We start from the raw sequence: 265,195 nt of genomic DNA, 5'->3' as shown, positions 1-265,195 counted from the left end.
GTAGCAATTTCCTGTTTGGATGAATTAAATATTAGCAGATATTAAACTGGCGGCTTTAATTATTCATATAATTTGATTAGTTTTTCATTGTTGATGCTTGTTCTGGTTTGGAAAATGTACTGTTTTAGTCCAGTTTTAGTCCTGTTTATTCCTGTTTCAGTCCTGCTTTAGTCCAGTTTTAGTCCTCTTTCAGTCCTGCTTTAGTCCTGCTTTAGTCCAGTTTTAGTCCTCTTTCAGTCCTGCTTTAGTCCTGCTTTAGTCCAGTTTTAGTCCAGTTTTAGTCCTGTTTTAGTCCTGTTTCAGTTCTGCTTTAGTCCTGCTTTAGACCTGTTTTAGTCCCGTTTTAGTCCTGTTTCAGTCCTGCTTTAGTCCTGCTTTAGTCCAGTTTTAGTCCAGTTTTAGTCCTGTTTTAGTCCTGTTTCAGTTCTGCTTTAGTCCTGCTTTAGACCTGTTTTAGTCCCGTTTTAGTCCTGTTTCAGTCCTGCTTTAGTCCAGTTTTAGTCCTGTTTTAGTCCAGTTTTAGACCTGTTTTAGTCCTGCTTTAGACCTGTTTTAGTCCTGCTTTAGACCTGTTTAGTCCTGCTTTATAGTTTATCCATGTTTTTCTGTTAGATTTGGTTTGTTTAGTCTTGGTTTAACCCTGATCTTGTCTTAGGTCTGCTTTGCCCTAGTCAAGTCAGGTTTTGGTAAACACTTGGTTTGCCTTGCCTGGGTTTTAGTGCTTTTGTCCTGCTTTTAGTCATGTAATATTATTATAATATTTTTACTTCACTGAGCGTAAAGTCTTAAGTTGATTTCTGTGGTTGAATTGTGCCACTGGGAGTTGGTTGTGGATCTTAACTAGATAAAACATATCGTTGTGGTGTGATTTTGTAGTCCGGCCCCCGGACCTTAGCCCTCTAAAAAATCTGGCCCCCTGGAAAATATAATTGAAGACCCCTGGTCTATTGTAATTGAAATCAATAGTCTATGCTAAAAGTTGTCTTTGTTGCCCAATTAACATTTGCGTTCAGCCTGAAAATAAATTAGAAGCACATTGACATTCATCCACAATAAGGCCTTTCTGAGGAGGTGGCCTCTAGGGGCCTCACAGGGGCTCGACTGGCTGGTTAACTTACACTGTTTGCCTCTATAGACCAAACTGAACCCTTCAGAAAACTCCCCAAAAGTCATTTAATCAGAGGCAGACTTGTATTGGCGTGAGGTAGACACAGGTCCCAGCGGCATCGTGCCACTGCGTGAAATGCCAGCACCAATATGTCGGCTCTTGATTGGGGGACTTCTGCAGTTCACTTGGGGACTCTTTAGTCGCCTTGTGCAGCATGACGGTGTGCGCTGAGTCAGGAGGATTTATGCACCAGCGACGACACAGCCACTGACTTAAACTTCTTAGTGCAAGTCCTTCTCAGTATCGGTCCATTTACACATGAGCAGAGAGCGATTTAGAGAGGGAAGATGGGGATGAAATGTTTGAGTTTGTTGAGTTTGGCTTCACATGGATGAGTCAGACATTGAACAGCTCAAAGTGACACTTATCTACGAGCCTCTTCAACGGTGGGTTCGAGTGGGCTTCTAGAGGGACAAAACACTCCGGAAAGGAATTCTAAACCGCATGTTGACAGCTTTTAATCTTGCTTTAGTTTAGGTTTTAGTTTGCACTGATTAGTACCGTCCATGTTTTAGCGATCACAATCAGAGTACCTGAGTTAATAACATCTAGAGACTATGTGGCAATAGTTTGAGGATCAGATTAGTTTAGTCCCTGAACTCAGTTTGTGATCGTTTCAGTGAAGTAAGCTCCTCCCTTCAGACAGCTATAAGGCATCTTAAAACTTTTGTCCAGTTGACAGAATTTAGTTTTCTTATCCCAGGAAAAAAAAAAAAAGTACTGTGGAAAAAAAAAAAAAAAAACATAAAAAAGCGGCAACTGTCAAATTTCTGTTACAGCTGTCACCTAAAGCGATATCAGCTCATTACTTAAGTCCACTTACCGTAAATGAGCACATTAGGGCCGCTCTGTTTATTTTCATTTTCATTACATGTAAATGAGAGCCCAGGCCACTAGATGAATGAGATCCTTACACTGGCACAAATCTTTTTTTTCTTTTTTTTTTTTCTTTTTTGGCGCGCGCTAACTCCACAGATGCCTCGTGTACTGATGGCTAACTTTAACCTCTGGCGTGCTTCATGTTTACTCTCGTCTCTGGACGCCGTCAATGGTCTGCAGGAAGCACCGGGCCAGAACGAGGGAATACCGCGGAGGAGACGCACGGAGAAAGGGGCCATTCAAACCTGGAATGACAAATAGGTGAGGCTGTTTATGCATGCCGTGTTTGCAGAAGTCCGTGTTTGGCTTGGTGGGTTATTGGGCATTTTGGAATAAATCTACACCTTTCTGCGTAATATGGGCTCCATAAAACAATAATAAATGTGTTTGGTCGAGTGTGATTTATTTGAATGTGATGACACTGAGTAATCGCCTGGGTCAACATGGACAGCTATATAAATCTGGGGTGAAAGACAGCAGCCATAAAGCCACATTAAGATTTATTTTAAGTATAAATGCTGTGATTTAAAGAAATCTTACAATCTTGTTGGCTATGTGCTGTCAGATGGGGAAATATTGCAGATCACCCAGCATAAGTGTGAGTTTCAAATGCATAAACCTGTGTGATAAAAACTTTCTGGAACCTGATCTTTGCGTAAACAAGTTGAGCTTAATATTGGCTCTGTTGGGAAATTTGTTCTCAGACATCGTCCCCATTCACAAATTCAGAAAGCTCTTCACTATAAGTATTTCACAAACAGTCTGTATTTCTGCCAAAATTGGTCTAAGTACATCCGTCAGCATCACCATCATTGTTTGGGTTTGTTTGGGCAGTGGCCAAAACCCAGACACAGGAGCGTGAGTTTTGTATCACTGATATTGTGGGAATTCATCTTGTGGATGTGTCAGGACTATCTTAGCTGGAGAATTGTATTGTAGTCAAAATCTAGTGACCGCTCATGACATGCTAAAATGATTAATACTTCACATAAATAATGATAAGTCAATAATGCATTAGAAATGACTTTGGTGTACATTTGCTGTACGTGTGTGTTAATGAGTATTGCATAACCTTTGCATGTGATATTATTATCATTATGTAGCACAAATTACATTAACCCAACATCTGGAAGTCAATAAATGCTTTGGCTTGAGCGATGCAGATCAGACTCATTATGCTCTTACTCTGAAGGGGTGGGTTCCTCTGCCTGCTCTGCATTCAAAATTTTAACAGACAAAAGTGTGTAAATAAGACTTGCTTGAACTTAGCGCAACTAGACAACAGGCGATTCGGATCAAAGACAGACAGAACAATTCATAATTTTTGCCTCTGACATTTTAAAACAACACAATACCAAAGACTGCTGCCTCTAATTTGGCCCTTTGAATGTGTTAAATTGCAGCTACACAGAACAGTATTTAGTCAGAATGAACAGGAGTGCAATTTGACTCATATTTGGGGGGGGAAATTAAGTTGAGAAATTAAATAATTATCATTTGAGGTCTAACGTTTAACTTCAATGGCATTAAATCTATCTTGCATTCAGTAAAAAGGTCTCACACTATTAACTCAACTTTCACAACACAAGAACAACTCCACTGTATTTTGAAAGGGACACGAGACCCTTGCATTGCTTAAACGTGCTCTACCTGATTTTTACTGTCTTAAAAACATGAGAACGAGTTGATTTTAATGTCTTTGCATTCTGAGCATTTGAATCATTCACCACAATGAGTTTATTAGCACTTTTCAAAACTCTAGCCAGAGTAAAGCTAACTACAACTAGCATGCTAACAGCGCACTTCCTGTTTTCGCTGAGAATAAAACACATTAGATGCAAAGAGCGTACAATTAACTCATTTTCACTCGAATAGATGTCACAATATTTCTGTGGCAAAACCTTATTTTACTTTATTACATTCAAATTATAGGATACAACCTCTTTAAGGTCACAGTTTCCATCAGACTTATGCTTTGGAGCGAGACAGAAATGAAGAACATTATATTGATTTAAATATCTATTTAAGTGCATGTCGTCATCTTGTTTGACGTCAGAGGTGAGAGGTGAGACGAGACCCTCCTTTTAGAGAGATCTCCTCTACATCCACATCCACATCCACCGGCAGCGTTTCAAACTGAAAATGTGCCTTCTTGAAACATTAGTGCCCATTTCTTCATAACTGTGACTGTCAGGGTCGTCATTCTGGACTTTTGTTTTGAAATTCTTTACAAGATCCTGGTGTTTTTTATTTTTCTATTGTATTTGCAAATGAAGATATGAACAATAATAACTAAACAAATCAGGTTTCCCCGAGGCGATTCCCTTCTACAACATTGCTCCTGATTGGCTCTGCGGTTGCCATGAAATTTCTATGGAAACTGGCTCCACATTAGCCGCTAAGATTGCTAACTGATTGGCATCCCTTCACCCACTTCTATACAGGCTTATACAGTCAATGTGACTTGTTGCATACAGTCTATGCTTTCAAACTGACCTTTTTTTCCCCAACAAAGAGCGTCTAAATGCAACAAAGTGCCAGGAAGTGCATCTGATGTGAAAGCTAAGATCCAACTATTTATTTTATTTACATATTGAACCCAAGAGCACCAAGAGAGAAGATGCTTGTACCAGATTAGAGCTATTAAAGCTAATTTAATCGGGAAAGTAAAGAGTGCATTATTTACAGTGCAACAACACACACATTGTCTAAGCTACACTCTAAAATACAATCATATTTAGTCGCCATTATACATCATGTGCAGTGCTACAATATACACGAAAAATGATTAAAAGAACCAACAAATGCATAATATAAACCGTTACTTCTGAACAAAGTCTTATCATTCAACGTTATTTGCTCTTAACTTGTGTACTTGTGTTGCTGAAGTTATTTTGATACAAACACTGGAGCCATTTTACCAGGAAGTTATGTTACGGCTAATTTAGAATCTGTCCAAACAAAAATTTATGGAGCCAAACATTTTTCCTGGACTGTTGGTACAGTTAGCGACCATGACAAGTATTTGCTCCATCAACACCACTTTCTGACACAGTTGATACATACCTGGGCACATAGTCAGAAGGGTCATGGTATCTTCATCCCCCCCCACGTCTCCAAGGACACATCTCCACATGTCGACACTAAAGCTGCCGTTACCGTCTATTCTGGAGGTAAATTGAAGACAAGTGAGTTTTTGTGACTCAACACATAAGGGCTTTCTTCATCCCCTTCGAAAGGCTTGATATTTTTGTCTTGTGGTGGCTCTTTTTCACCAAGTCTAACCTGGACATGCCAGTCTCCCACAGGTAGTGGAAGAAATAGGGCCTTTTTTTGAAGAGGAACACTAACCCAGCTATGGTTTTAAATTAAGCGTGATGTGGACTGGGTAAGCAGAGGGGAAAAGGAGGAGGATCTTGGCCGCATAAAATGAAAATAACTCGGATGTTGTGCTACGTTTATGTGGCGTCCGATGGGGAGAATGTTCAGAAGTATGCGTGAACACCTGCTTGAGACTGATTAAGTGATAAAGTCAAATTGCAATCAATAAAATGCTGAAAAAGTCAAAAGCCAATGCAGTTCCAACAGTGGGGAGACATCTTTCTCTAAAAACTCTATTTCTTTTTTTCTTAATCTATGCACTATTGCTGCTGTTATTGCTGTAAACGATTACTGCTGCTATACAATTGTACCTGATATGTTCACAATCCTGCATTAAAACCAATGTGTGCTGCTGCAACGACAACAGCCTTGCACGGACCGTGGAGCCCTGTGAGGGCAGGTCCAGGAGCCATGCGAGTCTGCAGAATGAATGCAAAAGGATTTTTTCAGGACACTGCATCGGTCTTGAGTGGTTTTCAGGTTATTGGAGTTGAGTGTTATTGCATCAACCCTGGTGAACCTGCACAGATACACCGTAGATGGTGTAACAGGGAGTCTGGAAGTGAACCGCTGAAAAAAGGGCGATGATCATGACAGACATACTGATATTTGATGGCTGGTTTGTAACTTCTAAAGAGGTAATCCGCTTCAGAAGCTCAGTCCTGCTCCTTAAAGGCAAGTTTCCTATGGTTTTCTTTGGAGCGGAGTCCAAAAGTGTCTCCACTGTTTTAAGTGAATCATACTGGCCCAAAGTGGACCCTGCAAGGTACTAACTTCCAGTGGTCAGGCTCATTTTGGCTCCTAATATAAGAACAAAATAAAATAAATAATAATTTCTCATTAAACGCTGACTTGATCTTTTAACAAACCATATTTCCAGTGATGAAATATGTATGTTGAGCCAACAGACTTTGGCAAAACAAAGCTAGCGCATCTTAGCAACAGCTGTTTACTGTTTATCAATCCGCATCTAGATAAATAAATATTAGTTTTCATCAGCCAAACCCAAAATGTAGTGCAGAAGAGCAGAAAAGTGAAACAAATGCAGAAAAAAATGACAATACACTGGAAGTAGTTTAATGTTTAAAACATGGAAATGCATTATGCCATTAAAGGAGCCGTGCCAAGGCGCTCCTTGGCGAAAATGGGACTAAAGATAACTTTAAAATTATCTTTATATATTACATTTGTATCCATCACAAGTGAATTGCAATTCATCTCAATCTCTTTCCCCTCTCTTTCGTAGAGAAACAAGGCTAAACAGATTTGCAACAGTATTTACTGGTATCTTCAGCTGAAACAGACACATGTGGAGAAACATCAGCTCACACATTAAAAGCACAATAAAGAACTCATTGATCGTTCAGACGTTATGGCCACTTATGGCCACTTCCCTCAGACTGACTGTAAAGCTGCAAGGTCTAAGCCAGCTATAGCGTCTATGGGCACTCAGGGATCTATGGACCATTACAGTGGCAGCTTGTGCAGCTAGTGTGCATTTGCCCTTAACCACTATTCCCACTCTGCTGCTTACAAGTCAGAAGTGATTACCTCTGACATTTAAAAGGATGATCGAGAGGCCTTGGAGCGTATCAGAGGTATCTACCCAGGGTCCAAAAGAAACAGTGACCCATGTTAAGGTCATGGAACAGGTCTGATAATGATAGGATTGAACTGAAATAAGAAAAATAAATATGTAGTATTATGTTTCCTCGTCTATACATGTGTTTATCCTCCGTACAAGAGTTGTAAGTGTGCTCATGTGACAGTTTAAAGCCTGAATAGAAGTCGCAACATTTTCATTCAGAAAATGACACTCATTCTGAATTGCAGAATTGTGGGCAGCACAACTAATAAAATGTGTTTCTTTGCTCTCTTTTTTGCTACTGTGCCGCTCAGATTTACTGTCAGTTCACATTTTGCCATGTCATATTTTTTTTTCCTTTGTTGCTTTGAAAAAAAATTAAAAATTGCCGTCGCTTGGTTAACAACAGGCGTGATATTGGATGCATTCCACTGGCTCACAACAATCAGAAATGTCAGGAACATGTCAGCTTTCAAGGGAAGAAAGTGTGTGTCAACTGTGTGTTGTCCAATGTCCGTAATCAGTAATGTAAGCGTAATTTCCTACTCTTGACGTGCTTTTCTTCTTTTAGATGTCAGAAGTCAAATATTAAGTTATATTAGACTGTTGCAGCTTATTCATACTACTCAGTTTTGTTCAAATGGATCAGCGTTCATTAAAAACAGGGCAGAGAAGCTTTCCTTTCATCCATTTCAGTGGGATAAGCATAAAGGAGGAAGTGGTTTGACGTAACAGCTGTTTCATCTGTGGTAATGTTAAATTTATGATTTATTTTACTCTTGAAACAAATGCTGGATAGAAAGGTGTTGTAGATATGGGTACTGTTTTATACGAATTGTGCTGACAAGCTGGCCTTAAGGTGCTTTAGCTGATGTTTTGCCTCTTAAAAACATGAAAAACAATTACCTACTTCATTATGAGCATCCGAATTAGAATCAGAATCTGAAAGGGTTTATTGCCATTGTCAATGAACACAATTCACAAACATAGGAACTTGTTTTGGTGAGTCGATGCAACACAAAAAAATAAAACAATGAACAATAAATAAGTCATAACAATAAGCTTTCAGATAAAAAACAATTTAAATGATAAAACATAGGCTTAATATGTACACAAATTTACAGTTTTACAGATAAAATATTCACTGCAACTTTCAGAGTTTACCGTCACAGTAATGCTAACAACAGCTAGCACGTCCAACTTTATTTATAGACCACCTTAAAAACAACAAATGTATATCTTACCTGATACAATATAAAATAACAGAAAAAAAAACACACATTTAAATAAAAACGGATGTCAACTCTACTACTTGTGTTAAAAATCAGAGAGAAAAAGTGCCTTTTTTAAAGAAATCTTAAAAACAGAAGGTGGCTTAGGGCCGTATTTTGCCCCCCGGACGTAGCATAAACGTGGGCGCAGCTCATTTCGTCACATCTCACAATCGCTGCAATTGAAGACAGCGCAGGGGGTGGAGTTTTAACTTGAGGGCGTGGTCTGGGGCATTCTGTGAAGGGCCGTTAAGTGTTCGACAGGGCTGTCTTTCAACTGGCTTATATTGATAAGCCAGTTGAAAGACAGCCCTGTCGAACACTGTTATACTCAACTGATGTGTCAAGAACCAGACTGTGAGAACCGACCAACAAACTTCTCGCTTCTTCTGAAGTATGAATTGGCCTTAATACAGGTCATCGCAGCAGTCCGGTGGCTGTGTGCTTCAGGATCCCCCGCTCCCGTGGCTCTGCTGCTTCCTGCTCTCGTTTATAAGTAGAGATGTGTGCGCAGACTGCGGTGCATTCTGTGCTCAGCGCGTCCTGGTTTTGGACCTGGATTAGTCTGGGTTTTGTCTGGGTTTAGTCCAGGAACCCCAGGGATGAAAGCGAGCTCTCAGCGTTGTGCAAACCAAATAAAGCAAATTAAATAAAGAAAACAATGCTTTAAGCCTGAATTTATTTATTTATTGAATTTGGGGTTATGGTTATGGTTATGAGACATGACTGCAAACATCTTCCACACAGGAGGCGCTTTTGAATGCCACAGTTCTCAGTCATTGGTTCAAACACTACCAATATGGACTGGCACCATCCCACTCCAGCGGCCAAGTCCAGCCTCTTCACGCCAGCGCCAAGTTCAGCAAGGTGGCAAAATAGCGCCCTGGAACCACCCCCTGGAAAAGGCTGCAGTTAATGCTACCTCCTGGGGTAAAATTTAGCTCTTGATTTGTCTGAGGCGCAAAGAGCTCGTGCCAAGTTCTGGTCCAGCGACAGAAAAAGGTCGGTCTCCCCTTGGTTTTCCCTTGGTTTTTGGGACAGATACTGAGGAGCAAGTCCATGGAGACGTTTAAAAACAAATAAAATCATTTTAAAAACAGCCCGAAATAAAGCTTTACATTACTCAAAGCAATTAGTAATAAAAGCATTAATTAAAATCTCAAACTGATGTCGTGGAACAAACTGTTTGGTTTTGGACTGTTGCCTGAGCTAAAAAAGCGTCATATTAGCTCCGTGGTCAGATGGTTTTGAGGAGGATAAAACTCTCTAGATTAGATGCAGACAGCACACAGCAGTCTCACAGAGCTGCTTTTATAATATATACTGTATCTACTGGGACAAAATAGTACTAGGACTTGAACTTTATCTGCAAATGGGTGCGCATCAGTCAAGGTCACATCTACAGCCTGTCCATTCATGGGAGTGGACCTCTCTAACACTGTAGTTCCGCTCCAGGTTTCACATTTTCTCATGTTTTTTTTTTGTGTGTGTGTTTGTTTTTCCTTGTCGAGAAGGAGGAGACAGAATAACTGCTTTGGGACAGTTATCCATTTCATTATTTCTTTATTGTCTTTATTGACCAATGACGACTGCTAATGTGATTTTGGGGTCTACAAGATTAAATTCAACAGATGTTTGGGACAGGAATGGAAACTTTGGGGAAACAACGAACGGAATCAAAATGGAAATAACCAAAAAATATACAAAATTGTTTCTGCAGCATTTCATTGAACCATCTATAACTTTATTCTGACCATTTTACTCAAGTCTTAAAGCGGTATAAATGTTTCAGTTAATACAAAAATGACTGTGTTCTCCCTCTCTCATTCAAACACGTAATTTGTGCACTGAAAGGTGGGTGAATGGTCTTGCCCAAGGACATGATGACGGCATCCATTGGCTTGCAAAAACAAGATATTTATTTTGAAGTTTGTAAGCCAGAAAGTCCTTGAATGACTGACTGCTGCCAATATGCATTCCCTGTGCCGGTGGATAAAACACTGAACTAACAAAACATGACAGCAACATTTGAAAAGCAACCAAAGTTATCCATGGCCAACGTCTACCGCTTTACATTCACCATCCTCACAACGGCATCTTATCCAGATTTGTCCTGCCAATTCTAGGCCAGCTTCCGGGGGGCCCCAATGATTGGAAAAGGCTGGCCTTCTTGTCATAATAATGAGGGTGTTTTTTGCCACATGTGACAGGGGGGTAAGGTAGAGCTCAGCTGGGCATGAAGCTGAGCAGTGAGCAGTCAGTTCTCCTGGTTGCCGTCATCGTCCAGACTGTCACAGGGCCCAGAGGAGGACATGCTTGACTTGTCAAATCATGTCACTGAGGAGCCGCGGGGGCCAGTGGTGGTGGGTGGCAGAGGAGGTACTATATGGCGACACGGCTACCATCCCAGGCCCTCCGCGACCTATCATTTGTGACAGGTGGGTTGTTGGCCAATCTGGTTTGTAAAACGAGATAAGTGATTAATATCCTGTGTTTTAAGTGGGGCAGCGCTAATCGATGGAGCATCTGGAGCAGTTTTAAAGCATCTGTGGAGTTTTGGAATACACTCTAGACCAGGGGTCCCCAGCCTTTTTTGCACCACGGACCGGAATAATGTAGGTTTTATTTTCACGGACCGGTGTGCCAGGTTATGTCGCGGTCAGGTTAACTTGCGCGGAAGTGGGCGGGGCTTAGGCTTCCATTCGATTCAGCTCGGAAGGCGTGTACCATACCAAAAGATCCGAATTGGAGTAACATAACGTACAGTTTCACGTGTTCTCACTGTTCTTCTGACTGGTGGAAGCTCATCCGATAAATATGGCAAAAATAAGTGCATAAAAATTATAACTCACCACACGCTGAATCAGTGGGGGCCCTGCGCGTGTTTCTGTGCAATGAGGTGGTCCCATCTAGGAGTGAGGGAGACAATGACACCCGCAGTGTGTTTCTAGTTTTGTCTTGTTACCGTAACTGCAGAAAAGCCCGCTTCACACAGAGGATGTTGGAAATGGTAGTAAGGTTTGTAGTGCTCTTTGTGGTGATGTCAGGGTATTCTGGCTTGATTTTCATCCAGAATGTCAGCAAAGTTGCTGCATTCAATCTCCAACAGCTGATCCTCTTGTTGCACATGCTCGATTTGCCCGGTTTAATGGGTCGTGGATCCATTGACTCGCAGTTCGCAGATCTTTTGCGCACAGGATGTAGCGCTCAAACTCTTGTGAAAGTAAAAACAGGTGATCACAAGAGCAGAGATAAAATATACTTGCCATTATATTTAATGGATTTAATTGGCAATTTCCTATAAGGCTTTTCATGATATATCCACAGACGAGCTCATTAGCATGTCATGAGGGACAGGCCAAAGTTACGTCAGAGAAGATGCTGTCACTGATAGACCGGTACCGGTCCCCGGCCCGGTGGTTGGGGACCCCTGCTCTAGACTGTCAAGTCATGTGCGCCAAAAGCAACGTAGATAAAACATGCCTGTTCACAAGAACTAAGTTGATCAAATCAAATTCTGAAATTCATGAATTGAGGTAGTTTAAGTTTATTGTAGGTAAAAATTACGTTTTGAAGTACAATGTTATTATATTCTTTTTCCAATTGTTTTGACCCCAAAAATATGAAGATAATAATCTCATAAATATTTGCACAAAATGTTATTTTTATGTTATTTTCTGTCCTAGTACGCCAAATTGCGTCGTATCTCATGTGGTAAAACAGCGCCCCTGCAAGCGCAAATTAGTCAATAGAGACGTGAAAAGTGTTTTTTTTCCCCTGGATCTATGCAACAAATTGGACATTGAGCAAGTCTGGAAATTCGTGAAAAGTCCCGTTTTTGGCGTCTCTATTGACTTGAGTGTAATTTAGCCAACACCTGCAGGGGCACTGTTTTGGCAAACGAGATACGACACCATTTGGAGTATTTTGAGATCCAACAAAACACCTCATTGTGTCATTTTAGGTGTGAGACAGTCTGAGAAAAAGACAGGTACAAATATTGCACTAAAAAAGTAAAAAAAACTACTACTAAAATACAGAAAGTAGCATTTAGTTCTAAAAAGGCACTGTCCCAATACACGCACTAGGTATTGCACATTCCAATGAAGTGTGCATTTTCTGGAAGTGCATGAGAATGAAAAATGGGACAGTCCCCACTTAAAGCAGAAAATATGGCGATATAACTCCCCCTGCTGCTCCATAGGGAAAAGACGAAAAAGTATATATTTTTTCTTCAACGTTTTCTCTTTTATATATATATGATCTAAGATAAGATAAGATAATCCTTTCATTGATGCAACGCAGGTAGATACAGAGGAAAAGAACAGATCACTTATAGGAAGTTTGAAAAAAAAACAGTATAGTCACATACAAAAACATTTCTCACTCAAATACAACAGAAAAGCCAAGTTGTCTTTGGGTCGATTTCGGGAAATGTTGCAACAGGGGGACCGCAGGGGGCGACGGCAGACACTTCACCCCCGACAAAACATATTTTACCTCACAAGGACTAACAAAGACATTCAATGAGGTGAGAATGTTACTTAGTTCTGCTAAAAGATAACTGATGTGACAAAGTAAATGGCCCAGCAGCGTAAAACAGCTGTCAGCAGTGTTGTTAATCTACAGTTCAGTACAGAGAGAATATTTGCCAAATTGGCAACAAACTAATTATGTTTACGTTTTTCGTGTTGTCAGATGCATAATCCACATATTATTTAAAATATCAATTTAATTGTTAAGGCTTTCCTTTCAATTTAATTATAAAATAAAGTTAAGCGCTGTGTTGTAGTACCGCAAGGGTAGAGTATCCCTCTATTTTGTCAAAATACAATTGTATTAACATTTCAAGCAAAAGCAAGAAGATTTTTAGAACTTTTTTTTATATTAATTTAGCAAAATAAATAACAGGCCTATATCATAATGCATTTTTATTTATCATTTTATTTTATTTGGAATAAACTAGTCAAGTTTGGCCATTGTTAAAAGAATGGAGGTCAATTTTGTGAGAATTCCTATTTAAACAAAAATGGAGGTTTAAGGTTACATTTTCCGGATGTGTACAATAGTGTTTTGAAGACATGTGACGGATGGCCATTCTGATGCTAATCAGGTACTCAATTATGAGGGAGGAAAAGTCAGTTTACAATAAGATAGCACATTACAGAGCTGTTAGGATACAAAGTAGTTTCTAGTGAAACTGTAAACAGCAATTATCAGGCAGTTTCACCCAGTGGGGAGGGCCTCCTCAGAGTAGAATAAATATCTGAGTTCTCAGACTTGATGCCGCAGATTGAGAATGACTCTTGGATGTGTCAAAATGTCTTGTTTTTTCTCAGAACAATGTCCAGATGACTACAACTGAATCTGCTTCTACATTAGATATCTAAGATTGAGTATCTTGGTGACATGTGTTTTTAGGGACAACAAACAAACAGAAAAGTCACAAAAATAAATTAAAAAAACGGCTTGACACTTTCCCATCATGCTGTCAGCGAGGGTTGGCACACATTACTGTACAAACTGCAGGTGGCTCACTCCGGGTCTAATTTGGTCGCCTCCACTGTCCCGCTGTGCCCCTGTCCGGCCTCCTCCGCACACCTCGGGTTCATCTCCGCCTCTCTGGGAAGAACAAAACATGTGTCAGACTTAAAAGCCCGAAAGACTCGAGCAGAGGTCTCTCCACATTGGCATCGGTGGCGGAATTGGACTTGTCAAAACCCCCGGGACATAACACAGCGATGTACCATACCCGAAATAACCTGTTTTTATGTTGACAGCTGTTTCAAAGGCGACAGAGAGGCTTTTCTGTGTTTAAAGTGGGTAGAATTTCATTTGACATAAAAAGTGAATGTTCTTATGAATGCCTCTGCAAACTTTTTTTTTTCTAGTGGAGGAGTGTGCCACTTGATGTTATAGGTTTTGCAGATTACACCATAACAATCGTAATTTTAGCAGTGAATGGCAAAACTGTATGAGAGTCAATGGTGAGTAAGGAAATCAGCTCAAAACTAAATATGGAAGAATACAAATACAGTTCTTTTAAATGTATATTTTGTTTTGTCTTAAATGTGTACAAGTTTTTATGATTGATGTGCTGCTATATTTTCACTTTACCCCAGGTCACCTTTGAAAATGAGGTTTTTACCTGATAAAAGTCAATGAATTATACATAAATACATACACATACATACAATACATAATTAACCGTTGTGGGTCGGGTTGAAATGCCCTTTATCTCCCCCAGGTGATCTCTTCTCCTGCTCTGTTCGTTACATGCATGTGAATAAAGTCCGCAGTACTGCTATATTTGGCATTTGTACACGAGACGAGCGAGTGCGTGTGCCACTGGGGGGAGCAGAGAGGCGATCGATTCAAACCTAACGCAGAAATTAGCCGTGTGATACGTACACGCTGCAGTATACACACTAATATTCTCACCACGTGTCCGCGATCTAATGCACACCTTACACAATAAAGATGAAGTAAACGGGTGGTTGAGTGCTCAGAACGTTACGCACACAGAGTACGGTGCTGCTCGTGGGCACATCAGTTTACTGCATGTCCCATCCTCCTTTCACGCTGTACTATACTGTAAAGCTTACTGACCAAAGAATTTTTAAAAAAAATAGCTGAACCAACCTGCACTTAGCTCTTGGGCCCTGGAAGTATAAACAATGGGAAAAGTGGTACAAATAACCACTCCACATAATAATAATCTTTCCGCATTTGAGCAGGCTAACGTTTGTCGGACGTGCATATTTTTAAAGGGCTGGAGACACTACTTTCAGTTTCCATTTTGCCATATCAGAATCAGAATCCAAAAGGTTTTATTGCCATTGCCAATGAACAGAATTCACAAACATAGGAACTTGCTTTGGTGATTTGGTGCAACATAAAACATGAGCAATAATGAAATAACATACATTAAATCAAGAAGGACATGCATTAAAGAAAAACAATTTAAATTTACTATAGGATGAAAATAGGCTTACTACGTACACAAAATTTACAATTGAACTGAATTGCACTGTTCACAGAAAGTGAACAGTGCAGTGAGTGATTGATTCAATTGTAGTTAAAATGGAAGGTGATAGGAAGTGTTCATGAGTCCAACAGCAGAGGGAAGAAACTGTTCTTGTGGCGGGAGGTTCTGGTCCAGATGGACCGTAGCCTCCTACCTGAGGGGAGTGGCCTCCTGCCTGAGGGGAGTGGCCTCCTGCCTGAGGGGAGTGGGTCGGCTGTGATCCGACCTGTTCGTCCCAGAGCCCTGGAGACGTACAGGTCCTGCAGAGATGGAAGTCAGCAGCTGATCACCTTCTGAGCAAAGCGCCGACTGTGCTGTAGTCTCTGTTTGTCCCTGGCTGTGGCTCCAGCGGACCACATAGAGATAATTTGAGCAAAACAAAAGCTCCAAAAACAAAAAAGAGCCAAACAAAAAAGCAAAGAAACACATTTATCTTAGTTCTGCCGCTCAGAATGTTGGCAGACAAAAAATCTTAACTCTTGCCTGGAATTTCACATAATATGGCATTAAAAGTATGTATCATCACCATGAAGACAAGCAGTAGGTACCACCAGGCCAAGTTACAGATTAGATATGTGAAGAGGCAAACACGCGCAGTATAGGTTGCATGTTTTAACTTTTTAGCAATAAAAAACAGGCAAAGACAAAATGGATTAGTCTAATGCCATACTGTGGAACATTCAAACCAAAGAAATAACATGCATAGAGACAAGCAGGTGACTGATCCCACGTCCCAACAAGGAAAGTTACATTGTGCATCTTTAATATTGAACATATGCAGTTGAAAGTTTGAATTGAAAGGGACAAAACTGATATTAAAATATTCAATTCAGAATAACAATTAATGGTAAACAAATTAAAATACATTGTTGTGATCTGGAAGTTTAGAGTTCCATGTAGAATTTTGTAAACAGTTTCTGGCTCTGTGGGCCGGAATACAAGGCTCTTGCAGCTGTCATTCTCATGCTGACATATAAAGTAGTACTTTTCCTGAGCCATACTAATGACTTGTTTTAATTAGTTAAGGATTGTTCTTCTTACAAATAAATGACTGTAATCATTGAGACAGCTTGGCAGCCAAATAATAGAGTCTGTTTTTGATCAATCAAGAGTAGGTATGTTGTTCAACCAAGATTGTTCACAAAATGCCCTGCACATTTTATATTGTCTGGAAGGAAACATAATAATATACTCTGCTCCAAAAAGTAAAACCTATTACTTTTGAGAGCCACTTGTTTTGTTGTTCTTCTATAAACTTCCTATAAGTTATCTGTCCTTTTCCTCTGTATCTACCTGCATTGCAACAATGAAATTTTCCCATGTGTGGACAATAAAGGAATATCTTATCTTATCTTCTACTGGCTTAAATGACAGATATTATGCATTATTTGTATTATTAAAAATGCTCTTGGGATTTTCTGCTTTGGCATCTAATTTTTCAGAACAAAGAGAATGTCATGTATATATCAGAGCTGCCACAGATAGTTTGGATGAATACACGGACACTGTGACATCATACATTTGATTCTGTGAGGACACCATTACAACATCACGCACCAAAGTCATTTTCAATAATGACAAACCCTGGTTCACACCAAAACTGAGGCCGTTAAGGCAGCAGAAGGAGGCAGCGCACAGGGCCGGTGACAGAGAAGTATGGATTTAGCAGAGAGGTGTCGAGAACTAGATCAAAGAACAATACGCATCTGAAGCAACAGTTTTCTGACAACAACCCTGCCTCTGTGGAGTGGGATCCAGGTTCTCACCAAGTACAAGCCTAGAGCTTTTTCCAGCTCAACGTGCCTGACTCCAGCTGCAGGTGGATCACTGACTTCCTGAGGGATCGGAGGCAATGCGCATGACTGGGGAAGAATATATCAGACAGGAAGTAGACACAGATGTACTTCCTGCGGTAGCTGAGGAAAGCCAAGATGCCAGTGCAGATGATGGTGCAGTTCTAGACGGCCATCATTGTGTCCATTCTCACCTCCTCCATCACCGTGTGGTACGCTGGAGCCACAGACAGGGACCAACAGAGACTTTTGAGCGCACTGTGCGCTCTGCTGAGAAGGTGATCGGCTGCGAACTTCCACCTCTGTAGGACCTGTACGTCTCCAGGACTCTGGGATGAACAGGTCAGATCACAACTGACTCTTCTCACCCTGGACACAAACTATTTGAGCCACTCCCCTCAGACAGGTTGGTGTGGTGGAATGTTCTGGTACAGATCCACCACACTGACAATGTCAATAGACCTTTACTGATTCTGATTTTGATGTTTTAACAAATCACATAATTTGGAGTTTTCCATGTCAGTAATTGAGTTAGAGCTCCAACAACTGGCAGCAGAGGGAATTACAATGGGGAAACATGTCGGTGTAATCCCTCATTCGTCCAGGCGTGTTCCATAGTAGAAAAAGCTTCAGTTGTAGTCATCTGGACTCAGTTTGAAAAAATAGACGTTTCGACTCTCATCCAAGAGTCATTGTCAATAACAGAATTTAGGTCGAGAACTCCGATATTAATACTGTTCTGTGGTAAGACCCGCCCATTGGGAGGAGCCTTCCTGAAGTAGAAAGAGTTGTTTGTTTCAACAGAAACTCCCCCCTTGTATCTACCGAGCTAGCCTATTCAGAATCTTAATGGGCTATTAGAAACCTCTTTGTCTTTGTGAGACCCTGGCTCAACCACCCTGAGTACCTGATTAGCATCTGAATGTCCTCTACCTTTCCAGGGGTTCAGTAACCCATTATAAATAACAGGAAGATTAAACCTTAGCCCTCCATTTCTGTTTAAAGAAGGTCTTTCTTTTTTAACAAAAATAGCTTCCTTGACTCCTCTTTCAAACCATCTTTTCTCCCTGCTTAAAACCTTCACCTCACCGTCTTCAAACGAGTGATTAGAGGCTTCAAGATGGAGATGCACGGCGCTCTGAGGTCCTGAACTTGTATTTCTTCTGTGCTGATAAAGCCTCTTGTGTAGAGGCTGTTTCGTCTCACCTATGTACCGTTCTTTACAACTTTCGTCACTGCATTGGATCGAATAAACTACATTGCTCTGTTTTTGAGTCGGCAACTTGTCCTTTGGGTGAACCAGTTTTTGTCTTAAAGTGTTTCCTGGTTTAAAATAAACAGGGACTTCGTGTTGTCTAAAAATTCTCTGCAGTTTTTCCGACAGGCCAGACACATAAGGGATAGAAACACCCTTCCTTCTCTGTTCAGTTTCCCTTTTGTCCTGCTTCTTGGTTCTCTTCACTCTGTTGAGAGCCCAAGCGGGGTAACCACAGGCTGAGAGGGCATTTCGGACATGTTTTTCCTCTTTCTTCTTGCCCTCTGAGCTGGTGGGCACACCTTGAGCTCTGTGTTGTAAGGTTCTGATCACCCCCAGCTTGTGCTGTAGTGGGTGGTTGGAACCAAAGAGCAGATACTGGTCCGTGTGTGTAGGTTTCCTATATACTTCTATTTGGAGTTTCCCGTCCTCTCCTCTGATCGTGGAACAATCAAGAAAGGCCAAGCGATTCTCCTTAGCGTCTTCTCTTGTAAACCTAATATGTGGGTCCACCGCATTGATGTGATCAGAGAAGGTTTCCAGCTCTTGTTTCTTGATTGTTACAAAAGTATCATCAACATAGCGGAGCCACAGTTTTGGAGCTATGCCTGAGAATGAGGACAGTGCCTTCTTCTCAAAGTGCTCCATGTACAGGTTGGCCACTATGGGAGAGACGGGCGAGCCCATGGCACAGCCATGAATCTGTCTGTAAAATTGTCCCCGGAATTGAAAGTAAGTGGTGTTCAGACAGATGTCCAACAGTTTACATATGTGTTCAGGTGTCAGTTTGGTCCTTTCCTGTAGGGTGGTGTCTTCCTGCAGTCTGATCCTCACTGCTGCTACTGCATCAGAGGTCGGGATGCAGGTGAACAGGGACACAACATCATATGAAACCATGAGGTCATCTGGGTCCAGTTGGAGATGTTTCACTTTATCCACAAAGTTGTGCGTGTTTTCCACATGATGTTCCGAATTCCCCACAAGCGGAGACAATATAGTTGTTAAATGCTTGGCCACATTGTAAGTGATGGAATATGTGCTGCACACTATGGGTCTGAGTGGAACCTCCTTTTTGTGTATTTTTGGAAGGCCATAAATGCAAGGCATGGCTTCACCAGGATACAGTCTGTAATACAGAGGCCGGTCTATCGCTTCCTCTTTTTCCAGCCTTTGTAAACAGTCTATCACTTTCTTCTTGTAGCCACTGGTCGGATCTCTTTTCAAGCGCTCGTATGTGGTCGTGTCCTCGAGGAGGGTGTGGACTTTGGCTTCGTAATCAGCTGCGTTGAGAATCACAGTGCAACGTCCCTTGTCTGCTGGGAGGATGTTGATGCTATGATCTTTTTCCAGTGCTGAAAGTGCTTTCCTCTCTTCAGCTGTGATATTTGAAGGCGGTGGTTTGGCACTCTTCAGGGTCGCTGTGACACGTAACCTCAGGTCTGTAGCCTCCGATTCAGTCATTTTGTTGTTCCTAATTGCAGTTTCAGTGGCTGTGATGTAGTCCTCTGTAGGGATGTGTTTAGAGGTGACAGAAAAGTTGAGCCCTTTAGAGAGCACCTCCTTTTCTGCCTGTGTCAGAACACGATCTGATAGGTTCTTAATCCAATTGTTTTTGCTGGTCGCTAATTTGTCTGTCTCAGTCCTAATGTCTAGCTCGACCTCACCTGCATTCTTTTTGTTCAAAAGAATGTTGAACTTCTTGATTTGGCGTTCTTTGCTCTTCCTGTGCTGTGCTTCTTGGGAAAAACATGTCCGAAATGCCCTCTCAGCCTGTGGTTACCCCGCTTGGGCTCTCAACAGAGTGAAGAGAACCAAGAAGCAGGACAAAAGGGAAACTGAACAGAGAAGGAAGGGTGTTTCTATCCCTTATGTGTCTGGCCTGTCGGAAAAACTGCAGAGAATTTTTAGACAACACGAAGTCCCTGTTTATTTTAAACCAGGAAACACTTTAAGACAAAAACTGGTTCACCCAAAGGACAAGTTGCCGACTCAAAAACAGAGCAATGTAGTTTATTCGATCCAATGCAGTGAAGAAAGTTGTAAAGAACGGTACATAGGTGAGACTAAACAGCCTCTACACAAGAGGCTCTATCAGCACAGAAGAAATACAAGTTCAGGACCTCAGAGCGCCGTGCATCTCCATCTTGAAGCCTCTAATCACTCGTTTGAAGACGGTGAGGTGAAGGTTTTAAGCAGGGAGAAAAGATGGTTTGAAAGAGGAGTCAAGGAAGCTATTTTTGTTAAAAAAGAAAGACCTTCTTTAAACAGAAATGGAGGGCTTAGGTTTCATCTTCCTGTTATTTATAATGGGATTCTGAACCCCTGGAAAGGTAGAGGACATTCAGATGCTAATCAGGTACTCAGGGTGGTTGAGCCAGGGTCTCACAAAGACAAAGAGGATTCTAATAGCCCATTAAGATTCTGAATAGGCTAGCTCGGTAGATACAAGGGGGAGTTTCTGTTGAAACAAACAACTCTTTCTACTTCAGGAAGGCTCCTCCCAATGGGCGGGTCTTACCACAGAACAGTATTAATATCGGAGTTCTCGACCTAAATTCTGTTATTGACAATGACTCTTGGATGAGAGTCGAAACGTCTATTTTTTCAAACTGAGTCCAGATGACTACAACTGAAGCTTTTTCTACAATGGGGAAACAAACAAAGCTAGCTTGCCTACGACATGCAAATGTAAGTGCGCAATTTTGATTTTTAAATTTGATGGTAGAAAGGCTAAGAAGGAGTTTGACAATTATTCATAAACTTAAAAACAGCTGATCTCAGAGCTTTATGACTTCACCAAACTGGAAAATTCAAAAACAGAGTGGGTTTCTGACACTCAGAGGGGACAGGACTTACTGATCACACTAAACATGCCACAGTTCTGCCTTTTGCCTTTTTGTTTGGCCGTGGCTGCAGAACCGCGGCGCGGTCAAATGGCCCAGCAGTTTCAGGAACCGCGGCACTGCCATATAGCCTCATGGCTAACACTAACCATGACCCTAACTCTAACCCTAACCCTGACCCTAACCCTAACCCTAACCCTGACCCTAACCCTAACCTTAACCCGGCGCGGTCTAAAACGGCGCGGTCAAATAGCACAGCAGTTTCAGGAGCCGCGGCACAAAATAACATGGCAGTTTCGGCCGCGCGCCGTGGCTCTGTAGACACTCTCTTTTTGTTTATCCTCAGGCCTGTTCCATTTTTCAGCCGAATCCAGTCCATCTTTTGCCACCTCCCTGGGTTTCTTTTCTCCACAGCCGCTCTCTCATTCCCAAGACTATCCATTTAGTCTTTGCTTGATTGTTTAGTTGACCAGTTAAGAGAGACACTCTAGCATGTAAATCTGATCATATGCCCTTGTATTTTTTGAAGTCGGATATTGCATTACTCCGTTTCTTGGGCCTGTATCTTTGTTTGTTCCCTGTCTGATTTTCTGTTTGGAGATTTTTCCATTTTGGATATTTAAGTGTCTGTAAAGAAGCATTTACCAGAGATATTTACCTGCCTTCTTTGTCATTTTTAAGAGGTTCCTGTTTACAGGACACTTTCTATTGAACATAACATGGATTTACGCTTGGCTATTTCTTCATGTTGCATTTGAGTTCAGTTTACCTGTATGATAAAACACACAATTAGGTATGTTTTTGAAGATGGAACATGTGTGGGTAAAAGCTACTTTGTGTCCTTTTAAACAGGGCAAAAAATCACATTTAAAATCACTACTAAACCTAGGCTGTTACAACCTATCAGAGAGAGAGCCCGTTTGAGTTTATTGCAAACTGTAGGACCTGGCAACCCAAAGTAATCCTCCTCCAGATTCGATGACCAACTTAAGACTTTTGAATTGGAAATATTTATTTCATATCTGACGACACAAATAGGTAAAATATTACATAAAATATTGTTTTTAACCCAGCCTCTGTAAAAGGAAAACATCACAAGTAATGTCTTCTGGCATTTAATTAGTAATGTCAAAACAAAAAGCTGCAGTATGTACAAATCTACAGTGTGTTTAAGTTAGTTTGAAATATCAACGTTAGCTTGGGTTACCTCGACCGAAGAACTTGAATCATCTCCAGCAGTCGGTCCCTCTCCACGTACAACGCTTTATATTCCACAGAGTGAAGGATAATGGAGCTCACATCAGCAGAACACTTAGGACATTTGGAAGCCAGTGATCCGCCGCTGAGGGAATACAAGTCATTACAAACATGATGCCAGTTCATTTGACAGATCTTGATGAATTGCTAAGGTACATTATGCTTTTAACAGCGGGAAATGGGTCTGCTTACGTGAACTCTACACTGCTCCCCACCGCGGGCAGAACAAGTTTATGACCAAATTTAGACACAGATCTGCGGAAAGAGTGAAAAGTTGAAATTAAAACGTATCCCAGTAGACAGTGAAAGAACTCTGGGGCTTTAAATCAAATCAATAAAAAACAATAGGTTTTGCCAGAGGGAACGGTTTCAAGATTGAATTCGTAACAAGCCACTGTTACTGTACAAGCCATACATTTAAATGTGGGTCATAAAACTGTAGAAATGTCTAACATGGAAGCTGTTGTTTGCGTGGGGAGGTCACCCTCTTCTGGGGAATGTCCTGTACTGCAGATAGTGGACTGACTGGACACCGCTTCTTCCTGCAGAAGAAAGAAATCATTTGTATCTTATATCATTATGGCAGACTGGGCTCTTGAAGCTGAGGCACTTATGTTTAGGCCTCTGCTAAATATGAGGAGAAGTAAAGCTGCTGAAGGGAGGAATGGACTTAAAAATATTTGGCACTTGTGGCTCACTGTCTGTAATGTCTATGTCTCTGTGTTAGTCCTGCGACAAGTTGGCCACTGTCCAGGGTGTACCCCGCCTAAGGCCCGAAGTCACTGGGATAGGCTCCAGTCACCCGCGACCCCAAAAGGGAAAAAGCGGTAGAAAATGGATGGATGGATGGATGGGGTTTTGACCATTCCTTTATAATTCAGAGCTGAAGCACATGTTGCCAAAAATGGGGTCAGACTAGAGAAAAAGAAGAATAAAACACTATAATTCGATGTAAAGGTGCTGTGGTCTCATTTTGACCCCAATAGATGCTTTTACGATACATATGTACTGGGGCAAAACAGATTTATGGGTCCTGCCCCTTTTAAGTTGAAGTAAAGATCACAAACCCACTTCTCACTTTAGTAAAAAATGTGAATGCATTTATCTAGGATATAAATAATTATAATTCGCAGCATGATTGTGTAAACATACAGCCATGTTTTTTGCCTAATTGCTCTTTCACTTCAATAGTTACTAAACAGATATATCTGATCCACTGAGAGAAAGTAGGGGGGAAAAACACATTGTCACCAAATATCGTAAATTTTCCTCTATTGGTGAAAACTGGCCAACACTAGAACCGATTAACTAATATATTCCCCATCCCTAATTTGACCAGAGTTATAATTGTCAAAGTTGATCAGTGGAAGGGTTAAATAAGGCTATATTCACACTGCAAGTCTCGACGCTCAATTCAGATTTTTTCGGAGGCGATTCACATTACAGATTAAACGTGATTCAAATTAGTTTTCATGTGTGAACATAACAGCCCTGAAGTGTCCAATGTGAAGAAGATACAGGACAAATGCAGGAGTCGAGCTGTTGTCACATGACGAGACAGACTAAAGAGGAAGCACCTTTAGTCATCTTTATATTTTGTCTTTGATAGGAAAAGGTTTCAATGTAAAACTCTGTTTTTTAGCTTTGCTGTTGTTGTCCTGCATCCGTTTGAAGGTTTAATTACAATCTTTTACCATTAAAAACTAAATGTGGAATGTTTTATTCTTGAGCAGAAGTCAAGATAAATGTGCTCTGCAAGTTCAGACTGAAGATCAGACTTGAATCAGATTTAGTACTAGACATGACAGTGGCGTGTGTGGATGTAGCCTCAGTGACCCTGACCTTGTGGAGCTGCTGCATCTGCTTCTTGAGCTGTTGGATGTGGGCCTCTTTCTCTGCCACCACCAGTCGCAGCTTGTGCACCAGAGCGACGGAGGCGTGGGAGGAGGAGGAGGACTCTGGGTGGGGGGGGGACCTGGAGGAGGCGGGGTCAGCGTCCTGGCTCTGTCGGCTCTGCTGGAGGCTCAGGCGCTTTACCAGGTCCTGCAGCTGATCCTGCTGCTTCTGTCGCACACAAATACAAAAGCAGGACATTAGAGAGTTTACAAACCCTCTAATGACAACAGTTTTGGCATTAAAGATTTTAAACCATTAACGTTTAGGTCTGACCTGACTTAATTATTGAAATGTTTTATGGTCTACTTTATTTTGCCTGCAGGGTCTATATACAGTACAGTTTGAGTTTGTACCAGCAGTGCATCCACCAGTTCATCGTCGTGCTTTCCCTTCTCCAGAAGTGTGGAGATATGACTTTTGAGAGTTTTCTGCTCACACATCAGGAACTTGTTGCGGGCTTTTGAGGCCTCCAGTTTTTTCTTCACGTCTTCATGGTCTTTCAGCAGAGCCTCGTGATCGGTTGAAATCCTCTGTGAACACAATCAGAAAGTAAAGAGATTTACATATTTACAACCTGGAAAAGTATTATTTGGAGTTGTTATGGTATAATGATGACCAAAAACAAGGCCAGTACCAGGGCCCAACCCTGGAGCCAGGCCTGGGGTGGGCGCTCGACGGCCAGCGTCAGGTAGCTGGGTCTTTCTCCACGGGGCCCGGCCAGGCACAGCCCAATGGAGCAACGTGTGGCCTCCCTCCCGTGGACCCATCACCGGCAGGAAGATCCGTGAGGGGCCGGTGCAGAAATATCTGCCGGCAGTCGACGGCAGGGGCCTCGACGACCAGATTTTCTAGCACTGAAACTGGCTCTGGGGGCATGGAACTTCACCTCGATTGGGTGGAAAAAGCCTGAGCTTGTGTAGGAAGTCAAGCGGTGCTGACTAGATATAGTCAGCCTCACTTACACGCACAGTTTAGGCTCTGGAATCCATCCATCCTGGAGAGTCTGGACGCTCCACTTCTCTTTCGTTGCCCACAGGGAGAGGCAGCGAGCTGGTGTGGGCTTGCCACGTGTTGGAGGTCACCCCAGTGAACAAGAGGGTCGTGTCCCTACGCCTTTGGGTTGGGAACAGGTCTTTCACTGGTCTGCCTATTGGCCAAACTCCAGTGCAGAGTACCTGGCCTTCTTGGAGTATTGGACACCAACTGGGGACTCCATTGTTCTACTTGTCTTCAATGCCCACATGGGCAGCGACAGTGACACTTGGAGAGGGGTGATCAGGAAGAATGGCCCACCCAATCTGAATCCGAGCGGTGTTCAGTTATTGGACTTCTGTGCTAGCCATGGACTGTCCATAATGGTCACCATGTTCAAGTGTGTACCAGGACACCCTAGGTCGGAGGACAATGATTGACTTTGGTGTTATGAAATGGCTGCGTGTCTTGGATACTCAGGTGAAGAGAGGAGAAGCCGATTACCACCTGGTGGTGAGTTATATCTGCTGGCGGAGGAGGAAACCGGACAAACTTGGCAGGCCCAAGCGCAATGAGATGGCCTTATGTCGACTCTCACCTCCGGGAGAGCTTCTCCCAGATCCCGGCAGAGGCTGGGGACATTGTGTCCGAGTGGACCATGTTCTCAGACTACATTGTCAATGCGGCTACTCTGAGCTGTGGTCACAAGGTCGCAAGTGCCTGTCGCGGCCAAGGAGGCCTATAAGGCTTCTTTGGCTTGTAGGACTCCTGAGGCGCCTAACAGGTATCGGCAGGCTAAGCCTACCGCAGCTTGTGCTGTCGCGGGGCAAAAACCTGGGGCTGGGGGGTGTTCAGGGAAAACATGGAGGAGGACTATCAATCTGCCTCGGCTGTTTGGTCCTTGTATGCAGGAGCTGTGTTCATTGCTGGCTGTAAGTCAGACCTGTTTCCAGTGCATGTTGGTCTATGAAGGAGCTGAGTTGAAAGGAAAAGCTCTCGATTTACGTCGATCCACGTTCCTACCCTCACATATGGTCATGAGCTTTGGGTAATTACCGAAAAGACAAGATCACGGATACAATCGGTTGAAATGAGTTTCCTCCGCAGGATGGCTGAATAGTGAGAGGAGCCAGCTGATGTGGCTCGGGCATTTGTTCCGAATGCCTCCTGGACGCCTCCCTGGGGATGTGTTCCAGGCATGTCCCACGGGGAAGAGGCCCCGGGCACGCTGGAGGGACAATGTCTCTCGGTTGGCCTGGGAATGCCTCGTTATCCCCCTGGAGGAGCTGGAGGAAGTGTCTGGGGTGAAGGAGGTCTGGGAGTCCCTGCTTAGACTGTTGCCACGGCAACCCAGTCCCAGATCAGTGGAAGAAGATGGCTGGATTGAAGATATGTCATTCCAAACTGCATTATGCATGGATTTATAGTAGCAATGCTTTTCAGACATTACTTATTAGTTATTCAATGTCTTTTAGAATTCTTAGATTGTCTCCTTGTATCTTAATGTTATATTTTACTTTTTGTCTCTATATCTATATCTTTCTACATCTCTTCATCCATCTCTTTCTTTCTCTTTATCTCTATTTCTTTTTGTCATTGAGTTAAAAAATAATATATATATATATATATATATATATATATATATATATATATATATATATATATATATATATATATTATGAATCACAAAAAAACAAAATGTAAATGATCCATCTGTAACTTATGATATTACTTTTTTTGTATTGTATTGTAATATTCAGTATGTATTTATATGTTTTGTTATAGATAACCCACCTCAAACATCTCCCGTTTCTCTTTTTCAATGGTGCGGATGTAATTCAGGTTTCGGTCTTGTGGAGGCGTCGTCTTCATCAAGGAGCCTAACACTTCGTCCTCACTTTGGAGGCTCTGGTGTTTGCGCTGGGAGGACTGGTTCAGCTGCTTCTCCAGATCACGCACCTGTGGGGAAAACAAAACACTGAAGGTAAAACCAGTCCACCCAGTCTGACATTGATTAACACAAAACACAGCCAAAAGACTGGATACATATCCGTTATCAGATGACTTATAAAAGGTTTATGAACTATAAAAGGTTTTTGAGAATCAAAGATTAGCTCAGCCTCAGTATGTGAAAAAAAAAAAAAAAAAACATGAGCATGTTCACAAGATTATGCACGTCATAATCTACAGAGCAACAAATGTTCTCAAATTTAAAGAATATAAATTAACACAACTAAATATGGATATATTAGTAGTATTAGAGCACACGTTAAATGTGGTTACTAAAATAAGATTGTTAACAGTAACCAAAAGTGAAACGATATTAAGTGTGTTAGATCCAATTTAGAATTTTTGTTATTTCTGCTTTTTCTTTTGTGGTACTATCAGAATTTGTCACTAGATGGCGTAGAAAACCACTGTAATGGAAGTTAAAATAGTGTGGGAAGGTTTGTTTGGCATTTAAATATAGCACAAATTATTTCTTAAAACATAATGCACTTCTTTACGTGCCTCATCGTAGAATAATCTCATTTTTATTTTACATATACATACATATATGTATGTATATATATATATATATGTGTATATAATGTATCATAATAACACAGAATGATCAACAGTCAGGGATTGAAATTAAACTGAGCAGCGCCTATTGTTAAAAATGCAGTGTGACATTATTGGTCTTCATTTGACAGAGATTTGTTCAAGGCACTTTCCCAAGTAAGGCTGGTTTGATTACTTTTTAGTTGATTGGACAACATTGAACGTGTGAATGTTTAAGGTCAGTAGATGTCAAGACATGGGTTTTAACTTCCTGTTATAGATGACATTTTCAGAACTTTCTAATAGATACACAGTAAAAAGAGACTAACCATAATGTGTTCACTTCCTCATGTCTGAAAATCACATGCTCAAAGTACCAAAAGTGTGGTTATATCTATATGATGATTGTTATTAGCAATTATAGCAGCATTTGTTTAATGCTCAGCCCCCTTTCACACCTTATTGGTTCTTTAACCTGCAGTAGACCAGGAAAAGAAGGGCCTGATAGTTTTTTTTGGGGGGAAACTAATTGAATTATAGTTTCTGGTCAGCTGGTTTTCCTGGCCTGCATGTAAACTCTGATTTATAGTACCAAAACATGATTAAAGTCAATAGAATCAAATGTTTTCCCAGTTTAGATGTCTGCACTTTTCCTGCATTGTCTTCCCATGCGTTACTAAACATTACCCTCATCTGTAGAGTCATGATCTGCTGCGCCCGGCCCCTGAAGTTCCCGGGACAGCTGAGTAATTGCTGCAAGTTGACTCCCTCTCCGACCTCACGGCACAAAACCTACAAACAAGAATGGCACATGAGCCACTGATGTGTGATTCACTATTCACTCAGATATTAGGCTCCATGCTGTACTTTCTGGGCTTTTTTCAGCTCCTGTTTGACAGCCTGGACCTGGTTGCGATATTCAGACACTTTGAGAAGGGCAGCGGCCAGTTTGTCCTGAAGAGATTTCACCAAAGGGCTTTCCAGCTCCTGAAAATATCAGAGAAAAAATCTTGACTATGTTAGGAACAGCGTTTGAAAAAAAAAAAATCATTCCACATTCAAGTGGCAGATGTCTAAAATGTTTTTATTTTTGATTACGTTTTGGCAGACGGCCTTCATCAGATTATTTTTCTTTTTCTGCTTGCCACTGCCCCATCCCATCAGATTTGAAGCTAAGCAGGACAAGGCCTGGTTAGTAATTGAATGTTAGACCGCTGGAACACCGGGTGCCACGGGTGCGCTAGAGGAAATATTGTGCAGTAAATACGGAAATAATGGCTATTCTAATTTTTAAAGGAAAGTCTGGATAGATTTACACGCACAATGTTTTTTTTTTTTTTTATTATTGATGCACTTCAAACTGTTTAAAGTTGAGGCCTGTGATAAGTCGAAATTGCTCAAGTCAGTCAAGTCTGTACCCACTTGGCTTAAGTTTACATTTGTATTTTGTATATTTGAACCATACCTGTACGACTTGTACATTTTCCAAAGAAGTAATTAAACCGGTGTGGGCGAGATGGGTTGTATGACTCATTTAGTAGCGTTTAAAAAGGTTATAGCTGCCCTAATTAACTAAAGGTGTTTGTCAAGCTATTTTACTTGCATACATTTTGTTCCACATATGTATACTCTGCATATATTTTATTTGTAAAATCCAACACCTGCCCTGTTATTTTGATAAAAAGATTTACTGTATAAATTACCTCTGAATCCTTAACAGACTGTGACTTTGCATGATTGTTCCCAGGATAAATCAAACCACTCTGCAACTGTAAAAGAGAAAACTGTTAATACAAAATGAATAGTTTCTGTTTTCTTTTTAATCTACAACCAGGTCATTTAAAAAATAAAATAATTTTAATTAGGCAGTTGATGCAGATTTGTTTAGTCATTTGCCTAAAAGATCTAAATCATTTACCATCCATCCATCCATCCATCCATATTCTTCTAAAGGCAACAGTCTAAGCAGGGATCCCCAGACTTCCATCACCCCAGACACTTCCTACTGTTCTTCAGACGAGATCTTGAGGTGTTCCCAGGCCAGCCGAGAGACTTAGTCCCTCCAGTGTGTCCTGGGGTTTCCCCGAGACCTCTTCCCGGTGGAACATGCCCGGAACACCCCAGCGAGGCGTCCAGGAGGCATCCGGACAGATGCCCGAGCCACCTCAGCTGGGTCCTCTCAACGTGGAGGAGCAGCAGCTCTACTCTGAGCTCCTCCCATGTGACTGAGCTTATTCCTTATCTCTAAGGGAGCACCCAGACATCCTGTGGAGGAAACTCATTTCGACCGCTTGTATCGTGACCTTGTCCTTTTGGTCATTACCACAACAGTCCAATGCAGCGACCGCATCACTGCAGACGCTGCACCGATCCGCCTGTCAATTTCACGCTCCATCCTTCCCTCATTCATGAACAAGACCCTGAGATACTTTAACTCCTCCACTTGGTGGAGGTGCTGATCCTCATCCCAGCCGCTTCACACTCGGCTGCAAACGGTCCCAGGGCATATTGAAGGTCCAGGTTCGATTGAGCCATCAGGACAACATTGTGTGCAAACAGCAGAGATGAGATCCTGTGGTCCCCAAACTTGACACCCTCCGACCCCTGACTGCGCCTAGAAATACTGTCCATAGAAACAATGAACAGAACCGGGGACAAAGGGCAGCCCTGGCGGAGTCCAACATGCACTGGGAACAGGTCTGACTTACGGCCAGCAATGAACACAGCTCCTTCTCCTGTCATACAGGGACCAGACAGCCTTGAGCAAAGGGCCCCGGACCCCGTACCCCCCAAAGGACACCACGAGGGACATGCTTGAAATCTTCTCCAGATCCACAAAGCACATGTGGACTGGTTGGGCAAACTCCCATGAAACCTGGGGCACCCAATGGAGAGTATAGAGCTGGTCCAGTGTTCCACGACCCGGACAAAAAACCACACTGCTCCTCCTGAGGTTCAACTATTGGTCGGATTCTCCACTCCAGAACCCCGGAGTAGACTTTACTGGGAAGGCTGAGGAGTGTGATCAATCTATATTTGGAATTCTCTCCGGTCCTCCTTCCTCTACAAAGACACCACCACACCGGTCTGCCAGTCCAAATGAGCTGTCCCCGAACACCACGCGATTTTGCAGGGACGTGTCAGCTAAGACAGTCCCTACAACATCCAGAGGCTTATAGTATTCAGGACAGATCTCATCCATTCTGCCACTGAGGAGTTGCCAAACAACCTCAATAACTTCAGCTTGGGTAATTGATGAGTCAGTCTCCGAGTCCTCAGTCTCTGCTCCCTCTTCAGAAGACGTGACAGCGGGATTAAGGAGGTCCTCAAAGTATTTCTTCCACCATCCAATGACATCCCCATTCGAGGTCAACAACGTTTATAAAGGCACCATGAAAGGTGAAAGCACTGCTTCCCCTTCCTGAGGAGTCAGATGGTTTGCCAGAATCTCTTTGAGGCCGATAAATAGTCCTCCCTGAAATCCTCCCAGTCTTGTGTTTTTGCCACTGCAACAGCACAAGCTGCGGTGCGCTTATCCTGCGATACCTTTCAGCTTCTTCAGGAGTCCTACAAGCCAAAGTGGCCTGAGGTCAGTGGGCTTCAGCATGATGGAATCCCTTACTTTCGGTGTACACCACTGGGTTCAGGGGTTTTCCGCCGCAGCAGGCACCTGCGACCTTGCAACCGCAACTCAGAGCAGACACATTGACAATGCAGGTCGAGAACATGGTCCACTCGGACTCAATGTACCCGGTCTCCCCCAGGATCTGGGAGAAGCTCTCCCGGAGGTGTGAGTTGAAGACCATGCTGACAGAGGGCTCCGCCAGACGTTCCCATCAGACCCTCACAATGCGCTTTGGCCTGCCAAGTCTGTCCGGCTTCCTCCTCCGCCAACGGATCCAACTTACCTCCAGGTGGTGATCAGTTGACAGCTCTGCCACTCTCTTTACCCGAGTGTCCAAGACACTCGGCCGAAGGTTAGAAGACACAAAAACAAAATTGATCATTGACCTCTGGCCTAGGGTGTCCTGGTGTAACAAAGAGAGACCTCAACCCGGAGGCGTGTTCACTTGGATGAACTTCAACATCAACAACGGCTGAGCTGCGGGGCGATAATCAAGCCCACAACAGCAAAGTGGAGCTTCCAGAGCCTAGGTAAGATAGGATAAGATATTCCTTTATTGTCCCACATGGGGAAATTTCATTGATGCAACGCAGGTAGATACAGAGGTAGATACAGAAGAACAGATCACTTATAGGAAGTTTGAAAAACACTTTCAGTAGAAGATCTCCTATAAACAAAAACTCCCATAGACAAAACCACCCATTTCCCAACAAGGGATGGAGGGGAAAGATAAAAATAAATAAATAAATACATAAATACCATTGCATGTGATCACGACAAGTGTGCATGGAGGTGAGGCCGACTATATCTAGAATCAGTTTCTTCTGCCCGGAGCCAGTTTCTACCACCCAGATCACTCTGCACATCACTCCTTCGGGCTGTGCCGTGCTCCGTGGTAAAAGACCAAGCCACCAGAGACCTGGCTCAAGGGTGGAGCCCCGGTAATGCCAATCCAGGGCGACGCAACTGGCCTCATTAATACGCTTGTCATAAGGAGCTTCTGAATCGCTCGTGGTCTGATCCATCACTTGGGTAACCCTACCAGTGGCATGAAGCCCCCGACAACATAGTTCCTAGGATCATTCAGGTGCTCCAACCCCTCGCCCTTGTTAAGGTGGCAGTTCAAGGAGGAGAAAATCCTTTACCTTACTTTCTAATCTATTATTTCAACCCAAGTTTTGCCATTTTTAATATCAAATGCAGTTACCTCTTTCTCCAGTTCTTTGATAGTATTACTCCTCTGTTTGGATTTGATCCTCTCACGCTCAATTTCAGCCGTCAGCTCCCTGTTTTTCCTGGACAGCTCCACGATCTTGGCCGCAGCTACATCCCCTGCCAGGCCCGATGTGCCTAAACAAACAGTGTTCAGTTCCACTCAAACGCCTGCTTCCAGGGTTAAACACTTTCCAGGGCCTCACCAGTGAATGCCAGCCTCTCCTCATCTCTCTTCTTCTGGATGTGTTTGATTTCAGAATCCTTTTCGCTCACCAGTTTCAACAGTTTTCCGTTCTCATCTTTCAGGGAGCGTAGTTGGTCATGTAAAATCTCGTTTTCATTCTTTAGTCTGCGGTAAAGAGGAGTAATAGTGAGAAACAAGCCCAGATGTTGTAACTAGTTTGTGTTGAGCTGACTTAATAGTAATCCAGAAAATTAAGCTGCTTTCTGAACCTGTAAATGCTGCTTTATTTGGTCTTGACAAAACCAGTTTTAGATCAATGTAGAAATAATAATGATTTTCATTTTTTCCACATAACCTAATCATATTTTTTGGATTGGGGATATTTTTTTCTCTCAAACATTACATTTTATTAGGCTCTGGGGCTACCTGTTTCTCACAGCTAATGCTAATGTTATTAAAACACACACACACATACACACAAAAATATAAAACAAAGCGAAGATTGTAAGATTGTTTTTATGAACGGATTAATTCAGTTTGATATTTTAATGTGTTGGATTTTAATATTATGCCCCAAATTAGCATTAGCACCTCCCTTGAGATGTATTAATTGCCCGCTGGTGAAGTATTCAGAACATTTACAAAGTCTTAAACGTAAGGAGCTCTACAGTCCCACCCACTTCAAAGTTCAAATACGTTTTTCTTGCTTTAAAGGCACGACGGCGGCAAAGCAGCTGTGTGGTAACAAATGTCCACGATGCGGTTGTTTTCAGCCCAAAAAATCACATTCTTAAAATTCTGCAAAATGTTTTAATAACGTTGTTATTGTGTTAGTGACGCTAACACTGAGCACAGTTAGGCTCAGAGCCCATTGGACAAATTTTGTTTTTTTAATTATACAGGTCAAATTTGTGAAGTGAGTAATTTATTTACTTTAAACTGTCAAAATCTCGCATGCTCAGGGACCCAAGCCTTGGGTGTAATGTCCCACTCCTAGCAAAACTTATCAAAGGGGGCATTTTTAAGTTTTTAGACACAACACACGTGTTTGGTTGGGGCACAAGCCAAGCAACAACACCTGGAGAACCCACAACAGTTTGTCCTGACCAAGATCCTGGCTCAAGATGTGAACATGGGGCCCTGGGCACTCCACTGCAGGTTGTCCAGACAGAGGTTGAATGAGGAAGTCCATAAAAATAAACTAAACCAACCTGTTTGTAATTCATCCAGTCTTCTCCAATTCAATATCAGCCATGATACACTGTACAATTGCTGTAACTCTGTTATAAAACACAGAACATACCTTCTCTCTGCAGTGTCATTCAGAATGCATTGTTTGGATAGTTCCAAGTCTTCTGTTTTTCCAAGCGGGTCCTGCACTTCCTTTTTCATCCGATCCAGTTGTTTCTTCTCCTGTTGCTTCCGCAGGACATCAAACTGGCGCTGCAGTTCAGTGAGGACACTGTGGTCATCCATGGGCTAGTCGCCAGATAATAAAAGAGCAAAAATCACCACGCTTTTGTTGTAAGGCATTAAAAGAGAGAGAGAGAGATGTCTGATTAATAAATCTCTGATGAATAAATATCGCTCTGATTAATAAATATGTTATGTTCTTCAGACACAGACATCTCTCTTTATAATGTGTCTTAAATGCACATATTACCTCTCATGTATTCCCTCGTCATTATTAAATCCCATTCTGAAATTAAGACGGCATATTTCTTTTGTTGAAACTTGTATATCATTTTGAGATTTATCACAGGAACATTGATAATTATTATATTTTACAAAAGCTGAACATAATTGTTTGTTTTAGACATAAGATTTGGGTGAGATCAACTATAATCTCTCAATCAAATAGCCCAGCAATTTTGGGAGCCACGGCACGGCCATATAGCCTCATGGCTAACCTTAACCCTACACCTGACCCTAACTCCAAGACCTGACCCTAACCCCAAGACCTGACCCTAACCCCAAGACCTAACCCTAGCCCGGCGCGATCTAACCCGGCGCGGTCAAATAGCCCAGCAGTTTCAGGAGCCGCGGCACAAAATAACATGGCAGTTTCGCGGCTCTGTAGACACTCCCCCGTGGGCTAGATCTGTCCCATCTGTGCTCCCCGGGACATGCGGTTGTAGACAGAACCTGTCATACCGATTTAGCCACTATTTTCAGTCTTGCAGCAAATAGTTTACTAAACGTGTTGGCCCAGCGTTTAGAGACGCGGACTGTCTCCCCGGGACACACAGATCTAACATAATGACGTGTGGGACACACGGATCTAACATAATGACGTGTGGGACACACGGATCTAACATAATGACGTGTGGGACACACGGATCTAACATAATGACGTGTGGGACACACGGATCTAACATAATGACGTGTGGGACACACGGATCTAACATAATGACGTGTGGGACACACGGATCTAACATAATGACGTGTGGGACACACGGATCGTGGGACACACGGATCTAACATAATGACGTGTGGAATCAACATCTTCAGGAAACCACCGCAGCTTTAAAACAGCTTACCTTCAATTTAGCTTCTTTTCCAGAGAAATGTGCAAAATCATCGGTGGAGAAAGTAGCGCCCTGCTCCTGGAGCGCGTCTCTGGTATCTTAGCAACGGTCTCGAAGTCGCGAAAGCCGCGCAGACACATCTCGCGGGAGCAGGAGGCAACTTGGTAAATGGATGTTTATTTGTGTATTTCTTTGACCTGTATAGACTTTTTTCTGTACTTTAGATGCTTAGAAATTGTAAATAATTAACTAATAATAATTCCGGTGAAACGTATAATTATTTTCAACCATCTCAGTCATAGATCAACAAACAACAACAAAAGATTGAAGATATTAAATACTAACCTATAACAATGAAACATTTTGACAACACACATTTTATCATTTTAAGTTTATTTTTAAGGCAGCACGATCAGAAAGAGAGAACACAACATTGGCTACATTGGGATGAAGAACAATACACTCAATATATTAAAATGACCATGCAACATAAATTCATATTCAATGCAACACAAATACAGTACATCAGTGTGTGGTGCACTCAAGGGGTGAGAAAAAGCTACTTTAAGTCAACACCCAGGTCCAAAATGTTTAACTACTACTACTACCAACCACATTAATTTAAAATATGTATTATGGAACAAAGACCAAGTATTAATTGCCTGTGGACTTCATGTCAAGTTAGACGGTCAGACAGTTGATGCCGGACTCAAAGTTCTTGCTGCATCCATTGAACCATGGTTTAGATGGACACAGTTGTGCTCTAGAATTTTGAGAAACTGACCACAAGTGACCAAAAGGGCCCCATCATTGTGTGGATGCTATATAAGTGTGTTTGCCATGAGAGAAGGACACGTGAAACTATGAAGCTATTGTTCAAAAGGCAATTTCCCGTGTCCTTCTTGTCCTCGCTGTGCAATGTAGTCCCGGTACATTGAGTATACGACACCTGCAGAGAAAAAAGAAATACATTACTTTTTTAATACTCTGTCCTTTTAATCGGGAATCTATTCAAGACCTGAAACAGTCCAAACACGTAATTAGTAATCCATTTGATGACATTTGTTGGGTCCACAATTTTAGACAGAGGGGCCCAGCAAGTCTCTGGTTCATGCAGGGGGGCTTCAAGGGGAAAATGTTGGGAACCACTGCTTTAGACAATGCAATAAATCAAATTGATGATCTGCCTGTTTGGAGTGATTGCTATGGTGATTATTGCGGCGCTGTGTTAAACAAAAAACACAAAACACAGTTAAGTTATAAATCATGTTCAAAAGCCGTGAAAAGAGAAATGGGACAGTAAAAGAAAACGCTGGCTAAAGTACAAAGAAAAGACAAACGTCTGCCAGAAAATAAGCCACTTAACTACCACTGTTGATAGATGGGAGTATTGATTGAGTATACTCCTTCCCATGCCATTATTCAGGCCACTTGAGGGACAACAAGCCAACAGAAAAGTCACAAAACTAAACTGATTAAAACTTAAATCAAAACTTACAAAAACTTCATTTTCCCATCATGCTGTCAGCGAGGGTTGGCACACATGACTGTACAAACTGCAGGCGGCTGACTCCGGGTCTACTTTGACCACCCCTGTCCGGCCTCCTCCGCAGACCTCGGCTTCACCTCCGCCTCTCTGGGAAGAACCAAACATGTGTCAGACTTAAAAGCCCGAAAGACTCGAGCAGAGGTCTCTCCACATTGGCATCGGTGGCGGAATCGGACTTTTCAAAACCCCCGGGACATAACACAGCGATGTACCATACCTGAAATAACCTGTTTTTATATCAACTGCTGTAGGATCTGGCAACCCAAAGTAATCTTCTACCAGATTAGATAACCTGGATGACTTTTGAACTTTTGATTTGAAAATGTTTACATCTGATGACACAAATTGGTCAAATCCAACATAAAATACCCTTTTAAACCAGCCTCTGAAACAGTAACTCTCAAGTAATGTCTTCTGGCATTTAATTAGTAATGTCAAAACAAAAAGCTGCAGTATGTACAAATCTACAGTGTGTTTAAGTTAGTTTGAAATATCAACGTTAGCTTGGGTTACCTCGACCGAAGAACTTGAATCATCTCCAGCAGTCGGTCCCTCTCCACGTACAACGCTTTATATTCCACAGAGTGAAGGATAATGGAGCTCACATCAGCAGAACACTTAGGACATTTGGAAGCCAGTGATCCGCCGCTGAGGGAATACAAGTCATTACAAACATGATGCCAGTTCATTTGACAGATCTTGATGAATTGCTAAGGTACATTATGCTTTTAACAGCGGGAAATGGGTCTGCTTACGTGAACTCTACACTGCTCCCCACCGCGGGCAGAACAAGTTTATGACCAAATTTAGACACAGATCTGCGGAAAGAGTGAAAAGTTGAAATTAAAACGTATCCCAGTAGACAGTGAAAGAACTCTGGGGCTTTAAATCAAATTAAAAAAAAAACAATAGGTTTTGCCAGAGGGAACGGTTTCAAGATTGAATTCAAGTCATAAATTTAAATGTGGGTCATAAAACTGTAGAAATGTCTAACATGGAAAGTGTTGTTCGCTTGGGGATGTCGCCCTCTTCTGGGAAAAGTCCTGTACTGCACATGGTGGACTGACTGGACACCGCTTCTTCCTGCAGAAGAGAGAAATCGTTTATATCTTTTATCATTACAGCAGATTTTTTCCTAAAATGAAGCTGTTTCTGAACCCTTGGGAGTAAAAACAAAAAGGCTGGGCTCTTGAAGCTGAGGCACTTATGTTTAGGCCTCTGCTAAATATGAAGAGACGTAAAGCTGCTGAAGGGAGGAATGGACTGAAAAAATATTTGGCACGTTTGGGGTTTTGACAATTCCTATTTAATTCAGAGCTGAAGCACATGTTGCCAAAAATGGGGTCAGACTAAAAAAAATAAAACTAAAATTTATCCCAGAATGGTCGTTATGACTGAAAATACATGGGTTCTATATTTATTTACCTGCCCACAGGAGCTCTTTTATCAGATGACTGTCAAAAAGGAATAATAAATGCAGAAAAATGCAAAGGTCCTTAAACTTAAACGTTGGAATTATAGGTTTTTAAGCAAAAACTGTTGAATGGAAAAAAAAAACATTCAAAAATGTTTAATTTCGTGCTCATTCATTTATGTTTCTGTCTATCTGGTATATTGAAGCTGTCTAATATTTTAAATATTGTATAAATTAAACAGACATTAAACATTATGGGTACAGCCCCTTTTAAGTAGAAGTAAAGATCACAAACCCACTTCTAAAAATATTAACAGAATTTATTTATCTAAGATAGAAAAAACATTAGCAACATTTATAAACGTTCCTCAATATTGGTAAAAACTGGCCAACACTCGAACCGATTAACTAATATATTCCCCATCCCTAATTTGACCAGAGTTATAATTGTCAAAGTTGATCAGTGGAAGGGTTAAATAAGGCTATATTCACACTGCAAGTCTCGACGCTCAATTCAGATTTTTTCGGAGGCGATTCACATTACAGATTAAACGTGATTCAAATTAGTTTTCATGTGTGAACATAACAGCCCTGAAGTGTCCAATGTGAAGAAGATACAGGACAAATGCAGGAGTCGAGCTGTTGTCACATGACGAGACAGACTAAAGAGGAAGCACCTTTAGTCATCTTTATATTTTGTCTTTGATAGGAAAAGGTTTCAATGTAAAACTCTGTTTTTTAGCTTTGCTGTTGTTGTCCTGCATCCGTTTGAAGGTTTAATTACAATCTTTTACCATTAAAAACTAAATGTGGAATGTTTTATTCTTGAGCAGAAGTCAAGATAAATGTGCTCTGCAAGTTCAGACTGAAGATCAGACTTGAATCAGATTTAGTACTAGACATGACAGTGGCGTGTGTGGATGTAGCCTCAGTGACCCTGACCTTGTGGAGCTGCTGCATCTGCTTCTTGAGCTGTTGGATGTGGGCCTCTTTCTCTGCCACCACCAGTCGCAGCTTGTGCACCAGAGCGACGGAGGCGTGGGAGGAGGAGGAGGACTCTGGGTGGGGGGGGGACCTGGAGGAGGCGGGGTCAGCGTCCTGGCTCTGTCGGCTCTGCTGGAGGCTCAGGCGCTTTACCAGGTCCTGCAGCTGATCCTGCTGCTTCTGTCGCACACAAATACAAAAGCAGGACATTAGAGAGTTTACAAACCCTCTACAACGTGTAATGGTGTGGCGTATACTGAAAAGGAAGTGTTAGTTTCTCGATTCTGGATGCATATGAACTCAAAAGCTTCATTTAAAAACTGTTTACTTGTGTTGTCTTTGACTAAGTTTGTTTGATGATCTAAGTGTGACAAACATTGCCCCCAAATTCTATTTACTGTGAAGCTAAAATACCATTTTAAGGCTTGAATTTGTGTTTTTTAAATTCATCCTTATAACAGAAAATCAAATTAACTGACATATCAACACTGTCAATTATTTTTTGGTGGATTTTTGTAATAAAGATTTTAAACCATTAATGTTTAGATCTGCTCTCACTTAATATTGAAATGTTTCTGGTCACTTTGCCTGCAGGGTCTCTATACAGTACATATTCTTCTTTTCCATAGCAGGTCAGTCCCTCTAGAACAGTTTGAGTTTGTACCAGCAGTGCATCCACCAGTTCGTCGTCATGCTGTGCCTTCTCCAGAAGTGTGGAGATATGACTTTTGAGAGTTTTCTGCTCACACATCAGGGACTTGTTGCGGGCTTTTGAGGCCTCCAGTTTTTTCTTCACGTCTTCATGGTCTTTCAGCAGAGCCTCGTGATCGGCTGAAATCCTCTGTGAACACAATCAGAAAGTAAAGAGATTTACATATTTACAACCTGGAAACGTATTATTTGTAGTTATTAAAATGTCATGTAATTCCAAACTCATTATGTTTGGATTTATAGTAGCAATGCTTTTCACAACTTAACACTGATTTGTTATTAAATGTCTTTTAGAACTTAGATTATCTCCTTGTATCTCAATGTTACATTTGGTATATTTATAATGCCATCTTTTATGGAATGTTCTGTTATTCTTATTTACCCATTTCAGGATTGGTGCATCATGTTTATCTTTAATGAATACAGACTCTAATTTATGTTGTTACTTTCACAAGAACAGCTATTAAAAATATTACAAATATAATTAATATAGTGAGGTGAGGTAGCGTTTTTTTTTTTATATTCTACACTTACACTCTTATTACTCTCATTCCTTTATTTAAGATTTTCTTTCTTTATCCATCCATCCATCCATCCATCTTCTGCCGCTTTATCCGGGGCCGGGTCGCGGGGACAGCAGTCTGAGCAGGGACTCCCAGACCTCCTTCTCCCCAGACACTTCCTCTAACTCCTCCGGGGGGATCCCGAGGCGTTCCCAGGCCAGCCGAGAGACATAGTCTCTCCAGCGTGTCCTGGGTCTTCCCCGGGGCCTCTTCCCAGTGGGACATGCCTGAAACACCTCCCGAGGGAGGCGCCCAGGAGGCATCCGGAACAGATGCCCGAGCCACCTCAGCTGGCTCCTCTCGACGTGGAGGAGCAGCGGCTCTACTCCGAGCTCCCCCCGTGTGGCCGAGCTCCTCACCTTATCTCTAAGGGAGCGCCCAACCACACGGCGGTGGAAACTCATTTCGACCGCTTGTATCCGCGATCTTGTTCTTTCGGTCACTACCCAAAGCTCATGACCATAGGTGAGGGTAGGAACGTAGACCGACCGGTAAATAGAGAGCTTTGCCTTTCGGCTCAGCTCCCTCTTCACCACAACGGTCCGATGCAGCGACTGCATCACTGCAGCCGCTGCACCGATCCGCCTGTCGATCTCACGCTCCATCCTTCCCTCACTCGTGAACAAGACCCCGAGATACTTGAACTCGTCCACTTGGGGCAAGGACACCCCACCCACCTGGAGAGGGCAAGCCACCTTTTTCCGGTCGAGAACCATGGCCTCGGATTTGGAGGAGCTGATTCTCATCCCAGCCGCTTCACACTCGGCTGCAAACCGTCCCAGTGCATGTTGCAGGTCCGGGTTTGATGGAGCCATCAGGACAACATCGTCTGCAAACAGCAGAGATGAGATCCTGTGGTCCCCAAACCGGACACCCTCCGACCCCTGACTGCGCCTAATTAATTTATGTATTTATAAATTATGTATTTATTTATTATTTAATGTATACATAGATTAATACATCAATTAATAAATAAATACATAATTAATGTATGTATTTATTTATTAATTAATGTATTAATCTATGTATATATTTTGTTTTCTGTTTTTGTCAATGAGACAAAACCAAATTATGAATCACAAAAAGAAAAACATTTAAATGATCCATCTGTAATTTTGTTGCTTTGTTTGTATTGTAATATTTAGTATGTATTTACTCCAAATAATCAGTGCATAAATACTGGATCCTGCAACTGTTCTGATAGTTATTTTGATTTGATTTATTTTTTTAACTAACTCACTTCAAACCTGTCCCGTTTCTCTTTTTCAATGGTGCGGATGTAATTCAGGTTTCGGTCTTGTGGAGGCGTCGTCTTCATCAAGGAGCCTAACACTTCGTCCTCACTTTGGAGGCTCTGGTGTTTGCGCTGGGAGGACTGGTTCAGCTGCTTCTCCAGATCACGCACCTGTGGGGAAAACAAAACACTGAAGGTAAAACCAGTCCACCCAGTCTGACATTGATTAACACAAAACACAGCCAAAAGACTGGATACATATCCGTTATCAGATGACTTATAAAAGGTTTATGAACTATAAAACGTGTATGAACTATAAAATGGGTATTCTCAAAGTTTAGCTCAGCCTCACCGTGCATAAAAAAGAAGAAAAAAACATGAGCATGTTCACAAGATTATGCACGATGTGTACTAAAAATTCAAATTACATAATTGCACAATATTTGGAGGTTAAACCTAAACTAAACAAATAATCTCATTTTTTAATTTATATAATATAAATTAACAAAACAAAATATGGATATTGTAGTATTGGTATTAGAGCACACGTTAAATGTGGTTATTAAAACAAGATTGTTAACTGTAACCAAAAGTGAAAGGAAAGTGTGATTTGGTATTTTTTGTTAAGATTTCTGCATTTTCTGCATTTTGTGGTACTATCTGAATTCGTCACTAGACGAATCCCTCATTCGTCTAGGAGTTTGGACTCTGTAGTGGATTGTTTTGTCTGGGAAGTCTGGGAAGTCAGATATTTATCCTACCCTCCTGATAAAGGGAGTATTTGGTTTCAATTGAAAATAGGATTTTGTGATATCAGCCACATCAGTTATGTTCCGGTGGTACATTCCATGTAGGTGCTTGTCCTCCTATGATGGTCCCTCCAGCCCCTCATCATTTCTGACATCCTATGGCAAGGGGGGCCAGGTCAGGGGGGAGTCAGTGGTAACTCCCCATCCAGAGATTGGGCACAAAGCCCCAATAACCCCCCAATAACCATGCTGAACACGGCAGCGTCTGACCTGAAAGATAAGATGGCGAGAATGAACAACAGGCAACCCCGAATCACATTACAGCGGCTCAGTGAAGTCCTCTCAGAAAGTCTTCTAGAGGATGTGAATGCAGCATTGACAGCTATTCCTACGGTAACCATTACTGAAACAAATGAGCTGATATACAACTCAGCAGCAGTGATCCTTGAGACACTCGGCTATCGTAAGAGCAACCATGAGATGAAATACCCACCATGGAAAAGGAGGTTGGAGGCTAAGATCAAGATGGATTGGAGAGAGGTGAGCCAACTGTCTGAGGCCAGAAAGGTGCAATGCGAAAGCAAGCACCCAAGAGGTACAACCAAATGCCCATACCTGAAGCACTCAAAACTGCCAAACAAAGGCTCCAAGCCTTGGCCAGCCGCCTAAAGAGGTGCACGAGCGAGAATGAAGCCAGGCGAAATAAACAGGTTGTTCTCGTCTCAACGGGCAAAAGCGTACACTCAATGGCAGGGTAATCACAGCAGAGCAGACCCACCAAGGCAGGAAACTGAACAGTACTGGAAAGGCCTATGGGAGAGGGAAGCATCCCACAACCGAGAGGCACAGTAGTTGATGGCTCTGAGAGAGGACCACAGCAACATCCCTGAGCAGAATCCAGTTACCATCACTATGGCAGACATACAGGAAAGAGTTTCAGGCATGAAAAACTGGACAGCACTGGGCCCTTATATGATACATACATATTGGCTTAAGAAACTCACCTCACTCCACGAGTGCCTAGCAGCCCAAATGAACACTGTTATGGGACGGAACTCACCCTGAATGGCTAACTGAAGGGCGTACTATCTGATCCAGAAGGATTAAAGGGTGCCGTCCTGTCCAACTATTGGCCAATAACCTGTCTCTCCACAATGTGGAAGCTCCTGTCGGGCATAATGGCGGCACATGGATCAATACATGAGCACTGCTCGGAAAGGAATCGGCAAAAATATCAGAGGGTGAAACATCAGCTCCTGGTAGACAGAACAGTCGCATGGGATTGTAGAACCCGACACACCAACCTGAGCACTGCCTGGATTGATTACAAGAAAGCCTACGACTCAATGCCACACACTTGGATCGTTGAATGCTTGGAGTTGTACAACATCAATGGGGCTCTAAGAGCCTTCATAGGGAACTTGATGAGGTTGTGGAAAACCACCCTTGAGGCAAATTGCAAGTGTCCCTCACCAAGGTGATGCACTGTCCCCACTGCTGTTCTGCATCGGTCTGAACCCCCTGAATCAACAAGACGGGCTATGAATACAGACTCAGGAATGGGGCTACCATCAGTCACCTCCTCTACATGGATGACATCAAGCTGTACGCTAAGAGCGAGCGGGACATTGACTCCCTGATTCACACCACCAGGATCTACAGCTCAGACATCGGAATAAGATAAGATAAGATAATCCTTTATTGTCCACACATGGGGAAATTTTGGTGTCAATGTCATTCGGACTAGAGAAGTGTGGGTGGATGGTGACTAAGAGAGGGAAGGTAGTCCACACAGTGGGGGTCTCACTCCCAGAAAGAATGATAGCAGACATTGAGGACAGTTACAAGTACCTGGGAATCCCAAAGGCAAATGGCAACATCGAAGCGGTAACAAGGAAAGTGGCTACGGCTAAATACCTACTATGAGTGAGGCAAGTCTTCAGAAGCCAGCTCAATGGCACGAACAAGTCCCGGACAAGAAACAGTTAAGCCCTGCCAGTGATCAGATACCCTGCAGGAATAATCATTCGGCCAAAGGAGGAGATACAGACCACAGATGTTAAGGCACGAAAGCTCCTGATCATGCAGACTGTACACTAGCCGCAAAGGAGGAGGCCGGGGTCTAGTGAGTGTGAGAGCCACTATTCAGGATGAAACATCAAGGACAAGGCTCCTACAGATGACGTGATCAGTGAATGTCTCAGACAATGAGGAACAGAGGCCGCCCGCGGAGGGTGTGGAATAGTTTAATATATATATGCATGTATAGTAGTATATAGTTTCTAAACTGTTGTCCTTCTATTTGTCAAAATTGTTGTCTTATGTTTTTTGTTATTGTTGTCCCCGCGATTGTTACTGTTTTGTATAAGTAAAAAAAAAATTGACACAACACACAAGATAAAATGATAACAGGTGTGGGTAGTCCTTGACCAGTGCTTTAAAATCATTAAAAGGATTATAATTATTAGCAATAATAGCAGTTTTAATGCTTAGCCCCCATTAACACCTTATTGGTTATTTAACCTGATGTTGACTGGGGAAAATATTGCCCTGATAATTTTTTGGGGGGCAAAAACGAATTGTGTTTGGTGGCTAAACGCCCTAGGAGTTCTCTGTGCATGTAAACTTAATGAATCATAGTTTCTGGTTAGCTGTTTTTCCTGGCCTGCATGTAAACTCTGATTTATATTAGAAAAACACCATCAAAGTCAATAGAATCAAATGTTTTCCCAGTTTAGATGTCTGCACTTTTCCTGCATTGTCTTCCCATGCGTTACTAAACATTACCCTCATCTGTAGAGTCATGATCTGCTGCGCCCGGCCCCTGAAGTTCCCGGGACAGCTGAGTAATTGCTGCAAGTTGACTCCCTCTCCGACCTCACGGCACAAAACCTACAAACAAGAATGGCACATGAGCCACTGATGTGTGATTCACTATTCACTCAGATATTAGGCTCCATGCTGTACTTTCTGGGCTTTTTTCAGCTCCTGTTTGACAGCCTGGACCTGGTTGCGATATTCAGACACTTTGAGAAGGGCAGCGGCCAGTTTGTCCTGAAGAGATTTCACCAAAGGGCTTTCCAGCTCCTGAAAATATCAGAGAAAAAATTGTGACTATTTATAATAGGAACAGCGATTTCAAAAATAAAAAAATGCATTGCACACTCAAGTGGCAGATGTCTAAAATGTTTTTATTTTTGGTTACATTTTTATATTTTTTCTGCTTCCCACTATCCAATCCCATGAGATTTGAAGCAAAGCAGGACAGGACAGAGTGTTGGAACAGCAGGTGCCAGAGGGGGGCGCTGGAGGAAATGTTGCCTTGTATGAATCTGCTGTGTGAGTGAATGGTTGATGGTGGTCGGATTGCGCAGATTGGCAGCCTTGCAAATTCAGTCTGCCCCGAAGCAGCTGTGGCTACAATTGTACCAAGTGTGGAGTGAATAAATGCAATGTGAACTGTCCGCGAGTGTCAAGAAAAGCGCTATAAAAATATAATGCATTATTATTATTTAATTGAACAAGTGTATCTTGGTTGGGCCCTCCCACTCATATGAAACAAACATGAAAAAATATACTACATTTGACCTACAGAAATGTTTTAAACAGGAGCATATCCAGATTCTTACCTCTAGGATGCAGTTGTACTTGGGCATTGCCAATATTATTTATTTATGTATTTATTTGATATGGACAATGCTATTATTGGACGAACCAGATGACCAGTTTTAAACCTGTTACACCTGTCCACATATTGGGTAGGTGTAACAGATGTTGATTTTGATCTAAAATGTTTTTTTTTTTTCAGGTCAAATGTAGTATAATATTTGTCATACATATATGAACAGTTTTTTTCCCTTTTAAACAGTGGGCTTATCTCACTGGGTAACCTCTCACCGTATGGGACCTCCCACTAGTTTGAGGGGGATGTGAGAAACTGGGCTTAAAAACATTTTATACACCGCTCCAACACTGCTCCACTATTCCAAATAAAACACAAATAGCAGTGATTCAGTGGCAGCATTGACAGTTTAAATGTAGCTAACGTTCCAGACATTTTCCATTGGTTTATTTTAGGGGGATTTAAAGAAAGAAATGCAATGTCATTGTTTTCTCAAAATCATCTTAAACAATAGTAATTTAGCCTAATTTCAATGAAACATCAGCTACAGAATGGCATGATGACGTCAGAAAATGTAGTTTGGACTCAGCTTTAAAGGGACCACACAAGGAAGTAAATATTTGACAGGTTTAGAATAAAAGAAAAAACTTGTTGACAAAATGTTGACTTGCTTGCTTACCTTGTCTGTGTTATTGCTGTAAATACTGAAATAATGGATATTCTCATTTTTAAAGCAAAGACTGATAGATTTACATGTACAGTAAAAACAATATTTCGATGGAGGCCCCTCTATTTGAGGCTCACGTGTATTATTGAAGTCAGTCAAGTCTGTGCCCACCCCCATCTGTGGGGTGGGCACAGATGGGGTGGGTACATTTGAACCATTCCAGTGTGACTGTTTTCCAAAGAATCCTGATGTGGGCGGGGCTAGGATGTGTGAAAACCAATCATTTCATTGCATTTACAACTAACATGCAGTTTTAAAAAGGTTATACCTGCCCTATTTAACTCAAACTATTTGTCAAACTATTTTACTTTGATTTGTTGCACATATGTATACTGTGTATATATTTTATTTGTTAAATCCAACATATGCACTTCCTGTTATTTTGATAAAATGATTGATAAATTACCTCTGAATCCTTAACAGACTTTGACTTTGAATGATTGTTTCCAGGATTAATCGAAGCATTCTGCAACTGTAAAAGAGAAAACTGTTAATACAAAATTGCTGTTTTCTTTTTAATCCACAACCATGTCATTAAAAAAATGAATTTAAATTAGGTGAATGATGTTGATTTGTTTAGTCATTTGCCTAAAAGACCCAAATAATTTACTTTACTTTTCAACCCAAGTTTTGCCATTTTTAATATCAAATGCAGTTACCTCTTTCTCCAGTTCTTTGATAGTATTACTCTTCTGTTTGGATTTGATCCTCTCACGCTCAATTTCAGCCGTCAGCTCCCTGTTTTTCCTGGACAGCTCCACGATCTTGGCCGCAGCTACATCCCCTGCCAGGCCCGATGTGCCTAAACAAACAGTGTTCAGTTCCACTCAAACGCCTGCTTCCAGGGTTAAACACTTTCCAGGGCCTCACCAGTGAATGCCAGCCTCTCCTCATCTCTCTTCTTCTGGATGTGTTTGATTTCAGAATCCTTTTCGCTCACCAGTTTCAACAGTTTTCCGTTCTCATCTTTCAGGGAGCGTAGTTGGTCATGTAAAATCTCGTTTTCATTCTTTAGTCTGCGGTAAAGAGGAGTAATAGTGAGAAACAAGCCCAGATGTTGTAACTAGTTTGTGTTGAGCTGACTTAATAGTAATCCAGAAAATTAAGCTGCTTTCTGAACCTGTAAATGCTGCTTTATTTGGTCTTGACAAAACCAGTTTTAGATCAATGTAGAAATAATAATCATTTATTTTCCACATAAGCTAAAACATGTGTTTACATTTTAATGGGCTCTGTTTATGATGGCACATTGGCTAGTTAACTCACAGCTAATTATAACATTATTAAAAGACAACATATAAAAAATAAATTAATTGCAAATGATAGTAAAGATTACGTGATTGTTTGTCCTGCCACGTATCAATCATAAAACGCACCTATCGCTCACCTGCAGCCGCGTCAGGCTCGTCCCCACGTTTCTGCGTGCCTAAGCGCATGGATCTATCATAATATAGTTCCCTCAGTGTACGGGGCAAAATGAAGACGGAGAAAGACAGTTCGAGCTGACGCAGAAGTGGACAGAAATCTACGGGAGACGAGCGATGCGCTCCGTTGTGCTAATAAACAAAAGCATGTGTGTGTTGTATCAGTCCGCACGGGGGAGTGCGCATGCGCACTTCGCCTGCGTTCTCAAATCACCGAAAAATCGTCCATACCGCCTTTAAGATATATTAATTGTGCGCTGGTGAAGTATTCAGAACCTTTGCAAAGTCTTTAACATGTGGAGCTAAACAGTCGCGCTCGCATCTTAAAATTCTTCAAAACGTTCTAATAACTTGAGTTCTTTTTGTTTTTTTATGATTGGCCTTATGCTCTTTACTCACCACAGAGCTGATTAGCCCAGAGCAAGCTTCAAACATTGAATATTCATTTGTTTTGGAATGAATGGAAAATATATTCCAGAACCAAGCTATGGACCGTCATTGTTGAGCTTTTTGTTGCTTCCACATATTTGTTAATTTTAGCATGACATAGAGATTGAATTGGACAGGAAGTAGTGGCGCTAACACTGAGTTAGCCGGGCACAGTTAGGCACAGAGCCCATTGGACAAAAAATGTTTTAGTGCTGGTGATTTACACCTCTAAAGAAGTTATTGATCCAAAAAGAGGTTCCAAAATGACATAAAGAGAGAGAGAGAATTAATTTAGTTTAAATTATGTCAAAATCCCGTATTATCATTAGAGCTGGGTTTCGATTCAAATTTCAAGAATTTATTCGATTCAAATTTTTACGTTTCAAAATCGATTTTTTCCGATTTCTCAGATCCCATCCAATTCGCTCCAATTTCGATCTGATTTCCTATTCGATACGATTTCGATTTGTTAATGTTATTAAAAATGAAAAATGTATTTGAACCGTTTCCTTCACTTCATGACTGTGTAGAGAATCAACATATTAAAACTAGTATTATATCAATATTAAACAGCAAATCTTACAAGTATTGGTAGTTACTGATGGAAGACTGATGAAAAGGCGAAGGGTCAATCTACCTTCAAGAAAGATAATCCAGGAGTCCTGAATTCTTTCTTGAAGGTAGATTGAAGTTCACTGAGGGAAATGTAGAAAATAATTTTAATTTAAAAAATTTAAATTATTATTATTATTATTTATTTATTTTTTTTTATAGATCTTTGGACGTACGAAACTATAATCGGTCATTAATATGCGAATCGATTAAAAATCGGAAAATCGATTATTTCAACCCAGCTCTAATTATCATGCACCCAAGCTGGTCTTATTATTATGTCCCATTCCTTGTAACTATTATCAAAGGGGGCGTTTTTAAGACACGTGTTTGGTTGGGGCACAAGCCAAGCAACAACACCTGGAGAACCCACAACAGTTTGTCCTGACCAAGATCCTGGCTCAAGATGTGAACATGGGGCCCTGGGCACTCCACTGCAGGTTGTCCAGACAGAGGTTGAATGAGGAAGTCCATAAAAATAAACTAAACCAACCTGTTTGTAATTCATCCAGTCTTCTCCAATTCAATATCAGCCATGATACACTGTACAATTGCTGTAACTCTGTTATAAAACACAGAACATACCTTCTCTCTGCAGTGTCATTCAGAATGCATTGTTTGGATAGTTCCAAGTCTTCTGTTTTTCCAAGCGGGTCCTGCACTTCCTTTTTCTTCCGGTCCAGTTGTTTCTTCTCCTGTTGCTTCCGCAGGACATCAAACTGGCGCTGCAGTTCAGTGAGGACACTGTGGTCATCCATTCCAGAGCTTCTCAGCAAGCCCCACTTGGGAGATTAAAAAAGTATACACGGGACAGAGCAGAATTGGTGCTTCAGTGCTGTAAATATGGAGTTTCAAGGAAAAGACGTACTTGAGTCACTGTGGATCATTTTTAAAACCGCGGGTCCACAACTGTCACACAGACTGATTTCTTGTTGTTGTGTTACTTTTAATGGCGATTGACAGTCGACTGAAAAGGTGCATTTACCACCACCTACTGCAGTTGTGTCTTCAAAGTATGTGTTTTACGCTAAACCGTCTAGACTGCTTTCTGCCCCTTTATTGTTGTCGTTGTTGCTTTTAATGGCGGATGGTAGCCAACTGCAAAGATGCATTTACTGCCATCTTCGTTATTCTTTCGACTTTCTTCTTCTTCTTTGGTGTTTTATGGCGGTAGGATACATTACCACCTGCTGTAGTTCTACGTCTAGACTTTATTGTTGTTATGTTGCTGACTTTGCTGACTCGTACCACTGCATTTGTTTCATTCTCAAAGCCCATGAGATCAAAGCGGAAAGGAATCGAATGCTCATGCATTTTTTATGCAGCCGCTTTATGTCACATGGTCAAGAGCAGAGCAAGTTCAAAAAGAGAACTGTAGCGTCCAGTTGAATTGAGAAAGTCAGAACTGATGGTTAAATATTTTTTTATTACTTCCATTCTGTGTCATTCAACCAACGTAAGAGCTAGGCAAGGAAAAATAAAGATAATTACCATTTTGTCCGTATGATTACTGTTACTAGCTTATTACATTAGCATAACTGTTTTCCATACATTTGTAAAATAAACATTTAAAAACAATAATACATGAAATCATATTAAAAACTTTGTTCCTCTGTCAACTGCAGCTTGAGCTCAAGTAAATTTTAGGTTATTTCGGACATCTTAAGCAATAACTAATATATTCTCTCCCCCTTCTGATTCAAAGAAGTGGTGAGAATCTTTACCTGGGCCGGCGGGAGCCTGTTTCTCTGGCGGTTCTCCACCTCAGGTTTGCTAGCCATGTTAGCCTTGTTAGCTTGCAATGTGGACTGTTTTACGATGGGGCCGTGGGTCGTGGGCTTGTTTTGGTCCCGTAGTGTTACCAGACTTGTGCCTTCCTTGTTTATGCATCTGTTTTTCTTCCTCTTTGGGATAAGGTGGGCCAAAAGATGATTTTAAAGCCACGTTTTACAGCAGAGGTGGTGCGTCAGCTCAACTCTCCACAATAAACTGGAGGTAGAAAATTATTATTTTCAACCAGTATTCTTGGATAAAAATTAAAATGATGAATGATTGAAGATTGATTATCTTTACTACAGACTAAATTATAATAATAAGGCAAGGCAAGTTTATTTGTAGAGCACATCACATATATATATATATATATATATATACATATATATATATATATATATATATATATATATATATATATATATACATATATATATACATATATATATATATATATATATATATATATATACATATATATATATATATATACATACATATATATATATATATATACATATATATATATACATATATATATATATATATATATACATACACAAGGCAATTCAAAGTGCTTCACACAGCAGGAAAAATGCATTAAAATCACAAAGAAATTACCGAATACAATAAAATTAACTAAATTAAAAATTGCCAATCCAACAGATTTTCTAAACTAATAAAATCATAAACAAAAAAGAAGAGTGCAAAGAAAAAATCCTTTCAGTCATATGCGCAGCTAAACAAAACTGTTTTTAGCTTAGATTTGAACATTGTCAGAGTAGAAGCCTGTCTCACATCTTCAGGAAGACTGTTCCAGATTTTAGCTGCATAAAACTGAAACGCAGATTCCCCATGTTTTGTCCTGACTCTGGGCACCAGCAGGAGGCCGGTCCCTGAGGTCCTCAGAGTCCGAGATGGTTCATATGGCACTAACATATCCAAGATGTACTTTGGTGCTAGGCCATGGAGAGACTTGTACACAAGCAGAGCTGCTTTAAAGTCTCTTCTCTGAGCCACAGGAGCCAGTGCAGAGACCTGAGAACAGGATTAATGTGATGGTACTTCCTGGTTCTAGTCAGGACCCGAGCAGCAGCGTTCTGGATGTACTGCAGCTGTTTTACAGCTCGTTTGGACAGGCCAGGGAGCGGCCGGTACAGTAGTCTAATCTACTGGAGACAAACGCATGGATAAGTCTCTCTAAATCTGTTTATATATATATATATATATATATATATATATATATATATATATATATATATATATATATATATATATATATTTTTTTTTTTTTTTAATTTTATTTTGGCGATGTTTTTTAGATGGTAAAAAGCTGCTGATGTTATTGATTTGACGTGGCTATTAAAGTTCAAGTCTGAGTCCATTATTACCCCCAGATTTCGAACTTGGTTTGTAGGTTTTAGAGCGAGACTCTGGAGGTGACCGCTAACACTTTCTCTTTGTTTCTGTGGCCAAAGACGATGATTTCAGTCTTGTCTGAGTTCAGTTGGAGAAAGTTGTTTTGCATCCACAAACTGATCTGTTGGATGCAGTGACAGAGTGAATCCACTGGTCCATATTCACCTGCCGACAGGGAAACATAGATCTGAGTGTCGTCTGCATAATTGTGATAGGACACATTTTCACTGCGTATCAACTGACCTAACGGCAGTATGTAGAGGTTGAACAGAAGGGGACCCAGGACTGACCCTTGGGGCACTCCACAGGTCAGGGTCATGTGGTCTGAGACACAGCTACCAATTTCAACAAAGTACTTCCAGGTAGGACCTTAACCAGTTTAGGGCAGTGCCAGTGATGCGCCATTTCCGTTCGGCCTGGTGGCACTCCCTTTTCTGTGCCCTGACCGAATCATCATTTCTCCATGGCGCCTTCTGCTTATTTTTAACCATTTTAGCCTTCAAAGGGGCGATGGTGTCCAGAACATTCAAAACACGAGATGTAACAGAGTTCAACAAATCATTTACATTAGAACATGAGACATTTTCAAAGTGTATCATCTCCATAAACAGTGCACCTGTGCCATCACTTATGTGTCTCCTCTGAACAACTGCAGGACCAACCGGAGGTTTGGGAGAAACAGACAGGTCAAAGAAGACACAGAAATGATCAGACAGAGCAACATCGATCACATTAACATTTGAAATATTTACCCCCTTTGTAATTATGAGATCTAGAGTGTGTCCTTTGCTGTGGGTGGGGCCTCTCACATGCTGAGTAAGACTGAAGGTTTCAAGGACGGCATCAAGCTCTTTAGCTTTTCTGTCACAAATATTATCAACATGCACATTGAAATCACCTGTAATGACCAAACCATCAAAGTCTGTGCATACGACTGAAAGCATCTCAGTAAAATCATCAATAAAACTTTGGCAGTGCTGGGGAGGCTTGTATAAAACAATGAAGAGAATGGATGGAGACCGTTTTAGCTCCATTTTAAAGGATACATACTCAAATGATGAAAACACCCCAAAAGACAACCTGCGGGTAATTATTTCATCTCTAAAGACAGCACAGACTCCACCCCCTTTTTTGTTTTCTCGTGTTTCAGATTCAAACTTAAAGTTAGGTGGAGCAGATTCTATCGGAACTACAGTTCCTGTGTTTTTGTCAAGCCATGTTTCAGTTAAAAACATAAAATCAAGATTATGAGAAGAAATAAAAATATAGCCGCAAGCGGCAATGATCGGCCCTCGCCACGCCGCCGCCACACCGCCGCCACGCCGCAAAAGGAGGGGGCGCTAACGCGCCCCAATTGTCCTTTTATCACGCCTACTGCTGAATCTGTGACGCTGTCACATGTTCTCCCCTTTGTTTTACCATCAAAAAGCAATTTTATTTTGAATTCTTGGCAAAATGTGCGGCTTTGCCGCACAGACACCGTGACTCTTTGAATGAAAATGTGGATAACTTTTGATGGTCCTGAAGATGAGTCTCACCAAATTTCAGGTTAATAGGGCTGACGCCCTGGGAGGAGTTTGTGAAAGTCTAAAGTGTAAACATGTTCTGGCCCCATTGGAATAACATGGGAGGTTTCGGTCATCGTTACGGCAACGCCATAACAATTATGACATGGGTCTCATTGACTTTTTTGATGGGGATGCTAAAATTGAGTTGTGTGTCAAATTTCATATAATTTCGCAAAACTAAACATTTAACCTCCATATAAAATCTGTAGGGGGCGCTGTGGCGCCAAATGAATTTATTTCACTTCAAGTAGGTTTAGGGCAAAGAGTTTAACAACTGATTCTAATTTGACGCAATTCGGACTTTATCTGCGCAAACGGCAGAAATTTTAAATATGGGAGATTTCTGAAATTTTAGTTACAGTTTGCGGCTTCGCCGCACAGAGACCGTGAGAGGTATCAATGTAATTTGGATAACTTTTGATGTCCCACTCCTCAGTAGCATTTTCACCAAATTTCAGCTTTTTAGGGCCAACGCCCTGGGAGGAGTTCGTAAAAGTACGACGTTTGGAAAAACTCCGAAGTCATGTTTAGCCATTTTTGAAGCAATATGGCCGACATTTGGTTCGGGGGACGGCGTTGCCGTAATAATATTTTTTACTTCTCTTGTCACCATCTACCTCTGCGCCAAATTTCATGATTCTACGATCAGATTTTTTTTGGGTCATTTCCCATCTCTCAATGCATTTTTGGTACATTTGGTGGCGCTGACGCGCCAATTTTTTTTATTTTAGAAAAGGGAAATAGCCAGAATGTAGAGAGGCACGATTTTTAGAGGTGTGCAAATTTTTGTGACTTTTCGTCAATGTTCACTGGGTGAAAAATAGGGGGGTTGGTCCCGAGAAGAAGAAGAAAGAAAGAAAGAAAGAAAGAAAGAATAATATTCCGATGCGAAAACAATGTTTCCCATTTTTCAAATATCATAAACTATACATTTTCGGAAAGCGCTCGCGCTTTCCTACCTCATGGTGTGGGTCCCTGGTCACTGACGGGTACTTTCGATAATTTTGAGTGGGCTCCGCCCACTTTGTGTTTTTGGCCCTCTATACAGTAATAATGTTCAATTTTTGCATTACATGCTTATATGCACGGAACATGCAAGAGATGGGGAACGTATTCGTGAGCTACTTAGCGCAAATGAGTGCTTTATATGGGGATGACAATGTAAAGTGCTCGTTTAGTGCTCGTTTAGTGCGAACTTTTGCACGGGCTTCGCCCGTTTACAACGGTAATGTTCCATTTTCCTACAACTAATTAGTATGCACGGGGCGTGCATGAGTGGAGGAGTGCGTTAGTGAGTGTTTGGAAGTGGGCGAGCGCTTCGCGCTCGATTTCGTGCGCACTACGTGCGCACTTTCGCAGCCGTGCTTCGCACGGCCTTACGAGATTAATAGGCCTCTCGCCAGCTTGTGGCGCTCGGGCCTAATTATTAATTAAGAGTGATTTGTTACATAAGGATCTGACATTTAGCACAGCAAGTTTCAGACTAGTTTCAGAGGGACTGGGCTTTATCTTTTCACAGGGAATATGAATCACATTTCTCAGATTGGGACTGACTCGCATTTTGTTTTTCCATCTGTGTGATGATGTGACTACAGAAATAGCACTAGGGGGGGCTCTTTTTACATAGGGCCCCGGGTTGGTTTGATTTTTAATATGACAATAAGTCCCGGCAACGCTGAGACCCAGTGCATCCTAGCTATGGGAGATACCAGGTGAAAGGCGAGGTTGGATGGGTGGTGGGGCTTTTGTTGGTGTAGTCGGCTTGTGCAGGGAAGAGTTGATAAGTATTGACTTTCAAAATGGCTGGGAAGGCCAATGGGTGAGAGTGGAGAATAACACATTTTAACCACAGACATTTTTGTTTAGAATGTATTTCACGACAGCGAGATTAGAAAAGATAAAACACAACATTGGCCACATTTGGTAGAGAAGGAAACACTCATCTTAAAAGGCAAAAATACATTAAAAATGTACAGAAGATACATTCTGTGTCTTGTGTTCTTTAAAAATGTTTGCACAAGGTGTGACAAGGGCCTTAAATATTTTCTGTTCATAACATATCTGTAAATAAGAGTGTTATTTTTATTGAGAGCGTAAGAGTTTTTTATAAGAGTGTTTTTATATAAGTAATATTTTTTATTATTATACTTCTGTGTCTAATCTGTTTTGTACCTAATCTGTGTTGCAACACTGGAATTTCCCATTGTGGGACAAATAAAGGTTATCATATCTGATAGAATTTAAATAGTGGAATAAACTTATGCAATGTGACAATGTATTAAAAATCCATCAGTGTGTTACATAGACTATACATTAAATAGACTATACGAAAAAATTGCACATTAAAAAAAAAAACTTACGCTTACAGTCTTCAATTTTTGTCAAGTGGGGTAATATTATTGGAGGGATGTGTACATAAATACAATTTAAAGTCCTATATAAAATGTATATATTTAATAAGTAGTAGCACTTTCACTTGTCCTTCTTGTCCTCACTGGGATGTGCAATGTAGTCCCGGTACATGGAGTATATAACACCTGCAGAGAAAAAAAATAAATAAATATTTTTTTTAATAGTACTGATGCAATGTCATGTTGTAGTCCAATTTATGAAGGGGAAAACATCATGATTTTACTCTTGTCCCAAACATTCCTCAACGCAGCAAAGGACAAAAACTACAAAGCAATTAGTCATTCAGTGTTTCTGCCAATTTTATTTTCGCCTGTGTCTGCAGTTGTTGAAAATGCCAAGGTTGCGAATATTGGGCTAATGGGGCTAATGGGGCATAAGTAGAGGTATGGGATTGAGTCCAACCGTTTTTAGTTATACAGACTCAAATCAGCAGAAATAGGAACTTTGTCATGAACTGCTCCTCTGCTAAAAGAGGATAAGACGGTGTACGTATTTTTCCAATAATGTTTTTGTTTTTAAGGCTCGAAATAGTCCAGGCAATAGAAACAAGAATCAAACATGAAATAATTTCCGTTATCGGCAACTAGAGATTTCACAATGTCAAATTTTATTATTGTGAGAACAAACTTTTTTTTTACAAATTATTCATGAATGTTGCCACTATAATAAAAACAGTGAAATCCTTAGGTTACTTTGATTCACAAATTGGTATAATCCTTCATTCTTCCAGGAATGTTCCATCAAAAAGATTCAGTTGTAGTCTTCTGGACACCGGGCGGAACCTCCTGATTATAGTATGTCCTGTTAATCTATTTGTTAATTATTGAATTATTGATACGCTGTGTTAAACAAAAAAATACAAAACACATTTAAGTTATGAATAGAATAATGTCCAAAAGTCAGCCGAATATAGTCTGACCTAAATCATAACAATTACACATCAACCGAATAATCTTGACTTTCTTATTGGTAAAATGTGCGAAAATGTCCACCAGCATGAAAAGAATTAATCAAAAATAAACAAAAGTGCAATGAATCAACCTGAAAACTGCAACAGCATCTTAAAATCACAATTTAACATTCAGCTAAATGAAATTGACACAACCCCGAGCTCTGTAGTAAATGAGGACCTGTATTTATAGAACTTCACCACTTGTGACACCAAGCAGACGTACAGTACATACCCATCGTCATAGCGCCGACCACAAAGCCCTGGGCAGCGACTCGCATGTGGATGAGGTGGACCGACATCTTAACATTGCCGCGATGTTTCATCTTGTACAGCTGGTATGCCACAATGCCGAGAAACCCAGTAATCCCTTCATAAAACAAACAACACACATACATTTCAGGCTGAGTTTAACATCCACAGTGAGTAAAACCATTAGATAAACTTACCCACGGGGACAAAAGGGTTCTCCTTGGCTTTGCGCATAAACTTGGATTGATTCCCTTCATAGTCTGAAGACATCTTAACTAAAATTGCAAGATACACAATGCTTAAATACACAATAACTCATCTGTGATCATTTTTTCAGATTTGTTGACTCAAGGCACGTGATTATTGTATGGTGAGACGTTTTAAATCATATTTTCAACCAATTAAAGGTTGAAATATGCTGACTGACTGAAGCCCTTTGGATGGAGACTATAGTTGAATTAAAGGTTGAATGGACGATTTTTTTGACCCAAATTTTAGTCTTAATTCCTCGTGGCGTGGACTGCCGATTAGTCCTGCCACGTAACAATCATAAAACGCACCTACTGCTCACCTGCAGCTGCGTGCGGCTCGTCCCCATGAGAGCAGCACGGTTCTGCGTGTCTATAAGCGCATGGATCTATCATAATATAGTTCCCTCAGTGTACGGGGCAAAATGAAGACGGAGAAAGACAGTTCGGGCTGACTCATAAGAAGACGGAAATCTACGGGAGACGAGTGATGCGATGCGCTCCGTTGCGCTAACAAACGCACGTGTGTGTTGTATCAGTCCGCACGGGGGAGTGAGCATGCGCACTTCGCCTGAGTTCTCAAATCGCCGAAAAATCGTCCATTGCGCCTTTATGTGCAACTGATGAACATTACAATTTTCTTTTTTTTTACATTTTGATTTAATAATGCCCCTGACTTTGTTATAAAGCTCTTTAAAGTCTGTAGTTCAGTTAATGAGAAGGATAAGCAAAATATGACTTTTTTAAATGTATTTTTTTACAACCGTCAACTATAGTCAGTCACAATTAATTAATTGTTGCAGCCCTATAACATATATGACATGCATTATTACATTGTTAAAACATGTACTTTTTTGTCTGTGAATAAAACTCTTCATATTGTTAACATGTTGCTAATCTATTGGAAGAAAAACATTATAAATGCTCTATTTCAGTTGTAACCACCCCAATGTACGCAAACAATAAGTTCTGGTGGTGTGTCAGAACTGCTAAAGTAAAACCCAGAGAAAACGTGAATTAAAAAATAATAATAATAAAAACTTTGCTCAGTTGTAGTTTCCATAAACTTTAACCTTTAGTTTTGGATGTCCTGACAGACTGCACGTAGCTGTTGGCTGTCACACAGTCGCATCATGAAATATCTGAGGTCGTTTGTGTCATTGCTAACATTAGCTTAAAGGATGAAAAACAAAAGCTAAACAAACTCTTACCTTGAATAGACTAAGATTTAAATTCAACAGATTTCAAGTACAACGTCCCGCTCAGTGCAGTGGTGAAACCTTCCGTTTCTAGGAAGTGAGCCCGTCCCTCCCTGCGCTGACTGTAATGTATAATAAACATGGAAGAGTTGATTCTGCTGCCATGGCAGTTGCGGCGGCCATCTTGTGAATGTAAGAACAACAAAATAAGATAAGATATTCCTTTACTGTCCCACATGGGGAAATTCCATTGATGCAACGCAGGTAGATACAGAGATAGATACAGAAGAAAAGAACAAATAACGTATAGGAAGTTTGAAAAACACTCTCAGTAGAAGATCTCTTATAAAAATCTTAGGATGTCCGCCGGGATAACTTGACGATCTCCGGGTAACACACACACAAAATTCCGACAGTAGTAATTTAAAAACAGGAATAAAATATGGGTGAAGGTTTAAACTCACATATAATGGTATTTGTGGTTCTAATAATGCAGGGAATTTTACTTGTCTCTGTCAGGAAATTTTTCCGCTGAATTATGAAAATTTGAAAATTTTGTCACCTTAAAACACTGGGTGTTTTTTTAAATTTGTATTACCATTCACAGAGTTAGTACACCATAAGGACATTACTGTTGATAATTATTCCAGAATTGTTTCTAGGACCAATAGCGATAGATAAATAAATAAATAAATACATAAATAAATATATATATATATATATATATATATATATATATATATATATATATATATATATATATATATATATATATATATATATATATATATATATATATATATAGATATAGATATAGATATAGATATAGATATAGATATATATAGTGATTCCGTGCAACATACAACAATGAACAATAATTAAGCAAAAATATAAAATAAGGCATGCATTAAAGAACAATTAAAATTTACTAAAACAAAAATAGTGTGTACACAATTTTACAGTTAAATTGACTATTAATATACTAAATATTATAACTTTTGAATCAAATGATCCTCAAAATATTGTATACAACATGAAACTGTTGAAAAAATAAAAAAATCAATTACGAATCAAATCAATTAAGTTATTAATTATATTACATAATTCTATATACATATATATAATTTTGTATATAGAATTATGTATATGTTTTCATATTTTTTTCACTTTCGTACAATAAAGCATTTTTAAAAATCGTACAATTTAGTATTTTTATTTCATTCATATTATATACAAGTCAGTGACATACGAAGCAGAAAGAAGAGCAGTCTCTTTGTCATTTGCCCCCTGTATCATCTTGAATAGTATAGTCATAATAGTTCTGTAGTACGAATAAAAAAGGTAAAATTATTTGAGGGAAACGCGTTACTAGATGTTTGTTACTATAGGTTGCCATGGCGATTTAATTTCTAGCGTTTTCTTTTCTCACGTAGCGCTCAACGTGCTCACGCCGCGCAGTGACGTAAAGCGGCCGGAAGTTATCGTGAACACCGACGCGGAGCTACTGTTGTTAGCTCGGAGCTAATGCTAAAAACGGGTTGTTAAAACATTAAAAACATGTCTACAGGCCAAGCACTGAGAGCTTTGGTAAACGAGCGCCTGTCCGCGGCTGCCGACGAGATATTTGCGCTGTTTGAAAGAACGATAACGAAGTATGAGCAGGAACTGTGTCTTTACAAAGAAGAGAACCAGAGGAAACAAGAGCGGCTGGACTCGGTTCTGAGCCCGAGGATCAAGCTTCTCAAGGCGGCCGATGCACAGACCCACACGTGGAATCCCGACCCGACGGGTATGAATCAGGAAATGACTCGTCCAGTAATTAAAGAAGAGCCTGCAGAACTGAGCATCCCACATGAAGAAGAAGAAGAGGAGGAGGAGGAGGAAGAGCTGCTCACCCCAGAGTCCAGCGTGTGCGTGAAGACAGAAGAAGAAGAACCCTCACTGCTTCAACAAAGTGATGACGACGATGAAACCCACGGAGAGGACACTTTACAGACACATTCACGCTCTGAGGAAGACGAAGGACACGGCTCCGGCCGCGACGATGACGGCTGGGGAGCGCCATTCAGCTGGTCAGACGTGGAGAAGGAGACGGAGGTGGTTTATGGAGACCACTGCTACCAACTCAAGATCAGAGACCGGAGCGGGGCTGAACCCGCCGCGGGCCTGTTCTCGAAGATCCGTGTCGGCGCGAGGGACGGGGACGCCGAGCCGGGAACCGCGGACGGAGCGAACAAGAACAAACACCAGTGCTGCGTGTGTGAAAAGCTGTTCAAGACCAAACAGGAGCTGCGCGTCCACGGGAGGATTCACACCGGAGAGAGACCTTTCAGCTGTCCGTTCTGCGTGAGGACGTTTACGCAGAGGGCTCACCTCCAGTCGCACGTGAGGATACACACCGGGGACAAGCCTTTCAGCTGTCCGACCTGCAACAAGGCGTTCGCGCACAAGGGAAACCTGCACGTGCACCGGAGACTGCACACGGGAGAGAGGCCGTACGGCTGCTCCATCTGCGGGAAAGACTTTGCGGACATCTCGAGTCAGAAGAAGCATCTGAAAAGTCACGCGAGAACGGCGCTGCGGCTCAAACGGCTGAAAGCGCTCGTGTAGTAGTCGTGTGTATTAAAACAATAATAATAATAATAGCAATAAAACATGTTAAGAGTTGTTGGATAGGTCAGAGATGAGTCCAATAACATTATCCTATCCAGCCGCTCCGATTTCCAAAGGGCGTGATTGACAGGCGGATTAACCAATCAGAGAAACGCGTTCGTGTCTAAACAAACATGGCGGTTTGGGGGTGAAATCAAATGAAAAGAACTCGGAGGAAGAGATAAACGGTGCCGACTTCTGCAGAGTCAACAAGCGACGCACTAACATTTGTAAATCTGAGGTGATTTAAGTTATCTATTTTGTCAGAATGTTCCGGAAGTTATTTGAGAGGAGACGTCTTCCGCATCCGAGAGACACGTGACACAAATTAGCAGCTGTGATTGGACCCGATACATTTTTTTTCTCATTTATTTCCATTTATTTTACATCAAATGAGAAACAAGATAGCAAACATGGCGCCATAAAGAAGTGCATATAAAGCATGTAAAGCAGGAGAAGTGCTCCAAAGAAAGCAAAGTGCATAAAAGGCAAAGTTAATTAGAAATGAAGGGAATTCAAATTCAGCTCGAGTCCAGAGAGTCCAAGGGGATTTCACATATGGGAGTACATTGTTTGGGCTTTTGGTACATTCATTCATTTCAAGGATTTAACATATAATTTTAACTCATTTTTAAAGAAAATAAAGTTGGGGGCACACTTTAGGATTTTACATTTGTGGATAAAGAATTTAGCGAGACATAAAATTAAATTTATACAGAGTTCCTCTTGTTTTACATTTAATTAACATACCAAGTATTATGTCATCCCTAGTTAATGCAAATGATGATGATGGAAATACAGAATTGATCCAATTCTCTGCATTTCCATCCAGAAAAAATGGACTGTAGCACAATAGAGAAAAAGATGATCAGTGCTTTCAATGTCCTCCTCACAGAAGTGTTTTCTTGAATTTTGAATCGTAACGGGCGTAATTCAGGACCGATAATATAATGGATCCGTGGTTGGAGTTTGTTGACCGGTCAGACTCCTGGAATCGACTGATAGATTCAAAACTAGATATTTGGATCTGATTTGTGCGTAATATCTCTGTATTCACATGTAAACAAATAAACATGTTTTTTAGCCCCGTTACAGATTGTGTTCATTCACAAGTGCAACTTTTCTAGTGGAGTGTGCTCGTTTCCATGGAGATACAGTATTGTGTTGCCTGGAATGTTCCACAGTGTGATTTTTAACTAAGTATTTTCATGGAGACGGCAGGTGAAACATTTTTGAATCATGAAAATTTGAATTGAATAAATGCTTAAGAAAATTTACACGATTTTAACAACACAAACAATATTGTGCAGGAATACTGTAATCCAGTGATCTAACAGAATGTACACAGGAAACTGACTCAGGGTTTGTCAAACACACTAGGGAATGCTTGTTTTTCCAGAGCTCAAAATAAAATGGGATCAGATGGTGATTTTCTACCAGAACTCCACATTCAATCATCTTATTTATTGTACAAGCTCAAGGTACAAGGTTTATTATCTGTCCCTCATTATGACCCCGGGTAAAAGTATGGATAGATGATTAAATCACTTTCAAAGTTCAAACTGCACAGGTTTATGCCAGGAAATGTTTTATTTCAGAACAAAAGCCACTCAAAAATACAACAAATTCAACAATATTTTATATTAAAAATCCAACCAAAATTACTTGTTGTTGCTGGTCTTAAATACTGGTACTTAGATATTCGTGTAACATAATTGTGTTGTTGAAAAATGCTACTTTCATTGTGTATTGTGTAAAATGTGTGCTAAATATGTTAAAACATGTCCTCTGTGCATGTTAGACTCACAATATGCAAATGAAGTAGACACAAAATGTAGTGAGTATGCTTGGTTCAAAACAAATATATTACATACACGTGTAATAAATTCTATATAATCTATATCATTTATTACACGTATATGTAATATATTACATATACATGAAATAAATGATATAGATTATATAGAATTTATTACAAGTGTATGTAATATATTTATATATACACACACATGTATATATTCCATCTTTATTTTGATGTGAAATGAAGCCGTTAGCATGAGCCCATACTACTGTACGTACAGGACACAGACACAATCAAAACAACCACCAAAACCCTAAATGAGCCCCGTCAGTTCACAGCGCTCATTTACAATGAGCTAAAGTGCAAACCATTTGGCAAATGACTGTTTTGATTTTAAAAACAACAATTTAGGCTCTAGTCTTGTTATTTAAAAATTCCTAAACACCCCATAATTATTTGATACAAATCTGTGTTTTGTCCAAAGTTTAGAGGACTACGTAGGCCTTTATGTGCAATACTGATGTACTATTGTCAGTCAAAAGCAGACAAATGCACATCTGATAAGAATAAATAAAGGAATACTGCAGGAGTTGCATCGGTCACTTTTCCGTCACAGCCTTCTGTTTTTGTTTGGGTCCGAGGTAGAACTCATTGTACATGGAATATATTACACCTGTGGAGATAAAGAAAAGAGGGAACGTTAAAGAGATCTTACTATTGAATGAGTGAATTTATAGACAAAATTATAAAAAAAAAATATTTTGTCCATGTCTGAAAAAATGAATTATAAATCTAAATCCAATAGAATGTAATGGAATTTTGTATTCCTACAGCAACATTCAAATCATAAGAATAGAAAAAAGTGATTACGGACTTTTGTGGGATTGCACCTGCGGTAAACATGATCATAGCTTTTCATCATCAAGTGGCAGTTTATCAAGAAAATTTAGGGGGGGAAAGAAAGATGAAGGAACAATGATAGTGTAGATGATTTTGACAGTTTACTATTTAATAATATTAAATGTGTTGTCAAATAATAACTATTGAATTCTGCTGCTGCGTTCATGTGGTCTTGGGAACTCGGGGAAACTGCGCGAGCGTTCATGCACAGAAACTCCGGGCAAAAGCTGTTGCCCGACATCAACACTGGACGTAACTGCTGTGACAAATTTATCTTTAACAGCTCTTAAAATACTATTATGACTATGCTTTACCAGATTTGAGCTCTTTGACTAAATGTTACAGGGGTTTACGGCCAGTTGTCTGTGTTGAGCAGAACAGATTTTTGCAAGAAAAAAAGTGTTTAATTAAATACTGTAGTGATGTTTAAGTGCGACGGAGTTTAAGGGCCAACTCGAATCAAAATAATTGCAGGCACTACTAAAATAAAGTCACAACATTACAAAATTAAAGTCATCATTTTATGAGAATAAAATCATAATATTGTAAGAATAAAGTCAACATTATAAAAATTCAAGGACCGACGTCAAATATTTCCAAAGTGACGCAGAAACGATTTTCACCAATAATCTGCTCCCTCGACTTCTGCCTCTTCTAAACTTAGCACAAAGTCACTGCTCATATGATTTTCTTGTGTGCATAGGTTTTTCAGCACTACGGGCTGGTGGAGGCCAGTACTCCAGTACTCCAGACCCTGTACCGCGGGCCTCTCATTGTAGTCATCAGCCTGGGCTACATGGGTGTGTTAGGCTGTAGTTGTGTTAGGGGCTGTCAGAGGTGGAATAAGTTGTACGGATGATGGCGTGTGTGTAAAACTGTGCCAAACTCGATCCAAGCGTTAGACAGGAGGAGCTGAGTGGAAGCGCAGACCGCAGACAGCTGTTATATAAAACTAACAAACATGAACACAAGCCTAAAGAATAAATAGATGGCGGTAAATGCACCTTTGCAGTTGGCTGCCAGCCGCCATTAAAAGCAACAACATCTTCTACAATTGGTGCATGCCCCAAAAATGTAACACCACCAACCACCACTATGTTATCCAGTGTGTGCTGGTGTTTTACCAAGTTTGTCTAAGGGGTGCCAAAAAGGTTAGAATCTGTGTGTAAAACTTCAGCTTCCCAGTGTGCACAGCTCATCGGGCCGTCTCAGGTGTTCTGTAGTAATATCCATAATGAGCACGCAAGAACAGTGATTGTGCGCAAAGTGCCCACGAGAAACAACACAATAGAGGAGCAGAGCATGTGTGAATATAACCTTGAGGCTCCTCCACCTGTCTGTGGGAGGCTGTGGCACGGAGCACGGCTGGTGTTTGAGCCCCAGGAGCGCTAAGCTCAACAGGCTTTTTCCAAGGAGCACTACGGCTACGCCATGGAGAATGTAAAGGGCTGATACAACAGTGTTGTGAAGACATGGCTGTAATGATGTATTTACCATGTTAGGTCGCAGTACCAAACCTGACCACTAGGAGCACAGGGGCTTAATGAGTAGACAGAAAGTTGATCTGTGCTTTGGAGATGGTGGCAGCATGTTCCCTTAGTCCCCTGTTCTTCGTGTAATTGCCTAGTGTGCGTCCCCGAGACAGGAGAGTGTTCTGTTGTGCTCTATTATGAGCTTCGAGATAAGAATCTGAAAGCTCGGAGTTGTTTCTCAAGTTTTAATTGGCTTTTTCTGGCTTTGACTTCAATCTCATAAAATGACGACTTTAATGTTAAAACATTATGACCTTATTCTAGTAGTGCCCCGAAATGTTTTCTATGGGTTGGCCCTTGTTCTCCGTCATACATAAGACACATTTCACTTAAATCTAGTGAACATGATTATATTCAAGACTTTATCCAACATTTGCCAAGATGTCCGCAGTTTCATCATTTTTGTTAAGTTTATGATGTTACTTCCTGGTTGGACACAGGATGTCTCAGGTGTGATAAAGGTAATTTCCGAGGCTGTTACCTAGCAACCATACTGCTAAAATCCATATAAATTAGTTGTGATTTGACAAACAATATACTTTATAAACACCTTTATTTCGTTGAATGATCATTTAAACTGTCAGAAAAGTGTGTCAGTTAAGTGTAAATTGTTTTCAATGGTACGTCGCGTTTTGATGACATCACAGAGGGATTCTATTTCACTTTTACTTTTCAAAATGTCTTCACAAACTAAAACTTCACAGATGTAAAACTATGATAAATATTTCCCACAAGTGCCATCCCACCAAACAAAGTCATAATTACAAAAACAGGACATTATCGTCAGCTACCTTTAGTAAAAAAATAATAGGATAAAGTTTTTAAGCTAAAGTTTGGTTTTTGAGAAGCCTAGCAACATCTAATCTAACTGGTTAGCGCTGTTAAAAAGGGAACGCAATGATTGTTGATATTAGCGTCGACAAAATCCCAACTTTCCCAGAAAAAAGCCCATTAAAGCACAAAGGTCAAGTCATCTTAGAAACCAAAGGACCACATGAATGCAGGATTAGACGAGTTCTGGCCCTTGTTTACAGTATGGTTGCTAGGTAACAGTTGTGGAATTACCATGCCCAACCAGGAATTCGCAACATTACCCAACGTCACCCAAATTGTCAGTATTAAGGGTTTTGGTTACATAGATTATGTGACCTATACTGCTTACTGTACGTCTTCTTTCTTTCTGCATTCAGACCAACATGTACGGTACGATAACTACTCTACTAACCTAGCGTCATTGCTCCGACCACGAAGCCCTGCGCGGCCACTCGCATGTGGATGAGGTGGACCGACATCTTCACGTTCCCTCGATTTTTCATCCTCATCAGCTGGTACCCGACGATGCCGAGGAATCCCGCCAATCCTTCAACAAGAGAAGATCGATTATAAGATTAATAACGTAGTGTCAGACAAAACAAAATACAGATGCACTTACCGATGGGCACAAATGGATTCTCCTTTGCTTTGCGCATGAATTTGGATTGATTCTCCTCATAATCAGCCATGTTTACTGAAAAGAAAAACAAATGCATTTATATTACAGCGATTTCTTCCCCTGTTCATTGTGAAGATATAACATTGCTCTAAAAACTTGTCTTGTTTGTGCCCAGTTTAGTCCAGTTGGTAATCCTGGTCTTGTCATGGTTTAGTCCCAATTTTAAGTTAAAATTTGGCACAATTATGTATGTTTTTCTTCATGCTTGGTGTACTTAAAAAAAAGAAGAAGATCATTTTAAATGCTGCGTTATCCGAATGTTCAAATATCTGGTAGTAATAATAATAATACCTTTTCAAAAATTGACTGACATTATATTTATGATTTCCTAACAAACAACAAGCACAATTTTGGAATATCTGGTATTGAATTGTCAGTTAGTTTGCTTGTCAATTACAAGGGATGGTATTATACTGTTTTCATGCCTAAAATTGTATTGGAGCTCCTATAATTTGTGATGAAAAATGTAAAGTTATACAACTGTAGACACAATGGAACAGTTCTGTGAGCTATTGTTCAGTAAAACCTAAGACTCAAGAGTGGTAATCTTAAATCAAATCTACCATTTCATATTTTATAATATTATGTGGTTAACGCTCATTTCTTTCTCCAATGAAATCGCATTTTGTTCCACTTCACTTTTGTCTTCAATCATGGAATTTACAATGTTGTTATTTACATTATGGAAAATTATCTATAACAGAACAATCATAAACCAATAATTAACTATAACAAAACGTGTATGTTGAGTTTTCATTAGCTAACGAAGGCACCGGACCCTTGAGGTTACGTACCAAGGGCAGAGGAACAGGACATAACGTTCATGTTCAAATTTGTTTAAACATGAAAATATAAAAGGCGCATATTGACGTTATTTAGTTCGATTAATATTTTATGTTTCTGGGACACAACGTTCCCCGTGCAACTACCGGTAGTCTGACTTTAGCCTAAATCACTTCCCAATGAAACGGAATATTAAACAAAAATAGAAAAGGAGAAAATGTTCCTACCTTGAATAGATTAGATTATTAATCCAAGAAAAGTTAAAATAGTAACGTGTTAATTTTAAACCTTCAAAACCAAGCGTGCTATTCCAGTGGATCCTACACCGGTCGTGTGATACAACGTGAGTGAGAATTGTACAAGGGCGAACGTCACACGTCACTGCTGCGTAGCGTGTGCAGCGTTTATGTCAAGCTGGGGAAAATAAGATTTCACATCAAGTGTAATGATGAAAATTATTTAAATTATTTATTTACACGTTTCAAGCAAGACAGTTGCTATCTTATGAGTTACTATGAAACGGCTTTTAAAGTGAGGAATAAGTTGCTCAATGGTGTTTGTTGGGTTGGAACATGGAATGGGGAAGGTGTATTTGTGATTTCCGATCTATTTGAAAGCGGCACGGCGTCAAAGAGGGTGGTGGAGCGAGTTTGACAGGATAGTTCAAAGCTACTCGATGCAATTTTGTTTCCTCTTTGTGTGCTTTTTGTAGGCTACTGTGACGTACTTTTCATTTTGTCTGTTTTGTAGGCCAGTCTTTATACTTTGGTCAGCTAGCAAGCTTATATTTATAGCGTGTCACATAATGACCACATAATAATAATGTTATAAACAACTAAGTTATTAACACGCTTTGACACATTTTAAATGTTTTTTGGAGTGTAAACAACGCGCCGACAACCACGTTAGGGACATTTAAATTACAGCGTGGCTGTTTTGCATGCTGTTTAGTCTATGAAAACAATGGATCTATTATGAAAACGAATGGAAAACTTACTTCCGGAACTACTTCTTCTTTGGTGTTTTATGGCGGCTGGTATCCAAGGTTACGTTCCCGCCAGACTTTATTCTTTAGACTTTATTCTTTAGACTTAATTTAGAACGCCTATACTTCAGACTTTATTCTTCACCTACTTCCGGAACCCCGACGGGCTTCGAGCAACAAGTAGTAAAACGAATTCATTTGTTGTCTCATCCAGCTGTAACTCTTTGTCGTGATGTAACAGAGTAGTGACGTCATGGAGACTGGGGTTGCCATGGGGTTGAATGCCTATGGTTTTTATTACCAAAGCTTGTATTTTACACTGAACGTATGTAATTGCATTTTTAAACATCCAATCAAACAATAAAATATCCATTAAATATGACAATTATGGAAAAAAAAGAATAAGGAATAAAGAATAAGAAAATAAAGGAATCTGTGTTGAAAAAATGTTTTAAAAATCTATGGAAAATACTGTTTTAAATTTTCAGTGTGGAAAAATACAATGTTTTAAAATGAGCTTTGTTAAAATACAGTTGCTGTTTTTTTAATTCAGTCCCCAAAAAAAATCAAACTGAAACAATCAAGCCTTCATAACTTTTGCTTTGCTTTTAAAATTAGTAAAATCATACTTTTCAAATAATGTTTTGAGTATGTAGTTTGTATTTTTGTTTATATTAATATATTTATGAATGTTTAATTCAAAACTTGAAAGAGTAATGATGTATGTTTCCCTGGAGCGCCCTCTTGTGGCTTTATTGAGTTGTCGCCATCATTTACCTCCAACAAGCTACAAGACAGAAAGCATAGACCAAATTACATTTTCTTACACTATTTTAAGATCATGACCGCTGCAGAATTACCTGTAGGGAGATGGTTTTCGAAGCTAAAATGGAATGGTGAAAATCTACTAATCTAAAACAAACCACAGACATCTTTCATCTTCTTCTTCTTCTTATTTTTTTTTAAAGTTGATTCAAAGTCCATCCTTTTTTCCATATAGTGTCCGGGACAAAGTTTCTCGAGTAGAAAATAGCCGAGGGCCCAAAGACGACAATGAAATAGAGCACGTATTCTTCTGTTGTTCTTACGGACAGGAGTAAAACAAGTTTTTCCGATGGCGGTGTCAGTCACAGACAGTGTGGACATACGTTCATCAATAATAGTGGTCTTAAAAAGTTTACATATTTCATTGGTCCCAGGATCAAAGGCAATTGCGTATTATTTAAGAGTCATATAAGGTTGTATTTAAGATTGAATTAATTGTACCTCAGCAAATGTCCGTTTCTGTCAAAAAGCTGACCCACCAGTACGATTTTTACATTTATACAGACTTTTTGAAATTATGTATACAAGTGCACAAGCTAAAGGTGTGCACTAAAAGATAATTTTACTGTTATTTTGTCAACATAGTGGCAAAGCAGTAGAAAATTGAGACCACCAAATTTTGAAAAGATATGAGGAAACATATTCCAAATGGAGGTGCTTGGATTTGAATGGAATGTATTATTTAGTGTTGTAAAATCAAGAACGTTCAGTCCTCTAGTTCAAAAGCTGGATTTAGGATCTAGTATGCTTTTTTGTTTTGGGATTTATTTTGACATAATTTAAATGGAGATATGGATTGGTTTATGATAAATGAGTGGAATAGGGAGAATATCAATATTAATATCTTCTGTATCACAATCAGACAGCAGCCATTTTCTATTGTTCTACTACAAGTAGTTATAGTAGTTCTGGACAGTTGTCATGATCATTGCATGATTGCGAGTAGTGCCATTATCAGTACATACTATTCCACCACTCTAAAAGATGGAGAAAGATAAATCCCCCAAATACTAAAGGTCAAAGGAATACCAAGAGTAGTAGCAGGAATCACACAAAATAACATCTTCCAAAATAACCTTGAATGACAAAAATCAGACAAGAAATGCGACCCCCGTGAAATGTAAACTAATAGCAACACTTTTAACTTGTCAACCGACAAACACCAAATTTAATACTATCATGATCATTGAATGACAAAAACACTGCAATACGCAATCTGAATCCAACACACACACACACACACACACACACACACACTTTGAGAAGCTCTGACTCTGACTTAGGCCCATGTGGCACTAGTTGAATTAGCAGCAAATACTAACTAACTGCTCATTTAAGATTGGGTAACATTTATTTATTATAAAATAGACCTGCCAAAGAGCTAGTCTGTTTGTCATGCCTGCCTCTGTCTTTTTATACATCAAAACAATTATGTTTGAATGTGCCTGTGAGGTTTCCCTTTGACAATTATGGGCGTCTGGAATCATCTGCTCTGGAGACTATGAAAATAGGAGATTAAAAAGAAGATAAAGCGATTATGGAAGACAGCGTTCGTTACACATACAGTTAACTCAATTAGGCTTATATTTGTCACCATAATACAACTCTGTTTGTGTGCTGCTGTGTTATGAGACTCAGTGGGACAGGCAAGATGCTTTAATTAGAGGCTCATATGTCGTCTAAATAGTTGTGTATCATAGCACAGCCTGCGTTGCAAGTGCACTTTTTGCTCTAACTTTTTGGATAAACTAGATTACAATTGGGGGTTGGACCATACTTTATCAAATGGGGGTTTTGATTCAACTACAACGTGCTGTGGGTGCAATCTTGCAAGACCATCATCCACCATCTTCAGAGAAAAGGCACAACATTTCAAACCGCATGCAATAAGATTAATTGCAGTGTGCTTTAAGGCTGTGCAGTTAATCGAATCTTAATTGAAACGAGCGCGACAGACTCCTTTTTAAATATGACTCTCTGCATCTAAATCAGTAAAGCACACATAAGGATAAGGACTGATGAACTGTGCAAAACAACATTCTTCTTTCAAACTCAGCTAAATCCAGACTTGATTATTGGTTAATCATCTCTACAGGACAAATAAATATATTTTATCCAAAAGGGGTAGTTCTTGAAATACATAGATAATCAGTTGTAAATGTTATGTAGTTTCTATGGAAATGTTATTTAACCCTTGTATGGTGTTCATTGTTTTGTTACTCAGCTGGTGTTCCGGGTCTGTTGGACCCGCTGTATTTTGGGGGTTTTAATTAAACCCAATAAAACAATTTTATGGTAAAATACTCAACAGATGTTTACTTTGTCCCAATTAGAAGCAATATAAACATCAAAAATGTTTACTATTAGCCCTCTAACTTTGTTATCACACATTTATGAATTAAAATGCTACTCGTTTTTTTGTTTTTTCTTAGTAAAATCAAGGAATTCAATTATACCCAAGATAAGAGTGAGCAAAATCAAACTAATTTACAAATGAAGCAATGTTTTTCATGACGATAAACTTTTATTTATTTGAATTTCCATGAATTTTATTAGTAATCAGGTCATTTTAATAGCAAAACACAGTTTATACAACGCAAGCTGAACACATGCAGTGATTATGTCAGTCTAGAGCCATTGAACACATTGCCTACACAACACATGAATGACACAGTTTGGTTGTGTGTCTGTTGCAAACGTATTTGTTGCACTTGATGCACGTATATTGAGTCTTCCGGTCCATCTTGGGCCCACCTACTCACACAATTACAGCAGGCCCACTCACTCACTCACTCACTCACCACACACACACGCACGCACACACACACACACACACACACACACACACACACACACGCACACACACACACACACACACACACACACACAAGGAGGACAGAATGAAGGTACACAGGACCTTTTAGGTTCCCTGGGTCCAGTAGACCCGAACACCATGTATTTAATATAAATGTGTAGGGGGGGTTACGGTGTGCGGTCAATGAAAATTTGGTCTGATATGTGTTCTTCGCAGAAAATGAGCCAAGGCCAAGGAGTCTCTAGCCCAGTATCAAAAAACTATCATGAGCAATCTGGGGGTGAAAGTGGACCCAGACCTTAAACTGGACAGCTAGATAAAAGCTGTCGTGAAGTCAAGCTTCTTCCAGTTGAGGCAGCTGGCAAAAATAAAACCAGTCCTTCAGAGACAGCATTTTGAAACCGTAATCCACGCCTTTGTCACCACTCGGCTGGATTACTGCAATGCTCTCTATATGGGGGTTAGTGGGTCCTCAATTGCTCGTCTCCAACTGGTCCAAAATGCTGCTGCCCGTCTTTTAATTGGAACAAGAAAATATGAGCACATTTCGCCTATTTTAGCTTCACTCCACTGGAGCCCGTCCATTTTAGGATTAATTTTAAAACTCTTTTATTTACTTTTAAAGCCTTAAATGGTCTTGCCCCTCCTTACCTCTCCGAGCTGCTACACCCCTACACTCCCAGCCGTTCCCTCAGGTCAGCTGACCAGCTACTCCTTGCAGTGCCACAGGCTAGGCTAAAGGTCAGAGGTGAACGAGCCTTTGCAGTGGCAGCTCCAAAACTGTGGAACAAACTGCCACTCCCCATAAGAAAAGCCTCCTCACTGCCTCTTTTTAAATCGCTTCTAAAAACCCGTCTGTTTTCTCTGGCTTTTAACACCATGTAGTGTGTTGATTGTATGTTTTATATGTGTTGGAAGGGCAGCACCTTTTTTTTTATTTTATTTTGTTTATTTTTATTTTGTTAAAAGTCCCCCGGGAAGGAACTACACATCCCACAATGCAACAGGGTTCATTGTAGTTCCTTAAGGCCCGTATGCCGTGTTTTTTTTCCATTACTGTTTTTGCCATCACTGTGACGAGACCGAAGGTTCACTAGTCCGAAGGTTCCTCATAGGCTAAAGTGAAGGTGCAGACGGCATCGGGATGTAGTCAGTCTGTAAAATGTGCACAAAGCACGAAGACACGCACTGGGGCTCGTCACGTTTAATGTACCAGCTGCTCACAGGAGGCACCGCAAGTTGTACTGTGTATGTGAAAATAACAAGGGAACATCTCGAATCCTCCGTTCCATGCCTTCATTTTATCATAAGTATAGAAATGATATATGTATTTATAGAAACGCGTGATCCGATCACCGTAGGATTGGTAGTCAAAAAGGAAATTCAGCTGGCCAAGACGGGAGTGTCTGCAGAGCCGCGGCGCGCGGCCGAAACTGCTGGACTATTTGAGTTAATTCATTCATTAATAATACGATAAGGAGCTCAGGCTATGCACAGAAACAAGTCGGTTATGGAAAATACGTGAGTTTAATCATAAAAAGTGCATCAACACTAGAAAAGTCCAAAAAGCAGTGTGTGGGGCAAAGGGAGGTGAGTAGAGCCCGCTGCGCAGACTCACACCTTCGGACTCGTGAACCTTCGGACTAATGAACACGGACATGTGAACCTTAAAATTTCTCTGAAATTTTCAAAATTTCAGTGAAATTTCGGACTTGTGAACCTTCAGACTAATGAAACTTCGGACATGTGAACCTTAAAATTTCGGAATTTTCGGACTCGTGAACCTTCGGACCAATAAACCTTCGGACTCGTGGGCAGCCACCGTGTGGGGAGCAGAGTCCAGGTTCGCTGTCTTTTATCTTGCCCTTTTATCCAACCTTATCCTGTGTGTATAGGTACCGTGTGCGTCCATATGATGTGAGTATTGTTTGTAACCATGTATCCATATTGACGTTCTATAAGTTAGAGCGCAGATGCTTGTTTGCGTGCCTGTTAAAGCGATAGCGCGCGGCTCTGCTCCACCTGTTACTACCTACAAATAGTTCTTCAATTCTACACATGCATGTCCATAATCCAATCCTCTGTCCTGTATGTTTCCTGGTAAATAGTCCCTTATGTATATTTGTGCAGTTTACTTCCTATAGAGTTAAGCTTTACCTGTAACTGCTTGTAAGCTATGGCTCCCTCTGGTGGTCATTTAATGCAACTGCATGATGGCTCCCTCTGGTGGTCGCGGAATGCAATTACACTATGGCTCCCTCTGGTGGTCGCCGAGTGTAACTGCATCAAGGCTCCCTCTGGTGGTCGCCGAGTGTAACTACATGCCTTTATCCATATTCAATGCAACCTGTTTGTGACTGCTCCTGACACCGTTTTTATTATTTTTTCTTTTCAGATAAGCACACACACCCACACCCACGCACCTTTCCTCTCAACCCATCTGTATATAGACCTCCTCCTCCCAATGTTTCATCCCCTCAATAAATGTTCAAAGTGTGAACTGGAGTTGTCTGTTCCTTCTGACCGAGGAAGACTCAGCTGAAGATTTGTCAGTAATCAGTGCATACCGGACGCACATAGTATCGCACAAGTGGTCCTTCGAGCCGGATAATCTTTGGCTGAGTCAACGAGATGACAACTCCACAGAATCCAGATGAGGCCCCTCAGGAGAAGAGTCCAGAGCGTAGTCACCGTCCACGCAGGAGCAGGAAGCTTCCAGGACATCTGGCAGACTACAAACATGGCTTATCTGATCCAGAGGACTTATCTGACAGCATTTCAGTAGAATCAGACAAGGAGGAGAGATCTAGATGGGAGAAGATGGAGAATGCTTGGGACAAAGTGCTGACAACCATGAAAGAGATGCAAGTCACCATGACGGAAACCAGCAGTGCATTAACCAAGCGCGTGGAAAACCTAGAGCGTGACTGTACGTCAAGTAGCCCTTCTCCTCAGCGCAGTGATGTGCCTGCACCAGACAGAGTTTCTTCTCTTCCGCCTACAGCTGAACCAGCATCAACCTCAAGGCAGGACACCGAAACGCATGAGAACCTGTTGCTTAGGCCAGTGCAACCTGCTGCAGTAAATACAAGCTTTATTGTCCAGCCTGCTCCGCATCCGAAAGTTATTCCGATGGTTCGGCCTGCTCCACTATCTGCTCCCCCACCTAGAGCCAATCATGCTATTCATCCTGAGCGACAACCTGCCGTTCCAGTAGCCCAATCAATGCAGCTTGAAAGAATGGAGCCAAGTCGGGACCACATCTCTAACCAGGTTAACTCTGCACAGCCTCATGCGCCTGCAGATGTCAGTAGGCACTACTCTACACCCTTGTATCAGTCGTCACGGGTGGCAGGAGTACAGCAGCCTATTGCCCTTAACCAACAATATGTTGCTCCGCCCACTGATATAGCCAATGCCTATCATCCTCCTACCGCAGATGTAACCCCGCCAAACTTGATGGAAATTATAGTAGATTCATCATATGGCATCCCTAAACCTAAGCTGGCGACGTTCAGGTCAGGCAGAGAGAGTGACTTTGCATTGCTGAAGAAGGGGCTAGACAGTCTTCTTGGCCCACATACTCATCTCACAGAGGAGTATAAATTCCACATCCTGCAAGACCATTTAGAGCATCCGTGCGCTGCACAGGTGGCCCGGCGCTACATTCATGACTGCACTCCCTACACTAGTGCTATGAGGGCGCTGGAACAGAGGTACGGACAACCTAGGCAGTTAGTCTAGAGTGAGTTGAGTGCCATACTTAATTGCCCTCCTATTAGGGCCGGTGACACTCAGGCCTTCGAAGATTTCTCACTAGCAGTATTGAGCTTGGTCGGTCTCCTCAGCTCTATAGATGATGTTGCAGCCAGTGAGCTTCAGTGTGGTTCACATGTCGACAGACTACTCACCAAGCTCCCTCCAAGCTACAGGGACAGTTTCATCGAGTACTGCATCACACGTGGTATCATCCGCACTGGTAGCAGCCGCACATACAGCATGTATGACATCTTGGAATGGCTGGAACGGAAATCACAGGTTTTTCAGCTGTCAAGACACACCTCTCAACCTCAGCTGGCAGACAAGCCACGCCAAGAGAGAAGCAACCCAAGAGGCACTACAGGGCCCAAGTCACAGAGTAAGTCTACCTCCATTTATTATGGCTCAGACCCTGCTCAAACACAACCATCACTGGTTGTGTTTGACCACCCCCCCCCCCCCCCCCCCCCCCCCCCCCCCCAGCGAGGCAACATTCTATGTCCCCAGAGTTTCTGTGTTCGGAGATCTAGTCGTCGAGGCCCCTGCCGTCGACGGCCGCCCAGATAACTCTACACCCGCCCCTTACGGATCCTCCGGGCGGGCCCCGTGGGGAAAGAACTGGCTACCAGACGCTTGCCGTCGAGCACCCACCCCAGGCCTGGCTTCTCTGACCTACAAAGCAATACATTACATGGCCCTATCCTACCTCAAAGATGCTACAGTACCATATCTTCCAAACAGAGCTCTTCGCTCTCAAAATGCTGGACTTCTGGTGGTGCCAAGTGTCTCTGAAAGCACAGTAGAAACTGAAAATCCAGCAACAACAGGACACTATACATTTGGCAATAATGTTTTTGGTATATCATCCTGAAGGACTTGCAAACCTAAAAAAAAAATCTGTTGTTGAATTAAAAATATTTTATTAATTCGTGTAATAATTAATCAAAAGTGATATACTAATATATATCAATGAATAAGTTTAATTGATCAACTTCACTTTAACAGCATCACATGTGTACACAGGGCGTTTGTTTGCACTGCGCCTGATGCTAATGAACTACAGCGTACAAGCCCGGAGGTGACTTGACACATAATCAACGTCTTGGCGCATGACTCCACGATACAGAGTATGCCGGACCACATTTATCAGTAACCCATATTCTTATATTCACATTTATTAGTAACCCATATTCATATATTATCTGTACACAGAAAAACAACATAGATACAATGACATGACATGGCCTATTTTCCATTACATAAGCCATTCCATTAAAAAGCGTGTCTCAACAAGAACCAACAAGCTGTCAGTCATGGGTCTGCTGCTGCTTTTACTTCTAGGCTTTCTAGCCTGTATTTTTGGTGGACTGTACATTCTGGGAGTTTTTAGACAAAGACGTCCAGGAGAGCCTCCTCTAGATAAAGGTTGGATTCCTTGGCTGGGCCATGTCCTGGAGTTCAGGAGGGACACTGCCAAATTTCTACAGAGAATGAGACAAAAACATGGTGATGTTTTCACAATACAGCTGGGAGGTTTTTATATGACATTTCTTCAAGACCCTTTGTCAATTGGAGAATTTGTCAAAGAAAGCAGAGAAAAACTGAACTTTAATGCATTTGCAAAGCAGCTAGTTCAACGAGTCTTTGGCTATGAGTCTTTATTTGATCACTCAGTCCTTGAGGCGTCTAGTCAGAAGCACCTTAAAGGTCACGGACTGCAGATAATGACAGAATCTATGATGAGTAATTTGCAGAATCTCATGCTGTCCAATCTTGGCTCTGCTGCAAACCAAAACACCTGGACAGAAGATGGACTTTTTAATTATTGCTACAACATTGTGTTCCGAGCTGGTTACCTGGCTCTGTATGGCAACTCAACATCAGAGACTGAAGGAGACGAAGAGAAAGCCAAGGCTAAAGACAGAGCTGAGTCTGAAGTTTTGTTTCATGAATTCCGCAAATACGACCAGCTTTTTCCTAATTTAGCTTATGGCGTCCTGCCCCCAAGCGGAAGGAGAGAGGCTTTCAGACTGATGAGTATCTTTTGGGATACTTTGTCCACGAAGAAAATGAGAAGCAAAGACAATGTTAGTGGCTGGATATGGGACATTCAAAACATGAAAAGAGAGGAAGGTATGCCAGAGTCAATGATGGGGATGACTGCTCTGGGGCGCTCAGGGCAACACTGGACCTTCATCATTCTGGCTTCTGCTCTACATCATGAAGCACCCAGTAGCAGAGGAGGCTTTGAGAAAAGAAGTAGATCAAGTTCTGAAGGAGTCGGGGCAGGAGGTCCGACCTAGTGGTCCTCTTGTCGACATAACCTATGAAATGCTCATGAAAACACCAGTTCTCGACAGCGCTGTTGAAGAAACTCTTCGTCTTGTGGCAGCACCGCTCCTCACCAGATCGGTCCTTCAAGATATGACCCTGAAAATGGCTGATGGTCGGCAGTTTTGTATCCGCAAAGGAGACCGCATGGCTCTTTTTCCTTACATTGCTGTTCATGTTGACCCTGAGATCCACCCTGATCCGTACACCTTCAAGTACGACCGGTTCCTCACTCCAGACGGTACCAAGAAAACAGATTTCTACAAAGGAGGGAAGAAGGTCAAGTACTACAGCATGCCTTGGGGGTCTGGAGTGTCCATGTGTCCTGGACGCTTCTTTGCCACTAACGAGCTCAAGCAGTTTATTTTCCTCATGCTGATCTACTACGACTTTGAGCTGATAAATCCAGATGAGACGATACCACAAGTTGACCCCGGACGGTGGGGATTTGGAACCATGCACCCGGACAGAGAAGTCAAGTTTTGTTACAGGCTTAGGAACTAAATACAACAAATGTAACGTTATTCATTGATTATTTTTTCACGTTCCAAAATATGTACTATGACAATAACTGTTGATCTGAGACCTTAGATGTGCTTGTTTTACTACGGCTGATACCAAGACTGTAATCAATTCAATAATGGGTGAAAATGTTGTACCGTATTTTCCACACCATAAGGGGCACTGGATTATGAGGCGCACTGTCAATGAATGGTCTATTTTCGATATTTTTTCATTTATAAAGCACACCGGACTATAAGGCGCATTAAGCGAAACAAAACAAGTTAAGTATAAGTCAGTGAGTTGAACTTTATTAATGCAATATGTGCGGAAAGTCGCCAGCTTTTCTTTGTAACCTTTTGGCAGTTGCTGCGAGATATGAATTAATCCATATATAAGGCGCACTGGATTATCATTTTTTGAGAAAATTAAAGGCTTTTAAGTGCGCCTTATATCGCGGAAATTACGGTAGGCTAATTGTTCATGTATCATTGCTACCAAATGATTTTATAAAATTTCAAGATATTATGTATTATTATAATGAATGTCACTTTTTCATAACAATAAAAAGTTAACAAGAAATGAAGATTAATTGTGTTTGAAAAATTTTGTTGAATTGTGGCTTGCTTTTACTGCACGCTTTTGAACGAGATGATTGGATAAGAGATAATGCAGACGCAAAGATTTATAAAGAAAATAATAATTTTTCAACAAAAAATGACTTAACAGCCATATTTCCTTGCATCTAACAACAACCAAGTGCAATGTATTGCATGAAGGGACGGTGAAACGCACAGAGGCTCAGAGAAGTGAAATTTGGCTAATGCAGAAAACGATGGCGATAAATCGGAAGTTACCCTCTCCTTCCTATTTCATTTCAATATATTTAGTAGAGTGGCTGTCCAGATGTATTTAAACAAGTTAGATATTGTGATACAGTAAAATTTAGAATAAAAATAAAATTACAAATAGACATCAACCAACATAAGAAATGTGATTATGTAACAGATGTTTTAAAAAAGTCTCACTGGGTCCATAGTCGGTCAAATTTGCCCATTTCCAATTAGGGATGCAGACCTAAACCCACGTTCAGGTTCAGGTCCGGATTCAAATCCAGAGGTTTAGGTTCAGGTCCGGACTCATTAGGTCCGGACCTGAACCATGCCATATTTGCAAAATGTTATAACAGCATAACACAAGCTACTGTGGATATTGATCAAATTATTGTCATGTCTGTGTCCTATTTATCATGCGCCACGACGATCTTGCTGCATATGGGTCACAATGAACTATTCTGTGTATTTGAACTATTCTGTGTATTTTCTGATTATCTGTGGACTAGTCTAGTAACAATCTTAAAGCGGACGTCATAGCGGTCTGGCCATTTTTCTCAGACCCAAGCAACAGCGATTTAAAACACAGCTAAATCTTGTGAAGAGTCGAATCTCAGCTGCAAGACAAACAACACGCTACTGTTTTGCCTGTTTTTCCATGTTTTCATCAAATAAAGAACTTGAGAACGATCTTCGCCTCTCGCAGTCTGTATAGACTAAACTTCGACACTACTTGGCTAAATTAAGTTGAAGGCACTTGAACAAGGACGACTATCAAACACAAGGCTTAACTGCAGAGTGAAATAAACTCAACTTGTCTGCTTTATTCACTGTTTTTAACAGATCTCACAAGCTACTAGCTACGAGCTAGCTGCTAAACTATAGCTTAACAGTTAACACACATACATGTGTTTTACTTGAGGAACAAGAGTGTTGTTGAGTGTTGTTGACAGAGTCAGTCGGGGTCAAGGGTCAAAGCAGCTGTTTCAGCTGATACTATGTTTTGCCTTTAGACACATTTCCACTCTTTAATGTTGAAGATCCATTGGCATCAAAAGTCAGGTAAAAACCTTCAAACAGACAAAACACCAGTGTAAATAATTAAGTCACAGTGTAAAATAACAGTTACAAAAACTAGCATAAAAGTCAACTAGAACCACTATAAAGCAATCAACTTAGCAGTATCAAAAGTAGAATATGAAAATATTTTACACAACACATCAAGATAATACATCATATTAGCAGCATTGAACGCCAGACCATATTTAACAACTGTAGAATACAAATACAAAATACTATTACAAAATGTAAACTCCAATTAATGAATGCTGCAATTAAGCAATATTACTTTGACTTTACTTTGTATTTACTTAATGCCAAATACATCACACCACAACATAACACTTACTTTATTCATATTTACAGCCAGACCAAAGACCCAGACAAGAACCCACGCTGACCCCGCCCCTTTAACACGCAGCGACGCCCGCAACACATTAACCATCACAACATCGCACATGCTGGCCACAGCTTAAAACAGTTCAGATTAAGCCAGCGATCTTACCGGCTTCAACGTTCACATGTGGATACACGGTTCTGCACAGCTCGACACGTACGAGGCGCTCCTGTCTCTCACGAGGCGCTCCTGTCTCTCACACGTACGAGGCGCTCCTGTCTCTCACACATACGAGGCGCTCCTGTCTCTCACGAGGCGCTCCTGTCTCTCACACGTCACACGTACGAGGCGCTCCTGTCTCTCACGAGGCTTTGATGAAAAAAGAGGACATACTAAATATTGTGGACCAAAATGAAGGTCAGAGCGCCGGGGGAAGGCCAGGATACACTTTTACTCAATCTTCACTACATTTAAAATGAGTTCAAAATCATATTTGACCCCAAATATAATATAATATTGACTTTTAATTATTGAATGAGTAGGAATCCTTTGCACTTGATGCCTACTGTTTCAGTCAATAATATCTCAGGCATTGACTCCACTAAAATGAATCATGTGGGGGGTTTTCGGGACAATTACCTCACCCCTTTGGCCAACAGAAGACATATGAGAAAACAAACTGAGAATTGAGTTGTGGGTTGTATTCTAGTCTGGCATAGTCAGACTAGAATACAAAGCCATTTTTAGCTAGTTTTAACCAGACAAAGTAGGGTTAGGGTTATTTATTTTATGGTCAAACACTATCTTTGAGCAGACTATACTACATGTGAAGTGGAACAGACTGTAATGTAATGGAAAAAAAGCTTCCGTATACGGCCACTAGGTGTCGCAAAATGGTGATGACACCCTTGCCCTAACCACACATTTAATTACCCTGTGCTGCTCCGTGCACACTGGCCGTTTCTTACCACTGCTACGCGGTGTCTCGCCGCTAGAGTGCTACAGGATTGGCTCGAGCCTCCCCTTTTTGTGAAGGATCACCTTCCTGCTCCTCCACATTGTTGGCGCAGTTTAATGCCTACACCCCGCGTTACACCGAGCCCTGTGAAATAGTTTGGTCGGAAACGGTACCGCTAGCGCGCACCAAGTGGTGTGATATTGGAGTGTCTTTTCATCTGCGAGTCAATTGCTAGTTTCTAAACATTTTTCTATTAAAGACCAGGTTTTATGTGTAAGTGAGAGAGTGCATGGTTTATGGTCTGCTTTTAGAATATTGGTGATTAAAATGTGTCTAATTTAATATCTGTCAAAATAAATAGTGTAATTTTCATACTTCCTGTTTCTGGTCAGTCAGTCCTTTTACTTTGATGCCCCAATTATAGTGGGCTAAATTTTAGTGGTCATTTCCTGGACCCCTAATCAGGTGGCGTTGCATAGAATTTGGGATTGTGGGTAACTTATTGGGGAGTTAGTGGGGAATGTATTAGTCTAAGCTATTTCACCCTGGAGAGACAAAGAGACCACGAGAATGGACTGTTGAGCAAGCTTTATTCAAGAGTTATTTGGCGCTCAGACCCCGGCGGAAGACGTTGCAATCATGGGCACTCCATGATCTAATCGTATTAGATGTCTCCCCTCGGAGCCTGGAGACTGGTGGTGGTAGATGTTAAGAGGAGGTAGAGAATGAGGGGAATGTAGAGGAGGAGCTGGGGAGGTGGTGGGTCGCAGTACGGTTTTAGCGGCCGAGCCATCTGCCTGAGGGCTTAAATGCGACCGCCTGGTGCTGATTGGGAGCAGGGGAGGAGTCACTGGGAGCGTTGATTTGGGATGAGGAGCAGGTGCGAGGGCCATGGTACAGACGCCCCCTGACCTTTCACCCTACTTCTTGGCTTGGAAAAACTGCATAACCTCTTTGGGATGAGCGCAGAAACCTGGAAGAGTCCATGGTGAAGTGAGGGATCTGACTCTCACAGACGGACAGGCGGGCGCCCGCTTGAGTGTGACGATGGCGCTGGGGAGAGGGGTCCTTCCATGGAGGCCTTGACGTGATGGATGGAGTTAGGTCTTCCAGGCTGAATTTACGCAGGCTTCATAACTCTACTTCTTGGTCCCCACATAAATGTGACCCTTTTTTTTTTTTTTATGGAGTCAGATCACTGAAATTGGTCAATTTTTTTTATTTAGATCTGTTGCTGATCAAACAAAAGAAAGAATTAACAGTTGATATCTGATGTTTTTGTTTGTAGAGAGAGAGATTCAAAACCATTGTACTCTTCAAAGCTCTTCAATGAGCAACTGCCTGAGAAGAGTCGAGTCATCAGCGCGTAAGACGCTGCTCTCCTCTGTGTGCACCAACAGGTGAGCTGCTTCCTCCGACGACTAAGGCTTTCTCTGATACTGATGTCTGAGGCACGTTTACTCACGAGGCATTGACAAGGTACTGGTGCTGGGGTTTAATAACCAGGTTAGATTTCATTCCTCTGTTGCACTTCTTTAATCGTCTTCTAAATACAGAAGAATAGTCATCTGCTTTGTAATAAAAGTGCATCAAAATACACTTCACCTAAAAGTAGTAAAACTGTAAAACTATTTGCTGATCAAAGCGAGTTTGTCCTTCACAAAGTAGTCTTGTTCTTGTTAGTCCAATTCTGAGCTGAACAAAAGTTGACTCAGATTTTGTCCCCTCCCCTGTGCGTTACCATAGAGCTCCACCAAATATGACTAAAATATGTAAAATTACTGAGGAGAGCTGAAATAATATGTTGCAATCTTTTTAATTAATCATCACTTTCAAATAATCGATATCAAATTCAAACCAACTAAATAAAATATATATTTTTATTCTTCATATTTTATTTCTAATCTTGTCCATCTGTAGCACCGCGTCTCTCCCTTATGAATATAATAAATATGTTAATTTAGTGATTTGCATAACCATATTTTGCATATGAGGGCGGGGAATTACTGCGCCAATTTGTAAGAGAGAAGTGCGTACAGAGAGACGTGCGTACAGAGAGAGAAGTGCGTACAGAGAGACGTGCGTACAGAGAGAGAAGTGCGTACAGAGAGACGTGCGTACAGAGAGAGAAGTGCGTACAGAGAGACGTGCGTACAGAGAGAGAAGTGCGTACAGAGAGACGTGCGTACAGAGAGAGAAGTGCGTACAGAGACAGAAGTGCGTACAGAGAGAGAAGTGCGTACAGAGAGACGTGCGTACAGAGAGAGAAGTGCGTACAGAGAGACGTGCGTACAGAGAGAAGTGCGTACAGAGACAGAAGTGCGTACAGAGAGAGAAGTGCGTACAGAGAGACGTGCGTACAGAGAGAGAAGTGCGTACAGAGAGACGTGCGTACAGAGAGAGAAGTGCGTACAGAGACAGAAGTGCGTACAGAGAGAGAAGTGCGTACAGAGAGACGTGCGTACAGAGAGAGAAGTGCGTACAGAGAGACGTGCGTACAGAGAGAAGTGCGTACAGAGACAGAAGTGCGTACAGAGAGAGAAGTGCGTACAGAGAGACGTGCGTACAGAGAGAGAAGTGCGTACAGAGAGACGTGCGTACAGAGAGAAGTGCGTACAGAGACAGAAGTGCGTACAGAGAGAGAAGTGCGTACAGAGAGACGTGCGTACAGAGAGAGAAGTGCGTACAGAGAGACGTGCGTACAGAGAGAAGTGCGTACAGAGACAGAAGTGCGTACAGAGAGAGAAGTGCGTACAGAGAGACGTGCGTACAGAGAGAGAAGTGCGTACAGAGAGACGTGCGTACAGAGAGAAGTGCGTACAGAGACAGAAGTGCGTACAGAGAGAGAAGTGCGTACAGAGAGACGTGCGTACAGAGAGAGAAGTGCGTACAGAGAGACGTGCGTACAGAGAGAAGTGCGTACAGAGACAGAAGTGCGTACAGAGAGAGAAGTGCGTACAGAGAGACGTGCGTACAGAGAGAGAAGTGCGTACAGAGAGACGTGCGTACAGAGAGAAGTGCGTACAGAGACAGAAGTGCGTACAGAGAGAGAAGTGCGTACAGAGAGACGTGCGTACAGAGAGAGAAGTGCGTACAGAGAGACGTGCGTACAGAGAGAAGTGCGTACAGAGACAGAAGTGCGTACAGAGAGAGAAGTGCGTACAGAGAGACGTGCGTACAGAGAGAGAAGTGCGTACAGAGAGACGTGCGTACAGAGAGAAGTGCGTACAGAGACAGAAGTGCGTACAGAGAGAGAAGTGCGTACAGAGAGACGTGCGTACAGAGAGAGAAGTGCGTACAGAGAGACGTGCGTACAGAGAGAAGTGCGTACAGAGACAGAAGTGCGTACAGAGAGAGAAGTGCGTACAGAGAGAGAAGTGCGTACAGAGAGAGAAGTGCGTACAGAGAGAGAAGTGCGTACAGAGAGACGTGCGTACAGAGAGAGAAGTGCGTACAGAGAGACGTGCGTACAGAGAGACGTGCGTACAGAGAGAAGTGCGTACAGAGACAGAAGTGCGTACAGAGAGAGAAGTGCGTACAGAGAGAGAAGTGCGTACAGAGAGAAGTGCGTACAGAGACAGAAGTGCGTACAGAGAGACGTGCGTACAGAGAGACATGCGTACAGGTGTGTTGCGCAGGTTTTTATAAATTGCCTTTTTTTTGGCGATCGTTACATTTTTGCTTTCCGGTACTCTTTCAAGCTAAATTTGATGCACTCTTTTATAAACGATGCCCCTGGTCATTCCGTTATTATTGAGGTCCCCATCAGGGATGGGGGAACTACAGCCAGCTAACAATAAGATTAGGTAGGTACAAAGAAGATAAGTTTCAAGCAAAACTGTAAAGCAGACAGACCATTATCATTAGGTTCCCAGGTGGGCAGGGCCTACCCAGAGTAGTATAAATGTCTTAGTTCTCAGACTTGATCTGCAGATTGAGAATGACTCTTGGGTGAGAGTCGAAACTTCTTGTTTTTCTAAAAACAGTGTCCAGATAACTACAACTGAATCTTTTTCTACTATGATAGCTCCGTTATTCAGTAGCCTACTGTACTATACTTTTAACATCGATTGTATCATTTGTTTCCAAACAACAAGCCATGAATTAACCGTGAACTGAAGGCTCTGCTGAAGGAGAAGAAGAGAGCCTTCAGGTCAGGGAACAAGGAGGAGCTGAGGACTGTGCAGAAGGAGCTGAGGAGGAAGATCAGGCAGGCGGAAGCCAGCTACAAGAGGAGGATGGAGGAGCAGCTGCAGCAGAAGAACAACAGCAGAAGCCTGAAAACCATCTTGGACTTCAAAATCCCCCCTGCTCAGACAGAGGGGGATCTACAGTTGGTGAATGATTTAAATGCTCACTTCTTGAGATTTGATCGGTCACCCGCCCCTCCCCCTGCACAGCTGCATCTTCCCTCTTCCACAGCTGGACAATGCCCTGCATCTGTTCCTCTTCGCTTATCTGCCCCGGACCATCAGCTCCCCACTTCGCCTGGACTCACCCATCCCTCCAGCAAACAGTCCCCCTGTCAACCACTGACTGTCACAGCAGCACAGGTGAGGAGTGAGCTGAAGAGGATTAAAGTGAGGAAGGCAGCAGGACCTGACGGCATCAGCCCCAGGCTCCTTAAATCCTGTGCAGATGAACTGTGTGGAGTTGTGGAGCAAGTCTTCAACATGAGCCTGAAGCTGAGGGTGGTACCACAGGTCTGGAAGACCTCCTGTCTGGTACCAGAGCCCAAGACACCGAGCGCCAAAGACCTCAACAGCTTCAGGCCGGTGGCTCTCACGTCCCACCTGATGAAGACACTGGAGCGGCTTGTCCTGGACCACCTTCGCTCCACCGTGAGCTCAGCCATGGACCCGCTGCAGTTTGCATATCGGCCTGGCATCGGAGTGGAGGACGCCGTCATCTCCCTGCTGCACCGCTCTCTCTCTCACCTGGAAAAGCCTAGCAGCGCTGTGAGGATCCTGTTCTTCGATCTTTCCAGCGCCTTCAACACCATCCAGCCACTGCTCCTGAGGGACAAGCTGGAGACGGTTGGTGTGGAGTATGACCTGGCAGAGTGGATCCTGGACTACCTCACGGACCGACCCCAGTTTGTGAGACTGTGTCTGACACTCGGACCTGCAGCGTGGGGGCGCCCCAGGGCACTGTCCTCGCGCCCTTTCTCTTCACCCTTTACACTGCAGACCTCAGACACGACACGGACAGCTGTGTCCTGTAGAAGTTCTCTGACGACTCTGCCATCATCGGACTCATCAGTGACGACGATGATGCGGAGTACAGGGGATTGGCGCAGGACTTTGTGGACTGGTGTCAGCAGAACCACCTCCTCATCAACGCGGGGAAGACCAAGGAGATGGTGGTGGACTTCCGCAGACGCCACCCCACTGCCCCCTCACCAGTGAACATCCAGGGACGGGACATTGAGAGAGTGGACTCATACAAGTACCTGGGTGTTCATCTGAACCACAAACTGGACTGAACTCACAACACAGATGCACTGTACCGGAAGAGCCAGAAGTCGGCTCTACCTCCTGAGGAGACTCAGGTCTTTTGGAGTGACAGGGCCACTCCTGAAGACCTTCTACGACTCTGTGGTGGCATCAGCTCCTGTATGGTGTGGCCTGCTGGAGCAGCAGCATTACGGAGAGGGAGAGGAAGAGACTGGACAAAGTCATCAAGAAGTCCAGCTCCGTCCTGGGCTGTGCTCTGGACTCGGTGCAGGAGGTGGGGGACAGGAGGGTCCTGGCTAGATTCACCTCTATGCTGGACCATGAGTCTCACCCTCTGCAGGACACTCTGTCCGCTCTGGAGAGCAGCTTCAGTGAGAGACTGATCCACCCTCGCTGTGTGAAGGAAAGGTTTCGCAAGTCTTTCCTTCTGCTGCTGTCAGACTGTATAACAAACACTGTTAGTTCTGAACACTCAAAATACTGTCATATTCATGTGCAATTACTGTGCAATTCATGTGCAATTCATGTGCAATTACTGTCGTGACACATATTCATGTGCCATTACTGTCGTGATCACATGCAATGGTATTTATTTATTTATTTTATCTTTATTATTTTTCCCCTCCATCCCTTGTTGGGAAATGGGAGTTTTTGTTTATAGGAGTTTTTTGTTCATAAGAGATCTTCTATTGAGAGTGTTTTTCAAACTTCCTATAAGTGATCTGTTATTTTCCTCTGTATCTACCTCTGTATCTACCTGCGTTAAAACAATGAAATTTCCCCATGTGTGGACAACAAAGGAATATCTTATCTTATCTTAATCATAATTGAATCACCCACTGCACTGTTCACTTTCTGCACTACATATGTAAATTCAACTATAAAACATGTGCACAGTAAGCCAATTTAATTTTTTTATCCTATAGCAGATTTTAATTGTTTTCTTTTTGACTTATATAGGTTGTTTTATCGTTGTTCATTGTTTTATGTTGCACCAAATCACCAAAGAAAGTTCCTATGTTTATGAAATGAAGCCTGCGTAAATTCAGCCTGGAAGACCTAACTCCATCCATCTACGTCAAGGCCACCATGGAAGGACCCCTCTCCCCAGCGCCATCCCGCCTGTCCGCCTGTGAGAGTCAGATCCCTCACTTCACCATGGACTCTTCCAGGTTTCTGCGCTTATCCCAAAGAGGTTATGCAGTTTTTCCTGGCCAAAGAAGTAGGGTGAAAGGTCAGGGGGCGTCTGCACCATGGCCCTCGCACCTGCTCCTCATCCCCAATCAACGCTCCCAGTGACTCCTCCCCTGCTCCCAATCAGCACCAGGCGGTCGCATTTAAGCCCTCAGGCAGATGGCTCGGCCGCTCAAACCGTACTGCGACCCACCACCTCCCCAGCTCCTCCTCTACATTCCCCTCATCCTCTACCTCCTCTTAACATCTACCACCACCAGTCTCCAGGCTCCGAGGGGAGACATCTAATACAAATAGATCATGGAGTGCCCATGATTGCAACGTCTTCCGCCGGGGTCTGAGCGCCAAATAACTCTCGAATAAAGCTTGCTCAACAGTCCATTCTCGTGGTCTCTTTGTCTCTCCAGGGTGAATTCTGTTAATTGACAATGGAAATAAACTTTTTCTGATTCTGATTCTGAAACAGAGAGGAGGGTCAGACAGTGAGATATAAAGGCAACATCAGATTTTGTTTAGCTTTATAACAATGTAACCAGTATTTTATTATTTGAACAGCCACTTAACAGATCTGTTACGGACACCCACTAGAATTCGAAATTTGGTATGGCCCATGTACGGACACCTTCTCCATTTTGCAAAGATGATAGAAATGTTTGGGTGACATTTTTCTTTGATATTATTTCACATAGTCTTATTTTTAATTTTTATTTAATTTACAGCTGTCGGTCCAAATTATGTTCATGTGCCTTGTTCAGAACAAAATTACAGCAAGGAAACAATTGAAAAAACTAAATCACTCAGAATAAAACTTTGTTGATGGTTTTAATTTGATAGGGCCATCGTAAAACTCTATAAATAGAATGCAATCTGATACATTCAGTCATAGCAGGGGCAAGGTCTGGTTTGGGTGAAAACTCTGTTTATCAAATAAGAAACTGTACTTTTTCTCTCTTTTAAGATGTTTCCTGGCAAATGATGTGCATTTTTTGTAAACTTATTCAAGTTGAGTCACAACTGAGTCTTAAAGGAGGTTGGTTACAAAGTGTTGTTCTGTTCAAATACAGCAGGTGGTGTTAGTATCGAGGTACCATTTAGGCTGCAGCTGCATTCTTGGATATTTTTACAAACTGCGCCATTGAAGCACTTTTTTGTACCAAATGCAGACACTAAGACATGGAGACTGCCTTGTGTACAAGTCTTTCCAAGGCCAAGCACCAAAGTACATCTCTGACATGAGACTCTGAGGACCTTCGGACCGGCCTCCTGCTGGGGCCCAGAGCCAGGACTAGAAATGGGGAATGAATCAGTGTTTCAACATTATGCAGCTAAAATCCAGAACAGTCTTCCTGAGGTTGTGTGGTCTACTCTGACAGGCCGAGAAATAGATTTTCAAAGTCAGGGGCCCACAAGCGCGCGCGGCATCGCAGCGACATAAGAACAAGATAAATGTGTTGTTTTAAACCTCTTTATTAGCATGTAAAACAATATAAAGTACTTGTATCTTTTATTTGATATGAAGGAAGAGCACAAATACTGAATTCCTTTAAACCAGAGATCATGATCTTTCAATACTGTTTAATTTCATATAATAAGGTTTCTAAGATACAAAATAAATACTGTATACAACATTTGACACAAGGAGATCTTATATCTTCTGTAGCAGGAATATGTAAAATCACAGTCTACAAAATAACCTGAGTACAGACACAGAGACACACATCAGTCACTTTTTGTTTATTTGGTGGTGGGGGTTTTCCCCTGTCCAGATACTTCCACATTGATATTGTCCCTAATGTGTAAAACAACAGCTTTTGTTGCAAAAAACTTTAATAAGACTGAATAGTTTGCGTAAGACTGAGTAGATTGCCGCCCGCCAAACTAGATTTCACTTTTGGCGCCATATTTGACTAGGCATTTGCGAGTACACCCGAACGCAGCGGCCAATCAGATGCCCGGTTTCATCGAAATTAGGTCACGGCAACCGCTCGGCAAATGAGATGCGAGAATACAACTACGAAATGGCATGTCTGTCAAAATGAAATGTAAACGATGAAAATGCCCCAAAAATGGCCAAATTACTAGTTAAATCTTGATTTTTTTGAGGAATTTCGATAAGGGGCACGGGGGGCCCCCTCCAAATTTGAACCCGGTGCCCGCCGGCGATTTGAGGGGCCCCGGGCCCCCATCTATTTCGAGACCTGACTCTGACAATGTTTAAGTTCAGGCTAAAGGGAATTTATCTGCATTTTATTATTTTAAATAAAAGTGACTATTTATACTTTTAGTCTTTGTATGTTGAGTTATTTTGTGTTTTTTATTTGGTTTATGGCTGTAAAGCACTTTGAGTTATGTTCTGTAAGAATTGTGCTCTACAAATAAATCGTGGTTGGTTTGTTGGTTGAGAAGATAAACACTATAAAGTCTGCATTCGTCCTTACAGTTGATGCAGGATTGTTTGCCCCACAGAGATCTTCCAACCTTCTGTTAGTGTGTGTTCCCTTAGATGCCGACTATAAATATTTGCTTTAAAAGCGCAATTCATTTAATAACATGTGTTTAATAAAGGTGACGTCCGTTGTTGGCCCATAACGGACAGCTCATTGAGATCCTAGAATTGAGGTACAGTACTGCATCATTCAGCCTGCCTCAGCCGACAAACCAAGGAAAAAGGACCTAGTCACTAAAGATCCTTTTTTCAAACATGAGAATATAGGACCCTAGTAGGACTGACCAGAAGATGGAGCCAGACACATGTAGAATAAGTGCAAACAAATAGAGGCAAAATGTGTCCCATAATAGAAGAGAAAAGAACATATATGAAAAGACATAAAGCTTTTGACTCTTATAGACTTATAATAGGAGGATTAACCAAACCCTTTACTCACTGTTAAATACATAACTCAAGTTGGAGTAAAAGCTGAAGTACAATTTTTAATTAAAAGGTTTAATTCAAAACGTAACTGATTACTATCCGCACCTGCATTCAGTTACTCCTACCACTTCTGACTCTTGGGTTGAAGTGACAAACCATATTCTGAAAACAACAACAACATAGCAGCAAAATAAAATAGTATTAATATAAGCAATAATAAGTATTAGCTTAAATACAGTAACATTTTCCAGCCAGTCCACAGAGGGGAGGAGCCTTTATAAAATAATGTGGCCCCATCAACAAATAAGAGACAAAGCTGTCAGTCTGGGTCTGCTGCTGCCTTTACTTTTCTACTTTTGTTTTCTAGCCTGTATTTTTGGTGGACTCAACTTGATGTTGTTTTAAGATGTTTATTATAAAATGTTTTGTGGAAGTTAATAATACACATTTGTTCCTGTTGATTCAACAGGAACAAATGACAATCTAGGTCTGGAGGTGGAGTACGATGTAGTAGAAGCAGTAGACGATTTTACTCCCTTAATTACTCCTTTATTCTCCTTGTGTTCTACCTGGTCCTGGTGGGTTTTATTTTCTCTTCTTTCTGTTGTTGTTGTTGTGCTCTTGTTTTGATTTTGTTGATTTATGCTCTAATAAAAAATGACACACACACACTCACACACTCACACACACACACACACACACACACACACACACACACACACACACACACACACAGGAAAAGTACTGAGTTGAGACATGGTCTCACTCTAACTAATATATCACCAATTTGTCAATAAACAGGAGGAGCTAAGGGTTGTTATAAAGACAATGTTTGATCCAACAAGCTGTCAGTCATGGGTCTGCTGCTGCCTTTACTTCTAGGCTTTCTAGCCTGTATTTTTGGTGGACTGTACATTCTGGGAGTTTTTAGACAAAGACGTCCAGGAGAGCCTCCTCTAGATAAAGGTTGGATTCCTTGGCTGGGCCATGTCCTGGAGTTCAGGAGGGACACTGCCAAATTTCTACAGAGATTGAGACAAAAACATGGTGATGTTTTCACAATACAGCTGGGAGGTTTTTATGTGACATTTCTTCAAGACCCTTTGTCAATTGGAGAATTTGTCAAAGAAAGCAGAGAAAAACTGAACTTTAAGGCATTTGCAAAGCAGCTAGTTAAGATAAGATAAGATATTCCTTTATTGTCCCACATGGGGAAATTCCATTGGTGCAACGCAGGTAGATACAGAGGTAGATACAGAAGAACAGATCACTTATATGAAGTCTGAAAAACACTTTCAGTAGAAGATCTCCTATAAATAAACAAAAACTCCCATAGACAAATAAACACACAAATACCATGTCATGTGATCCCGACAGTAATTGCACATGAATATGTGTCACGACAGCACATGAATTGCACATGAATTTCACAGTAATTGCACATGAATTGCACATGAATTCCAACAGCAATTGCACATATGACAGAATTGCACATCAGTATTAGGTTAGGTCAGTATTGCGACGGGATAACGTGACGATCTCCGGGTAAGACGACTGTTCTCCGCAGTTTCATGAGTTCCTCCTTTGTGGAAACGCGGTACGGCGCCGGCCGGGGGGCGGGGCCGGAGCCGGGGGGCGGGGCCGGAGCCGGGGGACTCAGAGCCAAGACACATCGCAACGACACGACGAAAACACTCAATCCAGCCGAATAAAGTCAAAACAAGTTAATTTAAAGCGATTCCAGTTCGTGTCCCGATCGTTCGTGAAGTTCCTCTTTCATATAAACGTGTATATAAACGTGTACCGACGACACGCCGTACTTTAGCGCGGCCGGAGGGCGCGGGGGGGCTGGTGGGCTCGCTCGGAGCTAGCTCACGTCACAACAACACAACGAACGCAACGAAAAACGCTCAAATCCAGCCGAAAAAAGTCAAAAACAGTTGAATTAAAAAACTATTCCAGCGCGTGTCCCTATCGTACAGTAAAATAGAAAAAATATACGAACTATATTTACAAAATATAGGAGATAAAGCACAATAAGTGTGAGAAAGAAGAGAGAGCGTTTACACCGGGCTGCCAGCTGTACCAGCGCCTTATGACGTAAAAGTTCAACGAGTCTTTGGCTATGAGTCTTTATTTAATGATCACTCAGTCCTTGAGGCGTCTAGTCAGAAGCACCTTAAAGGTCACGGACTGCAGATAATGACAGAATCTATGATGAGTAATTTGCAGAATCTCATGCTGTCCAATCTTGGCTCTGCTGCAAACCAAAACACCTGGACAGAAGATGGACTTTTTAATTATTGCTACAACATTGTGTTCCGAGCTGGTTACCTGGCTCTGTATGGCAACTCAACATCAGAGACTGAAGGAGACGAAGAGAAAGCCAAGGCTAAAGACAGAGCTGAGTCTGAAGTTTTGTTTCATGAATTCCGCAAATACGACCAGCTTTTTCCTAATTTAGCTTATGGCGTCCTGCCCCCAAGCGGAAGGAGAGAGGCTTTCAGACTGATGAGTATCTTTTGGGATACTTTGTCCACGAAGAAAATGAGAAGCAAAGACAATGTTAGTGGCTGGATATGGGACATGCAAAACATGAAAAGAGAGGAAGGTATGCCAGAGTCAATGATAGACAGATACATGTTTGTACTGCTCTGGGCCTCTCAAGGCAACACTGGACCTTCATCATTCTGGCTTCTGCTGTACCTCATGAAGCACCCAGTAGCAAAGGAGGCTTTGAGAAAAGAAGTAGATCAAGTTCTGAAGGAGTCGGGGCAGGAGGTCCGACCTAGTGGTCCTCTTGTCGACATAACCTATGAAATGCTCATGAAAACACCAGTTCTCGACAGCGCTGTTGAAGAAACTCTTCGTCTTGTGGCAGCACCGCTCCTCACCAGATCGGTCCTTCAAGATATGACCCTGAAAATGGCTGATGGTCGGCAGTTTTGTATCCGCAAAGGAGACCGCATGGCTCTTTTTCCTTACATTGCTGTTCATGTTGACCCTGAGATCCACCCTGATCCGTACACCTTCAAGTACGACCGGTTCCTCACTCCAGACGGTACCAAGAAAACAGATTTCTACAAAGGAGGGAAGAAGGTCAAGTACTACAGCATGCCTTGGGGGTCTGGAGTGTCCATGTGTCCTGGACGCTTCTTTGCCACTAACGAGCTCAAGCAGTTTATTTTCCTCATGCTGATCTACTACGACTTTGAGCTGATAAATCCAGATGAGACGATACCACAAGTTGACCCCGGACGGTGGGGATTTGGAACCATGCACCCGGACAGAGAAGTCAAGTTCCGTTACAGGCTTAGGAACTAAATACAACAACCTGTCACAATCCTTTTGCAATTCACATTATAATAAGTAAAATAGATCTGATCCCTCATACAAAGTAAATATTTGACATTTTGTTCATAACCATTTAGCCAATATAGCCAACATCATTTGTTCATGAATTGTTATTTGTTTCATGTTACAAAATATGTACTGTGATAGCAAGTGTTGATTTGAGACATTAGATTACATGTTTTACAGCTGACAACACTGTAATAAATTCAATACCGTGTGAAAATGTATCAAAAATATGATTTAGGCTAATTGTTCATGTATCATTGCTAATAAAGTATAATTTAAGAAATGTTCATTGAATGTCATTATTTCATTACAATACAGTGGAACTGTGACAAAGGCATTAAAATTGAAATTGTTTTTAAAGCTGTGTTGAATGTGTTCTTTCCTTAAGTCCCGGTACAACATGATAGGATAAAAGAATGCAGACAATGCAGACTGCAAGTCTATACGTTGAGCTAACATGTTTAGCAAAACAACAGCTGCCTCCTGTTCTGAGAGTCATAGTTCAGTTCCTAGTAATCAAATTGCTTTTTTGCTCTACTCGTTTTTGTGAACTTGTCAGATTTTTTCTATGAGTGATGAAACACATCCCCCCCCAATTTACTTAAACTTTAACTTAAACTTAATTTAAAGATGTATGCTTTCAGTTTATGATGTCATTCCAATAATTGAACAGTTTTTGAGATGAATGATTGGCAAACTTTACCTAGTGGCTCAACATACCCCAGTCTTCCCCGCTCTATGAGCCACAAACTTGGAATTACTGAACACCTTTTTGTGAATTGTTGAGATGGGCCTCATGATTAAAAACTATAAATCACGTAAAAATTAGATTGTATTCAATTAAGAACACATTTGCTATTGTGGCAATCGGGTGGTACTACAGTGATAAAAGTTAAATTAACCAACAACGCCACCTGGGCATTAATGGGCCCAGGACCATGTAGAAAAGATTAAAAGGTGCACAGGTAAGGTCATTGATGAGGCAGTGCTGAATAAGTTACATCGTTTATTTAGTTAGCAGTTTAACAATATTGTATAAGTGTGCAAATTGTAAAAGTAATCAGACAGAATAGTAAACGGAAAACAGAACACAGAAAACGATGACCAACAGGGCGATTAAAATACTTGTAAATAAAAAAAAGGTATAAGGGCGAGTAAAAGGTCAGTAAAGGAAAAACAAAAAGGGCCAGTGCCGTTGGATATTCATAGTCCCAGACACACCACGTTAGGCCCCCCACGACGAGCCATTACATTCCTGCCCGACCCGCCCGGTACCAGCTACACAGAGGGCCCCAGCTGGGGACATGACGACCTCGCAGCCGGCTACACGGAGGACCCCGGTACCGCCAGCCGGACCACACTTTGAATGGGGCGCCATGGAGGGTGGCGACATGTGGCGTGCAGCGTCCAGCATCCAACGGCACTAAAATACATAAATCGCTTGTCTTAAAAAGTACACACAGATTTAGCGGGACATGGAGAGAGAGGTTTACCTGGCCATTCTGAGGCAAACCCTCGCGACCCACCGGAATGCGTAAGTGGCGGACATGGGAAGCAAGAGCTACGGAGTTTTTATAGCGCAGATGTGCGCCATCTGCCGGCGTGATGGGCACACTGCTACACTATGTTTGAGTGATATCCGCTGCTCACGCAGCAGATCCCTCCAATGGTCTCTAAAGCGCTCTCAAGGGAACCAGTCTAGGGGGCCATGGCCAGTCGATACATGGCTAAAATATTTGGTGTCCCTTACAAGACATGAAAGGGCATGAAGATGCTCCCTCTAGTGTTAAAAGTGTATAAATGCCATGTAATGTGTGCACCCCTGTAGCCTAAATGTGTTAAGCAACCACTGCGCTCAATGGTGATTTTAGAATGACCTTTGCACTACACTGTTGGATCTGAAGTTTTCACACCATCAATGCAATATGCAACTTAAAACAACCTGATGAATATTTTGTATGCATTTTGTGAAAGTTAATAATAAACAAGGAAGAAAAAGTTGATTCTACAGGAACAAATGACAATCTACTATGCATAGAGTGCACAAATTGTACAACAGGTCTGGAGGTGGAGTACGATGCACGCTTCATCTTCAACCAAATTAAAAATACTCCAGAAAACCTCTTTCAACTGTACAAAACGTACTGCCACTTAATCTGTTGGTAATTGGATCAAGTTTAAACAAAAATACAGTTAAAGAAAATCATAATTTAGCATTACATATGAGCAGTAGAAGATTCCTTATAATTCTCCTATTTCACATTTTGAAACTCATTCCAAGTTATTATCATCGGCCTATTGCTTTAACCATAAAATTAAAGCATTTATCTACTTATACTGAGCTCTGTTTACAGCTCTGCGCCGTTACTTCTGGTTAGCTTAACAGTGAGTGTGCGTGAAGTTTTTGTTTTAAATAGTGTACATCAAATAAGCTGAAATTTAACATGCATCATTTGTTTTTTACATTATGTTGAACCAAACTCCAGACTTGAGAAATTTCAATGCAAAATAGTCTTTATCGATGAGCCACACAAGATGTCAGAACACCAAAAGACCCGGACAGTTTCTGCAGAAAAAGATGCTGCTCCGACCGTTACACGCCATTATATCCCCCCTTGGTTCATGAATATTGGGCCCCGACACTCTCCTCGTAAGATAACCTTATCTTATCTCCGTAGATATGGGAATGTGGAGGGAGTTGGACTCCGAAAATACGTTACCCTTTGTGGCTAGGTGTTATTTTTATTTTTAATTAATTAATTAATAAATTAATTAGTTAATTTTAATGTATTTCTGTTTCACTAATTTCTTTGTGATTTTAATGCATTTTTCCTGTTGTGTGAAGCACTTTGAATTGCCTTGTGAATGAAATGTGCTCGGTCTCCCCACGGGTAGCTTTATTGTTATTCTGGTTTTCCCCCTGTTAACTTTCACCTCTGTTGACTGACCTCACCACCCACGAGATGAACTCAATGACCCTGCTTCTCTGCTACAGTTTGTATTGTGACCATGAGTTCACCCTGCTACACCTGCACTGTGCCTGTGCTGTCCATGTCTATAACTACTCCCTTGTGGCGGCCCCAAGTGGCACCGTACGGTACTGTAAAATATATATCAAGACTTGCCTTCTCTACATTGAATTTTCTTTGTTAGATAGACAATAAACATAAAAGTAAAATAAATGTAAAAATAAATAAATAATAACCATATAGGCCTTTGATTTTAGCATGAACTTTGTGGACTGGTGTCAGTGGAATCACCTCCTCATCAACACGGGGAAGACCAAGGAGATGGTGGTGGAATTCCACAGACGCCACCCCACTGCCCCCTCACCAGTGACCATCCAGGGACGGGACATTGAGAGAGTGGACTCATACAAGTACCTGGGTGTTCATCTGAACCACAAACTGGACTGGACTCATAACACAGACGCACTGTACAGGAAGAGCCAGAGTCGGCTCTACCTCCTGAGGAGACTCAGGTCTTTTGGAGTGACAGGGCCACTCCTGAAGACCTTCTACGACTCTGTGGTGGCATCGGCCCTCCTGTAGGTGTGGCCTGCTGGAGCAGCAGCATCACAGAGAGGGAGAGGAAGAGGCTGGACAGAGTCATCAAGAAGTCCAGCTCCGTCCTGGGCTGCGCTCTGGACTCGGTGCAGGAGGTGGGGGACAGAAGGGTCCTGGCTAAACTCACATCTATGCTGGACCATGAGTGTCGCCCCCTGCAGGACACTCTGTCCGCTGTGGAGAGCAGCTTCAGTGAGAGACTGATCCACCCTCGCTGTGTGAAAGAGACATTTCGCAGGTCTTTACTTCCTGCTGCTGTCAGACTTTACAACAAACGCTGTTTGCTTCAACCCATTTTGAGATGATCCCTTACACTATTATGTTATTATAATGCTTCATACATTTGTGAGGCTTTTGGATATGCTTCATCAATTACAATACTTTTTCAGGTATGTATGATTTCAACTTGGTTTAACACACACAGCAACACTGCAAGGTTTTAAATTAAATCACCCTTTTTAATTATTATTGTGATGATGTGGATAATTTTTAATCAAATTGGCAAGCAGGTATCACTCCACTCAGTATGAAAGCATCCCTCTCTTCCACTTATTTCTCTGCTACTCCCCCTTCCATACCAGAATGGGCTGTTTCTGGGTAGTTTCTGCATTTTCTGCTTCAATAATTTTTCTCTAAAGCCACTAATGTTTGTTTTGCTCTAGTGCCTATTGTAAACTGACATTCAGTAGACGCCCAGGGCATTCTGATGCTATTCAGGCACTCAGTGAGGAGGGTTCGAAGTTGAAGTCAGGTTAGAATAGAATGTAGATAGCAGATTACAAGGCTGTTAGCAAATAAAGATGGTAGTTTCAAGTGAAACCAATACTCCCTTATCAGGAGGTCCCGCCCGGTGGGCAAGGCTTACTGATAAATATCTGACTATCTATCTGACTATCTTACTTATAAATATCTGAGTTCCCAGATTGAGAATGACTCTTGGATGAGAGTTGAAATGTTTTGATCTTCTAATAACTTCTTATAATTAATTATTCTTTGTTTGTATTGCAGAACTACACACACATATAAACATGCTAAATAAATAATATTGTAAATACCAAGAACAACCATTATTGAGTGAAATATTTAATAAAGCTGTAACCCTGGATCATCTCTCCTGGTGCATTCTTAACCTGTATGAGCCACACTGTTTCAAGCAAGCCACTGCACCACAACCTTCTGCTGGGACCAGTTCTTCAACCAATATGCTGGGAGTCCCGGCTGAGTGTCTGGACTTTAGGGAGATCTTCAGTAAAGCCAAGGCAACCTCCCTTCCCCCATATCGGCCCTATGACTGCGTCATCAACCTCCAGCCCGGCACCACACCACCCAGACGCCTGTATTCCCTGTCCGTTCCTGAGAGGGGGGCGATGGAGACGTATATCAACGAAAGTCTGGCGGCAGGCATCATCTGCCCCTCCTCGTCGCCTCGTCCTCAAACTCGGAGCCGGTTTCTTATTCGCCCCTGCATCGATTATCGTAGATTAAATTACATCACCATCAAGAACCGGTACCCCTGCCTCTCATTTCCAGCTTTCAAGCTCCTAGTGGGTGCCACCATATTCACCGAGCTTGACCAGCGCAATGCCTATCACCTGTTCCGGATCCGTGAGGGGGACGAGTGGAAGATGGCGTTCAATACCCCCACCGGTCACTATGTGTACCTGGGCTTTCGGCCTCACCAAGGCTCCTGCTGTCTTCCAGGCCCTGGTTAACGAAGTGCCTAACAGGTTCGTCTTCGTGTACCTCAACAATATTTTGATCTTCTCCTGCTCTAGAGAGGAACATGTGCACCACGTCCAGAAGGTCCTCTAACGTCTCCTGGAGAACTCCCTGTTCATCAAGGCCGAGAAGTGTGAATTCCACGCCTCGTCAGTCTCCTTCCTGGGGTACGTTGTAGGGAGAGGGACCGCGGGGATGGACTCGGCCAAGGTTTCACTTTGCCCGCCCCTGATTCCCGCAAGCAGCTTCAATGTTTCCTGGGCTTCGCCAACTTCTACCAGATGGTTCATCAGGGGCTACAGTTGAGTGGCGGCCCCCCTCGCAGCTCTTACCTCCTCCAAGGTACCCTTTCTCTGGTCCATGGCCACCAATGACTCTTTTCAGGCCCTGAAGACACGAATCACCTCGGCCCCCATCCTCAGGAAACCACCTCTCGTTGGTCCTGTGTGTTTCGGTGTACATTTCCCCTACTACACTGTGGTGCTTTAAAAACATAAGAAATTATGGGGGGGTTAGTATTTTCAGGACAACAGTTGTGACAATGATAGTGATAGCAATGATAAAGCAAAAGGTGATATTAATGTACTATAGTACTAATAACAGCGACAATGATAATGATGATAATAACAACAAAACTACATGTATGTGTTAATAAATAAAGTGGTGGTGTACGAGTTGGCTCACAGACAAATACATAAAGCTGATAGATGATTGAAAGGTGTGAATAGAGGAAGATGGAGGAAGAAGAGGAGGGAATCAGAGTTGTACAAAGTTCAGAGAGCGTTGGGTGGGGGAGGTCGGTTTCAGATGAGTGATTATAGGGGGGAGATGTACTGTATATTCCATTGTAATGAAGTCGGTGAGAAGATTTTTCCAATTGTCCTTTTATTACACCTACTGCCGAATCTGTGACGCTGTTACATCTTCTCCCCTTTGTTTTACCATTCAAAAAGTAATTTTATTTTGAATTCTTGGCAAAATGTGCGGCTTCGCCGCACAGAGACCGTGAATAACAATGTGGATAACTTTTGATGGTCCTGAAGATGAGTTTCGCCAAATTTCAGGTTAATAGGGCTTACGCCCTGGGAGGAGTTGGTGAAAGTATAAAGTGTAAACATGTTCTGGCGATTTCCCCATTGGAATAACATTGGAGGGTTCTGTCATCGCACCGTATCAATTATGACATGGGTCTCATTGACTTTTTTGATTGGGATGCCAAAATTTAATTTTGTGTCAAATTTCGCAAAACTAAACATTTAACCTCCATATAAAATCTGTAGGGGGCGCTGTCATGCCATATTAATTTATTTCACTTCAAGTAGGTTTAGGGCAAAGAGTTTAACAACCGATTCAAATTTGACGCAATTCAGGCTTTATCTGAGCAAACGGAAGCAAACCGTGGCAGGTATCAAAGTAATTTGGATAACTTTTGATGTCCCACTCCTCAGCACCATTTTCACCCAATTTCAGCTTTTTAGGGCCAACGCCCTGGGAGGAGTTCATAAAAGTACGACGTTTGGAAAAATTCCCGAGTCATGCTTAGCCATTTTTGAACCAATATGGCCAAAATTTGGTTGGGTGGACGGCGTTGCCATAATAATATTTTTTACTTCTCTTGTCACCATCTACCTCTGCGCCAAATTTCATGATTCTACGATCAGATTTTTTTGGGGTCATTTCCTATCTCTCAATGCATTTTTGGTACATTTGGGGGCGCTGACGCGCCAATTTTTTTAATTTTGGAAAAGAAAGCTAGCCGAATGTAGAGAGGTAGGTTTTTTAGAGGTGTGCAAATTTTTGTGACTTTTTGTCAATGTTCACTGGGTGAAAAAAAGGGGGTTGGTCCCGAGAAGAAAGAAGAAAGAAAGAATAATATTCTGATGCGAAAACAATGTTTCCCATTTTTCAAATATCATAAACTATACATTTTCGGAAAGCGCACGCGCTTTCCTACCTCATGGTGTGGGTCCCTGGTCACTGACGGGTACTTTTGTTAATTTTGAGTGGGCTCCGCCTACTTTGTGTTTTTGGCCCTCTATACAGTAATAATGTTACATTTTTGCATTACATGCTTATATGCACGGAACATGCAAGAGATGGGGAACGTATTCGTGAGCTACTTAGCGCAAACAAGTGCTTCCCATGTAAAGCAGTCGTTTAGTACGCACTTTTGCACGGGCTTCGCCCGTTTACAACGTTAATGTTCCATTTTCCTACTACTAATTAGTATGCACGTGGTGTGCATGAGTGGAGGAGTGCGTTAGTGAGTGTTTGGAAGTGGGCACTTTCGCAGCCGTGCTTCGCACGGCCTTACGGAACTAATAGGCCTCTTGCCAGCTTGTGGCGCTCGGGCCTAATTAACTATATAAAAATAAAAACACCTAGCCACAAAGGGTAATGTGTTTTTGGAGTCCAACTGATTGTACGTACTTTTACATGTTCAACGTGTTTCTCCTACATAATGGGAAGTCAAGAACAGAATACAGTCCCGACAATTTCTGATGGGCATAATCGACAGGCGAATAACCAATCGAGGGGGAAAATTGTCAATTCATGTCCAAACATGTTGAGCAACGAGGAAAAAAATAACACTAAAAACTGAGAAAAGCATGGATTTGGACAAACACTGCACTCAACTCTGTAAATAGGTATAAAATAAGTTATATATTTTATAAATTGAGGAGATGCACATTTTAGTGGCTGTGATTGAAACATCCCAAAATTATATTTTTAATGCATTTTATGGTGCGGTCCCAGACTGCGTGTACATAATTTACATTTTAGAGAATGGCTGGCCCCCTGCCCTCCCTACCTGAAACTATAATATGAAAGTGATATCAAGATATTTTAGAATAACCATAGTTTGAAACTGAGCTGAAGCTCTATTATTCTGGACCTATCATCATGAAGCAAAAACTCCCTAATAAATAAACAACTAATGGTAAGGTTTGCATTTGGGGATCTTCTTTCAAATAAATAGATAGATAATAACAGTGTATTGGATTTATAAAAGGACTTTGAAGACACCAAAGCACATTACTTAACATTGTTCATTCACTCTAGACCCAGTGCTGGTAAGCCACAACAGTCCTGGGGTTATGAAGAACAGGCTGCCATAACCACCAATCACTCACCAAATCCATACCAGGTCAGGTGGGTGAAGTGTCTTGCCCAAGGACATGGCAATAGTATGCACTAGGGCCATCCTAAAACTCTATAAATAGAATGCAATGTGATCCATTCAGCAAAGTGTCATAGCAGGGGCAGGCTCTGGCTTGGGTGAAAACTCTGTTTATTCCATAGGAAACTGTACCTTTTCTCTCTTTTAAGATGTTTCCTGGCAAATGATGTGCATTTTTTGTAAACTTATTCAAGTTGAGTCACAACTGAGTCTTAAAGGAGGTTGATTACAAAGTGTTGTTCTGTTCAAATACAGCAGGTGGTGTTAGTATCGAGGTACCATTTAGGCGCAAGCTGCATTCTTGGATATTTTTACAAACTGCGCCATTGAAGCACTTTTTTGTACCAAATGCAGACACTAAGACATGGAGACTGCCTTGTGTACAAGTCTTTCCAAGGCCAAGCACCAAAGTACATCTCTGACATGAGACTCTGAGGACCTTAGGACCGGCCTCCTGCTGGGGCCCAGAGCCAGGACTAGAAATGGGGAATGAATCAGTGTTTCAACATTATGCAGCTAAAATCCAGAACAGTCTTCCTGAGGTTGTGTGGTCTACTCTGACAATGTTCAAGTTCAGGCTAAAGGGAATTTCCATCCATCCATCCATCCATCTTCTGCCGCTTTATCCGGGGCCGGGTCGCGGGGGCAGCAGTCTGAGCAGGGACTTCCTCCTCCCCAGACACTTCCTCTAACTCCTCCGGGGGGATCCCGAGGCGTTCCCAGGCCAGCCGAGAGACATAGTCTCACCAGCGTGTCCTGGGTCTTCCCCGGGGCCTCTTCCCGGTGGGACATGCCTGAAACACCTCCCGAGGGAGGCGCCCAGGAGGCATCCGAAACAGATGCCCGAGCCACCTCAGCTGGCTCCTCTCGACGTGGAGGAGCAGCGGCTCTACTCCGAGCTCCCCCCGTGTGGCCGAGCTCTTCACCCTATCTCTAAGGGAGCGCCCAGCCACACAGGCGGAGGAAACTCATTTCGACCGCTTGTATCCGCGATCTTGTTCTTTCGGTCACTACCCAAAGCTCATGACCATAGGTGAGGGTAGGAACGTAGACCGACCGGTAAATAGAGAGCTTTGCCTTTCAGCTCAGCTCCCCCTTTACCACAACAGTCCGATGCAGCGACTTCATCACTGCAGCCGCTGCACCGATCCGCCTGTCGATCTCACGCTCCATCCTTCCCTCACTCGTGAACAAGACCCCGAGATACTTGAACTCCTCCACTTGGGGCAAGGACACCCCACCCACCTGAAGAGGGCAAGCCACCTTTTTCCGGTCGAGAACCATGGCCTCGGATTTGGAGGTGCTGATTCTCATCCCAGCCGCTTCACACTCGGCTGCAAACCGTCCCAGTGCATGTTGCAGGTCCGGGTTTGATGGAGCCATCAGGACAACATCGTCTGCAAACAGCAGAGATGGAATCCTGTGGTCCCCAAACCGGACACCCTCCGACCCCTGACTGCGCCTAGAAATTCTGTCCATAAAAACTATGAACAGAACCGGTGACAAAGGGCAGCCCTGGCGGAGTCCAACATGCACTGGGAACAGGTCTGACTTACTGCCGGCAATGCGAACACAGCTCCTGCTCCGGTCATACAGGGACTGGACAGCCCTGAGCAAAGGGCCCCGGACCCCGTACCCCCGGAGCACCCCTCCAAAGGACACCCCGAGGGACATGGTCAAAAGCCTTCTCCAGATCCACAAAGCACATGTGGACTGGTTGGGCAAACTCCCATGAGCCCTTGAGCACCCGATGGAGGGTATAGAGCTGGTCCAGTGTTCCACGACCGGGACGAAAACCACTCTGCTCCTCCTGAATCCGAGGTTCGACTATCGGTCGGATTCTCCTCTCCAGTACCTTGGAATAGACCTTACCCGGGAGGCTGAGGAGTGTGATCCCTCTGTAGTTGGAACACACCCTCCGGTCCCCCTTCTTGAACAGAGGGACCACCACCCCGGTCTGCCAGTCCAGAGGCACGGTCCCCGAACGCCACGCGATGTTGCAGAGACGTGTCAACCAAGACAGTCCTACAACATCCAGATACTTTAGGTACTCAGGGCGGATCTCATCCACCCCCGGAGCCCTGCCACCGAGGAGTTTGCGAACAACCTCAGTGACTTCAGCTTGGGTGATGGATGAGCCAGCCTCCGAGTCCCCGGTCTCTACTTCCTCTTCGGAAGACGTGACTGAGGGATTAAGGAGATCCTCAAAGTATTCCTTCCACCGTCCGACGACATCCCCAGTCGAGGTCAGCAGGCCTCCACCCGCACCGTAAACGGTGTTGGTGAGACACTGCTTCCCCCTCCTGAGGCGCCGGAAGGTTTGCCAGAATTTCTTTGGTGCCGACCGATAGTCCTCCTCCATGGCCTCCCCGAACTCCTCCCAGGCCCGGGTTTTTGCCTCTGCGACAGCACGAGCCGCGGCTCGCTTGGCCTGCCGACACCCGTCGATGACCTCCAGAGACCTACAAGCCAGAGTGGCCTGATAGGCCTCCTTCTTCAGTCTGACGGCATCCCTTACTTCCGGTGTCCACCACCGGGTTCGGGAGTTGCGGCCACGACAGGCACCGGAGACCTTGCGACCACAGCTCCGAGCAGCCGCATCAACAATGGAGGCGGAGAACATGGTCCACTGGACTCAATGTCCCCAACCTCCCCCGGGACATGGGAGAAGCTCTCCCGGAGGTGCGAGTTGAATACCCTACTGACAGAGGGCTCCACTAGACGTTCCCAACAGACCCTCACAATGCGCTTGGGTCTGCTAAGTCTGTCCGGCTTCCTCCTCCGCCAGCGGAGCCAACTCACCACCAGGTGGTGATCGGTTGACAACTCTGCCCCTCTCTTCACCCGAGTGTCCAAGACACGCGGCCGGAGGTCTGATGACACGACAACAAAGTCGATCATTGACCTCCGGCCTAGGGTGTCCTGGTGCCATGTGCACTGATGGACACCCTTGTGCTTGAACATGGTTTTCGTTATGGACAATCCGTGGCTAGCACAGAAGTCCAATAACTGAACACCGCTCGGGTTCAGATCGGGGAAGCCGTTCTTCCCGATCACCCCTCTCCAGGTGTCACTGTCATTGCCCACGTGGGCGTGGGCGCTAAAGGGAATTTGATCTGCATTTTATTATTTTCAAATACATTTCACTGTGACTATTTATACTTTTAGTCTTTGTATGTTGAGTTATTTTGTGTTTTTTATTTGGTTTATGGCTGTAAAGCACTTTGAGTTATGTTCTGTAAGAATTGTGCTTTACAAATAAATCGTGGTTGGTTGATTGATTGATTGATTGATTGATTGAGAAGATAAACACTATAAAGTCTGCATTCGTCCTTACAGTTGATGAAGGATTGTTTGCCCCACAGAGATCTTCCAACCTTCTGTTAGTGTGTGTTCCCTTAGATGCCGACTATAAATATTTGCTTTAAAAGCGCAATTCATTTAATAACATGTGTTTAATAAAGGTGACGTCCGTTGTTGGCCCATAACGGACAGCTCATTGAGATCCTAGAATTGAGGTACAGTACTGCATCATTCAGCCTGCCTCAGCCGACAAACCAAGGAAAAAGGACCTAGTCACTAAAGATCCTTTTTTCAAACATGAGAATATAGGACCCTAGTAGGACTGACCAGAAGATGGAGCCAGACACATGTAGAATAAGTGCAAACAAATAGAGGCAAAATGTGTCCCATAATAGAAGAGAAAAGAACATATATGAAAAGACATAAAGCTTTTGACTCTTATAGACTTATAATAGGAGGATTAACCAAACCCTTTACTCACTGTTAAATACATAACTCAAGTTGGAGTAAAGGTTGAAGTACAATTTAATTCAAACGTTTAATTCAAAATGTGTAAAAATGTAAATACTTTGACAATAACATTTTCCAGCTTCCAGGAAGTCAGTGCTCCAGAGCTATGGGTTGTTGCTTTATTTATTCATGTATCTTTATTTACCATTGAAGTCCCACTGAGATTGGGATCTCTTTATCAGGGGAGTGAGGGCCACAGAGGGGAGGAGCCTTTATATATAGATTTAAATAATGTGGCCCATCAACCAAGAAGAGACAAAGCTGTCAGTCATGGGTCTGCTGCTGCCTTTACTTCTAGGCTTTCTAGCCTGTATTTTTGGTGGACTGTACATTCTGGGAGTTTTTAGACAAAGACGTCCAGGAGAGCCTCCTCTAGATAAAGGTTGGATTCCTTGGCTGGGCCATGTCCTGGAGTTCAGGAGGGACACTGCCAAATTTCTACAGAGATTGAGACAAAAACATGGTGATGTTTTCACAATACAGCTGGGAGGTTTTTATGTGACATTTCTTCAAGACCCTTTGTCAATTGGAGCATTTGTCAAAGAAAGCAGAGAAAAACTGAACTTTAATGCATTTGCAAAGCAGCTAGTTCAACGAGTCTTTGGCTATGAGTCTTTATTTAATGATCACTCAATCCTTGAGGCGTCTAGTCAGAAGCACCTTAAAGGTCACGGACTGCAGATAATGACAGAATCTATGATGAGTAATTTGCAGAATCTCTTGCTGTCCAATCTTGGCTCTGCTGCAAACCAAAACACCTGGACAGAAGATGGACTTTTTAATTATTGCTACAACATTGTGTTCCGAGCTGGTTACCTGGCTCTGTATGGCAACTCAACATCAGAGACTGAAGGAGACGAAGAGAAAGCCAAGGCTAAAGACAGAGCTGAGTCTGAAGTTTTGTTTCATGAATTCCGCAAATACGACCAGCTTTTTCCTAATTTAGCTTATGGCGTCCTGCCCCCAAGCGGAAGGAGAGAGGCTTTCAGACTGATGAGTATCTTTTGGGATACTTTGTCCACGAAGAAAATGAGAAGCAAAGACAATGTTAGTGGCTGGATATGGGACATGCAAAACATGAAAAGAGAGGAAGGTATGCCAGAGTCAATGATAGACAGATACATGTTTGTACTGCTCTGGGCCTCTCAAGGCAACACTGGACCTTCATCATTCTGGCTTCTGCTGTACCTCATGAAGCACCCAGTAGCAAAGGAGGCTTTGAGAAAAGAAGTAGATCAAGTTCTGAAGGAGTCGGGGCAGGAGGTCCGACCTGGTGGTCCTCTTGTCGACATAACCTATGAAATGCTCATGAAAACACCAGTTCTCGACAGCGCTGTTGAAGAAACTCTTCGTCTTGTGGCAGCACCGCTCCTCACCAGATCGGTCCTTCAAGATATGACCCTGAAAATGGCTGATGGTCGGCAGTTTTGTATCCGCAAAGGAGACCGCATGGCTCTTTTTCCTTACATTGCTGTTCATGTTGACCCTGAGATCCACCCTGATCCGTACACCTTCAAGTACGACCGGTTCCTCACTCCAGACGGTACCAAGAAAACAGATTTCTACAAAGGAGGGAAGAAGGTCAAGTACTACAGCATGCCTTGGGGGTCTGGAGTGTCCATGTGTCCTGGACGCTTCTTTGCCACTAACGAGCTCAAGCAGTTTATTTTCCTCATGCTGATCTACTACGACTTTGAGCTGATAAATCCAGATGAGAAAATACCACAAATTGATTACAGACGGTGGGGATTTGGAACCATGCAACCGGACAGAGAAGTCAAGTTTCGTTTCAGGCTCAGGAACTAAATACATTAAATTAGCTTGACTGTACTACTTTCATTAAAATAACATAAATTTATTTTGTATTGTTTACAGTCAGTCTTGAAGTAAGACACATCAATGAGTAAATTACATTGCAACTGGTCCAAGGCAAGTAAGATTCAAACCCTTCAAAAGAGACCAGTTTCATTTTTGCAATATTCATTCATTTTTATTTTTTTGCAATAACCAACTCAAAATTGTTTTTAGAATTTTACAGACTAATATGTGAATATCCAAGTGTCACTAGTCACATAAAGAATTTGATCTGATTTCAGATGTACAGTTTGCAGAACATTTCAATATAAGAAATCAGATAATCATGTTTTGGTGTGCATTTAAACATGTCTATTATGTTTTACTACCAAGTTGGCACTGATTTGATCTTTTTTGTCTAAGATGTTACTTTTTTTTAACCTACAATAACATAAGTTAACTGTAGCTATAAACTGAGGTCTATTTTTAGGTGGAATCCACTAAACTAAGCAATACTGCTAACCATCCTTTTAATTTTGACCAACAAATAAAAGCTAAAGTTCAGCAGATTGTATCTGAACCACTTCACAGTGTTTTTCACTTGAACCTCAATTGTTTTTTTTTACCAAATTGAAACCTAATCATCATGATTATGTTTTATTGTATATTTGATGCTTTTATTTTACTATGCTTGCTTATATTTTTGCCTAATACAGTTTGTTCCATATTTGCATCATAATACCACAGCACATTCCTCATTTGTGCCGCATGTTCACAGAAAATGTCAATAAAGCTTTTCTCTCCTCGCTTTATCTTCCGAATCTAAATGGGAAGTGTGGCCACAAATATATTTTGACATAGTTCAAAATGTTTAAAAACATATATCTTTGTAACTAGAGTACGTCCTCCTATGATGTTGTTATACTTCATGTATTCATAATATGATGTTATTCTGTCATTTGCTGCTCAAAGTCTGAAAAGGAATGATGTCAGTGTAATAAACATGCCCACACTGTACACCCAGGATGGGAATGGGTTGATAAGCATTGAACTTAAACTTTGAATTCTGTTCAAATAAACACAAAGATGAAACGACCTCATGTCTGCCATTTGACTGACCCACTTTTCTATACATTACTATACATACATACATCAATCACACAGAAATATGTCTATTAATAGTACTAAAATTAGTAAAAGTGTTTTGGGAGTTTGGCCTCACAGGTCATGTTGCTTTTTTATTTATTTTTAACATTGGTAAATAATGAGCAAGATATTCGATTTAAGCTAATAAAGTTAAATTGGGTTACCCGGACAAAGTGTGTTTTTCCACTGATCCAAGTAGCTGATGAGTGGCACAACTCTCGTCAGCTGACCTATCATTTTACATTATTCTGCCATAAAACCTACCTGGATACCTGAGGGATAACAGACATTTAAACAATGGTAATGCCAACAATATTGTTATTTAGCACATAATTAAAAAGGAAAGTACATTTTGTAGGTTTGGTCTCTGAACTGAATAAGTGACATGTTTGGTCTCATATTGTGTAGTGTAGTAAGATTCAAGACTTCAGTGTATTCAATAAGAATTATCCAAGATTCCATAGATAAACAGTCCATGCACATGGCAATCCAAGCGGATGGAAAACAATAGAGCCTTTGGAGCCAGGATGTGCCCTGCTTGGTGTCCTGTCTGTACTTGGTGGTGAGAAAAAACACCCATTGTGTGAATGCTGAGCAGTGACCCAGGACTCTTGTTATTACAAATGAAATACAGGAACTTACTTCTGGAAAGATACTATAAACGGGTAAGTGCAACATTATTCCCTTTTGCCATCCTTGTAAAATATTGCCATTCTCCACAAATAATATGTTGATTTGCTGTGGATAAATTACAGACTATAACCTAACAATAGTGGAGTTAGAAGGAAGAGTGTTAAAAAGCAGAATGCAATCTTTTTCCTTATATATAATAAAACTTTTTAGGTTAAATTGTCCAATCATTGAGAAATTATGATCCTTGAAATGACACTTGCAAGAGTAAACATCACCAACTTAGGCTCTCTGAAAGCTCAGGCTTACACTAAGCTAATGATTTACTGGTATTTCCATATGAAATGAAAGAGGAGAGCCTAACCTAGAAAATAATTGAAATAAGGAGGCCCATTCCTTCAGGACAGGATTAATTAATTAAAACAGCTACTATTGCAGTCTATTTTGAAATGACAAGTCATTGACCTATAATGTATAGTTTTCTATAGCTTGGGTATTTGTAATGGGATAATGTGAATTTGAATGTTTTCCAGAAAGTTGTGAAGGGCATATAAAGTCATGTAGGGAAAGAATCCGGATGTTTGATAAAATGTTGGACGATTGATGCAAACAGTTGAATTATAACTATCTCTGTCGGTCAGCTTTGAAACGGTAAATATTGCTCACAGTCCCACGTGCACATATATTGTTTCTTTATTGCTAACAGTCCCACGTGTACATATATTGTTTCTTTAGTTGTAATCAGGTTTGAGTATATGAGAGTGTATGTTTAAGAATCAATGAGACATGTCTCTCTGTCGTGCTTGTTTTTCACCTGTAATAAACTTTGGTTCGATTTTCTGTGTAACCTTGGCTGCCGTGTGCTTTGACGTACATCCAACACCAGTTTAGAAAAGGGAGTTAATGTTTTTTTTTATGTTTACTTTTGTAATAAAAAAAAAAGTTCAGCAATCTACAGCAACACAATCTAACCCTGACAAAAACTGTAACCGTATTTGACTTCAGACTACACCTTTCACTAAAACGTAGTGAATATTTGTTTCTACGTTTAGGACTTTACAAAAAATAGTGCCTATTTTTTCCCTGTTTGACAATTTCAGTGACCTTTATAATTGTCCTTCCTGGTTGGACTACTGCAGATATACTGACATACGTAGAGGTAATGCTGTGTTCCAGTTGTCCTCTGCGGTCGGAACTTGACTTGTAGAGACAGCAATAAATGAGATAACCAGCTCCATATCATGTTTTATTTTTTCAAAATACACCCAGTAATCACGTAGTGACGAGCTGCTAGAGAAGCAAACCCAAAGTGACACATCCTACATGTGCATGCTGTCCACGTGCGGGAAACAAGATGTGTTTAAATCGTGTCAAGCTTTTCAAAGACAAGCAAAAAGGAGACAAATAATGAGCAATACTTTTGAGATTGTCAAGAATAGGCTTTTACAGAGAGCAGAGGAGGAGCTGTCAGCTCAGGACACCTACTACAGATGCCTGTGGGTCATCCAGACCCGAAGATAGAACAAGGGCTGTGGTATACTAAGATATAAGCAGCGTTCACACTGCGGTGTCCAAACTCGTGCCAGACGCCCAAGGTAAATGGTTTGGACACGTTTCTAGGACGCCCTGGACGCACGTCTCACCATTAGACAAACATCAGAGGTGCACATCTTTATGGACACTCTCAATTTACTCAATTTACTCCTGAAATTCCAAGCGCAATTAAAAGACCAAAAAACAAAAATACTTGACAGACTCACTGACTTTGGAGAGGGTTGTGCTTTGTCTCCCCTTTTGTTTGCTTTGTACTTGGAACAATCAGCCCAATATATTAGACAATTGGGAAAAAAATGTATGGTGTCTCAATTGATGGGAAAAAGCATAAAATTGCCTGCTATGCAGAAGATGTCTTACTATATTTAACCAAAACAGAAATGTCCACACCCAATTTGATGCATTTCCTACATGATATTGGTCCAATGTCTTGATACAAATTGAATGTACAAAAGACTGAAATTCTCTCTTACTGGCGACCCCCTCTGTCCTTACCCATTTAAATGGCAAACAGACTCTCTTGATCATTTGGGTGTGGTCCTCTATAAAAAACTATCAATAATCTTAGAGAAAAACTATACTCCTCTTTTCTTCAATATAAAGCAGCAGCGTGCGGTCAGGGCAGTGATTGGCAAATAAAATCTAAAATGATCATGTATCACAACTAGTGCAATATTCTCTGTCCATATAACAGCTGTAAATAAGAGTGTTACTATTGTTATTATTCTTTTTAATTCTTTGTATTAAAAGTGTAAGAGGTTTTATAAGAGCTTTTCTACAAGAGTGTTTTTTATAAGTTATCTGTTTTTTATTATTTTACTTCTGTACCTACTTTGTGTTGCAATACTGGAATTTCCCCATTGTGGGACAAATAATGGCTTATCCTATCTAATCTATATTTAAATAGTTCCAAAAGATGTCCTCACTTCTGCTGCCGACGCTTGGCTGGAAGTCGCAGTGTTTTCAGTGGCTTCATCATTTCTATTTTTTTTCTTGCTCTCAGGCCATGTTACTTCTTTTATTTTCTATTTTTTCTTAAATTGAGAATACAGAAACAAATAGATACAAATAAAATAGATATACAGCACTTAACTAAAAACAAAAAACGGGCATTTCTTCAGGACAGACATGTCTTTGTGTTATCTGGGAATGACAAAAGCATAGATTGCGGGTTGAGTAAATTAATATTTGCAACATTGTGTTCTAGTGCCTTCTTGAACTCATTCATGTTATCACCCTGTGAATGAGAGAAAGACAAAAATTAACTATATTACCTTTCCTGTGTTTATTTAACCAGGGTTAAGGTCGAGCACTGGTTGAAGGTCAGGACACTCTTTTAATCAAATCTTCACTAAATCTAAAATAACCAGTATAGTATTTGATTTTAAAATTTTAATATTTGTGCCTTCATGACATTGACTTCACTACAATGAATCTTTTTTAGGACAATAATTTCTAATGACCACTTTGGTTGTATTTGGGTGGTATTCTAGTCTGGCATAGTCCATCCATTTTCTTCCGCTTATCTGAAGCCACGTTCAGACACATTGTAAACTGAGCAGACCTTACTGAAAATGGAATGGGAAATCATTGTACTCATAGATTAACTTTACTCTCTTTCCCAGCATGTGAAATTCCTCCAATACCATGTTGTAATCACTGTTATCAGCAGTTTTATTATCACAGTGTAGGTCAAGGAAAAATGCAACTGTAGCGTTGAGGTAGAGGCAGAGCTACCAGTTCACTGATCAGAAGGGCAACAACACTAAAGCATCTGCAGTCTGTAGACCACAGACCATCACAGCATGACTTTGGATTGGTCTGCTGCCCCCCTCAGGCCGGCCTCAGAACAGCCCTTAACTGTAGTTCACAAACCAAAATGGCAAATTATTGAGACCTAGCAGGGTTTTTATGGTATTGGCATTATGTCAACGTCACAAGATATCCATATATTATTGTAAAGATTGTAATAGGATTAGATTGTCCAATGTTCAATTCAGCAAACACAATCTAACCTAAACTATACAAGGAAATGGTGTGTCTGTAGTGTCTGCTATAGTGTCTGCTGTAGTGTCTGCTGTAGTGTCTGCTGTAGTGTCTGCTGTAGTGTCTGCTGTAGTGTCTGCTGTAGTGTCTGCTGTAGTGTCTGCTGTAGTGTCTGCTGTAGTGTCTGCTGTAGTGTCTGCTATAGTGTCTGTAGTGTCTGCTGTAGTGTCTGCTGTAGTGTCTGCTATAGTGTCTGCTATAGTGTCTGCTGTAGTGTCTGCTATAGTGTCTGCTGTAGTGTCTGCTGTAGTGTCTGCTATAGTGTCTGTAGTGTCTGCTGTAGTGTCTGCTGTAGTGTCTGCTATAGTGTCTGCTATAGTGTCTGCTGTAGTGTCTGCTATAGTGTCTGTAGTGTCTGCTGTAGTGTCTGCTGTAGTGTCTGTAGTGTCTGCTGTAGTGTCTGCTGTAGTGTCTGCTATAGTGTCTGCTATAGTGTCTGCTGTAGTGTCTGCTGTAGTGTCTGCTGTAGTGTCTGCTGTAGTGTCTGCTATAGTGTCTGTAGTGTCTGCTGTAGTGTCTGCTGTAGTGTCTGCTGTAGTGTCTGCTATAGTGTCTGCTGTAGTGTCTGCTGTAGTGTCTGCTGTAGTGTCTGCTGTAGTGTCTGCTATAGTGTCTGCTATAGTGTCTGCTATAGTGTCTGCTGTAGTGTCTGCTGTAGTGTCTGCTGTAGTGTCCGCTGTAGTGTCTGCTGTAGTGTCTGCTGTAGTGTCTGCTGTAGTGTCTGCTGTAGTGTCTGCTGTAGTGTCTGCTGTAGTGTCTGCTATAGTGTCTGCTGTAGTGTCTGCTGTAGTGTCTGCTGTAGTGTCTGCTGTAGTGTCTGCTATAGTGTCTGTAGTGTCTGCTGTAGTGTCTGCTGTAGTGTCTGCTATAGTGTCTGCTATAGTGTCTGCTGTAGTGTCTGCTATAGTGTCTGTAGTGTCTGCTGTAGTGTCTGCTGTAGTGTCTGTAGTGTCTGCTGTAGTGTCTGCTATAGTGTCTGTAGTGTCTGCTGTAGTGTCTGCTATAGTGTCTGTAGTGTCTGCTGTAGTGTCTGCTGTAGTGTCTGTAGTGTCTGCTGTAGTGTCTGCTATAGTGTCTGTAGTGTCTGCTGTAGTGTCTGCTGTAGTGTCTGCTGTAGTGTCTGCTGTAGTGTCTGCTATAGTGTCTGCTATAGTGTCTGCTGTAGTGTCTGCTATAGTGTCTGTAGTGTCTGCTGTAGTGTCTGCTGTAGTGTCTGCTGTAGTGTCTGCTGTAGTGTCTGCTATAGTGTCTGTAGTGTCTGCTGTAGTGTCTGCTGTAGTGTCTGCTGTAGTGTCTGCTATAGTGTCTGCTGTAGTGTCTGCTGTAGTGTCTGCTGTAGTGTCTGCTATAGTGTCTGCTATAGTGTCTGCTGTAGTGTCTGCTGTAGTGTCTGCTGTAGTGTCTGCTGTAGTGTCTGCTGTAGTGTCTGCTGTAGTGTCTGCTATAGTGTCTGTAGTGTCTGCTGTAGTGTCTGCTGTAGTGTCTGCTGTAGTGTCTGCTATAGTGTCTGCTGTAGTGTCTGCTGTAGTGTCTGCTGTAGTGTCTGCTGTAGTGTCTGCTATAGTGTCTGCTATAGTGTCTGCTGTAGTGTCTGCTGTAGTGTCTGCTGTAGTGTCTGCTGTAGTGTCTGCTATAGTGTCTGCTGTAGTGTCTGCTGTAGTGTCTGCTGTAGTGTCTGCTGTAGTGTCTGCTATAGTGTCTGCTGTAGTGTCTGCTGTAGTGTCTGCTATAGTGTCTGTAGTGTCTGCTGTAGTGTCTGCTGTAGTGTCTGCTATAGTGTCTGCTATAGTGTCTGCTATAGTGTCTGCTGTAGTGTCTGCTGTAGTGTCTGCTGTAGTGTCTGCTGCAGTGTCTGCTATAGTGTCTGCTATAGTGTCTGCTATAGTGTCTGCTATAGTGTCTGTAGTGTCTGCTGTAGTGTCTGCTATAGTGTCTGCTATAGTGTCTGCTATAGTGTCTGCTATAGTGTCTGTAGTGTCTGCTATAGTGTCTGCTGTAGTGTCCGCTGTAGTGTCTGCTGTAGTGTCTGCTATAGTGTCTGCTGTAGTGTCTGCTATAGTGTCTGCTATAGTGTCTGCTATAGTGTCTGTAGTGTCTGCTGTAGTGTCCGCTGCAGTGTCTGCTATAGTGTCTGCTGTAGTGTCTGCTGTAGTGTCTGCTATAGTGTCTGCTGTAGTGTCTGCTGTAGTGTCTGCTATAGTGTCTGCTGTAGTGTCTGCTATAGTGTCTGCTGTAGTGTCTGCTGTAGTGTCTGCTGTAGTGTCTGCTGTAGTGTCTGCTGTAGTGTCTGCTATAGTGTCTGCTGTAGTGTCTGCTGTAGTGTCTGCTGTAGTGTCTGCTGTAGTGTCTGCTGTAGTGTCTGCTATAGTGTCTGCTATAGTGTCAGCTGTAGTGTCTGCTATAGTGTCTGTAGTGTCTGCTGTAGTGTCTGCTGTAGTGTCTGCTGTAGTGTCTGCTATAGTGTCTGCTGTAGTGTCTGCTGTAGTGTCTGCTGTAGTGTCTGCTGTAGTGTCTGCTATAGTGTCTGCTATAGTGTCTGCTGTAGTGTCTGCTGTAGTGTCTGCTGTAGTGTCTGCTGTAGTGTCTGCTATAGTGTCTGCTGTAGTGTCTGCTGTAGTGTCTGCTGTAGTGTCTGCTGTAGTGTCTGCTATAGTGTCTGCTGTAGTGTCTGCTGTAGTGTCTGCTATAGTGTCTGTAGTGTCTGCTGTAGTGTCTGCTGTAGTGTCTGCTATAGTGTCTGCTATAGTGTCTGCTATAGTGTCTGCTGTAGTGTCTGCTGTAGTGTCTGCTGTAGTGTCTGCTGCAGTGTCTGCTATAGTGTCTGCTATAGTGTCTGCTATAGTGTCTGCTATAGTGTCTGTAGTGTTTGCTGTAGTGTCTGCTATAGTGTCTGCTATAGTGTCTGCTATAGTGTCTGCTATAGTGTCTGTAGTGTCTGCTGTAGTGTCCGCTGTAGTGTCTGCTGTAGTGTCTGCTATAGTGTCTGCTGTAGTGTCTGCTATAGTGTCTGCTATAGTGTCTGCTATAGTGTCTGTAGTGTCTGCTGTAGTGTCCGCTGCAGTGTCTGCTATAGTGTCTGCTGTAGTGTCTGCTGTAGTGTCTGCTATAGTGTCTGCTGTAGTGTCTGCTGTAGTGTCTGCTATAGTGTCTGCTGTAGTGTCTGCTATAGTGTCTGCTGTAGTGTCTGCTGTAGTGTCTGCTGTAGTGTCTGCTGTAGTGTCTGCTGTAGTGTCTGCTATAGTGTCTGCTGTAGTGTCTGCTGTAGTGTCTGCTGTAGTGTCTGCTATAGTGTCTGCTATAGTGTCTGCTGTAGTGTCTGCTGTAGTGTCTGCTCTAGTGTCTGCTGTAGTGTCTGCTGTAGTGTCTGCTGTAGTGTCTGCTGTAGTGTCTGCTGTAGTGTCTGCTATAGTGTCTGTAGTGTCTGCTGTAGTGTCTGCTGTAGTGTCTGCTATAGTGTCTAAAGTGTCTGCTGTAGTGTCTGCTATAGTGTCTGCTGTAGTGTCTGCTGTAGTGTCTGCTATAGTGTCTGCTATAGTGTCTGCTGTAGTGTCTGCTATAGTGTCCGCTGTAGTGTCCGCTGTAGTGTCTGCTATAGTGTCCGCTGTAGTGTCTGCTATCGTGTCTGTAGTGTCTGCTATAGTGTCTGCTATAGTGTCTGTAGTGTCCGCTGTAGTGTCTGCTATAGTGTCTGTAGTGTCTGCTATAGTGTGTGCTGTAGTGTCTGCTGTAGTGTCTGCTGTAGTGTCTGCTGTAGTGTCTGCTGTAGTGTCTGCTGTAGTGTCTGCTATAGTGTCTGCTATAGTGTCTGCTGTAGTGTCTGCTATAGTGTCCGCTGTAGTGTCCGCTGTAGTGTCTGCTATAGTGTCTGCTGTAGTGTCTGCTGTAGTGTCTGCTATCGTGTCTGTAGTGTCTGCTATAGTGTCTGCTATAGTGTCTGTAGTGTCCGCTGTAGTGTCTGCTATAGTGTCTGTAGTGTCTGCTATAGTGTGTGCTGTAGTGTCTGCTATAGTGTCTGCTGTAGTGTCTGCTGTAGTGTCCACTGTAGTGTCCACTGTAGTGTCCGCTATGGTGTCTGCTGTAGTGTCTGCTATAGTGTCTGCTATAGTGTCTGTAGTGTCTGCTATAGTGTCTGCTATAGTGTCTGCTATAGTGTCTGCTGTAGTGTCTGCTGTAGTGTCTGCTGTAGTGTCCACTGTAGTGTCTGCTGTAGTGTCTGCTATAGTGTCTAAAGTGTCTGCTGTAGTGTCTGCTATAGTGTCTGCTGTAGTGTCCGCTGTAGTGTCTGCTGTAGTGTCTGCTGTAGTGTCTGCTATAGTGTCTGCTATAGTGTCTGCTGTAGTGTCTGCTATAGTGTCTGCTATAGTGTCTGCTGTAGTGTCTGCTATAGTGTCCGCTGTAGTGTCCGCTGTAGTGTCTGCTATAGTGTCCGCTGTAGTGTCTGCTATCGTGTCTGTAGTGTCTGCTATAGTGTCTGCTATAGTGTCTGTAGTGTCCGCTGTAGTGTCTGTAGTGTCTGCTATAGTGTCCGCTGTAGTGTCTGTAGTGTCTGCTATAGTGTCTGCTGTAGTGTCTGCTATAGTGTCTGTAGTGTCTGCTATAGTGTCTGCTATAGTGTCTGTAGTGTCCGCTGTAGTGTCTGCTATAGTGTCTGTAGTGTCTGCTGTAGTGTCTGCTATAGTGTCTGCTGTAGTGTCTGCTGTAGTGTCTGCTATAGTGTCTGTAGTGTCTGCTGTAGTGTCCGCTGTAGTGTCTGCTGTCGTGTCTGCTGTAGTGTCTGCTGTAGTGTCTGCTATAGTGTCTGCTATAGTGTCTGTAGTGTCTGCTGTAGTGTCTGCTATAGTGTCTGCTGTAGTGTCTGCTGTAGTGTCTGCTATAGTGTCTGTAGTGTCTGCTGTAGTGTCCGCTGTAGTGTCTGCTGTAGTGTCTGCTGTAGTGTCTGCTGTAGTGTCTGCTATAGTGTCTGCTATAGTGTCTGTAGTGTCTGCTGTAGTGTCTGCTGTAGTGTCTGCTGTAGTGTCTGCTGTAGTGTCTGCTGTAGTGTCTGCTGTAGTGTCTGCTATAGTGTCTGTAGTGTCTGCTGTAGTGTCCGCTGTAGTGTCTGCTGTAGTGTCTGCTGTAGTGTCCGCTGTAGTGTCTGCTGTAGTCTCTGCTGTAGTGTCTGCTATAGTGTCTGCTATAGTCTCTGCTGTAGTGTCTGCTATCGTGTCTGTAGTGTCTGCTGTAGTGTCTGCTATAGTGTCTGCTATAGTGTCTGCTATAGTGTCTGTAGTGTCTGCTATAGTGTCTGCTATAGTGTCTGCTATAGTGTCTGCTATAGTGTCTGCTGTAGTGTCTGCTATAGTGTCCGCTGTAGTGTCTGCTATCGTGTCTGTAGTGTCTGCTGTAGTGTCTGCTATAGTGTCTGCTATAGTGTCTGCTATAGTGTCTGCTATAGTGTCTGTAGTGTATGCTATAGTGTCTGCTGTAGTGTCTGCTATAGTGTCTGCTGTAGTGTCTGCTATAGTGTCTGCTATAGTGTCTGCTATAGTGTCTGTGGTGTCTGCTGTAGTGTCCGCTGCAGTGTCTGCTATAGTGTCTGCTGTAGTGTCTGCTGTAGTGTCTGCTATAGTGTCTGCTGTAGTGTCTGCTATAGTGTCTGCTGTAGTGTCTGCTATAGTGTCTGCTGTAGTGTCTGCTGTAGTGTCTGCTGTAGTGTCTGCTGTAGTGTATGCTATAGTGTCTGCTGTAGTGTCTGCTGTAGTGTCTGCTATAGTGTCTGCTGTAGTGTCTGCTATAGCGTCTGCTGTAGTGTCTGCTGTAGTGTCTGCTGTAGTGTCTGCTGTAGTGTCTGCTGTAGTGTATGCTATAGTGTCTGCTATAGTGTCTGCTGTAGTGTCTGCTATAGTGTCTGCTGTAGTGTCTGCTGTAGTGTCTGCTGTAGTGTCTGCTATAGTGTCTGCTATAGTGTCTGCTGTAGTGTCTGCTGTAGTGTCTGCTGTAGTGTCTGCTATAGTGTCTGTAGTGTCTGCTGCAGTGTCTGCTGTAGTGTCTGCTGTAGTGTCTGCTATAGTGTCTAAAGTGTCTGCTGTAGTGTCTGCTATAGTGTCTGCTGTAGTGTCCGCTGTAGTGTCTGCTGTAGTGTCTGCTGTAGTGTCTGCTGTAGTGTCTGCTATAGTGTCTGCTATATTGTCTGCTGTAGTGTCTGCTACAGTGTCCGCTGTAGTGTCCGCTGTAGTGTCTGCTATAGTGTCTGCTATCGTGTCTGTAGTGTCTGCTATAGTGTCTGCTATAGTGTCTGTAGTGTCTGCTGTAGTGTCTGCTGTAGTGTCTGCTATAGTGTCTGTAGTGTCTGCTGTAGTGTCTGCTATAGTGTCTGCTGTAGTGTCTGCTATAGTGTCTGTAGTGTCTGCTATAGTGTCTGCTGTAGTGTCTGCTATAGTGTCTGTAGTGTCTGCTGTAGTGTCTGCTATAGTGTCTGCTGTAGTGTCCGCTGTAGTGTCTGCTGTAGTGTCTGCTGTAGTGTCTACTGTAGTGTCTGCTATAGTGTCTGCTATAGTGTCTGCTGTAGTGTCTGCTATAGTGTCCGCTGTAGTGTCGGCTGTAGTGTCTGCTATAGTGTCCGCTGTAGTGTCTGCTATAGTGTCTGTAGTGTCCGCTGTAGTGTCTGCTATAGTGTCTGTAGTGTCTGCTATAGTGTCTGCTATAGTGTCTGCTATAGTGTCTGCTGTAGTGTCTGCTGTAGTGTCTGCTGTAGTGTCCACTGTAGTGTCTGCTGTAGTGTCTGCTGTAGTGTCCGCTATACTGTCTGCTGTAGTGTCTGCTATAGTGTCTGCTATAGTGTCTGCTGTAGTGTCTGCTATAGTGTCTGCTATAGTGTCTGCTGTAGTGTCTGCTGTAGTGTCTGCTGTAGTGTCTGCTGTAGTGTCTGCTATAGTGTCTGTAGTGTCTGCTATAGTGTCTGCTGTAGTGTCCGCTGTAGTGTCTGCTGTAGTGTCTGCTGTAGTGTCTGCTGTAGTGTCTGCTGTAGTGTCTGCTGTAGTGTCTGCTATAGTGTCTGCTATAGTGTCTGCTGTAGTGTCTGCTATAGTGTCCGCTGTAGTGTCCGCTGTAGTGTCTGCTATAGTGTCCGCTGTAGTGTCTGCTATCGTGTCTGTAGTGTCTGCTATAGTGTCTGCTGTAGTGTCTGCTATAGTGTCTGCTATAGTGTCTGCTGTAGTGTCTGCTATCGTGTCTGTAGTGTCTGCTATAGTGTCTGCTATAGTGTCTGTAGTGTCTGCTATAGTGTCTGCTGTAGTGTCTGCTGTAGTGTCTGCTGTAGTGTCTGCTATAGTGTCTGCTGTAGTGTCTGCTGTAGTGTCTGCTGTAGTGTCTGCTGTAGTGTCTGCTGTAGTGTCTGCTATAGTGTCTGCTATAGTGTCTGCTGTAGTGTCTGCTATAGTGTCCGCTGTAGTGTCCGCTGTAGTGTCTGCTATAGTGTCCGCTGTAGTGTCTGCTATCGTGTCTGTCGTGTCTGCTATAGTGTCTGCTATAGTGTCTGTAGTGTCTGCTATAGTGTCTGCTATAGTGTCTGCTATAGTGTCTGCTGTAGTGTCTGCTGTAGTGTCTGCTGTAGTGTCCACTGTAGTGTCCGCTGTAGTGTCTGCTGTAGTGTCTGCTGTAGTGTCTGCTGTAGTGTCCACTGTAGTGTCTGCTGTAGTGTCTGCTGTAGTGTCCGCTATAGTGTCTGCTATAGTGTCTGCTGTAGTGTCTGCTGTAGTGTCTGCTGTAGTGTCTGCTATAGTGTCTGCTATAGTGTCTGCTGTAGTGTCTGCTGTAGTGTCTGCTGTAGTGTCTGCTGTAGTGTCTGCTATAGTGTCTGTATTGTCTGCTATAGTGTCTGCTGTAGTGTCTGCTGTAGTGTCCACTGTAGTGTCTGCTGTAGTGTCTGCTGTAGTGTCCGCTGTAGTGTCTGCTGTAGTGTCTGCTGTAGTGTCTGCTATAGTGTCTGCTATAGTGTCTGCTATAGTGTCTGCTGTAGTGTCTGCTGTAGTGTCTGCTGTAGTGTCTGCTGTAGTGTCCACTGTAGTGTCTGCTAGTGTCTGCTGTAGTGTCTGCTGTAGTGTCTGCTGTAGTGTCTGCTGTAGTGTCTGCTATAGTGTCTGCTTTAGTGTCTGCTGTAGTGTCTGCTGTAGTGTCTGCTGTAGTGTCTGCTGTAGTGTCTGCTGTAGTGTCCGCTGTAGTGTCTGCTATAGTGTGTGCTATAGTGTCTGCTGTATTGTCTGCTGTAGTGTCTGCTATAGTGTCTGCTATAGTGTCTGCTGTACTGTCTGCTGTAGTGTCTGCTATAGTGTCTGCTGTAGTGTCTGCTGTAGTGTCTGCTGTAGTGTCTGCTATAGTGTCTGCTGTAGTGTCTGCTGTAGTGTCTGCTGTAGTGTCTGCTGTAGTGTCTGCTGTAGTGTCTGCTGTAGTGTCTGCTGTAGTGTCTGCCATAGTGTCCGCTATAGTGTCCGCTGTAGTGTCCGCTGTAGTGTCCGCTGTAGTGTCTGCTGTAGTGTCTGCTATAGTGTCTGCTTTAGTGTCTGCTGTAGTGTCTGCTGTAGTGTCTGCTGTAGTGTCTGCTGTAGTGTCTGCTGTAGTGTCCGCTGTAGTGTCTGCTATAGTGTGTGCTGTATTGTCTGCTGTAGTGTCTGCTATAGTGTCTGCTATAGTGTCTGCTGTACTGTCTGCTGTAGTGTCTGCTATAGTGTCTGCTGTAGTGTCTGCTGTAGTGTCTGCTGTAGTGTCTGCTATAGTGTCTGCTGTAGTGTCTGCTGTAGTGTCTGCTGTAGTGTCTGCTGTAGTGTCTGCTGTAGTGTCTGCTATAGTGTCTGCTGTAGTGTCTGCTGTAGTGTCTGCTGTAGTGTCTGCTATAGTGTCTGCTGTAGTGTCTGCTGTAGTGTCTGCTGTAGTGTCTGCTGTAGTGTCTGCTATAGTGTCTGCTTTAGTGTCTGCTGTAGTGTCTGCTGTAGTGTCTGCTGTAGTGTCTGCTGTAGTGTCTGCTGTAGTGTCTGCTGTAGTGTCTGCTATAGTGTCTGCTGTAGTGTCTGCTGTAGTGTCTGCTGTAGTGTCTGCTGTAGTGTCTGCTATAGTGTCTGCTTTAGTGTCTGCTGTAGTGTCTGCTGTAGTGTCTGCTGTAGTGTCTGCTGTAGTGTCTGCTGTAGTGTCCGCTGTAGTGTCTGCTATAGTGTGTGCTATAGTGTCTGCTGTATTGTCTGCTGTAGTGTCTGCTATAGTGTCTGCTATAGTGTCTGCTGTACTGTCTGCTGTAGTGTCTGCTATAGTGTCTGCTGTAGTGTCTGCTGTAGTGTCTGCTGTAGTGTCTGCTATAGTGTCTGCTGTAGTGTCTGCTGTAGTGTCTGCTGTAGTGTCTGCTGTAGTGTCTGCTGTAGTGTCTGCTGTAGTGTCTGCTGTAGTGTCTGCCATAGTGTCCGCTATAGTGTCCGCTGTAGTGTCCGCTGTAGTGTCCGCTGTAGTGTCTGCTGTAGTGTCTGCTATAGTGTCTGCTATAGTGTCTGCTGTAGTGTCTGCTGTAGTGTCTGCTGTAGTGTCTGCTGTAGTGTCTGCTGTAGTGTCTGCTGTAGTGTCTGCTATAGTGTCAGCTGTAGTGTCCGCTGTAGTGTCTGCTGTAGTGTCTGCTATAGTGTCTGCTATAGTGTCTGTAGTGTCTGCTATAGTGTCTGCTATAGTGTCTGCTATAGTGTCTGCTGTAGTGTCTGCTGTAGTGTCTGCTGTAGTGTCTGCTGTAGTGTCTGCTGTAGTGTCCACTGTAGTGTCTGCTGTAGTGTCTGCTATAGTGTCTAAAGTGTCTGCTGTAGTGTCTGCTATAGTGTCTGCTGTAGTGTCCGCTGTAGTGTCTGCTGTAGTGTCTGCTGTAGTGTCTGCTGTAGTGTCTGCTGTAGTGTCTGCTATAGTGTCTGCTATAGTGTCTGCTGTACTGTCTGCTATAGTGTCCGCTGTAGTGTCCGCTGTAGTGTCTGCTATAGTGTCCGCTGTAGTGTCTGCTATCGTGTCTGTAGTGTCTGCTATAGTGTCTGCTATAGTGTCTGTAGTGTCCGCTGTAGTGTCTGCTGTAGTGTCTGCTGTAGTGTCTGCTATAGTGTCTGTAGTGTCTGCTATAGTGTCTGCTATAGTGTCTGTAGTGTCCGCTGTAGTGTCTGCTATAGTGTCTGTAGTGTCTGCTGTAGTGTCTGCTGTAGTGTCTGCTGTAGTGTCTGCTGTAGTGTCTGCTATAGTGTCTGTAGTGTCTGCTGTAGTGGCCGCTGTAGTGTCTGCTGTAGTGTCTGCTGTAGTGTCTGCTGTAGTGTCTGCTATAGTGTCTGCTATAGTGTCTGTAGTGTCTGCTGTAGTGTCTGCTGTAGTGTCTGCTGTAGTGTCTGCTATAGTGTCTGCTATAGTGTCTGCTGTAGTGTCTGCTATAGTGTCCGCTGTAGTGTCCGCTGTAGTGTCTGCTATAGTGTCCGCTGTAGTGTCTGCTATCGTGTCTGTCGTGTCTGCTATAGTGTCTGCTATAGTGTCTGTAGTGTCTGCTATAGTGTCTGCTATAGTGTCTGCTATAGTGTCTGCTGTAGTGTCTGCTGTAGTGTCTGCTGTAGTGTCCACTGTAGTGTCCGCTGTAGTGTCTGCTGTAGTGTCTGCTGTAGTGTCTGCTGTAGTGTCCACTGTAGTGTCTGCTGTAGTGTCTGCTGTAGTGTCTGCTGTAGTGTCTGCTATAGTGTCTGCTGTAGTGTCTGCTGTAGTGTCTGCTATAGTGTCTGCTGTAGTGTCTGCTATAGTGTCTGCTATAGTGTCTGCTGTAGTGTCTGCTGTAGTGTCTGCTGTAGTGTCTGCTGTAGTGTCTGCTATAGTGTCCACTGTATTGTCTGCTATAGTGTCTGCTGTAGTGTCTGCTGTAGTGTCTGCTGTAGTGTCTGCTGTAGTGTCTGCTATAGTGTCTGCTTTAGTGTCTGCTGTAGTGTCTGCTGTAGTGTCTGCTGTAGTGTCTGCTGTAGTGTCTGCTGTAGTGTCCGCTGTAGTGTCTGCTATAGTGTGTGCTATAGTGTCTGCTGTATTGTCTGCTGTAGTGTCTGCTATAGTGTCTGCTATAGTGTCTGCTGTACTGTCTGCTGTAGTGTCTGCTATAGTGTCTGCTGTAGTGTCTGCTGTAGTGTCTGGTGTAGTGTCTGCTGTAGTGTCTGCTGTAGTGTCTGCTGTAGTGTCTGCTGTAGTGTCTGCCATAGTGTCCGCTATAGTGTCCGCTGTAGTGTCCGCTGTAGTGTCTGCTGTAGTGTCTGCTGTAGTGTCTGCTGTAGTGTCTGCTGTAGTGTCTGCTGTAGTGTCTGCTGTAGTGTCTGCTATAGTGTCCGCTATAGTGTCCGCTGTAGTGTCCGCTGTAGTGTCCGCTGTAGTGTCTGCTGTAGTGTCTGCTGTAGTGTCTGCTGTAGTGTCTGCTGTAGTGTCTGCTATAGTGTCTGCTATAGTGTCTGCTGTAGTGTCTGCTATAGAGTCTGCTGTAGTGTCTGCTGTAGTGTCTGCTATAGTGTCTGCTATAGTGTCTGCTGTAGTGTCTGCTATAGAGTCTGCTGTAGTGTCTGTTGTAGTGTCTGCTGTAGTGTCTGCTATAGAGTCTGCTGTAGTGTCTGTTGTAGTGTCTGCTGTAGTGTCTGCTGTAGTGTCTGCTGTAGTGTCTGCTGTAGTGTCTGCTGTAGTGTCTGCTATAGTGTCTGTAGTGTCTGCTGTAGTGTCTGCTGTAGTGTCTGCTGTAGTGTCTGCTATAGTGTCTGCTGTAGTGTCTGCTATAGTGTCTGCTGTAGTGTCTGCTGTAGTGTCTGCTATAGTGTCCGCCTGACAGAAAAGTATTTGGACACAAGTCGGGATAATATTATTTTTAACTTTGAACGTTAGTTTTAGAGCATGATATTTAATCAAAGCATCCAATTTAGGTAGACTGGACTTTAAGAATAGAGGATTGGGATGGTCTTTGGCTTTAAGTGGCTTTATTGCACTTATAGTAATTACCCACAATCTCAATAAAATATGATAGATGTGATCAAATCAGAGCACAATATAAAGTGTGAAGAGGTTCATAATCTAGTTTATCCTTGACATTATTTATTATTGAATGACAAGTTTGATATGAGGCTTCCAGTTCAGCCTTTATTCAACCATTGAGATTAAAAGCCTCTTTTCAATGGGAGTCCTGGCCTTTCACAACAAATCTGTGGGAGTCTCGCAATTGCTCTTTGTGTGCTATATTTTAAAACTGGTGCAATGATTGAAAGGAGCCTGCACTGCTCTACCGTCTGTCCTCTATGTCAAGCAAACTATAAAGTAAATGTTGTTTGTTAATAAAGTGATGCACATCACTTCTAAATCCATGAAATAAAAACGTCTTTGTAAGTCTGCTGTAAGACCTTTAAGGGATGACTCCCTGAATTGTTTCCTTAATTTCCCCAGCTGGATTCTTCCCTAAAGTGCCAAGAAAAAACATCCTACACAAGCATTTTTAATGAAAGGTCAAAGTATTTTTGTAGATGCTTCATTGTTTCAATTGAAATTATTAATCCAATTTGAGTTGCGTTTGCAGAACATTACGTGTCCAGTGTCATGGCCAGGCCGCACAAGTTGCTTTGCTCAAATGTGAAAGAGACGTGGAGCTGATGAAGTTGTCGGCATCCACCTCTAGGCCTTTCCTCATCTCAGACACTTCAGTGGAGTGCAGCTTTAGTCAAACTGGCACGGGACGCACTGGGCCCGGGGGTAGGATAGACTCTGGGTGGAAGGAACTGGGAGGAAACATGAACAAATGAGATGGGACTGACACAACTGTGAGGCAGCCTACCGGACAACCCCCCGACCGCTGCACTCCTAACAGGGCTTTAATGATAGCGGCTCGGGCCCAAAACACAAGCAGCACGTTGTCTTGGTCTGGTGTCTTTTCTCAGAGGGCAATGAAGGCAGGGCGCGTCCCACAAAGCCACGTGGTCATGGCTTGATCTCTTACATAAACGCAAACCTCTACAGCACCCCTCCAGTCTGCTCGCATCAACTTTGTTCAGTACAACAACATGCGCATGCAAAATCTGCCCGCCATGACATTAGTGGCAGCCAAGGAGAGCTGTCGAGATGTTTGGCTCTCAGTGTTGCATCACTTCAGCTACACAGGCCCCTGCAGCTGCCACCGACCTCCTAAATGCACCAATGACAAGAGTTCAATAAATAAATGTCAGTTTGAAAGTGGAATATATATATATATATATATATATATATATATATATATATATATATATATATATATATATATATATATATATATATAAAGAAGAAAAATAATCATAACATAATGAATATTAAATATTGGCATTTGGCAATCTCAGGATGCCAGACCTTGCAACAAAAGCGATGTCAGCCCGTGTCTTACAGGATAATGGCTTTGGGCTCTTCAATCAATATTTATCATTGTAAAGCAGTTACCCACAGCTAGAACTGCCCCAAATGTCTGAGGACACAGGGACACTACACACAAAATACACTCTCCAACGCTGGTGCATGTGACTGAAATGAGATTCCACATAACAGACTCACATAGGAACAACAAACAGAGGAAACAGTACATAATGATTTGTTCACATGTACATCTGGACGTGTCAGACTAAATAAGAGCAAAACATCAATGATAAAGAGCCAAATTGGATCCTGATAGATTTGCTGGTCTATTTCAGTTTACAGATTTAATCAGCTAATCTGCATTTTTCACTATTTTATCTGGAGTTTTTGGAGCATGACGAGTGTTTGCAACTTAAACACGTGTGTGTTGGTCCCTTAGGGTAAGCACATGGCCAAAGCCCAAATGCCTGAGTCTTTCCAGCAGCATCCCAGTGTGCGCTGTATTATGCTCCATCTCCTCCATCCGATGCACAGGCTGAGCTCAGGGTGCAGCCTCTGGTCCCATAGGCCTGTGGGCCCATACAGCCAGTTCAGACAAAAATACAGTTCTAAATAATGCAGACATGTTTATCTTTTGAAATGTCATCAAAAAACCCAATTTAGGGTTCTGGAGAAGAAGAAAATAAGGTATTGTCATGCCTTTTTTGTGAGGGACTTTGCAGTGCACTGCAGTTATTTTATTTATTTCAAAAAATATAGTTTAGGTTTTATTTGAGAGGACAGTGTCATTGAGAATGAGATGGGGAATGAGCTGGATTTGAACCCTCGACGCTGCGGCCTGACCCACATGACACTGCACTGCAGTGATTCTACACATTATTACGGGTTGGAGAATTAATGGTGTCCTAAATATACAATTTCTATCAACATAATAATATCCAGATCTCTATGACAGATTTTGCTGTTTATCTGACTTTGAGTAAATGTATTGACTCTCTGACCTGACTTGTGATTTGTGGAAATTCACTCATCTATGTTCTGTCTCTGTCTGAGAAAGCTCCTGTATGTCAGTATGTAGACTGGGAATGTCCCAACAGGACAAACGACTGTGGTTGTTGGATATGGCACAGGCAATCAGTTCTCCTCACTATCTCAGCCACAGCCAGTGTCTGTGATCAAAAGGCTTCATTCAAGTAGAATGTATCTGTCGCACTGTGGCAGGAGTAAGAGTAAACGCTGGGCTCCTGGAGCTGACCTATTGGAAATGCTGGTAGTACTTTACAATAACTGCACTTTGAAAAGCCTTAGTATGGCATGCTACATCAAGGCTAATTAAAATGTAGTTATTATAAAGCGGTACCAAAATGCTCCTTCTTAAAATGCACTGACTCATGTCAGCAGTCCAGCGGAAATAAAGCTAGATCTTCTTACAGCACCAAACCTGCAGCTGTAAGTATTAGAGTGGTACACATCTGTCCTTACCTGTCCACTGCTCTGATTTGGACACATGCCTGAGCTGAACTGTTAAATATTATGACGGAGAGAAGACGGAGTGCACCTGCTGGACAAACGGATGTGCTCTGAGGCTCCCTGGCTTCTGTCACATCTGCCCTTAATGTGACACTTCATTTAATGTGCGGTTACATCATCCAAAATGCTCTTGGTTGACCTAAAAGTACATCAAACAGTGAGTAGACTGTGACAAGCTCATGTTCAAAGACACTCAGCGGAAACATTTTGGACACGGATCGATGAACGATGCTCGTAAGAGGTATTAGCAGCTTTACTTTGCAGAGTCAACAGAATAACACAAAGTTGCTGGAGTCAGAGCATGCATGTCACTAATACTGCACATGACTGTAAGAGGAGGGGGTGTACTGTCTTCATTTCACTGCTCGCTGCTCTGCCATATCCTCAAGTCTGAACTCGCCGATGAGGGTCATTCGTGGCTAGAGGAAGTTTGTTTCTTTTTTTTTTTTTTCACCCTCCCTACTCTACTATTCTGACACACGGCTGGAGTAATAGAAGACAGATCTGAATCAGAATGTGAGGCGCTCAGAGCAGAGAGACCCCCAGTTTAGAGCAGAAAAATAACATCACAAGGAGACCATGATAGTGGATGGGTTTGACTGGAGGAGACATGGATGGAGATGCTGAATTAAATGGGAAGTTGTTCGGGTAAGAAGAATTTAAAATAATTTTACCCACAAAATTCAAGTATTTTCTATGACTTCATTTTTTATTTTTTTTAAATGTTCTTGATAATTAAAATATCTATAAATGCAATTATAATTCAATTGTAGATCAAGTGGAGTCAATTTAAAACTTTCATTCATTTCTAACCATCAATGATTTTTGTCAGTAAAATGATTGTGGTTTTGGAGCAGTTCAGACTATGGGAAAATAATATTGTATATAATTGACCGTTTTTTTGTGTTAAATGGCAGCGATTTAAAGTCTGAAGTGTTCCTAAAGAAATCCATATGGAATGCCATTTTTATTGATAACAATTGAATAGAAAATTGTGATCAATCAATATACAAATTGTAAATCTCACAGGTTGAAATTTTGATTGTGCATGATAAAAACTGAAATTGAATGTATTCCAGGTGATAAGGGTTTGGGTAATTGAAAGAACATTAATTTGCTCCTGATTTATTAATTAAGTCTCTTAATGTTTACCTGGCTACTGTATTTTCCAGTAGAAATGTTTCTTATTTAAAAAAACGCTGTGACATTTGAACTTTTCTAAGCATGTAATGTCAGAACAGAGGGATGCTGATATGGAGCGTGTCATGGTCTCAATCTAAAAATGTCCCTGCAACGTGCAGCATTGGAAACAATTTTTCAACTCAATTTTGCGTCCCTAGTGATCAGTTGAGAACTCCTGTTTTAGGCTCGTATCCCAACAGCCAATGCTCATGCAATAATTTCACAGGCGACATAATGACAAAGTGGCAGCAGGGAATGTGTTGATGAATAAACCTTTGAGTCACTGTTAACAAAATTAAGTTCAGAGACAATCTAACAATGGAATCAGCTTACCTGTATTTTAATGCAATGCTCGTCACTCATATTATAATCTGCATGACAAACTGGGCGTCAGGATGCAAGACGGTTTTGAAACCTATGGAAACGGTTCACAGACAAGTCAGTCCCGCTCTACTAAAGGAATTTGTCCAAAAAAAGTGTGTTATTGTCTAATTCCATCTAGAAAAAGCACCTTTCGGACAATCTTTATTCTCTTACCCAGGCTCTCAAACGCGGAACACAATCCCAGCAACAATAGCTCTTTCTCTCTCTCTCAACCACTAAAAAGAAGCTATTTTTTAGCAGGAATAACATGAGCCCGCACGTTACATGAGCACATGAGCAGAAGCATATGTAGATGTTGTAGACATTTATCCGGCCTTTTACAGTTTGACAAGGATGTACATGACAGCATTACCACAATCCTGTCAAATGTATTTATAATCCCAGACAATAAAACACAGGAATTTCAAGAAAAGTAGAAAACGATTGCAGTTCCACCAGTCAATACAAATACCAGAAAAAGAAAAGAAAACAACAAACAACATTCTAGAGCATATAGTTTCCCAAAAAATTACGTTTTATTTTTTGTTTGTTTAAATGCTTCTATTATCATCCAGGTTGTTCCATATACCAACTCCTTTAACAGATATACAATAACATTTTTATTAGTTTTGTTTTTTATTTTTTGGAATAACCCTGTTAAACGGTTGTTCTGAACATTTTATAATTTTTAACTTTACAAAATGTTATTGGTGCGTGATAAATATGCTTGTACTATATATATACTATAAATATACTCTATGTAGTATATTTATATAGCCTTGTAAATGGATTTGTAATGCTGTGAGTGTATGCAGAGAGGGCATAAGTACAAGTATAAAGTTGGCTAGTTGTTAAAAATACAAATTATCCTTGCGTTTTACAAGGTATGAGTGGGAGATTTCACTTCTTTCTATGAACTGTGCGGGTTGTGTACGAATATATCCTTTTTTTTTACATTTTCTTAATTTAAGGCCTTTCTTAAAAAGATAAATACATATAAAATAAGCACAATTATGACCACGATAAAGTCTTACCGTCCCTGCCACAGTTAGACAAAGCTCTCATGCCTTGTTCTCTCTGATGACACATTCTTGGCTGGGGAACACAGTGCCAATCGTGTGCATGAGCTCAGCCCGGAGCAGGCATATCTGTGCGGTGCGAGTGAATGAGAAGCTGGCGCTGCCTCTCCAGCGCAGCTTCATTCACATTACATCGTACGAGGCTATGATGCGATCAGACCGACAGCAGGTTCCTCAAGTGGTGGACTTCACTCACAATGGCCTTTTCATTCAATCAATCACTGACACCACAGGGTTTGGGGAAAGAAACTGCCTTGCATGATTCTCTCTCTACAGCATGCATGTTCTTCTCTTTGTATTGTACAGAGATCTTCACCAAACATTATGTGATTGATTTTGGGCTCTTTCACATTCATTTTGTTTTTTAAAAGCCAGCAGACGCCTATCGCCAATAGCTGGTGCTTTTAATAACTACACGTCATGATTATGTAAGGCTGGAGGTAGGCTCTTAAGGGGATGTACTTAAAGGAATACCAATGCTATGGTGGAAAACATTGATTAACTTTTAGTAGGTTCAAGGATCAGATCAGGTTTTCTTCAGACACGACATGCATACTGTACTTTTCAATAATGAGACACCGACATTCCTATAGTTTTCAAATTGGGCAGGAGGGAAGTTCAGAATTCTACGGTGGAATTTGATGTCTGATTGCAGACTTGTTTTATGGGTCGTAATGGGAAGGCGACTTTGAAATTGTATTAGTGACAGAATTCTGAACACCTGCAATCATATACGTTTTGTAACGTTGCATGGTCCAATCAAAGTACTGCGTTCTGAATTCTTAGAATACTTTTATGTTGTATTGAATTAAATTATAGTGTGAAAACATTATATATATATAACATAATATTAAAACTACTTTTTATTTTTTATAAGATAATAGAAGCTTTATCAGAAATTAGTGAAGGAGAAATCGCACATGCTCTCACTATGAGAGCTGTGTTTTCTAGTTTTCTTACTAATTCAGTGAAGTTTGAAGTGGTCTCTAATACCATGATTCCTCTGTTTTTAGAAAAGTAACCCCCCCACATGAATCAAAAACTGTTCAATGTTCAAAGTCAGCCAAATTGAAGTGAAAATTATGTAAATTATTTTTTATGTCAGGGCAGGTTAAAGGACTTAAAGTTAAGATCAATATTGCACATGTGTGGAATGCCCTAACAACTAATGATAGGGTCCAACATTTTTGGATTTTGGCTATTTCATTTGTTTCAAAAATAGTGAATGTCCTCTAGGCCCCTGTGTCTATATCTGAAATTATGACTTTATCAGATTTTAGATCTTGAACATAACCTATAAACACACCATAAAGGTTTCAAAACGTCATTTGGAAGTGAAAGACACCTATCATCTAAAAGGATTTGTAATTCCGGCAATAAAAACCTCGAGTCATGTGCAATAGCAGTACCGGTAGTCATAAAGTAAGTAAACCCATTGCACAGTAACTGAACCCTGATAATCTGTGACATTGAGATCAGATTCTGTGTGCTGGTTGAAGCTGTGTCACAATTACAATGCACAGTACGTCCTTGTTTGCTCCAGTATCTATAGTCCTGTTGTTTCCTATCCAACCCGTGTTACAATGATCACAAGGTTTGAGCAAAAATACCACTATAAGATAAGAATGCATCACATAAAATTAGTATGGATCAATGATTACTCATTGTTACTCTGACGAGGTAGTGGTTAAATTAGCATGTGGGCTAATTTATTGATCATACTCCACAGCCCATCATTAAATGTCTTGCTTTAATCCAAATTACTCCTTTTGCAAAGTTATCAATTAAATAATGTTCACCGTTTTGGGAATCTCAAACTTTATCAGAGAACATTTTTATACAAAATTATGAACCGAGGGACCTCCATTTCAATAGACTTTTTTTATTTTCTTGTTTGCAGTCTCAACAAAGGTGGCCAACTCTGGGAAAGAAACAACTCTTAACAAGCACAAGCACGAGAGCTAATGGGGGCTTCATTCAGCTGCCAATGCAATTATGTAACTCGCCTAAGCTTCTGGTATGTGTTGACTATGAACGCCAAGAAATCATTTCCAATGATACAAAAGCAGGCCTGAATTTGTTGTCTTCTATTTTCAGATCCTTGTTAAAAAAGTTCCTGGAGCAAGATGAGCTGGAGTTTCCTCACGCGTCTCCTGGAAGAAATCCACAACCACTCCACTTTTGTGGGGAAAGTCTGGCTTACGGTGTTGATCATCTTTCGCATAGTCTTGACCGCAGTGGGTGGCGAGTCTATATATTCCGATGAACAGACTAAGTTCACCTGCAACACCAAGCAACCGGGCTGCGACAACGTTTGCTACGATGCCTTCGCTCCCCTCTCCCATGTGCGCTTCTGGGTTTTCCAAATCATCATGATCTCCACTCCGTCTGTCATGTACATGGGATACGCAATTCACAAGATCGCTCGGACCTCGGAGGAAGAACGCCGGAAAAGGCTAAGAATAGAGCGGCGTAAAAAAACATCTCCGCATTCAAGATGGCGGGACGGTCAACTTATAGAGGAGGTCCTGGAGGAACACGTTGACGATGAGGCTGAACCAATGATTTTAGAAGACGCGCTTGAGATGCAAGAATTGAGGCCTGACTTTGGAAACAGCAAAATGCCAGTCAAATATGATGGACGCCGGAGAATCGTTCAAGAAGGTCTCATGAGAATTTATATCCTTCAGCTTACGTCAAGAGCAGTTTTTGAGGTTGCGTTCCTGGCTGGACAGTACCTCCTTTATGGCTTCAAAGTCAATCCGACATTTGTGTGCAACAGGATCCCATGCCCGCACAGAGTCGACTGCTTCATTTCGAGACCTACGGAGAAAACCATCTTCCTTCTCATCATGTACATTGTGAGCTGCCTTTGCCTCATCCTAAATCTGTGCGAGATGCTACACATAGGAATCGGCGCATTCCGAGATTCCATACGCCGACGAAAAAGTCGAGGGACCTTAACGCCATACCATTACCCGTTCTCTCGAAACATCCCATCATCTCCTCCAGGATACAACCTCGTCATTAAGGCCGACAAACCGGGACGGATTCCTAATAGCATTATTCCACATGAGCAAAACATGGCCAACTCAGCCCAAGAGCAGCACTGCGGGAGTCCGGATGAGAACATACCTTCCGATTTGGCAAGCTTGCATCGGCATTTGCGAGTAGCCCAGGAGCAGCTTGACATGGCCTTTCAAACGTATCAAATCAAAAGTACGCAGCAAACATCAGGATCTAGCAGTCCTGTGTCTGGGGGGACCATAGCGGAGCAAAACCGAGTCAATTTGGTCCAAGAGAAGCAAGGGGCAAGGCCAAAGTCAGCAGACAAAACAGCTGGCAAAAATGGAAAGACCTCAGTGTGGATTTAGACTTATGTTTTAATTAGTGAAATATCTTCAAGGACAATGGTACTTGCAGTCTCTGAAGAGCTCAGGATTAGTGTTACTGGCACCAGCAAACTGTATTTGTTTTTAGGTGTGTTTTGGCACGTTGGAACTATATGGCTGGTTGTAAAATCTCCAGTTAGATAAAGATTTGTTTTAAAATACAAAACAGTCCCACTAGAGTCACTATTAATTCATGTCTGGGATCATATGTTAGTATTTTGTATCTATGTTAAGAATACTAATCTATTGATAATAATTCAATAAGTGACAAGACAAGGGGAGACTAGGATCTTGCATAACCTGTACAATACAAATGTAGTTGTATAGTTTTAGTCCACACTTTTGTACATAAGTACACGATAAACAATGGGCTTTTATGAACCAGATAAAGAAGAAAATTACGTTTATTTCATGAAAAGTAGTAATATTTAGTTACAGTATACAGAATTTCTTCTTTAAGTATTACTACTTAACCTTAACACAAAAGTATTGTGTTGACTACAACTTAAGACAAAACAAGTATTTTGAGTTTTCTCTTCAGGATATATTAGATATATCAGATATATTGAAGTTTGTGGTTGTACTTGAACAGATTCTACATCTTTTTCTTTTTTTGGCAGCATGTAAGCTTTGTATTGCAGACGAAAATTAATTCACAAGATAAAAACATGAGAGATTTGCAACACAGTTTCACTAAACAGAAGTTTGTTTTGATTGCTTCTGTGTGAATTTTACAACAGAAAGGAAAGGAACCCTTGACAGCATTGTTGCAACGCCTCCTTAACACAGGCTTCACTAGCAAAGACCACGCCAAAAGAATGTTTATTGATAATAGTGATGATGGATCGATGATGGATCGATGATGGATCGATGAGAGTTGGCTGGGTAGACTCAGGATGGGGGCTCTGTCTCAGGTAATCCCCCCAGCAGATTCAGAACCCGACCTCCTCCTTAGATGGTGATATGTTAAGGTGAAGATGATAGAGACATGGGGTGGGAGGGTGGGGTCGAGAGAGCAGAGATGACAAGAGATGCTGGGATAGGCCTGTATAAAAAGGGCTTCTGGGTAATCAGAGGTGTGGTTATAGTGAGGAGGCGTGGTTGCTGGAGGAGTAAGAGGTTGAGGCGTGGTCCTGCTCCTGAACCCCAGTTGACGATTAACATCTCCAACTACACATGAGCTGAGGGCATAACTGGTTTCTCTACTGCCATTTACAAATGTAAAAGAAATATGACATTGTAAGTGTGAAATTCCAACCTATTGTGAAATGAACAGCTGAAGTAGGCCTACTTCTGAGAGAAAAGTGACTGAAAGGTTGTGTGTATGATCTTTTACAATGCATCCTAGGTAAGCCTATGTGCTGCTGTCTTTGTCAGGCCTACTGCGGTGTAGCAGTAGTATGAACGAAACCCTTTCTTTAAGCTCTACTTAAAGTGGACTGATACATTTTAATAATATGCACAAAAAGAATCATTGTTTTAAAAATATTAGGGTGAACATAAGTAGTCCATTTTTGCTTTCTGAAAGGAATACCGGTAGATAGATGCATGCTTTAGAACTGTGAACAACAGCTTACACACCTCAGCTAGGCAGAAACTAGAGACATCCCATGAGTCTTTCTGATCCATTTACCCAACATTCAATTTTAGTTGTTAGTGTCTTACTCTTCATACATCTTAGAAGTGCCTTCCTTGAACAAAGACTGTTTTATTTATTGAATAAATGTATTCCAAATGTGTGTTCTATTTCATAATTTCATTAATTTATGTATGAAATAATATTTTGGAGATTCTCAAATGTTTGCTGCTGTTGAAAGAATGCCCCCATGGCCCCTCCCCCCTCAGGTTGAACATAAAAATGACAGTTATCTGCTAGAAAAACACTAGGAGGAGCTGAGCCTATTGAATTGACTTGAATTGAATTGAAGCTTAATATTTAGCATATATATATATATATATATATATATATATATATATATATATATATATATATTTTTTTTTTATCTTAATTTCAAACATGCATTATCCACAACATTATGATTCAGGTGGTCGTCCCCACAGAAATGTCCAAAAATCTGTACTGGGGAAACTAATTATCTGAGGTTTGATGACACAATCTCGAGCTCATGTGACACCACGACATTTTAGTATCTCCATAAGTTCAATTGAGCTGGAGGATAAAGTCTTAAGTCTAAAGAAGATGGCTGTAAATGCGCCTCTGCAGCTGGCTGCCAGCTGCCATTAAACAATGACAGAATTCTATGGTTGAACTTGTTTGAATAGATAAAAAGGGGAATCCTCAAGTGCTACAGAATTTTGAAATGATCAGAGGGGAAATTAATGAGCTGAGATGACCAAACATATATTCTGCCTGTTCCCCCCAACAAAGTCACCACAGAAAAAAAGGGGCACATGATCTAATATCTTGCCGAACCGCCTTTAGCTCTGATTACACATTACACATAGTTTCAGTAAGCTTCTGCAATATTTAAATATTTATTTCCATCCAGTTTTGGATTATTTATCTTGTATTGATGATGAAGAGAATGACCACTGCACAAAGCCTTCTCAAACTCATCCCAAAGACTCTCACTGGGATTCAGATCTGTAGGTTAGTGTCTGCTTCTCCTTAGATATTTTCTCTGCTTGATGCCAATTCGACCCTTCTCAAACACACTGACACCTTTTCCATGGCCAAGGGATATGTCTTTCCACGTGGTTGCAGAAGTGAGAAGCCACTCATTGCATCAGTTGAGTATAAAATAAATACTGTGTTGCGGCTGAAAGATGATCGCCCATGCAGCAATTACCCAGAAGGAAATGGAAGTTTTTGTACCCAAATGGAGAATTAAATGTTGACAATTACAATGAGTTGAAGATTCTGTTCCTAACTGGCCTGACCATAAGAGAATTCAAAGAGGAACAATTTCTTTTCTCATTAACATGGACAGGAGCTGGTTCCATAGCACAGGAACTTGGTAACTAAACACACTTCCTCCAATTTTGCGGACGTAACCTTGATTGCAATGAACAATGGAATTTTGTATTAGGTCAAACAAAGCTGTTGGAATGGCCTTACACATTCTATGATATTCTCTATATGTACAAGCCAACTTAAATTGGTGAACAAAAATGTAGTTATCCAATACAGTCCCTTATATCAATTACAAACATAATTTCCTTGTTAACCCAAATAGACAAAAATTTGACTGTGATATTTTGACAGAGCAAAGGGAATCTTGGTTATTTCCCTAGGAATGAGAAACCATTCAGAGTTGGGAGGAGCAAAAAAATAAATATTTTAACCAAAAAACAATCAAAGCCTCAAAATCTAAAGCTTTAATGCCATTTTTGTTTTCTTTTCGGAATCTTACGTTGGTTGAATGACACGGAGTGGAAACAATAAAAACAAAATGTAATAATCCATTCTGGCCTTCTCAATTCGACTGGACGCTACAGTCCCCTTTTTAACTTTTGAACTTCCTCTGCAACTGACCTGTCATATGACGATATAAAGCGTGTGCAAAAATAAGGTGTGCATTTGTTTCCTTTCCGCTTTGACCTGATGGGCTGAGAAGACAATGAAAGATAAACGCAGTGGTACCAGTGTTTTTTTTTTACTTTTTCACTCTTTCTCTCCTAATTTTTTATTTTTATCTTTTATTTTTACGGCATAGTATAAAACACATACTTTGAAGACGTACAACTACAGTAAGTGGCGGTAAATGCACAAATTCTTGAAGCACCAATTCTGCGCTGTCCCAAAGGCAGTAAATACTTTATTTTTATTTATTTTTCTCCCAAAGGGGTGAGCCAGAAAAAGTCTGAGAAGCTGTTAATAAGGCATATCATACACCAAGTTATTATTCATTTATATTTCTGACGTCACGTGCCACACACGTGACGTTGTTTTCGTGCGGTGCATTGTAGGATTTCAAAATGGCGCTGACTTTAGTTACGCGTCCGCTCACTTGTGTCATCGAGTGAAATCTGTCGTTTATTTCATCCTCTTTCTTTCATTGTGAAGCGTGAATCATGGGCGCCTTCTCCTTCATCAGAGGCGCGTTAGTCTCCGGCCGCTCTCACGCTTTTTACGCTCAAATCCGCGGCGTCCGAACGCGAAGCTACAGCAAGGACACGGCCAGATGTCCGCCGAACGTCCCGGGACAGTCGGTGTGCTGCCCGCTGTCTCACCGGGGCCTAGTGCAGATCCAGGGGCAGGACACCGGCTCGTTTCTGCAGGGCATCATCACCAACGACGTGAGGCTTTTGGAGGAACCGGGGGAATGTGTCATTTACTCCCACATGCTGAACGTGCAGGGCCGGACACTGTACGACATCATGCTCTACAGGTGACGCTCCCCCCGTACCCCCCATGTCATGACTGGCTCTTACGTAGATCCTATATTTAATTTATTTTAATGTTATGATCTAAGGCCTTAGTTAAAGCAACTATGTAACTATGTAACCATAGATATAGATAAGATATATGCCATACTGTGGAATATTAGAGCCAAAGAAACTACATTTCCATGGGAACACGCAAAAAGAGGCTCCTCCTCCAGGCCAAGTAAGAGTCAGGTTTGTGGAGAGCAAGCCCGCACACATGCTTTTATTTTAGTCTATTTCTTAAAGTATAAAGTTACGTTCTATGCTTTGAACTAAAGGAGATCTTGGTTGGTCGAAACAGGCTGTTTTGCATGAAAACTGTTTAGTTTGTCACTTTGTCTATGATCTGACCCAAACCGCACTTACAATCAAATCTGATATATTTTTACAGAAAATAGCACAACGATAATATTGAAACTACTTCATCGCTAACAAATAATCATAAAGTAGGTTACAATATTATTAGAAAACAATAAAGCTGATAGAGCTGTGATAAATAAATAGCAGTTTCATATCTATAATTAATCATAGTGGTTACCTATTCAACTCTACATCTCAAATCTTCGTACTATCCCAAAAAAATCAATATATATATATATATATATAATTGCCTCCCAAGAAGGAGATCATGGGTTCAATTCCCGGGCCAGACCAACATCACATGATCTCTGGATGGAGTTTGCATGTTCTCCCCGTGTTACCGTGGGTTCTCTCCGGGTTCTCCGGCTCCTCTCACTGTCCAAAGACATGCATGTGTTAGGTAAGAATGGCCACTCTAAATTGGCCCTAGTGAATGAATGTGAGAGTGAATGGTCTCTGTCTCTGTCTCTGTGTTGACCCTGCGACGAGTTGGCCACTGTCACTGGGATAGGCTCCAGTCTTTCCCTGAAAGAGAAAAAGCAGTAGAAACTGAATGAAGATAAGATAACCTTATTGTGACATGCCTTTACCGATAAACTCAGTAAACATTTGTTTTATGTGTAAATAGTTAGATTAAACTCATTTCCATGTGGGACAATAAAGGATTATCTTACCTTATCTTATCTTATGATTCAGTCTCGGCTACCTCTATACATCTTCTCCTTTCATCCACTCGTCCATAAAAATCCTTTAGTCGACTATTAAAATGTTGGCCCTCTAAGACACCATCGATTAACTAACTAATTCAATAACAAGCCCTAGTTTGTTCCTAATTTGGGGTTATTCCACGTGATAGAGGCCTGCACACTGCATAATGGATTAAATGTCATTGCTTTTATTATATATATGAATTTCTCAAATATGTCCAAAGCGTCACTTAACATAAACGCTGTAATTGGCACCAATGCTATGATAAATAAATTGGAAAGATTTAACTACATGTTGATGATTATAAATATTGACAGTTGGTCCTGCCGAGGCCTCTGTTCTTATCTCACTCCTGCAGAAGGGTCATGCGAGGACTACCCACAGATCTGCTTTTAAAACCTAACATTTGAACATGACTTTGGATTCATGCATCTTTATTGGCATTATTTAGTTTATAGTTTGCTGTGTAACAATGTTGGTAATATTACTGTGACATTATTTAGTAAATGTTAATTTATCTACATTTTAACCAATTTTTAAGTTGCTTATGGACAGACTAGAGTGTTTTTGTTCACCTGCTCTACTAGCTTTACCTACTTCATTCTTGTAACCTGTCCCCCCAGTATCTGACGCCTTCTTCAGGACTGGAGTGGTGTAACAGGTGGATAAAACTAGGTAGGGGGCCAATAAGATCCTGATCACAATTTTTATTTTATCACAATTCATTACATTTAGACTCTTTACGTTGCCTTGAATAGGTTAATAAAGTAATCTGCTTCTTCAGAAATGCCCCATTTCACTGTGATTGGTTAAATCCACCTGTCACTCAGAGCACGGCAAAGGCTGACCAATGGAGCTCAACAGTCCCGCCACTTTGAAGCTCACTTGATTCATAAAAAAAGAAATACATTTCTCATTCGTTTTTGCCAAAGAGGTTTAGAAAAAACTCTAATATTAAGAGGCTGAGCAGCGTTGTAGTAACTATAATGTCTATTCCCCGGTTTTCAGGCCGTACATTTCTGCTGAATGTTTTCATAACTAAGTGGTTTATAAAAAAATAATGGAAAATGTACTTTCCAACCAACCAATCAACCAACCAGTCACTCACTGTTAAGCTCCATATGAAGAGTAGGTGAGGAAAAGTGTCTGTTTGAACGTAGAGCTGCAATGTAATGTAGAAAATTAGTGAATAATGGTAGAATGATTTCACCAAAATAGAAGATCGTCACAAGGATGAGATCAGAATTTGATTTTTATCACCCTATTGCCCAGCCCTAGACGAATCTCTGAATCCGAGATTAAGTACAAGTTTCCCCAAAAAAGATTGAAACTATGATGTTATTAATAATCTGCTATGTGATTGTTCCTCTTTGCAGTCTAAAAGAAGCAGATGCACTGTGTGGCGTTCTCCTGGAGTGCGACCGCACACTTACAGATTCCATCTTGAGACATTTGAAGTTGTATAAAATCCGACGCAAAGTCACCTTCCAGGCATGTCCCGAGCTGTCTGTTTGGGCTGTGTTACCTGGGCCCAGTAAACCAGAGCTCCTGACCCCAGAGAAGGCTGTGGTGCTACAGGCCGATCCCAGGACAGTGAAGATGGGCTGGAGATTAGTGATGGACAGTAGTGAAGACCCCAAGGACGTCATCGCGTCGTGTCAGAAAGGAGATGTTGAGGAGTATCACAAGCACAGATATACAATAGGTAAGGTCTTTACACAAAGGTCAGGTCTTTACACAAAGGTCAGGTCTTTACACAAAGGTCAGGTCTTTACACATAGGTCAGGTCTTTACACAAAGGTCAGGTCTTTACACAAAGGTCAGGTCTTTACACATAGGTCAGGTCTTTACACATAGGTCATGTCAGGTCTTTACACATAGATCAGGTCTTTACACATAGGTCAGGTCTTTACACAAAGGTCAGGTCTTTACACAAAGGTCAGGTCTTTACACAAAGGTCAGGTCTTTACACATAGGTCAGGTCTTTACACAAAGGTCAGGTCTTTACACAAAGGTCAGGTCTTTACACATAGGTCAGGTCTTTACACAAAGGTCAGGTCTTTACACAAAGGTCAGGTCTTTACACATAGGTCAGGTCTTTACACATAGGTCAGGTCTTTACACATAGGTCAGGTCTTTACACAAAGGTCAGGTCTTTACACATAGGTCAGGTCTTTACACATAGGTCATGTCAGGTCTTTACACAAAGGTCAGGTCTTTACACATAGGTCAGGTCTTTACACATAGGTCAGGTCTTTACACATAGGTCAGGTCTTTACACATAGGTCAGGTCTTTACACAAAGGTCAGGTCTTTACACATAGGTCAGGTCTTTACACATAGGTCAGGTCTTTACACATAGGTCAGGTCAGGTCTTTACACATAGGTCAGGTCTTTACACATAGGTCAGGTCTTTACACATAGGTCAGGTCTTTACACATAGGTCAGGTCTTTACACAAAGGTCAGGTCAGGTCTTTACAAATAGGTCAGGTCTTTACACATAGGTCAGGTCTTTACACATAGGTCAGGTCTTTACACAAAGGTCAGGTCTTTACACATAGGTCAGGTCTTTACACATAGGTCAGGTCTTTACACAAAGGTCAGGTCTTTACACAAAGGTCAGGTCTTTACACATAGGTCAGGTCTTTACACATAGGTCAGGTCTTTACACAAAGGTCAGGTCTTCACACATAGGTCAGGTCTTCACACATAGGTCAGGTCTTTACACATAGGTCAGGTCTTTACACATAGGTCATGTCAGGTCTTTACACATAGGTCATGTCAGGTCTTTACACATAGATCAGGTCTTTACACAGGTCTTGTCAGGTCTTTACACATAGGTCAGGTCTTTACACAAAGGTCAGGTCTTTACACATAGGTCAGGTCTTTACACAAAGGTCAGGTCTTTACACATAGGTCAGGTCTTTACACATAGGTCAGGTCTTTACACATAGGTCAGGTCTTCACACATAGGTCAGGTCTTCACACATAGGTCAGGTCTTTACACATAGGTCAGGTCTTCACACATAGGTCAGGTCTTCACATATAGGTCAGGTCTTTACACATAGGTCAGGTCTTTACACATAGGTCAGGTCTTCACACATAGGTCAGGTCTTCACACATAGGTCAGGTCTTTACACATAGGTCAGGTCTTTACACATAGGTCATGTCAGGTCTTTACACATAGATCAGGTCTTTACACATAGATCAGGTCTTTACACATAGATCAGGTCTTTACACATAGATCAGGTCTTTACACATAGGTCAGGTCTTTACACATAGGTCAGGTCTTTACACATAGGTCAGGTCTTTACACATAGGTCAGGTCTTTACACATAGGTCATGTCAGGTCTTTACACATAGGTCATGTCAGGTCTTTACACATAGATCAGGTCTTTACACATAGATCAGGTCTTTACACATTAGGGTTGGGTATTGCTGAGACCCTCGCGATATGATGTATATCCCAATACAGGGGTCACGATACGATATGTATCCTGATACATGTATATTCCGTTACAATTCCCTCATTACTATACGTATTCCGATACATTTTTTAAAAAGGTGTCTTAAAAATTTACCAAATGGGTAATTTTTGTACTCTGGATAAGAAAATGTATGAAATTTCATGTTTATCCACAAAGCACTTATCTATAAGTCCATTATGCTCTAATAACTTCATACATCCAACCGACTGCTCCAAATAGAAATATAAGGAACACATTTTAGTAAAGTATTGCATGTTTCTTGCCAAACAATTGACATGTTCTGAACATGCTTCAGCAGCATCTTCTGCACATGTGAGGACGGTAAACACTTCTAAATGGCCGCCTGGACAATTCATAATAAATTCATGTTGTTTAAAAGTATTGATACTGTGTATCGAGTGGTTAAGGCACAGCACAGGTATGCCAGGCTCCGGGTGCGGCCGGCCGCACTATCGTGGGTTCGGGTCTAACTGACAAGCTCTGCAATGTAAACTAATAGGGAAACTTTAAAGGAATAATAGAGGATTTTTCGCCGATTTGAGAACTCAAGCGACACTCGCCTCCCACCATCCTGTTCTTTCCGAGAGGCCGCCTCCCATCAAACCTCGTGCATGAGCATGGAACAGCCCCGCTGCTACACGTGCGTTTGTTTATTAGTGCGACAGATCGCATTGCATCTCTCGTCTCCTCAGATTTCCGTCTCTTCTGAGCTCGAACACAGCCTTCCTCTGCCGTGCTTCAGCCTGTACACTGAAGGACCTCGCTAAACACACACCGCCATATCAACCACGCATGCGCAGCCAGGCAAATGTGCTGCTATCCTGGGAACGAGGCTGCAGGTGTTGCCTGACTAGCTATTCCCGCCACGTTTTGACAGACTACTTTACAAAACTGTGAGGGTCTGGGATCCAACCCAGTCGCTCCAATTTCCAAAGGCAGTGATTGACAGGCAGATTAACCAATCAGACAAACGCATTGTCCGTTCGCGTCTAAACAAACATGGTGGATTACGAGAAATGTTGCCGAGTCCACAAGCGACACACTAAACTCTGTAAATCTGAGGTAAATTAAGTTATATATTTTGTTCTGTATGTTCCGATAATATTTGAGAGATGTCTTCCGCATTTCAGAGACACGTGACACAAAGTCTTCCGCATTTGAGAGACACATGACACAAATTAGCGGCAGTAGTTGGACCGGTTAATGCTGGAGCGTTTTTTTGATGCCCCCTAATGGTCCAAATCCAGACCCTTCCACATTTGAACATAATGTGGGAAGGACTGGCTGGTCAGGTAACTGCTGGTGTGCAGTAGCACGCAGGGAATGATTGCCATGTGGGAGAACAACTCTGTCCACGCCACAAGGAAATTAGATACAGTGAAGAGATGTTTATTCAAGGACATGGTCTTTATCTGTAACAGGTCATTGCTCAGATGTGGAATATCAGTATTATATTTATTACAGTTATACTACTGTAAGGATGATAAGATTGGCAATATTTTACTGTTGTAATTGCATGATAAGTTCGCTTCTGTGAATGAATTCTCTAAGATTCCCATGGATGTTTTAGAGCAGGGGTGTTCAAACTTTTTGGTGAAATTGTTGTATATTTGTATTATATTTGATGTGCCACCACACCTTTTGATAAGCCTTGGAACATGATGAAAGTGCATGAGCCAGTTTTCCCTTTTGATCAAGTTGATTAAGTATTTTATTTCCTCAAGATGCATTCATAAGTGACTAGTGCCCTTGAACTCACTGTATTACAGCATAAGTCTGCATTTCAAGGTCAGTAGCTTTACTTGTGCCCCAAATAAAGTTAATGTGTTCCTTTAAATACTTTTGACCTCACGCTGACGGTCCCACTGTTACCACAATGACATGGATTTAAACAACATATTTTAAGAAGCTTTTGCTCAATATGAGCAAAAGCTATGAGCAGAGTGTTTCTGGCCGTATTTATGTGTTTGATCTTCAACAAAAAGGAAAACAGTTGGCTAATGCTAGTTAGCTTGTGACCGTAATGGGGTTTGAAAAGGACTTGTTTAACCGTACAAATACCTCAATAACGCTTGTAGTTAAAAAATAAATAAAAATAAGAACACAAACGACATAAATGGTCCAAAACATGTAGTCCAGTGTATTTGATCCAAAGTCTAACAAATGTATTAATTTTCAGATTTTGTCAGGTTTTGTTCAGTGTCGTTTATAATGTTGCCAGTCCTTAAGTTTTTTGTTGGCTTTGTGTCATCCATTTCTCAGCTATGGCTTTTTCCCTGAATCCAAAAGAACGTTCCAGAGGTATCCATTTGTTGTGTCCATGGCTGGAGTTTTGAGGCCCAAAAACAAAAAAAATGGCTGTCAAACATAGTCTGTAGCGCGTTATTGTTTTCAGTCCAATATTTCTGAGTGACAGGACAGTCCCAAAAAAGACGGCAACAATAGGCCTCATGACAACCACACCGTCTTTAACAGTTAGCAAGACTCGTGGGCACTTGGACATGGTGTCATTCTTTCCAAACATTTTCCCTTTCTTTGTCAGTCAAAACAAAACTACCCTCTCTTTCCCATTTATTTTTAATATAATTAGTTGAATATTTTTTAATGGTCAGATGTGTTAAAACAAAACTTGGATCAAAATCTAGCTTGAGTAACAGCGCTTCAGACAGCAGGGCCTCCGGTTAGCTTCACCCCTGAGCGAATGTTAACGACATCACTGAAGTAATGGAATATTGGGATGACATTTGAAACGCAGCAAAGTTTTCATGTATATAATTACTTTTTTTAACTTCAGTCTTAACTAAGAAATATCTAATGCATATATTGTACAGCCTTGGATTACTTTATAGTCTAGTATTAGTATTTGTAGTATACTGTTGTTTTCTTGCCCTGTTAACACATACAAAACAACGCTTACCATTTGAAGAATAAACTCTCCTTGCCCCTCCTATTTTCCCTTTCCTGGAACATTGTTTCAACCCCACCCTGTACACTGCCCCACCCTGATGTGTACACTGCCCCACCCTGATGTGTACATTGCCCCACCCTGATGTGTACACTGCATAAACTGACTGTCTGTGTCCACAGGCCTACCAGAAGGAGTAAAAGACCTCCCCCCCGGCGTCGCATTACCTCTAGAATCAAACCTCGTCTTCATGAACGGCATTAGCTTTAGTAAGGGCTGCTACATCGGGCAGGAGCTCACCGCCAGGACTCATCACACCGGCGTGATTCGGAAAAGACTCATGCCGCTTCGCCTGTCCTCACCGTTTTCAGCCCAAGACCTGGAGGAAGGAGCTGCCCTGCAAACCCAGGGAGGGAAACCAGCCGGGAAGCACCGGTCGGGCCAAGAGGACTCGAGTCTGGGCCTGGTGCGGACCGCTCACGCCAAAGAAGAGTTGACGGTGAAATCTCGTGACGACAACGCTGTGACGCTAAAGGCCACTGTGCCAGAGTGGTGGCCCGAAGAAGCCAAGCTCAACTGAGAGAGAAGTGTTTAGAATTTCTCTCAAAATGTCCGTTATATCAGCACTCCCAAGAGTTTTATAGACACAAGCCTCAGCCAAAGTGTGTTACATTGTCAAAGTGAATTATGTGCAATGTGTTTCTGAAATAAATCTTATAAAAGTTTTGAAATCGATGCTAAAGTGCACGTTTGGATTGAAGGTTTATTCATTTGTAGTGAATGACGCTTTTACCGCATTCTAACTTCAAAATATCTCTCACAATTTAAATGTGCCTGGTTTTCCCCAGTTTGACAATTTTTGGTAACGTTTATACATTTTCTTCCTGGTTGAACCTGAGCGGCATATGTGACAACTGTTACCTAGCAACCACACTGTAGACATGGGCCAAAATCTATATAAATTACACAACAGTTATGATTTGACAAATGATAATGGCATAAAACACCTTCATTTGAGTCAATTATTGTTCAAGCTGTCAGTTGTGTGTAAACTGCATGGATCTATTATAATATCGTAAACTGTCTTAAGCATTTTGGATGGACCGTCGCTTACTGATGACATCACAGAGATATTCTGTTTTACAACTCGGCTCTACTTTTATTTTTTTCACAGACTGCCTCTTGACTGATACAAAACTATGATACATATTTACCACAGGTTCTATCCTAAATAGTAAAACATGAGAACCTTTCATATTAATGGATTATATAAAGTATGGTTCTGTAAATGTTTGAAAATGAGTTCACACTTGAACCCTGTTTAAGTCCTGATGTAGATTTGGTTCAGGCCCAATCCAGGTTTAGTGCCAATTTTGATATGTTTGTTTGAATGTGTCTTCAGAGTCCAAACTGAAGTTCTGATTTAGACCTCTGCTGGAAAGAGTTTTGAATTTGATATAATTTATTCAGAACTAATACTTCTACTTACCACTACACAAGACATTTTTCTGCTTAGTAGTATATTAAGTAGTAAAGTAAAGTATTTAAAATTATATTCTAAACATAAAACCCGCACATGTGTAATGCAGAATAACAACAATGTCTCCATACTAGGCCATAATTGAAGTTGAGGAGAAGAAATGTCATAAAACACTTAATTTGAGCCACATTTTCAAGTTCTAAAGTGATTTTTTACATGAAGACAACTACTGTGTCTTCTGTATCTACCTGCGTTGCACCAATGAAATTTCCCCATGTGGGACAATAAAGGAATTTCTTATCTTATATTACTTCTGATCGTCGTGAGTTCTACAAAACCAAGATGACCAACATTGTGTGAACAAAAAATAAATATTTATTTTCCTTCCAGTCCAACAATCACAGCCAAACACTCATAAGGTATTGAAATGCATCACATTCAAATAGCACCAAGTCTAACAATCTTGTCTCCACTTCTGGTTCTGAAAGTAAGTTTTATTTTCACAAACTTTTCACAAAAATCACAAACTACAATTAAATGTGTTCATATATTTGCCTTTTTAAATGTGTATTTAAATATGTTATGATCATCAGACCATAATTTATTCATAATTTGCTTGAACTCTTAAATGTTTTTATTTCAATGGGGAAAACATGTAGAACATTTAATATCCAAAACCAGAGGAGACTGAACACTTTTGAGCTCCATTACCAATCTTTACTTGTTGAGCTTAGTAGCTGCCACTTCACTCTTGATAAAGCAGGTGCTGCCCCCTTGTGGACTGTATGGTGTCCTTAATCTGCTGTAACAGTGTTTCTGGTTGTAGGCTCATGGCGGAGTGATCCAGTCGTTTAAAGTCTTCGTTGCACAGGAGACTTTCGATGGTGTGGGCTACTCTCTGGAGGTCGAAGGCCGCGTGATAAGGCCCGAGGGTGCAGAGGGATTCAGACTGGGACCGGGGGTAGTCCGAGGACTGCCCCGAGGAGCAGGAATTCAAAAAGGCTATACGGCTGTCGGCAATGATTTTAAGAAATGAGCCAAACTCTGAGTAATTTATCCCAGAGCAGGCCTTCATGATGACCTAAAAAATAAGAAGACTGTTAGATTCAACTTGACAAAAAATCTGATGTATGATATTCACAAAAAATATCTGAATTATAACTTGTGACAGTGGGACAGCGCAGAATTGGCCCTTCCCTGCAGTGATTGTGGTGTTTCAAGGAGAAGATTTGAACTTTCGTTACTTCTCAATCACTATGGATCACTTTTACTCTTGGCACGGCTCTGCGTACCACTCACTTTGAGAAGCTCTGGTCTAATACATTATTTAGAGAATAACAGGGCTTTTTCTTACCTGACAGTGCTGATGCCATGAGTCCATTGTATTTCTCCACTCTTCAATCTCCTTTTGCACCGAGGAAAGTTCATTTTGAAGGAACTGCCACATAATGTCGATATTGCACCCATTTAACCAGTTATGATTGATGGATATTGTGTCCTCCTGCAAGACAAAATATACTTACGTACAAAAACGACATCAAATATGAATTATGAAAGATGGCTGGTGGGTAACTAACCAGATTATAAACTTGATGGTGCCAGCCGCTTGGCACAAAAATGATTTCCCCCGCCTCTTGAATGATCTCTAAGGGCTGACAAGCTTCTTCAAAGTGCAGGTAGAGGCTTTTGTCTCGCAGTTCGGATGAGGTTACGTCATAAGCTAGGTTCCCGTGAGTGTCTCTTAAATACTCCTCTTGACCCGGGGGATAGAGGAGCCATTTCTTTCTGCCGCAGATGTTTGCAGACCAACTGTTGGAGCGGAACACATCTGCGTGAAAAGGGGTCCTGGAGACGAGAAGACATAACAGATCGATAAACCAGGTTCTTTTTCTTTAAGGGTTGTCAAAAGTATAAAAAATCAGAAGTTTACTGGTGCTAAAACTAGTATCAAAACTAAATACTCGTTTGAACAAGCATCTCAGCTAAAACAAATCACAAGACAAAATTTGGCCTTTCGTGAACAGTTTTAGAATAATCTTGAGTTTTATCAGAACTAGAATAAGATCGAATATCGAATTGGAACACGTTTTCCTTCATAATTAACTACATTGCTTTTCCACTAAACAGATATCCCCTTTAGTCCAATCATTACGTCCTTATCGCTTTATTGTTTGTTATTCATTTATTTGTAAAGTACAGCACAATGTTCACGTGCAATATAAGACCCAGACCTTGAACTAGTCTTGAACTAAGTTTCTGAAGGACATTTGAAGGCGTCAGCCAACTTCTATAAAAAATATTGCCTCTCCATTTTTTTTTAGACAGCTAAATTATAATTGCCTTGATAAGCAGTTTTTTCTATGGCTTCTCAAATGGACCTAGTGTAGTGAATTGTCACTACTAATTGTACACGATTATTGCACTTTAACGAGCCACTTGTTAAAAGTGCAAAATTTACCTTCGAGCAATTTCTACTTTCTCATTGAGATTTGCCTGGAATGTTCCATAATGTTGATTAAAACGTGTCAATTTTACATTTATTAAATTCTTTAATTGTTAAAAATACCTTGAAAAACATACTGTGACCAGGCTCGCCTTTCTACAGATCGGACCAGTAACTTGGCTTTGTGGCACTACTGCTTGTCTCCAGGGAAATAGATTTAAAGCCATAGTGTTTGAGATAAAGTCACAGACACAAGTCGGTGGCAGACTCTCACAAAGTGCACCTTTTATGTGGATGTAACTGGCCCACAATAAACCATATGTCATAACATTTCATTGGTCACAGATAAATGGGAAATTATTATATCCTTAAAGTTTCAGATTTAGAAATATTGTAATACCATGAGCCTTTAGGTCCCATGTATACAAATCTGTAATCATCCACTTCAAGGTGATCCCAGTATTCGTTGAGCCAGTCAGAAGAGAAGAAAACGGGAGTGTTGTACATGTTATGTTCTGGAAAATCCCTGTGGAAATCAAATAGCAATAATTACAGTAACATTTCACAATACAGCAATTTAACTGTGACATTATATTCAAATCTATACCTTGTCATGTGCCAGTCTTTTAGATAAAGGCAACCTTTTGGCGACGAGTGTCCGTTTTGAATGTATTCCTTCCAATATTGTATAAATTCTTTGAAAGGCATAACTTGTTTGGGATTTGCGTTGTATTCTTTCGCATTGCAATTTGCTACAGGCACAGGAGTCAGGTCTGCAAGAAAACGGTACAACTGTATATCAACTACCTTAATTAGCCTCAATAATGCATGAAGAAAGACTGACTTGATAATGAACAAATGTTTTTATTAAGAATGATTCAGACTTAATTAAGGGGGGAGGAGTTATGGTTATTAGGAGTTATCAAGCCTTTATAATGAACCAATAGTTTATTAAACTAACATGGGTGCATAAAAATACTACTACTAGTAGTATACTATTTGATTAAAGGGTTAGGAGTTAATGTATTAGTAGGCATGAATTAATCTTAATAAACTATTTATTGTGAATTATTATTATGAATTGTCTTTGTTGCGCTGTTAAGTGTTACTGGGACCTTCTGATTCAACACATTAAATAAAAGGATGAGTTAAAAAACAAAAACAACAAAAACAACCAAATATTACCAAATTCTTGCAGCAGTTTCTGAAAATGAGGCTTGCCATCTTCTGTCACCCATTGCTTCCTACACTTCCACTCTTCAGTAAACCTCTTTGAAAACATGCACGGGAGATTGGGGAGGAGATATTTTCGGAAGAATTTGGAATAGCTCAGGTCATAATCGATATAATTTACGAAATGTGGGGACCAATACTGTTCATAGGACTGCCTGGTGATTTTGACCAGGCTGCAGCAGTTTCGATACGCCTCTCTGTCCATGATGTCAACACCGTTAGCTTAGCCTCGAGAGCTAACACTGTTTCCGAAGCAGGACGAGATATTCGACGCGATCTTTCCATATGTCAGCACATTTTAAACACGTATTATGTCCACGACACATAAAGCAGCCACGCTATACAAAAAGTAGTCTAGTAAATTCACACATATTGTGCAAAAAGAGGAATGCACATGTGAATCAAGTCAAAATGCCACTTAAACATTAATTTAGCTCGTTTACGCACATCTGCAGGCAATTTCATGCAACAAACCGTAAATATGTTTATAACGTTTCGGAAAACACTGTTATGCCTCTTAGTAATTTTAATCGTTCTGTTAAAAGAACCAAAAATGCTAAAGTAGCATTAAAACGCTGCAGTGATAGACTTCTTTTTGACAACCCTATTGTTTCATGTCGGACCATAAACACGAACGTACTTTCGTGTGACGTCACTTCCGTAATAAACACTCGTATCGCGGGGGACAAACAACTAAAAGCTAGAGAAATCGTTAAAACATAATGTTCTCTTGCTAAATTCACAGGTTGAATCGGAAACTTTAAATCGATATTAAGTAGTTTGTCATGATGTGTTAAAAAGTCGAATTAGTGAGCCCAATGTGGTTAGAAAGAGAGGGAGATCGTCACTGAAGTCTGTTTTGCAGCTTTCTGGATCATCTCCTATTTCACTGTAGTAAGTATGATCCGGCTCAAGAAAAGCCTTAATTATACTGTAAATGTGCGTTTGAAAATAGGGCAGATTATCAAGGATCTTTCTGTAGTTTACCTTCAAAGCTAAGTGCTAAGCAAGTTAACATGTCACCAAAGAATGACTTTTGTGTAATGGGAAGGACTGAGAACCACAAAAGAAAAATGTAAATGATGGATAATAATGCTTTACAGTATTGATAATATCCTTGTGGCTCTTTTAGAATAGGTGTGGGCGATATCGACAAAACCGAATATCTCTATAAAATTAACCACAAAATTGCAAGATTGGAATATCACTTTATATCCTTGGAAGATTTTTGTTTTAGATATTTATTGGAGGATTACACTAGACGTTTCTGCTATTTTTACGGCCATTTTTAAGTTTTTAAGTTTTGTCTGCTAATTATAGACAATGCATTTCATTAGAGATCAATCGATTTTTCAAGGCTGATGCATAACCCATTGCCGATCCGCTCTGCCAATATTTTTGGCTGGTAAAGTAGAGCCAATTTTGACAATTTTTCCCAAATAATTTAAGTAAACCTTGTACGTTTTCAAGTCTTACCTTTTGGAAAAAAAACTAAAACACCAATATAAAATAAAATTGATTTTCCTCTTATTGTTATTTCTAGGTGTCTGTTCCAAAATGAGTAAGGCCATTGCGATTCACAGCTGGTTTGGCTCCTATTACCTGAACAATGAAAAGCGATGGGAAAGCGGCATATTGTCGCTCACAAGGACAATGGTACAGTTCGTCTCTAACCAAAGTAAAGAAAGCCTCGCGAGCTTTCGACTGTCCAGAATCGTGGAAATGAAGATGGAGACTTCCAGTTTCATCTTCAGCACCCTGACCGTGCTGGAGGAGGGCAACGTGAAGCACTGGTTTGGCTCGCTGAAACCCAACAGGCTGGTGGTGTACAACGTCTTGGAGCATTTTTGGAGAGAGCGGTTGTTTTCGTCCAACGCAGAGACTCTGGGAGCAGAGGGCCAGCCGTCCAAAGGGAGACAACTGATAAATCTGGTGGCCGGTGCCCAGAGAAGGCTGGAGGACACGGGGAGGGTCCTTAGCCATCAGGGGGAACAGTTCGACAACATGATGCTGGGACTGGAGAAGATGGACTCTGACCTGGGCGTGGCCGATAAGTAAGTTACACGAGTTATTTCATAGCGCGTTTAGAAAGAGATTGAAATTTTGATAATATTGTGAAAATGTGTATGGTATATAATTTATAGTGCAAAAAAAGCTGATTTAAAAATGAAAAAAATAGTCATGTAAACTTTTAATTAAAGGTACAAAGGTATATCATTTTACTGACATTGCACATTTGTCTGATAATTAAACCTAAACTAATACGTTTTTAAATGCATTTCTGTTGGCTTAACATAATATAGTCTGAATGTATTTATCGGGACAAATGTTATGATGAGACTATGATAAAAATGTTGCTGTATTTTGAAGCTTTTTGATTAGTTATCAGATTTTGCCTGAAGTGAAGGAGAAATATTTGCTTTTATTTTCGACACTCAAAACCGATATTTTATTTATTCAAGGGTTCTGAAATATATGGCTTTTCTGGTGGAGTGTTTTTGATTGCTTTTCTCTATGAAGATATTATTGCTTAGCGGATGTGTCTGTATGTTCAGTGTTTATAATGTCTGTGAGTTTTTTATATAGGTCGAATAAAGGTAAAACAAATAATTGTTCCGCAGTATGGCATTAAACATATCTTTCTCCATGAAGATCTGGACGTGATACTTCCACGCCAAGTTACAGGTCAGATCTGTAGAGAGGCAACCCCGCTCTCGATAAGAATCCATGTTTTCAAGGTATTTTCGAGCAATAAAAACACAAATTCTTGCCATGGATAGATAAGCTTAATGCCATACTGCGGAAAGTTCAAGCAAAGGAACAACATCTACATGGAGATGATTGTATCATTGCAGCAATATTGAGTAGCAGTTGTCCTATTATGGGAATTTATTACATTTACGGGACCCCACAAACAAATTAACTCCCCCAAATGTAAAAGTATTATGTTTGAGAGAAATCATTACGTGTGTGCGTTTATTACATGCATTTTTATAATGTTCATGGGGCTAATGGCACCTTTTAAAATCACCATGTTATTTATCATGTTATTGTTGCCTTTCTTTGGACTGTGTGATATGAATCATCTGACCAAGTAGGACAGCATCAGAGCACATTAACACTGGAGCTTTCATCGTGTGAGTAATGGAGTGTGTAGTCGTGGGCACACACCATTTCTGCTGACCGCAACAGCAACGCCAACAGTTGTTTAGTGTGTATGGCCTACTTTATTCTTGCAGATGGTGGGATATTTTTACTTGGCCATCTATAGAGGCGTTGGTGTTACAGTGCAAGATTAAACGTATAGGAAGGCAAACTATGAACTAGGTGGGTCATCCTTTTACATTGTATTCCACTGTGAACTGCAATATTGATCTAATACGGTTTGATAATTGAAACGGGTCATTTCACTTCCTGTTCAAAACTGCAAAACTTTGTAGTTACATTTCAGGGAGGAAACGAGCAGCAGATTGTCATTTACATGTTTTTATTTTTGAAAAGTGGCTACGTGTCATTTAAGAACATACATGTGTCACTCTGAGTCTTCATTTTTCAAATAATCACAATCTGAGTGCAGGGATGTGGGCGGGGATAGGGGGTGGGTGAAATCAAGACTTTTCTGAGCACTCGAGCCTCAGTGGCGGAACAATACAGGATTAACTCAAACGTACATGAATCAATCGAAATGGAACTTTGAGTGGACTAATGAATTGAAGTTGATTTTGCATAATATTTGTCGGTTGAGTTCAAGCAGAGATTTGGTACTTTTGTAATAGAAGTGTTTGATTTATTAATTATTACTTTATAGTGGCTAGCCTCTGTCAAACTCTGCTCCACAAATGGCAATAACAGCAAATGGAAATATAATAGATTCAACAATACTTTCTTTGTCTAACATAATCTAGACAAAAAATACCCATACTTTATTTATTTTATCTTAAAATGTAAAACGTAAAAATGTGTAGGTATCTATATTTCCCTCCAGTAAATTATTTGTATTTTATTTTACTTTTCCATCTATATATTTTTGAACTGGACTGAAAAAGTAGAAAGTACTTTCCATATGAGTATTTTTAGCACATTACATAATTAGACGCTGCCAAAAGTTTTTGAGTTGAAGCCCCTAATTTGAGCAAACAAAAATATACATACTGTACCGCTACATAAATATTACAAGAGAAAATTGCTACTGATGACCAATTCTTGATCCAAATCATTACATTTAACACAACATTTGTGTGGAATACATTATTTATTTTTACTCTTAAAGTACAACTCTTACTTAAGTAGATTATTGTATGTACTACTTTGTACTTTTATTTACTATTTACAATGTATTTAGCTTCCGCTTCTGTACCTCAACTCAAGCAACACAATCAAGTCATTCTAAAACCATTTCTTTTGGTTAGTGTATTCATTTGTTCATGTTTTGGATTGATGAAATCGTGCTATGATCTTAATCTGTGATTCTGTTTCAGACTTCTATCCGAGCTGGAATCCCCCCCGTGGTGGCCGTTTGGGAAACTTCCCTGGAAGCTGCAGCAGGAGGCGAAGGCCGAGGATGCAGAGAGGGCGGCGGCCGCGGCGGCTGCGACAGCCGGCAGAGGCTCGGCGAGGACCCGGGTCATCAGCAGCGTCCCCGCCGTGGTGTCCAGAGGAGCCGACTCGGACCTCAGACCGGGCTGCCTCCTGGTGCTGGTGTCCTCCGTAGAAGTCCGGGACACAAACTGCACCCTGCTCCATCGCTTTGAACGCAACGAGGTGGACGAGATCCGAGTGCACAGCCCGTACGAGATCACCATCAGGCAGAGGTTTATAGGAAGGCCGGACATATGCTTCAGGCTGCTGTCTGCCAAGATGCCAGAAGCCATGACCGTGCTGGAAATGCAGTATAAAAAGAAAGTGGAGTTTAGTCCCGAGTACAACATGTTCAAAGTGACTCCTGTCGCCTCTCCAACTGACTCACAGGACGGGCTTCAAGGTAAGACATGAACCTAACACAAGTACGCTCTAAACTGTGTCCAAATGTACTGAAGCTCAATCATATAGTATATCGTATCATATCAATAGGGATTATAGATGCCAAAAATATCTAAATGCAAAATGTATTGATACGCCAAAATATTGATGCTTCAAATTTCTCCATTGTTTTTAATTCAATTTCATTTATATTTTAGTAATATATTGTTTTCTGCTCATCTTTTTTACTATTCATATTGATTCAAGCAGAAGTTGAAAGAAAATAATGATGAGCCAAGGTAAAATTGTATCTGTATCTGATCGATATTTTGCCAGAGTCTTACTAGGTATCGGATCGAATCAAATATCAGCGGTATCACCCATCACTTCTACAAAAGCAAACACAGATTTTAAGACGGATATTGTACCAAATACAGACACAAAGACATATAGACGAATAACGTTTTCACCCACACCAGACCACGCCCCCTAATATAATGGAGCAGTAACAATACAGCAGGGTTACACCAGTTTAAAGTTGAGGGATCGTTACTGGCCCTGTACGTCCACCTGTCATTCACACATTTGTCCAAAGGGTGGCAGTAGAGCTTCACGTCACGATCACTTCCCAGAGCAGAGCTGTGGCTGAACTAAATGTACCCTTGGACACTTGTACTTGTTCCTCTGACACAAATGTACGTAGATGAGTCACTTCAGCCTGGATTGCCCGTCTGCTTTCCCCGTAAACAACATGTGCCCTGTGCCTCGCCCACGCAGCAGCTCCTCTCAGGTGCCAGGACTCAGAGCTGCCCGGGGAGGTCCCAGCCGGGGGAGGACTGTCCCAGCTCCAAGTGCACGTTCAGCAGCAGCAGCAGAGCGTGAGCCAGGCGGAGGCGCAGGAGCTCAAACAGGTGAGACATGAGGGCTCGTATTCGCCTCCTGCTGGTCGGACTCAGACGTGGCCAGAGTGGGTTCAATCTCATTTTAGAGTTTAGGTTATTTGTAAATGATCGTGCTGGATGTCACGATTTCAGATTGTAGCGTGATGATTGTTGTGAGAGTAAACGTTGCGATTTAACGATTATTCTCGATCATTAACATCACGAGCAAAACGACAATAAAATCCGTTATTTTCTTGTTCTCTCAACACGTTTCCGCTCCTCAATGTGTGACTTGTTTAATGAAATCAAACTTTATGAATGATTAATTTGACATAAATCAAGCATGAAAAAAAAAAAACACTTTACTTTTTTGAGGAAAGGCTGAGCAGAAAGGACTTAATTTTGCGTCTAAAATTTTATATAACATTTTCCTGAACTAAAAAAAGGTCTTATTCAGTTAGAAAATTGTCACATTGTAAAAAATCTGGACTAAATGGGACAATAATTTGCAAACTTATGCCTTAACCTTTCATTTAAACTAGTGACTAACCTAATAATCTTGACATCTCCAGAGCTAGTATTTTAGTATTTTTACACCGACAATAATAAATGAAGATAAGATAAACAAGATGCAAATTCAAAGTACAAGGGTTAATAGTGGCTTAGGTGGTAGATCTGTTGTTTAAGACACTCATAATAAGAAAGGGCAAAACAATGAATCATTCTTGACTTCATATTGTGCAACCTCAGTTTTCTTTCTTCTTGTCGTAGTAAAAAAAATAAAAAATACTTTCTGCACTGACTTTATGATAAGAGAACGTTTTAACCATTGCTTTAATACATTTAAAACAGTAAAATGTCTTTTAAAGTCTGAACTCTGCTGGACCACTTGCATTTACTGACTGTAAAACTCTCTATTTTATAAAACATTCTCGATTAAAATGTGATTAATTGCCCAGCCTTAGTTCCAACTCCAAAACAGGCCAAATAATGGATATAATAATTACACAGTAAACAAAACACTTCATAATAACAATATTTGACAGTTTGAAAATTAAAAAAAACAACTTATAAGTAACTGTAATAAACATTGTAAAAGATGTATTATTGAATTATTTAACATTGGAAACAAACTGCCTCTGCCTGACAGCCGCATGTATTTTGATCATTTTTTCCCCAAACCAAATTTTAATATGATTTTCACTTGACTATATTTGATCCGGCCTGTTTTAAATGCTGGTTTGTGTGACCTCAAACCAAAGGCCGTACAGGTTTTTACGACGGGAAAAGAGGCTCGGTTTAGTTGTTTGGACAAACTCTGCCTCGTCTTTCCATTCGCAGTCTCGCAACGCACTGGCCTGAGAGTCGGGCTGCGGTGGAGACGCACGATATAAAGATCCATGACAACCAGCACCAGCATGTCTTACAGCGCGTCTGGAGAACTCCTACTATTTAATATTACCTTGATTTCATAAATATCCTCTGTCTTGAAGCCTTCAGTCTCCATATTTCCTAACCTTTTTTGTTTTTTTTAATCATTTAACAGGTCTCACGGTAATTCGACTTCAATCACTGACTATTCGACTACTAAATGAATCGTTAGTGACTAGATTTTTGTGGAAATCATAGTGTACATGAATCAGTTATTTGTTTTTTTTTACGTAAAATTACAACAGTTAAGATTAAAGCCCAAACCTTTTTCCAAACCGTAACAGACTTGTGCCTAATCTAATCTTAACCAGACCAGCAACAAAACTTCATCTAAAATACTATATTTACATCTTTGTATATTGGCCTTAAATTTGTGAAAACATATTTTAAGCCTACACAAACACACAGACAACACACAGATACTTGATTTGTATGTATAAACTTTATGTCTTTGCTCTATTCAAGCTACATCCCTTTTAATAACCTTAAAAAGACAGTGTGAAAACTGATAAAAAGTGTATTTAAATCGTGTCTTCAGAATAATACATGTGTCGTTCCACTGCAACACAAATCAAATCAAATCAAAATCAAATCAATTTATTTTTGTAAGGCCCAAAATCACAACAACAGTTGCCTCTGAGGGCCACAGGGAGAAATGAATCAACAATGTCTGTGGTGGCGATGGAGTCAGACAATGTCTGTGGTGGCGATGGACGATGTCCCAGGGTCCTCTGTCCTTAGACTCTCCTTCTCGGCCAGGAAAAACTACAAAAAAAACCTCTTTGGGAAAAAAGCGTAGAAACCTGGAGGAGTTCCAGTGAAGGAGAGATCCGACTCTCACAGACGGACACGAGGAGACTGGAGCTGGACCCACTCTTCAGGCAGAAGAGGGTCCGACTGAGGCGAACTGGAGCCACTCTTCAGGCAGATGAGGGACCGACTGAGTCGAGCTGGACCCACTCTTCAGGCAGATGAGGGACCGACTGAGGCGAACTGGACCCACTCTTCAGGCAGAAGAGGGACCGACTGAGGCGAACTGGACCCACTCTTCAGGCAGAAGAGGGACCGTCTTGAGTCGAGCTGGACCCACTCTTCAGGCAGATGAGGGACCGTCTGAGTCGAGCTGGACCCACTCTTCAGGCAGATGAGGGACCGTCGACCCCCAGCATAGTTACTCCTAGGGCAGCGTAGCTAAAGCTGTGGGTTTATGTTTCTGTTCCTAACTAGTCTGACCATAAGCGATTTCGAAGAGGAACGTTTTAAGCCTGGACTTAAATGAAGAGACTGTGTCAGCATATTTAACATGGGTCGGGAGCTGATTCCATAACACAGGAGCTTGGTAGCTAAACGCTCTACCTCCTACAGTACTTTTAGAGACTCTTGGCACCACCAGAAGGCCGGCATTCTGAGAGCGAAGAGCTCTGTTTGGATGATATGGTTCTATAGCATCTTTGAGGTAGGATGGGGCCATGTCATTTATGGCTTTGTAGGTCAAGAGTAGAATTTTGAATTTGATTCTAGACTCGACGGGGAGCCAGTGAAGAGACTTCAGCACCGGCGTAATGTGCTCTCTTCTTTTTGTTCCTGTTAGTAATCTTGCTGCTGCATTTTGAACCAGTTGAAAGCTTTTTATGGAGCTTTTAGGACACGCTGCAAGCAGGGAGTTACAGTAGTCTAATCTAGTCGTTACAAATGCATGGATAAGTTTTTCGGCATCACTTTTAGGCAGGATTCTTCTGATTTTGGCTATGTTGCGCAAATGGAAATAGGCTGTTTTACAAGCTTGATTTATATGAGCTTTAAATGAGAGCTCCTGGTCAAATAAGACTCCAAGGTTTCTTACAGTAGAACTGGAGGCTACACTGACATTGTCCAGTGTGACTATCTGCTCAGATAGAGAGTCTCGTAGATGCTTAGGGCCTAGCACAATGACCAGGTAGTTTAGTGTCATCCAGGTTTTTATCTCCTTCACACAAGTACTAAGTCTGTCTACTTGATCGCTCTGATCAGGTTTCATTGATAAATACAGCTGAGTGTCATCTGCATAGCAGTGGAAGTTAATGTCATGCTTTCTGATAATGTTGCCTAATGGCAGCATATAAAGAGTAAACAGAATTGGACCGAGTACCGAACCCTGTGGCACACCGTAAATTACTTTAGAGCTTGGTGAGGAGCTCTGGTTTACATTAACAAATTGGAACCTATCAGATAGATAGGATTTAAACCAGCTGAGGGCTGTTCCTCCAGCACCTACATCACATTCTAACCTCTGCAGTAGAATGTTGTGGTCAATGGTGTCAAACGCTGCGCTGAGGTCCAACAGAACCAGGATTGAGACCAGTCCATCGTCAGCGGCTAATAACAAATCATTTGTGACTTTAACTAGTGCAGTTTCAGTGCTGTGGTGGGCTCTGAACCCTGACTGGAAAACTTCAAATAAGTTATTGTCCTGCAGGTGGCGACAAAGCTGTTTTACTACAACTTTTTCAAGGATTTTAGAGACGAAGGGAAGATTTGAAATAGGTCTGTAGTTTACCAATAGGCCGGGATCTAGATTAGGCTTTTTCAGAAGAGGTTTAATGACTGCATGTTTGAAGGACTGTGGAACATAGCCACTTTCGAGTGAAGTATTTATTATATTAAGAATAGGGTCTATAATTAGGGGAAGAATGTCTTTGAGGAGTCTGCTTGGAATGGGGTCTAGGACACAAGTTGAGCTTTTAGAGGACATTATGGCTGAAGTTATCTCTGCTTGATCGACAGCTGTGAACCTTTCTAAGTTTACAGGTGGATTTATATGGGACGTTAGATTTACAGCTTGGGCTAGTTCAGGGCTAATAGCGGGGGTAATTTCATCTAATTTATCTCTGATTGTTTTTATTTTATTGTTAAAAAATAGGAGGAAATCATCAGAGCTAAGTGTAGCTGGGATTGAGGGCTCTACTGCACTGTGACAAAGCCAGTGCCTTGGCCAAAACACAAGAACGTTTGTTGTAACCCTTTGACATTTAATTATCTGTTTTATTAAATCTGGACAGATAATATAGGCCCGTACGAGCGTTAACGCGAGCCGCCTCGGGTCACTGCCTCACATCTTAAACAGCGTTATCAATGACAACACTGAGTCAGCCGTGTTTTGCCTCGTCTATTGTGCTCATAAATGGCGCACTGTGTGGACCTGATAACGGCCCCTCACTTCAAAGCCCTCGAGTCGGGCCCTAATGCCACGGTCGCGCACACACCCTGCTTTTAATGTAATTCATGTCCAGATTACAATCTACAGACCGCCGTGGAGGGCTTAAGTGCTCCGGCAAATATTCACTTTTCGTTCGTTCTCTCGTACGTTTTGTAACATGGACCAGAGCAAACGGGGACAGTCCGCATGACGCAGCACTTTTTATTGATGCTAAACTTTAAACAACACCTTGCATTTTTTACCACCGTTTTAATACATTTCGCCCCTAGCCTAAATGTTTGAGTTAGCCGCTTTCTACTCGACTTGGGTCTCCTTGGCGATTCATAAGCAAAAGCTAAAAATATTTCGGAAAAGGCGCGATGTCGTCACTGTAGCCCGGATTCAACCATAACAGCCGCCGGTGTCGCAGTATTGTTGACTTACTACCTGTTTTGGAAGCACCGTCTGGAGCAGGTTCGGTAACGTCCAGCTGACATCATGTCCCAGGCTGTGTACCGTGTGTGCGTGTCAACTACAACATAATATTAGTTTTGAAGCTGCGATGGTGGGCTATGGGTCGGTTTTATGATGAGGTTTGGCTTGGCACGTTGAAATACTTTTGGGGCATTCCATCAACCATAACATATACAGTAGTTGGGCAAAGGAGATGTTGGTAGTACAGGCCAGGGAGCTATATAATGTGCCATGGCCAGAGGAAGAAGAAGAAGAAGAAGAAGAATGTCGACTAAGTTTATGTTCATTTGTGTTCAATTCGTTTTATTTTGACATCGGACACTTAAGGAATTGATATTAAAGCGTCATTCTGAAGAGCTGTCTTGAAACTCAAAGTCATACTTCAGATATAGATGGGTTTAATGCCATACTGTGGAATATTATAGACAAAGGAGCAACATTTCCACGGAAACGAGCATGAGGAGGCTCCTTCAGGCTGCGGAAGAGTCAGGTTTGTGGAGATGCAAGCATAGTAAGAAGACCACATCTTCCCAGGGCCGGCCCAGCCTATAAGCAAACTAAGCAGCCGCGTAGGGCCCCGAGGCGTTAATAGGGCCCCCAATCTGGCAACCCGTCTTATGCGAAGTGCAAGCGCAGCATGCGCCACTAGTGTGTAGTGTACAATCTGGCAACCAGGGCACCAAACCTGCGCTGATTGGTCAACTTCATTGTGCGCGAGGAGCTCGAGAGCAAAACATAAACACAACACAACGTGGTCCCTGCGTGGTCCTCATGTCCAGAGGAATATATCTCCCGGTGCCGAAAAACGAAAGAAGAAACTTCTTGACGATGTAAAGAAACTGCAAACTCAACAACACTCTCCAGGTATTGAACTTCTCTTACAAAGAGACGGTTAATGCTGCTGTTTGAAACAACACGAGTCTGTCACGTTAGTTCGCTCAGGCTGGAGGCGACGAGAGCTCTGCCCCGCGCACAATATGTCTGAATGAAAGCTTAATAATAAGCTTAACATTTACACCAGCCCGGTAGTGTCAGCTGCAGGTGAGGCCGGTGAGGGGCCTCTATGCCCCGGGTCACAAAGAGGCGGAGATCCGGTCCGGACGAGCGCCGTCTCGTCCAGAACCTCTGACGTGAAACTTTGGAGTGAACAGTGTGCGGCCCCTGTCCCGGGCCCCTGTCCCGGGCCCCTGTGCAGGGCCCCTGTCCCGTAGTCCCGGGCCCCTGTGCAGCCTCAGTCAGAGATGAGCGGTTTGAGTTTGCGTCCCTCTCTCTCACATCACCATGTGTGAGATCAATCGTGACTCGTGATGTCTGTTTTACTTTGACTTCTTAAAGTGCAATAAGAGGAACGTAAAGGTTTATGCACGTAAGGTCCATCAGCCAATCACATCGCAGCATTGTTTCATGCAGGAGTCCAGTGTGTGGTGTTCTGATCAGAACAAACATTTATATTGTAATTCACTTTTAATAGAGCAATAAAACATTTAAATTTATTTAAAAAGCATCATTAGACTATTTGTTATAAATTATAATAAATTGATAGTGAAAAATAACCAGACATATTATGATTACGTCTGTTATAGAATAATACTATATATTTTTATATAAAAGTGGCAAAGTTGCAGAAACGCAGTCTCTTCACTATAGCGAGGTTTGGACCTTCACTTCTCGTTCTGTTCATTCTCTGGGAATAACATGTTTGCACTGTTTTATCAGTGTTAATTGTTAATCAAGCAATGCTTATGCCATTTGTTTAATTTAATATAACTTGTTTTGTCACTTTGGCAAGAAGGAATAGTTGGGAGCTGTAAAAGATAAATTAGTAAGGATAACTATTAATTTTACATTTTCTGTTAAAATGAATCAATTTGACCATAATTATTTTTCATAGCCAATATGGTATTTAGTAATTAAGTACACTATTGTATTAATAACTGGCTTTAATCATTTTCTCCTGGCACAGTTTCATCACATCATCATTTTATAGCATTACAACCTCAACATTTTACTCTTACTTTAGCCGGCTGGACCACATTAAAATGCACCAGAATACACGAAAAAGGTCTGAAAGGGTCTGGGCCCCCAGACCCCCCTGTTCATTAATTTAAACTGCTAATGTGCTAATGTGGCTGTCGACCCTTAACGCCCACAAATACGCCCAAAAACATATCTGGGATGTGTGTTATTTGTACAGGGAGTAGAGGTGATGTCAGCGGAATACCAAGTTGCATTGTGGGATTTAAGTTATCAATATTTGAGCTTGTGAGGTGCTGAGAATAAACTAACTGGCAAACGGATGCCCTGGAGTTTTGGTGCGCTTTATTTGCGTTGAAGAAAGTTCCCATATGTGAATTGTTTACTGACAATGGCAATAAAACTGATTCTGATGACGTGGTGAGGGGCCCCCAAAAATGTTTTCGCTTAGGGCCCCCTGAAGGCTTGGGCCGGCCCTGCATCTTCCTTTATGTTTTTCAGCGCATTAAAACAACAAACAAACATGAAAAAAAACATGCTTTAATTAAAAAAAAAACTCTTACATGGTGGCGCCGTGTGTGATTTTGATTCAAATTGCATTAACATGAAATCCTCTTTGTATCCCGCGATATGAGGTAAATCTAATATAGCTTTTGCTGGTAACAATTGTGTTTTGAATGATTTTCTTTTTTTCAGTTTCAATATAAAATATAGAACAAAGAAACACAAAAACATAATTGTCCCATTTGGTCTAAAGTCCCTCAAAATTTTTTCCAAATTAAGTCTGAATGTGATCGTTTCCATTTTGTCAAATTTCAGTCACAATGTCATTCTAGTCCTTCATTGTCAGTGCAGTTTGTATCATCCATTTTTTGATTGGCTTTTTCTCCCCCGCCAAGAGAATGCTTCAAAGGTATCCATGACAGTGTCCATGGCAGGAGTTTTAAGACCCAAACACATTGTCCTGAATTCAATGTCAGAAACGGTCTGCACTGCTTTGTTCACCTCAGTCCAATGTTTAAGAATGTTAGGACATTCCCAAAACGCGTGATATTGACGGACCACCTGGCAACCACAGTTTCTCCAGCATTAGCATTTTCCCTGTGAGCACTTTGAGCTGATTTAGTCTCATAATAAGACTCACATTTTGTCATTTGTATTGTTTAAATCTCTGCGTCCTCTGCCCGCTCTGATTGGTCACTACCTAAAGCCCTGCACTTGCACCAATTGTTCAACTCTTTTAAATCATAATGCTGCGTTCAACTTACATGGACACTTCGGCCTCTAGGACTTATGTTACTGTGACATTGTCGGGCAATTAAATGGTGCTGAAGTAATGTCATTTGATCATGTCACTTGAATGATCTTAAATGTTGAAAACTGTTTCAACCAAACCCAGCTTTTGTTTTTCTGTTAAACCTCATGTGCACTCGTCTTCAATAACATCTTTAAAAAATGGTATCTGCCATCAAAATGGTAGCCAAAAACAAGACGAGAGTATTTTCTTTCGAGATTAAAGCATGAAAAGAAATATTTCTTTAACAGAACAGCAGCTTGAGGACACAGCCTTTATTTCTGCTTCTGTTTCTTAAAATATCTGTGATTGGAGCCGGGAGATTGCCCATTCCAAAGCATCATGCCAAAGCTTTCAATTGTCAAGAATATGCACGTTCTGTTCACTTGCTTGCGGTTACTACGTGTAATTGGGTCTGTGAGCGTGAACGTAAATACAAGTGTGTACTGTTTATTTTGCCAGATGCTGCTGCAGTTGAAGAGCCTGGCCCTGGAGGCTGAGACGGAGCTGGAAAGGCAGGACGAAGCTCTGGACGTTCTGACCAACTCGGCCGACAGGACCACCATGCAGATAGGGAAGCACACCAACCGCATGAAGAGGCTGCTCTGAGGCCAGTCCTGTCAACTCTGCACACGTAAAATATATATTTACTGTATACTGGTCAAAATGTAAATAAACCAGGTGGAAGTAGGAGGTTTGTGGATATTACTAAGCCTGAAATTGAATGATTGAGAGATTGTTCTTTAGCTGTAACTGTAGCCAAAAGGTTGCAAAATGTATAAGATATATCATTTCCTTATCCCGATCAAAGAGAAACCACCTTATTGGGCGATACTGACATTAAAAAATATGCTAAAACAACTTATAAATGTCTCGGCAAAATAAAAAAAAATAAAAACGTGCCTATGAAAGGTTGGATGATGCAGTTAATTTTTATATATTTCAAATTTTGCTAGAAATTATAAAAATGTTATCACAGAATACCACATTTCTTTAGGTTTATAATTTCACTTCCTGTTTGTAATTGATGACATCACACTAAGAAATTACCCAGCAAACACTGGGCAAAAACTCATCTAATGTTTTTTTTGACTCATAAAATACATGTTAACGCCTTCATTTTGTTTAATTCATGCTTAGAATGTCAGAAATTGAGTTTATTTTGTGTAATGTATGCATAAAAGTTGTGTGGAATGAGTGTTCTTAGTGTGATGTCACTTCCTGTCATTTTCTACAGAATTTTCTAAGTTTTCTCCACAAATACCCACTCGATTGTATGTATTTTCCGTATGTACCTGCTTAAATGTTCAAACTAGTAATTCATTTCGAGAGAAAAAAAAATCTAGCTAGTTTTTGTTTGGGTTTTTTTGGGCAGAAGTTTTTATTGTACAGCATGAAATGGGGGTGAAGGGCAGGGAGGACATTCAGCAAATAGTCGGAGCTGGGTATCGATCTCACAACATTAAGGCAAGCACAGACCCTGGCCAAAGCGCTATAAGCTAGGTTTTTCAAAGTAAAGTTAATCATGAAGTCAACAATAATTAAGTAAAGACTAAGATTAGCACTTTGTTTTATGTTTGACCCAAAATGTGCTCATACTACATACAATACATTAAGTAGCTGATTTACCTACATTAAAAAAAAAAAAAATCCCTTTAAACTTTTATAGTATTTCTAATTAGAAGTCATAGTGATCGATATGTATTTAGTGTATTTTAAAGGTGATTTGATTGAAGGCCTGAGAGACGAGCCGTGCACTTTTTGAGTTAAAGTGTATTTCACCTACATCTGAAAGCAAAATAAGACCATATCCAATTGTAATTTCTATACAATTACGTTTCTACACATTTTACACCTTCCTGTTCCGTACTGTGAATAAGGAGCAGTCTTACAGTGTCATTAATGTCAAATATTCAGGTCTTTATCAGAACAATTGTATCCATTGTGGGCCCGTTTGCATTTCACTTTGCATTACTGTGTCATTTTTGTGTCAAACTGGACTTTTTAAGCGGCATGTACAATTCTCTTAAGCGATAAATACTATACAGATGTTTTGTGCAGTATATTTGCTTACAGCACCTTAAGTCTGATGCCTGGGCACGTCCACAGAAGGTTGTCATGGTTTCTTGTTCGTTGCGTGTGATGTGATGCCATTGACTGTATGCGACATGTTTACAACTTTCATTTTTATTTGTGCCATAATTTACATTTATCCAATTGTTGGATATTTGGGGCGTTTACTTCACGTTTGTTGCCTGTATATACAAATAAAATAGAAACATTAAAATAGCAAGAACTCTCTTTTTATTTATAAGTCTGCATCAAAGTATCTTGTATTTTGTTTGATTGCAAATATATAATTACGGTACACAATATACCATTTTGTACATTTTCCTTTAACATATTGGCACCATGAGAACTACATGAGTAAGTGGCACCTGGCCGGTATCTTTGAAGCCTCAAGTCTTGTGGAAAAAATAAAATTCAAAAGCTTTAGCCTAATTAATACTTTGATAAATAACTTGTCACCCATAGTTCACGCATTGATTTAAGTTTGTGAATGTGAAAAAGCGACCCGAGCTACCCAAAAAGTACTTCCAAAAGCTCAAATAATAAATAATACAGACCTTTAAGTATTGTATCTGTTCATTTTTCAGTCAGACAAAAGATCTAGGGTGACCAGACGTCCCCATTTACCCGGGACGGCCCCAGTTTTGAGCCCTGTGTCCTTTGTCCCAGCAGATGTAAACCATTGAAACCATTGATTTGTCCCAATTTTGAATAAAACGTGATCCAGTCGTTCCGGATTTTGACCACTTTGAGACCCGCCAACAGTAATGCGGGGAATATACGCTCGTTTCTTTAACCAAAATAGAAAAAAAAATTGCCTTTAGATAAACCAGAACACAAAAATACACAATGTTAAGTCTGAGATTATATGCTAACTCACAATTGCATGAAAATATGCTTAATTACCAACCCGGGTTTGTCCCAGATTTTAATTTTGAAAATCCTAGAAGAACAAAGATATTCTGTTTTATTTCAGCCTCACTCTAGCCTGTATTTTATAGAAAACTTATCACTCGAAAAGGTTTTGTAACGCTTCCAAATTATAACGTTTTTAACAGCAGCATCGGTAGTGTCTTGGCATCGAACGACAATTAAATCCAAAAACCAACAAAAGTTATAGAGTGCAAAGAAAATAAAGCACTCGTCTGTGGGAATAGAAAACGAGCCAAAGAATGAGCCTAAACTATGACATGGCTGTGAGGCAAAAGTGCTACGCCAATCAGTGCATTTAGCAAGAAAAAGAAACAAGCAAATGAAAATAATGTCCGAATGTGCTAACTGGAAATGGATGCTAGCTGTTCAGCGCAGGTGCTCATTGTGTTTCATCAGAATTTTCAGCCAGCTTAATGTTAAACCAATGGAGATTTTTAAGTTTTCTAAACTTTAGCATTCATTCCAAAGTTGTCTAATTCTTTAGTCAATACCGTATTTTCCGAACTATAAGTCGCACCGGAGTATAAGTCGCACCAGGCAAAAAATGCATAGTAGAGAAGACACTGTTTTTGCTCATAATGTCTAAAAAGCATCGTCCCTTTTTGGCGTTCAACCTGAGCTACGTTGTGCATTGTCGGGATGTGCAGTGGTAGATTTTTCACATTTGATTTGGTTCCAGTCAAATTAAAGGCTGGAATCGACAATATCAATATCAATTCCAGCTTCCAACTGTTTCATAAAGGTGGTATTATACGTGGTATTAAGTATTTTCTTTCTTAAGTTACAACTAAAATGTCAACAATCTTTAAATGTGAATGTAAAACATGTAAATGACACAATGCTGCTTGTTATGGTGAAATGTCACTATGAGGAGGCGGGACTTAACAGTTCTGCAGTTTTGATGGATCTGTTCCTATTACTTTAAGTTATATTAGATCAATATTGCGGTTTACAATGTCAACATTGTAAAATGATGATCTTCTTATGTTACAGTTCAATATGAAGTACCTGAAAAGAGCATAATATGTCTCCTTTAAGGGTTTATGGGTAATGGGTGTAAATGGGTAGCAATACGAGCGATCGCTTGTAGGTCTGTTTTTATGTTATTTGGGGTTTTATTGCCCAATCTCTGTTGATTTTATTTTATATAATGATAATGTCACCAACACTTAGACTCTGGAACTGTGCCAGAAAAGATAGGAAGAAAAACTTAAAAGTGAACAGATAAACATGCCACTTATGACTCCAATGTTAAACGCACGGGTGTGTGATTGGGTGACTGTTTCCTTGATGTAAAGTGCTTTGAGTAGATAAACACTATATAAATGTGACCATTTGTAATGTGACCATTTGTTATGTATGTTTTAATATTTCAGTTTTAGGGCCCTAAAACGTTCTAAAACGTTTACCCAAGCCTCCGATGTCTTTGCCCACTATCGAGAAAACGTAAGCTAGTGACCTGAAACCTGGTGATTTGACTGTTTATCAGCTCCACTGGCGCATCGCTCTCTCCGTGGTGTTTTCTGCAGCCGGACGTGATGTTATCGTGATCTCTCGTATAAAGGCTGTAATAGTCTACAGTTCGGTGTCATGTCAAATATTGGCCGAGCGCTTGTAAACTGTATTATGCAGCTTCATGGCAAGAGTCCATTTGTTATTTTGTAGAAGTAATGATTGTTTTAGAGCAACATTGATACCATAAATTCGAACAGCTGGTATCAATTCACCGATCCCTGGAGCATTGGGGCATTTTGAAGCGTTGTATTAGCATCCTCTTTGCACGTAGCCCTTTGGCATCAGCTAACCTCCCTGTCAACTCCCATTATTTCAACATACAACACTATTCAATTTATTTGGCCTGTCCAAGTCCAAGTCAAAGATTGGAATAGGGAAGAGAAGTTTGACAAGATCACTCAATTTTCATCATTAAAATATGGTAAAATGCTAATATGCTGTACATGTTGACTGAATTAGTTGGAGGAGAATATACCTCATCTTCTGTCATCTTGGGTGACAATGAACTTTACATTGCCAAACTGGTGTCCCCAAAGTGTGCGAATAACTACAGAACATAAGATAAGATTACTTTATTACGTTTGATCCACACTTAGATTTTACCGGAGCAAGTTTCCAAATCCTAGAGGGGAAATACTATGCAAAATGAACCTTTTAGCCCCCAGTTCAATGGTGTTTCCTCATCATTATTTTACTCAAAGTTGCATTTTGATTGATTTGCATTTCAGTAATCCTGCATTGTCCTCGAGTGCTTGGAAATTTCAGTTTTCATCTACCCCCTATCCCCACCCACATCCCTGTACTTTGTAGGATTCTAAAATGTCACATTCAAAAATTATGTAAATAAAAATCCGCGGCTTATTAGTTCTACAGTTCTGAACAGGAAGTCAATGGGATGTGTTTTTATTACTAAGCCGTTTTAGATCAATATTACCGTTTACGATGAACAAAATGTAAAATGATGATCTATTTATGTTATAGCGCAATAATAACTTCCTGACCGTGTCTCCTTTAAGCTCGTTTTGTGGTCAGCGGTATGACTTTCTTTCTTTCTTACTATTACCACATCTTTTCATTGAATTAATGGAAAATAGTTCAATTTCATAAGTTTACTTTGAATTTGATTGCTGTATAATTGTAACATAACTTGTGCCGTGCTGGTCAAACCCACACAAAGGAGACGTCTTGTTTTGACATGACTCACTCGCCTCTGCTTCCACTGAACATATTTTTGTTTATTTAAGTGATAAACACTGAGATTATGGAAATCCCAAAACTCCGGCGGCAATACCGCGTGGTTATGTGAATTCCAGTCGCAGAAAAAAAAAAAAGAAAAGATTAAATTCATGAAAACAGAGCTCACAGTGGCGTGGTTTTCAAGCAGCCTTGCAATAGGAGGAAGTGGCAGCGGTGGCGTCTGACCACAGATACATGAGAGCCGACTCTGCCTCGCTGCGGATGCTCTGGAGACACGAGGGATCCTGCTGGCCTTGGCTTCCAGCAGTGTTTACGTGATCGGGTTTGTGGCCACCGCCGTCTTTCAAGTAGCGTGTCTACATTGATGGTCAATCAATCAACTCCCGCTTGGCACCGGCACCAAAGCCGTGGCAGACAAAGGCTGGTGCGGGCGGAGTGCGGAGACAAAATACTGAAAAGAGACAAGTCGTAATTCTCATGCGGCGCTGTCAGTGTAACATATTCGAGCTCATGCGATGTAGGTTCAAAACAAAGTAGACTCAAAGGTTCAAAATCACATATTATTGACAACATAAAGCAATTTGGTGACGACTTTTGAGAAATGGAAAGATTAAACAAACATTACATTAATTTAAAGAGGCTGTACCAGATTTTATTTTTTTCATATACTAAAGTAAAATCTTTTTTTGGTTTTCCCCCAGTATATATATATATATATGTTATTAAAGCAGCTCTTAAGGTGAAAATTAGACTGCATTGTGCTGCCTGCGACTAATTATTGTGTGTTTTATTCTCCGCGGAACAGGAAGTGCGCTAGTGTTACCATGCTAATGTTTGCTAGCTTTGTGGTGATGATAAACTCTGCTCTAGCACTTATAAACTCATTGCGGTGAATTATTAGGATGTTTGGAATGCATTAGGTAAGTGAGCAATACATTAGTTGTTTTTCTAAGGTTTTTTAAAGATGGTAAAAGTCAGGCACAGCAACTTAAAGTAAGAGTACTGTTACTTCAATAAAAATATAATTAAAGTAGAAGTTCAAGATATTAACCCCCAAAGAGAATGTATTGTTTATAACATTTGACCCACATTTTCTTTGGTCATTATCTACTTTAATTACCCCCTCAAACACTTCTTCTGTGAGTGTAATTTGCCATATGCACAGGCCTGTCGAGCAATTTTAGCATCAGAAAAGTTATAAAAATAACAAACAATAGCAAATAAATGTGCTTTAGTGAACTGCAGTTGTTTATTGTTGGTCTGTGTTGTTTATTCCATATATTACAATTCAGTAGATTTACCATGGATGAATGAAAAGGATTATAAAGAACACACATGGTCAATCTTAAATGGCCTTTAGTAAAATAATGTAAAATACTACATTATCTTCTTAGCTTGAATACATTCTTCAAACCTTTTCTCTAGTCTTTGATCTTCATGCTAAACCATAAAAGACTGACACTACCACCATCCTGTGAAGATTTATACATTTTCATCCTCTTCAAGGCAAAACACACCTCCATCTTTAAACGTTCACTTCAAATTTGATTTATACTTTACAGAAACACAACCTGTGTCATGCTGGTATGATGTCAGTATTTACATGTTTCCACCATCTTTCCACACCCGGCCGTGAAACGCAAACCGCGCCGGGCTGAGCTGAACTGAACCGTGCAAGCGATATTTAAGATGTATTGACCAAACATGCTGCTCGCGCACGTCTGTGTCCTGGCTGGACTTTAGCAAGCGCAGGTGTTGCAGGGTTTCCTTTTGCTCTGGGAGTCTCTGGTTTCACGAAATAAGGGCCTGTTGGTTTATGCTTGAACTGGGAGAAAACGTTCTTGGAAGGAAAGGTGCTCGAGTCCAGCCGGGGGGGTTCAGGGACGCCAAAAGACAGCCACATGACATGCCAAATCAACAGTTTGTTTTGACATTATATTATCACTGAGAGAATACACTACAGGAAACGAGAAGTCCATTTTGAGCAGTTATTCGTTTAATTAAGAAGCCTATCGAAGCAATAAGGTCTAATTCATACTATTTCAACACAAATAATAGTAGTTTCTTTGGTGGTCTTATACACGAATAATAGTAGTTTCTTTGGTGGTCTTTTACACAAATAATAGTAGTTTCTTTGGTGGTCTTATACGCAAATAATAGTAGTTTCTTTGGTCTTATACAAGTATAATAGTAGTTTCTTTGGTGGTCTTATACGCAAATAATAGTAGTTTCTTTGGTGGTCTTGTACACAATAATAGTAGTTTCTTTGGTCTTATACACGTATAATAGTAGTTTCTTTGGTGGTCTTATACGCAAATAATAGTAGTTTCTTTGGTGGTCTTATACACAAATAATAGTAGTTTCTTTGGTGGTCTTATACACAAATAATAGTAGTTTCTTTGGTGGTCTTTTACACAAATAATAGTAGTTTCTTTGGTGGTCTTTTACGCAAATAATAGTAGTTTCTTTGGTGGTCTTATACACAAATAATAGTAGTTTCTTTGGTGGTCTTATACGCAAATAATAGTAGTTTCTTTGGTGGTCTTATACACGAATAATAGCAGTTTCTTTGGTGGTCTTATACACAAATAATAGTAGTTTCTTTGGTGGTCTTATACGCAAATAATAGTAGTTTCTTTGGTGGTCTTATACACGAATAATAGTAGTTTCTTTGGTGGTCTTATACACAAATAATAGTAGTTTCTTTGGTGGTCTTATACACGAATAATAGTAGTTTCTTTGGTGGTCTTATACACAAATAATAGTAGTTTCTTTGGTGGTCTTTTACACAAATAATAGTAGTTTCTTTGGTGGTCTTTTACACAAATAATAGTAGTTTCTTTGGTGGTCCATCCATCCATCTTCTGCCGCTTTATCCGGGGCCGGGTCGCGGGGGCAGCAGTCTGAGCAGGGACTCCCAGACTTCCTTCTCCCCAGACACTTCCTCTAACTCCTCCGGGGGGATCCCGAGGCGTTCCCAGGCTAGCCGAGAGACATAGTCTCTCCAGCGTGTCCTGGGTCTTCCCCGGGGCCTCTTCCCGGTGGGACATGCCTGAAACACCTCCCGAGGGAGGCGCCCAGGAGGCATCCGAAACAGATGCCCGAGCCACCTCAGCTGGCTCCTCTCGACGTGGAGGAGCAGCGGCCCTACTCCGAGCTCCCCCCATGTGGCCGAGCTCCTCACCTTATCTCTAAGGGAGCGCCCAGCCACACGGCGGAGGAAACTCATTTCGACCGCTTGTATCCGCGATCTTGTTCTTTCGGTCACTACCCAAAGCTCATGACCATAGGTGAGGGTAGGAACGTAGACCGACCGGTAAATCGAGAGCTTTGCCTTTCGACTCAGCTCCCTCTTCACCACAACGGTCCGATGCAGTGACCGCATCACTGCAGCCGCTGCACCGATCCGCCTGTCGATCTCACGCTCCATCCTTCCCTCACTCGTGAACAAGACCCCGAGATACTTGAACTCCTCCACTTGGGGCAAGGACACCCCACCCACCTGGAGAGGGCAAGCCACCTTTTTCCGGTCGAGAACCATTGCCTCGGATTTGGAGGTGCTGATTCTCATCCCAGCCGCTTCACACTCGGCTGCAAACCGTCCCAGTGCATGTTGCAGGTCCGGGTTTGATGGAGCCATCAGGACAACATCGTCTGCAAACAGCAGAGATGAGATCCTGTGGTCCCCAAACCGGACCCCCTCCAACCCCTGACTGCGCCTAGAAATTCTGTCCATAAAAATTATGAACAGAACCGGTGACAAAGTGCAGCCCTGGCGGAGTCCAACATGCACTGGGAACAGGTCTGACTTACTGCGAACACAGCTCCTGCTCCGGTCATACAGGGACCGGACAGCCCTGAGCAAAGGGCCCCGGACCCCGTACTCCCGGAGCACCCCCCAAAGGACACCCCGAGGGACACGGTCGAAAGCCTTCTCCAGATCCACAAAACACATATGGTTGGGCAAACTCCCATGAACCCTCGAGCACCCGATGGAGGGTATAGAGCTGGTCCAGTGTTCCACGACCGGGACGAAAACCACTCTGCTCCTCCTGAATCCGAGGTTCGACTATTCTTTGGTGGTCTTATACACAAATAATAGTAGTTTCTTTGGTGGTCTTATACACGAATAATAGTAGTTTCTTTGGTGGTCTTATACACAAATAATAGTAGTTTCTTTGGTGGTCTTATACACAAATAATAGTAGTTTCTTTGGTGGTCTTATACATGAATAATAGTAGTTTCTTTGGTGGTCTTATACATGAATAATAGTAGTTTCTTTGGTGGTCTTTTACACAAATAATAGTAGTTTCTTTGGTGGTCTTTTACACAAATAATAGTAGTTTCTTTGGTGGTCTTATACACGAATAATAGTAGTTTCTTTGGTGGTCTTATACGCAAATAATAGCAGTTTCTTTGGTGGTCTTGTACACGAATAATAGTAGTTTCTTTGGTGGTCTTATACGCAAATAATAGCAGTTTCTTTGGTGGTCTTATACGCAAATAATAGCAGTTTCTTTGGTAAATGGTCACATTTATATAGCGCTTTTCTACCGTCAAGGTACTCAAAGCGCTTTACATCAAGGAACCAGTCACCCAGTCACACACACATTCACACCCCAGATATACGCAGACACTGGGGGGCAAGTTGGGTTAAGTGTCTTGCCCAAGGACACAACGGCAGTATTCACATGAGGCAGCTGCGATCGCACCGCCAACCTGCGGGCCAGTGGATCTGGGAGTCGAACCGCCGACCTTTGGATCAGAAGACGAGCACTCTACCACTGAGCTACTGCCGCCCCTTTGATGGTCTTATACACAAATAATAGTAGTTTCTTTGGTGGTCTTTTACTAGTTCTAACAAAGCGAAAGATCTTATAAATACAGAACATTTATCAGATTTTTGATACTTTTTGAAAGCCTATTTTTAGTTTACTCAAAGTTGTATTTTGACTGATTGATTTATGTATGTTTAAATAATCCTGCAACTGAGGCTCTAGTGCTTAGACAATTCTCGTTTTCACATACCCCCTATACCTGCCCACATCACAGTACTTCATTATAATTATTTGAAAAATGAAGACTTCGAATTGTAAATGTAGGTTTCTAAAATGTTGCGTAGTTTCAAATCGAACAACGCCTATGTGACAATCCACTGCTTATGGAGATGAAGGCGGGGCTTATCTGTTCTGCAGATATTAAATGAACTCTTTTTTTTATTATCTAACCATTTTAGATCAATATTGCAGCTGACAATGGAGAAAATGTTAAATGATGAGTTACTTAAATTATAGTTCGATACTAAATACCTTAAAAAGCATTAAATGTCTCCACAATTTTACTTAATTAGAACATAATTGTCATGGATCTTGTTTTAGTTCCTTGTTTTCTGTGTCTTGTGTGTTTTAGGTTTGTTCATGTCGATGTTTTATTTTGACACGTCTCTTTTGTCTCCGAGTATATTTAAGCCCCATGTTTCATCTTGTCCTTTGTTGGTCCATTGTCATTGTCTTTGTCTCGTCCTATTGCCTGTAAATTCCTTTTGTTTTTGCATTTTATCCGATAATTTTGACATTTTGGTTTATTAAATATTACTTTGATGATTCTTTTGATTTCTCCCACGTGACAGTAATAACACTACAACAATCATCTGTTCTGCTGTTATAACTTCAACTCAATACTATTTCTTCCACTGCTTCTGCTGCTGATGATAGTACTATTACCTTCTCTCCATGTGGGTCCAAAACGTGCAATTTGGGAAAGAATCACTAGAAAAGTTGTTTTATTTTGTTGTCATTTCTTGTGTATTTTCCAAATTCCCTCTTCACAGATTGTTTGTGTTCCATCTTCTCTCAAGGAGTTCAGTTGTATGTGTTTTCTAGTTGCTGATGGGTACTTTCCCAGATGCTGCTTCAGTGTGATGATATCATATGCTTTTGTGCTTATGTTTTCTTTGGTCCTGCAGACACTCTTTGGGTTTCTGGCATTCCTATCACAAAATGTCTGCAGTTAACAGCCAGGCAGCCAAAGCAAACGCAAAAATCCCATCGAGCCGCCTATACCTGAACTCTCGAGGTATCAAAGTACAGACAAAATAGTTCTCTTTATTCAAAATTAAGCCAAAGCATACCATAAATTGAATAAAGGCTGTATTTCTCACAGCGTTCCTTCCTGTCATCCAATCACAGCAGGATACGTTTGTCCATCTCTCCAAACGCCAACACAGTAAAGTAAATAAAGCTATTTGCCACCATCTGTTCTGCTCCATCTCCACCACAGCAGCAGAACCATCAGCCTCCTCAGGTTCTAACGCCTCTCCACCATCACTGGCACAGGGGGTTATTTGTTTTACCTCTCAGGGGATTGCAACGTAAATGTTTTCAGTTCCATTCCCGCTCCCACCTGTGCACATTGTCATTCTAAGAGAAATGCAGAACTGGCCAAGTCCAATTTAAATGTATCTTTCATGTAAAGTCAGGAACTACGATTGAGGTGTGATTCAAATCTCAAAGATCCCAATAATCCTGTCTGAAGAAGTCGTATTGAGCGTAACTTGGAGAAGCATTCAACTGCACCAAGTAAGAAACAGACAAGAAAATATGACTCGTTTTAGATCAGCAATGATGACAAAGTACAGCCTTTTCATCTACGTGTTGTATCGTTTTGGTCCGCTGCGTTAAAGGCACAGTAAGTAAGTTTTTAGCCACAATACAAACTAAAAAAGGATGTTGTTTTTTTATCTCCACTATACATGAAAAAAGAAAGAAAGAAACTATGTCCACACTGTACAATTTTGTTTTTTAGCTATAATATTCCTCAGAATGGCATAAAATGTATCTTTCTGCATGGAGAACGTTCTGAAGTCTGGTTTTAACTGGCTATTTCCATGGAATTATGCAGGTTCTTTCCACCTCCAGAAAGTTACATCCTGCACATTTCAAAGTGAAAGTAAAAACTACCAGAGCAAATTGTGAGGAAGACAGTTCTACACAATCCTATGCTCAACGTAAATTACTTTTACTTGGAGTCTGGTTATTTGCACGATAGCCGTTCTATATTAGCAATTATAGCTAAGTTTTGGTGCCAATGCTAAATTAACTGACATTCTTAAACATGTTTTAGCCATTGCTTGCTCCCGTTATCTGTGATTGACACTTCATCTGCCTTGCATAATGTCAAATCTAATAAGGTTTAATTTCATATTACCTCTTAATACTTCTAGGACAACTCAGTAAGAGTAACCACCAATAAAAACATATTCCTGAATAACGTGTATTTGTGGAAGGTCCGGGAGCTGAACATGGATACAAACAACAACTATATTTATATGTATCTTTGCCTTTTCCAAGTTGGGCGGCTGGATCATGTATTCATTAAAAGACCATCTATACACTTCCCTGAGCAGGTTGTCAGGCCCGTAGCCAGTAAGTACCGCATCAGTACTTTTTACAAGCGGGGCCCCCCAGAAACCTGCCGCGTGCCTGTTTTCAGTGGCTGACGCTGCAAATGGAAACACTTCGCTCCTACTATAAATTACCCACCGACTGATGCCATAGAGTGCAGACCCCCGACCAGTTTTGTCCCAGATTTATATACTCTACGGTAAACTCTCTTTAAGATGGCGAGGACGGCTGAAGGCGAGCGTAATCTGGAATGTTTATGGAGGCAGACGTAAAGAAGAAAAGTGATGATTTTATTGGTCGGTTGCGAGCGCGGTTCAAAATATTGTTGGCCAGGCTTGCTGCTAATAGTGCTTTGAACTGTGAAAGTCTTCGAGCTGTAGTGTGTAAGTGTGCAAGGAAATACAGAAGGTCTGATGTGAGCTTTAGAAAAATCTGTAACCGTCTTCCATAGCAATGAGAAGAAGAAACTTAAAATGGACATATTATGCACTCTTGTGTGTTTAATTCCCTTTTAAACAAACGTCTGCTTATTTCACACTTTAAAAACTACATCTCCGTTTCCAATACTGAGGTGTTTGCCACAATGAATGGGAATGATCGATGAAAAATAAATGAACAATGGCAACGTGATTGATACACTAATAGAGTCAGTGATTAGTTGTGATCACAATTTTATATTTATTTAAGTCTGGTGATGCTTTATGGACACATTTTTTACAATCTCGGGAAAATTGTATACATTTCCGTGCGCTCAGAGAAGACGACTCGTACAGGATCAGTGAAACAAGCGTGAATGAAGGAAAACACAACCCCAGGTATAAGATAAGATATTCCTTTATTGTTCACACATGGGGAAATTTCTTTGTTACAACGCAGTAGATATAGAGGGAAAGGACGGATAACTTCAATAGTAGTTTCAAAAAACTTAACTCCTAATAGAAAAATTCTTATAAACAAAACAAAAAACTATTATTAACAAAACTCCTCTCATATCTTAATAGGGAATGGAGGGAAAAAAAAGATAAAGAAAAATAAAATAAAATAATAATAAAATAAAGTAAAGTAAAAATAGCTAGCATAAGACTAAATAATACTAATAGTAAGTAAGTAAACAAAACAAAACACTCTTATTTACATCAGTTATATGCACATGAATATGGCCTTAATTGCTTGTGAGTATGACAGTAATTGCACATGAATATGACAGTATTTCACATGGTTAAGTCAGTATTGCACATGAATATGACAGTATTGCACATGGTTAAGTCAGTATTGCACATGAATATGACAGTATTGCACATGGTTAAGTCAGTATTGCACATGAATATGACAGTATTGCACATGGTTAAGTCAGTATTGCACATGAATATGACGGTATTGCACATGGTTAAGTCAGTATTGCACATGAATATGACAGTATTTCACATGGTTAAGTCAGTATTGCACATGAATATGACAGTATTGCCCATGCAGGTATGTTTCTGATAACACTGAAATACACAGAAAAAGTACATTTTGCATAATTTGTGTCCTTTAAAGATGCACCACACAACTTTCATAGTGGAGGGTCCAGCGCTTGTGTCCGTTCAGAGAAGACTGCACGTTCATCAGCAGGAAGCGTAACCTCAAGACGAACAAATGAGTGCCATGGAAACGTATGGCTTCTTAGATACATTTGAATCGAGGTTGAGATGCCCCGACAGTCCCTAAACTTCAGTCTAGGCGACGATAAAAGGAGATGGAGAGCCTAAGGAGGTGACGGACTGTGCTGAGGGTGCGGAGGAGAGGAATTGGAAACTTTTTGGGAGAGGCAAAGTGCAATAACGATTCGAGAGATTATGACTACAGTAAGTGTTTGCCCTCACATAACCGATATTCATAAGCATTGTTGCATCTACTTTTGATTCAAGTCTGTAATGCACTGAATTTGGATGCTTTATTTTTTTGTTTTTGTTTTGAGGCAACCATTTTTAGCCAATGGAAGTACCCAAAAATAGCGTCTGACTCCGGTTGATCCCTCAGCAGTCGCCCCGTGCTTTGATTAAAGCAGAGGATGTGTGCCCCCCGCTCTCCCGCGCCGGCGCATGGGGCACGTGGGGATGAAATTAGACTTTGTTGGTTACTCATCTTCTCCCTAATGTAAACAGCCATTAGTGGAGCAGGCCAGTGATCTTAGGGACAACAGCAGCGTCCATTGTTTACATTGCAGCTGCCTGATTAAAAGGGACGTCCCGTATCGCCGCATGACCATGTGGTAATGACTGTTGCTGTTGGAGCACTTCAGTGGAGTTCAAGGCCGTAAATTGTAAATCAACTTGACCTCAGTGTTTGATTACAGCGCTTGAACACAAGACCGGTTTGATTTATTGTGTGTACTTATAGGTCTCATCTCATTATAGGCTGAGAGTAGCTTGACTGCTTTCAAGACATCTTTCATGATATAAAATCCTAATAGATATAGTACTATAATTAGTCGAGAAAGACATGATAAACAAGCTAATGAGGGTTTGTAATTCTGATTAACGGGGGAAATGTGGTATGTGCATCATGCTTACCTTCAGAACTCCTGCCATGGACTCATTAAATGGATACTTTTGGAGCTTATTTCTGGCAGAAGGCCGTCACGAAGACTAAATGGGACTTATATACTGACAATTTATCACGTGAACTTTTTGTGTACTGCTGCTGCTACTGTCTGTTGTTCCTTGTCATGTTTTGTGTTCCATGTTTTCTGTTTTGTTGTTCAAATTTGGGAGAGAGAAAAAGAAAATGCAACATTTATATTGTAGTGACGTTATATTTGAAATTGCACAAAACACACAAACAACACAGTAATGAGAAACTCAAATCTGGGTTTCTGGTATTAGCTCTATATTAAATTGGATTTCCAGCAGCTTGTACAAAGACAAAAGTGTTTTGACACACCCCTCGTTTGTTTGTAGAGCTACATGTCCCTGTATAAGATAAGATAAGATAAGATAATCCTTTATTGTCCACACATGGGGAAATTTCATTGTTGCAACACAGGTAGATACAGAGGAAAAGGACAGATAACTTATAGGAAGTTTAAAAAAAAAAAAACTTTTAATAGAAGAACTCTTACAAACAAAAACTCTTAAAAACAAAAACTCCTATAGACAAAACCTCTCATTTCCTATTAAGGAATGGAGGGGAAAAATAAATAAAAATAAAATAAAATGAAATAAAAACAGCTAGCGTAAGACAAGATAATACTAATAATAATGGTAAAATAACACAAATATATGTTGGTGTAAATAAATTAATACATACATTTTATTCCTTTCCATTGCTCAATTCTCAATACATTTGCAAAATATTCTTTATATACATTTTATTTCAGCAGATGCTTTTCTTCTATCAGTGTGCCATATGTGATCAAAACAGATAATAATCGAACCTCTGGTCAAAGGGCGAGTCTGTACCTATAGTTCACCTTCACTTGCATTAGGGTGAATTCTGGCATATTCACATTGTATATTGATGAATTAATGTCCTTTTAAATAAATCAAATCTCAAATCTAAATGGAAGTACTACTGCACTGTTGAACTAATCCTAATTACCATTCCTGCAAATGTTGGAGCACCTGATGATGTCACTGCAGCTGAGTAAATAGTTTATTGTTGAAATATTGCCCTGCTGTTCTCGCTGCATTGTGACAGTGGAGCAGGTTCGCCAAAAGGCCTGTGCGCAACCATAACAAACACAGCTGAACGTGGGGTTTACGTTTCAGCAGGGGATGGTGGGTGGGACTCCGGGGGGAAAGTGGAGTCTGGACCAGAAGTCGTCGTTGGGTCGGTGCCATTGTTGTAAAAGAAGCAGTCAATGAGTTTAAACATGTTGAGTCTACATACAAAAGGAGTTTTCTTCCTACAAATTGTTGCTAAAACTACTTTTGAGCAGAGATACGTGTGCTGTAATGTCAATGAGTCAGTTCCTTGATGTAAACTGCTAATAAAAATGCCATAAATTTGAGTAGGTGCACTGATAAAGATTGTTTTGTGCCTGTTTGATTTCAATAGCAAAACAGTACATGTCTTTTTCCAATCCAAAATCTGCATTATTTCCACATTTCCAGTGCGCTAGTGCGTCTCATGTGACTGGATTGTCTCTACCGCCTTGTCATGCAGACTCTAAAGCCATTCATGTGTCACTGAAAACTTGTTTTTAAGTGATTTTGACAATGAAAGATCCTGTCAACCCATGTCCAGGGTGTATCCCGCTTTGGACTTTCAGTTGCCGGAATAGGTTCCAGCCACATGTGACCCTTTACGGGAAAAAAGCTGCAGACGAATGGACGACCGTGCACATGACCTCAAATACGTGGCTGCATATCCTTTGTTTAAACAGTCGTGGCAACCATGATTGACACCTGGCCAATATCTGCGAGACAAACATGACTCAAAGTCGTGCCAGCGCCATAGATTAGGCCTAAGTGAGGGCGTGGACATTGAGCTCGTTCAAACACTGTGATGTGCTTGAGAAAGAACGTCCAGAAGGAAGTGGTGAGCTTAATACCATCAGCAGCGACTTTTGAAGTTAATACAAGCACGAATGGAAAGAATAATTGTAGCCGTCGATGTCCTGAGAATGGCTCCGCTCAGAATTAGAGAGACTTCAAAGGCTCTCCAGAACCTTGGGCATGTCCTTCAAAAACAATGACTTTAACATTTCGACATCAATGAGCGTTGGCATGCCACTGATAAAAGAACCATATAAGTAAAGTCATTCTTGGGACAAAATGGCACATATATACGAGCTCAGAGGTCACGTTGTCGTATCGTGTTCTCGACAAAATACTGTTGGCACAAAAGCTGAGCGGACACTTCTGCCTCAACACAAGACGTTCCTGGATTTGATTCTTGGACTGTCTCCCGGATTCTCCTTGTCGTTCGGTGTGTTCCAGTTTCCTAGTGCGGCGAAGCCAAACTGGAGCTCAATTGCAGCCTGGTTATCACTCCTTCTTCCCCCTCATCTCAGTCCAAACTCTTCGTCCATGTGTCTCAGTCCTCTCTGTTACTTCTTTGTACCTTTCTTTCCTTTATTTTATCTGTTATAATTATTTAAATAACAAATAGGCCATGAATTTCTCTGATTGGCTGATCTGTTGAATTGCAAAGCCGCTTGTTAATCACACAGGAGATAAAACATGGTCCCAGACAACACGTCAAACAAAACATTGACTAATTTTCCTGCTCCGACGACACCAATTTACACAGAACAGACATTTTAAAGCTGTTTATGTTCATCTCCGGTCTCATTCTTGCAGTCAAATAAAAGAAAACATGATGTAATCTGGTTTTATCTATGCAGTTCCTAACATAGGACGCTGTAGTTCACAAAACAGCCATTGGAGTTGGCGGAAAAAAAGCATGTCTCTCCCTGATCGTCTCATGTCACGGCACAATTCACCACTTAAAAGCGTTCTCCGAGATCAAAACAGAGACATAGCCAACGGTTTAGCGAACCCAATGCCATGTCTATGTGCTCATGCTTCCAAACTCTCTCTGTCTCTGTATCGCTTTCCCTTTTTGTGGCTTTAATTCCATAACTGCAAGGAATCTTTGGACAACACCTATTTTGCGGAGAGCTCCTTCCGCAATCCCAAACGGTTTGTCCGTGAAACCTCCGGGGAGCCGCCAGCAACTATGTAATCGGAGAAGATTGAGTATGCGCACACACATACACACACACGCACACGCACACACACACGCACACGCACACGCACACACGCACACGCACACACACATCGAAAAGGGCCGGAGCCTGGTGCGCGATCGAGGAGCTGAAACAAAGATTACCAGATGTTTACCCAGCCCTGCCATATGTGCCGCACTTACTGAACTCGCAGACAAGAAAAGCGGGTGAACTATTGACCAGAGCGTCCATTACGAGTACAGAGAAATGTGTAATTGCAATTGACCATGAAACCAGTGCAAAACAATGACGTCTTACCATTGTTTGCTTTTCCTTCGCCGTATCAGTCAGGAATCCCCTCTTTTTATTGATGAAACCCATGAAGCCGTCAAAACAGTCTCGGTAATTTGCCTGCCTGGTTCCAATTAGGGGCGTAGAATATCAAAGGCTATCACTCCCATTTTAACGTGCATTTTTTTTTATGTGTGCTAAGCCCCAGTTTATTTTGATGGGAAAAAAATTGTGGGTGGAGCACTCGCTAATTGGTACGGAAAACTTCCACCTGTGGTAGACCGATGTTTTTGGAAGTCAGAAACGTTGAATATTTGCGTTCTTCTCTTCTGACAGAGGTGTCCAACTCTGTCCCGAAAAACAATCCCAGACGAGGAGCTGACGTGGGGAAGATTGTCTGGAACAATACGGGCGAAACGCAGCGGGGCAGTTTTCCCCGGGAGAGTTTCAGTTCACAGAGTAGTATAATTTGTCATTCACCGCAAACTGTTTAACCTCACATTTCGAGACGTGTGTCGGCACTGAAATTTCGATTCGGTCCGCATCAATCAATCGGCTTGTCAGGACCGAAGCGAGTAGAGAGTTGTTTATGCAAGTACACGTGAACTACTTTGACACATTAAGCCGTGTTTCAGAGAGAAGAGGTTTGAACACTATTGTGATGTTACATAACCCTGTGTCCTGAACGTGTGGAGAAATGTATAGATGTTTTCAGTCTGTTGAGAAGGGTTAGGTTTGGGATTTATTTCTTACTTTCACTGCCATTCCATGTACTTTAAAGGTGCACTATGCCGCTTTTCTTGTGGCTAGGTATTGTGGCTTTTACAAGAATGTTCCACAGTTCAACAGTAGGTCAAGTTACAGGTCAGATCTGTAAAGAGGCAAGCCCGTTCACAGTAAGAATGCATGCAATAAATGTAATAACAACACCTGTGATTGAATAAATGCAATATATATAATAGCATCGCCATATTGTCCCGTCAAAACGTTACAGAGTGCACTTTTAACTATTATTATTTCATAAGACCAATTGAATACGGTTCTAGCAGATTGGTATTGGTACAAGACACACAAATAGGTTTCAACTTCCTGTTTATCTGTGACATTTTGAGGATCCATTCAAAAGATTGTGTTTTGAATTATTAACTTCTATGGAAACGGTGCTAGAATTTCATTACTCTGAAACCCATGGATATTGTTTTTTATTTTATTTTTTTTCTTATCAACTTTCTTTATACATTTTACATTTATTACAGAACACAAACAGTTAAAGGAATGCCAGGGGGGGGCATATTACAATTATAATTAAGACGTACAGTTTTCATTAGTAGAAATGGCTTTTTTGTTTAAACGTTTTGAAATGGAGAGCAAATATGACTCAATTTGTTTAATGACAATAGGGGGAAAAGGGGATACCGAAGATGAAAATATACTTTTATGAATTTAAAATTTGCTAAATATAAGAATTAAAGAATTACCTTTTTTTTTTTTTTTTTTTACTATAGTCCACTTTTCTGTCATGAAAACCAAAATGTATATGTTAAAATTTTAATCTAGCGTTGGGTTCAATCTCTCCAAAAGGTTTTAATAATAGTACAATTCCAAAAACCCATGGATATATACTGTATGTAAAACACTCTGACGTCACAAAAACAGGTCTGACTTTGAAACTAAACCATTCCCGTTGTTTTCATACTGTACATATTGGAATCACGCCCACGTTTCTCCTGAACCTGCTTCACGGTTCAGCTAAACACACTGTAATGAGTTGCAAATTTGAGCCTTGCTGCTCTGTGGCCGCGCATTAATTTTAGCATTTTTATGAACGGGCCGTTTCTCAGTTGGCGTTGCGTGCGTGAGTGTGGGGTGGATCTATCACGACAGGAATTCTTTCCGTTCTGGCTGGGATGCTGGGATCCCCGTGGCTATATATAAGTGAGAGTGTGCGTCAGTGTGTGCCGGGCCCTCCTGCGCTGCGGTTTGTCAAAGCACGGGGGATCCATAGGTTAGTGCTGTTCTGTCATTAGTGGCGAGCTTTAATCTCCAAATTAAAGGGCCAAATCATTAAATATTGCTGCCTTCTGCAAACAGGAAAACATAATGTATGGGGGGAGTGTTGCTTTTAATAGGCGTGTGGTGGACTGGCTGTGAAGTGACTTATGAAAACTGCCAAGTCTTTTACAGAGTTATTGTTTGGAAAAGTCGCTTTAGCCAGAAAAAGATGTAGACACTTGTCCATATCTGCTCATGTGTGCTTTTATGACAAGAAACACTGTTCATTTGGACTTTTTTAATGCAAATTGTCTGTCTTATTCTTCGCATAATCATGGACTTTGACATTTAACCACTGCTGCTGGTGAGGCCGGTTGCTTTTATTGCATATTGTACAACACACAGAAATATTTAACAGCTAATAGACAGTTAGATGGAGTGAGAGGGTACTTCGACATATTCCCGTAAATATGAAATACATAAATAAACAAATACACTCAGGGAAGTGACTCCCAAACTGCAGGAGTGGCTACAGCAGATCAACGGAAAAAAGGGCGAGACCACCTGTGGAGGGGGAAAAGGAATATCATTTTTTTGTTCATTCAATATTCTGTAGTTTGCCATTATGTATATGTATTTGTGAATTATAATGTTAAAAGGGTTAAATCTAATGTTCCATCTTTTTGTACGCTTACTTAAAAGTGCTATGTAACTTTTCTGGTGGGGTGATAATCCAGAGTTTGGGTTGGTACCAACTCATCAACCACAAAGCATTGTTGAAAGTCATTATTGAACGTGTAAACCTTTTTAGTGTTTTATTTTCTAGTATACTTAGCAGGTAAAACTTTGAGTTGAGATTTCTGATCTTGTGTGGCTCTGGTAAGCATCTAGTGACCTCTACGGCTGGATTTATACTCAACACGGGACGCCTCTTACACCTCACACCTCATTTGACCAAAGCAGCGCAGGTTCACATGAGTTTGAATGAGACACTCACCTAATGACTTGGAAACCGCTCCAGATGGCGCTGGTTTCAGGGAAAAATAGACTCCTTGCAGATTCTGGTTTTAATCACTTTGAAAGTCTATTATTTCTTTGTAAATCCCTCGTTGAAGGTTTGCTGTGTTGCCGTCTTCCTGCTGCACATGCGCAGTTTGGGCCCAGGATTACAATCTGTTTCATCTGGTTTTCACACAGGTTTATTCTGCGCTGTCCTCAGGGCGCATGTGCAAACCTCTGAAAGAAGCCGCTCTCTGCTCTGGTTCTAAAAGCTCATGTTAGAGAGCAGAGCATGAACGGGCCTCTGAATAAGGTCATAGACTGCACCGCTGTGGAAGGAGGGGAATCAAGCGTCCCAGTTCCAACAGTACAGCTCAGCAGCCTGCAGAGGCCATCAAAAACACTGTGACTTCAGCCAAGCTTCGGCAGCAGAAGTGAGGGGAAAACAGGTTTTATTTGGATTTCAGAACAATTTAAATATAATTGTGACACACTATTGGTCAATCACTGATTGCCTCGACTTCCTTTTTCGCACATTATTAATGAAGAGAACACATAAATGACATTAAACACTTTAAAATGGGGATTGGTTTCACCATTCATTTGAATGTGGTGGAACATTCGATACAACACAACCACAGACTGTAGAGTGGACGTACGGGTTTCATATTGTTTGGCTTCTGCCAACTGAAGACAATCACGGCAGTTATAGTGGCTAATTTGCAGCTGAATTTCATATTCATATATAGTGCGGCACTCATGCTGCTGCCATCTTGTGGACAAAGATGGCAGCAGCATGAGTGTGCACAGCAACTGTGGGGACTTTAAAAAAAAAAAAAAAGTCTTTCAAAAAAAAGTCTTTCAAAAGTGTTTCTCCTCTGTAACATTTGTGTATTATTGTCATCAGAAGGGACCAGTGGACTTACAGAAATCACTCCAGACTGAGCGGGAGCTGCTTTTTTCAGCTAGTTTGCAGCTGGCTAATGCTAGTTCAGATATTATTGCGTGGCTATACTGATAAACGTTAGCCTACTTGCAGACAGTTTTAATGAGCCTATTTTCCAACTGTTTGGGTGTTATATTTTAAGATCAGACACAAGTCCGTGCTCTTGAAATCTTTGAGGGCTTGTGGATGAGGAAGCTTAGATGTTAATGCTTATAAATGCTGTTGATAAGCATCAAAGCCCATAACTTCTGCCGTCTTGAAGTATCAACCCTTGTTATTTTTAATTTTATATACTATTTTTCATGGCAATCTAACAGCGGAGAGCAGCATGCAGCGACGTCTTCAACATGGCCATGACAAGAAATAAGTCACGTGACTGAAACCCATGGATACGGGAAAGTACCCCCCCCTTTTTGCCCACGCAGCTGGTTTCATGCGGACACTTGGCAATAAGCTGTGCTTGCTGTCAATCAAACCTGTTGCTAACATGAGGAGAGACCAACTTTGAGTTATTACAATTCATATGTTGAATTATAAAAAACAATGTTGAAATAAAAATACCAGGAGCACCAGCTGGTCTTAAGACTGTTACAGAAGAGGAATCGTTTGTTTTAAAACTTTTTGTTGAAACAGCCCACAGTGCAAATGCAGCTTTTGTCCTCAAGATGGCAGTAGCAACGAATGTGTGACGTCACTTTGGACCCATGGATTAAACTAGAGAAACCATGATGTTTCCAGGCAACAAGCACAGAACCCCGTCTTCTCTTGACTTTGCATGTTAAGACCAGACGCATCTACGACTGGTCTTACATCGAGCTGGTAAGAGTTAGGACCCACTTAATTTACGACCAGCTGTTGCACTCATCTCCAGAATTATGTAGAGCTTTTTAATGAAAATGTCCTGAAGGACGAGTCTCACAGCAGCAGTTACAGAGAAAGATGTGCAGATGTTTCAGTAGAAAGGGACTGGGAGCCAGGGCTTAAGCAGCCGAAATGCATAATTTCCTATTCGGACCGTGGGCGCTAACGAGCTAGCTACATTCACTATGATACGTAACTCTGGTTAGCATAGGCTAGCCAAGCGACAAGTCAGAGGGAGAGAACTTTATGTCTACGCATGTATGTCTTTATTTGAGGAAAAATAGAAAAATGTAAAGAGGCAAGACCTGCATCTCCATAGATCTGACATGTATCTTGGCTTTGTGTCATAATATGCTTGTCAAGGCGTCACCAAATAACATAGTGTTTAAGCAAATTCTTTACGCGAATTTCAAATATTGAGTCCCGTACAGAAATGAATACTTACAACAAAACGTGCGAGAGACAAAACATATATGCGCTGTAATTTGCTCTTACACAACTCATAAGTAAAAGAGCAGATTTTTGGCCCGGCGCTCGCTCCCTCACACCCATTGTTATCAAGTTTCTCTTTGTGATTTACTGCGGTCTACCATTTCGCCATTTCCTCTCCAATTTATTAGTTAGCCCGGCATTGTTTTCCACAGAGATATGGCGTGCACTGAAACGCTTGCATTGTTTCTGCCTCGCTCTCGAGCCACGAAGCCGCGAGAGCCGTCAGCGGACAATCCTCCAGTCGTGGACACGTACGCCGGTGACAAAACACGGACATCATTCGGGAACCGAGACCCACGTCACGCCAAGTCCTCCCTAGGACCGCGCCAACGGACACGTCACAGGTTTGCGTCAGCGCTCGACTGGTCTTGACCGTTCTCGAAACCGCTTGCACGACATCCGTTATTTTGCACGGTTTTAACGATAATATTTGCTTTCATGCCAATAGACGCTGTTAAGCTTCACGGACGATCCTCGAGCTTTAATACGCCCCCAGAGCTGTCCTATTAAACTTTTAAGTGTTCAATCTCTTCATTTCGCCAGGTCGTACGCTGTAATTCTGTTTTTATACACGCACACCTGTTCTCTTCTGGGAGCTAATAACGGTTGATTATTATGTGAATTCGCGGGACACTTTGAGCTGTTTTTGGGTTTTTTCTTACGGTAGAGAGAGGTGCGGCGAGGCGGGAAAGCACTAAAGGGGAGGTTGGCTCTTACATTGTGTCTGGTTTTGTTCTTGCCCTCATCTGTCAGTTCACACAATACTCCCCTTTAACAAACCAGCGGATTGGAAAAGCAGCTCATCAGGATGTCCAAGTTGAAACGCAGCCAATGTCTTAATAGTCATACGCCATTGTGTTTCCCATAAACTGATCGCAACGTTTAGGAGAAATGACACATTTTCTTACGTGTCAAACCTTTTTTTAGTGTTATTAATTGGCTTTGTCAGAGCTTTGGTGCAGGTTTAATTTCTGAAAAGACACTTTTTGACAACTGCCATTATATCAAAGGGAACATAATGAGATGATTGAATTTAAAAAAAGAAAATATATACCAATATGTTTTCTCTCCCCTCTGTAATCCTGCAGTTACAGCTCTGTACGGGACATGACCCAACACTCCACAGCAGCAGAACTATCAAACTAGCTGCCTCTTCAGGCTCTCAGGCTCTACATCTTCACAGTGGCAGGTCCTGGTATTAACTTTATGATGTCCTCTTTCATCACGTTGCTGATATCAAGCTGACAACAAAGCTTTAAAAGAAGTCACCTGGACTAAGTTATAAAATTAAAGACATTTCACCTCTCGTCTGAAAGAACGATATTAATGTGGGATTACATTGACACTGATATCTCTACCTGCCGATGTTTAAGCGCCACATTTGCCCCTCTTTAAATTGACTGTAGTGTGATGATGTAAAGCATCCGTACTTTCGATAATCATGTCTTAACAGTGCTCTATAACATCACACATCGGCGACGCTGTGTGGAATCCTAGCGTGCAAAGCCTGATGTTGATTGTACTTGTGATAATAAAAGCCATGAAAGCCGACAACTCCACCAGCCTGTGCCCTTTGTATTCTTTTCTGAATTGAGTGTTGATTTTGGTTAATATTTAGTTGATTTTACTCAATTACTCATGTCATCACCTTCTATCGGTGACACTTGGAATGTCTTTGTACATAGACGTATGGATAACATATTATGGATATTATGGAGAGCCTGATGTGGATGATTACCTCTCGTGATTTGGGCTTACGCTGCACCTCATAGGCCTACATGACCTCGCCACTGTGTTGGGAGGGAGAGGGAGGCGTGGGTTTCACTGGCCCACCCGCAAGGAGAACGCAACTATTTCCTCTCCATAAATCAAACCGGACACGCTCTGTCTGGGGGCGCTCAACAGGAACACTGCATGTTCATATTTTAGACTGAAAATTATCTTTTAGTGCACTTCTTTTTTATATATAGACCTATATCATACTGTACATGTGGTTATGGTTACTGCACATTATTAGGTATATCAGTCTTTTGCATATTATATGATTGCTATAATTAAAATACGTCTTAGATATCACATATAGATATAGTTAACTACATGTATCAGGATTTTTTCTCAATTGTTCGCTTACTTTACAAGAAGCTTTAAAGCCTGACCCAGTTATTTCATTGTAGTAGGTCTAATACGCAAGTTTGGTTGCCTGACCCACCAGCCCCGCCCACATTCTGTTCGAATGCGTAAGGGTCTGGAATCGGAGTCAGAGCCGGTAATCCATTTACCTGTCCAATCCCAGTCGGAGGTTTTAACACGTCACACTGAGATACGGAAGTAGCGCTTTCCACCACCGTTCTAAAACATTCAAGATGGCGGACCCGGCTCGTGACCCAGCTCGTGACCCGGCTCGTGACCTGGCTCGTGACCCGGCTCGTGACCCGGCTCGTCGAGTGTTTACTTCTGCTCTCGCTTCGGTTTGAACGATCAGGAAAGTCAGCTCTACTCGCCGTGATGAACGTGCGTTAGATGCGGTTATACGAAGGGCGTCATCGTGATTCAGGAGACATTTTCTGCGTTTGGGGACGGATAACGCGGAACACGCCTTGTTGGCATGGGCTACGTAATATCTGGTTAAGCGTGTCGCGTTTTTTGGGTCACTTTGGGTTTATGTGATTGGTTCTGTCTCTGTCTCTAAGTAGTTTGCCAAAACGTGTTGGGAATGGCTGGTCAGGCAACATGTTTGGCACATTGTTCTAGTAAATTTTGGCTATCTTGCTTTACATCTCAACTGCTTTTCCTGCACAAAATATTCCCTTTCATCCCCATAGACGACCTCTTTATAAAGACTAAACTCAGCATCTTTTAATCAGTACTATATCAATCTACTAGCACTCTTTTTTTCTAAATTAGGCAAGTAATAATGGTACACATCTAGTACATTAACCACCCAATATTGCTTATGACTACTATTTTGTAGTTTTTCTCAGCGCTGCACAGGAACATGCTCATCATTTTGTCAGACCTAGTAAAACCAGCCATTTGCGTTTTGAAAAATCCCTTCTCTAAGGCCTACCACTGGTGCGTTACTAATTGGGGCATATCCGTGGTTATTCCAGGTTATTAATACATCTCTCAGTCTATGGTCTGTTTCTTGACAGATCCATGAGTTGTTCTCCAACACACACAAGCCGAGAAAATATCAGGCCGGTTTTCTTTGTAAGGAGATTCTCTTCAGAGAGCCGAGGTTAGCGCTCTCACACAGACATGTCAGGACACTAGAGCCCGGGCTTCATTTACAGCATGTGCGCCATGTCAATAAAAACTAGCAGAGCTACTTTTGATCTGAGGGGCCAGTGTGTCCCAAACAGGGGTACGGGGACCTGCGGCTACACCAAAACTGAAACAATATAACAAATAAGCAAGAACAATAAAACAATGTAGAAATTACAGAAAAGTACAAAAACAAAACCATACACAGTAAAAAACAAAAAATATGTAAAAAGGTGTTCCCCTCATAAAAAAATAATAGTAGTCCCTCAAAGTGATTTAAGAATAAAAAATAGTGTTCCCTTTAGAGAGAAACTATACCTTTGTAGCCTTTTGTACAATGGATCACTCCTAGACGAATGAAGGACTTACACCAGCATAAGAGAAGAAGAGAAGAGTGCAGATCAAACGTCCAGCTAACTTGGAATTCTAAAAGAGGCTGAAATAGAATAACTGGGCAAAAGGAGTCGGGAAAAGGCCTAACGTCATGACAAATATTTGAATCTGATTGGTCAAAGTGTCACAACAACAGGAGCAAGCCGAGGAATCAAACTGTTGTTAAATCCAGTCAGAGAAAAGCACAGACGTCTGCCCCGGTCCTCAAATACACAAAGAACTTTTATATGTGCCCAAACTACAATCCTGCGCTGTGATTGGCCCGTCACACAATGGCCGGGCAAGAGTTTGTAAAACAAATATGGCATTAGCAGGGTTAGATATTGGATTATCTTATCTTATCTTATCTTATTGAATAGTAATTAAAAAAGACAATCAAATACACTGTTTTTTGCATTTTAAATAATTAAGATCGCTTTGGAGGATTATGCACATCAATGTAATTAAACAAGAAAAGAAAATGTTAATAAGTGACAATGGTCAGCGGCTTAATTTAATGAGTACAAAAGTTAGTGGGAGTATGAGACAACGTTTTGGGCAAAAAATATAGGAAACGACTGTGATAAGCAAGTACAACCATACCATAATTTCATGGAAAATTGACGTTTTTACCCGCTTCGTCACATATCTGCACCGTGTGATTCAAAGGAAGAAAAACATTGTCTCTTAACTATTCCTATATCATTCAGTCCCAACGAACTAACGTGGTATTCCATTGGTCTAAGCAGCAGCACATACAAGCTTCGTTCGAGCCCAGTACTGATAATTTGCTGAATGTCCTGCTTTCACCCCACATTTCATCTAATAAAGCCTACGGACCAAAAAACTGCTTCAAAGGAAAAGGTAATAAAGCTTTACTCCATCGCTCATTGGCAGATCGGACAAAGATATGGAAACACAATTTGAAGAGCACCACATTAGACCCAGCATTCCATTTCTTTTGTTATGTCACTCTCGGGGTCCATGCTTCAGCGCTGTATGAAGTCAATAAATGTCATGAGAAATTTGGGAACGCGTCCAACTGAGCTGATGTTCTCCAGGGCTACGTTCATGGGTAATTGGTCGCACGGAGGAGGAATGACCTGACGTTTACACTGGGAGTTAGGGGACCTTGGAGACAGCCTTGATCCCCAGTCCAGTGGTTTCATAAAGACCTGCTGCGAAAGCACTGGGACGCGGTGGTGTGAGAGCGACGACAGCGCACAACCGTACGTGGCACAACTGTGAAAATGTTGCTTTCATTAATATACAGACATTTTGAGTTATATCGGCGAATGTACTTTCATTTGCAGCCGATTATCAGAAATATGTGGCTTATTCATTCGACCAGAGGGATGGTTTATGGTCCAACAAGTACAAAATGGAAAGGATAGGATCTGTTGAGGTTTCATGAAGAGATGTTTCATAAAAATAATAAAAGCTCCATGTGGCAACTTGGCAAAAGACAGATCTGAAATTGCTCTTGTTAAAATCGTTAAGAGTCTCAACCGTTCAGAAACAATGCACAGCAGCATGACAATGTGTGCATTACTTTCCTTTAGCTGTTGCCATGTTAGCAATTATCAGCAAAATGTTGTTTTTCTCGATTTAGGCAGATGTACTTCCTGGCCCACACCACATTTTACACGGATGTAAAAAAAAAGGATCAGTGGGAATGTTACAAGATGGATTTTCAGAAACTAAAATCTACAATCTAAAACTACAATCCATCTTGCAACTGTGTGTCGCTGTGGAATAAAACCAGTTCAGTTGTCTCCTAAACTCTCCCTTTAAGTCTCATTTACTCCAATGGAACTTGCCTGTATTAGCATCGTAATAGATTTAGCCATGAAGTCCTGAGAATTCCCCGGCAGTGGATGACGCACTTTGGCGGTCGGAGGGCATCCCCTTGGCCCTTGCGTGCACCGCTCTACAGAAGACATGAGCGGCTTGTGTTGGCGATTGCTGTGGCCAAACGCAGCCAGACACTGAGCTGCTCTGGCATCATTAAAACTCACTGCAGATGTCTGAAGTCTTACCTCAGTGCTGTGAACACGGCTTTCCCAGCCGCCTGCATCTGATCAGTGGAGGCTCCGTGTGCTTACAGCCACCGCCGGAGCCACCGCCGGAGCCACCGCCGGAGCCACCGCCGGAGCCGGAGCCACCGCCGGAGCCGGAGCCACCGCCACCGCCGGAGCCACCGCCGGAGCCACCGCCGGAGCCGGAGCCACCGCCGGAGCCACCGCCTGAGCCAGAGACATGTCGAGGCCTTAAAAGATCCTGATAATAGATCCTGATAATACTTTCGCCCAACTACAAACTAAAATTCTGTTTAGTACGTAGTTGTCTTGTTTCCAGGCCTTGGTTTATTCCAGACTGTTTAAATCCTTGATTAGTCTTTATATACTTAGTCTTACTTTCTCTCCAGTTTAAAATGATTAACCTAAATTGAGGTTTTTCCTTGTGTTTCCAATGCTTTACTTTTCCATAATCATTTTCTTTTTGTTTCAGTTTTTGGCATGCTGTTTTTGTATGCTCTCTTTCCCCTCGGCCAAACATATAGAAGGCACTTGTTCCCCCTTTAGTGTGAAGACCCTCCTGCAGGGAGTGTGGACCGCCGCTCCCGTAACGCGCATCATGCAGTTATAGGACATCAAGTGCTCTCAGGGCTGTCCTCATCATCACATTGTTGTATTGTAAAATAACGTGTATTTAGTTTTTTCTAAACTAACTAATTTGGTTCAGTTGATTTTCTCTGTCTCTTTCAAAACAAATTGATTGCACAGGCAGGACGAGCACATTTCAGGTTGAACACAACAGATCAGGGACACGGTTTGGAGCCGCTTTAACCCGGCTAAAGTATTCTACAATCCACAAGAAACAAACCTTGTGTTAACACGAGACTCAAACTGATGTATAAATGGTGAGGAACACAAGATGAGCAATGTTTCTATCATCAGTTCAGCTCATGGTGACCTCTTGGACCTCTCCACAGGCGCTCAGGAGCACTGGGCTGTGTGTGGGTGCACGCTAACGGGACAAAGGTGCAGGGGCTGTAGTCCACTCTGAGAAGCCGTTTTGAAATGGAGCCATTTTTTCCTCATGAAAGTACTTTTGTGCATCTAAAGGTCCCTCCACAAAAAGGTTGTCCAGGGAAAGACTGATCCCAAAGACTGATATAAACTTCACTCAGAAGCAAGCCGAGAATTCCTCTGATTTTGACAGTTTCTTGAATACAGCAGAGCGGGAGTCTGGTTTAGGATATATCTGGTGATCATATTGGATTTCTCTATTGAAGTGATTTTGGCTGTTTCTTCTTATAACAACTCATTTGTTATAATCAAAGCTGAAAAGGTGGTCAGGGCAGTATCATGCTTAAAATCTACAAAATGATGGTGCAGGTGATTTGTAATACAGAACCTGTTATTAGTATTTTGAAAGCAAATCAATAAACTTTATATGTCCAAGAAAACCTGGAAATGACAAAGCAATTCATCAACATCACAGTTCATCCAACAAATAGACAACATCCTGTTCACTCATTCAGATGTTTAAACCAGATGTTGTAATATTATGGTAGAGGAACAGCATTGGCTCATGTGCATTGAACTGTAAAGAGATTTATACATCATTTTAATGAATTTCAATGAGCTTTGATTGAGTCCGGCATTGAGTAATCCTGTTTTCATCTATACCCTATCCCCGCCCACATCCCTGCACTTCTTTGTGATTATTTTAAAAAGAAGGTTCTAATTGACACATGTAGGGTTCTAAAATGTCACATAGTTTCCCAAAAAAAAACATGGAATTCCATAGCTTAGTATGTTGAAATGTCTCTATGAAGAGGCGGGGCTAATCCGTTTTGAACAGAAAGTGAATAGATCTGTTTCTCTCATTAAGCCATTTTAGATCAATATTGTGGTTTACATTATGAATAAAAATGTATGATCATGATCTACTTACGATATAATTAAATACTATGTACCTGAAAAAGCACAATATGTCTCCTTTAAGAAAACCTATAATAGATTTTATTTAATTTTTTCATTTTTCATGGTGTTTATTTTTCATTTTTTATTTATTTTTTGTCATGGGCTCATGTTTTTACAGTATTTTTACAGTTTGAAAATCTACAATAAATACCAGAAGCGATTGATGTTACTTTTATCGTACATTCATACTGTTGTGTTGATTCTTTTGGGACTGTTATCTTCAGTGGCACAAGGTGGTGCTACTGTATTTCCATCGTACACTCTCCAACCTGGCATATCCAAACATGCCCACAAGGTAAAGGTCGAGGTGCTGGGGTCAGAGCTTCATGATCCCACTAACTATAGCCTCTTCCTGTAAGAAGGAAACCATTTCACCCCAAACCGGCAGTGTACCACCCCAGGCTGCGTAATGTTAACACTTACCCAAGTTTGTCATTCATTTTTCATCCCCAAAACGCTACCTTCAAGTCCTTTTTTATGAGCACGCGTGTAAAATGTCTTTTCCACGTGTCAAACACGTGGAAAAGAAGATAAGTACTGTAATAACAGCAAAACGCCACTTAAAAATAAAACCGGTGATTTGAGTACGCTGTAAAACCAAAAGTTGACAGTCATTAGCACAAAACATTTGCATCTGCTATGGTAACCAACTGGCACCTTATGTGAGAGAGATATGTTATGATGGAAACATAGCTGGCAATTACAGAAGCATTTGTTTGTTTTAATTGGTCTGTGCAAGGAAATTCTTTACGCAGTTTTTATCATATCCATTATGCAAGTTTTGAAATACAGACGTAGAGGAACTGGGGACATATGGCCTTACATTATAGTGCTAACAAACAAGTATATATGATGAAAATAACAACAATATTCAACCTTAACATCCAGTGCATCCAAGTGTCAGATCATGGAATCCACATAAATCCAATAGACAATAATCATATAGAACCTGATTTATGCAACTGACAAAAAACTTCTAAAACATGAGCTGCAATAAATAAAAGTACTGAAACAGAATGAAGTGCTTCATAGTTAGTTGTGTCTATAATGAATCATACAGGTCATCAATAAAAGTTTTTACAACCAGTATTTACTTACTTATATACAGTTATATATAACGGCGTCTTCTACTAATAAGACCCATCATTTTAGCGGTGCTGCTACTATTTCTTAACTTGAGAATGTCACCTAGTACAAATACTTTAACCTTTCAGTAAAAGTATTTGTGCACCTTTGTTCCCAGCTCATTTTCATGCCCTCCTCGACCTCACTCACAGAACATATTCCAACATATAGAACATATAGATACCAGTATGTGCGAGTTGTTGTGCTGGTAACATGCACATACTTGCAGACAGTAGCCGCGAGCCGGAGCTTTGATTACACCCAGTCAAGTGGCTGACTAACCTTAAATCTCATCATTACCAGAGCTCCAGGAGACGAGGGAGCAGCCTCTGCAGCAGCACGAGTGGTGACAGGTTAACGATCCTCCGGTCCGCGGGCACCACACCCTGTGCCACCCAATATCAAAGCCCCCATCCGAGCAGTGGTGTACGGGAAGTGACATCAGGTTCAAACGCTCATCCACAAAGAGTTCTGTAACAGTTAAATCATATATGACACTGCACATGTTTGTTACTTCATGCTTTTTGTGCCCAGGGCTGACACCAGGAAGTATCCTTCACCTCATGATAACATCACCACTAATTCATTTGTGTATTTATGTTATACAACCTTAAACATGCTCTTATGTACCTTTAGTTTGGCATGTCTTGTTTTAGAACAAAAAAAGTATAATTGCTTAACATAGATTTACAAAAAAAAAAAAAATCCTAATCTGTACAGTCAGCACATTGTGGCTGTAAAGCTCAGAGTTAGAAACATAATGTGCCTGGTCTTTTGACTACTATAACTTTGACAGCTATTTCTACTACAACTAAAACAGTACTATTGCACATTATAATACTGCAACAACAACTACTATAACCACTTCACCTAAATTAAACCTAATGTCCATTTATTTCAAAAACTACTACAGCTACTACCATTACTACTACTACTACCATTACTACTACTGCGCTATTAAATTTAATCTTCATTTATTTCCAACCCTACTACAGCTACTACTACTACTACTACTACTACTACTACTTCTACTACTACTACTGCTGCTGCACGATTAAAGGGGCTGTACCATGGTATTTATTCATGTAATAAAGTAAAATCTGTTTTGCCATTGTACGGACTAATTGTAAAACCATATCTTTGGGTGATAATGTGTTCATTGTGGATCTTTGCTTCTAATTATAGAGCGTTTTATTTTCAGCAAACCAGGAAGTCCGCTGTTAGCATGCTAGTTGTTGTTAGCTTTCGGCTCAGAGAGTTGTGAAAAGTGCTAATAAACACATTGCGGTGCATAATTAGGACGCGAAGTGAGTGATACACATGGACTGCTGTAAAGAGTTTAAAATGATCTAGTTCTGTTTCCCACATTTTTAAGACAATAAAACGCAAGTATCTTTAATGATCCATTTTAGAGCAAGACCAATTCTAATCAGACTTCTTTAGAATTGGTTTCCAGGTACATGATTGGTATTGTTGTTCATTGTTGTTCATTGATTCAAGGCAAAAAAAATACTCTTTAAGTGGCAGTCTCTACTCTTTACTCTTAACTTTTTTTTTGCATTTACTGTAGTACTTCATCTTCCTGAACGGGTGAGTCAATTGTGAGCAGTTTGGGGTCAGAATGCTGGACCTGTGACGGAAGAACTTTTCAAGCAATCCATCTCCTGAAGCGGTGACATCAGCACGCATGACCGCGAATGGAAAACCTCGCCGTGCGGCCCATCAATTTCAAAGCTCGTGGCGTTTACATGTATTCCTCATTTGTTTACGCTAATCAGTTACAACCGGCCCCTTCCTTGCAACCTGATACGTCCCAATGATTAAACGCTTGTAGAGACACAAAAATGCTATCGCGCTTTGGGAATTCCTGGACAAATTCTCCACGCCTGCCTCCTGTCCCTTCCATTCATTCGCGATATTCATTCACTTTCCTCCGTTCAAGGCTGTTGAACCCCCCCCTTTGCACCCAGGGAGCTATCCATATGCGCAGTTACAAGATTCTAGTCTCTGCAAAAGCTGTATTGGACATCGCGGGGACCTACTGGAGACAAGTGTTGAAGTCTTTTTGGAGCCTTGCTGGCCTTTGGGGTTGGACAGTGTTTTGCGTGAGACAGTCCAGATGTGATGGCGAACTTTAATGACCAGCTCTATCGCCAAAACATATGGGGAAAGGCTTCTGAAAAGTGACACACAGCGGATCAACATCATTACTGAAGATAATGGGTGGAAGTGTGCGCTGGTTAATGGCGGCGGGTGTAAACAGAGACAGGGGCAATCAGGGGTGAAGGCCATTGAGGAAGAGCAGGGCGACCTCAGCGCAGAAACAACACTGCGGGTTATTTTTTTCTTTTATTGTTAGAAGGAGCACAACTGTGTCATTCTGTACGGTGGAGCAATGCAAATGGTTTATCTTATTGTTCTGTTTTCTTACACATTTTTCAGTTGTATTTTTCTGTTGTATATTTAATGAATTGTTAATTAAATGGTAAGATTTAAATCCTACAAGGAGGTTTTTTCCCACCTTCTCTATCATTGAGGGAATCACTAGTTGCTCTTGTATGGTCCTGGTTTTGCGTTTGGGCTGACACTTTCCTGACCTTTTATCTGCTGATTCTACAGATAATAAGCGGAATATCTAAGTGTTTCTTACTTCTTACACTTAATTTTTAACTTCTCTTCACTTTGCAAATATCTTCAAAGCTTTACCTGCCAAATCCTGCTTGGAACGCCTTTGACTGTTGCAGTTTTAATGCCCAGCGTCCCATGTTGAACTGGTTGTGTGAGCAGAGAAACTTAAACTAAACCAAGAACTTAACTAATTTAATTCTAGTTCAGCTTATCCTTTGACAAAAAATATTCTTTGACTGCCTTTCCTGCAACAGACATAGAGGTCTATATTGAGATTAACATTGGCTGATGAATGTAGTGCCCAGGAACACAATCTCCTACCTTCCAACATTCTGTACTTACATTTATATTCTCATATCTTCTCCGAGCTCGGCTTTATGATGTATTTCTAAATATCTGACTAATCCAAACCCGAACTTCCCACCTATACCTCATCTCTTCTCACACATGCTTGTTCTATCATCCAGCTCTACTCATTTCTAGTCGTGAGCACACAGTTTTAGCCCGGTGTAGGAGATAGAGCCTCTGAGAAGGGAAGCGTAGTGTTGATACGCCCAGCAGCAGTGGAAAAAGGACCTGTGTGAACTGTCAGCAGCCGATAGACACAGGAGCACCACCGGCGTTCACTCCGGCTCACTCGGCTGACCGACATCCTCCACACACACACATACGAGGCGGGGCAGGGGCGACGGGCGGACCCACAGCGGGACATCCTGACAGGAGATATACATGACCAGGACCGGGCTCGCAAACACTGGATGTAATTGAACTCACTCTTCCTGATGGGTGTCCCTCTCCGGCACAAGGCGGACTACAATAGTATCCAATCATTTCTGTCTTGAGCACTCATTGACATTGGAGATCTTATGAGTAATCCCAGAACCTTCTTTCATTACAATAAAGTCTATGAATAAATGAGCAAGGCATAAAAATGAACCTCTTAAAATGTAGGCATCAAGCTCCTGGGAAGGTAAGATATAAAAATAAAGCTATTAAAAAAATACCCTATAATTAAAAAAAAATACAAATCATAATATGCCTTATATAGTTATAATTGTATTTATTTTTTAATCAGCCTCAAGTTTGAAAAAAAAAAAAAGAAGGTAAAAACCCAACAAATGCTCAATCTACTGTCTGTCAAACCTCCCAACAGCACATTTTAAAACTGATTTTCCTCTAGGCAGAGCTTATTTCCACTTATAGACTCAGAGACTCCGCTTTACAAAGAGTGCAGCCAATTGTTTATACTCCAAACGGTCCTGAAACAGCCTCAATTTGAATTGGGAGATTTTATGTGGGGAATTCAGCCCAAATTATTTACATGTATGTATATTTATAATTTTTTTAATCACTTTTGTAAATATGACGACAAAATGCATGTATCTGAGATTTCAAATTATTTGTTGCATGATTATATAACCATACAGACATATTTTTAAAGTCATAATTGCTCTTCTATTTCCAATTTTACTGATGAGTCTGTTCAAAAAGACAAATCTGATGCTCTGAGGACAAACTGGGAATGACACAGAGACTGGGGCAGTTTAGCAAAATATCTGCAGCTTTATCATTACTGGACCGACACCAATCCAGATATCTCCAGAATACCAGGAACAGGAAATATATCAGAAAATCTCAACGTATATGAGATGTCGCTCATCTATGTCTGTCAAAAGTGTGGTTATAAATACAATATCTCTTTGACTGCGCACTTGGCGATGTGCTGACACGTTGTAATTAAACAGCACCTCTTTGCAGACAATGGAAAAGCGTTCATTTAATCAAGCCGTGGTCCTGGCCCAATGAACAGAGCAAATAAGATTGTGTTTATCTAGTGAGTAAGACGTGCGCACGGATAGTTACAGAGGAGACCAAGCCCCATGATATCATCGGATCAATAAATGTGTGCAGGAGATTGGCGTTACGATTCATTGGTCCTGAACACTGCCTGTCTTGTCACTTACTCCGCTGCTGAGAGATGGCAAATAAATAATATAGCTGTTTGGAAGTTGTCATGGCGCTGAGCAATACATCTCTGTTTGCATTACACATACAATCACAAGGGTTCATACATATTTCATAATTCCGAAGTCATATTTCTCCAAATGTCGGGGCTGTATTGACAGAGTAAGACCTCACATTACCGCATTGCAAATTTGTGCTGTAAAACAAATTGAAATGACTATAGATTTATAAGAAGGTTGCTGAAACCACTTTTTTCCGTCATTAAAGGTAGATCTAATGTCGGCTGCATTTCCATCAACTCATGGGTGCAACAGTCTGGAAAGGTAAATACTTGATCCTGCCATTTCTCATACACTAAAAGACTCTTGTAAAGCATGAGCTGAATTCATGCTTTGGAAGTCAACCAAGAGAGAATGGATTTTAAAATTCTGCCCAAGTTTGTCTGGCAATTCCCATTCAACAGTGAGTACTTAAGTTCATACACAGTGCATATGAATCCCACGGATACGGCCGATCTGTTAAACATACTGTATATGCATTATGAAAGACAATGGTTGAACAGACTTAATTCATGCCCATACATTTTCTGAGTTATCTAATGTCATACAGTGAAGGAGAAATTGTGAGTTCTTGTTGTTATACATGTTATAGTCATCCATGTGTTTGGGGCTTATTACTTGGTTTACGGATCCGCCGCACTTAGATTATTGATTTCTACAATATAAATAAAATAAATTATGATAAAAAAATGTATAAAATACTGCTGACAAGTCAAAATAGCATTAAATGAAATATAAAAAGCGGTATTAAGTCAAAAGATAAGAGCACGTGAAGCAATTTTTCGACAAAATCCTACGCCCCGGGAAAGCATGAGAAGACCCGTTTCCTTGTCTGCTAGGCGCAGCGCAAACTCCTTTTTATCGCAAATACACATTTTAATCCCGTTTACCACATTTTCGCCAGCGTGTTTTGCTGTGACTAAGGGTGCACACTTAGAAACGTCTGTTCTACCGATGCAAAACACGCTAAATCTACTGTCGGTGTAATCCCTCATTCGTCCAGGCGTGTTCCATAGTAGAAAAAGCTTCAGTTGTAGTCATCTGGACTCAGTTTGAAAAAAATAGACGTTTCGACTCTCATCCAAGAGTCATTGTCAATAACAGAATTTAGGTCGAGAACTCCGATATTAATACTGTTCTGTGGTAAGACCCGCCCATTGGGAGGAGCCTTCCTGAAGTAGAAAGAGTTGGTTGTTTCAACAGAAACTCCCCCCTTGTATCTACCGAGCTAGCCTATTCAGAATCTTAATGGGCTATTAGAATCCTCTTTGTCTTTGTGAGACCCTGGCTCGACCACCCTGAGTACCTGATTAGCATCTGAATGTCCTTTACCTTTCCAGGGGTTCAGAATCCCATTATAAATAACAGGAAGATGAAACCTAAGCCCTCCATTTCTGTTTAAAGAAGGTCTTTCTTTTTTAACAAAAATAGCTTCCTTGACTCCTCTTTCAAAACAACAACAAACAAACAACTCTTTCTACTTCAGGAAGGCTCCTCCCAATGGGCGGGTCTTACCACAGAACAGTATTAATATCGGAGTTCTCGACCTAAATTCTGTTATTGACAATGACTCTTGGATGAGAGTCGAAACGTCTATTTTTTTCAAACTGAGTCCAGATGACTACAACTGAAGCTTTTTTCTACTACGCTAAATCTACTGTTACACGCTCCTGCACGTCGCGTCCCCCCTTGGTGCGTTTTGGGTAAACAAGGAAGAAAATATTTTGAAATTGAAATTATATTTATATTTTGCCCGCCTGTTCAATATATTTCATTTAAAAATCCGTAAACCAAGTAATAAAATAACTGCGGCCTTAGCAAAAAGTCTAACTCTCCACCTGGACATGATAGCAAGGGATATTCTGAGGAAACAAAGCCAGAACACTACGTTCTATTGACCACCACAGAGTCTTGACTTTGCTCCATTTCTTGTCGTCAACTCAAGATCTTCCTGCAATCCATTGCATCGCATTACTCTACCATGGCTTGTGCTCCGAACCACAATTTTATCTTGCGGCAGGTTTACAGCAAGATTTCCAAAAAGTATCAATTCAATGCGTGTTACACTGACCTCGGAGCGCTACAAGTCCAGGGAAGGTGCCGATCCACGGGAAGCATCAGCGAGGAGCTGTTTTCAGGTAATTTGACAAGTACTTCTCCAACCCCGCTGCAATCAACTGCAGCACACCGTAGTTGGGTGTGTCAGACTGTCTTCAAGTTTTCACTCAAAATACTGTTCGTGTCTGTTGGGATTATTGAGCGCAAAAGCAGAACATGCCATGGAATAATGTGTTCATTCAGAATATTAGGTAATCAACGGACCTCTGCTCGGGCTCATGACGTTGCCGAACACGCAATCATTATCCAGTAATTAGGATGACGATCTAGAATTTGATTGTGGTATGTTTCCAGATGGAAGACGAGGGCTTCTATACAACTCTACGAGAGAATCACCGTTTTTTTCCCCCCGAAATATCCAACGTTATCATCCACAGATGTTGAACCCTATTATTTGTAAGTGACTGGGTTCGCAAACGTCCTTCAACTTTCAACAATCACAATTTTAGGGTTAAATAATGGCACCGCTCTGACAGTTTTCATAGAAATTTAAGCTCGATTTGAAACAAGAATAATTCTAGGATGTCGCGATTGTGTCAACGTGACTTATCTTATCTACCGTAGAGAAGCTTTCTGGATGGTGCTGTCGGCAAAGTTCCCCCAAATGCTGTCTTTTCAGATGAATGAATCTGTTCATCCTCTCCTTCCATGCCGGTCCACGTCCCCCGATGCCACGGCGACTGTATCTCCAAACAGGTGCGTTGGCTTCGGTCCTGACACGGTGACCTGCGGGATAGCAGGGTCGTCAGCGCCGCCCGAGGCCCGCGGCGGTGACAGATCAAAGCCAGAGCTGTGCCCCACCAACACAGATAAATACACACTTCCTCTCTTCCCATTCACACCGCTTTTTCCCACAGTCCGGAGACCCTCGAATGCAGCGCGGCCAGCTCTGAGGAAACGACAGACCACATCAAGAGACTCACCGGGGTTTGACACGCCAACTCCGGCCAGCACCAGCGAGGACGCATTTCATTACGGCGGACGTGTTTGTTTGTCTTTGGTGAAAGTTGGAAGTGGCAGCACCGTGTCCAGATGCAAATGGCTCTATATTTGTTGAGAGTATTTATGGACCGCGATACATGTGCTGACAGCAGAAGATCAGTAAGCGATGGAACCAGTTCAGAAGAGAGAGGAAGACAAATGAATGAGGGAGATGAGAGGAAGAGTTTGATAAACATTGGCGCTGGACTCAGACAGGTAAAGAAATTTGAGATATAATGAAGGGAGAGCAACAGTAAGAAGATTGAGAGAGTGCATTTCTGGGAATGATTTTATGAAATGTAAAATAGGCCTTCATTTGCGGGAAAATATAAGATAAGATTGTGCCGCAATGGGGAAATTCCAATGTTGCAACACAAAGTAGGTACAGAAAAACTTTAAAAAGCACTCTTAATAGAAAAGCTCTTATAAAAAAACCTCTTATACTCTTAATAAAAAGTAGAAAATAATAATAACAATAGTAACACTCTTATTTACTGTTGTTATATGGAAATCTACTGGATTACTACTGGGTTCATCACCATTTACCATTTAAGCGTTTGGATCAGCATTATCAGACTATTTACTAAATTCCCTCTGTTGATGCTGGACATATGGAGTAAAAAAAAGTTACAATTGTTATATAGATTTAAGACAAAAAAAAGAACACATTTTGGGTAAGAGTGCGCCACAAAAGCAATTACAAAGTTGGAGCCATCCCTGAACAGCTTTGTGCCTTTTAAGAGAGGGATATACTAAGATCATTTTTCCCATAGGCTTTAGTTGAAAGGACAATATAGCACAGAATAGGAAAGAAGAGCAGGGATCTCACAAGCCTGAGCCGGACAGAGAGGCGTCTGTGCTGCTGCTTAGATCACTCACACTCCAGGGGCATTGTGGGTAAGCTTTATATTATAGCATGTCATTTGGCATTAACTTTGTAGACAACATATTGTATTTATAATAGACACTGAAATTCCCTTAACTGTGAAAAAAATTCTTCTCGCGCATTTCTGCCTTGACATTCGGGGGACATAATTGACATTTTACACATCAATCAATTAATCAATCAATCAATTATTCAGTCAATCAATCGATCAAACTTAATTTATGCAGCCTTTTACAACACTGAAGGTGTCCAAAGTGCTTCCCAATAAAAAATCAAGGCAATGCAAAAGCACAAAACCATAATGCGATACATTTAACAGTGCAATTATAATAGTAAAAACATGTAAAAGTGTTAAAAGCAAGTCTGAATAAATACGGTTTAAGCCTAGATATAAAAAGGCCTAAGTCTGTGATGATGCACGTCTCAGGGGGCCGCTTGTTGTTAAAGCGGGGGAAGTGTCTTGACCAAGAGCACAACAACAGTATGCACATGTACCTTAGGGTCAATGGGGAAATCCATCATCTTTTATTCAACATTCAGATTGAGAATTATGATCAGAACAACTAATAACATGTGTTTGTTTGATTTTTATTTATTTTGTGCTTCATTTTAGTCACTGGAGCTTCTGTTTGGCTCAAATTAATGTCATGCATAAAAATGTAAACTGAAAGTATAGTTGCTGCGATTGTGCAGATATTATAGCTAGCATGTTAGCTAACAGTAGGGGGAGGAAAAGGACACTTCAACTCAACCCACAACAATCAACACAGCTCATGTAAGGAGAGAAATGTGTGATCATTAAGTCTGTCAGTGAAAAAAGTTTGTTCCTGTTGTTTGGTTTTCTACTCTTTACTTAATTTCCGTTTTTATCAAGCAAAGTTGTAGACATTTGTACCATATTTACGATTAGTTTATAGCCACTTCATCACATTTTAGATTTCTAAGCTTTTACAGAAAGACATTTCACTCAAACTATTTTGCCACTCAATGCTAAAGTTCTGCTTCTACTTCCCCCTGGCTGTAAATAAACTGTCCCTTTCTCAACAGCTGTACCAAATGTAAAGAACTTACAGCTGAGCACTCACTGGCCTGCACTTCAACACATGTACACCTTCCATGCCGAGTTCATCAGAGCCTCACAGAGTCCGTAAAACTGACTCTTGGCTTCGCCGCGCTAAACAAAACCCGGCGGGACGCGTATAATAGCATGTTTTCCTCATCCAAGGTCTCCCCTCTGTTTATGATCTCCTCATCCTGACTTACTCAAACTGTCCGTTACCGCTCACACTTGTCCTTGAAAGAGTAGCTGAGGAACTAGTTCATTTTTCCCCCCACTCTTCACTTTTGACATCAGTTGATACCTGTTTCCTCAATCACCAAACACGCTTCTTGTTTTAGCTCAAATCCGTTGCGTAAATCAAGCTAACTTCTTGCTTGCGTTTCGATTCTTTAGAGACGCGCTCTTGTCACTGGCGATATATGGCAGCTCGGAGGGAAGGAAAACCGTCCCGTAGCGGGTGCATTCCCTGGACAACCCATGTTTTTATTTTCACAGGGGATATGCAAGGCCACCCAAAACAAAAATTGAGTAACGTTATATTATTCCACTGCTTACTACAAACATCAGAGCGTGCCAGATGTGTCTAATAAGCCTCCGCAACCACTTTTCCAGCTTTCTGCTCTATTTTATGCTCAGGAAATCCACCCATGCTCATAAGTTTCTCCACCTGTTTGGAAATGTCTCTGTTTTTTTTTTTTTTAGACCCGGCAAAAGATCATAAGCAACACACTTAATGAGCAAATAAAGTCGGCGATAATTTAAATCGGAGGGACTGAATCATGGCGCATTGCTTGGTTTTCGGCAACAGCGGGGATATTGTTGTGTGCTTCAGGTGGAAATGGTGGGAGAGCGAGAAGAACTGAGGCTGGACGTCCCACAGTGAAGTCCAGCTCTATTAAAACGGAGAGAACGTTTTATATCCGTGCATAGGGCCAACTTATGGCCTGGACACGCTGTTTTGCAAACATAATGTGCTCCCTATAACCCAGGCTCATATATTTCAATGTGTCAGCTCATTTTTTGTAGGTACACTAGCCTCAAAGTAAGTTACAGGGCTCTTTTTTGTAGTTTTTGTAGTTTTTTGCGCAATGTGTTATCCTGCGTGGAACGTGATTAGTAATGGAAAATTACTGAGACAGGATTAACCTAATTTCTTTTCACTTTATTCAGGAAGTTCATTCATTTGCTCTGTCAATTTTTGGGTTTTGGAGCTGTCGATCTCAACAACAAATGTGAAATACATAGACTAAAGCTGTTTTCAAGCCACATTGTTGGCATAAACGTTCAACATTTTGTATACATTTTCCAACTTTGTATAATATTTTTAACGGCGAGATTTATCTTTTGTCCTTTTTTGAAATCAATGGAAGTCCCGCTTATCTATGTGACAATAAAAGTAAAAAGTAAAAGGGGAAATTTGTGCCAGGCCAATGGTGCTGCACAGTAAATGTAAGATTTTTCAAAACAGAAAAAAGCGTACTTGTATTTTTTATGTTTATATTGCAATGAATTGAAGATGGACCACATTTGGCAGGACGAATTTGGTCCACAACCTCCTCAGAGCCAGAACTCTTTTGTGAAGTGTTAAGAAAGTGTAACCGACCACTAAGAAAAGACTGTGGTGGTTTGACAGATACTTAAACAGGTGTTGACTAAAGAAATTGCTTTTGAATAGAATCTTATAGAGTGGATAAAAGATTTACCCCGTCAAACACATCACTTTTCATGGAGGTAATGGGACTGTAATATGTGCCATCCATTACCATCAAAATGCCACCTCTGCTGACTGTGGGAGTTGTGTAAAGGGGAAAAACTACCACTACATTTGAATATCACGTTTATTTTCTTTGAGCGTCTTTTAGAGTTTGGCAATGGGACGATTTGCCTGGCAGCCCGGCCCCCTCCCCTCCTCTCTCTCTACTGCACACTTTACCCTCTTGCCATCCTTAATTACCACACAGCTCGCATCCCGGCCCGTCCAATAAGCCACTGCAGGTTTGATTTTTTTCTTATTTTTTTTTTTTTTGGCTTGGCTCCTCTCTGACATGCCTGGGAAGGGCAAGGAAAGGAAATGGGTGGACCAGGCTGCTGTGCTTGGTGCGTTCCCCCGGAGCAGAGTGTTTTTCGACTGGGGTTGAGCTTGTAAGGCAGTGCAAGCCCCATCTGGTTCTAATAAAACCCCAACACAACTGGAATGGCCTGACCTGTTGGCGGGACGTGATCGGTGATATGGTTATTTTAGCAGGACAGCGGGAGAAGGCCTTGGAGGACGTCATCGGGTTGCCGGGGGAGCAAACATATTAGAGATGTTTAAAAAAAACAAAGCTAAAGCTAGGCTAGGCTAGACCTTCACCACGAAAGCCAGCAGAAGGTGATGGATGTGTGGTAGAGCAGCCGACATGTACCGCCACATTGCTGCCACTGGGGGGTGCTGCATTTGGGATAATTCCCTTATGACACATTTTAGACAGCACAGGATGTAGATAACAAATGCTACAATAAATAAAGCCACACTGAGGAGCTTTAGTGTTCGTTACCAAGGGGGAAGCTTTGTAGAAACCTGTAAGGTAGGAATGAGTTTGCTTTACACAATGGGGCAAAGGGCGTTCAGTCCCTCTCAAGAATCCTACTATTGGGATATATCTAAGTTCATTTGGTTTCGTGGCAGTAAATGTATTGACACTAGAGGCAATGTGGGTGAAGTGTCTTGCCCAAGGACACAGTGAGAGCATGCACTGGTCTGAGCATGTTTGAACCACCAATATAATGATTATTCAACTAAAACACAAGTAGATAATTGTAAACCGCAATATTGGTCAAAATGGTTTAGTAATTGTAATCGGTCTATTGGCTTCTTGTCTCTTATTCCATCGTTGCAAGCAGCGGATTTTTCCAAATAATTGCAAATGAATGCAGGGATGTCGGCGGGGATAGGGGGTATAGGTGAACCTCAGCTGCAGGAGAATACAGGATTACACAAACACGCAGGAAGTTTATTTTGCACATGTCCCCTTTAATTGTGAATAAAAACTGTTAAGATGTAAAAATCTTGTGTGTTCTTGTTCCCACAGTTCTATCAGCCTCTACAACTTAGAGCTAACTCACTTTGCACCAGTAACTGACAAAACTGTCCATGAGATCATCACCAGTCTGAGTTCATCTACATGCTGCCTTGATGTGTTACCCACCAGATTTCTAAAGTCTGTGCTGAACAGTTTGTTAGCACCATTCACTCACATAGTTAACATGTCGCTTCAATCTGGAACATTCCCAATGTCTTTGAAAACTGCGGTCATAAAGCCTCTCCTAAAGAAGAGCAGTCTTGATGCCGCAGTACTGAGTCATTACCGGCCCATCTCTAATCTGCCATTTTGGGGCAAAGTCCTTGAAAAGGTTGTTTACCAACAGCTCACAGATTTCCTCTTAATAAACAACTCATTTGATGTTTTTCAGTCAGGTTTTAGACCTCATCACAGCACTGAGACTGCTCTTGTCAAGGTGACAAATGACATCCGCCTGAACACTGACACGGGCAAAGCCTCAGTCTTAATTCTGTTAGATCTGAGTGCTGCTTCTGACACTGTCGATCATGGGATCCTCTTACAGAGACTAGAGGACTGGGTGGGCATCACTGGCACTGCCCTAAACTGGTTAAGGTCCTATCTGGAAGACAGGGAGTACTTTGTTGAAAATGGTAGCTGTGTCTCAGACCACATGACCCTGACCTGTGGAGTGCCCCAAGGGTCAGTCCTGGGTCCCCTTCTGTTCAACCTCTACATGTTGCCGTTGGGTCAGTTGATACGCAGTGAAAATGTGTCCTATCACAATTATGCAGACGACACTCAGATCTATGTTTCACTGTCGGCAGGTGACTATGGACCAGTAGATTCACTCTGTCACTGCATCCAACAGATCAGTGTGTGGATGCAAAACAACTTTCTCCAGCTGAACTCAGACAAGACTGAAATAATCGTTTTTGGCCCACAGAAACAAAGAGAAAGTGTTAGTGGTCACCTCCAGAGTCTCGCTCTAAAACCTACAAACCAAATTAGAAATCTGGGGGTAATAATGGACTCAGACTTGAACTTTAATAGCCACGTCAAATCAATAACATCAGCAGCTTTTTACCATCTAAAAAACATTGCCAAAATCAAAAATATACTGTCAAAACCAGATTTAGAGAGACTTATCCAGTAGATTAGACTACTGTAACGGCCTGCTCACTGGTCTCTCCAAACGAGCTGTAAAACAGCTGCAGTACATCCAGAACGCTGCTGCTCGGGTCCTGACCAGAACCAGGAAGTATGAGCACATTAGTCCTGTTCTCAGGTCTCTGCACTGGCTCCTGTGGCTCAGAGAATAGACTTTAAAGCAGCTCTGCTTGTGTACAAGTCTCTCCATGGCCTAGCACCAAAGTACATCTTGGATATGTTAGTGCCATATGAACCATCTCGGACTCTGAGGACCTCAGGGACCGGCCTCCTGCTGGTGCCCAGAGTCAGGACAAAACATGGGGAATCTGCGTTTCAGTTTTATGCAGCTAAAATCTGGAACAGTCTTCCTGAAGATGTGAGACAGGCTTCTACTCTGACAATGTTCAAATCTAAGCTAAAAACAGTTTTGTTTAGCTGCGCATATGACTGAAAGGATTTTTCTTTGCACTCTTCTCTTTTGTTTGTGATTTTATTAGTTTAGAAAATCAGTTGGATTGATAATTTTTAATTTAGTTAATTTAATTGTATTTCTGTAATTTCTTTGTGATTTGAATGCATTTTTCCTGCTGTGTGAAGCACTTTGAATTGCCTTGTGTATGAAATGTGCTCTACAAATAAACTTGCCTTGCCTTGCCTTGCCTTACAACTGCTGACAGCAAACTGACCAGGTCACTGACGTCTCCTTTAAACACAGGCCAGGGGTCACGGTCAGAGCCACAACAATTACCATAATGAGAGCAGAGTACATAATTAGCCCGCTTGTAATCGTTTTGCTATTATGGTCGCATTAGGTCAAGGACTTTTTATTGGTATACTAACATGCCCGCTCGAGGATGTGATGTCATCATTTGAGTAAGTATGCCATATTCTCTGTTACAACAAGTGGCCTCATTGACTCTGCTGCACGGGCTGGTCCTTGAATGAATGGTAGTACAAAAAAAAAAAAATCCAACACAGTGTGACCTGCCGAGTGCCAGATCATTAAGTCATGCCGCGCTATGTCGGTAATGTCTGCTTGGCCGTACCCAGGCGTGTATTTACGACCTGTTGGCTGCTGACTCCTGAGCCCGAGTGAGGTCAAAGCCATCAAAGTGATCTCAGCACAACATCTGTCCTCATCTTTCACACCTCCAGTGGCTAAAGACCTCCTAGCGAAACCCTGCACGCACTTCCACCGTAATTAGAAACTGTGCGATTTAGTGGCCACAACACGGTAGGTAAAATAACAAAAGATCCAGCCGGCTATGACTGAGCGGGGAAATGTGAAGGTTTTACAGTAGGGGGGATGAAGTAACACTGTGCAAACAGAGAGGTATCCAACACCGTGTTTACAAGACGTGAGAGAAAATGGATTTGCAGTGCTAGTCCGATTAAAGCCAAAATATGTGTTAATGCGTTGGTTGCTAAAATTAGCCTTGCAAATGCTAAAAATAGATTTGAGTCCTCCCTTGAAGACAAATGTATTTCACTGGACAGACTAAAGTAATGAAGTGGCGAGTTTATTCAGGAACACACTATCTAACTCTTTACGATGCTGTTTGTTTTGATTGGAATGTTCCACAGTGTGTTAAAACCTATTTCCATGGAGACAAGCCACATGACGACCCCACCATGCCAACTATAGGTTTTTGCAATATAAACACCCATAGTTGAACAAATGTAAGATTGATAAGTTCAATGCAATAGATTCCAGACAAACAGGTGACATACTGCTCCTTTAATGTTTCATTACGCGCCGTAAAAGGGAGAGACACTCCTGCCACGGCGCAGACAGGTAACGCCTCTGTGCTCCTCAGACAGATATTTCTCTTTTTTTTTACTTTGAAGCACGTTGTCATGGAGTTAAGTGTGGTGGTCAGCTGATGCTTCTAACGCGGCTCATGGTGCGATGTTTGGTGAGTATTATGGAGCATGTGAACAGGACCGACCCAAAAGTGAAGTGGCAATTCACAGAATCTAGTGCGCACTGAGGCCGCTCCAGGAGCGATGTGTGAAAACACCCCTGATAGAGGTTGGTGACACGGCGTTGCCTCATAGAAGTAAACTATGAGGCAATTAGAAACCAATTAGCTACACAGCTAGTTTCTAACTGTCATCCCCAAGTAAGGTGTCAAATGCCAGCAATTCAAAAGACACACATTTACATAATATCTATCCTAAAGTCTGTGTCGTTATTGAGCAGCTCTTCTACAATAAAATACAGAGGTCTATCAGTGAGCGTTTTCTTGGATACCGACATTTGCCTAATGTAGCTGGTGTTACGGACCTAAAAAATGATCTTTACAGTTATTAGGAGCACATAGTTGGCTGGCACTGGTCTGGACAAAGGAGGTGGTTGAGCGAGGCTGGAGATGAGCAGAGGCATGTCCCGTAAGTATCTGTAAGCACAACAAAATCAAGGCCGATGAACTAGAATTAGCTTTACCGGACTGTGAAACAACAATGGTAAAGTATTTGGGCTGAGCTGGTTCTTAAATACAGAGGCCATAGCCAGGGCCGGCCCAAGCCTTCAGGGGGCCCTAAGCGAAAAAAAAATTTGGGGGCCCCTCACCACGTCATCAGAATCAGTTTTATTGCCATTGTCAGTAAACAATTCACATATGGGAACTTTCTTCAACGCAAACAAAGCGCACCAAAACTCCAGGGCATCCGTTTGCCAGTTAGTTTATTCTCAACACCTCACAAGCTCAAATATTGATAACTTGAATCCCACAATGCAACTTGGTATTCCGCTGACATCACCTCTACTCCCTGTACAAATAACACACATCCCAGATATGTTTTTGGGCGTATTTGTGGGCGTTAAGGGTCGACAGCCACATTAGCACATTAGCAGTTTAAATTAATGAACAGGGGGGTCTGGGGGCCCAGACCCTTTCAGACCTTTTTCGTGTATTCTGGTGCATTTTAATGTGGTCCAGCCGGCTAAAGTAAGAGTAAAATGTTGAGGTTGTAATGCTATAAAATGATGATGTGATGAAACTGTGCCAGGAGAAAATGATTAAAGCCAGTTATTAATACATTAGTGTACTTAATTACTCAATACAATATTGGCTATGAAAATGATTATGATCAAATTGATTAATTTTAACTGAAAATGTAAAATTAATAGTTATCCTTACTAATTTATCTTTTACAGCTCCCAACTGTTCCTTCTTGCTAAAGTGACAAAACAAGTTATATTAAATTAAACAAATGGCATAAGCATTGCTTGATTAACAATTAACACTGATAAAACAAACATGTTATTCCCAGAGAATGAACAGAACGAGAAGTGAAGGTCCAAACCTCGCTATAGTGAAGAGACTGTGTTTCTGCAACTTTGCCACTTTTATATAAAAATATATAGTATTATTCTATAACAGACGTAATTATAATATGTCTGGTTATTTTTCACTATCAATTTATTATAATTTATAACAAATAGTCTAATGATGCTTTTTAAATAAATTTAAATGTTTTATTGCTCTATTAAAAGTGAATTACAATATAAATGTTTGTTCTGATCAGAACATCACACACTGGACTCCTGCATGAAACAATGCTGCGATGTGATTGGCTGATGGACCTTACGTGCATAAACCTTTACGTTCCTCTTATTGCACTTTAAGAAGTCAAAGTAAAACAGACATCACGAGTCACGATTGATCTCACACATGGTGATGTGAGAGAGAGGGACGCAAACTCAAACCCGCTCATCTCTGACTGAGGCTGCACAGGGGCCCGGGACTACGGGACAGGGGCCCTGCACAGGGGCCCGGGACAGGGGCCCGGGACAGGGGCCGCACACTGTTCACTCCAAAGTTTCACGTCAGAGGTTCTGGACGAGACGGCGCTCGTCCGGACCGGATCTCCGCCTCTTTGTGACCCGGGGCATAGAGGCCCCTCACCGGCCTCACCTGCAGCTGACACTACCGGGCTGGTGTAAATGTTAAGCTTATTATTAAGCTTTCATTCAGACATATTGTGCTCAGAGCTCTCCTCGCCTCCAGCCTGAGCGAACTAACGTGACAGAATCGTGTTTTTTCAAACAGCAGCATTAACCGTCTCTTTGTAAGAGAAGTTCAATACCTGGAGAGTGTTGTTGAGTTTGCAGTTTCTTTACATCGTCAAGAAGTTTCTTCTTTCGTTTTTCGGCATCGGGGGGATATATTCCTCTGGACATGAGGACCACGCAGGGACCACGTTGTGTTGTGTTTATGTTTTGCTCTCGAGCTCCTCGCGCACAATGAAGTTGCCCAATCAGCGCAGGTTTGGTGTCTTGGTTGCCAGATTGTCATTACAAATAAATGCGGTTTGTGTGTTATATGTTACCGCTGTGTGCGCTGTCGTGCCTGCAGCGCTACTACACTAGTGGCGCACGCTGCGCTTGCACTTCGCAAAAGACGGGTTGCCAGATTGGGGGCCCTATTAACGCCTCAGGGCCCTACGCGGCTGCTTAGTTCGCTTATAGGCTGGACCGGCCCTGGCCATAGCATAAATCCTTAATCAATTAAATGTTTTCTTATCTCTCTAGTGTATATTATGTTCCTTCATGTGACAATGACAACCTAGCACTAACCAACCATTTACTAAAGCTCCTTCTGACACTTGGACTGTTTAGTTTCACCTTCATTGACAAAATCACACAACAAATGCTGCAACCGTTTGTCACTTCAATCAAATCATCATGATTCTTTCACTTTTTGTCTCGTCTCAGTCGTAGCGTGTGTATTTGAAGTGGATATTCAAATTAGCACGTAAAATGATACAATGTCCCACAGGTATTATCCCTTAATTAAAAGGTGGATAATAGGCTTTGGGAGCAGGTTAGGGGCGGGCAGAGACCACACATGGGGTAAGCCTGTATTGTACATGCTTCATCAGATTAAAACTCTGAATGTGATTATGAACAAGAGTGACACAGACTTCACAGGGAGGTTGACATTGAGCAGGTTTTATTCTTGAAGTAGCCGCTGATTGGCTGGGCCCATTAAAGAGACAGTGCTGCTGACTGTAACTGGGGGTTATGTGAGGCTCTTATGGGGGATTAGAGCGGCATGTCTGGAATGTGGAGCATGAAACTAGAACAATGCAAGAAATATGTATATATAATCGAATTGTATTTCTTAATTCAAGAGGTTTCATACTTTCTTGAACAGAATGTCTGGAACAAATCATTGCCGTCGCCTGATTCACACGCAAAATCCCAATCCAATTTATTTATTTAACACTTTGCATACACAGTTTCCAATGTGCTAATCAGCTCGCTCGGCCGTTGTTGAGAAAATTTAAACAGTAAAACCAAATAAGAACTGGAATAAACAATGATTTTAAATAATGATTACATAAAAAAGACAGAAGACTACAACTCACACAGTCAAACATTAACATCGTCAACTTTCACCCTTTTCACAGCCTGAATTGTTCATTTGATACACCAAGAATGCACGTTACACTTTAGTCATGTTTCTGAAACGTTTGTGGTGGATCAAGTCTGCTGCCACTGTTTCACTCCTTACCACTACTACGCCGCCACATTGAACTTTCTCACTCTCAACACCCAATTCCGGCAACTTGGTGGACCAAACCTTTGCTGCTTGTGTTCCCACCCTCTGGAAGTGTCTCCCACAACCCCTCAGGAAGTCCAAACTCATTCTTAAACTTAAAGTCCTGCTCAAACCCCACTTGATGGCTGTTCCGTAATTTGCCCTGACTCTATTCTGTCTAAAAAGCGCTATATACTGTGCAGTTGCATTTTATTCAGAGGAACCAATCTTGCTGACATCGGCGCTTCTGGATTCAAACTCGATTCATAATCACATACTTCCAGCTCTTATTTACTTGTATTGAACCACAATCACCCTGAACATGCATTATACATTTCACACAGTAGGTACAGTATATTTCAGCGGTTTTGCATCATGTGAAGTCCAGTGTTTTCACATCTGGTAATGACCGCTTGGCCTGAGAGAAAGTGTAATTGTAATGGCTCTGAGGGAGTGCACCTATGATTCATCTGATGAGGGCTATTGTTGTCGGTGATTCATTCTGGCCTGTCCAGCGCACATGACAAGGGGCTGTCCACGGGAAGACGGACGGGGGGCATTACATCATCACCTCGGCTGCCCGTGCTTCCAGGTGGTCGAGCCCGAACGCGAACGTGTGACAGCTCTGCGCGTATCGCCGTGATGAATTCAAAACAGCCACCGCCGGGCGTTCGGAGCGTATTCGCCATGCATTTTTGTGTGAAGTGTGGGGCCATTAACATGAGCACCTCTGACTCTGAGGAGACACCCATTAGGACCACACCGGGGCATGCAGAGCACCAGGGGAACATCGGGCCACCACCCCCCGCACACAGAGGTTCTAACAGGACTTGTTTTGCAAAATTGACTTTTTAACCACGTTGTGATCGTTGCATCTTTACCCACTTGAAGCAAATGATAAAATACCTATTAATGATGCAAACAAATAAAGAAAGAAGCATGGAAAATGTAGATTGCTAGTAATTTGCATAGATCTTCTTGCTGTAACTGAAACGTCGCTTCAATAAGACTATTATGGAAGTCTAAATGAGTCATGTTCGCTTTCAGACTTGGTAGAGTTGGTAAATCATCCATAATATTGCCACCAGATCCCTCCATTTCACCCATTTTGACAAATTTGCAACAATTATATTATACAAAGAGATGGATAATGCTGTTCAATAATGCACGGAGAAGCATTAACGTTAATGACATAATGCATGACACAAAGGCAATTAAAAAAGAAAAAAAAAACACTCTTTTTACATTATTATTGATTTGAAGTTTCTATCTAAAAAAAAAAAAAAAAAAAAGAATTGGGGAAAAAAAGAAAAATGATGTTTGTAGATGTACTGGTTTTATATTTATTTACATGAGCTTAATGTGTTTATTTTTGTGTGCGCTTGAACTGTTATATTGTTATTTTAATGCCAGGTTCATCCATGCTGTTCAGCACTGAGTGAAGCCCCCGTTAGTGCTTCTTATCTGCCCTTAACAGCTTATCTCTGCTCTCTGCTTTTTCTTGTACTTCTTTTTATTTACTTATTGTCCTTTTGGCCTCTTCACACTGAGAAAAATCATTTTAATAAATGATGGAGCAACATCCGAGCGCCAAATGGGACGACGCTGGGCCATTTTCACTGACTACAAATAAATTAGTCATGTTTGCCTCGTGATAAAAGCGTACATCAGGGGCAAAGGAACAAGAGGTTTATCTTGAGAGGGCAGCACCTGGTATGTATCAGTAAATTGAAGGGAGTTAAGGGAAAGCCATATGTCCAGCACCATTCTTCAAAGCAGCGAGTGTGCCTCTTAAGTGCAGGGGAAGACTGAGAGAATCCAAAAAGGAAATTCATCACCGCGCTGAAGTTTCTGAGCTCTGCAGCGTTTGGTTTCATAAACACTGCAGAGTCAGGCTGTGGATTTTACTTTAGAAACATTTTTTTCAGACTAGGCATCATCAAATTTACCCCAAATGTATGTGACCATTGTTTTTAGAGAGCAGATTTAAAGATGATCTATGGAGATGTTGATGATTATGTTCTCCATGGATACAGACCAGCAAAGTTACAGGAAAGGTTTGTGGAGAGGAGACCCACTCACACATTAAGGACGCATGTTTTCTCAAGGTATTTTTGAGCAAGAAAAACATACAGAAGATTTTAAACATGCTTTGATAAATGCGAGATCAATACGTTTAATACAATACAATGGAATGTTCCAGGCGAAGCAATAACCACCATGGAGACCAGCAGAAGAGTTACATTCACACATTTTTTGTTAATTTTAATGCGTACTATAGAGAAAGGAACAGAGATGGTGTTCTTCAGCTGCAATCTCCACGTGCACACACTAGAGTCAAAGATAACAAATGTATTTCTGATGATTTGGTCTGGAGCACATTGGTATAATCCAAAGGTCTGCGCTGTCTTAAGTGAGCCTTACCAGCCCGTTTAAGCGTTCAGAAGCGGACGCTGCAAGGTCCAACTTCCAAAGTGGTCTGTGTCGTGCTCACTGACAATAGCACTGAAAGTTGGCAGTACTTTGGAGCCCAGCCCTAGAGAAACTGTGAAGTAAAACTGTGAGTAAAGCTGTCTGAAGTATGTCGGTGCAATCCCTCATTCGTCCAGGAGTGTTCCATTGTACAAAAAGATTCAGTTGTATCATCTGGACTCAAATTTTTTAGAAAAAAAACAATATGTTTCGACTCTCATCCAAGAGTCATTCTCAATTTGCACATTTAGACCGGGAACTCAGATATTTATCCTCTTCTGTGGTCAGCCCGGCTGCCCGATGGGCAGTTTCTTGTTTATTCTAGTTTGACCACGTCTCGCGCCGCTACATTTTGGAATTATAGAACCTCTTTTTGTGAATTGGTTTTATGAAGAAAAACTATAATATAGGGATAATTTAGATTTGATTTAGGATTATTTGCTATGTTTGGGTGGTGCAAAGCGCTCCTAAGCAAACCGCTCTGGAGGACTCAGGACTACTTCTGTAGTCAAATGTTATCAATAATACATTCATTTCTTCAAAGCAGAAAACTGCAATACAAAGAGATGGGGTAGATATAATATAGTTACATAATATAATCTTAAAAAATGATGACATATCTGAATTTTACCATTTCATTTATTTTTCTTTTCTTTTTAAAAAAATACCTTTTCTAATTTGTATTAAAATAACATTGTTCATATTCAGGAGTTGAAACAGTAAGACTGTTTCCTCAAAATGCATTTTTATTAGTAATATCTCATTTACTAAATTACTAATTGAGTAATCCAAATTCTCATTTTAAACATTATGTGAAGTACAACCCCGTTGTCGTGGCAACAGAAGTCCAAATAGCATAAAGGCTCTTTTGGAAAGTTTGGACCCTTTTGATGCAAAGTTTAGTCCCAGGGGCTGTGTCAGTGTGAGTGTGGATGTCGACTATGTGAAAGTAACGAGGTTTGACTCTGCAGTACAAGTACAAGTACAAGTACAAGTACACCATGCAAACAATGAACTGAAATAGAGCCAATGCTTTAGCAGCAGGAATGAATTCAAACGCTCTTGTCATATTATAGAGTAATTATAAGTCAATTCCAGAGAAAACGACCGTAACAAACAGATAACTGATAACCTATTATTCAGAAAGAAAAAAAAAGAGATGCAATTGATACTTCTAGTTTATTCTTATTCACTTGCCTTAAGAGCAGTTTGATAAAATACACACATGATCTTGGGGGGTAAATGGCGGTCATCTCTTCTTCTGACCGCCTCCTCTTGCTTATGGCCTAATATACAAAAAACATCTGGCCGCAGTGATCGATGGAACCTTATGTTACAACATTGTTACCAATTATTTATGCCCTGACAATGTTGTGTCCACTTTTGCGACATACCCTGGCTACACTTTCGCTCAAATCCCTCTATCTGGACTTCTCGTTACTTTGAGAATAATCTGGCTCATAAAACTTGTCATGGGTTATCCCAGTTCCCCGGCGACCGCGACACGATGCTGATAGGATTCTTAATGGCCTTCCTGTGTCTGTCGGACGGCCGCATGAATCTTACCCACCGCTTTCAGACAGTGAGGTGTCAGGCTATAATAAATAACATGTGCGCTGGCCCGGGGGGTTGGAAGATAAGTGGACACCCGACATCATCATTTACTCTGCCGGGGAAAACCAATACATATGGTTCTTAGATAAACTTCAAACGGGGCAGACATCTTGAGAGTTGGAGAAGCGCAGAGGAAAGAGTGGATTTGGCGCTGTTTGGAGAGCACTAGTCCCTCCAGATAAGATAGAAGGAGATGTCCAAACAAAGATAAGTGGTGTTTGTTGTGATTCGCTAGGCTGACCAACGCATTTGTGTCATATCTGGTCATAATCGCAGCAGCGGCGCAAATATTTATCCAACGCTACAGTACGCGACATTTTGAGGATGGCTAATGTTTACCGGGGTCTTCCTTGATAGTTGAAGGTGTATTTATGGAGTCTTTCAATATCGAGAGGGGAAAAAATAAACTTTACAGGTACAAACAAGCCGTATTTCCGTCTACCTCACTTCTTCTGCCGTCGTCCACCTCTGTCGTTAAAAATGCTGTACCTGACTTTAAAAACATGTTTGTAGCGGTCCAAATGTATTCCTAGCGTACGCTTTTCGAGCATAATTATTTACCATATTTCTCTATATGATTTTCCCAACTTTTAAAGGCCAGAGCGGAGTTTTGGTGTCACGCTACCGCTAACTAGCAGCGCACCACTGTTACTTCCCGGTTTGCTGCTGATAAAGATTGTCAGATGCAAAAAACACACATACTTTAGTACTTGTTTATAATATATGTGTAAAAGGGCAAAACACATTTTACTTTATTTCATGATTACAAATTGGATACATAACCTTTAATCATCCAAGTTGGTAGAAATGGGAGGACACATTACGCGGATGTGCATTTGAAAAAGGCTATTTTGGTCATTTATATTAACAGTTAAGTAAAGCAATTAAGACCTATAACTTAGCTACATGTTTATGCCTCTCAATGGATTAGTTTCCAAGAAGTTTCCAAAATATATTGAACATCTAATCACTTATTCTTATACAGCCTCTCTCTCTCCTGAACTATACAGGGGGGAACGATAGATGAGAAACACTGTTGGAGGTTCTGCCTGACGCCTGGTGAACACTGACTGTGAGGCGGGTGCACAAGGCTGAAGCAGACTTGGTTCGATTGAGGACCAAAGTAGTGATATTGTCTCTTTTTAGTGGTCCACGTTCACAGTACACTTGTCAATTGAATCAGGAAGACATGTCTCCTCCCCGCCTGTTGAGGCACTGCATTCAGATTCAGCCAAAGAGGAAAAGACCTGCCTGATCTGTGTCACATAGATGAAACAAAGTTGAAGCAGGACTTTGGTTGCGTTTGAATGAATTCTTTAGCTTTGTGTTTTCACCCCACAAACTGCCCCACAAACTGCCCCACAAACTGCCCCACACATGAGCAGCAGACATGTGTTTCACGTCAAGAGGACAGGTGACCACAAGCCGGGCGGAATGCTCAGCGCTCGCTCGGATTGCCCAGGGTGGAAAAAAAATGATCATAACTAGTAATAATTAAACCAGTCTTTGTCCTGCTCCTCACGTTTTCCTGCTTGTCGTTCGTCCCATCATCGATCTCTCTCGATGGGTTCGGGCCGCTTCCTGGTTATCGTTCCTTTCTCTCCATTGGCCAGACTTTGATTCAAACGCACAGAACCCGCCTTTCCAATTGGACCAGAGTCTCCTTCTTTGGCCCAGATCAATGCCCCCCTGTCACACTGACCTCTGACCCAGGGGAGGTGCGTGTTCGCAGCAAGGAGTCTATTCTTCCCGGACACTGCAGCGATTGGATCGGTTTTCGCGTAATTTGACGACTTCTCAAGCGAAACCATGTTAATCTGCGCGACGTTCGGGAAAACACGGACCACAGTGCGGCGGAGTTAGCGTAACGGGGCAAACCTGGCAACATGCGTAACTCAAACAAACTGAAGAGGCCGATGAAACCAGAGACATTGGGGGATATGTAAATAAAAATGTATTTCTAAAGACAACTACCATGAGTGACAGACCTCACACTCCCAGCGCAGTGTTTGTCCCGAGCTGGCCAGACGTGATCGCTTCTGTGGCTTGGACCAACACATGGCATCATCAGCAAACACATAGTCAAGTCTTTCACCTTCACCAGGAGAGCAGGGAATTCCCAAAGTTTTCTCTACCAACTGGTGCTGCTTGGGACAAATATATGCAGTCTGCGGTGGCAATTAGGTTTTCAACGTCCCAGATAATCAAATAGTGGATTACAGCATTGGCTTGGGTGGTCAGGTAAAACAAATATGTTATCTTTACAGTAGCATTCATATATATACCTAAAAATAATCATCTTCAAGGCAAAAGAAAATGTTATTCTGTTGAGTGTTTGTCCAAAAGTGGCCAGATTCCTGTCTCTTACACAGAAAAGGCAGTTTAAAGTGCCTATGACAACTAAAATGCAGTATATATATTCAATTCAGCTACAAAAAATATGAACGTTTTATCACAGAATAGACATTTTTTTAGGTTTATAATTTCACTTCCTGAAATTATCCAGCAAACACTGGGCAAAAACTCAACTATTTATTTATTTGACAAATAAAAATATAACAGAGCGACTTTATTTTGTTGAATTAATGTTTAGAGAGTAAAAAAATAGTTTATTTTGTGTAAATTAAGCATAAACTTAAAAAATAGTATACCAAAAAAAATACAGCCAAATAAAGTCAAAATTAGAAAATCAAACTTAAGACATTGGACTTGTCACTAAAATTAAAGACTTTTGTTATGAAATATTGTATAATTAACACATTTTACAAGGAAACTGCTCTGGTCCAACAATCATTTTAACTTGCAACGTCCAACTTTGTGATAAATCCCCAGCAACACACTCCCTATCTGCATCAATAACACAATCTATAACAAACATGAAACAGAAAAACTGTTCAGCATGTTTTCTTTATCTAATATTTGTGTGCTGCAGTTTGTTTGTGCCCATTACTTACTTTTCGCGATAACTTTGACCCCTCCACACCGATCTCACGAGCGATTTCACCGACTTGCTACCAACGTGGAAGGAACCGGAGGGTTTTCTTCTCTCTTGAACACCGTGGGAGGAAAATGTGAGCACCTCCAGTGTCCGGCCCGGTGCCCTCAGGCGGTTCAGGTTGCATCAAATCCAAACCGCTGCCCTGAGTTTGTAGCTATACATAGGTCAAACGTTAGCCGGGGAGAGAACGAGGAAAAAGTGAGCTAAGATGGCGTTATTCATCCGCCAATGTGACAGGTGTGCGTTTTGTGTTTGCTTTCACGTTTTTTTTTTATACGTGTATAAGAGTCTGTCGAGACGCAGCTTCACGGTGGCGCGGCGTTTGTCAATCTGACGCTTTCAAGACAGTTTGGTTTAGAGCCGCTGAAATGTTGTGTTAGGCGAGAATAAGTGAGATCAAATTATCTTTCATTACGCTATAAAGCTACTTGTTTTCAGTTTTTTTTTTACTTTTTGCGAGGGAGCGGTAACAGTATTTTGTATTGAAATTCAGGCGTTGATCAGATTGAATGGACCAATCACAGGGCAGCGTTGTGGTCAAGGACAAAGCACCCAAACAAACAAACAAATGCGGTGAAAAATAGAACAAAACTCATCTTATCTTATGTTGCTCCTATGATTAACACAAAATTACATACATTTTATTTAAAAGAGGAGACACAGGTGAATAGGAAAACAGCTTTAATTTAAAGATATCGATTTGAAACTTCTTCTGTAGTTTCTGTTCTGTTTCTGTTCTGTAGTCACAAGAATTTAGTTTTATCTAGAAATAAGCGTCTTTGGGTCACTGAAAAGCGCTATATAAATAAAAGTTATTATTATTATTATAAGGCATGTTATGTGTAAATACTGACAAAATTGGACATGTTTGGGACATTTAAATCTCAAAAATGAATAGAGCCAGATTAAAATAACATTTATTTTGTGGCTGTATTAGTTGGAAAGATGATTTTGGATTTCTTTAGTTTTGTAGTAACTTGAGTGACTAAAAGTTGGCCTAAAAATTCTAATTTCACCCCATTTTTAGACTTAAAACTTGAATAAATCAGGCTGAGAATGAGATAACAACAAATCTTTTTGTACGTCTCATCAAAATCTTATCATGGTCAAGATTGTAAAGTTTGGTGTGTGTGGGTGCTACTTAAAGCGGTGATCTTTATGTCTCTGTGGGAGGAAAACGCATTTTAAGAAGTTACAATGTCACAGAGAAATCGATGGATCAAGAGGATTAAATGAAAAAAATTAAAAAAAAATTGATCATATTGGATGAGTTTTGTTTTTTCCACATGAAAAACTATATATTGAGAGCGCAAACTGACCATAAAAGACTTCTGCCCGTCGTGTCTCGCCTTATGTAGATGTTTAACAGCCTAGTCTACTGTTCTTAGTAAAATAAGACCTAATAAAAGTGCAATTTGCAGCTTTGTGGTCTCTTTATGCAGTCGCTCGATGGAGTGGAGGTTTTCTTTGGAACAATTGAACACTTTCCAATAGCTACACGGTCAATTTAGGTAAGATTAAGGTTGGATTAGAAGTCGATAATAGAGTATTAAACCAAACCAAATGTGGAACTAGCCCATCAGCTGAAGACAACTGATTAGAAAGCGTTGCACCTCTGAGGACCATTGTCATTTCCCGGTAAATGTCTCAGCAAAATGCCTCCAGCGAGTGTGAAAACATGCGCTTTTCCCACTGTTATTAGCCTGCAAAGTATTCAAATGTCTCAATGAGCTATGGGCCCAATTAGACTAGATGCAAATTTCTGAGTGCAGCTTGGAAACAGGTGACAACAATCACAAAGTATTTGGAAAGACTTTGGGGTTTTTTTCGACGGAAGTTTCCATCCGTGTGTTAGTATTTGGACGGGAGATTTATAAAGTCTTTGTTTGGGAATGCGATGGTCGACCTGCGCTGTTCCCTCCTCGTTCACACTCTCCCCAATCTCATTTGAGCCTTTAATCAAACAGACATCTGGACCGCATTGGAAGCTGCAAACAGAGAAGACTGATTGCTGTTAACCAGGCCGTGATTTGATGTCTCCTCTTATAAAAGGTGATGCAGGCCATAGAAACTGAGCGTATCCGCGCTTTCAACCCTGTTCAAAGAGGATTACCATACACAGACTGAGCAGACATTTCTGGAATCTAGTAACCAGCTCTTTTGTTCATTTAAAACCGTAATAATGCTCTAAAACGAAGTGACATTAGACGCGGGTCCATTGACTTCCTATTCAAAACTTCAGAACAGACATTTTTTAAGCTCTCGAGTCTTAAATTCGAGACGGATTACTCACACATGTATGAATCACTCAAGGTACAACTCTGCTTAAGCTAATGATGAGGGAGAACTGCTATAACTCGGTCAAAGCTCATAAAACGAGCGTAACAAAACATCAATCCTTTGTTATAAGCAATACAAGACTATTTGATTGATTACCATTGATTAGAGGATCAGATCTGTTTGCTTATTGGATCAAAGATAGCCAGATACCAGACCAGAGTGTTGCAGACATTCCAGATCGAGCATACAACAACAAGTGCTATGGGTTTTTCCAATGATTCACGCTTACGCACTAAAAAGGCAGTTTTATTATGCGCATAAATTGGTGGTCGGAGCAAAAGTTCATCCCAGGAACACAATTACCGAGTGAACTTTTCAAACCTTCTCTCTGATCTCAAGTTGCGTACAGTGTTGACCGTCTGGTGTAGGGCTTGGCCTCAAATGGCTATTGTTTCCATAAATTCAATGTGTTACTGTAAAAGTCTACACCCTCCTCTAAAGTGGGTTATGGCTGGACATTACGCCATGGTCCAGGGAAAATGTTTTCTCACTTTTCTGCATGGTGATTATGGCTCTTTAATTCAATTTATCTGACCATAATTGAGAGTGCATTAGACAGATTTGACCACCTCATTACATTTTAGCAGCAAGTGAAGTTTTAGTTAAAAAATACCATTGCGTGGTCTAATAAAATGTGTATGTACTTTCTCCCTTTTAGCATTTAAGATAAGATAAGATAAGATAATCCTTTATTGTCCACACATGGGGAAATTTCACTGTTGCAACGCAGGTAGATACAGAGGAAAAGAACAGATAACTTTTAGGAAGTTTAAAAAACACTCTAAATGTATACAACAATACTGATGTATAACCAGCTTTGTCTATAACTTAGTCAGCAAACACATGTGCACACGTAACATTGACAAAGTCCATTTTAGATATATTTGATCATGTCATAGTGTTTCAATGTAGTGCTGCCCTCTCCTGTCCAGGCAGATTTCATGTCCACTATTGATGGTGCGTTATTAATATACAAGATAAGTATTGCAATAACATGGTTTCCGACATAATCCCAACTAAACCGTATTGTGATATATTGTCCCAGCCTTAATATACGTATAGTAACAATATCATGAACCTTGTCATTAAAGGAGACATTACTAGACAAAGTATCTCATGAGCTTGAGTTGTCTTCAGCCACTCAGAGGCTTGAGTGTCAGAAGGTCTGTACAGAGGGAGTGTACAGAGGGAGTGTACAAAGGGTCTGTACAGAGGGTCTGTACAGAGGGAGTGTACAAAGGGTCTGTACAGAGGGTCTGTACAGAGGGAGTGTACAGAGGGAGTGTACAGAGGGAGTGTACAGAGGGTCTGTGCAGAGGGTCTGTACAGAGGGAGTGTACAGAGGGAGTGTACAGAGGGAGTGTACAGAGGGTCTGTGCAGAGGGTCTGTGCAGAGGGAGTGTACAGAGGGAGTGTACAGAGGGAGTGTACAGAGGGTCTGTACAGAGGGTCTGTACAGAGGGAGTGTACAGAGGGTCTGTACAGAGGGAGTGTACAGAGGGAGTGTACAGAGGGAGTGTACAGAGGGAGTGTACAGAGGGAGTGTACAGAGGGTCTGTACAGAGGGAGTGTACAGAGGGAGTGTACAGAGGGAGTGTACAGAGGGAGTGTACAGAGGGTCTGTACAGAGGGAGTGTACAGAGGGAGTGTACAGAGGGAGTGTACAGAGGGTACAGACTCATCAGCAAAGGTCCAAGCTGAGCTGAGTCTCAGTGAATGTAGTTTGAGAACTGAAACAATCAGAAACACGGAGAAGCATTTTCTGGATTGCCACATAATGACATCATGAGGTGGAACAGACCATTTTCAAATCTGGCACGTGAGTTGGACTTAATATGCAAGATTACTCAAACATGGATTAGTAAACATTATAACAAGGCTAAAACCTCAACAAGTGATTCAACATGTTAGACTATAGAAGTATTAAAGTAACAGTATGTCACTTTCTGGAGGTGGCACGTCACTTGCCTGATTCTATGGACATTAAAAGTGAAAAACATACTTTGTACATGGAGATAGAGACTGGGATATTATGGGCAAATCAGCCGCAGGCCGGGAGAGGCCCCTCCCCTCGCCAGACAAAGTCTCTATTAGAATCGTTTTTGTTTGTTTGTTGTTTGTTAAAAAGTGACATACTGGGGCTTCAAACTACATTGACTGAAGATTAGTTTGTGACATTATTTATTTTCACCATGCATATTGTAAAAGCCTTCTCTTGTATTTACGTTTTTTTTCAAATGCAGCTCAAAGGAGTCCAGCTCAGGTCCAAGTGAAACCACATGCGTGTATTGTATTTCATGTGTCTGGATAACTGTAGCAGGCTCTAATTCAAACCAGTGCCATGCTTCAGGTCGGTACCTCCAGCACCAGCTGATACACGCTGGACAAAACATCACCTCCATTTGAGAAACACACGGGCACAACAAGTGTAAAACTGATAATGAAAAGAGTGGATATTTCCAAATAAAGACAGTGAATATCAGCGTCTGCAGTGTAAGTCATCACTCGGACATCTGCTCCTGATTGTCATTTGGCCTTTGTTTCTAAATGATGTCTCACAGTTAAGCCATGTCTATTGTGAAGTTATGCAAATGATAAAAGTTCTGTTTTATTTTAAGGATGTGAATCTGCAGCTGTTTTCATTTTGACATAGTTATCTTGACACAAACCACGAGGAAAGCGAAGTTCTGGGGAGTAAAAAGGCTCCAGCTTTGAAATGAAGAGCACTCGAGCGATGCAGATGTCAAAGATTTGTTGTGTTCAATTCTTTCCATCGTCTTTGTCAGAACTGCTTTCGTCCACATTGCAGACTTCATCCATGGCTTAAGGCTCCATGGTGAGGAGGCAGCGTAGAAGAAATACTGTTTGGAAAAAAGGGTTTGTTATGAGCTGTATTTCGATTTCAAAAGTCAGAAAGCTGAACTCGTGGCTGGCTCTGTACCTCATTCTACAGACACATCCTGATGATCTCTTGGACGACCCACGAAACAAATGAGTCTGATAGAAATTCAAGACTCACACTTATCTCTACAGTACTTATATCTTCTTGTTAAGGCCCAAAATCTCTTCACCCAAATTGTGGAAGTGTTTGTTAATTTCAAGAGTAATGGACGTAGACAAAGGAGACAACAGAGCTATGACCTCCGAGATTGGACCGAAACATTTCTGGAGGAAGTGCAAAGTCTTTTTACGCTGACAGAGGATGTGGAAGAAGCTGGTCAAGACACTTTGAGACAAAATGGAGACAAAATTGAGACACATTTGAGGCAAAACGGCGCGCAGGTTTGCTCTTCTACCTGGTGGATTATTTTCAGGTTTCCTCAGGTTTCCTCAGGTTTCCTCAGGTTTCCTCAGGTTTCCTCAGGTTTCCCCCATCAACTCTAAACATCCACTATAAGTAACCTCCTCTAGCTAAGGCGGTCCTGTGCCATTGAAGGATTTGTCAAATGCAGAGGACAAATTTCCAGGGACAATGAAGTGTACCTTAACGACAAGAATGTCCTGGGTTCTCTCGGTCGACACAGGTTTCCATACTCTGGCTTTCTCAACCACAAAAACTTTTATAGTAACATTTTTCCTGGTTCAGATCCTTTCTTTCATCCTGGTTATAGCAAACTTTCGAGTTGACGTCACAATTTCAGACCAACACACTGGTGTAGGTTGATTACCTTGTTTTTTCCATTCATCCAATCACATTCTGCGAGTCTGTTCGGACAGTTTTGGTTCCTACACCATCATACACATGTTTAAAACGCACGTTAAGACTTTGTAAAGCCAGGAATGATACGCAAACATGTTATGGATGTTTGGAAATTGAAATGGAGGTCATTGTTGTGTGGGAGGAGGACACACTGACAAGTGCTGCATTTCTCCACATGTTGTAAATCCGCCCACGTAAACACTGTCAGTGCCGTGCTTTGTCCGGTTTTACCTTTGGCTCGCTCTCTTTCCCTGTGTCACGAACGCCTTTGAACACCAGAGAGCTTATGACAGTGAAACCACACATCCTCGTCACATCGAACCACTGTGGCGTTTGTTCGTCCGAGGGGGGCGTGACTTAACAGATCTATCTTTAGTGACTGTGGAACGCACTATTAAGTTATCACAATACCTCTACATCTCCATCTCCATGACAACATCATAACCATCAGCCATCCAGGCCTTGAGGGGAGAGGAATTTTCTTCAACAAATCTAGCCTTCATTCCCATAGTTGCATTGCTGACATCTCTACACGTTGATTTCCAAGCAATTCATTGTATCCATAACTACTGTATAGGCTTAGGCAATATCAATGAATATTTGTATTTATATCATCTCAATAACAATATTCAGACTGTATTTTTCCCAATTTGAGGTCTAAGTATCGCTCAAAAAGTGAATGGAACATCAACTCCAACAGAAAAGGGCAGAATTATGACTTTTTAACCTTGTGTGAATGATTACACAAGACTTTTCGGTTCCATTCTATCCCTCCCTAAGTGAGGAGTTATTTATTTCATTTATTCATGTCCATTTCAAAACGAGGACCTGGTCAAGAGGCAGCAGCAGTGATGGGCCGTCTGGGCCAGCAAGGCCTTCTCTGCTATTCTAAAACAGTGGACAATCGCCGTGGACAACGGCGTGGACAAGGTGACGCCTGGTTAAACTGCGTTTCTGTCTAAATATATAATGTCTAGAGCCATGGCATCATAATCATGGTAATAAGAGGTGGATTAATTCGGGTGGGACTGTGTAGGACCTCACTGAAAGCCCCAGACCCACGGCCCCCCACTGGTATTTCTTTACCAAATAAAATTACCTTTATTATAATAATTGCAAGATACATACGTTTAATTACATATATTACAACATTTAAGCAAAGAAATAACATAGCAATAGCAGACTGACTTCATCTTTGAAAGCCCTCATCAAAACGTGCTGCTTAATTGACAGTCTGCGTCTGGTTCTCGTCGATACATACACAAGACGAAATATTATTTATCCTTCCCAAACGACGTGTTTCAGAGGTCGTTCAGCATGGCCCACGTCCAAAGCCAGTTGTAGATACACGAGTGGTCTTCTTCAAAGTCCTTCCGCACATTAATGAAGAGTAGTGTTTAAACGCTGATTATGTGCTTATCCCAATGAGGACGGGGACCTTTGGAAAGAGGAAGTCGTTTATCTTTCGCGGGGACAGCACAGTTTGGTCTGGAGAGCGTCACTGCGCCGCTCTTATCTCGCACGGCTCCTGGAGGTTCAGCACATAATGGCCCTCATTTGATCGAGATGGAGCAGTGCACTGTCTACTGTCGACCTCTGAACCGGGGCCACCGTCGCACAAGTCGGACGCCCTTTTCCAGTGTCCAGAATGATACGGTTCAGTGTCGAGGGGCGATGCAAAGACAAACCAGGCAGTGTTTCCGCTCAACTAACAGGTCAACACTCAACACAACAAAGATCATCGTTTCATAGGACTTTTATTTTTGGATTACAAAGCTGCAGTAGTAGTGCATGAAAATGTATGTGGTCCTTTTTCTGAAGCGCTCCACATGCTGTACACTCACCAACGTTTGATCCATCGTGAGGAGTTATTGTGTGTAAGAAAAGTATGTTTGATGTCTCATATTTGAATGATTGCACCTCTGTACTAAATTACATTCATTGGAAATCACACAATAATCACGTACAGAAAGCTTTATTGCTCTCTAGTACTATCATATCTCAAATACAGTGCTGAAGTTTGAGGTAAAAATTACAAAATATATTTACAGCCATTAGTTAAACTCCAAAAAAAGAGCAATTCGTGGATATGTGGACCGTACCACCCCACTACTGCTAAAATCAAATCATAGAAATGTTCTGATTTAGGAGCCTGTCAAACATTACAGCAAGTATTTAAGGCCAGTTGTAAATCTTTACCTGAAAATGTTCCAAAACTCTTTATTGGGAGGGAAGGGTCTTTCCATCTGAGAAACAAATTGAACTTTAAATCAATGAATGTGCGAACAACTAGGAATAGAGCTTTTGTGCTTCAGTTTGTGGAATAAGATTATGGAACAGTTTGCCAGTGGCATTACAAGAAAGTGTAAATATAAAGCAGTTCAAAAAAATCATGCATACTGAAACTACTTAAAATGTTTCATAATACAAGAAGGATGATAATAGTGTGCATTAAACTGACAGTGAATAGGTGGAAAAAATATGTATACATATATTTATATATTTTAATTTGTTTAACATATCTATGTTTTACATATTAATGAATAGAAAGTATAAACATTTGATTTATTGAACAATGAGGAATAAGGGGTGGGACTGAATAAGTTTTTACTTTCACCCTTTCACTTTCACTCATTTTTGATTATTTAATTGTTATGAAGTAATAATAATGTTATTGTTTTTTGTAGCTGTCAAATGTCTGAGGGGGCGACACCTGAATCAGATGTTGTTGTATTATTTAGTTTTGACTTGATACTTATTATAAAGCATGTTTGACATTTTTGTATTAACTGTAAATCAATAATATATGCAATCAATTGGGAAAATGACCAAAATCCACCTGCATTGGACAAAACATTTGAGAGAATTTGCAGTCTCGATGTATTGAAACGGTTTAGTGTAAAACAAGTGGAGTGAGGAGGAGCTGAACAGCTTCAGTTCATCCATAAACCTCCACTTTAGCAAGAGTGTGACAAATCAGTCTGCTATGCTGTTGTTGCTGCTGCCATGATTCCAAATGAGAAGTTGGAGCAGTCATTTGAGACATTGTCAATATTAGCATGAAAGGTTTCACTCTGCACTAGCGGGAATATTTCCACTAAATATTCTCCAGTTTTGTGAATAATCAAGTGCATGCCTGCTCTGTCCTGGAGCGACAGACCGCTGTGATCAGACGCAGGCCTCGTCAGGGCACAAATCATTATAACCTCTTGTCCTGAGCGGATGAAAGTGCCAGTGGCGGCGGTGCTGTCCGGCGCTGCAGCTTCGCGTGCAATCGGCTGCGTCTTGTGTGAGCTGGAGGTGATGGCCGTGAGCGGAACCACATGTGACCTGCTGTGATTTCACACCGCTGGGTCGGGTCGGGCTCCTGCTCCTCTGTTGGTGAGGCTCTTTGATCTGCGGGGCCACACGCCTGCTGACTCCATCACACACACTACATGAATCTCTCAGCCCTTCTGCCCAGGGCCCCCGATTCAAACATCTGTAACATTAGTGCGGGTTACGGTAACGCCACATGGACTCACCTTCGGGGCTAATACTGTACGTGCGAAACGGATTGTTCACCATTTGGGTTGATAAACAACAAGATAAGAGCTTTATGTTTAATTTAGCTATGGTCACTTTCAGTCTGCTTCTTCCTTTATGGTTGGGACGCCACAATAAAGAGTAGAATCTGAAAAGGTGAGGAAAAAATGGCGGTAGATGTTTTGACTGCCATCTGTAAGTCCTTGTCAATCTGAAGGTACTGGTCTGAGGAGCTAGATATTTATACTACCCGGAGATACCAGATTAGTCCTGCCCTAAGTGAGAAGTTATTATATTCTATTTATCCAGGTAAGTCAATTGAGAACGAATTCTCATTTATAAAGGCCTTTTCCTGATTTTCACTGTTTTGAAATGTGAAAAACTAGTTAATTTACCAGATTTATTTTAAGAATGTAGTAATGTATATTTTGCCACAGTACAAATATATTGTAAAATGAGACCACAGCGCTTTCTCTGCATCGTTTTATTCTCCGAGAGGCAGGGGAAGTGTGCCGCTAGCATGCTAACGTTTGTTAGCTTCACCCGGGATGGCAAAACTCACTTTGAGCTCAAAGACTCATGAAAAGGGCTTAGAAACTCATCGCAGGGAATATTTAGGATTGCATTAGGTAAGCGAGCGATACATGTGTAGGTGAAAAGAGTTTAAAATGAGCTAGTTCTGTTTTTCATGTTTAAAAACTGTAAAAAATCAGGTACAACCCCTTTAAGGGTTAGCAACTCATTCCAAACGTTGAAGGCAGCAAAATGGAAAAAGGAGCAACCCAGAGTCTCTTGGAGTACTGTAACTATGGTGATAAGGTCACTAGAACTCAAGTAATGAGTGTTATTTGTCTTATTAAGGGAAGGGAGACAAAGACAGAAAGGTAATCAAGGGTTTTACCGCTGATAGTTTTGTAAATTAAATTAAACCAATGCAATGCATGTCAGAATGAAGAGATGGCCAATCGAGAGAATAGAGAACACTGTGACGAGTATTATCACCTAATTATCACCTTATCACCTCAAAATGCTCTGACTTTGTTAACCTGCTCATTTTGGGTCATTCAACCCTATTCCTCTCCGTCTGCCTCCTCCTCACAGCTGCCAAGTAACTGATTAGCATTTAACCGGCATGATTTCTTCCCAGGTTCGAGCAGACTGTTGTAAACGGAAGGTCAATTGTATCTTAACCCACCCGTTTACCTTTTGCGTGTGTGGCGTCCCAGCCTTTTGTTTCAAAGACAGATGCCTTTGAAGTTTTAATTGCAATCGTTACAAACACACTACATCTGCATTTCGTCCACGGTAATCAAAGGAATATGAACAGAAAAGTACTCGCAAGTCCTTTTTTCTGTCAACTCTGTGCTATTTGGTCCAGCTGGTTGGCAGAGGAGGTCATCCCGGTCACGCTGGTGGTCTCTGCGGCCTCCATCTCCCAGAGTTTTTTTTTGCTGAGAACTTTTGTGAACCCTCGTGACATGCCGATACACCAATATGAATCCATGCAGGCATTAACAGGCTTTGCGTAGAGCGTTCGGTGTATTGTTTTTATAGGGGAGTCGGGCTGACGTCAGGAAGGGAGCAGCGTTCGCACCACTCTGAAGGGAGGGGAGCCCCAAACATTTCCATTCTCTCAAAGTTGGCAGTCGCGCTGGTCTGCATGGATTCTCCACACATGCTGTCATATGTTGAGCATTATATTGATAACCCCAGTTGTGTTTTTCGAGCGCCGCCGGAATAAGAACAGCGGTGCCATGTGGAACCGAATCCGAGCTGCAGGAGTACGATTTCGTCCAAGTGAATCACCGGCTGTGTTGCATGTGAACTGTACATTTGCGTGACTTGTTGTTTATTGCCCACATTCAGAGCTAGGACTGTCGGCCATATTGGTGCCAAGGCTGCGGCCACTTTTTCATTTTTTCCCTTTTTCTGTTTTAAATCTTTACAGTGTGCTGTGCTTTTTCTGCCATGCATTCCTTTGGTCGCTTTTGGTCATAAGACTTACTGGAGACGCAGAAGTGTCAGCTTATACTAGATGTTGTGATGGTGAGACTAAGCAGTGATATCTGGTTTGAATACAAGGAGGTGTTTGGGCCTTACAATCATCCAATACGTTCAACTGTAATGATACAGATTCTGCCTCTGAGGAAAGTACCTCGGTCATTGCCAGAGGAGAATAAAGTAGCCAAATATTGTACTAAAGTAAGACTACTTCAAAATACTATTACTCAAGTAGAAGTACAAAGTAGTGGTCAAGTAAGAGTGACTTTAGGAGAAACCGTTGTACGTAACATCTGTTTTATAATTTGAAGTTAATGTAATTGGAAGAAAAAACTGAATCTGGTATTTTCAAATGATGGACAAAAAATAAAAAATAAATTAATTATAGGAGCAGTGCAAGAAACACAAATATTCAAATCATGTAATATTGTCATAAAGCTTTTGTTGTCACAATGAGAAGAGGAACCAAAACTTTTTTTTCTGGAGCACTGTTATCCATCCTTCCATCTTCTTCTGCTTATCCGGGGCCTTGTTGCGGGGGCAGAAATTTAAGCAGGGACTCCCAGACTTCCCTCTCCTCAGACACTTATTTTCCAACTCCTCCGAGGCCTTCCCAGGCCAGCCGAGAGACATAGTCCCTCCAGTGTGTCCTGGGTCTTCCCCGGGGCCTCTTCTCGGTGGGACAAGCCCGAGACACCTCCCCAGGGAGGCGCCCCGGAGGCATCCGGAACAGATTCCCGAGCCACCTCAGCTGGCTCCTCTTGACATGTAGGAGCAGCGGTTCTACTCCAAGCTCCCCCCGTATAACTGAGCTCCTCACCCTATCTCGAAGGAATTGTCTAGCCACCCGGCCGAGGGAACTCATTTCGACCGCTTGTATCCGCGATCTTGTTCTTTCGGTCTCTACCCAAAGCTCATGACCATAGGTGAGGGTAGGAACGTAGACCGACCGGTAAATCAAGAGCTTTGTTTTTCGACTCAGCTCCTTCTTCACCACAACAGACCGATGCAGCCTGTCGATTTCACGCTCCATCCTTCCCTCACTCGTGAAGACCCCGAGATACTTGAACTCCTCCACTTGGGGCAAGGACACCCCACCCACCTGAAGAGGGCAAGCCACCTTTTTCCGGTCGAGAACCATGGCCTCGGATTTGGAGGAGCTGATTCTCATCCCAGCCGCTTCACACTCGGCTGCAAACCGTCCCAGTGCATGTTGCAGGTCCGGTGAAGTGCTGTTAGTTCAATAAAAATATTACTCAAGCGTAAAAGTAAAAGTATAGTGTCAGAAAGTTACTCCAATAGACACAAGTGCTCTAAAGATTCAAATAACACCTGTTTACCTAAAACCCAAAAGAGAGTTGAGACCAAAATTGTTTCTATTGTCTGAGATTTAGCTGTGAATGTAGTGTACATAATGTGTTCTGCAGTGTTCAGAAAATTAGTTGGACTTGATATAGAGGTTCATACACTGTTGGAATTAATTAGGTGCAATAATGTTGTATAAATACTTCCACTGATAGGATCATAAATACACAGGCGAAGTATGCAGAGATTTAATTTGCGGCCCTGACTCAGCAGAGAACTGTCAAATTTACTGACAGTTGGCTCATTGTGGTGTTTTATTGGCCACAGATTGTAATCTCGTACAAGAAAATGAGATACAATAAATAACCGTGCCGAATGAAAATGTCATCATATCGGAGTGCACTGGTTATAAGCAGAGAACGCGTCTGAATAACTATTCCAAACCTGTTATGTCATCTCATTTTAACTTTGAAATGGCTGAGGGTCTAGACTGATCTAAAAATGGTTATATATATTATTATTTCAGATTTTTGCAGATAAAACAATATAATCTCACGTTTCCTTATGGCTTTGGTGCTGATTAGCAGGCTTCTTACTTTCCTCTAACTTTTCCTCACTTGTGAATCTGCGTGTTGTGTTTGGCCCACAGACTCAGTCACAAGTGTTACATGTTAAGTTGGAACAGGCAAACTCGGCCAGTTTACAATTTGTCAAAGGTGCCCCTGCCAATAAGCCTTTTCACTTTTACGGCGATGCCAATCAAATTTACAGGAGCGACCTCTGAACAAGCAGCGGACGTAAAAACCGGGTCAAGGTTGACAAATGGACTTACTACACATCTGATGACATCTATATCTGCCCACTGAGGATTGGACCATTTTCTTCAGTCTTCGTTCTCAGGAGAGGAAGTGCAGACTACGAGAACTAAGGCCAAAACTAGCATCTTTCACAATAACTTATTTTGAGAGTATTCATCTGTTTCCTGCTGTCACATCATCTGGATTTACTCGTGGATAACACTACTTTTTCATACTTCTATGTACAGACTAGACATTTAGTAACTGCCAGCAAACAAAGTACAACATGGTAAACAAGCAGGAAAGTTCAAACAAGGTGCCCTATTAGTGCCGAACATTTATTAAATTATGGGAGTATTCCTTGAAGTCCGTACATGCATTCTTATTGTGAGCGGGGTATTTACAAATCTGCCCTTTTGCGTGTCCATGGAGATCAATATGTTTATCAATCAATGTCACTTAATTTGTCCCTGAGAGGACGGGATGGTGAAGTTAAATACCATAATCAGTTTTAAAAACTTGATCAAATGTCTTAATGCCCGGTCAGGGAGGGTCATCAGGGTGTTTGAGGAGAGTAACAGCCCTCAGGGGTATCCCTCCTTTAGAGGTATGCCCTACAGCCCGGGCAGCAAAGTTAGCGACCAGGGCTCACCAGAAACAGGAAATATCTCTTCTATCTTCGGTGCACACTGACTCAAACGGGGGTGCGGTACAGAACCTGCACGGGTTACCTGCAGGTTGCCTGTTGCTTCAACAATGTGCACTGTGGCAACAATAGACTTCTTGCAGATTCTTTCCACAGACCCAGCAGTGCATAGAGATCACTGTAAGAGGGCGCATTGATTTTAGGCCGTGGCTGGAGAGCCGCTGCGCGGTCCAATGGCCGCGCAGTTTCAGGGACCGCGGCATTTCCCTTATAGCCCGTCATAGCCTCATGGCTAACCCTAACCCTAACCTTAACCTTAACCCTAACCTTAACCTTAACCTTAACCCTAACCTTAACCTTAACCCTAATCCTAACCTTAACCCTAACCCTAACCTTAACCTTAATCCTAACCTTAACCCTTACCCTAACTTTAACCCGGCGCGGTCTAAAACGGTGATAAAACGCGGTCAAATAGCGGTGCAGTTTCAGGAGCCGCGGCGCGCGGCCGGCACAAAAATAACATGGCAGTTTCGGCCGCGCGCCGCGGCCCTGCAGACACTCCCTTGATTTGAATCACTTTCTAAGTCTTGGAACTGCACTTGTGTCAGAGTGAGTGTACGTACACTATGCCTTACTCTTACTTTACTCTGTTGTTTTGGTTGATGATGAGTCTGACGATTCTCACGTTGGAAGATCTGGTGTAAAAAGTCTCAGAGCTAGCCGGCTAGCATAGCAAGGTCAGCATGTATACAGGAAAAACAAATCACACAATCCAACATTCCAAAAGTTGCACTTGTAGTTGGTTAGTTGGTCCAAATTCCAAAATATAATGTTAATTTTTTTAAGTTTAAAAACTGCTCAGTGCCAGCCAAACAGCCACAAGAGCAGCCAACCAAGACCATGGCAAACACCTTGATGTTTAATGCAATGCAATTAAAGGTCCCATATTTCGCAATATTTCACATATCATTGTCTCTTGGAGCGAGCTCACCGACCAGGAGAAAACAACCGCTAGCTTCGGTTTGGACTCAGCTCCTCTACCGTGTCCCCCCATGTTTGTGTTCAAAGCAAAGCCAGGTGAAATGAATGTGATGTCTGTAGATACAGTGTTCCGTCCAAGCGTGTCTGTTGAATGGACTTTTAAAAATTATTATTCCATACATATTGTCGAAAACCCTCGATGGGAGACACATGTGCATTTCTGATGCAAATCTTGCTTGTACAGTCAGGGCAGAGACATGAACACTTCCTGGAGGAGGCGGAGTATCTCTGTATCAAATGATCATCTGATCTGATGGTCGGCAGTTCGAATCCCGCTCTCTCCTAGTAGAGCAATCAGATCCACTGGCAGTAAACCAGATGCGATCGCAGCTGCCTCAGTGGAAAACTGCCATTGTGTCCTTGGGCAAGACACTTAACCCGCCCCCAGTGTCTGGAGACACTGGTGTGTGATTGTGTGTGTGACTGGGAGACAGACTTGATGTAAAGCGCTTTGAGTGCCTTGATAGTAGATAAGCACTATGTTAAAGTGACCGTTTACATCTACTATCAAATATGTCAGGACGAGTGCTGCTGTTGGCTCTAAGAAAACGATTAAACCAAGAAAACGCACGGTTGAAAGAAAAAAATACTTTTGGGATTGTTTTGAAGTCTAACACTAAACGTTAATTGTGCATAATATGGGACCTTTTAAATCAAAGCAAAACCTTGACCAGAAAAGTTCCATAGAGCACCTTTAATAACATATAAGACAACTCAGCAAGGCCAATACAAAGATGAAACCCAGCTCTTTTCAGTATTGGCATACTCAGAATCAGGTACAAAACATTGCCATGCTGAGTAGGGCTGTGTAGGCTGATGACAAGGGCTTATGTCTCCTGTCTTCTATTTGTCTTTGAGGCTGGGAGGTGTTCGCACAGTGACCATTAGCGTCTTCAGGGATCTTCATTTGTGTGGCATTCGTCTCTACTTTCCCACAGTCTGTCCCCTGCCCGCCGGGACCATGGATACTATCTGCCAACTGTTTACCTCAGGAGACACGAAAAAAATACATCAAGGAACCCAGAAGAATAAACAAAAACATGTCCACAGCATAAACGGTAAACTGTATGGACCTTGAACAACGGGCCTGTCAGTTAGCATCAGTGTGAAGTGTTTGTTTTCAGATGGAACGCAGACAATGGTAGAATGCCACACAAGTTCAAATCAAGCAAGAGTTCATCTGATGCTAAAAGAGCTAATCTAAACACTGACCCACCCTGTGATTGGTGGTAATTACACATCCCGACGTCTCACATCATATCCAGCTGTTTTTGCGTCAGATTTTGAAGAACCAATATTGAAAGGGCGCCTATGACGAATCCAGCTTTGAATAATGTTGAATGTGGCTTGACCTCCCCGTCGACCTCTGGGGACGCATGCATGATGTGAGAGCAGGTCAGACGTACAAAACTGGCCGAGCAAATGTAATAGGCAAACAGACCGGTCCAGCCTAACAGATGGAGTGACATGCTTGAACTGTTGACCTACTGTCTAGTGTTGTGTCATGGAAAAACAGAAAAAAACATATAAAACTGTCTATGTATATTTTCTTCGAAGTATTACAAGGATTATTCTTAAATAGATATTCAAACTCTAAATAATTCATTTCAGGTCAGATATTATCTATACTGGATTTAACTATGATCCAATATGTCTGATTTACTATTTGTACTCCACAAGCAGCAGTTCTGTTCCATTAGATCTGTGCAAAAGTCTATGAAAAGCTGTTTAAGTGTTATTGTGATTGAATGACTTTGAAGGCGCGGGTCGCTGAGTGTCCACTGACCGTGTGTCTGGGTCAGTCTGGGTTCAGCTCACATGGAGAGGTCATATCCTTCAGTGTTTGTCATGCTGATCCTCTGCCGGCAGCCTAATTAAAAGGCCGGAGGATGTCGGGCTTGCAGCACAGCCACTTCTCACAGCACTGTTTTCTTTGGGCGCTTTCGTGAATCTCGAACTGCATATTTTCTTTTTTTCTTGTATGGATTTCACATTTGCATGGAAAAATCTTTCTTGTGTGTTTGGATTTCCATTGTGTGGACAATATAAAAGGCTCCGGGATGGGATGTGGGAAAAGGGAGTGTGCACTTTGACTAAGTGCATGTTTTGAAGTCTGTTTGACAGCCTTGGTCAGTGGCTGATGCCGGCGTGTCCATCCTCTTTCCAACTCTTAAATTCACTGAAGGAAAGCCGTCGGCAGCCGGCTACTGAACATATCCCACAGTTTTAGAGTGTGGACAGTGTCCAGTAAATACAATGTTCAACCATTACACTAACCTCGGAGCACTTTAAACAACCCAGGAATTAAACAATGGCGGTTACAATGTTATAAAAATGACATTAAATCTTGAGACTGATCAGGAATCTCTGTCATGTGGGCCGTAAACCTGCTGCCCATTAATTTTAAACCCGGCGCTGATTGTCAAATTTCAGTGGTTCCCCAAACGCTGCTTAGAAAAGGAAGTCTCTCAGTCAAATGATGTGTACTGACAAATTGTGCCCGCAAAACCGACGAGGCCGAGCTTTCACTGGATTTCTTATGAAAATTGGAAATGCATGTCTGCTGAAAACATATCTGATTTTATCCTCGATGCTAATTATTTGAATCAAGCCCAAATAAATACTTCTCTGGGGAAGATATATCGAATATCAGCAGACAGGCCTCTCCCTCTGGCCTGTGCTGTGGATATTGGCCTGGGTTTAAAATAACATTCATAAATATATGCTTTTAAATCAAGCACATTGGTCTGCAAGCTCTGGTTAAGTAGCAGAGCTTTGAAAAGTACCTGAGCACTTTGCCACCTCATCAAGTCAGCATCATGACCTTAGAAGAGCCTCGGACAAACGCCGGGTGTTGTCCCGGGCTTCGCTTCCTCACGACTCACTTTGTCTATTCTTCTCCATTCTGCAAACTCTATTGCTTTTTCCGGGTTCTTTTTCCGTGTTGTGTAAACGTTGGGTATTAGAGGTGTTAATGAGAGTCCACATTTCCTCCGTAAAAGGAAGTAATAAATCCCAACTGAGTATTTCAATAAACAAAATGTGCTACAATGGCTTAGTGGTTAATGAGACGATCGTGTGCGGTAACAACGATGTGCCGGCTGCCTGTTGTTACTAAGAGGCCCTGGCACGCTTTCTTGGCACGAGGCAAAGGCCTAGTCGTATTTCACGCTGACACTTAGCTTGGGAGCGTGGGAGTTTCTGTGAGGTTATAATAAGAAACTCAACTTGTGGTCATCAGTCAGCTCCAACACATCACTGACATGCTTGTGTCAGATGGCGTTGTAGTTAGTCCTTCTGATGTGAGAGGTCAAGACCAGACCATGACCTAGACAATGCTTGCTTGAGTCAGTCATGATCACTATATTAACTAAGTTGATTCTAGTGTTTTGTGGGTTGTGTGCTTGAACGCAGGCCGGGTTCGGGCAGTAGGTGTCCAGGCTCATCCTGGATTTTTTTGGGCCTGATCTAGACTCTAATCAAAAAAATGGTACTTGTTCCTCTCTGTTGTCTGTGCCTATGACCTTAGCATTGTCCCAATCCATAAGATTAGTCTCGTGCTTGCAGTGCACTGTAAATTGGGAGGAGTCATAACAACTTTGTCATACCTGCCACTGTCATCCTACAACAAGTAGGAAGATTAGCTGACCAGACATGATGTGACACATCTAAGGAAGGCTGCTGGGTGCAGACAAAATATGTCTAAGTTTACAAGTCTAACATGGTTAAAAGCTCTTAAAATCTGATTTAGTATAGTATGTAATATATATATATATATATATATATATATATATATATATATATATATATATATATATAAAAAAAACTGTAATAAAGATCTGGTTATTTAATGCCCTGTGCCTGTCTTCCAGGCTTATTCTTGACGACCCACAGTGAGTTTGCAGTTCAAGGTAAAGTCAAGTCTGACAACACTGACCACAAGGCTTTGAATACCTTTCAGATCCTGGTGACTAATGACATCTTCATGGCTAAAAAAAGCCAGCCTGTGTCTCCCTACACATCCAACCTATCTGAGCTATTACACATTATGCTGCTCACCTTACCACCCACAAGGATGTGCTGTCATACGTAATGCTTTATGTGTGGAATCATTCCAAACCTTGTCTTTATAAAGGACAGAGTCAGTGAAAGGCCATACAAGTGGGCCCAGTGGGCACCGTCACATTTGAAAGTAGTACTGCACATGTGGTCAAACATGCATGTGTCATTAAGAGTGATAAGCCTATTGGTAGGAAAAAAAGTCGCCTTTTGGCGTTTATGACTTATACATATGAAACGTGCAGAGTCCAGCCATGTTTTCTGTAAAAGATTCTGATTCAATTATGTATTTTTTTTATTTTATATTGTCTTCCAGTAATATCTTTACTTTATCTTACTATCCTTTGAATGAGAAAGAGTCCTCAAAATATTATCTATAAAGAGGAAACTGAAATATATAATACACTTTTAATGATAATGCCAAGTTCAACATTTATGTTATATATTTCTCAATGTTATGAAATTAGCAGGTAATAATATCAGGAGAAAAGGGTGTATCCTGACCTCACCTGGAATTGGGCAGGAAGAGCATCACATTCTGGGAACTGAAAACAATACATTTTAATATTTAAAGACTGTTGGGCATGAATAACCAATCAGAGAAATGCATAGTCCATCCACATCAAAGCAAACAGAATCTTACGAGTCAAGTGCAAACGACAGAGAAAATAAAATGACGATTACTGACAAACAATGAATGAACCTGTTATGGTGCCACTGGTTTATTTTGTTCTAAATTCTACAATGACCGATGAACATATTTGTTTCTAAAATACACTAATCTGATTGCACGGCTCTGTCTGAGTTTGGCTTGAAACGCGGGTGAAGGATGACAGGACATTAAAGGCATGTTATGGAGTAAAATCTTGCTTTTCCCCTTATATATATTGTACATTCGAAAGCCTGAGTTTGTTTTTCATTTGTGCTAAAATGGCTACGCAACTCTGCCGAATTCTACATATTTCCCTGATTAAGAGACTAAAATTGCAGAGGGAAGTATGCAAAGAGCAGTGGCCGTGTATCGGTAGGGAAACAGGTGACTGTTGGAGAAATGGCGTCTTGGAGAATAAAGATGACTCAAACATGCATGAATCACTCTAAATACAACTTAGAGTGGTTAAATGAGGAATACAAATTAGATCACAATCAATTTTTTGTTCATGCGCGTGTTCAAAAATCCAAAGGTTGGCATTTACAAGAGCAGTTGCAGGCAACACAGAAGAGATGGAGAATCCTTGACCCAGGAGCAAAACACAATAGACAATCTAGCATGGGAACATCTCAAGTTCTCCAGCTCCATGAGTAATTGTAGGGGATCCCCACTTCCAAACTGAGGGAACTCCGGAGCTTCCTGTTATTGTGGCCAGGGATCTCCTCACCTCTTCAATGTGGAAAATGTCGGACAGACGCAGAGAGCAGAGGATTTTCCAAAGGGTCAAATAAACCTGGAAATATCTGTTTGAAGTGACTGTCACCTTCTGGTTCACTTTAGAGGGATTCACTTCCTAAAATATGTTCCAGTAGTAAAAAGAAATGTGTACAATAGTGCCTGGGTTGGCAAATGTGTGTGAAACCATAGACGCAGTGACATAATAAAATATGTATCTGTTGATTCATTCAATTGCCACACAGTGTTTATACAGTATTGTGCTTTTAGAGAGGTTCTGTCATTCACAATGCCCTCAAATTATCAAACAAAATCCTGAAATTAAAAAGGAGTTTGGAGGAGTTTCCGCCTAGAACATTTTAAGTAAAATGAATTAAATCTCTGAATTCTGGTGCTTTTTGGGGCTATTTTTTGCTGATATTTAATGTTCTCAGCTGCAGGCTTACTCTTCACATAGGCAAGGCAAGTTTATTTGTAGAGCACAATTCATACATAAGGCAATTCGAAGTGCTTCACACAACAGGGAAAATGCATTAAATGCATGCATTAAAATCATGACAGAAATCACAAAACTTAAGACATAAAAGAGAAGAGTGCAAAGAAAATAATTTCAGACACAGCTAAAGAAACAGTTTTTAGTTTAGATTTAAACATGGTCAGAGTCTTGCATCTTCAGGAAGACTGTTCCAGATTTAAGCTGCATAAAACTGAAACACAGATTCCCCATGTTTAGTCCTGACTCTGGGCATCAGCAGGAGGCCGGTCCCTGAGGTCCTCAGAATCCGAGATGGTTCAAATGGCACTAACATGTCCGAGATGTGCTTTGGTCCTAGGCCATGAAGAGACTTGTATCAGGACCCGAGCAGCAGCGTTCTGGATGTACTGCAGCTGTTTTACAGCTCGTTTGGACAGGCCAGTGAGCGGCCGTTACAGTAGTTTAATCTACTGGAGACAAACGCATGGATAAGTCTCTCCAAGTCTGGACACTATACTTTTGACTTTGGCAATGATTTCTAGATGGTAAAAAGTTGCTGATGTTACTGATGTGACATGGCTATTAAAGTCCAAGTCTGAGTCCATTATTACCCGCAGATTTCTAACTTGATTTGTAGGTTTTAGTGCAAGACTCTGGAGGTGACCACTAACACTTTCTCTTTGTTTCTGTGGCCAAAGACGATGATTTCAGTCTTGTCTGAGTTCAGTTGGAGAAAGTGGTTTTGCATCCACAAACTGATCTGACAGAGTGAATCCACTGGTCCAGATTCACCTACCGACAGTGAAACATAGATCTGAGCGTCATCGACACCAGTTTAGGGCAGTGCCAGTGATGCCCACCTAGTCCTCTAGTCTCTGTAAGAGGATCCCATGATCGACAGTGTCAAAAGCAGCACTCAGATCTAACAGAATTAAGACTGAGGCTTTGCCCGTGTCAGTGTTCAGGCGGATGTCATTTGTCACCTTGACAAGAGCAGTCTCAGTGCTGTGATGAGGTCTAAAACCTGACTGAAAAACATCAAATGAGTTGTTTATTAAGAGGAAATCAATGAGCTGTTGGTAAACAACCTTTTCAAGGACTTTGCCCCAAAATGGCAGATTAGAGATGGGCCGGTAATGACTCAGTACTGCGGCATCAAGACTGCTCTTCTTTAGGAGAGGCTTTATGACCGCAGTTTTCAAAGACATTGGGAATGTTCCAGATTGAAGCGACATGTTGACTATGTGAGTGAATGGTGCTAACAAACTGTTCAGCACAGACTTTAGAAATCTGGTGGGTAACACATGGAGGCAGCATGTAGATGAACTCAGACTGGTGAGGATCTCCTGGACAGTTACAGGTGCAAAGTGAGTCAGCTCTAAGTGTCTTGGTGGTTTTAGGGCTATTTTTTGTATAGTGGAATTTATAGCATTTTTTATGCCCTGAACCTTGTCATTAAAGAATAATAAAGTCATTACACTTAGATGTGGAAATTATCTCTAACGGCAGCTGAGTTGGAGGGTTCATTAATACAGGACACACGAGTTGTTACTGCAGCTTCCAATTATTTCAGGAAAATATCCTCCCTAGTTCTACATAAGATTAGGTTGTACATGTTCAGCTTCTCTTTGTAAACTCTTTTTGAACCTGGAGCTTTGACTTGCACCATTTCCGTCGTTCCGCCTGGCGGCACTCCCTTTTCTGTGCCCTGACCGAATCATCGTTTCTCCATGGCGCCTTCTGCTTATTTTTTACCATTTTAGCCTTCATAGGGGCGATGGTGTCCAGAACATTCAAAACACAACAGAGTTCAACAAATCATTTACATTAGAACATGAAACATTTTCAATGTTTATCATTTCCATAAACAGTTCTCCTGTGCTATCATTTATGCTTCTCCTCCGAACAACTGCAAGACCAGCTGGTGGTTTGGGAAAAACAGACACAGAAATGATCAGACAGAGCAACATCGTTATCTTTTCACAGAGAATAATGTATAACATTTCTCAGATTGGGCTTTTTCTCATAAGTAAACATTTCACCTTTCAATTACTTAAAGACTAAAATAATGCAACATCCATTTTCATTTTCTACCGCTTGTTCCCTTTCGGGGTCGCGGGTGACTGGAGCCTATCCCAGTGACTTCGGGCCTTAGGCGGGGTACACCCTGGACAGTGGCCAACACAAAGACATAGACATTACAGACAGCCATTCACTCTCACATTCAGTCACGAGGGCCAATTTAGAGTCACCAATTTTTACCTAACACATGCATGTCTTTGGACGGTGGGAGGAAGCCGGAGAACCCGGAGAGAACCCACGGTAACACGGGGAGAACATGCCTTCGGTCTGGTCCAAGAATCAAACCCATGATCTCCTTCTTGGAAGGCAAGAGCGCTAACCGCCTTTGCCACCGTGCATAATGCAACATATTGTGCCAAAATAAAATCAAGGTTACAAAACATAAAACTAAATTAAAAAAAAGAAACTGTACAAAATAAAGTGCCATTTCATTACAAAGTGTTAAAAGCCTGAATCTGAATAAATACGTTTTTAGCCTAGATTTAAAAAGGTTAAAATCTGTGATGGGCAGTTTGTTCCAGAGTTCCAGAGATATCGTGGGCTGCTGTATCGATATGTCGCCATGAGTCATTTTTGGAATAATTTCCCAAATTATTTTGTGATCGCACTACAACTTTGTTGCTTGTTTAAAGAAAGGAAACTTGTTAACGCAAGCAATTTGACATTTTGATGATTAAAATGGGTGTATTTCATTCAGAGTTTGTGCAGGTTATGGTTTAACAAATATGTTAGTTTCTAGTGATAGAGACATATCATTGAACATTATAAGCATTATTTCGATTATCGCATGTGTCACAAAATCGTAATAATATTGTATCGTGAGCCTGTATCGTTTATCGCATGGAATCGTTAGGGAACCTGTGAATACCAGCCCTGTCAAATTTCTTACCATGATCTGTTATTTCTAGAGTCCTCCATCCCTCGCCTCTGCTCATCATCTATTTGTATTGGACAGTTGCTGAAGCCCACCGCTGTCTGCACAGATGACGACCAAATAAAAACATAGCTTTCATCACAGCGGGGGCCTAGTCCATGGGTCAGATCATAACCGTGGACACAAACACATCCCGCCTAACTCTCCGAGCCCCACACACAGTCGACGCCCACGGGCCTTCCGCATGGATAACATTTAGCTCTCACTCTCCCAGCACAGCTCAGACCCGCGATAGCACCTGTCCCCTCGTCAGCGCCAGGCCAGGGAGACAGCCCTGCCAGCCCTGCCAGCCCTGATCCCTACTCTAATTATTTTCAAAGCAACAGGGATTTATATCACTCTCGCAGAGGCGCCAGTGCCACTGCAGCCCCCGAGGGAAGCAGCTTTTGTGGCCTTCTCTCGCAGAGATTGTCACCGTGGACAGGAGGACCTCTCGGGCACCACACAAGCATCTGCCGGCTTTGGGGATTTGGACACTATCCAGAATCGCACCGCCTGTGTACATGAGTAATTGGTCTAAACGGTCGACCCTTAGCAACCCGGCAACGTCAGACAGTGACAAGTATGTGTGTGTTCCAGTTACAAAGCCTGCTGCAGCTATTATGACATCTATCTAGGTAATTGTCCCTTACGGCAACGTTTGTAAGAGTCAACATTAACTCATTTTGACTAATCAGAAATCATCTTCTTATTCCTATTATTATTATTGTCTATTATTAACGTTTGTTTCTTCTACCAAAAGTTAGGTTGCACGTGCATTTATATTTTCTTTTGCTAGTTCTATATTTTGGCAGCTCCCACTGTGGCAAACGGAATGTGAGTTCCATTGTCAGTTGGGCTGCCTGGAAAGTAAAGGGTACATCACTGAAATAACATTCAAGACACAACTCGTGTTGCTGACTGATGTGTTTTCTGTGTTTTTTGCAGCCTATTTGTTGTGTATTCTGTTATTTGGGTTTTGTTGCAGATATTTCATTGTGTTATCATTGAATTGCGTTTTTATTGTTTATTGTTTTGTGTGTGTGACTGTTTCCTTGATATAAAGCACTTTGAGTGTCTTGACGGTAGAACAGTGCTACATAAATGTGACCATTTACTATTTTATTGGGGATATTTTGTTCTGTTTTCTGTTATTTGGGGTTTGTTGTGGAATTTTTGTTGTGTTTTGGTAATACCGTAATTGGTTTGTATTCTCACTCTTCCATGTGTGTTGTGTTTGTTTTGTAATTTTTCTTTGACTTTTGAATCCATTGTTGTTGTGAACCTATATATAGTAATTCTATATTGGCTACTTTTTGAAACCCACTTTCCATTTTAATTAAAACGTTTGTGCATATAGTTAGTCTATACAAATTAACAGAGTGGTTTTAATAGAGTGGTTTTAAGCCAACTGTCAACAGGGTCCTTGTTTTTAATTATTATCTGAGCCGGTCAATAGAAAATCAAAGCTCCCCACACAGTTGGCAGGTGCCCAGATTCCTGCTAAGATTACCCCACAGTCCTGAAGGTGAAACCTTCTGGTTCAGCAGACCATAAAGCACACTTGAACGTGAACTGTGACCTCTGCATAAAGTAGCCTTTTCTCTGGGCTCTTTGTTTTTTACCCAACTCAATTTGGACCATTAATTTTACAGTCTCCCCAAGGCTGGCAGCGTGCTTTGATGTTTAGCGATATGCTGCACTTAACATTCCTCAGGTACTTCTCATCTTGCTCAAATTTGATGTGACTGACAAATAAGTCATGTCCCTGGACCAGGAAGGTAAGGAAGCAGCATGGGCTCTGGGCTGGCAGCCATCGACAGTATGCCGGGCTGATAAGGCTTATATTTTACAACACGGTACGGTGTGAGCTCCGAGGTCATTCTGTGGGGTCAGTGTAATCGGGAGCACACACTTGCAGCCACACCTGCCGAAAATAATGGAACAATTGACACAGGTTCACCCAAGTTTCGAGGAATCAACTTGTTATCAGAAAGCAATTGTTTGAGAGTTGTTTTGATATTGAATTCGATGATACTTAGGTCTAAATTTAGTATGTTAAGTCCATTTAAATTGGCAAATGTATTTACCATATGTGTCGCATGGTTATAGTTTTGTTTAAGGACATATTAAGGAAAATGTACTTTTTGGCCTTTTGAAATATTGTTCCTTCATCAAAAACGTGTTGTATTTAGCTTCATTCGTGCTGTCTTCTCTGCTCCTTCTCTGAGCCACACAACACACTCAATTTCAAATTTCACAGATTTGCGACGTCGAAGTTGGATAGTCTCTTGCACTTTTCTGTCAGCATTTTCTATCTCATTCATGTCGTAATTCAGCTGCAAAAGAAAATGTATTCAAGAGTCTGTTTATTGGCCAATAGCCCATAGGTCATGCATAAAGATGCCTTAAAAAATAAAGAGATAAATGATCCTGAATGAAGAACATGATCAGTATGAACTAGGTCTGTGGTGGACAAAAACGTGTGGTTCTCATCCAAAAATGTTCCTTTTAAATTACGTAAGCATTATTTTTGTTTCTCGAATGGCTGCATATACAACACAATCAGACATATGGCCTTTAACATGTAATATACCAATTCATTGAGTTACATCCACCAGTTCTGGCCTAAAAGTATGAAGCTTGTACTTGTATGTAGATTGTATGCATTGCCAGTAGAATGAACCAGTGACCACCAAGATATAAAGCGGGCTAAGAAAGAGTGAGAAAGGAAATGTAAAAAAGAGAAACATCATCAGTACAATTTCAAATACTTTATAATGTTTGAGGTTTTTTCCCCCCAGTCCTTGTCAACAATAGTCCTAGTCTTAACCGGGCAAAGAAACATCAAAAGTCAGGGCTGGTCAGCTTACCTTCACAGTGGCTGGAGTGGATGGTACGGCCAGTGGAATAGCCCATTACAACTGATTTTATAAATATTTAGGCTTAGCTACATTAAGCCGCTTTGGGTACTTTACTCTGCTGGTCTGCCATGAACACTTGAATCTAAAGCTCCTTAATTCGTACTGTGCCACTCCGCGCGACTTTCACATTCCCTCCAGATATTACAAATGCCTGATTCTTACAGTTATGTCATACTGTAATTCCTCAATTCTTACTGCAGTTTTTTTTGTGATGACAGCTTCCTAGAATGTGATCCGGTGTGAGCAGGCTCGGAATACCGGGAAGTTTCCCATCATCAGCTGGGAACGCCTGAGCAATACATTATAATTGATTTGGGAAATGGATGACTGGGGAAAGCAGTGAGTAATGGCCAAATGTGTATCCAAAACCCGGAGCTTTTGTGGCGAGACAGCGGGGATGTTGTGGTGCAGAAATCGGCTAAATGTTCGGGGTGAATGCTACACAGAACAATTACTGACAGATTAAAAAAAGGAGTTCACAAGGAAACGAGATGAACTTTTTAAGGGTCTGAAATGGAGATGTTTGCTTTTCCACCCATTGCTTCGCTCATTTTTACGTGTTCCGCATTTTTGTGGAGCTCAATCAAACAGAGGATGTAGACACGGAGGCTGAGGTTTATCTTTGATGCATTTCATTTCATTGTGTTGTAAAGTGAAGCAAAGCATGTGCAATATTCATCTGGATGTGTGCAACGCTCAAGGGTTTATGGAGCTTTCTTTTCTCCATTGGTTATCATGAGACATTTGTTTTCATGGGTCAAGTGCGATTTATTCCTAGCTTTTAATCGAGAACAAAAGATATACAGTCTTGTGGCTTGTCAGTTGAATCCCTCAGTCCTCCAGGTAGGGTCCATAGCAAAAGAAGGCTGCTTTCTTTTTACTCGACAAAATGTTGAGTGAACACATTTCGCAACTCATCTAGGTAGCTTCATCAGTCCTGTAATCATTTGTACAGTCAACATAATTCAAACTTCTAAAGCTATAATTGTAGTTTACTTTATCCTAATCTTTACATAACCATTTTTCATAAAGGGATTTCTATTTCAATCATGTTATTTTTGCAGGGTGCAATGGAGGTAATTAAAATTGTTCTATTCCAGGTGAATGGTAAGGCATGGTGAGTGAGCCACAGCTGTATATTAGTTACACTATTGTTGTTGATCATGTGGTTCCATAACTTTCACACCCATACCTTTCAGGGCCCATACCTCGAGTGGTCGAATGGTTGTCATACATTCATCTTCTAACGCTTGTTCCTTTTAGGGGTCGCGGGTGACTGGAGCCTATCCCAGTGACTTTGGGCCTTCAGCGGGGTACATCCTGGACAGAGCCCAGCTTGTTGCCGTGTTAACGTTGAGTCAGTCGCCAATCAGCCAGATTTTCCTAGTTTTCAATGTTTGGAGGCAACACTACCTCTGCTATTGAAAATCCATGACCTTTAACTCCTGGAATAGTTCCGGGCTTAGGGAAGGCAGCGTTCTATTCATGAACAATTGAATGGTCAATAATGGAAGAGTCTATAAAAACCCAACCCTTTCCATACTTATCCAATAGACATACCGATATATGCAGGTATCAGAGACCACTCCTCTGGGCCCAGTGTGGGTAAGTCTCCCTGAATCAACTATCTTGGGTGAAATTCTTAACACTGCCAATGACAAGCTGGTCACACAAGTATTATGTTTTATGTTTTCCCTATCGCTGTCTAATGTTTCACATAGAGGTTGGGACCATCAAGCAAACTGGTGCTCACAAAAGAATGGGCCCATTGATTCCCCGAGGAATAATTTTAGTGGAGGGAGTATTTAGCACCGGCCCAGCAAGAGAGAGCTATTAGCTGCTTCTCCAGCGCTGTGATCCATGACTGGTGTGTTAGCAGAGAAAGACGACCCTAGCCGCATCCTAGACTTACACGACACTGCCAATATCACGTCCTACTTAAATTCCCGACTGAAAACAAACAGCGATTACCAGCAGTCGTTTCACCACAGTTTTACGTCGTGTTATGATAGCACGCATTAAAAATTCTTTGTGGCAAATTCTAATTTAAACAATATCGGTGTTCAGGAAACCGCTGCGCTCGCTGCTGTGTATCAACAGGTCTTAGTAGTGATGTTCGGAGACTGGGCCCAAAATTCCTCATTCTCAGGAGAAACCAAAGTGGTCCATCATTACCTCCTCAAAAACTCCCTCCTTTTCCCATTTCAGCACCGCAGTGAACTAAGATATCAGCTAACACATTATCCTCTTAGACCGGAGACTGATAGCCAGCGAGGGCCGCGAGCCAGCAGCGCCTGTGCAGGTCAACGAACGAAACGCCCCTTGCTCTGACACCAACAGTAAATTGAACACACATCTGATACAACTGCTTTATTGAGCCAATGCCCAGCCTAATTTAGCAATTAAGTGTATGCACAAATGAATCTGCAAATCAAATATGTCGACATGAAATGAAAGGAACAGTCTCATCTGGCAGGCGAAAGTGTGCTCACGAGATTTCGAAGCCCATCAACAATTTCTTCCTAAAGTATGTTTTGACGGCTACAACTCCAGTCCTTCATCTTCTGAAGGAAAATCACGGTGTCTCTGTCATGTGCGTGCGGATAGTTTCAAATAATCAAAGGCGCTGAGAGACGAGCCCAAACCCTGGTAACAATGGTCAAATTATAGCGTAACGTAATGTCTCCTCTTCACAAGGCATTAGATGAAACCAATGGAAAGTGTGTGGCTAACCTCAAACGCCAACCACAGTCACGATCGAGCAATCCCATGTAATGCTTTAAACGGAGCAGGTCAACCGTCCCCACATGGACTAAAGTGACAGTTGATTGGACAGTTATTTGCTGGAGTAATTCACTGCAGATGGAGCTTTTGAAAGACGAAGACAATAAGAACGAAATTACAACTTGAAATGTTGAGTGCCAGGAACTGCGCTTCTGTTACTCTGTCTACTCAACAGACTATGAGCAGATGTTTGTTCACAATATTAAATCTGATTGCATAAACTGTTTGAATGTCTTGTTATAAAGTAATTTGTCTTTCAATTAAAGGTGAAGCATTAAGAAAAACTCTGCCAAATCACTGAATATTTTGTGATATTCTCCTGTCGGTATTGCCCACCAGGACTGATTTTTAGTGTGTGTAATTCTTGGCTGCCATCGCACGAATGTGAAGAGAGGAAGCCAAATCCTCCAGCTTTTTATGATTAAGTAGACAAAATGAGATGGCTTTTCTTCCACACTTTTTGCCAAGTCATTTTATGCCATTTTAACTTAAAAAAAAACAAATAAATTGGAGCAATCTAATCGCTGTCAATGAGGAAACAACAAGACTTTCCAATTGTGTTTTTCATTAGCTCATTGGAACGCAACAGTCGTGAAGCAAAATGTCATGTCGCTTAAAAAACATTACAGCTGTTTAACGTGTTAGAAGTTTCCGAAGATGCACCTGAACTCTTAACACCTATTTATCATTTTACTTAATGGTATCCGCTGCCAGATACTCACCCCGAACAAAACAGCATGAAGTTGGGCACACTTTTAACAAGGATGATCATCGCCAAGAATACCAAGCAGCAGGAAAAGCCAAAAAAGGTGGCGGATCCGTTAGCGTGTTCTCCGGTTGGCAAACTCAACACTTGGAAGAAACGCTACACCTCGGTACCACTTCACTGGAGTCTCCAAATGTAAGTATTGCCAACTCACCTACTGTGATGACATTATTCCCTCTAGGCAGGGCTCGAACCTGGCTCCCGATTCAAAGCTAGAACTAAACGTTTTAATAGCGACCATATTTTAAATGCCACTGAACTCAGCGTGTATAATGTGGTTGCTCTTATTTTGCGTGTTGAAGTTGAAGTTCTTGAAGGCCTTTGAAAAATGGTGATATAACATGCAATCTTTTTATTACGTGGGTGTTCTGCACATCATTACCTATGGTACTAACAAACAAGGCAAAAGAGCTGAAAGAACGTATTATGTTATGCTAGTCTGCTGTACATTCAACACTTTTTAGTGTAATGTGTGTGTTTAACATTACTTACATTACTAAAACTGTTTCACAGCTGTATTGTGTGGTTTGGCCAAGGTAGCCTAAAGCTAACTGGTTTCAATTGGCTCACTACAGGATGCACAAATGTTCATGTCATTCATTTGTCATGAAGTAACGCATTTGAAGCTTAACATGGATTTGCTTAGCTCATTTTATTTTAAAGGCCAAATTATTTGTATTGTTATTGGCCTTCAAACATGCTCTTATCTACATCACATGTTTTAGAACCAAAACTTTTTTTTTTTTTTTAAATAAAAAACTAAATGACTTCATGTTTCCCACAACAGGAAATTACTTTGTGCTCCATCTATTTGCCGAGGAGATAAACAAATGCTCTGATATGCTAATGTGAGCATGCAGTTGTAATGAGCGTAATTTGATGGCAGAAATATTACTATGGACTTGAAAACAGAGAGGACTTTCTAACCAGGATTCATCAAACTAGCGTCGATGAGGCTAAATCCTAACCTGGCTCAGGCCAGATTGAAACGTGCATCACTCTGAATTGACTTCTACACAATAAGAATCAGGACAGACTCTTGCCGAAAGAAAAGGCGGAACGTCATGACGAATATTTGAATCTGATTGGTCAAAGCGTCATTACAGCAGAAGACGAGAAATCAAACTGTTAAATCCAGTCAGAGAAAAGCACAGACTTCTTCCCCGTCCTCAAATACACAAAGTGCTTCTATATGCACGATTAAAAAAAAATACTAAATAGTCCAAAAAATCTGCTAAAATAGGCCAAAGTACGTCTGTCCACATCACCATGTTTGTTTACGTTCGTCCTTTTGACCTCCCCCCAAACTACGATGCTGTGCTGTGATTGGTCAGCCACTCAGCGGCTCAAACAGAACATCACAAACCGACAAGATGGGGACTCAGGTGTTTGTGAAACAAATATGGTGAGAATTCATCTGGCTGACCTGGTTAGCTAAATACAACTCCAAGTTGTTTTTTGATGAGGGAACAATGTCATAACATGGTTATAAGCACAAAATAGTTAGTTTTGCATTTTAGTCTTTTGAAAATACAATGCATATTGTACCCAGACACTTTTAAACCGAGAAAGTAGGCTACATGTACACATGTGGACCAATATTGGCCCAAAGGGTAAGAATGACTTATTATTAAAGACCCACTATCTGTTATATCATGGAGATAGTTAAAGCTATACTTTGAAACGTTCCTGAAGGTAGGTTTAATGCTGCACTAGTGCTTTATTTTGTTTAGATTCTAGATCTAGAACAAGAAATATACGAAACATATCTATAGAATAACCACAATTCGTAAACTGAAACATACGTAAAGGAAGGCTATAGGCTATTTAGAAGAAACTATCAAGGATACAAAAGAACATGTTCAGTATTTTAACTGATACAGTATGAAGAATGATTATTCCATTCAGATGTAAATCTTTTTGTAAGCACTTGTTGCATTTGCCAAGGAGAGAAGATGGGTTTATACGTGATTGGTACAAAATGTCCCAGAGCAAGTTTCAAACATTTCAAACAAACGCTGATTTAAAAAAGATGTTCTGTATTGAATTTGGTCAAGCGGGAATTGGGATATGTTTTATTGAGGGCTTTTTTGATATTCAGTTAAAGTGTTTTGGGCATGCACTTATTCTCAAAATCGATTGGTCTAGGACAGGAAAAGCAATCACTGGCATTTGTTCGCAGTTTCTTTTTCAAACAGGTCATAGACTAAATAATTACTGGATTCTCAGGAACGTGGTGGTCAGCCACAGGAGGATATTTTCTGGACCTCATTTTTCACACAGAGGTTTTCCGTGGCCTTCCTGGTGTCAGTGCAGGCTCAACGTGAGGCTGCGAGGTGCACACAACCTCCCAGGCCGACATCTGCTCATGCAAACACAGAGAAAAGGTTTTAATGCCCTAGGAATTCACTGACTCCAAGAGTCCTGATCAGCAAGCGTCAAATGTTTTTTCTTTTCTTTTTATAGTAATGCACTTTTGATTCGATTTTACTTCTTTCAAAGTTTTAGCTTCCTTTTTATCTTTTAAATCTTTTAAATATCATTAATAAACTTTATATTGATTATGTTCCAAAATTGCTGTGGATAGGTTGATAGTTTGACCAGCAGTCTAAAGGTGAATTTACACGTCAAGGCGTCGACTTTATATTCTTATATATATAAGTATAATATTATGTGGATGTGCGTCCAGGGCGTTTTGCATCCAGAACGTCCGAGCGAAAGTGTGACTCTCAATGTGTTTTGGGCATTTAAGTGTTGGACATCCTGGACGCTCTGGACACGCCAACGCAGAAATTGAACAAAGATGAATTTTTGGCAGCCGACACGGTGCGGCAACCAATCAGCGATGATGTCCTCACGCATTTCATTATCCAGAAGTAGGACAAAATCAAACCCTGCACCATTAAAACATCATCCAGATGCAGCTCTTGAAGAAAATGGTGATATTCAGCTAACTTGGATCGCCTCTAAAGTATCTGGTGGACCCAAAGAAGCCGCCGAGCCGATCGCCTCTGTTATTGGGCTTTGTAAAGCAAATAAAGCCACTCTCTCATCCTGGACAGCCACAGCACCAAGAGAACAGTCACACCGGGAGATACAACTCCTCCACCGTGCATGTGCGTTGAACACCTTGGATGCGCATCGACTTGGTGTCTTCAAATGCTCAGGGGTCCAGCTGGGATGTCCAACACGAATCTGAACGCATTAGAATCATCAGTTCATATAGCTGTGTCCTTGGGCAAGACACTTCACCCACACAGGACATATTTTGGTGCTTAAAAACCATAACGTTTTGTGCAAATTCATTGACAAAGCATTGTATTTAGCTTCACAGCCTTGTGAGAGCCTCCGTGGTGTACTCATCTGCCCAGGGCAGACGAGTACACCATGGGTGGCTGCAGACCAGGAATCCGGCACAAACTGACATCTGCAGCTCTGTGTTGAGCAGAGCCAATGTACGGAAACACATGGAAACGGAGACAGTTGTTTGACTTGTCGACAGCTTCTGCTCAATTCAAATAAGTCAAGGTGGAGGACCATTCCTTCGAGGCTTCACTCTGACTCCTTAAATAGCTGTCGACAATGCTTTTTCCATGTTAATCTTGCTTGTCTCTCTCAACAGGTTGGCTAACATAATTGAAAACATGGACGTGAAAAAACACAAGTATCACTGACACGAGGAATGCGCCTTTGTCCCGAATGCTTGCACTTTCACTGTCCTGTTTGAACTTGTTCCAAGAATGTGTGAATCTGTCTGCAGGTCACCCCTGTACCACAATGCCCCCCTTGTTCCATTATCTTTCACAAGAAATTATTCATCCAAGTTTTTAAGCACAATGACAAAATTCCTAACTTTTAACATTGCCATGAAAACACTTCTCTGCCAGTGAACTTGCAAAGAAAACATTGACTTAAGATTTTTGAGTTTGATTGCTGTGTTGGGTAATTTGTCTTTTCACTATGTCAGCTCATAAGCAGCCTGCCAGTGAGAATTTAAAGAAGCTGCCCTGCATTTCTGCTGCTTCAAGACTGAAGACTGCTGTTTCTCTTACAGTGAAGGGAAATCATGATGAAGGAAACACATTACAGATTTTTTGTATTTTACTTAGGCTGTCCAATTCAAATTTAGGGTAATTTACTTGCAACTTAACTCTGTGACAATGTACAACCAATTTATCATACATTGAAATCCAATATTTCCAGGAAATCCACTGCATCTGTTCATATTCTAATAAAAGTATGTTGCTCCAATTTCCTACCCAAGTTTTCTTTTTGTCAAAGAAATATATTTGATCAACTTTCCCACCGGTTCTTCTCAATATATGAGCCCAACTTCAATTATGACTTAAGTCTCTGTTGGACTAGCGCCAGGATGCTAACTCCATCTAAATCAACGGATTAACACACACTAGCAACGCTAAGCTTAAAGAGGTGACCTCGGCCAACAAATGACCAAATTCAGTGAAAACTGGAGAGCCGCCCCAGTCACCCTCGGCTTGTTCCTTTTCTTGTGCATATGAGAGGCTGTTGTGCAGAGATCACGGCAGCAGGCCCTCAAGTGCCTCTCGGTTAAACAAAACCTGACTACCCTTTAGGATTCAATTTAGTTTGCAAATGTTTGTCACAAAACAGCCTGGTGGGAATGGACTTAAGCAAACTATGCTGCATTTATAGTTAGGATTACTATCCCCTTAGCTCATTTTCCCACACCAAACTGAACATTTGCATCAGGCCGGTAAAGAGGGGTAAATTAGTTTATTTTTTCTATACATTACAACTGTGTCTAATTAAACATTTGTCCAATACTGTTAGTAGTTTTATTGTTTCTTCTTGTTTCAAGCTAAGAAACACTGCTACAAAGTTGATTCAATCAGATTTAGTTAATGCTTCAGTATTTTACTTAATTAAACTATACGTAACCAACAGGTTACTATAAATGTATAAGCAATGAATGTAATTCTTCATACTTTAGTCAAATCTATCAAAGGACATATATTATGCACTAGCTGTATTGTTTTGGGCCTTTAAACATGCTCTTGAGTACGATGCCATCTCATGTTTTAAGAACAATTCAAAATAAACTCACGGGTGCACGGTGGCACAGCGGTTAGCACTCTTGCCTCCCGAGAAGGAGTTTGATTCCCGGACCAGACCAACATCACATGATCTCTCTGGGTGGAGTCTGCATGTCCTTCCCGTGTTACCGTGGGTTCTCTCCGGGTTCTCCGGCTCCTCCCTCTGTCCAAAGGCAAAATCTCTAAATTGTGAATTAATGTGAGAGTGAATGTTCGTCTGTGTGTCTCTGTCTCTGTGTCACCCTGCCTCTGTCCAAGGTGTACCCAACCTACGGCCCAAAGTCACAGGGATAGGCTCCAGTCACACGCAACCCCCAACAAGAACAAGAGGTAGAAAATAAATTAATGAATGAATAAAAAATAAATTAATTTCCCATGTTAGGAATTAACTTTGGGTTCCATCTCCTGGTTGCAGAGGCACATGCTGGTTTCCCTCTAACATGCTAATGTAGCCACACTGTTGTAATGATCACGATTTGACAGCAGAATATTCAAAACGAGTTCGGTAGTCTCAGAGCTCAACCTATGACATCACAGATCTGGGAAATTCAGAATGGAGTGTTTTTAATGCTCGGAGGGAGAGAGCTTTCTAAATAGGATTTCTCAAACTAGCATAAATGAAGCTAAACACAACTCCAATTATGTTTTTGCTGAGGAAACAAATCCAATTTTGCATAATATGTGTCCTTTAAATGAAGGGTCCATCTGCTTCTGGGCCCCAAAAGCAAAAGGTATACATTAAAATGTACTTCACTTTTGTTTTATATTCTATTGTTATGTCTGAGTTTTTTAATTTGAATATAGAGCTAAAAAAACACCAAGTATCAGTAATAATTCAATTACAAATTATTTAAAACAAGGATTTGTACACATTTTACGCAGCTGTCACTGGCCCTGCCCCCTTCAACTGGTCCCTGGAAAATAAAGGTATGATTGTACCGGTCCCTTACAAGAAAAAAAGGTTGGGAATACACGCTTTAAACCTCATTTTTGACATTGATAACTTGCACATTACCTGTAGATTCAGAGGACCCGCGCTGGCTGTGACCATGAGCTCAGTCGTGCCATGGCGTCTGGTCCAGGGAGCGGGCACCGGGCAGTTTGTCCATGCACATGTCAGGTGGCGAGCGGTGCCATGCCAACATGCACACAGCAGTGACAGGCCGCGGCAGGAAAGTGTGGCCTCTTCCTGTGTCAGCATCAGTGTTTCCCACATGCTTAAGCTTTCCCATGCTGCCAGCCTCCATAAGCTCCTGTAGCTACCAGTTACACAGAACACATATGCCTCCAGACATTTTTATGGCCTGTATTTAACATTGGCAAACTAATGTGTCATTCAACTACAGAAACCACTTAGAAACAACAAAAACAGTTGGTTGTTGCTTCTGAGTGTAGGAATATTATGCCATTTTCAATCATGGAGTTGTCCACGTCGTTGTGTGCGCTCCAGCATGATGTTAGCATGTTTTATTATGTGTAAAAACAATGGTGCTGTGGGTCTTCATAAATCCACTAATCAGCAGCCCCTAATAGTAACAGTTACCACTCAGAGTGTGAGAGAAACGTTGTGGTTAAATAGTATTAAATGTGGTGGGCTTTGGCTGGGAGCAGCTATGGGACTTCCTGGACGGTTGTTGTTATAGTAAGGTTTCCAAGCAACCAGCTCGAATACGGAAGTTTCTTTACTGACGAGACAGAAAAAAAAATACATCATTCCTAATAAAATGTCTATGGCTACTACTTTTCATTGGAGGTGAAAGTGTGAGTTTAAGCAGTGTTTGCAGAAAATCTTCCATCTTCTCCAAAGTGTAAAAATGTAAAATAAATAATCATCACACCGGCTGCTAAGATACCAGAGAGAAGCTATAGACAAACATGATAATCCAGGTGATTAAAGGTTAATGTTTTGTATTTATGTCTCGGTGTCACTGGATTCTAATCTCACAAAACGTATTTCTAAAAGAGTGATATGCTATCCAAGAAAAACAGGTCTTAATTAATGTTGACAGAAGGCTTGAGTATTCTACTTCAGTAGGATTTGTCATCATATATCGTTTTTTTAAATAATTCAGTTTATAATGATAGATCATGTTATTCTGTTTTTCATTGTGGCTGTTTTCATTTTGACAAAGTGAAACTTTCCGACGATTATGAGCCATGGTTTTCTCAGTCTGGTTATCTTGGCTGGGCCACTGTGCACTTAATCATAGACATTTCAGATCTTCAGTGTGCTTATTACACAATTCTGATCTTTTAGGCCTAGCATTGCTAACTGGGGGAAAAAGGGCTTTGGGTTAGTAAAAGATACTTTACACATAGATAAATTATGCAAAATCAACTTCTACACAACAAAAAATCTGTTGCTTGCTATCGTGAATAGTCGTATTATATTAGATCAATGTTGCAAATTAAAATGAACAACATTTTAAAATAAACTCTGTGTATGATTCATATAACACAATAACAATATATAACTATAATATTGTTGCA

The 265,195-nt window shown here is 41.4% G+C and overlaps 10 protein-coding genes and 1 pseudogene across 15 annotated transcripts; 7 read left to right on the top strand and 4 right to left on the bottom strand.

Annotated features, from left to right (window-relative positions):
* Positions 1-22,632: 22,632 nt before the first annotated feature.
* ccdc13 (coiled-coil domain containing 13) lies at positions 22,633-50,192 on the bottom strand. The gene is made up of 14 exons (XM_072441736.1): positions 50,027-50,192; positions 47,847-47,992; positions 47,636-47,778; positions 34,199-34,374; positions 32,915-33,060; positions 32,704-32,846; positions 29,575-29,640; positions 28,739-28,858; positions 28,559-28,663; positions 27,122-27,286; positions 24,709-24,885; positions 24,296-24,523; positions 22,913-23,001; positions 22,633-22,714 (listed from the first exon to the last, which is right to left on the bottom strand). Exons 4-14 carry the CDS (start codon positions 34,369-34,371, stop codon positions 22,648-22,650), a joined length of 1,479 nt encoding a protein of 492 aa, XP_072297837.1. The 5' UTR covers positions 34,372-34,374; positions 47,636-47,778; positions 47,847-47,992; positions 50,027-50,192; the 3' UTR covers positions 22,633-22,647.
* Positions 36,290-61,181, bottom strand: LOC140356625 (HIG1 domain family member 1A, mitochondrial-like). 3 transcript variants are annotated; one of them, XM_072441746.1, is made up of 4 exons: positions 61,157-61,181; positions 58,012-58,089; positions 57,798-57,932; positions 36,290-36,372 (listed from the first exon to the last, which is right to left on the bottom strand). In XM_072441746.1, exons 2-4 carry the CDS (start codon positions 58,082-58,084, stop codon positions 36,293-36,295), a joined length of 288 nt encoding a protein of 95 aa, XP_072297847.1. In that variant the 5' UTR covers positions 58,085-58,089; positions 61,157-61,181; the 3' UTR covers positions 36,290-36,292. The 3 variants fall into 3 exon arrangements, with proteins under 3 accessions (XP_072297847.1, XP_072297846.1, XP_072297848.1); XM_072441745.1 differs by lacking the exon at positions 61,157-61,181 and adding an exon at positions 59,274-59,363; XM_072441747.1 differs by lacking the exons at positions 36,290-36,372; positions 61,157-61,181 and adding exons at positions 56,069-56,738; positions 59,274-59,360.
* Positions 60,722-62,910, top strand: LOC140356622 (uncharacterized). The gene has a single exon (XM_072441737.1). It carries the CDS (start codon positions 60,819-60,821, stop codon positions 61,869-61,871), a length of 1,053 nt encoding a protein of 350 aa, XP_072297838.1. The 5' UTR covers positions 60,722-60,818; the 3' UTR covers positions 61,872-62,910.
* A 1,025-nt stretch (positions 62,911-63,935) lies between these two features.
* Positions 63,936-68,787, bottom strand: higd1a (HIG1 hypoxia inducible domain family, member 1A). The gene is made up of 4 exons (XM_072440420.1): positions 68,649-68,787; positions 67,579-67,653; positions 67,372-67,506; positions 63,936-64,387 (listed from the first exon to the last, which is right to left on the bottom strand). The coding sequence occupies exons 2-4, from the start codon at positions 67,646-67,648 to the stop codon at positions 64,314-64,316; spliced, it is 279 nt and encodes a 92-aa protein (XP_072296521.1). The 5' UTR covers positions 67,649-67,653; positions 68,649-68,787; the 3' UTR covers positions 63,936-64,313.
* Positions 68,788-78,112: 9,325 nt separating this feature from the next.
* On the top strand, positions 78,113-79,647 carry LOC140356619 (7-alpha-hydroxycholest-4-en-3-one 12-alpha-hydroxylase-like; annotated as a pseudogene).
* Positions 79,648-93,195: 13,548 nt separating this feature from the next.
* Positions 93,196-95,742, top strand: LOC140356618 (7-alpha-hydroxycholest-4-en-3-one 12-alpha-hydroxylase-like). The gene is made up of 2 exons (XM_072441716.1): positions 93,196-93,520; positions 94,458-95,742. Exons 1-2 carry the CDS (start codon positions 93,201-93,203, stop codon positions 95,668-95,670), a joined length of 1,533 nt encoding a protein of 510 aa, XP_072297817.1. The 5' UTR covers positions 93,196-93,200; the 3' UTR covers positions 95,671-95,742.
* Positions 95,743-108,217: 12,475 nt separating this feature from the next.
* Positions 108,218-109,819, top strand: LOC140356617 (7-alpha-hydroxycholest-4-en-3-one 12-alpha-hydroxylase-like). Its single transcript, XM_072441715.1, has one exon. The coding sequence runs from the start codon at positions 108,256-108,258 to the stop codon at positions 109,789-109,791; it is 1,536 nt and encodes a 511-aa protein (XP_072297816.1). The 5' UTR covers positions 108,218-108,255; the 3' UTR covers positions 109,792-109,819.
* Positions 109,820-111,509: 1,690 nt separating this feature from the next.
* On the top strand, positions 111,510-136,534 carry gjc2 (gap junction protein gamma 2). Of its 3 annotated transcripts, none has more exons than XM_072441713.1 (3): positions 111,510-111,590; positions 134,569-134,685; positions 134,766-136,534. In XM_072441713.1, exon 3 carries the CDS (start codon positions 134,795-134,797, stop codon positions 136,040-136,042), a length of 1,248 nt encoding a protein of 415 aa, XP_072297814.1. In that variant the 5' UTR covers positions 111,510-111,590; positions 134,569-134,685; positions 134,766-134,794; the 3' UTR covers positions 136,043-136,534. The 3 variants fall into 3 exon arrangements, with proteins under 3 accessions (XP_072297814.1, XP_072297815.1, XP_072297813.1); XM_072441712.1 differs by lacking the exon at positions 111,510-111,590 and adding an exon at positions 130,437-130,692; XM_072441714.1 differs by lacking the exons at positions 111,510-111,590; positions 134,569-134,685 and adding an exon at positions 130,436-130,692.
* Positions 136,535-139,976: 3,442 nt separating this feature from the next.
* Positions 139,977-148,645, top strand: iba57 (iron-sulfur cluster assembly factor IBA57). The gene is made up of 3 exons (XM_072441710.1): positions 139,977-140,412; positions 142,894-143,222; positions 148,093-148,645. Exons 1-3 carry the CDS (start codon positions 140,096-140,098, stop codon positions 148,488-148,490), a joined length of 1,044 nt encoding a protein of 347 aa, XP_072297811.1. The 5' UTR covers positions 139,977-140,095; the 3' UTR covers positions 148,491-148,645.
* A 1,438-nt stretch (positions 148,646-150,083) lies between these two features.
* On the bottom strand, positions 150,084-153,567 carry jmjd4 (jumonji domain containing 4). The gene is made up of 6 exons (XM_072441707.1): positions 153,019-153,567; positions 152,441-152,606; positions 152,234-152,359; positions 150,968-151,235; positions 150,745-150,891; positions 150,084-150,471 (listed from the first exon to the last, which is right to left on the bottom strand). The coding sequence occupies exons 1-6, from the start codon at positions 153,269-153,271 to the stop codon at positions 150,136-150,138; spliced, it is 1,296 nt and encodes a 431-aa protein (XP_072297808.1). The 5' UTR covers positions 153,272-153,567; the 3' UTR covers positions 150,084-150,135.
* Positions 153,568-153,776: 209 nt separating this feature from the next.
* Positions 153,777-254,555, top strand: snap47 (synaptosome associated protein 47). Of its 2 annotated transcripts, XM_072441709.1 has the most exons (6): positions 153,777-153,960; positions 154,610-155,120; positions 157,545-158,047; positions 158,803-158,936; positions 167,717-167,888; positions 254,542-254,555. In XM_072441709.1, exons 2-5 carry the CDS (start codon positions 154,624-154,626, stop codon positions 167,861-167,863), a joined length of 1,281 nt encoding a protein of 426 aa, XP_072297810.1. In that variant the 5' UTR covers positions 153,777-153,960; positions 154,610-154,623; the 3' UTR covers positions 167,864-167,888; positions 254,542-254,555. The 2 variants fall into 2 exon arrangements, with proteins under 2 accessions (XP_072297810.1, XP_072297809.1); XM_072441708.1 differs by lacking the exon at positions 254,542-254,555 and having other exon boundaries at positions 167,717-167,894.
* The last annotated feature ends 10,640 nt before the right edge of the window (positions 254,556-265,195 follow it).

Source organism: Eucyclogobius newberryi, unplaced genomic scaffold, assembly GCF_026437365.1.
Source record: "Eucyclogobius newberryi isolate DKJ021-1_F unplaced genomic scaffold, fEucNew1.0.hap1 SCAF_12, whole genome shotgun sequence".
In the NCBI taxonomy this organism is placed as follows: Eukaryota; Metazoa; Chordata; class Actinopteri; order Gobiiformes; family Gobiidae; genus Eucyclogobius; species Eucyclogobius newberryi.
Note: the sequence above shows the minus strand (reverse complement) of the source record. Positions and strands in the feature narration are given on the sequence as shown.

Coding starts and splice junctions, on each gene's coding strand:
- ccdc13 (XM_072441736.1), bottom strand. CDS start 34,371: ATGGATGACCACAGTGTCCTCACTGAACTGCAGCGCCAGTTTGATGTC. Junction 24,524..24,708: donor AACTGGTGGATGCACTGCTG/GTACAAACTCAA, acceptor TGTGTGCGACAG/AAGCAGCAGGATCAGCTGCA. Junction 23,002..24,295: donor AGCAGCTCCACAAGGTCAGG/GTCACTGAGGCT, acceptor TTTCTTCTGCAG/GAAGAAGCGGTGTCCAGTCA.
- LOC140356625 (XM_072441746.1), bottom strand. CDS start 58,084: ATGTCTTCAGACTATGAAGGGAATCAATCCAAGTTTATGCGCAAAGCC. Junction 57,933..58,011: donor GAACCCTTTTGTCCCCGTGG/GTAAGTTTATCT, acceptor TGTTTTATGAAG/GGATTACTGGGTTTCTCGGC. Junction 36,373..57,797: donor GGTCGGCGCTATGACGATGG/GTATGTACTGTA, acceptor TTTTCTCTGCAG/GTGTCGTATACTCAATGTAC.
- LOC140356622 (XM_072441737.1), top strand. CDS start 60,819: ATGTCTACAGGCCAAGCACTGAGAGCTTTGGTAAACGAGCGCCTGTCC.
- higd1a (XM_072440420.1), bottom strand. CDS start 67,648: ATGGCTGATTATGAGGAGAATCAATCCAAATTCATGCGCAAAGCAAAG. Junction 67,507..67,578: donor GAATCCATTTGTGCCCATCG/GTAAGTGCATCT, acceptor CTCTTGTTGAAG/GATTGGCGGGATTCCTCGGC. Junction 64,388..67,371: donor GGTCGGAGCAATGACGCTAG/GTTAGTAGAGTA, acceptor TTATCTCCACAG/GTGTAATATATTCCATGTAC.
- LOC140356618 (XM_072441716.1), top strand. CDS start 93,201: ATGGGTCTGCTGCTGCCTTTACTTCTAGGCTTTCTAGCCTGTATTTTT. Junction 93,521..94,457: donor GCATTTGCAAAGCAGCTAGT/TAAGATAAGATA, acceptor CGTAAAAGTTCA/ACGAGTCTTTGGCTATGAGT.
- LOC140356617 (XM_072441715.1), top strand. CDS start 108,256: ATGGGTCTGCTGCTGCCTTTACTTCTAGGCTTTCTAGCCTGTATTTTT.
- gjc2 (XM_072441713.1), top strand. CDS start 134,795: ATGAGCTGGAGTTTCCTCACGCGTCTCCTGGAAGAAATCCACAACCAC.
- iba57 (XM_072441710.1), top strand. CDS start 140,096: ATGGGCGCCTTCTCCTTCATCAGAGGCGCGTTAGTCTCCGGCCGCTCT. Junction 140,413..142,893: donor TACGACATCATGCTCTACAG/GTGACGCTCCCC, acceptor TCCTCTTTGCAG/TCTAAAAGAAGCAGATGCAC. Junction 143,223..148,092: donor CAAGCACAGATATACAATAG/GTAAGGTCTTTA, acceptor CTGTGTCCACAG/GCCTACCAGAAGGAGTAAAA.
- jmjd4 (XM_072441707.1), bottom strand. CDS start 153,271: ATGGACAGAGAGGCGTATCGAAACTGCTGCAGCCTGGTCAAAATCACC. Junction 152,360..152,440: donor AAAGACTGGCACATGACAAG/GTATAGATTTGA, acceptor TGATTTCCACAG/GGATTTTCCAGAACATAACA. Junction 151,236..152,233: donor ATGGGACCTAAAGGCTCATG/GTATTACAATAT, acceptor TCTCGTCTCCAG/GACCCCTTTTCACGCAGATG.
- snap47 (XM_072441709.1), top strand. CDS start 154,624: ATGAGTAAGGCCATTGCGATTCACAGCTGGTTTGGCTCCTATTACCTG. Junction 158,048..158,802: donor CTCACAGGACGGGCTTCAAG/GTAAGACATGAA, acceptor TCGCCCACGCAG/CAGCTCCTCTCAGGTGCCAG. Junction 158,937..167,716: donor AGGCGCAGGAGCTCAAACAG/GTGAGACATGAG, acceptor TTATTTTGCCAG/ATGCTGCTGCAGTTGAAGAG.